General features: G+C 35.5%; 8 protein-coding genes and 3 long non-coding RNA genes across 14 annotated transcripts; 5 read left to right on the forward strand and 6 right to left on the reverse strand.

Moving 5' to 3' along the window:
- Positions 1-36962: 36962 nt before the first annotated feature.
- On the reverse strand, positions 36963-164126 carry LOC135074673 (uncharacterized). Its single transcript, XR_010257873.1, has 3 exons — positions 164000-164126; positions 129785-129896; positions 36963-37166 (listed from the first exon to the last, which is right to left on the reverse strand). It is a non-coding gene; the product is annotated as an uncharacterized LOC135074673 (long non-coding RNA).
- On the reverse strand, positions 92078-93295 carry LOC135074670 (uncharacterized). The gene is made up of 4 exons (XR_010257870.1): positions 93027-93295; positions 92645-92939; positions 92481-92543; positions 92078-92272 (listed from the first exon to the last, which is right to left on the reverse strand). It is a non-coding gene; the product is annotated as an uncharacterized LOC135074670 (long non-coding RNA).
- LOC135074647 (uncharacterized) lies at positions 97632-103440 on the reverse strand. Of its 2 annotated transcripts, none has more exons than XM_063969012.1 (3): positions 102730-103440; positions 101677-101739; positions 97632-98116 (listed from the first exon to the last, which is right to left on the reverse strand). In XM_063969012.1, exons 1-3 carry the CDS (start codon positions 103070-103072, stop codon positions 98049-98051), a joined length of 474 nt encoding a protein of 157 aa, XP_063825082.1. In that variant the 5' UTR covers positions 103073-103440; the 3' UTR covers positions 97632-98048. The 2 variants fall into 2 exon arrangements, with proteins under 2 accessions (XP_063825082.1, XP_063825083.1); XM_063969013.1 differs by having other exon boundaries at positions 97632-98224.
- On the forward strand, positions 120569-121202 carry LOC135075014 (uncharacterized). Its single transcript, XR_010257940.1, has 2 exons — positions 120569-120783; positions 121026-121202. It is a non-coding gene; the product is annotated as an uncharacterized LOC135075014 (long non-coding RNA).
- Positions 164127-172618: 8492 nt separating the features above from the next.
- LOC135075015 (uncharacterized) lies at positions 172619-175110 on the reverse strand. The gene is made up of 4 exons (XM_063969386.1): positions 174595-175110; positions 174237-174379; positions 173701-173915; positions 172619-173377 (listed from the first exon to the last, which is right to left on the reverse strand). The coding sequence occupies exons 1-4, from the start codon at positions 174638-174640 to the stop codon at positions 173329-173331; spliced, it is 453 nt and encodes a 150-aa protein (XP_063825456.1). The 5' UTR covers positions 174641-175110; the 3' UTR covers positions 172619-173328.
- Positions 175111-202201: 27091 nt separating this feature from the next.
- LOC135074649 (uncharacterized) lies at positions 202202-216845 on the forward strand. Its single transcript, XM_063969015.1, has 5 exons — positions 202202-202429; positions 203431-203627; positions 204181-204347; positions 204755-206256; positions 216745-216845. The coding sequence occupies exons 1-4, from the start codon at positions 202270-202272 to the stop codon at positions 204954-204956; spliced, it is 726 nt and encodes a 241-aa protein (XP_063825085.1). The 5' UTR covers positions 202202-202269; the 3' UTR covers positions 204957-206256; positions 216745-216845.
- LOC135074648 (uncharacterized) lies at positions 215330-222023 on the forward strand. Its single transcript, XM_063969014.1, has 4 exons — positions 215330-215557; positions 216631-216845; positions 217630-217796; positions 221703-222023. The coding sequence occupies exons 1-4, from the start codon at positions 215398-215400 to the stop codon at positions 221902-221904; spliced, it is 744 nt and encodes a 247-aa protein (XP_063825084.1). The 5' UTR covers positions 215330-215397; the 3' UTR covers positions 221905-222023.
- A 7108-nt stretch (positions 222024-229131) lies between these two features.
- Positions 229132-231681, forward strand: LOC135074665 (uncharacterized). Of its 3 annotated transcripts, none has more exons than XM_063969032.1 (4): positions 229132-229328; positions 230089-230285; positions 230837-231003; positions 231444-231681. In XM_063969032.1, the coding sequence occupies exons 1-4, from the start codon at positions 229169-229171 to the stop codon at positions 231643-231645; spliced, it is 726 nt and encodes a 241-aa protein (XP_063825102.1). In that variant the 5' UTR covers positions 229132-229168; the 3' UTR covers positions 231646-231681. The 3 variants fall into 3 exon arrangements, with proteins under 3 accessions (XP_063825102.1, XP_063825105.1, XP_063825103.1); XM_063969035.1 differs by having other exon boundaries at positions 230102-230285; XM_063969033.1 differs by having other exon boundaries at positions 230209-230285.
- Positions 231682-235021: 3340 nt separating this feature from the next.
- Positions 235022-236549, forward strand: LOC135074669 (uncharacterized). The gene is made up of 3 exons (XM_063969039.1): positions 235022-235213; positions 235851-236017; positions 236283-236549. The coding sequence occupies exons 1-3, from the start codon at positions 235070-235072 to the stop codon at positions 236482-236484; spliced, it is 513 nt and encodes a 170-aa protein (XP_063825109.1). The 5' UTR covers positions 235022-235069; the 3' UTR covers positions 236485-236549.
- Positions 236550-240859: 4310 nt separating this feature from the next.
- Positions 240860-250378, reverse strand: LOC135074662 (alpha-(1,3)-fucosyltransferase C-like). Its single transcript, XM_063969027.1, has 2 exons — positions 249402-250378; positions 240860-247605 (listed from the first exon to the last, which is right to left on the reverse strand). Exons 1-2 carry the CDS (start codon positions 250328-250330, stop codon positions 247323-247325), a joined length of 1212 nt encoding a protein of 403 aa, XP_063825097.1. The 5' UTR covers positions 250331-250378; the 3' UTR covers positions 240860-247322.
- Positions 250379-251250: 872 nt separating this feature from the next.
- LOC135074661 (alpha-(1,3)-fucosyltransferase C-like) lies at positions 251251-256109 on the reverse strand. Its single transcript, XM_063969026.1, has 2 exons — positions 255094-256109; positions 251251-252505 (listed from the first exon to the last, which is right to left on the reverse strand). Exons 1-2 carry the CDS (start codon positions 256032-256034, stop codon positions 252223-252225), a joined length of 1224 nt encoding a protein of 407 aa, XP_063825096.1. The 5' UTR covers positions 256035-256109; the 3' UTR covers positions 251251-252222.
- Between the last annotated feature and the right edge of the window lie 7079 nt (positions 256110-263188).

Consider the following 263188-nt stretch of genomic DNA (forward strand, 5'->3'; position numbering starts at 1 on the left):
TTTAAATGTACTGGGTTATATATAGTGCCACTATATGTATAAATTACAGGTTTCTTTGCTCTGTGAAACAAGTAGGTATGATATTCGTACTATCGATAAAGGAAAATAATGTTTTTTTCCATCACTAGTTTGTTTATTTGCCTTATTTATGAGCACACGAAGGCCAAACTACACTAGATTGGTAAATTGAAGTTTATACACTAAAGTAATATTGTCATACCCATCATGTTAAATTTTTGAGATTCTCGCTGTTTTTCCGATTGTTTGATGGTAGATTCTATTCACTCAATTATATTATATGTATACGAAAATTACTTCGAATCGAGTGGCAGACAATGAAAATGTGAAAAGAAAACTTATAATACGTACCTACTACTTGAGATAGTAACTATTGAAGAAGTATTCTTATAGGTACGTTATGAAACTGAGATTATCATTAATTAATTAAGACAGGATGTATTATAACGTAGGGTAAAAAAAAAATACTCGTAATTAGTTAAACTTAAAGATTACAAAGTACTTTTACTTTGAGCTGACGAATATGCAAAAAAGTGACGTTTAGACGTGTAACGAGCAAGCACGTTAGTAAACAAAAAGGTCCACAATACATCCAGGGTTTGTAATCGCAATCTTTGGAGAACAAAAAAGCCGTAATTATACCGTAACAATGGCTATGGTGTATTCATTGGTGCTTAAATAATGGGCCTCCAAACGGATCCTGCTATTATAAACGGGAAGAATGGGAACAGTGTAGCTGTGATGAGGTATTCGACCAGTCAGCTTTCATCATCATTTTGGCTATTCACAGATGAAAAATAGAGATCAATTTAACATAGATCTTCAAGAGGACCATTTAATAATAGCATCTTGGACCCAATGTCTCTTTATAGCTGATTTTATTGCCCGTTCATCGAGCCATGATCGTTTTTTTTGCACGTTCCCTACCTAGTCTAAAGTCGACATTTTTTTCCCTATCGCCTGTTTATTAACGCTACATTGCTTGTTCATTACCGCTTCGGTAATTTAATCCACATTCCTTATAAAAAAGCTCTAACCATAATAGCTAGAAGTTTTTTGTTTAGTTATTACAATTTTCTAGCGTAAAGTCGTATCTCTAACTAAATTTTAATAACTTGAATAAAATAAAATTGTGGGTCGATTCATCTTAGGCAATTCGATTTTTTCAAGATGAATTTGTCGATCTAAGTCTGTAGGTACTTCTGTCTGGAGACATCTAAAGGAGGTACATTTTTCTAAGTTGTTTTTTTTAAGTTTTCAATAACATGTTGTTTACCTACGCAACTCTTCGGCTAGCCCGTTAAGAGCCCTAGCTAGTGATTACGAGCTGTGTTGCTTGCATTAATTAGTGCAACGGAAGCTTGATTACGGCGTGCCGTGTTTGCGGCCCGCAGGCTGGGCGGGCGGAATCATTGCGGGTAGGGCGGGCGGCGCAATGGTTACATTGGGTTTACATTTGTTTAAAATACAATTGTTTTAACTGTTGCATTTTTTACATCATTTGGAATTTTGTGTGCTTTCAGTGTTCAACTCAATTCATTGATTCAGCTGCGTTCATAAGCTTGATACAAATGATTTTTATTTGTTTAGTAAGTACTGTCTGACAAAACTAATATTAATACGAGTAAAATAGAGAAACACGGGTCTCAACACGACATTATTTTTTATACAGTTACATAATACATTGTAGGTAAGTACCTACTTACGGCTTGACGTTTTGGCTGCAACACTTCTCTGTTTTAATTGAAATGTAGGCCTAAGATGCGCGCCGTGATAGGCGGTTATCACGCCATTTTATCGATTTTGCCCATACAAATTGACGTCGATAAAAGTTATCACGGCGCGCATCTTAGGCCTAATGGAACGCGAAATTTTAAAATCTTATACTTATAATAACAATATTAATATTCAATAGAATAATTATATGCACAGCTATTCAGATTTTGTAATAATCTATTAATAGCAAGTCAGTTATTACAATTCTCATATTACCTACTCGTATTATTGTTTGTTATCCTTTTTGCTTTACGTTAAGCCGATAGTTATTAGTAATGTTCTAAATCCTCGAACTTTCTCATCACGAAAATACAAACGGTACGTATACCTACATAATATTATTTTCATTACCTCCAACTCTTAACCCGTAAACTGATAAAACACGGGCAAACATAAACCCTTAAAAGCCCCCTGAAAAGATAACGAAATACGAGGATATATCCCTATTCACCTTAGCTTTGTTCCGTTATAATATTCTGGAACTATACACACACATTTCCGTTTAGGTTGAAACAACAATGGAGTAACGCGAAAACCCAAATAACGGGGATATTAAACGGGAAGAACAAAGGGAATATTTTATTTTTTCTCTTTGCTTGTAAACCCTTTAAGTGGGACACGTGTTCCCACAATTAGGATGCGGGATTTTTTTTTCAGTGAAAGAACTTGTGATATGACTTATGCGCTTGTAGACCGTTTCAGGAATTAAACCTTTCAAATATACTGTTAAATTATGTATGTTATCATATGAAAATTTACAAGGAATATTTTAGTAGGTAGTACAGACACCTACCTTACTAAAACACATACGTATCACATGGCTTATGCACAACATATCGGAAGTCTGAAGTCTTTTAAAATACTTATGATCAATACCACCTACCTTTAATTTTATAATTGTCAAAAAGCGATTGAAGTCCCAACTTTAAGAATGAATTTATAAAGTCCTTATAACGCCTAGGCTATCGTTTTGTAAATAAAGATTGTCTTAACATCTATTTTTTATTAAGTATGAAAAGTGTTCTCAATGATGAAAGTGATATCATTAGAATGAACAGAAATATTACGAGAATGGAAGGTAATATCACGGGAACCCGATGCCTATAAATCTTGAATCATTCCAAATCAATCTCACTAGATGGCGACATAAGTATCGAATTTCTGAAGACGTTTGTAAAAAGTCACTAATGCTCAGTAAACTGTTATGAAAAAATGTTTTACACATTAATTTGTTCATTTAAACACAGTGAATGATTCAAATAAACAATATTTCTTCATATAATAAAATTTTATCTTTAGTAAAAACTGAAGTCTTAAACAATCGTTTTTGCAGCGCTGTAGAAGTAGCATTTAGTTACAAATGATGTAATAGATGGCGCTCATCGCTGCTGTTTTATTTCGTCACTTATAAAAATACTAAAATAGGTTTGGTTTTGCAACAAATTATTATTTTTATTAATTGTCATATTTCTTGTAAAATGCAAAAAAAAAAACATCTACATTCAAATAAAAATGAAAGAAACACAAATTAGCATTACAAAAGTTTGGCTATAATTTGTCTAACATTGTGGCGCCTAAAATCGACAATTTTGATTTTTTTTTTAAGATTATTAGCAATTTGTATTCCAAATATTACTAATAGTCCCATTAGCCCCTCGTGTTAAACTAAATGAGCTTGTGTTACGAGTGGGCTCACCACAATAGTCGAGCGGCGGTGGGATTCGAACCCGCGTTCCCCGGATCTCGAGTCGGCCACTCCGACCCCTTCACCGTTCGGCTATCGTGGCTATAAAAAGTTCGATTGTTTTCCTTCCAATTATGATAACCTACCCAGTGTCACTCACAATAATAATTAAGACGAATCTTAATCTAAAGACCTACATACACTGGAAAAACATAACCCTTTTTCTGGTGTAGTCGGTTATAAACTGTACTGCCCATAATAATGTTTAAGGTCCACCTTTTGTTCATAATGTTAAGAGCATTATCCGCCAGTTAACCTTTCAGCCACGCAGAGAGCTGTTAGTAGGTAAGTGCGGTGCAGAGGTGCAGTTAATGTTTTTTTTACTCATTTAATTTATTTTAAGATATGTATAGCAAATAAAAAAAATCTTAACCTAGTACCTACCTATTAAAGTGAACCCATTGTTAATCCCCTGTTTAATTCCATTGTTAATTATTAAATTCGGCCAAAACATAAACAAAGTGAGAGCATTGCTGTCTCACTCGCACGCTCCATAGCCGGCTACGCTATGCTACTCTGCGGCGACGCATCATAATTTACCTACCTACTAGCTGGCCACGCCGAGACGCGACCGCGCGGCCCATTGGATTGGCGTCATTGAAAGTAGAAGCAGGGTGCGCGAGCGGCAGGCAGCGAATGTTACGGTAGACAGTAGGTAATTATCCTTAAGCAAGTTCTCTCCCAAATACATGTCAGTCTGCATCAAGTTGTATTTCACTTATTTAAAATCAAAATGCAGATTCATTCGTGTGCGTTACCTCAGAGATATCGTCGCTTGCCTCTCTAAGTGACGTATCTGACATTTTTTTCGAAACTGAGTTATCTACACCATCTTAATTAATTTCGCAAGACGAATCGATCTATCTAATCGCCTGAGCAAAATGTCAGTTACGTCAGTTAGAGAGGCAAGCGACGATATGGTGACGCTGATCAAGATGTGCTTATGTCATGGAAAAGGTAGAGCCTTAAATCCTGTAAATGTGCCGAGAATCTAGCATTTTTGCCCAATAAGATTTCGGAGTAATTGAAGAAAATAAGATTCCGTTGCAGTAATGCTTGAAAACGTTACTGCAGCCACATGATTTTTACCCATTAGCCTTAGCCAGATTAATTTTTTTCAATAAGTAGCTTATATTGTGCCTTTCCATGGTCAAGCAGCGACATTTGTGCCCAACCAACCAAGCCAATCTCTTTAAATTTATTTATTTAATGAAAGAAACATACAGCTTTTATATTACATATAGGTACAGGAAAACTTTATAGTTTATTCATAAGCCAAAAAAGTTTCCAATGTTAATTTGTCAATAGCGAAGACATATTATAAAAAGCCAAATCGTAAGCCTTACCATGTTTAACGTTAAGGTAGGTGTACTTACGAAGAAAAGTTTTAGTGTGAAATTAAGGACCAACTTATACTTCAGTTAATAAGGTTATTTAGCGTCTTCAATAGAAAGTGATAATATTCTATATTTGTCTGATCAATTTTTTATGAATATTTACCAATTTCTCTGTCAAACAAAAACCGATTTAAAAAAAATATTTTTTGTTTGAAAGAAATCAAAACCACTTTTGACTGCAAAAATCTGTCCATCATTTACATTCATTTATATAATTTTTAATATTTTTACACATAAAAGCAAATTCAGATTTTTTTTTATTGTTATTCTTATTTCTACCTATTAAAGCAATGAAAAAATATTTTTTCTTTCTTTCTTTCTTTCTTAAAAATAAACTATGCGTAATCCGTGCGCAAAAATACTGTAGACGGTTGTAATCGGTTAATTACAAGGCGTAGAAAGTAAAAATTCAGTATGCATTTATTTGAATATAAAAGCACTGCAGATTGATTACCATAAAAAGCAGTTATCTTCTTAAATATTGCCTTATTTGAGGTTCGAAATAAGTAAGCCATTTTCAGTTGTAAAATGATTTATTTCATCGAAAATTAGGCATAGGTATTCAAAATTTTCTGACATCTGACACTGCAATCACAGAGCGCCCTTTTTATCCGGTTTAAGAGCTAGAAGGTATTTTCGATTTTCACAGTAACTCATCTAATTCATATGCCATGCGTTATTTTTTTTTTGGAATAATTACTATGGCACCCAATGGCACCAATCACATGCCACCTACCAACAAAAAATCGCATCTGTCCATCAAGTTTCATTCAAGTGTCATCGTCGGAGACCTGGGGGTGTACTTTGACGATGGTCTTTCATTTAGTTGTCATTACGACCATATTGTCACACGTTTTACAAGGGTCTTCAAGAACCAATCTACCCTTATATGCCTATACTACTCACTGATCAGAAGCATCTTAGATTATGGTTCTGTCATCTGGTCGCCATTCTACAATGTAGGTACACTCAGACCGAATTGAGGGAGACCAAAGAAATTTTCTGAATATTCTTTGCTTCAGATTGGGTTTGGGTCGCGAATATAAGTCATACAGGGCAAGACCGCTTCAAAATGACGTCTCTGGCCTCCAGACGTGAATGTCTTGAACTTGTCTGTCTGCATAAGATTTTGCATTCTGAACTTGATTCACCTAATCTTCTTTCCCTTCTTAATTTTAACACTCGCTACAAAATACAAATCCCGAAACCCTACCAAAAGATATTTTCGCTCCAAATCTATAAAAACAATACCTTTTTTTACAACCCTTTAACCAGAATATGCAGACTTTTAATGACACTGTCACTGAACACTCTTCTTTGGTTATATTCTGTTCTAAGTTGTACAAATTCAGGAGAGATATCATGAATATAAAGTCAAGTTGTCCTTTGTAAACTTTAATAACACTTAATAACATTAAATACTAAGCATAAAATGAGTTAAACTAACACTATTTACCCTCTTTATTTCATAATTTTCAATTCATTCTGTGCACACGACATCATGTTAAGTAAGAGTTAAGAGTTGCGGTTTAGATTAATCTATGGATTATTATCTGTGCCTAAATATGACCGTAACTTGTTTTGTGAGCCTTAAATAAGTAAATAAATAAATAAAGTCGTTCGAAGAAATGGAAATCCCCAAAACGTTACCGCAGCGGCACCCGCAACCTTTCAAAACCACGGGGGGCTCAAACGTCGCTGCTTGACCATGGAAAGGCACAAATACAAGCCACCTATTGAAACACCTTAAATCTGGCCAAGGCTAATCGGCAATAATCATGTCGCTGCTGCAGTAACGTTTTCAAGCATCACCGCAGCGGAATCCCATTTTCACCAATTAAGTACTCCGCAACCTTACCGGGTACAAATGGTAGACTCTCGACACATTTACAGGATACAAGGCACCAACCCCTCCACATAAGCACATCCCGACCAGGGTCACCATGTCGCTGATGTAACGCACACGATTAATTTAGGAATTATTAATCTTATCTACCTACTTATTTAAAAAGACCAGTGTCGCGCGCTAAATGAAAACAAGCTTGGTAGGCAGGTACCCATCCATTGGGGCTACTCCCGATCCCAGTAACGTCAATATACTTAGTAGGTATGCATGCCAGCCATTCACGCAGCACGTGTAAGTGAATCGAAAATGATGCTATAGTCCGGTCGCCGAGCTCGTACGACGGGGACGGGCCGTCACAGTGAGTGAGCGAGCGCGACAGCAATACAATTACGCGCGAGTGATAAGGATGGTTAGCATGGTGTCATTGGACGAAATTCTACGTGTTCGGCGACGATAAATAGAGAGAGAGAAGGAATAAAACATCAGTAAAATAATAATTAAATAAGTAAATAATATTTTGCCACCTAGGTATATTTTGTGCCAGCACGGTATTATTACTCGTAAATAAATAGGTAGGTGCTATTATTATCGCGAGTGACGCGCAAACGAATGCAACAAAAAACCTAAACCTAAATCACAGATCGACGGTCCCTACGTATAAAAACGTATCTGAAAACGGTCAATTTTACAGGAGAGCGGTTTGAAAGTTTAAACATGTGTAGCTCGCGTTTTAATTATCATACATTGATGAAATTTGGTATGATAGTTTTATATGAGGTATATTTTATAAAACATGAAGAATTATCAAAAAATAATCACAATAAGTGTATTATTTGTCATTTACTCACTTATACAACGGAAAGTTTCTAATTACAAATTACGTAAGTGGTACTTACTAACTTTTACGTCGGAGTAATATATTTGTTAAAATTATTAACTGCCACATAAGTAGTTGTACACGGGAACAAAGTTCAGCTACTATTGACAGTAACTCTCTGTACGAGTCAACTCGCACATTTTTATTACTAACTAGCTGACCCGGCGAACTTTGTTCCGCCTTAATGGCAATAAATAACGGGATAAAAAGTATCCTATGTCCTTCTCCTGGCTCTAAACTACCTCCCTGACAATTTTCAGCTAAATCGGTTCAGCCGTTCTTGAGTTATAAGTGGAGTAACTAACACGACTTTCTTTTATATATATAGATTTATTGTTAACTTGCATTTTATTCATGCACTTTGGCCAGCTACGCCTGACCTACATTTGGGACTTTGGTAGTTCTAACATTTTTATAATCAGTGCAATAAAGCATTCGGCAGCTAATACACGTCTCTCAATAAATCCCATCAGCGGTTGATACGGCGTAGTTGTATGACATCTCATCAGTCTTACTTTGACACCACATCTTACACTCTCACTCTAGGCCCATAGTCCTGCTCGACGAGGCATAACAGCGTCCCGCCTCGTTTCCCAGATAGTTGCATTTTGGAGGCACTCAATACCTTAAGATTCTTCCTTATCTAAGGGGTCTTTTGAAGAATACTTGTAGAACCGGTAAATTTTCTTTATCAATAGTGCCGGCCAAATTTGACAGCATGGCATCGAGTAGGAAGATCCACATGGCTCTTTTTTGAGTTCGATCTTGTGGAACATTGAATACAACTGGGTACTAAATGGAACCCTTTTCAAGGCATGGATATTTCAAGGTATCTATCATGCAGATAGTTTCATCATTACAAGAATATCCTCATAAATAAATAACTTTCACAGCGAGGCGGCTTGCCTGGGCGCCACAGACAGCATTACGGTCGCCCTAGGCCAGGGACTACATATATTTAAAGGCATCCCTGACACCTTCACTTGACGCCCACACCACTGTCAGAACTAAGGCCCAGATAAAATATCTAAGAGTTCTCCTGTTAATCACCAGTGGCGCCAAGTAGTGAGCGCAAATACGGTGACCTTATGTATATAACCAGTGGCAGCTCGCACTTTTTCCAATCCGTCGCCGTGCGAATGGAAGACAGCTTGCTTCCCTAATTTGGAGGTCCGAAAACTCTCATGTCGGAAGGCTATGGAGATACGCTATCTATACTGGTACCCTCAAAAGCATGATTCTGTCCCATCTAAGGCATCACCCTCATAGGAAAGGGTAACGCTGCCCATCTTCTAAGACCTTAACAGGCCCAGAAAGTCTACAGGGCTACATCGTCGTCTTTAACGCAGCGTGAAGAACGAGGTGAAAGCTCCGCCATAGGAGGACAGAGAGGCCGTTTGACGTGAGACTCGCTAGACTGTGCTGTAGTCTAATAGTTGATAAACCACCTCGCCGTGGGCTGTGGCTAAGTTGGGTACCTTATTCGCACTCGTGCTGAAGTTAAAGGTCTAGCGATCGCACCATGACTGGGCACGGATCCTTCGAGTCCTACCTGTATTGCGGTGGCTAGGAGCATACGACACACCATATTCTTGCGGGATAGCATAGTCAAAGCTATGTGGACGGTAACAAAAGTTGGGTGGTAATGAAGCACATATATCTGAGAAGACAAGGTGCCACAAGAAGCTGCAGTACGATAGCGCGACTACGAACCAAGTGCGGGTGCATTTTAATTCGCTCCAGGGAAGGTGACAGTATGATTGCCTCCTATCTTCCTTCCTCGGTAATGGCCAGCGTAACGGGGGCGTGAGGCCGCACGGAAGGCATTGCATAGATAGGCCACCACCACCGTCTGCTGACGGTGAGTGTGTGTACGGAAAAGCTGTGTACTTCCAGTTGCTCTCGTCCCAACTGTCACCGTGTAGGTGGGAGATCTTTGTCCGGAATCTCAAAGTTAGCACTTATAGAGAGTGACGGGGCACCAGGGTATTTTTAGTGGGTATATATGTTCATCCTTCTGACGGGTATATGTTTGCAATATCATGTAAGCATTATCATGTAATAGTAAATTCTAAATGCAGTTAATTTAAACTTTTGTTTGTAAGTGTTACCTGCTTATCTTTATTTCTGAATGCCTTAATATGCTTAATAAATAAATAAAATAAATTTTACGATTTTTTACTTATATCATGTATTATAAAGTAGCATAGGAGAAGAACTTGGTTGCGTTGAGTCTAATAAATGACCCTAGATACTTCAGTCGTGTTGTATATCATATTTTATATTGTTTTGTCTTCACTTTTGCGTCCACGAAATATGGCCAAAATACAATTTCTCAGCGTAAAACACCGTTACTGGCACTAACTTACAGATAAAAAACAAACTTTTCCAAAGTAAAACATTTATAGTGGCAGTTACGGCTAGAAGATTCTTGAATTTTCCGACGTAAAAATAAGTAAGTGCCACCTACTTATAATAGTAACTTCAATTTTCCCGAGTAAAACAACGCAACTACGTTATGCCTACAGTTAACTGATTAATTTACCGTTGGTTTAATGTTCACTGAAATAAATTAGGTCAGAAATCATAATAATACCTATTTCCTTCATAAATTACGTATCAATTTACTCGATCTGCGCGGATGAAAGTGGCAGTTGCGGGGCTGGGCGCGCGGATTAAGGCGTGCGGTCCAACGTAAAATTTCTTAACTCCCACTAATGCAATTTTACTGCGGAAATCGTTTTAATTTTGTAGTTGCGGGATTTGTTTTTTGACGTTTTAAGGTTCAATTTGAATAAAAACTGTATGTTTTTTTAACTGAGCCGAAACTGTTGGGTGCTCTGAAGGTTTTGCAAACAAAAACGGCAAATCACGGAACTGGTAGATACTGAACTATACGTAGGGACCGTCGAGATAATCCTAAATCTTAAACCTGTAAGTGCAAGTCGATTAAAATGTAGGCATATTTTTGAATAAACTACGATACGAGTACGAAAAACTAAAACTGGATTTTGTATTTTTTACGAACAGTTCATTTGATATTTACTTGACTGCTCCAGAAGGAGGGTTATGTTTTTTTTACATAATAATTATTTCTGAATATTTTTATGGAAAAAATAAGTTTTTTATTGATAATTCTACCTTTTTTACTGCATGTTTCGATATTGCCCTGTTTTATATACCTAATAAAATAAAACAAATTGGAGTTTTAAGATGATAATTTGTAGCGGGATACGAACCCACGGTGCTGGATATTGAGCGTCGGCTGTGATCATTGTGCTACTTGGACGTTATTATACCGTGTCGAAATTTTCAATAGCGTCTCTAATCTGTTTTTTGCTTAGTTACATTCCTTCATAAACGAAGCAGTAAACTTATTGGCTTTAGCGCCATCTTTTGACATAGCACGCCAAATAAATACTCCGCTCAAGTTGCTAGAATAGAAAGCATTAGCGGGTCGCAAACCGCGGGACGGTCAAGTCCGCTGCGGCACACTAGCGCGATCTGTTATCACCACTAGGAAACCAAGCGGGCCCGAGCAGTTTCAAGACTTAGGTCGGCCACATTTCGACTAAGGGATGATGCATCTGTACTAGTATTATATTATCTGTGGTAATATGTCGCCAGTTAAGCTTATTATGACGCTCTTGCCTCTAGATATAAGAACCAAGAATATTATATTCCCTTTGAGAAACTGTTTTCGTTCTTAAAACATCTGAATCGACCCACCTGAAAGCTTGAAAGGAAAAGATCAGAAGCGATAGATCAATCATTTGAATAATTTGGGATCAGCAAGATTGTTCGAAGCTCAGGCAATTTCGTGTGACTTGCGTTTTTGGCTTCAAATAACATCCAAAGGGAGTTACGGCAATTCAGTAATTTGTTTAACGCACAATGTTAAAATTTATGGACCATTCAAATGTATGAAGGCAATCAAAATACGGTAAATGCTTTTATCACATCATAACAATTCGCATTATTACAGTCCCAGCTTGAATTCATTCATTTGGACGATTAATTGAAAATTTGTGTGATATGAAATTCAGTCATGCGGAATGATTTAACCCTTTAGCTGTTCTGTACACAAACGAGACACATTTAGTTAAATGTCATAACTTGGTGTAATGAACTGTTAACATGTTAAAAATCTTTTAGCGTTTTTATTAGCGACTTTTGCGAATTACATTTTATATAATATTTTAAATAAAGCATTTTGAGATTGTGAAAACCAATCCGTCTGAAACTCGTAATCAACCGAATGGAGGCAGACAAAAAATTGCAAGAAAAATGGAATTGTTCAGTGGTGGGAAATAGATGGGTGTGCTGAAAAGTAATAAATTTTGTGAAAAGCTGGAAAAGTTGTTTAAAGGTATACATTTAAATATTCTTTACAGAATATTCATGCCTAAGGTCGATGGCGTGAGACAGGACAGCACAAACATAATATGAAAATCTTAACAAAGTGCTTAGGTACGCTTAGTACTTATATGGAAAAATAACCGTACGAATAATGATGAAGAAAATATTTTAATAGAAAGGAAATATTTTTTTACATATTTTCTAAATAGGCTTCATTTATCTTTCAAAAGCAGTAAAGTATTTGTAAAACTAGGTAGATATTTAGTTTTATTTTTTCTGAAAAGTTTTCATCAAAAATACATTTTCAATAACTTTAAGTATTTCTTACGGTTTGGCCACCGTTCCAAACATCAGTTTCGCTAGAAAATTATCGTGTGTGACAAAACACACATTTAATCGATGTTTACGTGTGACTTTTAGCCAAAACCCGTCGGATAGCGCCATTCGACTGCCCACTATCGCCCATTCCCAAGATATATGCCCTTCGTAATGGGCGCAGGAAGCTCCCTATGACATAAATGACATAAGGTATCAACGAGGTCAAGGTTTGTAATCAAATGAAAGCATTTTCTTATGATTTTATGAGGCAGTGAATCTTTTTATTGTGTTTATTTTACTTTAATGTTGTGTTTATGGCTGGACAATTAGTTGATGACTGTGACTTTTGTTACAGTAATTCAAAACACTAATAAATTAGCTAATGAGAAAGTTATGGAAAAATAATGGTTTCTAGAGGGAAAAAAAAAGATTTCTAAAAAAATATGTTTTCTTTTTTGTGCTTAAGTGGATTAAAGTGCTAAGTAACGTGGGGAACAGGATTTATCCTCTCAACGTTTAGGTAAAAGAATTTAATTGAAGCTTAGGACCTCTAAATCCTTTAAAATATTCTAAGCAGATCTTGATGTAGAAATTGTGAGGTGGCTTAGATGTTGTTAAGATAAAAATTGGGTTAGATTTTTATTGTAAGTAGTTTTTCAAGTATTGCGAAAGCTTCAGTTTTGTCTTCAAAACCATTGACCTATAGATAAGTAATTGTAAGTAAGCACTTCTTTAAAATAATGCTTATAATGTATAGGACATAAAAATGGGCATATGAAATAACTGGATTAAGTTGATTATTTGCGTACAAAGACATTCAGAGATACGTAACATGAACTTAATTTCAAATTTCAGTTAGTTACCTATTCTAAATTAGAACAAGCAAGTTTTGTGATATTAATTTGAAACAAGTAAGATCAAGTAATATCAAGATACGTCCCCAATAGACACTAAAGAGAATTGCTAATTGCTAGCCAAGTCTAGACAAAGGGATGTAATCTGTGGTGGATCATTCACCTTTGAGCGCCTAAACACCGAGTAAGTAGGTAGTATTTAGTAATACATTTACATAATATGGGACTTAGGGTTATGACGTTATTATTAAGTGAAGATAATTATACAGATTAATTGGTGGTGAAAACGTATGTAACTTAAGTATACGTACCTACTCATTAAATTAGTCTGTAACATGACTATATGAGTCTCAATTACCTCAAATGGGTGAATAGGACATTTTTACTGTTGCAATCCATTCTGAACTCGCATTTCGTTTAACGATTCAGTCGTTCAGTCAGTCACCGTACCAATGCATCTCGGTGATTTACGACCACTCTTTCCGCGACAGATGTCTAGAGATTTAGACCCCCGTGATTGCTTCATTACACTTAAATCTCTTTTTATGCGCGGGTCAGGTTGCGTTGGACGTCGTCAGCACGGCTCCAGCCGGTCATAAAAGTGCCGTTAAAATATCTGAAATCGCGTGTAGGCACACGTCGGTATTGCCCGCCAATGTCGTGTCGTGTCGTTTCCCGGCTAAATAAGTGAAAGAATTGTCGTTTGCGACTTTATGGCCCTAATGCCGAAACGTACGCCATAAATTGTGCCATTGGCATCTGCAAGGAATGAAACGCAGCGTTTGATCACGATACTTTAATGGCGGTCGATATCAGCATTTTGCAAGCAACATAAAAGCTTTCATAAAGCACGTGATGCAAAGCGTAAATGATGTCAGGTTTCCAATGTTCAAAATTATTGTTATCTTTGATAACGAATAACTTTTAAATATCTTATTTAAATTAATTAATTAAAATTAACTTAATGCTGTATGACAGTCTCTACTAGTTAGCCAATCATTCAGTCAGCCATACAGTTTGTTGAATGCAACAAAGAGTAGGATAAATTCATACATATTTTATTTCATATCACCATTATCCATTAAAAGTCCAATAAAAGCCGTTGATTATTGGTGTTACATAATCCCAAAGTTGTGTTTCGTCTAAAAAGCACTTCGTGGTCATTTACAGTTGCCTTGAAGAATTGTCAATTTAGCAATAACACAGCACTCATCAAATTCGTGAGAATTAACGTTTTTAATTTTGGTGGAAGCTCAAAAGAAGGCTTTGAGGTAATAAGTACTTGCAGACAATCGTGGCTCGATTCAAGCACTCGTGGCGTGGCGAGTGAGAGCTGGGAACTTTTGTCCCGCGCCCTTGGCATCTTTCTGAGCACTTGTGAATTTTATATTCTGTGTTGACTCCATCTTTCTTTTATTGAGGTTTGCTGGTCGAGTTTTGTTGTGAGTACTCTTATAATGGATGTAGTTCCGGGTGATTTTAAGTAATAAAAGCACTACAATAGAAATAGGAAATTGGTCTAGCGTGTGCTTATCTAAGATCTACAGCTCTGGGTCCCTAGACAAAGTAGCATTTATGACAGTTTTATAAAACTGATACAAAAAACGCAGCACCGAAGCGAAAGAGGGTTTCCACCACTCTGAGGCAATCGATTTATTCAAGTTTTTGAAAAAACTTAAAAAACTGCTTTTAAAAATAATTGATGTTTCCCAACAATGTTTATTTAAGTGTTAAGCCAGTCAGTGTCAAATTACTGTTCGAATGATGCAAAATCCACACTGCGGCGGTGCCCGCAGCTGTTGTGTTGTCCGCGTTTTGTTTGCCATTTACCCGATTGCCCGATTTCCTGGGAAATCATTAACATAAAATGTTGCTGCTCTTTTAATTTCGAATTTGATATTAATTAAGCTTGGTGCGATTTTAAATAATATGGGTGTTTCATTGAGTAGGTATACTAATTTAGATGAGATTTTCTCAATTATTTAATCAAGTTATTTCATGAAGTCTTACAACACACACATTTAAAAAAAAATACGACCTTGGGAAAAGTTGCTGAATTTCCTCAACTTTTCATTGGTAGGTACTAAAGTGTAAGTGGGTAATTCTAGAACCGCCAATAATAACCTATTATTTGTGAGTCGCGCGATATTTTCCGTGCAACTGCACATTGCAACTGCTCGAATGCATTACATTACGCAACCTGGCAGTATCTGGGTTACCCAAAATGCCAGGGTCAGCCGTTTCCGATGAGTAATCACCCCGCTTTCAAAACACTACGGTTTATGAAAGGATGTTTACGTCTTGCCAGCGTTTGTACTGGCTTAAGCACATAATGGTTTTAATTAACCTTATTAATTAGCAATTAAATGTAATTGAGGAAAGTCACTTTATGAATATTCTGTTACTTTCTTTGAGAGTTTCCCATGCGGCCTATAATATTAATCGCATAATAAAATATGCACCTACCGATTCATTAGTTATTCTCTAAGTATTAGGAAGATTAGTAGCTTTTTATGACGGCGATTTGTCAAAAAAATCTGCGTATCTAAGTCTTCTTTTTTAGGTGATAATAGTAGGTAACCCTAGATTCTAGGGTTACCTAACATTTTAACATTCTAGGGCCTAGAATGTTAAAATGCTGACTTATTCTAAAATCTAATGCCGTACAATTTCGCAGTCAATTCGAAAACCACCACTTACTAAGCTAGGTAGCCAAATATGAACGAAAGTCAATACAAAATTACTCATAGCCATCAAGTTCCGAGATTGAGAGCTTCTCAGCAAACAGTTCGTATATGAAACCTGATACTGAACAATACGAGTACACTATCGCGTCGAGATTGTGTTGAGCAGCGCAAATATGGGGATGGGAGCCCGACTCGATTTATTGATTGGATGTTTCCAAAGATAGCACGGGGAGTATTCACTTACAAGGGAAGAATAAGCTTCACATACGGACAAGATAGATAATTTCTTCATTTGCTTTACAAGAAATATATTACGAGCATAAAATACCGAAAGAAATATTAGAAGAAGAAGAAGAAATGTTTATTTCGTACCATTAATGGTTCCTACTTAAAAAAGCAAAACTGCATGAAGTTTAGAAAGCTTAACAGAAATTATTGTCTTTCGCCCGTATTTACAAACATACGCGTGGACACAAGGTGACACACGAACCATTAATATAACTCTATTCAACGCTGTGCGTTCGATTTGCTGCTTCACTTAAGCAAGCATCGTTTGTGAATACAGACAGCGCTTTTGTCACAGAACGCGTTTAACTGTAACTCTTAACTGCAATTTTTATCCAAAATGTGTACCTACAAGTTTGTCCAGCACATTTTTAAAGAGACATTATAAACGTCGACAATCAACATGATAATCATTGCGTATGCAATTATTCATAATGACCATTTCACGACTTAAAAATACATTTTCTTGAATAAGAAACGTTATTTTATTGCGGCAGCTCTAGAAAATTGGTTTTTATGAATGTAGGAAACGGCAAATGGTGTTTCCTTACAAATACTTCAGAGGAAGTAATGGACATCGTTAAAGCAAAATACTTGCTTTGATGCTTGAGATTGTGATTTAAGATTAGTAATAATCCATTTCTCATTTGACTTTTTAAAGAGAAAAATTATCGGAATAAAACATTACATTAATTGATATAATTTGTTTGTTAGTACTTGGAGATACATTATTATTAGTAATGGTGGATATTATTGTCAAATTGTCAAATCTCATTGTTTAGGACCCATTTTAAAATCTTAGAACCCTAAAAAAATTTTTAATTCCTTAAATAAACATAATCAAACCTCTCTAATCTGTAAAAAAACCGTTCGAAAACAGCTGTACCGTACCAACCACAAATTTGTTTACCCATTTTAATCTAATGACCTGTAAAATGGATCCAAGCCCTTTAACGCTCCATAGCCCTCGGCGGGAAAAAATAACGCAACCTTTAACTTCACGCACGGCGTCGCGGCAAACACTGTAACATGTGTGATGTTGAGGCTGATTCGGAACCTGGGCCGGAAAATTAGATAACATTTTAACATTTCCCTTACGATTACGTGTTTGTGGTTTGTTTGTAACATTAACCAATTTGCGCTGGGTTCAAAATTTCATCACGATATCGGCTCTGCGTGCTTACCATAAGTTTACGTTTACGTGTGCTCGCTAGCGACTGCGTAAAAAAATGACATTAAATGTATGACAGATTGTACAGCGCCCTTAAGTATACAGTGTGCTTACCATGAGTTTACGTTAGGTGTGCTCGTTAGCGAGTACGTCAAAAAATCTATGAAGAATTTATTTCTTGAATGTAGTCGCTAGGGGCGCTGCACAATATGTCATACATTTAATGTCATTTTTTTACGCAGTCGCTAGCGAGTACACCTAACGTAAACTCATGGTAAGCCTAAGCACACAGGTTACAGCCAGCACACCGTATGTAAACTCATGGAAAGCACACTGATTTCAAATCACCGATCTCCCCGTTTTAATATTTTATTCTTTTCAGATCGACTGATATTTCTTAATAAATTTCAGAACATGGGCTTTCTTGGAAATAGTATGTACATACCTAGGATGCCTTCTGGGAAGATGAAGGTCGATGGAAGTGATTGGAAAAGAATAGCCGAATAATTTACCTACTCAGTTCTGTACATTGGGAAATTCTACATTCAGCTGTGGACTGATGATGATAAAGTCATAGTTACGTCATAAATTGATACGTGAAAAAATTATTCACAAATATCATAATTAAATAAAATTCTCAACGTCATTATTGCACACTTCTCATTAATACAACAACCGTAAATAATATACGAACTTAAGCGTTGAACAGCGAGAATTTCGTATTTACGTTTTGGGTATAAAACGAATAGTTAAATGACTTATTCGGCGAACAGTTCCATAAAGAGAATATAATATGCCTCCGCAAATTACTGGTTTGCTGCATTCAAAACGGTTTTTTAATTAAATTGCAGTACAAAGCTTAAATCTGCAAATCCTTCAAAGGCTTCTTGCAAATTCTGGAAGCCAAATCGCGATCCTTAGCTACACCGAATTTAATGAATAATCCCATTGTATTATGTGGACCGGGCTTCAAAGGTTTGTATCCCAAGTAGAGAGAGAAAGGCCGTCTATTGTTCGCACAACCAGTGCTTCGTTCGAATGCAAAAAACCTAGCTGCTATTCAGGTAATATGAATTACTCGTACATAGAGTCAGTTTCACTCGCATCTAAAAAAGAAATTTATGAAAGCTTTTATTCATCTAGGTTCACAGGGAATTAGTAGTAAACCATATTTAAAGAAATTACCGTTGCAAATCTAAATTTTAACATGTAGGAAATATTGTAATTTATTTATATATTTTATTGATAAAGATCTACCAATAATAGCATAATTTAATTAAATATCACAGCATCGAAAAGGAATGATAATTTTGAAATGTTCGCAACGAAGACCGAATTGAAACCCTTCAATATAAACAAATCAGAAAACAATACAGCTTAGCGAAACACAATCATAGAACGTTTATAGAGACGTTGGCGTGAACGAGCCACCGTCGTGAAAGAAACACGATAACGGCTCCGATTTCAAATCATCGAGCTCCCCGCTTTAATATTTCATTCTTTACAAATGGACTGACATTTCTGAATGAATTCTGTTCAAATGAGAAACGGAAAGTCAACACCGTTACTTCTTCAATGATTTTATTCCATTCCCAGACTGTTTTTATTGTAGATGGAAATAAAGAATTTGAAATAACAATTACTTATACATTTTTAATGGTTGCTTCGTTTTATATAATTATATGGTGCAGTCCTGTTGTCCCCCCTGCTTGGCCCCCCTAGGGGAGCCAACAGGATTTTGAAATCCTGTTGTCCCCCCTGGCTAGGGGAGACAACAGGACTAGATTTTTGATCAATGATTTGAGGACTGTTGTCCCCCCTGGCAAAAATTATTTAAAAGCCATAAAATTTTATAACATTTAAGAAGGACTGGAGTACCTGAATGAATGCCAAATTGCCAAACTGAATACCTAAACGTATGTCAAATAATAATTAACATTTGGATAACGAAAAAAATATAAGTTCTTGGTACCGGTACTATTTCAGACTATTTCAAAACCTGCTTTACTTGCTTTTGACAGAATCGTTATGAATTATCCCTACTAAATAATATTACACTGGTCAACAAAAAATCAAAATGAAAATGGTGCCGAGATTCTGTTGATAGTTTATTATTAGGTGTGTATTAGTAATCATAAAAATATTTTTCTTTTTTTTTTCTACGTGTAGTTTTGGATCTACCCTCAGTTTTAAAATTTAGCTTTAATCGGTACTTTGGTTGCACAGTTTGTAGTGTTATCGGTACATTTTTATAAATGCATTTATTTTAATATCATGTCTACATTGCCAAGAAGTTGTCTCAATAATCAGAATGTATTTTTGTTACATTTGTGGTGTGTACACAGTTAAAAAGATCAAAAATTCAGGCAATATTTCATTAAAAGTGCTTATTTTTCTTACTTTAAGTCGGAAATTGTGGTTGTATTCAAGCCGTAGATACCCAAAATTGTTTGTATAATCTGCTGTGAACACTTAAGGCAATGTTACAATGGTCAAAGAAGCCGTAACATGAAGTTCAGAGTGGAGAAAGTGAGGAAAGAACAAAAAAAAATCCTAGTTTGAGCATAATTTTTTTTAAAATTAATTTATTAAGTAATTTTTAATGGTCCATAAATAACAATATTAATAAAAGATACTGATTTCTTAAGTTCGATGGACTATTTTGAACGATTTGCATAGATTTTGTTAATTGAAATTACAATTTTTTTTTCGGAAATCACTAGTCCAGTAACTACTCTGAAATTGTGAGACATGCCTTAAAAACTCAGGATGTCATAATTTTCATCAAAGAGCACTACCTCCACAGTCATCTTGACCAATTCCCAGAGAATCTTGGGTCACTATAGCATGCTATAGCTAAGAATAGGGAGAGCGATGCTATCATTAACCCTTAAGTAACACCGTGGGGTAATTTTTTACCCCAGGCGCATAAAAATTTACATATCTTTTTTTCTAGCGAAGCTAGTGTAATATCGTTTTGTGTATTCTCAATGCAGAGCGTGGGCTTTAAGCTCGTAGACGCGGAATGTGATAAAAATCATCCGTTTGGCTTTTACAGGTTGGTGGGGTAGAAATTTACCCCAGTGTGTTAATTACGCATGCTCTAATTTATCATCACCTAATATGTTATTAATAGGTTTTTATAATATTTAAACAAAATGAGTAAATATTTATATGAATATCAAGTTGCCAGTTGTCTCGAGAATGCAGAGAGATAAATAAAGCCTGATTTACATGATACTTTTCGAACTTTGAAGACATCCCCTCAGAACAAAGCGTTCATAAATTTGACACAGAAATAGAGCTTGAAAGTGATAATTACGTAATAATTCAGTGTGTTTGATGTGTTTTGAAAATAATAATTAGGAATAAAATAAAATAAAAAATAATTTCTCATAATTTTATAAAAAACAAGCTTTTTTATTTTGCTTTGTTATAAATCCAGAAATTTTCATTTTATTTAACTTTGAGTTTAAAATGTGTATAAGCATCTATTCAATGTCCGATTAGTGTAAGTTTTTCGTTCCCATAATAACTTTCCAAAATTTTTCTAGAAGACCATTGTGGAGACTATTAGTTGCAAATGAAAAATTCTTTGTTTTTTGTTATGACTGATTTAAGATGTTTGTTTATGCTCGATAGACGATTTTTTAAAGCAATCGTATAATTTAGTGAGCCCGCTAATACATAATAAATCACAAATTAAATTGATTTTAAATGTTTACTCAAAATTTTTAAATTTCCGCTTGGGGTTATTTTTTTACCCCAGGGTGTGCAATGTGTAACCAATAATAAGGATGTTACTTAAGGGTTAATACCTAAAAACCATTGGAAGAGAGGTACAAGGCAAATGGGATCGGTATAGGATGGCTGATTACTGCTGGAGGATGCAACGTGATAGTTCCATTACACCTCATTCACAAAAGTCGTGGAAAATAAAGTTTTTAAGCATTTCAAAATATTATAAACGCTGATTTTGGTGAAATTTTGTATTTTTCTATACACGTCAAAATCTAGAAAACCACACGTAGGAAATCGAAAAATTTGCTACTAAAGCAACCAGCATAAGGTCCTCAATCAAAAAATATATACAGTTCCTTGGCACCAAAACCACTGTTGACCAGTGTTATAAATGCGAAAGTAACTTTATCTGTCTGTTTGTTACGAATTCACGCCTAAACCATTGAACCGATTTTGATATTTAGATAGTTTTGAGTCCTGGGAAAAGTCGTTGGACAGTTTTTATCCCGGTTTTTGAAAAGGTGATGCTCTCTATATTTTTTCTGTGACAGACAAAATTTTACGCGGACAAAGCCGTAGGCAAAAGCTAAGTACGTCTATTATGCTATTCTCATGTATAAAAAATATTATCTAGGTACTGTAAAGTTTATCAAGTGTAAGTAAAAATCCGTTTAGTAGTTTTTACGTGAAAGAGTATCAAACATCCATACTCACAAAGTTCCGCATTTACTTACAACATTAGTAGGTAGGATGCTAAAACTGAATAATTTTAAATCTATAGGTACTTAATATTATAAAGCTGAAGAGTTTGTTTACTTGAACGCGCTAATCTCAGGAACTATCGGTACGATTTGAAAAATTCTTTCAGTGTTAGATAGCCCATTTATTGAGGAAGGCTATAGGCTATATACTATCACGCTACGAGTAATAGGTGCAGAGCAAAAATGTTGCGAAAACGGGTTTTTAATCATAATATTCAACAAATTACTTGCTCAGTGACAGTGATTCAACTAGCAGCCGCCCGCGATTTCGTCATATTATTTTCAATCCTTTAATAAATAAATTCCGTTCTTAGTGGATGTCTACACCCTATAAGGAAACCTACCTGCCAAATTTCAAGTTTGTAAGTGTTAATACCGGCCGGCACCAATACCTATCAAAATTGTAATTATTACCTACTTGACAAACGTTTAGGTATTCAGTTTGGCAATTTGGCATTCAGTCAAATACTTCAGTTTTTCATAAATTATGCTATAAAAATTTATGGCTTTTAACAACAGGACTGCACCAATTATATGTGTATATGTAGTGTATGATAATATTCTGCAGTATCTATCTATGTTGTCTGTTTTAAGTAGGTATGTATCAATCAATTATTGAATTTGAAAGAACATTAAGCTTGGAGTTGGGGGTAGGGCATTGGGGTAGGTAAGACTAAATAGGGGAGCTACGATAAGTAGATGAAACCATAATTGTTATAAAAAATGGATTTTGTTTTGACTGTTCGATGTACAATAGATTAGAGATCTATTGGAATTTCATTTACTACAATACCTACTCGTAGTCTTAATGGAAATCAATTAAATTATGTAGCTCCTCTCTCAACTCGGGTTCATTAAAGCCGAGAATAGACTTTTATTTTGTGCTCAGAATCGAATTAGACTGGATGTTTTCACGTAATCTGTATAATCTAATGCGAAGGAATTTCTCTCACTTCCTTGGAAGTAGGAGTTTATTCCAGTTCATTTCATTAGACAGTCGATCTTATTTCAAATATATTACCCACTGAAGACCTTTTTGTTCGTTTACCCTGTAATTTATTGTTATTTTATTCTGTTATCTAAACTTTTTTAAATAGATCTCGAGACAATTAAATAGGCACGGCTCTACCCTTACTAAAAGCCGTTAAATGCAGAATGTCGACTTTTAGCATATTTGAGGTAAATTTTCACGCAAATTGTCGCATATTTACCAATTACACTGATCGCATTGTTGGGCCTGCATGAGTCGACGATAACGTCTCTTTAGGGGCTTGATTTTGCAGTATCAAAGGACAGGCTGCCGTACAGAACGCTTTGTGTACACGCCGCTCGCGTCGGGACCATCTACTCTTTGCCGTCAACTAAAGGCACGGCACAGCCGCAGACACAGGAAACTGGGTGCATATTGAAATTATTTAAACATAATTTTATTACAGTATTTTGAGTGTTTCGGTTCTTTCTAGATCACAATTTCACGTGATAGGTATCTATGCAAGTAATGACGAAGCGAGATAGTCTACCTATGTTTGGAAACTGGCCATCAGAACGACATTCTTCAGATTTTTTGGAAGTATATTGTTCTTATAATCACTTATTTTTGTCACTTTACCTTTGTAAAATACTGTCCTGATATCAATGCCACCATCTCCGATATCCTCATAGTTTTATATAGTCTGTATGTTTCCCAAAAATAAATAAATAAATAAATAGTCCACTCCGTAACACCTATTTTAATGTAAAACGTAACTTTGATAGTTGAAACGAAGTTATTTTTTGTACTTAGTCCGTCACTTTAAATTCAGTGTTACCAGCTGTTCGTTACGCCGCAGCATTTATTCGCTTCATCGGTAAAATTTAAGTGCTCGCTATGTAAATCTTTGCAAATTTTAAATTTACCTTTTTAGAAAAAAACCGATAAGTGACATAGGGTATGCGCATCGCCTAAGACCTTGCACTACGAATCCCGCACAATGCCGCCGCGGTGTTTTCTTTCCCGTTTTCCAGTGAATGCTAGAGCGCTGAATGATGCAGTTTCGTTTCGTTTTCGTGTTTTTACAAGCTTTTCGCGTTTGCCGTCATCTGTGCGAAGTGAACATGTTGTTTCGAATGAAATTGCGACTACAAAAACGATGGCGAACTGTTTGTTGAACGCAGAAATAATAATTGTAACAGGTAACAATTAATGCCTACGTAACATTTGGTTTGGCGAAGACCTAGAAAACTTTCAGTTTACCTAGAAACTGTTCTTTGACACTTTATACTTACCCGTATTAACAAACGATGCTTGCTTAAGTGAAGCAGGAAATCAAACGCACAGCGTTGAATAGAGCTCTGTGATTGGTTCGTATGTCACCCTGTGCGTCCACGTGCACTGTGAGACCTCGTAGTAATGTTTTTGAATACAGGCGTTAGTCATTCTAGGTCTTATTGCAAGTCTGCTAAGGTGTAACCACAAGTTACAGTGGTTCAATGTTTCAATATGGATTACCACGTTGATTTAGACCCGAAGCCTGCCAATTTGTTACACATACATACGACACACCCCTTAATATGTAGAGCCCGCCCCGGTTGGCAGTTTGCGTGCTGAGCAATGCCAGTTGTGGGTACTAATCCCACTGAGACTAGTATGATGAAGAATGAACGACGCGTGTGTATATTTATTGCCCGTTACTTATGTAGTTGCCAAAGTACAAGCTAGTTCAATTTAGGGCTATTTAAATTAGTGTTATTAAGATTAAAAAAAAAGCTAGTTTTAAGGACGTTGATACTCTCACAAGGTGGACTCTCACAAGGATGACATCATAAAGGTAGCAAGAAGGCGCTGGATGCAGGCAACATGGAAATCATTGGGAGAGGCCTATGTTTAGCATTGGACGACCTATGGCTGAAATGATGATGATGATGTTGAGGGTCAAGATGGTTTTAGTGTCTATTCAGGTGCATATAATGTGGATATCTAAAGTGGTTTTTGTAATTATTACATTTCATATGTACGCCGTATTTCTAAGGTCATAAGTTCACCATTTATAATAAGATACAATAAAAGTAAAAGACTGTTATCGAAAATACGGCCAGTATTCCGAAGTGATTTTTTGTAACAATACGCCGAAATTTTCAAAGGATACTTCTCAGCGCTAACAATGCATTTGCTGAGGGCCGTCCATTTTTAGTCTCGCCGGGACGTCCCTACATTTTAATGAAGTATCTTTTTTCAATTGTGCGGATCATTATACCGCCATTCAGTTTTCATGGAAACTGCAATGAAAAAGAAATTTATAGGGTTCTGTACAACTTTTGAAAAAATTAAAGTTCGTCCGTCCGTGATATAATGAAGCACAGCAAAGATGTTGTTTGGTGAACTAAAAAGAACACTTTCTTTTCAGTTGTTATCAGTTTTATTAATAGACTCTATAACAAAGATTTCATTTATTTAGCAATTGCGTATTTTAAAGTTAAAAAATTACAGTTATGTTTAATTTTATTACATAGAAGAAAAAGCAATTGAATTTAGTTTTTTGATATGATGACAATGTCCTGAACCCTCTGAACGTGAGTATAAATTGTATATGGTCGTGTTTTAATTTTAGCTTTTACGTGGCTTTAGTGAGCTGCCGAGTGAGCAATTTTTTTAAATTACAGGCTTCAAATCACAGATATTATTTTAATCCACTAACATGTTAAATATTTTTCAATTTGTTGCATAAACAAACCCGCTTATAATCAAACTAATCGATACATGTATAAACATCAGCAAAAAATATTATGAGTAGGTAATAAGGTAAACAATTGAAAATGTTTTCACAGTTTTCATTGCTGGAAATCTTCTATTCTTTCGTGTATTAGTGAACCTTGAGAAATTGTGTTTGAACACTTTTGTAATTTATGAAATTGGTTTCAATGAAACTTAGTTTCAACCAGTGAGTCAATAGAAATTAATTGTTAGCGCGGTCCTATGCGACCACTTATGTGTCTAGAAGTTTTGTCACAGATAAGTTAAATTGACGTTTCAAAAGCAGAGCAAACTTGATTTAAAAAAGATGAGACTTCTCAATAACAGATAAAGTAAAATTTGGGGAAATAGCCGGTGGGTACAAGTGCTCGGCTATATTTGGGCAAGCGTCCAACTGGATGCCCCTCAACCACTCCAACTGCAAGTATGTACAGACAGAAACTATGCAGTTTTGTTGCATAATCGCCCGTATTACAAGCGCATAAGGTGCCACAGTGTTGCACTTGATGTGCTGTACTTGGATGAAAAAACTCTGAACAGCCACTGCCCTAGTAAAGATAACTGGTTAATAAAAGCAAGACTCGTAAAACGTAATAGGATAAGTACATGTTCATGTTCAGTGCTCTTTTTGAAGTTGTGAAATAAAATAACAATTCGTTAACATTATGTTATTTACAGTTTTTCAGTATCAGCCTACGAGTAGGTATAATAAGGTTAGGTTAGGCATTAAGTTGCAAGAAATTATTAAAATCAGGTCGCTCTACTCTTTGCTTTTTCACTTCGTCTTTTTCTTATAATGATAGGAGTACAATTTCTTCATAGTGCAGTACGTAAGTAGTACCTATTTGGTTTTGTCTAAGTTTTCATATAAGTACCACCTTAAGGCTGAGTTGCACCATCTTACTTTAAAATGGCAATGCCAGATTGTATGGAAGGTGGCGTCTTTTTTTTTTCGCGCGGCCATCGACCAAACTTTGTTTTTTGATTACAAAATAGTGTAATAAACCAAACTTACTATGACATGTATACCTCTAAACTCAGTCTGAACTGAGTTATGAGCATTAGAAGTTTGATGATTTTCATACTAGATTTGCTTTTTGCGCACAAGTTTTGTAAGAAATTGCAACAAAATATTGCGCTATTTTTTTATTGCGCTGATTCTGCTGCATACTGATGTCTGGGGCCTTTAATGGATGGTATTGTTTATTTACACATACAATGTCACTATTTTGTTGCAATTTCTTACAAAACTTGCGCGCAAAAAGCAAATCTAGTATGAAAATCATCAAACTTATAATGCTCGTAACTCAGTTCAGACTGAGTTTAGAGGTATACATGTCATCGTAAGTTTGGTTTATTACACTATTTTGTAATCAAAAAACAAGGATTGGTCGATGGCCGCGCGAAAAAAAAAAGACGCCAATTTCCGGCATTGTCTTTTACAAACGTCAAAAATCTCTCAAACTCCATACAAAAAGCACCGGTTATCATTATAGTTCCCGTTAAAGCTAGGTGGTGCAACTCAGCCTAAGGGTATGTATTACCAATTAGGCACTAAGTTAGGAAATCTGCAGTAAGAACCTGGTGGAGATTATTGACCATTAATCATGATAATTATATTTTTTTGGCTTCCAAAAAATTCGTTATTTTCTACTATTGCAATTCATAATGCGTTATATAGACATTGCGGGTATGGCGTTTGGCAGGTAAATCTTACCGGACCCCGGGTCTAATCCCATTACGCATTTTATAAAGTAGGTCAAGTAAACAGCATCAAATATTTGAAATATTCATGTGTTATCGGGTGAAGGCCAGATGCCAGGGATTTCATATACGGTGCTATGGCAATATAAGTTACTTACGCGGAGATACATCTACGGAACGTGAAAATTAAATTTAATATTTCAGCGATCATGCGCTTGCAAGTAGGTTACACTGACCGACTGACCGTGGTCAAAGGCTGATTGGAGAGATAGGACCTTTTTATGTGAAAAGTAACTTAACAATTTAGGCTGGGTAGCACTTGAAAGTTATCATTAGGTAACACCGGTTATCGTTAGGTATAGTTACGTTACGCCGATTAAAGTTAGGTGGTGCAACTCAGCCTTAGGTGTACTCAGTTTTTACATAATTCTTGAGATGGTATAAGGCAAACGCTAAATTCTAGTAATATAATCTCCTTATTTCAACAGTGAAAATTAAATTATTCAGCACAAAATAGGGGTCACTCAAACATTACTGAATGGACCTGAACTTTCTGTAAACTTCAACAGGAGTAAATTTTCAGGAACTAAAACTCAAAATAGCAAAGTAACAAAAGCTAGAGTTGTTTGAAATTTCATGAACTTAAAATATGAGAGTACTATGATGTTGTCGCTCAATCCTCAGGTGACTTGTAAACCAAGGCTTATGTTTTGATTTAGTTAAACGTACAAAATGAGTTTAATTTATTAGAGTTAGTCGAGGAGAAACATAAATTCTTCAAGGTCAACGACACTATTAACATTTTACGGTTTATTTTGAATTTAATGGACGTTAACGACCGACTTTGTTTAGTAACATTGTGTTGTTTTTATTTGACGTCTTAACAGATTAAAGGCATAGTAAGAAATATTAAACCTGTATCAATTACGTTTATTTTTCATTGTGATTCATACTATTACAAGTTTTTGCATTACAGCGTACAGTTCAAAATTCTCCGCCAGTTGCATTTTCCAGTACTCGTAAGTCATTAAAAAGTTGGACGGATTTGCGTAAGTAGGGCAAAGTGCCTATCTTTCAAGTTTACAATACGTTAGTAGACACTGTGTGACTTATTTTTAATTATTTTTTATATTTGGGAGTTGTAGCATATAATAAATGTTTCTTTATAAGAAGCCGTAAATGAGAACAATGTAAACTTATAGGAAAGGGTTGCCGACTAAAATAAAGGTTGACAACTAAACTGTAGTATTTATCTGTGCCATTAGCCATTTTATGAGGCTATAAGCGAAAAATTTGTTGTTTTTTCTTGTTGTAATAATATCAGTAAGTCTTCGAAATTGATTCGATTAAGTAAGTTGCAAGCACTGTGTTTTTTGTCTTCTCCTAACCTTACACTAAGACTTCTACTGAAATGTGAAAAACATGTTTGTAGTGGATGTACGAACATGTTCAGCGATAGTTTTATAAAAACCATTGTTAATAACATGCCATTAACATGCAGTACGAAACATTAAATTTTAGTTTGGAATCGAGCCAATGGTATTTGTTTATTTATTATGGGGTAGTATTAAAACGAGTGACTGTAAATTAAATTTTTAAGTGTCAAAAATAATTAATTTAGGTTATAGTATTACTAAGTGAGCGACTGACTGCGAAAGATGAGAAATCAACAGAATAGCAACTAGCAAACATTAATTTGAGGTACTTAAAATACACAATGAGATGCTTCTTAATATTTGAGCGACCTAATATTTGTTTGAGCGCCAACGTTACATCCTGCATTATTTTTAATATTTGGCAAATGTTTTTTTTATACTGAGCGGCATTTTATCTTAAATGAAGTGTTTCAAATACAAAAACCACTGAAACATACTACAATGAACAAAGTATTATGAGCTCACATTAAAAATGATATTTGAAGAAACACTAATATATTAGCCAAGTAATTATTAAAATTTAAAAGTAGGTAATGAAATGAAACAAGTAATAATAATATGCATTTACATAAATCGAAATAACTAAACAAAATAAGTCACTTCAGTCAACTACAAAAAGTAATATCATTAATTGTATGGAACATTGATAGGCATGCGGACTATGAGGAGCCCTACTATTATACTCATCGTCATTGGCAAATAAGTGCTGGCTTGGACTTAGCAGGCCGACCTTGTTTTCTTTTTTGTCCAATGGGAATCATTTTTGCTTCTAGTGGTAGTGTTGTTAATTTCAGCCGAATTGCTAGATCCAAAATCCATTGTCCAAGCTCAATATTAGGTGCCTCAGGTAACGTAGAGGATTCTAATGACTATTGGGCTAACATATAGGTAGCAACAGACAGAAATCGCGACAGAGGAATTCTCTTATGAAGTTACTTCATTAGAAAACATATCAAAATAAAGAACATAAGACCTCACATAGAATATCAGTAACCAATAATCATTAATAATGCAGCTTACAAAACTTTACTGGAAGTGAACTTTTTAGTTGTTCGTTGGAAATAACTTCAATTGGAAAAAATCGAATCTATCTTAATATTGAAGTTGCCCATTTGTATTTCTAGTCGCTCACTTAGTAATGTAATCGCACGGACAGAATTTTAATATCTAAAATGGATTAAACATAACCCACTTTTTGTAAGCTCGTTTTGCATTTGATTATTAATCAATATTCGTCGTTAGTTAAGTTAATTTTTCGCTTACTCAAATTCATACCGCTCAATTGATTAAAACAGTATACCATCATAAGTCGCTAAGTTATTTTTTAGTCGATCGTTTTATAATTCCCCTTTATTATGTACAATTTTATGAACCGGTGCGGTGTAAAAATAAAGTAAGACATAAATCAGTTCTAGTAAATTCACATTTATAATCTAATTGTTGTTGCTGGCAACGAATTAATTCACAAACCAACATTTAACTGGAATTTGGTTTTAGTTCCGCTTATTTGTTGGTTTATTAGACATGAGTTTTCGTGAATAAATCTCTCTGATGTATTTCCAAAGTTTGTGCGTGAAAGTGAATTATAAGGTGGATTTGAACTTCAATTTGCTTAATTTTCAATTTGATGTGAGTACGAGTAGTAGTAAGTGTACGTATTAGGTATGCTATAATAAGTATTATATTAACATAAAAAGACCTCACTATCATTATTTTACTTTGAAGGTCATATAAAGTTAATTATAATAATATATCATCGTAGCAAATTATTTTTGCCCAAGCATGAGTTATGTTACTTTACGCAAAAGGGGATATTAGGGTAGGTACTCGTGGTAAATTATAGTTGTAGTAAGGGCGATTTTGCTACAAAAAAGGCTGATGTGTTATCGATTTTTTTCGAATAATATGCTTGTGACTCAATAATGCATAATCGCGAAATTATTATTGCTATTATTACGTGACCCACATGCGTCTTTGCGTCTTATAAAAAAAAATAGGTACACAGTCACAAAGAAAAAAGAACTAACTAGGTATTATACAATCGCTGTAATAACACTTAGAATGGTATTTTCTAAGAAACTCGTGAAGTGGCACAGTTTCAAAGATCTTGACCTCCAGATACCAACTTTGTAGAGAGCCATTACTTGCACCCTTATTTTCTCATACGGCCTTGGAATATTCTTCTAAAGGCTGGAGCATTTTATTTAATGGATTTAAACATGATTATGTCATCATACAGAAGCAATTTGTCATTTATGAGTAACTAGCGGCCGCGCGCGACTTCATACGTCTTCGAATCGTTTGCGTATTCGATAAAATTCGATACTCAATCTTCGAATTAAACGATAACGTGACAATTTTGATTCTCAAAATAAATTTCGTGCAACCACATCTCATACTAAGTTCACTTTACGGCACGTTCACAAGGGCGCTGTTGTAGTTTTCTTACTAAATCTTTTGATGGCGATTCGAGTACGCAAACGATTTGAACTCGAAAGTTTTTCGTGCTAGCCGTACAGATCGTCGGTCCACCTAGTGGAAGGCCTGCCCACGCTATGTCTTCCGGCTCGTGGTCGCCACTCAAGAACTTTGATATGTCTTGTATTTACATAAATTGGGTGAATAGAATTCGTTTATTTATGTGTATCCAGTGTATAGTGATTTCTTCTTTAGATCTTCAAGTTACATGAAACATTATCAAGTTACATGCAGATTTCAGAAGATGGCGTATTATGTCACAATATTATCATTAAAGTTTGAATAGTCGTGGTTACGATTTTCACAATTTTGCTACACAAAATTAAATAAATTACATCTTGTATATTGTAGTAGTTACTCGTATTCAACTACACTAAAATGTTTAAACATTTATAAAATTAATTGTTTCTAGCACTTTGTCTCGAGGGATTTTTAAACAAATTAGTGAATTGAGTTGCAAATTAAATTCTACATGAATAAAAGTTGAAAACGGACATATTTTTCTATTGTTTCACTACTTCAATTATCTAGTTAAAAGTGACTCGTGTGTTAAAATCAAATGCCGCAATGTTCATTTACTCGTAGTTAGATCTGACATCGACACAGGTAGTAGAGTTTACCTTTGATCTTGCTACGTATTGTTTTGTTATCTTCAGATTGATCTACGCTTATATGCGGGCCAATTCATTCTTTTGCCTGCCTCTGGCTGTAAAGTGTAGGGTTTAAGTTGTACACTTTTGATTGAGATTCGATTTTGATTTTGAGTTTTGATTTTGTACTCCTCTAGATATTGATCAATACATGAGGTGAACATTATTAATACTAAGAAAGAAGCAAGCATTAGATGTAATGATTGTAATGATGATGATCTATCTAACATTAAAATTGTTTTTTTAATTAAAGTACTCTTTTGAGTAAGTTTAATCGAGTTTCTCATATTTTGTTATATAAGTTTTACAAACTTAAGAAAGAAGAAGTTACTGCTGCAGTAGCTTCTTAAGGGAAAGGATTTTTTTAAATACTGTTGATGGTTGTATTACACAAAACATTGCAATAGAATAACAGATTTGACTCTACCAGCTATGTCTTTATAAAAAGCTACATATTCCTTCACATCGCTGAATCGCTGACATCTTAACCCTTGCGCCGCCACTCAGCATAAAATAATTCAGTTTCATTGCACACACGTTTGCGCTGTGATGTTGTCCAGACTTCTTTCTTCATTATTATCGGACGACGGGTAGCCGTTGAGTCTGAATGTACTTCACTTTTGTGCTGCTGTTTGGCTTAAATAACTTTATTACTTGAACTGTAATAAATAAATATAGCACGAGAGGACTCTTATAAATTACGAATACGTATGTTATGAAACACACGCAAATACTCGTATAAGAAATTGTAGAATCAATTGTAGAATCAATTAGTGTAACAGAGGTTTGTGTATGTTCTCATTTAGCATTATTGCGACATACAATTAAATTGGTTGGCAACAAAATCTTTACCTATACTATAGCATTGATGATGTCCAAACAAAATTATACAAAGTGAAAATTATTGGTAAGTAGGTACGTTGTGCATAAACTTCTAGCACCGGGCCTTTGAAATATGTTTATGTATTTTGTTACATAGGTAGTACATAACTTTAATTGCGGGTGTGTTACAAATTTAACACCTTTAATTTTCAACATTTAGAAATACGGGCTATTTGGGTCCGTGTGGTCTAAAGTGGTATCCGAAACTGAACTCTCCCGAGATGTTATAGGGTTAAATTTTAATTACAACATGGGTGTTTGTTTCAAAATTGCTCTGCTATCGTGCGGTTTGGGTAACAATGTGCAAAGTTGCTCTACGTAACGTATGTTACTCGGAATTTTTATGAAGGTAAAGGTTATTAAAATTAAACATTGTATTTATGAACAGTTTGAGAACGCTGTTTCAAAACTTCTCTGATTTTGTTTTAATTATTTAATTATTTGATTACTCAGTACTCAGGTTAGCTTATTCCTTTAACTTTGACTCTATTACACACTTTTTCTATTATTAGGTGGACAACAATCTAGTACAGAGATTTAATTATCTCATATAGGATTGAAACTAGCCACATTTAGCACAGAAAGACAAAGTTACCATTCGTCAGTAAAATATCACATTTTTTTAGCCTTTTAGTAAGGGTGTGTGAAGTTTTTTTATTTGTTCATATTTTTGCTCTAGCCTGGTATAATGCCAGCCTAACAGCAAATTAACATGTTAGCGAGCGATGCGCGGCGCTTCCATCCCATCGTATGAATAATGAACTGCGCAGCGCTGACTGACGCGGCTGCAGTTTGCATGTGACCTCACGAGGTCACTGGAAACTGTAGTGACCTTACAGATGTGTTTTTATGACCTGTCATCTTTATACTGAAACCTATTAAAAATGTATGTAATCATAAATGTTTATTGCATCATGTTGGTATATACGTATGTTATTTCTTAGCCAGTCATTGTTATTGATTTATTTTAAAGCCAATAAGGATTTAAAAATCCACAACTCTACAAAAAATTATAAACAAATCCCGCGACGAAATTTGGACCCCGATTTACCTCTTTGGAGGTTGAATTTTGGAAAACCTTTCTTACCGTATGCCTACGTCATATATTAACTATCTGAGTGCCACGTGATATTGGCAGACGCGGAAACACAATAGCCATAGAGGAGATGAAGGGTGAAAAGAAGTGCAGCACATTCGTTCAGTTATTTAAGATGTGTTGACTAGAAAAACTGTACAGACTGTAAAATGTAAAAACACACAAAGGCTTGAGAAACTTCATCCATTTATGACTCATATTTGGAGTCGTCTTTAGACACACCATTTACGCGCTCAAACCAAGGCACCATCTTTGTTCGCAGAACATTTTAATTCAAACAATTAGCGCTCGAGTGTTTGGCTTACAATTAATTTACCAGCTGCCAGGTTACTGGATCTCATTAGAAAGGTAATTTTGTTTGGGTGACAAATAAATTAGCGTTAAGCAGAGCGAGTTTGAGAAAGGTTGGAGCCTAAATGTTATGAGTGATGTTATGAGTATTTGTTTTGGGAATGCACGTGTTAAATGATGAGAGCGCGTTGATTCTTGGTTAATTATAATTAATGAGGCAGGGCTCAATATTGCATGACAATTTATGGACATAACTGTAACCGTGTCTATCTACATAGAACTAGGTAACAAGAGATGATGATTGAGATTTAATAATACTTATGTGATGACACTAACTAGAAGAAAAAATAACACATATTGTGTTCCAAATAACTTGCGTTACAATAAAACAAGACCATTTTGTATCTTGTTTAAGGCATATATCATGTAGGTTTTGTCAGCCCGCATAATGTCTTGAGATGATTCTTTTTTAAATTAATCAATTTATCTGCGATCGCCAAACGCCAAGCCGCCTACCTACCGTGGCGATTAAGCCAAAACCCCCTATCAGGAGAAGAATGGGGGAGGCCTTTGTCCAGCAGTGGACGTCATTTTGCTAAAACGAAAGAAGTGTCTCAAACTTATGAACTGTAATAAAACAAACGTGGTATGACACTGCACTGTACCGAATAATGAATCTGCCCTCAGAGATCAAAGCTTCATGCCTCGGAGTCGGGTCGAATGTTTTATTGATAGAAACGTGAGGGGATAAACATTGTGTTGCGTTGTGACACTTTCTTGGAGTTCATAAACTAGTGTAGGATTAAAATATTTGAGTTTTGTTTCAGGATGCGGGTCTGATGAATTCGAGTAATGTACGTAAGTTGTTCAGATGTTTTCGCTCTTCATTTGTTTGACTATGTTTTAGAATATGTCACGTATTAGTACGAATGAATAAATGAAATTATATACCTAATACAATACTAAGGCTGAGTTGCACCACCTAACTTTGACCGTAACTATAACGATAACCCGTGATTTTTGTATACAGTTTGACAGATTTTTGACGTATCAGAAGATGGTGCAACCCAGCCTTAGGCACCTAACTGCTAACTCATGTAATTTAGTTGGTAACAAGCATGAGTTTATTAATTTTAATTTTATTATACTTCAGTAAATCATATTATTATTGTATTTCAATTGAAAAAGTATTACATATGCGAGTAAATGAAGAAGTATGAGCAAAATATTTGTAAACATTCCCTTACTCTCCTGTACAATTTGAGGCTGATATTTATGACCCGCATGTTTGTCATAGCTCCGAAGTAATGTAATTTTAAGTCAAGAATTTTATGACAATGATTTATAAATTTCGCGATCTTCGTTCGTATGCTAAGCTCTTTTATTACGCAGTGAGTGTGTAGGTAATATTAATGTGGACTGAATGGGGTCGCGAGTTCAATTCCCGGTGGGAGCAGGTTTCAGTATCTTGAGCACAACAATTCTGATGTGTATTTTTCTATGTGTTATGTAGTTGAAACATTATGTACAGACATCAAGGTAAATACTGTGGCATCTTATGCCAAGTTGCAATTATAGGCGTTTTTCAATATTTTTTTTAAGAATATTAAATTTAGCAATTTGTAAATAACTACAAATTACTAATAATCCCGTTAACCCTTCGTAGTAAGCTAAATATGCTTGTGTTACGAGTGGGTTCAACACAATAGTCTCTGTTTTGCTCAAGGTCAGCTGGTAGAGAATGACTTATGGCATTGAGCTCGCCTTTTTGTACGGAATATTCTTAAGTGTGTGTAATAGTCTTTAAAAAAAAATACTCGAGCGGTGGCGGGGTCGACCCCTTCACCGTTCGGCTATCGCGATATCGTGGCTTCAAAAATGTATGGTCTGATGTAGTCTGTACATTGTACAAGCTTAGCTCTGCTTAGTTTGAGGCTAGATAGGTAATTAATTTCTGTAGTTATAACAATTGAATAAAGAAACAACGCTTCTATCAGAATAATGTACCTGAGTACCTAACATACCTGATGAGTGTATGATAAGCTCATTTAGCCTGGAACTTCCACGATACAACAACAAGAAACATCGCCATAGAAGTTTGCTATTCCTAATGTTCTCTGCCTCTATAATATCGGAAGTTTCCCCACTGAAACGGTATTCTCGTACGTACAAATGCTTCGAGAATTGCGCGTTGACTTTTATTTGCCAATAAAATGAGTGAATAACAAATAATACACTTTGTGGGAGTTCACTGCGAGAGCGTTTACATACTTTTTGGAATGTCTTTTCAAATTGTTAACAGCCATTTTACTTCCTTGTAGATAGTTTTATGTATGAAGTCTAAAGTTATGATATTTATTTTATTGCGTTAGTTTTGATGGTAAGGGAGTCTACATCTAAGTTTAACAAACACGGACAGCTTGAAGCAGCCAGAATCGACAGCTTCAAGCAGCGACTGCATTGTAAACTGTAGTATTCTAAGCTAGCTGTCCGTGTATGTTTTTTATGTGATAGGTGGCAGATAGTTTGGGGAACTGGTGGGCCTAAGTCAATCAATTGAAAATTGTACTTAAATACGTGATATTGCTTTATCGTTGCTAAAATCAATACCTAATGTAAATAAACACAATAAAGATCTTTGATACTCTATTGAAAAGGATATGGATTGGTGATCAGCTTGAGACACCAACTCCTGGGCCTGGTGTCCTGCGTCATGTACCGGAGCGCGACCGGGGTGAAGCCGGGGTACGGCAGGCCCTGCCCCGCCGTACTCTCCGTACTCATCCCCCCCTCCGAGTCCGAGTCCCCCCCGTCGGACTCAGACCCCCCATTCGAGTCCGACTCATCCCCCCCTTCCCGGTACCCGTAGTAAGGCATCCTCTCCCTTTCTCCCGACATCTACCTAAATTATAAGCTCATTTTTAGAACAGTCTTATGCTACTTAATCATGGTTGGTTCAACTGTTTAGGTACGTGTCCGGTTGTATTCGTAGCGAGTGAGATAACTGCTCCGACCATAGAGTTGAGGATTGCTGCATGGTTGACGGGCACACGCACTGAATTTATCTGAAACAAAGGAAAAATATTGTTAATTTAAGGGCTATTTTAGCTGAGCGATAAGTCAAAAATCAACAAAATGTCGCCTTAATGGCCCAGCCTGTCTGTTTAAATTTCATTCCGCCGTAAGGAGAATGGCAGCTGAGGTTGGTTAAATTAACGAATCAGCTGAGCTGTCTGCGTAATAGGAATCGTCATTTCAATGTTACCTATTCATTGAAATAAAGAAAGAAGACGAAAAATAATTCCTTAAATTTTAAACTTGTATTCAATATCATATGTTACCTAGTAAAAATTTTGTATCAAAAAGTGCTCTCAAAACTATCTTCATTGAAAGAGTTACTTTTATCAACGTGAACATTTTACGGTAAAACATTTTGAACTCGTTGGAAGACTGGAAATTTCATAAAACAAAATGTATTTTCTCTCCAATTTTGTTGTCACCTACTTACATACGTAATAGGGTGAACGGGGGAAAATTGGACGGCCCAGCCAAAGTACTGTCGTTATATTTAAACTCAGGCAAACTAACCTTACATGAAACATTAATATTTTGCGCTATTGGCTTCAAAATGTTCATCGCTTATTTCTATTTTACGTGGAATTTTGCCTACACTAGAAATCATGACCTAAATATTTAAAAAATGTTTTTAATAAAAGTTTACTTTTCAGAGTATGTCATTTAGATACTAATAATGATGAAACAGTTGTACTGTAAACTTCAGCATGCGCTATAAAATAAATTTAATTCAAAAACTACGGACAGCCATGTACCAACTTTTTGGCATAGATCGATAGTTGCCTTAAAGTCCACGCGTCTGCATATCCAAACATATTTTATTGCCCCTTAAGTGGGTGCCACTTAAGTCCCCGTCGGCGTACCCCTACGACAGCCCGGAGATAGTCTGACACCGGGAAGATTAATACTCTTTCACCCCTAGTCGGATATTGGTAAACTACTTTTCAATTTTCTTTGCTGCTTCATAAGTGATCTATTTCTTTTGTAACTTTTGTTCTGTAGGCTACTACATACACGCTAGTGTACGAGTAATTTATTGTAAGTAATTTCAAACCACTCAGCTAAAAGCCTGTAATTTCAAAGTCTAAACAGAGAACAAACACAGTACAAAGAACACACATTAGTACAAAAATACAGACTAATCGAATACTCAAACCATCACAGGCAGGGCAGGGTTAGATCGAATCAATATTCTTTTTTATTGAACCTATCACTACCATTTTGGTTCGGGACTTGACTCATATCTCCCACTTCCGCGTAATAATAATGGTTCTAATTGACCCAACCTACCGTACGGTCAGAGTAAATACAATTGAGTAGGTCATCTTCATAGAAACGCCCGAGCGCGGTTTGTATGTGCACGCACACACTGACAAAATTTAGCGTGGATTAGCAGTGAGGTGCAGGTGCGCTGAATTTTGTCAGCGTGTGCGTGCGCGCCGCATACCTAAGTATTGGCGCGCGCTCACATACAAACCGCGCTCGGTGCGTTTCTGTGAAGATGACCTACTCATTGTATTTACTCTGGTACGGTGGCCGCAAGCACGCAAGCATTCAGTAAACATTTTATTGCTTCCTCCCGCACTGATTACTCATTTCGCTAATAATAATATTGACTTATATTATTGACTTATGCTCAACAAGTTCCCGCAAGCCAACACTAAATTACGCGGTGGGCTCTGTTGGTACGTAGTATAGCCGTAGTAGGTACCTATTATCATGGCATGGTAAAGTGAAACTAATATTTGAACTTATCTGATTTTAGCGCCTTACCGCAATATATTCCTCGTATAAATACTGTAAATCTTTAAAATTCTACTACTTAGGTACTATATCTTCATTTAAAATAAGATTACGTTTCTACAAGAAGTAACTATATTTTGTGTACCTATCTAAAATAGTGTTCTATCAATAAATAAACTGTCTAGAAAGCTTACAAAAACTTTATTTACCCTTTAACTTTGACCTAGATAAAGATTTTGAGTTTTCAGATTTTCACTTTACGTACTCGGAAGAGACATCCTTAGTTTCCTTTTCATTCTGTATTAACTTAGAAACTTCTCGTATAAGACGTATTAGGAATATTTAAGTAGGTACCCTGATAAATTCACGCAATAAAATAAATGAGAAATAAATTCCAACAAAAAGCGTGGCCGAACGGTGAATGGTGCCGGTCTGGCCAGCTCGAGATCTGAGGAACGCTAGTTCGAACACAACACAAGATCCAAAAAATAAGAAGATTTATCTAATCTTTTGACATTGCGCTCAGATGTGAAGGAAAACGTATGAAAATCTTATGCTGACATGCCCACTTAATATCGTCGTAATGGTTTGGGAATAAAGTTACAAGGACAGCTGGGTCGTATGACTAAGTTGACCATATTCCACCTAAATGCAGGACATCACTAAATCAGGAAATAATTAAAGGCCTTTGATTATTATACTAAAAGGTTGGGTATCTTTGTACGATAGAGAAGATAACAAGTAGGTATATTATTTTAGTAAACAAAATTACTTAGATTAAATGTTGAAGTTTTATGTTGGGTGACAAGATTTTTTACCACTTTAAACATGAGTTCTTTAGGAAGAAAACAGGAGGTGGGCGGTGGGTGTTTCAAGAGCATAGAAATTGCACGGGTAGAGTAACCAAAAGCGAGATTTTGTTCTACAAAACGGGACGTGTGGTCACTTTCCGTATGACCCACCTACCCATTTTATTCCCGTCCATCACATCCTCGTTTATGTCTGATAAGACACCTGGAGATAAAAAGTCGGAAGAACCAGGGACGTGCAAGTGTGATGGACCGTAGCATATTGCGGTGATTCGGGAATCATGCCGCCATACTGCGACGGTGAAACTTTTATGGCTTTAAGAGAGCGTGTCATGGCCAATTTATGATTGCGCCACTGATTTGGGATTGAGAGGGATGGAAAGGGCAGATTGTTTTTAAAGAAACACTCAAATTCTAAAAAAAAATCTTTTTGTGTAGTGAACATTCTTTAGTTAACGACCTATGACTCTCTTCCACCTTAGTTAATTTACTAAACCTGTACTCTGATCTAGTTTAATTGATTTTATTTTCGCATCTAGCTCATAATTTTTTAGATATTTGAACGAACTAAACACAGTTCTTTGTTGACAATAATCATAATCTATGTGGAGTGTTCACACACAAATTGATATTTGACGATACACATCTTCAAATGAACCGCCTAGTATTCCAAAAGGGGTGCACGTACCATTAACAGCCGCAATGAAATCGTGACCACACTAGGCGCGTTTACTGGCTATAACAACCGCTATCAACCGAAGCGTTTGTCACAACGAACATTGATACAGAAGGGTTCATCCTCTATCATTTTGTAACATCCTTGTAAAGTACGGCCAACTAGCAGCGATACAAAAGGTCGATACGACTGTCGAGTTGACAATATATTCTGTCTCTTCCCATCTTGTGTATTTGTCGTAATTTCTCGTTCTCCCGCCAAAATATGTCAAAGTCAGACGGGTTCACCCATGACATTAGGATTGTTTACATTTGGTATCGCTTCTCGTTGGCCGTACTTTACTTAATCAGTTGAAATAGATATTAGTCAAAGGAGGGCTCTCAAGACTGTCTTTTATACCAAACCGAATTAGTTAAGGAGAATCATTTGCAAAGAATCGCCACAAGGTTCGAGAAGAAAAATCCCATCCAGGTAGAGTGATCAACTAACTACAAGATATTAATTGGACATGCGAGCACAACTATATTTAAACAAAAGATACCCTATTTTCAGCAATGTAGGGCAGAAATTGCTATGGTTCTCACTCGCCAATTTAAATTGTGTTTTTGATACAGTAAACCCGGTTTGCCAAAAAAGTCTCTTAAATTCCATACAAACACATTTGTTACAGAATATACATCTGTGTGCTCTAAACTTTCTTTTAAAATCTTTAAAATGTATAAAAAGTTTTCATTACAAATTATTGGCTTATTGAATCAAGAAAACATCAAGGTGGGTCAATGAGAAATGAGTCCACTGAATTAACGTCCACCATACCGTGTACTCATATTTGTACCTAGCTAATAAGCCCTCAACATAGCTTTAATAAAGATGGAGCGGTAAACTTGCGGGTATCGATATAAAATTAACGTGCAGCCGTTTGGCAAGCCCAAGCGTTTGAGCGAGCTTGATTACCGCCTATAAAAACGCTGTTAGTGCCCGAAATCGCTTCTGCGAGCTGTACAATTGCAGTGAACTGCACGAAGAATGCTTTTCATCTCGTAATACGATGGTTTATCGAATAAGATTTGAGTAAGAGGACAAGTTTTGAGTTCACGTTAATTCACTTAAGTACTTATCTTTTTATGGCGGAAAAGAGACGTGTTGCTTTTTGTTATGTAGGTATGTACCTACCTAATTTGACAAGTGTAATCTAGTTATAGATGTTGAAGTAGTGGCAAGGAAAGTTATATTTAGACGTATTATTATAACATTAACAAAAAAATATATGAAATTACTAAGGCTGGGTTGTACCATCATATTTTAACTTTGACAAACGTCAAAAATCTGTCAAACTACATACAAAAAACACCGGTTAACATCATAGTTACGGTCAAAGTTAGGTGGTGCAACTCAGCCTTAGTAACTAAAAAAATTGGTTTCATTCTATTTTTGATCTAGACATTTCCTATTCTGGCTTATTGCATAATTAATTGGTCTGTTTAATATTCGTATAATCTAGGTCTCTAGCTAGACCCTAAAAAAAAGTCAGAATCTTTATATTACTCTAGCGTAAGTAATATACATTCGGACACCATACGGCCCGTAATATGGCGTGTTATCTATTATGCATATCTCATTTCCCACATCTGAGGGTCGGAACATTTGTACCCGTCGTCGAGACCATGGGCCTTAATGTATGTTTTTGCTAAACGATGATAAAGGTCATTTTTTGTTACCACTGTACCAAATTGAGTGTAAATATCTTACACAAAATAGAATAGACTCCAGATTGTTAGAATGAAATAACGCCAGGTTAAATGTAACTAATATTTGAAAATTTAAACATTTACAGAACAAAAAAAGACAAAAGTATGTTTGTTCTTACAGTTTTCACTCCAACGTGCGCTATTACTTCACTGAACAAATTAGATACCTGTGGTCCTTAGTGTTCTGTTTAAGTTAAATGTAGATACTCGTATATTTCACAAGTAACTAATTTATGAAAACAACCAAGCAAAATTTTCCACCAATCGTTCACGTACAGCTTTACTTTATTACTAAAACCTAAATAACTAACGAACTTTGCCTCCGCGATTCAACTTTGCAAATCAACAACAAACGCAATAAAAACTTGAACCAGCTCTGCTTTATATCGAGGCTGTAGGAAATTCAATTGTCAAAGTCATGAATATGAAGTAATAAAATGAGTAGGTAGTATTTTTCATGAGTATGAACTTTCCTGTTAGTCCAGTCAATAAAGCATTTATAGATGGAAATCCGTGGAACACAATTTTTGACTTCGGGACTTTATTTAGACTAGTTAGGAGGTGAACATAGCAAAAGTCCCCGCCCTTAGCCCTTGAGCCGGCGGGGTGAGGGGGGTTTAAAGGTACCACTTTTCGGTTTTTCGCTTAATCCTCGGAAACTATGCGTCCTAGTGACATGACTACTATGAACCAAAAAAAGCTTATTCAATTTGCTACAGGTGAGACAATCAAGTTTTTCTATATCTTTTATAGTTTTCACGGCATCTGCTCTAGAAGGTCTGTAATTTTGGAAATTTTATTTTTGTCTTACATGTTCCCATCAGGAGAAAATCGACTAAATCAACATTGAGCAAATATTTTAGACATGCGGAAGCATGTTAAGCCTAGTTCCAGGGAGAGGACTGCACTGTGCGTATATTTAGACGAATCAATTGGAGCCACTTTTGATTCCACATCATTCAAAAACTACTGTGCATTAACACTTCAAATTTGGCTCATATGTTGAGACTTGCAAGATAAACATCAGCTTCAAATTTCATAAATATACCTCAAACGGTTCTTTAGGTATTGACGTCCAAAAATCTACATATCTGACCTATAGACCAAATTCTAACAACTTCCAGATGACCTTGAAGGTTCAAATTTGGCATACAGATAGGCAGATGTGTAAATACAAAGGAACAAATAAAAAACCAGTAAATTTTAACATTTTACATTTTTAGATAGATTTTAGTGTTCTAAATGTCGATTTTTGAACGTCAATACCTAAATAACCGTTTGAGGTATATTTATGAAATTTGAAGCTGATGTTTATCTTGCAAGTCTCAACACATGAGCCAAATTTGAAGTGTTAATGCACAGTAGTTTTTCAGTGATGAGGAGTCAAAAGTGGCTCCAATTGGGTCGTCTAAATATACGCACGGTGCAGTCCCCTCCCTGGAACTAGGCTTAACGTGCTCCCGCATGTCTAAAATATTTGCTCAATGTTGATTTAGTCGATTTTCTATTGATGGGAACATGTAAGACACAAATAAAATTTCCAAAATTCATAAAATTCATAAAATTCATTTATTTTTGCAAATAGGCTTTAAAAAAGCGCTTTTACACGTCCCAATATTAACCCTACCACTGCTTCGGGACAATAAATGGGCCAGTGCTGAGAAGAAGCAGCGCAAGAAACTCAGTCACTATTGTCAGCCTCCTTTTCAAGGTTTTACAGTCTTTAAAATATACAAATTATAGTCATAAGTATTAATGCGAGCTAGGCAGTTAAACATTCCAAACATTTTTATCCTTTATATAATCATCAACTTTATAGTAGCCCTTTTTCATTAAGGTGCTTTTGATATGTGCTTTAAATTTATGAATGGGCAATTCTACAACAGTTTGTGGTAATTTATTGAAAAGTTTAATACATTTCCCCATAAATGAATTACCAATCTTGTGCAGTCTGAAATTTGGAACGGCAAGTTTATTTTTGTTTCTTGTATTGAACTTGTGTAAATCACTCTTTCTAGTAAATTGCTCTATATTTTTGCGAACATATAAAAGGTTTTCATAAATGAACTGTGAAGCTACTGTCAGTATATTAATCTCCTTAAAGAATTCTCTCAAGGAAAATCGGGGTCCAAAGTTATAAATGGCCCGCACTGCTCTCTTCTGCAGAACGAACACAGTTTCAATGTCCGCAGCTGAGCCCCACAACAATATGCCGTATGACATTATACTATGAAAATAGCTAAAATAAACTAGCCTTGCCGTTTCAATGTCAGTTAATTGCCTTATCTTTCTCACTGCAAAAGCAGCTGAACTGAGCCTTGCTGACAAGGTTTCAATATGAGGACCCCACTGAAGTTTAGAGTCTAAAGTGATTCCCAAGAATGTTGTGGAACTTATGCTATTTAATGGTTCATTCTTCACCATCAATTGTGTGGGAACCTGCCTCACATTAGGTAAGGTAAATTTAATGCACTTAGTTTTGTTTGCATTTAACAATAAGTTGTTAACAGTAAACCAATGCAAAACCTGTGAGAGTGTGTCATTTATATCATCAAGGTTTACTTTACCTCTATCAACTTTGAAAATGAGAGATGTGTCATCAGCAAATAACACAATATCACATAGATCTTTTACAAAGTAGGGAAGGTCATTAATATAAATAAGAAATAGCAAAGGTCCCAATATCGATCCCTGCGGCACACCCATGGTAAGAGGTGCTCCAGAAGACTCAGTTCCATTAATACAAACTTTTTGCTTTCTGCCTGTGAGATACGAGTTCAACAGATCAAGTGCCTCATCCGAAACACCATAATGTCGCAATTTTTTTAGTAAGGTTTGGTGGTCTACACAATCAAACGCTTTTGAAAGGTCACAAAAAATACCAACAGCGTCTTTTTTACTCTCCCAAGCATCAAAGACGTGTTTCAGTAGTGCTACTCCAGCGTCAGTAGTACTTCTACCTTTGGTAAAACCAAATTGTTTATTGTGAAGTAATTTGTTGAAAATAAAATGAGAAAGAAGTTGATGAAATATAATTTTCTCAAAAATTTTGCTAAGTACTGGTAAAATAGAAATCGGCCGAAAATTAGAGGGGTCACATTTATCACCAGCCTTAAACAATGGGATTATTTTACTTAATTTCATTAAACTAGGAAAGCAACCTTGATCAATGCATGTGTTAAAAGTGAATGCAAGGTGAGGAGCTATGGTGTCAATAATTGTCCCAATAATACTGACAGAGATTCCCCAAAGGTCCTCGGTTTTTTTCATATTCAATTCTCTGAAGGTTTTAATTACTGTATTACAATCTATATGCCTGAACTGGAGTAGAGACTGGCACTCGGTGACATTAGATTTTAAGAGAGACTCTGCAAGAATTGGCGATGAATTTAATGCTTTAGTTGTTTCGGACGCAATGTTTGAGAAGAATGTCTCAAATGTGGTTGCAACATCTGTATCTGAATTTATAATTTCATTCCCGACTTTCAGTGAGAAGGTGTTATCCTTCGATTTATTTTTACATGTTTGTTTATTTATTATGTTCCACGTAGCCTTAGCTTTATTATTAGAATTCAAAATCATGTCTCGAAGATGATTCGATTTAGCAGCCACACAAACCTTTTTAAATATTTTCGAGTAATTTTTAACGTATTCTATAACATTCGGATCTTGCGTATCAGCTTTAAGTCTATATAATTCATACATTTTATTTCTACTCTTGTGAATGCCGGTTGTAGCCCAGTCGTCAAATTTACATTTTATCGAATTTATTCGGATCTTTTTCTGTGGGAATGTGGTTTTGAACTCATCACTCACTACACTGAATAGATCCTCATACATTCGATCAACATTATTGTCATTTATTATAAGTTTATCAATACTATCACAAATGTTTTTCTTGAATTTGTCAATTCGATTAGTTGTTATTGGCCTACAAACAACATCCACTGTACTAGGGACATGATGATGTTCAAATGTGGCCAATTGTCCACTATGATCTGAACTAAGGCAATTAATTATTGATTTACTTTGAATATTACAGTTACAAAAAATATTATCTAAGCAAGTAGCTGATGTTGGAGTGATTCTAGTAGGCTCATTGAAGAGGTTTAATAAGTTAAAAGATTTAAACAGGTTTAAGAATCTTATTTTATATTGAGTATTATCTAATAAATCTATATTAAAATCTCCACATACAACCACTTTCTTATTTGATTTAAATACCTTTTTTAAGACTTCCTCCATAGTGGATTCGAATAATTGGTAATTTGCAGATGGGGGCTTGTACACACTTATAATTATATACTGCTCTAGCTCTGCACATGCAAGCTCAATAGTTCGTTCGACTGAGAGTGAAACAATATCTTTCCTTTCTTTGCATTTAAATTGGTTATTTAATAGTATGAGTGACCCCCCTCTAATAGCCGACTCCCTGGTGAACGAACTACAAACTTTATAATTACCTATATAAAACATTAATTCATATTTTTTAAGCCAATGTTCTGTTATGCATAATACGTGAACATTGTACTTTTTTAAAAACAATTCTAATTCTAATTCTTTGCCAGCCAGGCCTTGTAAATTTTGATGAACAATATTAAAACCTTTTAAAGACCTGTCTGTTGTCGTCCCTCTCAGTTTAAATCAGAGGTCGTCACAGAAATATTAGTATTTCTACTAATAATATCAAAATGTTTAATAAGTTTTGTGTTAATAACACAGTTAATATTATATGCTAACAAAGTAGCAAGTTTTAATTTCATGCTTTGGGGCAGGTGTAAAGAGCTGCCTGTCATTAAGAACTTATTATTAATAAATTTATTAGTGTCGAAAAAGACAAACTTGTCGCTATGACGAACAGTCAAATTATATAATAAAGTATTCAGTAAGTGAATACTTTTGTTATTATCTGAGGAGCCATTTTGACAGTATGGCAGGGCACAAATAAATATCTTTTCAACATTAAGGCTGGCCAGCGTGGAAAAATTATGCAAAATATTTTTCCTACTAATATTCTGGCTGTTTCCAAACATTAAAATTAAAATAGATTTGCTATGTAATTGTTTACATTTTTTTATGTCATTTATTAATTGACTAAAGGATGCGTCAGGCATACAATTATTTGTAATTTTGCAATTTAATTTTTTATGCAATATAGGGCCATAACCAACTCCTAGCCTATCTGAGAATAACACTACATTGTTTGACTTTTTTACATTTAAAAATTCAGTTTTTGCAGACATTGAAGGCCGCAAGCCGCCATCAGTTTGTTGCTGACTTACTGGCATTGGTATATTTGGCAGAGATTTAAAATCCGTAGTAGGATTACCTAGATCTAAGAGATTGTTTGCTGCCAGGATATGTTCGTTAATTTGTTCCCTGGCTGAATTATATTTAGCTGTTATGGATGCAAGCGAGTCATGCAAGTTTGTGATTTCAGCCTGCAACCTTTCAACGTCCAAGTTATGAGTGGACCTACTCTCTTCTAATTTACTGTGGTAGATTTCTAAACTGTCCACTAAATCTAAATTCTTTTTCCTTAACAGAATATTTTTGTGAAACTGTTCTTGCTGTTTTATTATTTTTTTTGTTTTAGATATAAACCTATTAATTTTAACATATTTTTTAAATTTATTTCTACTAGAAAAAGTTAATGGCTGACTAATGTTCTCAGATAATTTGGTGTCGCAAGATACATTTAGGTCTGGAAGCACTGCACGTCCACCAGGGCTTCCAATTAGCTCTTCGTATAGGTTCAGAGTGTGTGTGAACTCCTGCTGCTTTCTTTCCTCTTCGAAGTGCAGTATGGTCTTATTGGCGTCCCTCAGTTCAGCTTCTAACTCATTGTTGCGCATCAAGGTCTGCTCAAAGATATTGCTGCACTGGTCGAAGGTACTGATTCTATGCAGTAGTTCATCACGGTGTTCGGTTACCTCCTGGAGACGGCCATGCAGTTCTGCCAATTCTTGTTTCAGTTCAGTATTTTTTTTTATTATATAGGTAATTTCCTCCTCACTCTCTTCTCTTTCCCTAATGAGTTGGTTACAGCTTTCCTGACTCTGTTTCAGTTCCTCGAGTGCCCGCCTAAGTTTCAGCTCAATGGCTTGTGCCGCTGCTCTGCGTGTGAGCATGTTGAATGTGGTTTTTGTCTGAAATTATCCAAAGGAAGTGTACAGTGGATATTTATGCAAAATAGGGGGTACGAGTTATAACAGTTATAATTTGAAATTTTAAGCTTTAGTTATAATTTTAACTCCACAAAATGCAACTATCATGAAAAGTTTTTTATAAATTATTATTAATCAAATAGTAATATTGAAAACTATACTGTATTTTTTTTCTGCGGGTAATATTTTTAGCTTTCAACAAGGTTTAAAATTACATCTTACTATTAACAATTTACACAATCAAACAAACAAAAGATGTGTGAGGTGTCAAAAAGTATATTGTTGAGTGTGCTGAGTAAGTTTGTCTGCGGCCAAGGTGTTGTTATCTTCAACTTTACTTCCACTTATTGTCAAGTAAAGAGAGGCACAACAGAGCCGAATCGTAATGAATTGTATAGAATCTCACTTTCATGAGGTTTGTGGAGTGTATTGTTGTACTGTTTGATTGCAATTTACTTCCCATAAAGAAAGTGACAAAGCAATGTTTAATGATTGAAAACCACAAAAATATAACCTCAAACAGATCGCAATATCAATTATTTTGAAATACAAAATTAATATATAAAATATTTAGACCTAAAGTAAACAGTATTTTTGAAAACAGTACTCCCCTGGTTTAAACGGTGGCTCCGATTTAATTTTGTACGTTGGTCGTAGCTGTCAATTTGGTCGCCGATTTTATCTCCTTATAACTATGTGTTTACACAAAGTCCAGTTTTGCAAACACTTGTACACGATATTTACACATTTATTTCACTAATTAAGTGTATTTTGATACATTATTACGACTATTTTATAATTTATATTAAAATTAATCTAACAGCTGATCTAAGTACGTCTGACAGGCAGGGCTGCCAGACGAAAAACAAAATTACAGACCTTCTAGAGCAGATGCCGTGAAAACTATAAAAGATTTAAAAAAACTTGACTGTCTCACCTGTAGCAAATTGAATAAGCTTTTTTTGGTTCATAGTAGTCATGTCACTAGGACGCATAGTTTCCGAGGATTAAGAGAAAAACCGAAAAGTAGTACCTTTAAACCCCCCTCTACCCGGCGGCTCAAGGGCTAAGGGCGGGGACTTTTGCTATGTTCACCTCCTAACTAGTCTAAATAAAGTCCCGAGGTCAGAAATTATGTTCCACGGATTTCTCTCTACACCGTCGTTAAAGCATTCATTGACTGGACTATGTGATTTTTCAGGTCAATATAAATTTGCGTTTGTAGCGTTTTTGGTCAGAAATGTTCAATTCCTTCCTAGATAGAAAACGTAAACTGGAAAGTCAGTGTGATGGTTCCCAATTTGGTTAAAAGCTTTAAAATAGAACACCAATATATTTCTCAAATAAAATAATAAAGCCAATCGCAATATCACGATCAAAACTCAAATTTCAATTCTGACCATGCACCCCAACTAAATTTAACGTTTCATTCCGCATAATTTGATCTATTAATCAACGAAATAACGAAAACGTTATTCCTAATTACAGCTAATAGCTTTGAAACCCATTACAAATGTCATTTTCACAAAAGCCATTTCTCTAAACGTATTGAAATTGCAACTTCCATTTTGAAAACAGGTTTCATCAGTTTGAAAACAATGGCCGCAAATCTATAAAAGCGGGCAGGGAAGTAATAGGCTATTCCCGCGATAGAAGGCTCTGCTATGAGATTATTTTTCTGTCTATTGGAACGTGTGCTTCCTTTCAGTGGGTAAGAGGTGTGAAGATTTCTATTCTGTTTGAGATATTATACTGAACGTTATTGAGGCTTTGAGTACGTTTCTGTGATTGTTCTTTTTATTGGGGAATTGGGCATGTTAAGCAAGGACAATTTCAAAGCAGCAAAAAATTAGCAACACAAACTACGTTTTTTGATTTTTAAAGTACCTTAAACCACCCACGTTTAATTAATGTACCCAAAGTTTACTGAGAAATTTCTAGTAGGGTGGCACACCTATACACCCGTACATGATGTTGCGGAAAGAGACTACCAGATAGGATTAATGATGATAGGTATAATAGTGTGTATGAAAGTTGAATAATAATATTGTATTGTAAACTAATTGTAGGTTTTCATGATTGATTTATTTTGAGTTCAGTAGATTCAGTACCTCCTAGCCAATGGGGTTATTATGTAAAGTCAGAAAAGACTTGTTTCTTACATATTTAAAAGATAATTCATCCACTAACACATCCCAAGTGAAAAACCAATCCACAAGTAGATCAGACTGTCACACAGTGAGTACTTCTTGGAGATAAATTCGCGTAATGTAATATGTCCCCGAGAAACGCTTCGAACGCGGAAACAGATCGCGGGGCAATGCCGATTCAATAACTCGGGGAAACCGATCAACTGGGGCTAATGCGGGATAATAGGGTGATACGTTAACGAATCGAGTGTATTTTATTGGATGAGAGTTTTGTCATTAAATATAATGAGTTAATAGTATTGGTAGGTACTTACTTACGCATTTTTATCAATATGAATAGATAAATCCTCTATTCTCTCAGTTAAGTTAATCGTAATCAGGTTTAAGTAGAATGGAATAATCATCCAGACAAAGGAATAACCCATATACACGAAACTCAGTAAGGGTCCCCGCGGATCAAACTATCGGCCGATAAAATATTTGTAGTATGTAGAGAACATACTACATAATAACAGAGATCTGCGGTCAAAATACGTTGTAACATCATTTGAAATAATTTTCTAAAACTTATGTTTTAGACCTTTTCAAAGTGTTACAAATGATTTACAATCCTCCTTACCACAACAAAAAGCGACATTACTTGTCCACAGTGCGCACAATGGTGTTTTCCAGTCAAAGATATCAATCGAGTCCTACTTGCGCCTCAATGCCGTGAACATATTCGTCGGCAGTCGCCTCGGCACGTAAATATGTCACCGATTCACTGTTAGCAAACGTAGTCACGCTATTTACCCGACAAATCGATTGTCGTGGCGTTAAAGTTCTTATACTTGTTGGGTAAAGAACTATAAATATCGTTGAGGTATTTCGGTTTACTTATAGTTCTTTTAAAAGCTACGCTTAGGTTGTTAGAACAATTTGTAGTGATTAGGCCATAAAGTGCTCTTCTTACTGTCTGGGTAATTTTAGTAATTTTAACTAGAGACTCGTCTCAACTAGTTACTGTTCTTAGTGTTAAATTTAATTTGAATTTACAAAACCTATTTAATAAAAAACTTTTGCATAATATTTAGTGAAACCCCCAAAGAGCGAAATGCAATCCATTGCAGAGTTCAGCAAATTAAACACATACTTATACTTTTTTTATACTATCAAAGCTGTTGAATAGATTAGTAAAGTTATTTTAAGGTGGTTTATTTTAATATCTTTAATAGATACCTATTAATAAATCCTTACAAAGATTCCAATTAATCACTTCGCAGAAGCCATTTAAAATTCGAGTCGATACTTTTCCAGACATTTTCAATTTGGTGGAAACTTTATATAAATGTCAGGAGATAAAACAGTTCGAAGGATTTTCTCCACTTGAAAGACGAATTGGCTTAAACACCTTCTGGGAGTTGTGCTTTTAGCTTAGAAGAAAACTTCTACACAAAATGTAAATGTGTAAAATATTGTTCGTTTCAGACAATCCCTGAAGTCTGAACAAAAGAGATTAAGTGCTACTTACTTGGCACTTTGCCAGTCAAATCATGCTTACCGATTGGAAAAAATATTATATTTTATTTCTTTACGCTTTTAGTAATATTAAACGAGATTTAAGACAGTCATGCTTCATGAGACATAAATAGGTTATTTCAATTATCTAAAATCCTACTTAATTGGCATCTAAATCAAAGACACTGATAACTTTATAACATAATTTTTGGTTACTACATTCTAATATGCCTAAAGTCAAAGCCTTTAAGCTTTCCGCTACAGTAAATCAACATTTTCCACAATTAAGTATACCTTCAATAAAGACGATTTACGCACTTACATGCTTCGCAACACAGCAACTTTACCATTTACCAAACCAAACACCGTTGGGTTACAAATTAGCATTATGGCGGCACTTACGACAAAAAGGATTAGAGTTACGCCTTACGCACACTACAAACTTCGGCCGTCATCAGTTGAGCCTTACGGTATTTTGAGGGATACGTAAATGGTCGGAAAAAGGTCTGCCTAGAAAACATTTACAATGTCAATATAGGTACTTACATATTATTTTCAAATTCCTTTAAAATATGCCAGAAAGCTGTCGGTCCCCGTATTGAATGTTATTTAAGTTTTTTAAAGTAATATGAAGTGTGCCCAACCAATGAATTATCAAAAAATATAATTGAGAGTTTGAAAGTATAAACCTTAATAATATGAAAGCTCCAAGCTTTGATCTGCAAATAAAGATCAAAACCGAAGCAATACGTTTGTATCCCAGCAAAACCTTTTGTAATTCTGGGATCAATCGCTGAATAGTAGTCAAATAGCTCTGCAGATTCATGCAGCCTTGCAATTGTGAGCTTGCCGATGCCAAAAGCATCTAGTTTGCGCACGCTTTAACGTAGTAAGCCAAGTTCCGATCAGCAGAATCATGGTAAATGGAACACAGCCTTTGGACTCGTTCTCACCGCAATCCAGTTTTGAATCCCGCAAAAGTTGACTCTCGTGTGAATACATCTTTCAAACAAAAGTGTGCTTGAAAATCGAATTCCAACAGGGGAACATAAACGGGATCCTGCTGAAAATGGGAGGTCTCCGTGGGAACAAGTTCTTACGGGCCATATTCACGATCCGATAAAAACATATCGGCACGGAGAAGTTTTAATTAAAAAGCGTTTAAACTGAAAAAAACGTTATTGGCGCCCTTCGATCGGCCTTCATTTTAAAAGCCATTTAAGCTGTTTGAGAGTAAAAGAAGCTGCTTTAACAGAATTTTCAATAAAAGTTCTTTTTACCTGTGGTATTAAGCCGAATTACTGTTTACATGTAGAATTAAAATTTTATGTTTTGCATCTAGTGTTTTTATGGTAGGTACTGCACTTCTTTTATCCTCTTACCGAAAATGCTTGCTGTTGAGGTTTTTTGATGCTAGTGTTTTATATTCAGGAGGTGTAAAATACAATCGTTCGTTCGTTCGCTTCAGCCGAAAGACGTCCACTGCTGGACAAAGGCCTCCCCCAAGGATTTCCACAAAGACCGGTCCTGCGCCACTCGCATCCAGGCGCCTCCCGCGACATACAATATTATTTTATTATTTTTGTGTTAAAATGCATTCCTTAATGGAACCTCCATAGTCGATAATAAGTAAATCAAATCAAATCAAATCAAATCAATTTATTTGTAAAAATAAAATTATACACATGCTCAATTGTCATAATATCCTTTTCATAATTATGTAATGTATCCTTATTTTTCATATTCAAACTGAGAATAGTTCATATTCATAGTCTTAAGATCCGCCTGCAGAAATATGAACTTCGTAAAGTTAATTCATCTCACTATTATTAGAGCACACGACTTCAAAGTGCATGCTAAATTACCTACACAACGACGACGTATTCTAAGGCTGGGTTGCACCATCTTACTTTAACTTTGACAAACGTCAAAAGTCTGTCAAACTCCATACAAAATACACTGGTTATCGTTATAGTTACGGTTAAAGTTAGGTGGTGCAACTCAGCCTAAGATGATAACTGACTTCAATGTTACTGTTCATAATTATTGTCATCTTTTAGAAAATTCTGAATATTTAGTAGGTAAAATATTGGTTAGAGTTTAGAAAGTAAAGGCTTGAGCACGATATGTATCAAGTTGTCTAGTTAACATCATTTCTCTCGATCGATCACGATCTCGATCGAAGCGATAGGTAGCGTACCTATCGCTGCATAAAGTCATTTCCAACACATCTAATATGGTTTAAGTGTGGTGTAACTATGCAGTAGACAGATAATAATATTAATTATGAAGCTATCTGATATTTACTATCTCATTTAAACAACTTTATCACGTACCTAAGTGGACCCCGTTTTACCTCATTAGGGATGGAGTTTCGTAAAATCCGTTCTTAGGGGATGACTACACGATATGGAACCTACCTGCCAAATTTCAAGTTTGTAGGTGTAGTTTCTGAGATTTCGTGATGAGTGAGTCAGTCAATGACCTTTCGCTTATATTTAAATATATTTACTACTTTACAATACCTATCGTGAATAAGTCCAGGCGCACAAACACAGACGTTAGCAACGTATTTATCATGCGACGGAGCCGTCAAACTAACAACTCTATGGCATCTCACAGACAACGATAAATCAATGTAGTTTGCGCGATTGGCTTTATGTCATGTGTGGGCGGGTCATAATCGCATGCTTGGGTTAATGAGTGACATTTCGAAGAAGTTCTCAAGAGAAATAGGTACCTACTTGAACTTTTTAGGATGTATTTATAAAGGTACAAAGAATTAAGGTACGAAATACATCACAATATGTTTGTAACATTTAGAGACATTTAGGCTGAGTTGCACCACCTTGCTTTAACTTTGACGGAATAAAACAGCGATTGTTGTTACACGAGTAGTTACGGTCAAAATTAGGTGGTGCAACTCAGCCTTAACCTCTGCTCTAGGAGTAAATATAACTGTACATAATAACTATCAACAAATGAATACTTTTATAGTTAAATAAGTATGCCTTTATTTAATCTGAGAACTTACTACCTCAACCACAGGCGCGGCTCGCACCCATAATAAATTAAAGCTTGTGAGAATTGAAATATTTACTTTTTGTACAATTCCGATTTTTCATTAAAACGCTATTCGAAGTCTAATAAAATGAATTCTAGAAACATTTTTATTTTACAATCGTAATCGGATCACAGTCATTTGTTTCGAATTATATTAAATTCCATTCTTACCAGCGTTTCATTATTCATAGAGTCTGTTAAGCAGCGTACACACATTCCGTTAATGTTTTATGAAACCAATGAAAACGACAGTTAATTAAAATTTAACGAAGCGCTTTAATTTCGGCAACAGGTAGCTGAATGGTAGATTATTCATTGGAACGAGGCTTTGTTAAAAATACTTATTAAAACCAAGGTATAATTATACAATAGACCACTAATAGTATTGGTTGGGAGCGTGGCGAGGCATAATTTGTACCCTGAATATTTATTTAATTTTATTTTCAGTCTCGAGCGTGCTGTAATCGTGTGAAAACGTCAAGTAACACATTACATACTAAGGCTGGGTTGCACCATCTTACTTTAACTTTGACAAATGTCAAAAGATTTTCAAACTCAATACGAAAACATCGGATAACGTTATAGTTACGGTTAAATTTAGGTGGTGCAACTGAACCATAGGCTGGGTTGCACAATCTTTCTTTAACTTTGACAAACGTCAAAAATCTGTCAAACTCCATACAAATTACACCGATTAACAACTCAGCCTAAGTTTTCAATTAAGTACTTATGTAATGTGATGCTATTTTACTACGCGAAAATTTACGGCTTTCTTTTCTACTACCATTTGAAGATTCTTGTCTTGTCTGGCAAGTAGAAATGGCATACTATAGGTATAGGTACTTTTAAAGAAGTCCAAAGGCACCAAAGAGCGGTAAGTGAGGTGCATCCTGAATAAAAAATCAACTCATGCCAGGTTTCTTTTGAACAAGTCCGTGCCCTACACCTGGAGGGGAGTGGAGCTAATACTTAATTCAGTATTGTATTGTTTTCTAGATACTTTGCCGTACCTGACACGGCTTGATCACTTGCGATTTGTTTTGTAAATGTTTTGATGTGGGCCTTTTGATAGGTATGTCTAGAAAATACTTACAGTGGGCATTTATTTTAAGTGTCAATAAATTAATATTTTTCATTACATATTTTTTCATTTTTCATAGACACATTAAGAGCTTAGAATTAAAGCATAGGTAGGTAAACGTAATAAAACTAAAAAACTGAATTGAAGAATGTATCTAAGTAGCTGTGCTTTCATGTACCTATTATGCTAAGAGTAGCATAATAGGTACATGAAATATTCTTCAAAAACTTAGATTTATTTTCTACACATTAGTAAAAAAATGATTTAACTTCTTCTCCAGTCGGGATAAAATCTTATTGATGATTTTAGACGACAAATATCGATAAATAGTGCGATAAAAGCTTATCGCGGCGCACATCCTAGGCCTACTGATTTTAAGTTAAGCTAATAGATACAAACAATATTTTTATTTTATTTTAAAAAACAAACAGCTTACAAATACTTAAATTGCATAGATACAGTGTAGTTGGTTGTAGCCTTTAGTTTTCACCTCTATATACCTAATAATCCACCTAGTAGTTAGTCTAAGTAACAAACATTGATGGATTTCAGGTCTGGATAGTACCTAAGAGCCCATTTGTCAAGAAAGAACTAAAACCTATTTCTTTTCAATGTTCACTTTGTAATTCTGTTTACGTCTGACGACACAATGACGTTGCTACGTAATTATGAAACTCGTTAAGTTTTATGTCTTTACTCACTTGTATTTGTGTAGTTTAATAACACTTTGTTCGTAAGTGGGCACATAAAGCAACAATTGTAACAAGTTTCTAGTTTTCTTTATTAACAATTCTTGTGTCTTATCTTAATTAACCGACTTCAACAAAAGGAGGAGGTTCTATTCGGTTGTTTTTATTTATGTTTAAAATGCGTAAACTGCAACTTAAGAACAGAATATGAAGCTTTTATAAGACGGAGTATATTAAGATTATTTATTAAGTCAATTTATATTTCTTCTTCCTGGTTATTAAGAAAGCCTAACAAACCCATTTATTAGCGTTTGATGATGAATACGTATTAGCATCTCTTATCAATATTCAATAAGGAAACGCCTCCAGGTACATCACACAAAATCCACAGGCCAAAATGAAATTCCAGCGACGGACTATACACTCCGAGGCCGATGGGTGCTTGAGTAGGCTGCCCATGATGGGGGAACAAGAAAGTCAATAGGGAAAATCGTTGAGAATTTGAGGAGATAACGATAGCTGTTATTTATTACGTTGTTTGCTTGTTTTCGTTTTTTACTGGGATCTGGCCTTGACTCAGATATAATTATGTTTCTAGTTCGTATAGACATCACGTATCCATCCTTCAGGAATTAGGAAAACTATAATATGTGTATACTCAGATTACTAATACGAGTACAATGTACATACTTACAAAATCCACAAGCTAAAATGAAATTCCTGCGACGGACTATCCACTAGCACCGAAGCCGATGGGTGCTTGAGTAGGTTCCCCATGGAACACAAAAGTCAATAGGGAAAATCGTTGAGAACTTGAGGAGATAACGATAGCTTGTTATTTATTACGTTGTTTGCTTGTTTTCGTTTTTTACTGGGATCTGGCCTTGACTCAGATATATGTTTCTAGTTCTTGTGTAGAGGCATCACGCATCCATCCTTCAGGAATTAGGAAAACTATAATATGTGTTTACCTACTAACTGAGTATAATCTGAGTATTACTCAGATTATTACATACATACCTACAAAATCCACAAGCTAAAATGAAATTCCTGCGACGGACTATCCACTAGCATCGAGGCCGATGGGTGCTTGGGTTGCCCATGGAACACAAAAGTCAACAGGGAAAATCGTTGAGAAGTTGAGGAGATAACGATAACGTGTTTATTTATTACCTTGTTTGCTTGTTTTCGTTTTTTACTGGGTTCTGGCCTTGACTCAGATATATGTTTCTAGTTTTTGTGTAGAAACATCACGTATCAGTCCTTCAGGATTTAGTTATAAAAAATATTTGTGTTACTCCGATAGTTACAAATGAATTTAAAATACTGCAGCTATTTTCACTTAGTTACAGATAGTCACTTGTTTTTCTTTAACGGTAAATAGAAAGAACTTACTTCCATACAAAAAAACTTTGGATATTTTGAAATTCAAAATCAAATTCTGCAAAAGGTTCCTTTACAAGCAAATATTTTTTCGTTGTTGCGTCGTAAAAGGGTCTATCCCAGGAATGTAAAGAGTAACGGTCATAGCCGAACGCCGGTTGAGCATCGGAACTACGAGTATGCAGTGCATTCCGCCATATTTGCCTTGTTGATCAAATCTACTGACAGGAAACAATGTGTCTACTACACTCTACACTACATGTTACGTAAGTTAGGCACCAATACACAAGCAAAGGTTAAAACATAGATGCATGTGCCTAGTTTTTTTTACAGTCAATTTTGGTTGGTCACAATTTTGTCACGATATCAAAGGCTTTATTTCTTAACTTAGAAGAGAATTGTTAACTCATGAATATTTACTCATAATAACAATAAAATCAGATAAGGTTTAAATATAGGGATAAAAAAAATCTAAAAACATAGCCAAAAGGTATCATCTTAATACATCTAAATTATCACTAAACCAGATTTGGAGGTGAAAATGTTACACACAGACAGAGTTACTTTCGCATTAAGTAATTAAGAGGGTTAACGATGATTGATTCAAATTCGCACATACGTTTTTGCAGCTCTGGTACTGATTTTCATCATCATCATCATCATCATTAATGAGATTGACTCAAACTCGCAGTAGGTACTGTAATGAAAAAGTAATCTGAAATCTTATTTAAATCTTGACTTTTAATATGCTGCTGTCTGTGAATCGAATTGAGGATTAATTTTACTAACTAATACTACATTACTTTTTGTCTACTTAGCTGGTTTTTTTTGCGTACCTTCTTATATTTTTATTTACTAATGTAATAGAAAAGAAAGTAGATAATTGAGTAACTGCAAATTGTAATATGAACAAAACAAACAAATGTAGAGTACAGACCTGACTCACAATTTAAACTAATAAATAACGTTTAATTGGATAATCATAAATATCGGATCAATTTGTTACATGAATGAGCGGTTCAGTACATCGTGTAACTGCGCAAAAACAGATCAAAGCATTACATCACAGGGTTGGCAATTTTGGTTTTTAATTACAGATTTTAATTGGAATAATTTATGAGTATTAATTGTCATATTTGAAATATCGTTAATAGGAATAAAATACAGACTTCGTCGCAGCCGTTGTTGTGAAGATATTCATAATTTAATTTATTTAGCTAGATAAACGTTTAATGGCACTGTGATCGATATTGAGTTATTCATTAAGATGATTACTAAAAAAGGTTGTACATTTTTGATGCTAAAATTGCACCTATTAAGATGCCACAATGTCTACTTTCATATGCCGTTGAACGCGCTTACATGAAATAGTAAATAGAAAGGATTAGTGGCGAAAGAATGTTATTTGCCTTTTAACAGCAAAGAAGGAATTTCCACGCTGTAGAAGCGAAGCTTAGACAAGTTTTTGCTTTGCTCATGTGCTGCTAAGGAATTTATCGCTCTTGCATTTTTTTTGTATGAAAGATAGAAGATTCCAGGGTTGAGAATTTTACAGAAAAACTAACAAGCACTGGCATGTTCAATAAGAGATTTGTTGATGGAGTAGCATGTGAACAGCGATCTTCCCAAATCCTGACAATAGTGACCTGAGGGAAACTCTAACTAAGGTTTTACTAAGTAGTAAACTTGACCCATGGGGCTGAATCCCATTAATCGTGTTACAAGCTCGCACTACAGCCTATGCGATTTGGCGGTCAAGCTGTAGATCCTGGCTACACAGGAGTTGCAGCGGTGGGAACGAGAGATAGGAATAGTGCCGTAGCCTATGCGATCTTTTTTCCAAAAAGGGACAAATGTTTTCTTCTTCTTTTACGTGCTTTATTAACTGAGTTGACAACAGTGGAGATTTGCGTCTGATTCTGAAAAAAAAAAGAACCCTGTGTCGACCTACATGTTTTTTTAAGGAAAATTCCATTGCTGTTTCATGCATAAAAAGTCAATAGTGGCAGCCCTCCGCGCATGCCAATGTATAGTATCGAACCGGCACAATAGGTTAGCGTTATTTTTGTTCGGCGTCTGCGATCTCGGCTACGCGGAACGTCTGTATTAGCGTATATGCACATATTTATATTGACGGGCTCCCGGCGAGGGAATGTAGTAATGAAACTTGGTAAGCTGGTAGCAATGCGGATCTAAGTAGCTGATGGGTAATTAAATTGGTAAGCATTGTTTTGTTGCGTGCTACCCTCGGAGATGACAACACCGTGTATTTCGTCAACCACGACCACTCTGACAAGAGTTCCCGACTTAGAAGAAGTTGTGTTGCCGCAGTTAGAGATAACATAGCCAGCTCCTCTGTGGTTGAGGATTCCGGGTGACGCTCTCTTCCACCTTCGGCCTAATCAGGTAAGATGAAAAAAAAAAATAGATCTGTCAACAGCACTGGACCAAGGGTGATTTACTGTTTGTACTCCGAATGACTGTCGTGACTACACCGATCAAAATGGCGCGAATATTTGTTATGCGCAACTTTAGGGCCCTGTAACTTTTGTATTTATAGATATATTTTCATGATTCTTTCACAATTATTATTGGTTTTACTTATATTTTCAAGTTTTATTAAAAGAAAAAAGTTGATACTTGTCCATTGCTAAAATTTTACTTTTCAAATTATCTGTGCGTAGAGACCTTATTATTTATTCCTTTTAAGTCAAAATCCTATTAAAAGATAAATTAATATAGGAGTGTAAACACGACGGAAATTAAAGAGACTGACAACACTGGAATTAAGTAATAAGACCGGCAATTTCAAGTCACACTCTGAGCAGAGGGTTCTGTTCATTATTGAATCATTAATAACGAATAAATATACATAATATTATCTACATTTATCCTCCAATCATCCCGTAGCTTAGATAAAATGTTTTCGATTTCCTTGTTCTTTCATTAGGTCTAGTATTAGTTATTATTATTAACTTCGCCTACAGAAATAGCGTGTATTATGTTTAATAACACAGTTATTTCAAACATGTTACATAATATATGTGATTCGGCAGAAACTGGCAAATCTCAATTTGATTTACCGATACACGTGTTGCCGTACACAATAACAGCTACAAACAAATTAATGAAGGCTTCAGACCTTGGAAATATCTTGTTTCGATCGTTATTGTATAATATTATATAGATACTTTAAGGTTTTCGGCAATTTGAGCCTCTGTTGAATGATCAATTACGTTATTTGAGTATGAGGATAAAGTTTTTGAAACAATAACTTGCCATTTTAGAAAATATAAACCGAGGACATTATGGTAATGGTTTTCTTTAATAAATGGTGAAATTTAAAAAAAAATGTAATTAATGTTAAGTATTACATAATAAATGCGAGAAGCATCTAGATGCAAGCAGCGCAGGATTTTGTGATTTGGTTTTCCGGCAGTCGATGACACTTTGTTGAAATGAACAAAGCGAATTACTGGAAACTACATAATAATAATTCATCTCATTTTCATAACTATTGATCCTTTTACTAATAGCTAAGGGGGTAATGATCACAAAGCTAATCAAGATAACATATCCGGAATTCCGGATCGGGAAATATCCGGACAGCGTCGCCACAAATTGGCGGACGGGCTCGGAAGCGAAATGAGTCGTCACGCGAGTGCTTTTGATTGCTCTGTTTGGTTTGCGTGTGTCAATAGTCAATACTCCTGACTAGCTATTATTGGAGGCGGAAATTTTGGGCAGTGCAATCTAAATTTAGAATGCAAATTTTAGAATGCATTTACAGTTTTTGCTGAAAAATAAGTTTCATTAAACTTTATACATTTGTGCAGTCCAATCAAGCTAGAGCGAACGCAAATTTTAGACCGTATTTCGTTACAGTTTTTATTAAACAACACAGAAACTCTATCGTAATCATCTCAATACTTAGGTGTTTTGTAATCAAAGATAGGTTTACTCAAATTGCATGAGCCATACAGAGTAAATACAAAAAGGAATTGATATCGGCCTTTGGTTTGCAAGATCGCCAAAGACTATTATTGTAGATGTAGACTATAGGCAGGTAGTTTTTCAAATCGTTTGCCTATACAAAGACAGTTTTGAAACGTCAATCGTATGCACTACAACTGAGTATCGAGATTCTATCGAGCTTGCTCCTGATTACTATCCAAAATAAATCTTTTATTACGTTAGATAGTTCGGTACTTCACTACCCAATTACTCCTGCTTTACACCTAGCACGTCACGAAGCCAGCGTCAGCGTGGTATTAAATCCTACTACAAAAGCGTAATGTTATGAACTCGGTAGTTTATAATCCATTCACAAATGCTCTACCTACGCCGGCGAGTGCTAACGTGTGTGTATGATCGATCGGCCGATGTTTCGCCAGACCACATTATGAGGCAGTTTAGAGAGAACAGACAGCTCTTATGGTAAGCAATATGCCGGTTTTTTTGCTCGACTTGGCAGGAGCACTGCCCCCAGATATTGATGCAGATTTTAGGATTAGACTATAGGGGTACAGAAAAAAGACAAGATATTATGATGATAAGACACGATAAAGAAAGTCTGTTTTAACAAAAGACAAGTATCCCTACAGTTTATTACCAATAAGAATGAGTTTTCTTTTTTACCTAGAAATAAAATAATAAATTCCACTTTTACAGAATGTCTGTGATGTTCTAATATTAGGTATTCTTCAGTTTGTTTTAAGGCTTTGCTACCTTAGGCACAATAATTTGAGTTGTTGCCCTTCGTAGGTTTATGTTTATGCTTATTCATAAATAAATTAAGTTACTTATTAATTAAGTTACTTACCTTACCATATTGTTGGCCGATCAGGTGTATTCATTTTATATTTGCATTGAGCAGACCGTTCTATCATGTCTGTGGCAGAACCATGCACTCCGTATAGTTGCTATGTGTGCTAAACTTCGCCGTTTTGTTGTTAGGTCGATATTATCTGGTCAACAGACTCGTTAGTTACTTATTTTTCAAAGTTTTCGCCAACCGGTTGAATAAAACTTTTGCATTGATGAGCAACGATGGCATCATATTTCTAGATTCTTCACGCTGTGCATACCTAGCAATATGCAACATAGCAATGTTAGACCATACGAGCTGACATAAGGCGTTCGATATGGCTCAACCGGAATGATTTAACATGGCTTGCTTTTGTTTTTAGTTAAATACCTACCACACATTTCTAGGAAGCTGTGTATACCTTTAAGTGACAGGGAAATCAACTTAAGATTAAAAGTGCATAAATCTGTATTGTTGTAACTGTCATTTATCACCTAAATAAATAACAATAGAGAAATAACGGAATCATATTGCTTCGCAGCCCATTCTCATTCCAGTCACAAATGTTTCAGCTAACTTCTATAACTATAGTAATAACCTAAACCCTCTCACGTTAAAGAAAGGCCATTCTTTAAAACAGTCACCTTCGTAACTATTAGCGTTGGAAGATCTATACGACGATTAATGGTCTAGCTTGTGGCGAGGTTAAGATAAATGGCTGGCTTCTTGCTCGCCAGAAATATAAAGTGAAAACTGTTCGTGAATATATTAATTGAGGTTTTAATTAAGACTAGGATGCAATCTGCCTCTTCGTTTTTAATACAGAAAACTTGAAATAAGGTTGTTTTTTTATTAATTTAACCATAATTCATGTTTGGTGATAAGTAAAGGAAATACTGGAATCGTTTATCAAGTTTTGACGAGAGTTTTAATTATATTTTTTTAACAAATCTATGTATACTTATTTGTAGAATAAATGTCAATGGATAATACAGAATGTTAAGTGAATGAAAGTTGTACTATGTTATTTTATGAGATCCTTTTTATACTCGTATGCGCCTTTCAAGAACAGTTTCTCGTGATCTTAAATTAGGATATTCCTCTACATACTAAAACATGAATAGACCTATTTACTTTACTGAAAACTTTATACACAAATTAAGTTGATTTCTGTTGAGACAAAGTTAAAAATGGTTTGCAATTTTAATAGACTAGCCTGTTACGTGCTGTTACTCAAAATAACCGACATTAAAAGTGGTAATGTTTTATACTGTGTATTCGAAATAATCACAAAAAGAGAGACTCTGAAAGTAGAGTGTGCTCCATCCGAAGCGGGGCCTTTAATTAGTGCTCTATTGACGCTAACATCGCATTTCTATTATGTAGGTACCATACTATACATCTATGCTAATGGAGTCTCATTTTTTCTTACTTTATTGACAAATAGATTAGTATGTATTGACGAATATTTAATTTTTGATAAACTTGAGAATTCGTCGTAATTGACTTAGAAGAAAGCTTAGTATACAATGTACAAGGAAATCTTAATGGTCAATGGTAAAATAAAATTGCTTGTGATTCTGAAAAACAGCTAAAGAGAAGAGTCGATTACATCTTGCTGGCCCCAAACTCAATTAGGTAAATAAAAATAACATTTTTCGACAAAAAAACAAAAGCTTTTAAACCAATCTACGGCGATGATTAATATGTTTTTTAAAATGAACCCTGCCACTATTGCAGGAAATAAATGACAGCCAGTGCTAAGAAGAAACAACAAGAAACAAAATCTATACTAATATTATAAATTGCGAAAGTAACTCTGTCTGTCTGTCTGTGTTGCTTTCACGCCTAAACCACTGAACCGACTTTGATGAAAAGACAATGCCGGAAATTGGCGTCTTTTTTTTTTCGCGCGGCCACCGACCAAACCTTGTTTTTTGATTACAAAATAGTGTAATAAACCAACTTACTACGACATGTATACCTCTAAACTCAGTCTGAACTGAGTTACGAGCATTAGAAGTTTGATGATTTTTCTAACTAGATTTGCTTTTTGCACGCAAGTTTTTGAATGAAATTGCAACAAAATAGTGACACTGTATGTGTAAACAAACAATACCATCCATTAAAGGCTCCAGACATCAGTGTGGAGTAGAATCAGCACAAAAAAAAAATAGCGGAATATTTTGTTGCAATTTCTTACAAAACTTGCGCGCAAAAAACAAATCTAGTATGTAAATCATCAAACTTCTAACGCTCGTAACTCAGTTCAGACTGAGTTTAGAGGTATACATGTCATAGTAAGTTTGGTTTATTACACTATTTTGTAATCAAAAAACAAAGTTTGGTCGATGGCCGCGCGAAAAAAAAAAGACGCCACCTTCCATACAAAATCTGGCATTGCCATTTGGCATAGAGATAGACAGTTTTTATCCCGGTTTTTTAAACAGGGATGCGCGCGATAAAGTTTTTCTGTGACAGACAAAATTCCACGCGGGCGAAGCCGCGGGCGGAAAAAAGGTAACTTATAAATACGTTAATTTCAGTGACTTTAAGAAATATTTAAATGCATATTTTTTAAATCCAAGCAATTACTAATTCTTTCAGTATTTTTCATGTTCAAACCTTTACCTAAGTCAAGTGTACAAACTCTACCACTCTTTCTGATATACTCGTCTCTTATTAACAACGTTCATTAACTATTTATTTATAAACGGTTGAAAAACCCCGGCCTTTTCAGAGGTCTGTTAAAAATGAACAAGCGAGCATTAACAAAGAATTCTTTGTAATTACGAACTTTCAAAGGGTAACGACACAATTTCAAAATTCTTTATTAACCCATAAAGTTGGGCTTTTTTTATAGGGGACTTAAAATTAAGGTATCCGTAACTGTGGTTAAAGGTGGGTCATTTAAGGGGCTTGCGCGGAATAGCGGATATTCCATCACTAATTTTATATTATTATAGCAACTACAGGGCATCTACTAACCCGTACGTGGCAAAGTGACTAAACCTAAACTTAATCACTTATAGGTACTTAAGCTTTAAATGCAGTCGTCCGCTTAAAAAAAAAGCAATGTAGGCTCTATAATAACGAATATTAAGGACGAAACAGTTTAAAAATTGTTTATTAACCCTCAAAAAGTTAGGTCCTTTTTCGCGAATGGGCCAAAGTAGCAGGACCACGGTTAACTTCGATTAACTTTTATGAGGCCATAGGTACACGGGGAATTTACGGCCCAATTTAGTGCAGCTGCTGAATGCTTGCCAAGATGTTGGCTTCGGTTCTCGGGGTATGCCCACTTCAGATATGATACGACCTCGTTCCGCCGTTATAGTTTCATAGATAATTAATAGTTATGATGGGTGTGCGGTGGTTGAAATAATTTAGGGTTAAGTTAGAGTGTTAGATAGTATCTGACTAGACTACTAGAGAAATAGCTACTGTAATTTATTGATTTCAGAAAGTAGGTACACATTTTTCTTTGTGAGCGGTTTTGCGCTCTCGATCGAATTTGCTATCTCTTACTCTAGTGGAACCTACTTGTTACGAGGTGGACCGTATAAAACTGAATCAAAGCTGATGGAAACTCGCAAAAATTGTATTTTAGTAAAATGGCAAAATTTCAGTCATTTAATTACAGTTGAGCTTGAAATTACCCAACTTTTTAAGCTGTATCGTGTCAGGATAGTCTTTTTTTTAACGATATCTTAAAATCGCAAATAATTAAGAATTTCTTTAATAGGATGTATTTATGTATGTAGAATTTTTATAAAAAAAGAAATGTTATCTAACTTATTGAGCATATCTTTTTTTCCTTGGGCGGCACCAATTTTCGCAATGGAGGTCTTATCGAAAATATGAACATGAGAAAATAATTTGACACAAGGCTTTGATGTAAAGGTCAAACTCCAATCATTCGTGAATATTCAGCGATATTTTCGGCCCTAAATACATTTTGATTGTTCAATACTCGCCGACCTTTGACCTTTTGACTTTCATGTAAAAAATACATACTGATATGCACTAACAAACAACGAAGAATGATCTGCCTAATCTTTTTGGGTATAGTTTGGCTATATGTATTTGAATTAATTGTGAAAACATCCGCGGAATTTCACAGATTTTTCAGCTCAAAAGATCGTGAGGACTCACTCAACGTTGCCAAAGTTATGTTATGTGATATAACAATTCGAAAAACCTAAACATAGTTTTAGATAGTCATAATAAGTGCTAAAGTTGCCCTCCAGAACTGTATGAAGTTTGCTAGACAACCACTTCATAAATGTTTACTGTCTATATCCATTCGACGTGTTTGTTAATAGAACCTAATCCAATAAAACCCCTTTTAAAACACCAAACATGCATAGCCAATTAAAACAGTCGGATAAGTCAAAAGCTTGTGAAGATAGCGGACATTTTGCGAGCGTATCGGTCAATTTAGTCAATTCGAGTGAGCCGGCCACTAACTGGCGCCAAGCGTTCGCGGACACGATGATAAATTGAATGGCGGAGGCGAACGACAAGCGATCCCGTGAACTAGATCGTGTGGACACAGTAAAAGGGAATAGTAAAACTCATTTAAACTGTTAGTAACGATTTTGAACTCAAACAAAAGCGCACGTTTAAACGTAAGTACGACAGCCTCCAGACTAGACAAGTTACAAAATGTGACAGTTTTCATTCGAAATTGCATTTCGGAGTAGAGTGACTTCATACAAAAAATTTCAGAGAGAAGTGATTTTGAAATTACAATTGTCACGTTTTGCAAATTGTAATAGGGATTGGAATTCTCGTGACATTTCATTTCACGCCAGAATCCCAATTCTGACTTACCTACTTGTGATTTAACTGTGTATAATTTGGAGTAAGCTATGCACATTGAGTAATATTATATGGAATATAAAGTTTGTTTATAATAATTCCAACATCCTTCTGGCAGTTTTAGAAGAAAAGATGAATATTATTTCTCCTGAAATAAGGTAGGTACTAAAAGAACACGATTTCGTGGTCGTTTCACGAAGATGAGCTCACTTTTCCCGAGACTGGCCCTGTATCAATAAACTGTATAAAAATAATGAGTAAACATAATCTGCCGGTGGGTAGGTCCGTTTGTGCAACACATGACGATGCGATCTGAAACTCATCGTGGTTAATATCACCACAGTATAAATAAATGCAGTAAGTGATAAGCGTGCCAATTAATATAGGCAAACATACACGCTATTATTACATCAGGTAGATATAAGTTTTACATAGTGTAAGATTTCTGGAAGTGAAAATCGTGACTTTTTTTTAAATCTAGACTGCGCTTATTATTTTACTACATTACATAATTTATAAGCACTGTGCCTAAAGATAGCATTATAATTCGGCAATTCATTAACTATTCAATTATAAAGTACTTACTCAAAACGCAAAAGTGGAGCTTAATGGTAAGAGGCTAGTATAACCGCATATTTTGCATTTACCCAAAAGAGTATACCTGGCCTGAAACGTGCCGATGTGGAGCAAATTCAGCACCTATAAGTCAATATTTAACCAAAGTTCTGAAAATGTCACTTATCCTACTGCATCTCCCTGCGCTGTGATCGCACCGACTCGCATCGCTTTGTCCGCAATTGTTTACGTTACGTTCTATTTTAGTTGTCCATCATCTGGCCATTGTTACCCTGTGTTTACGCGGGAGGGCCGCCCGGGTGAGTGCTCGGTGGATACGGCCTTTTGCGGTAAGCGTAAGGCTGAAAACCGCACGGTAACCACCACTTTACCGCTCTTTTCTAAACCAACTCGCGCTTTTGCTTTGTGGTATGCAACGTCACTACGTCAGATAGTGAATCAAGATTCTAGGTAACTCGCATTCGTTTATCTCACTTCACAGGTAAGTATTTTAACAGAAATCTCTGGTAAAAAGTTAAAAGTCTGGTTTAAAGTTCGTTTCTGAAGACTTTGGTTAGTCTACTTTAGGTTTTGCCGAAATCTCTTGTTGCTCCATCAAATCTTATTAATATTAATGACCTAACTTGGTAGTCGACTTTATAAGTATTAAGTAAGTAGCAAGTAAGTTTTAAAATTGTTTTATGATTAAGTTAATTTATGCTTTTCTCAGTGTGGCTTGATTGATTGTACTTTGAAGCGCGTTTTTTGTTTGATCGTTTTTGTTTCTTGTAAAAAATACAAATCAGTAATGTAAATACGTTCACGAGAGCTTTCTAATTTGGTGCTTATTATGAACTGCACAGGATGGAAATTTCATAAACACAAGCTAACATTGCATTCCAACGTGCTCACTGGAGCAAGTGCGAACATCTTGACCACATTAGTTATGAAACCTATTTTCCTATTTTGACTTTTATGCCAATTGCAGTAAGAGTTGTGTAAGATCACTAATTGAGTTGGTAATGCTGAATCAATGAAGTGATCGGCTCAAGGTAAGACTGAAATAGAAGTGTCGGAAATTGAAGTTTGTTTCATTCTGTTTGTATTAAAATTATACTTCTAATTTTATATAGGGTTTCTAGTAATTTGGTATTTTTATGTTTATACCTACATAATTAAATACCAGTGAAAAGGGTATCCGAGGTGAATACAAAGCTATACAGTCATTTCTCTAGCGAGCCGATACATTTGTGTCATGGTGACGAATAAAGGTATTGAAAGGTAGGTATACGACGAATAAAAGTTCCACATTCGCCACGTGGAAAAGTTAATACTTTTCCACGTGGCGAATGTGGAACGTGTGACATTATTTTATTCATGGCCGCAAAAATACTCTCATACAAGGGCGCAAAACAAAGCAACAGAGAAAATAATTACCTCAATTTAAAAGTACCTTTGATAAAATCTTAGATCCCGGAAAGCCCTCAGTATCAAATTACTCTATTAAGGAAATTGCCGAAGTTCTCATCTCATCCCAAAAATCGTTGGAACGTTCGGAAGTGCGTGCGCAACACTCGTTACCGTGATCTGATATCCGTACCTCTAGCATGAAAAACTTTCGTCTTAATCGTTTGCGTATTCAAATCGCCTTTGAAAGATTAAGAAAGAAAAGAAAGAAAAATTATTTATTTGACAACTAAAAAAAAGTACAGAAACAATGAAGAGAAAAGAGGAAAAAAAATGTTGCCAATGAGGTCACCCACTCACTCAGTATCATCTTGGCAGTTGACATTTTATTGCCAAGTGCCACGACACTGGTTTTCAGTGGGATTAAGTATGGAAATTTAAACAGCACCTCGTGGCCGTAAACGACAGTTAAATAAATAGCACGAACCATGTGACTTTTCTTTTCGTATTGAGATCAAATAGTGAACGTGACGTTAAGTGAACTTAGTATGAAAAATGGTAGCACGAAACTAATTTTGACGCTCGAGATCGTCAAGTTATCGTTGACGAAGGCTGGTTATCGAATTTTGTTTCACTCTCAATTTTGTAGTGGGAAGGTTGAATACGCGAATGATTTGAAGACGAAAGTTTTTCGTGCTAGAGGTACAGATCAACTCACTCGATGTCTTCATAGATTGGATTAGTGGGTATCTTCTAGCGCTTTGGTAGTCTTTGATCGTGATCTTTTGATGAGTATTTTTGCAGGTTTTGTAACTCTTTTTCTTTGGTTATTGGCTATGTAGTTCTATTTTTGTGATGTTTTTATAATTCGAGTATGTTTAATAATGATTTGAAAAATAGTAACAATCTAAAACATAGGTCTACGGCTGGCTTGATTACAGATAATATGTATTTTCAAATGAAGAAAAAATATTTGTAATGGAAGTTCGAATTCTCTCTTAATGTCAACACCCTATATTAACGTTCGTTCATCACAGTTAGGTACTTACTTAAATTTCATTATTCGTACCTTTTGTAATGTTATTCAAAAATATTTACGATTTTTTTTAATTAAGTGTAGCGTCACTAGATTGAAGTATTTTGCATGTTGGATTTTATAGAATACTGAATAAATAAACTCTTCACGGTAAAACAATCCAGATAAAATATTGTGTCGAAATATTTGAAAGGATTTTAAATGTATTTGTACAGTGTTTGTTTGTATTTATAGAAATCGGTATCTACAAATTAAAAAGCTTTTAGTAGGGGAGACAGAGGTGAGTTATAACAGAGGAGAGTTTGTGACATTGTCAATTTTTTCGGAACTTATTAACTACTAGCGAGCTCATAACAGTGTGTTTTTAGTTCAAGTCTCAAACTAACAATTGCGCGCTGTTGCAAATAGAGATGATGACTGGGTAATGAAATCGAAATTCTATTTAGTCCGTCAGACAGATAATAAAAAAATTTTGGACAAATATTTTTTTTTCATAATCGAATAATTACTGTATTATATTGAGTTAAAATGTCGCGTGACGTCACTTTTGAGTAAAAAATCTACGCGCCATTTTAACTCGATGTAGCACTGTTATTATTTAATTATGAAAGAAAATAAAAAATATGAGTCTTATATTTTCTAATTATCTGTCTGACGGACAAATAATTTAAATTTTTTCATCTAGCCTATTTGCTAATAGTTAATAGGTTTCCAAAAATCGACAATGTCACAACTCTCCTCTGTTATAACTCTCCTCGGTCTCCCCTATACCTAGATACTTCAGCCGGATTGAAAATTAACTTTTCTGTAGCAATTTATTTAAAATACAATATGTAACGTTTACCTCTGGGCGTCAGGAGCGTTTATCAGAAGAAGAAATATGTGCTTTACCTGAAACAAAGATACATTTCGCACCTTTAAATTTAAACCGTTACTAAACGAAATTATGAAATTTTGCAGGAGAGCCAAAATAAGAAAAAAGTCAATGTTTTTTTTCAATACAGTCAAAGGAAATAGTATTTTAAGGCTTCTTAATGAGTTATATGATAGATATGTGCTAACGCTATGTTATGTGATTTACAAAAATAAAATATTTTATGTATAGTATTATTTATTTTGATTTATATAATTATAGTAACACTTTACCATTTACTATTTTTTCATTTTTAAATAAATTACTATTCAAATTGCAGTCCAAATAATGTTACTATATTGAAAACTATTTAAATTTCAATGATAATGGTGATATTATTATACATTTAAATTTTATATCATAGAGTAGGTATTTGTGATTATGTTACAATATTTAAAAAATAACAAACATTCGAAATCAACAATATTTTATTACAAATTAAAGATATCCATACAAGCATTTAGCCTAGTTATTTATTAATCAGTCTTAAGACATTTTGTACCTTTAAATCATAGGAAGTATAACTGATAACGAATAAGAAAAAAACACACCTAGCAATTACAAAAAATACATAAAAAATGTATTAAACTCAAGTAACAATCTCAGCATTATTTCCCTACCCTCGAAAGGTTGTTCACATACCTACCTTAAATCACTTAATAATAAAAATAATGAACAATATTTTGTGGCCACTGCTCAGAATGGATGTAAGGTTGAGTCTCGTGGTACTAAAGAGCTCCTCCTCATAGACATAACCATTAGCCAACAAGTTCGGCGGAGCAGGAAAGCTCTCTCTGCTGCCTGGATTGACTATAAGAAGGCCTATGATTCGGTGCCTCAATCATGGCGGGAGAGGATCTTAGAGTTGTATAGGTAGATGCAATGAGATCCTTTTTACGCTCATGCTCATGCATGGGGCAGTGGACTACAGTCCTTCGGCAGCCAGGTGGTGGTGAGAGGTCTCCTGATCCATTGAACTTCATAAGGATTGAGCGAGGCATTTCCAGGGTGACAGTTTGAGTCCCTTGTGGTTCTGCCTAGCACTGAATCCTCTTCGCACTCTGTTAAAGGATTCAGGGCTTAGTTATCAGCTACGAAGAGGGGGTGAGGTCATTAGTCACCTGCTCTACATGGATGATCTCAAGTTGTTCGCAACAAAACGACAAGACTTGGTGAAGTTGCTAAAAACCACACAGGTATTTAGCAACGCCATCAGGATGGAGATTGGTGTAGACAAGTGTGCGGTCTTACATTTAGACCGGGAAAAGTTGTGAATTCTCCGAATTTACAACTTTCTGAGACAATGACACTCAAATCTCTGTCCGAAACTGAGACCTATAAGTATCTTGGTATGTCAGAATCGTTAGGTATATCGGTAGAAGACATAAAAAAATCGGTGAAAGAACGCTTTTGTAGCCGACTGACAAAAGTTCTTAATAGCCTTTTGTCTGGCGGCAACAAAGCAAGAGCTTTCAACGGTTGGGTGATGCCTCTACTAATATACTCCTTCGGCATACTAAGATGGACTCTGACTGACTGAGCTTAACGCCCTGGATAGGAAGGTACGTCAGCAGCTCACACAAAATCGCATGTTACATCCGCGCTCATCTGTAATGAGACTGTATATTCCACGGAAGTGGGGAGGTCGAAGCTTTTTAAATGCCAAGAACCTCCACAACCGTGAAGTGTGCAGTCTCAGGGATTATTTCCTTACCAATGAGTGCGGAATGCATCGTGATGTTGAGGCAGTTGACAAAAGCCTCACGCCGTTCTCCTTCGCGAACGAGAACTGGCGCAAGCCGCGGATCGGAATGACGTATCGGATTTGCATCTTGTGTAAAATTATAGTTAAAATTATATTAAGTTCGTCCATAATAGATGTTTGCTTGGGTTCTTCGAAACATGAGGAATCTTTTTCAGCGTCCACAGCTTCCATAATGCGAGCCAAACGCGGGTTCCGTAAATACGACATCACCTGGAGCAAATAAATGCTTTTAATCTATATTTTATTATAGACTAAAAAAAATGTTTCACTATTGTAACTAGGCATACCTATCATAAAATTTACTCATTGCTTATTGAAAAACTGTAATTAACGAAATAGGCACCCTTTAGTGATAAATATTATTAGATAAGTACCTAAAAAAATAAAGGCAAACTGTGACTATACCAACTGTTACCGTTTACCAAAGAAATTTTATAATGAATTGTGTATTTTTTTTAAACGAAAACTGTGTTTAAACTTATAGTCACACTTTACTCATTAAAAAAACTAAACAACTTACCTTTTTTGTGACGAACGGCCGTTACTATCCAAATAATCACACTATGAATTTAAACTTTCGTCATCACTCCGCAACAAACACGTTCTTACTTGCATAGACCCATTATTGTATTTAGCCAGCCGTTCAAAGTTTGGCTTAGTAACGTTATGCTTTAACGCTAGATGGCGTTAGAAGGCAATTTTGAAGAAGTGGTCTATTTTATCTTGTAGTTTACGTGTCCTTTAGTAAGATGGCGTTGATAACTCATTTTTGCGAAAATTTCGTTTAGTAACGGTTTAACTTTAAAGGTGCGATTTATGTAATTTTGTAAATGCTTTACATAATATTTCTTAGAAACGAAGCTCCTGTGAGGACCACTTATGTATCCTATGAAAATAATTATAATAAAAATATAGATAAATAAAAAAGGGTTGGTAACCTATCACTGTCCATCAATATTGAATAATAAAGAAAATGGATAAATCACACCATTTTCCTTATCAAGCCTTCAGAAAAATATCTTTTGATCTCGTGGTTTTTTGACTTTTTCCTTATATCCAAGCTATTTGACCGAAAGAAATGTACCTACCTAAATAGTATTTAGCCAATTACTTGATGCGAGCGAATCGCTTGCAATCTTGTTTGCTCTGCGGCTGAAAGTGAAACTTTATGGTAATTAAGTTTTGGCGTTTGGCAGCGTGCCGGGCGGGGTTGACGCTCATGTTACAGTTTTTATATTTAGGATTCCGTACCTAAAGGGTAAAAAACGGGACCCTGTTGCCTCTGTATTCACAAACATTTCTATGAGGTTTCAAAGTCCGCATGGACGCACATGGTCCCAAAAACATACCTATTCATAGACAATACTTGAGAGGTGGAGTGACACACACGAACCATTACAGAGTTCTATTAAACGCTGTGCGTTCGTCTTCGCATAGCGTTGCTTAAGCATGCATCGTTTGTGAATACGGGTGATAGGGGGGTGTAAGACCTCACTGTCTATCTAGACAGTTGAAATTTTCACAGATGATGTATTTCTGTTGCCACAAAGTATACTAACAAAGTTGTCGTACGGGACCCTTAGTGCGCGAGTCAGGCTCTCACTTGGCCGTTTTTTAAATTGTGAATATGGATTAACTGTCAGCAGAAAAGTTTTGGGCTTGTGTTCTTAACGCCACGTCGATCTACCGAAAAGTGGTAACTTCAAATAAAACGCAGAAAGAGAGGGTGTTATTTTGAGGTAGGATCTGCTGGCAACGGAACCGCACTTGTATTCGTAGCAATGCGTAGTTATAGCGATGGCTGTCAAATCGAATACTCGTAGATAGAAACTTCTTAAATAACTTAAAAGTTTTTCTTGCATTCGCTCGTATTTTGAAACGGCTTAGGTAACGTAGGTTTTACGTCTCGCTCCAAACTTATTCAAACTCAAGCTTAATTATTTAATATTTTATGCATATTATTTATTTAAACTTGTGAGAATATATGGACCAATAGACAGGCTTCATGATCAAAAACATGACTTGATAGCTTTGAGCATCTCTTAGAATACCTTGTGATAAAAAAATACTAGGTATTATGTTATAAGTTTTGACGTTTGTAAGTACCTATGCCGTCTGACATGTGCACATCTAACTTTATTTTGATAGTTCTAGTTCTATACATAATGTATTTTTAATAGATTTTTCTCTTGGTGTCACCATTGATAGTTCATCCGCACCAAATAATTATATCAGCCTTTTCAAGTCCTTTTTTCCAAGCACGTTAGCAAAATAAACTTCAGTTCTAACTCAACACCACGTAGTTGCAACACAGTCGGTACAATAACTGCTATGTCGTTCATTCGACAGTCCTGCCCTGCTGTTGTTGATGCAATTAGTCGCAAAACGCGTCGCCCGTCGCAACGACATGCGATGGTGATTGTCTTTGTAACGTTTATATCCATTGGCCTTTGATGCTTTTTTGTTTTAAAACGAAAAATCGACAGAGACGCTACGTCATCTGTCAGTTAGCATCAATAATTTTAAGTTCGAATTCCCGACTATTCATTTGTTTTTCTTCGTTTGTTCTTTGTGATAATAATGATACACTTTTTTATCTGGTACATTTTACCATTTTAATTCCAGCCAGCATCATGATTATTCATTATTTTTTATTCCTGTCCGATCTTCGTTTGTTTCAGTTATTGTATCTTTGAAAATCTTAACTTAGATACGGTTTGATCAACTTTAAGTTCTGAAGCCACGATCTCTCAAAGTATTCAAAGAATGTCGGGGCAGATACAATCTTTTGATAAAGTTAACTCTTTTGTAACCTACCTTTTCTAGCGAACCAAAAAGATATTAAAAAGGACAGCTGCTCTCGACAATTTATCTCCGGGCATCGAAAAATAAGGAAAAATATCTAAAATCATTTATAAACTAACGCGACCCGCCCCGGCTTCGCACAGGTGCTATGTAGGTATACTTAAAAACCTTCCTCTTGAATCACTATCTATAAAAAAAAAACATTCATCAAAATTCGTTGATTTGTTTATTTATTTTTAAAGATTAATTATTGATGGACAGACAGCGGAAAACGACTTTTATTTGTTTTATACTATGTAGTGATGATAATATCAATATTATTGATAAAACATTATTGGCTCTGTGCACGATTACAGCGCCAACTAGCGTCCATAACTTTGTGGGCTCTGTCACATTGACATTTAGGTCGTTTATTTGTGAAAAAATATCGAAATGAAAAAATAACAAATATTTTCGACTAATAAATTGTTGTGATACCACGATTTGGGTGGAAAAAAGGTTTTGAAATCATTTTGGTCATTCAAATCAAATGAGGTAAGTCCGAAAAGTGTGTTTAATTTTGATTGTGTCAGGGTTTGTTTACTTCATTTATAGTTGTAGTTTTACAGTAAAACAAAAAGAAAAAGCTACTTTAACGGTTTCATTATATTACAGTAAATATATTTAAATGTTCCTGTATCGCTAGTAATAAATTAAATATCGTTTTCAGATCGAAATGAGTATTGTTTTGAAGACCGGGTTTGTGAGTGTTACAATATCAAATTCCAACCACAAACCGTATTTAAAGGAAAGTTGTTGATATTGGCTGGACAAGTCCGAGATGTAGAAGAATTAAGAACAAAACAAGGGCAGAGTTCAATAATTCACGCTCTCATCATAAGGCAAACATCTGTGCACAACAACTACTGTGACTAATTTTTGTACTACCACGTTGTATAGTCTAGTTATTTCCAAATTGTAAACGGCTATTAAACCAGCCCTATCGAAATACAGTCCACTCTTTTATTTAAGTTCCCAGTAGGACCCTTTTCATGCGATTAATTAATGATATTAAAATGTATTATGTAGAATCGCTTTGCCATTGACAGATACATCTGATGACAGAGCTTACATTATTTCTACTTTTGACCACCATGAGCGCTGCGATAGATTATGTTACCCCCACCTAGTACTTCGCACCCAGCGAATAGTACTTAGTTCAATGGCCGATTCATGGTTATTTCGTCATGAAAACGCTTTAAACTGAAACCGAGTTGCGTGTTTAGGTCACATGAAAGCTGCAATTAGCGCTGTTATAGCACTCCATTGTGTAAGCCTTTACAGTCTTCTATTGTTCAGTCTATAATTAATATTACAATGTAGTTTTAACAAATAATTTAGCGTTCTACCTGTATTGTTCTGGAATATTTTTGTCCTGATACCGAACTTTTTATATCGCTTCAAAAGAATCTATCAAAATAATGTTGATATCAGTGAGACAAATACGTATAAGCCTGCCTTAGTACATTTTGATGAATCTATTTCTACGAAAATACGAAAGTACCATACATGTCACAGTCAACTGAAATAAAAATAACGTAAGGCAAGTATCTAACTTATGTAAATGATATAAGTGTCAGCCATTATTTATTATCACGGTCTCTGTACAAATAACCGTGTACATAAACAAATTCATTTCGCTCCATATATTCCAGCAAAATGTCTCAATAAGCCACATAATCCTAGCGCCTACAAGTCTGGCTCCATAATAGATAATAGAATTCGTAGACAACACTAGGTGGACTAATAAAGATATAACAACACTTTCGTTTTGCTTTAGTAAAGATTCGATTAAGGTAACATTCGTATCTTTATTTGATCTGCGGGGAGTCTGGGAAGTTCGGGAATTACTTAACTACCGCAATTTGTGTAGCAGTTGTATTTCAATGTTGTTTTTATATCGAATATTCCCAAGATAAACTTTTTGGTGCTCGTAATAATGAGTCTCTCGTTACATTTAATTTTTGTTTGATGTTAGAAAGGTAGCAGGAAGGCGCTGGATGCAGGCCGCTACCAACCGGCTTATGTTCAGCAGTGGACGTCCTGTGGCTGAAATGATGATGATGATGTCAGAATGTGATTTTTGAAAATAACGATATGGCCTAGTAATTGGTGAACCGTATGATAAAGCTAGTTGCAGTTGCTTGTTTTAATATCGCTGCAGCAAGTGCTAGGCAAGATAATCCATATGGTAGCTGAAACTTTTTAAATGACGCATAGAATTTTTCACGAGTCGCGTCTCTACAATGGTGAAAAATGCTGAATATTGGCTCTTTGTGTTATCGCAACAAGTCAAAACCTAACAAATATTCGGCAAGCAAGTATATTCTACCACTGATTTCAACATTCCCGCGTCCCGATCGGCACACAGAGTCGCAAATCTTTTATCTAGAGAATTCAGTAACCAAGGTCGGAAGTTTTTTTGGCATTTTACTAGAGCTGAGGCAATTGTTATGTTGCTTGATTTATCGAGTGCACATTTTGTTCGACGATAGCTTGTAATGATTCATGGTAATGGCCGCCTGGGATGTATCAAGGTCAACTTTCATGTCTGGTTTTCGATGCGCGTTCTTTCGGAGCGATGTTCAGTTGTTCCGAATGAGATCACTGACATATCAATTAGTGGTATTGCTATGTTTTGTTGACAGAAGTGGGTATTATTCTCGTTTTTGGCTCGGCATTCGTGAGGGTTTCAGAAACACAATAATGACGTCACCTTTAATCTTGATAAAAAATAGCCAATAAAACCTAACGTTCATTGTATATTAATGTCATTGCCATAAAATTTTTCTGATACGGGTCTAAATCTTTAAATAGAAAACTTTGTCAAAAGGAAATAATACAAGTAACAGCGATGCTATCTCAGTGGTGTCAAATTAGCAAAGTGTAGAAAGTTAATAAATTGTTGCAAACAGTCTGAACTTATTTGCAAATAGGACTACGTAAGTCCTTTTAGTACGAGCTAAACAAACTTGTATGACAAACTAGTTAGAAGTTGCTAAAACTTAAATCTGCTCGAGACATCGTTACATGTACTTACTTAAGTAACTAGTGTGTGTTCCTATGTACAAAATGATACTTATGAATGCTAGGTATGCGGAGCGAGTTGATTTACTCGGTGACCTATATAAAAATTTGACTAAATGTAAAGACTTAAAAAATATGTATCTTTTTCCGGGTAATCAGAATTCATTCATTCATCAGATTATATTCTGTCAAAGATAAAATAGTCGACAATACTCGTCATTAGGAACTACGTCATGGTCACTTAGTCACTTTAAACAGCTACGAATTTTCGTAGCATATTTGACTACGAAGCTACTATGCGTAGGGTGATTGCTACAGTTATTGGCCCTTTAAGAGCGTTGTGTAAGTTAACTTGTGTAAAATGTAACAAAAACTCAACTTTTGTTTACTTTTTATATTTTATTATGAGAAAACAATATTGCTGCTATTTAAGCTAGTACCTATTGGGTGTTATACGATAAGAATTACAATAATAATTTTAAAAATATCAGAGATCACATTAAATTTAGCTATTGGCCCCAAAATCACAGTAATTGGCTACAGTTATTAGCCACCGAAAAAAACCCACAAAAATCACTGAAACTTCACGCTTTGTAATCCTAACTCATTTTGTCTTTCCTTAAGATTAGCTAAGGATTCGTCATCAGTATCACTCTTATCGATTTCTTCATCTATCTCATCATCGTCAGTACATTCAGTAACATTGTAACAATTGTGACAAAGATAACTGTCTCCTTCTTCAGGAATATGCTGTTGCACAAGATTTATGAAAGACACGGTGACATTCAGAGCATACTAAAAGTCTATTTTTTATAAGCTTTTTGCAAATATTACAGATTTGATTAGATACAGATACATTATTCTTACTTTTTTTATTTTAGCAGTTTTCTTTTCTTCAGCTTTCAGTTTTCTGTCCTCTCTTTTATGTTCTCTTTCAATTTTCCGTTACCTTTTTTCTTTCTCGAGGATTTCTTTTTCTTTAGCTTTTTCTTCCAGAATCCTCTGATATTCTGGTTACGGTAACGGTTCATCTCGTCGTTCTCGTTCGTCTACAAGTACCTATCTCATCTTCTTGGGTCCCAGTTTTAGGGTCTTTTGTCTCTCTTTCTTTATCTCTAGTTTGAAGTTCTCCTATTTCACTCAATGTTGATTCTTTCTCCCGACTTACAGGTTCAGGTTCATCTGTAACTTCCGCTTCCAATCCATTTTGCTTATAATAAATAGTCCCACAAACGATAGAGAATAAAAAAAAATCATTGTTTTGCATTTCAGGTATTATTTGTTTTATTTTTTTAAACTGATTAAGTGTTTCTGTTCCAACTACTTATACCATAGTATACTGTGTTACCTACGGCATCTTGTAACAATCTAGGTAAAGTAAATCAATAAAAATAGTTATTGGCCGTGCATAAGTGTCAGTAATTGCCCCCCCGGCTAATTACTGATCCTAATAGGTTAGGACGTTAGTATTTTAATAGCAAATATTTAAGGGTTAAATTAACTTAATCTTGAATAAAAATACAATAAAAGTAAAATTTAATTATTGGCCACCCATGGCCAATAACTGAAATAAATTGAAACGTGGTATAGTTATTGGCCGGTCTAATTTTAAAGTTATTTTATTCCAAAACAAAGTAACTTAATCTATCTACATAAGCTACCATTTATCTCTTTACAAAAAAACAGTAAAATTACTATAACAAGCAAAAACAATTAAATTATGAACAATATTCCTAAATATTTACCTTAAAATTTTGACAAGCATGCGGCTACTCGGACGACTCGTTGTCGAAAGAAAGCTTCTGCTGTTTAGAGTGCCATCTGTTCTTACTCTGACATACTACATTGGACAGCGTATTGCTCAGAGAAAGTATTTGTGTCACTTTTCCACTCTTAATAACGTACATATGCTTGTTTGTTTTTATTTTAGCCAAGGTGGCCAATAACTATGTACAGGCCAATTACTATAGCAATCACCCTACCTCAGGTGCTTATGGTTCCAAGCAAAATATAGAATAACAATAATTATAGCAGTCTTCCAGCGACTTGGCCCACTTTTAACTTGGTCCACGGGCCAAGTCACAGGATTGATTTTTTTTTCCTGCAACTGGGCCCACTTTAATTCTGTGTTGCACCATCTTACTATAATTTTAACAAACGTCAAATATCTGTCAAACTCCGGTTACAAAAAACACCGGTTATCGTTATAGTTACGGTCAAAGTTAGGTGGTGCTACTCAGCCTATGATTCTAGAGTAGATTTTTGTTGATTTGGTATTTAATTTATTACTAAAACATTGAACGTAGCCCCAGTTGCCGGAAGAACAAATATTTAAAAATTCAAACCGGTGACTTGGCCTGTGAACCAAGCTAAAAGTGAGCCAAGTCAAGAAGAAATTTGTCAAGTACCTAATACCTATCTACCTCTTGTTCGTACAATCAATAAACCTGACAAAGTCTAGTCAAGTTAAGAGCAGACATGTTGAACAGGCGACGGAATATAAAACCTTTGCACAGATAATGTGTGGATTCCAGACAAACATGTCCCCAAGCTTGTCTAGACATGAGTCAGAGACACTTTTGTCGGTATTTTATACAATCTCTTGTTTTTTAACACAACAAATAATGACGCTGTAAGATCAAACTACTAGCCAGCTAAAATCAATATAAACAGTTAAAATGGGTTACCTACACCATATCGAATTACAAAATGGTCGAAAATCAAAATATCGAACACGTTTCATCGAACGCTCAGAATATCGAACGATCAAAATATCGAACGATCAAAATATCGAAAAATCAATATAGAGGTTTTAATTAAATTTGATACGATTAATGTAAATAAAACATAAATTCTTAAACACATTTTTTTATTTCCCACTTTTGGGTACCATAGTCAAATAAATACCCTTACCTCCATCTTTCTATTATACTATGCAACGTAAGATCGACTTTCGATATTTTAATCATTCGATATTTTGATCGTTCAATATTTTGAGCATTCGACATTTTGATCGTTCGATATTCTGATCGTTCGATGAAACGTGTTAGATATTTTGATTTTCGATCATTTGTAATTCGATATGGTGTAGGTAACCCGTTCCGCCTTGGTGGAATGTGGAAACCGGGGCTAAAACATGAGTGATTGACACAAAAGTTATATTTCTTCACAAATTGAAGCTTAAACCAGTATGTAGAAAAATAGTTCATGAGTATTAAACGTTATTTCAGCTAAATAAACTTCAAAATTCAGTTACCACCAAAGCGTTAAACCACTACTGCCAGCGGTATAGAGATCCTTGAGTTGTAAATTTAACTAAACACGTTTGAACGTACAGAACAAGTACTAACATTATCTATACCGACTTGTGTTGATATTAACACTAGTCTATCTACTGGCTGTTGACTTAGCTCGTATGCCTGAAGTCTAGGCGCTTAGGTTAGCACTACAGTAAGTTTCTAGACGCACATTAAACAAAACGAGCTAAGAGCCACCGATTGGCTCTACTATTTCGTTTAGTTTGACCCATATGGGACATTAGTCGGTCTAATTGTATGTACCAGTTAAGTTTTATTAATATTTACCTATTTTAAGATAACTATAGAATTAGAGAAGCATTGAAAACAATGAACACCTACTACTAAAAATTGATAATAATAATCCTATTGTTTTTCATAAATTTGGTTTTCTTCTGAATCACGAAACTTTTCATTCACTAAATTAACGATTCTTTGTGAAAATATCTAAATAAAATGTACTTTTTACCTTTGTAGATAGACTATTGTCATATAAACTAATAGTATGAATTGTATTTATACTTACTTATCAGATTGTTACTTAAATTCCTTCCGTATCCAATAATACATCAACGGACAGGCCCAGAGGAGGTGACCTAATATCTGCAGCCAATATTGCTTTATGGGTTAACTACATTATGGTATTACACAGACTCAAAACCTTATGATTTGGTAACCTATTGACACAACAAAAACAAAAATACACAAAATAAGTCGTTTAGAAGAAAGAGCAAATGGAAAATATTTTTCAGCTAGATTATTAGTAGTAAGTAAGGCGATAGTTTATGTATTATATTTCGTAGATACATTGTAGGTAGATACGAGCCGGACCGTAGCGTGGGCTGGCCTCCTACTAGGTGGACCGACGATCTGGTGAAGATCGCTGGAAGATCCTGGATGCGGGCAGCGCAAAACTGGTCGTTATGGAAAATCTTGGGGGAGGCCTTTGTCCAGCAGTGGATATTATTTGGCTGAAACGAACGAACATTGTAGGTATAATATTGCAAATATTACACAGACAAACTTGACCTTCATTGGTTGGGTTTTTTTATGGCGGTCAAGCTGTAGATCCTGGCTACATAGGAGTAGCAGCGGTAGGAACGAGAGGTGGGAGTAGTCCCGTAAATGTTATACAGAATGTGAAATAGCCTTGTCTTTGATTTTGAGTAGTTGAAGGATTGACCTACTTATGTCGAATTCAGACGCATAAGCCGTGGTTGACATGGATGTGCAATGTGCATGCATGTATGATGTACGCTGCTGTCATGAAACGCTGAACGTGATAGAATAGTTAGCTTCGATAAGCTCACTCAGCCAAAGATCTGTTCCAATAGTACCATTAGCATGACAAGTAACATTCATACATTGCATACTTTCTGTTATTTTGTGACTGATTTAGGGACTAACGAAATGATTAAGTTTATTCAATTCTATTCTTATTCTATGGACAGTTTTCATAAGCATGATTTATAAGTTAGAGTAGCTACCTATAAGTAAATCAGTTAAAATATAAAGAGAGCAATAAGGTGACAAAAATCAAATGCCTAATACTACATTATAAATCTCGAATTAAATGGCTTAAACAACTCCAGCCAAGTCAATATTGAGCCAAATTGAATCACGGGGACCCTAGCAATAGGTGCTTAATTGTATTTGCCATCGATCACGAAACTGTCGCAAGGAGTTAGCCTCGTCACCTTATCGCCACGAAATCGAACTATCTTGACTTTGATTAATCTTAAAACTGGTTTAATCTGGTTCTTGGCACGCTAAGTTGATAATTAAGTAAGGTTAAAGTTTATTTATGCGGTTATTAAGGGTAATTAATAGATTAACGTTGGAGTACTAATTAAGTACTAAATATTTATCTAAACGTCCATGTTTTATTAAACGAAAAAAAACCTTATTTCACTTCTCTATTGATTTTCTATAAAATCCGGTCCCTTCTTAGCGCCTTATCGCCCTCTTACCTACTTATAGGGCTGGGGTGCAGTATCATGTGGGGTAAGACTACAATCCTGATTTCAGACTTATAAACTTCTGTAGGCACATTTTGCTTTTAGATAACTTAACTAAAGATAATTTTAAATCTTGAAAATTGTTGCTGGGAAAGGTAGATATTTAGAAATGCCTAGACAGCATTTTAGCCTCCAAACAGCTTTCTTAGAAAATCAAACCCTGCGAGAGAAAAAAATACTTTGCTAAAAAAACATGTCCTTAAACTTTCAGAAACATCTGCACAACAGAACAAAGTTAAACTAAAAGCACGAATAAAGCTAATCGTGTTGTCCATTTTAGTTTTTTACTGCACTAAAGAACTTTGTTCAAATCCCGTCAAAGCGTGCACGTATGTCTCTAATTAACGGTGAAAAATGTTGGCAGAAAAGAACAATGTAGTAAAAATTCCAGTTGTTCACTTCAGTGTTTGTAGCACTATTTTTGCTTTAAAATAAGCTCTTCTCGCCGCGAGTTTGCTAAGTGATTGTATAGAATAAGTTAATTCGCTATCTGTGTGTGGACAGTGTAAAACGGACTTAGTTTTTGTAAAAACGTGGATGGATTAAAGTCGATGTTAATGCTAGCAAAAAATAGAGTCGACTGGCTTTGAAACGGATTAATAACTCCTAGATGTAAATGGACATACTTGACACAAAAAACGTGGTAACATTTTGAAATCACAGACATGTCAGTTTGTCTTTTAATGGGTGTATAGCTTTTATCTTATTTGCGACGTTGTTTTCTTTTATCGTTGTAATAAATTGAGGTATTTCGTCAACCTGCTTAGTGAAAAGGTCCTTTTATTGGACCTTTATTTTAAAAATGATGTGGGCCAGCAATAGCTCGGTTTCAATTTGATTCAAGCCCGGCTATTGATCAGGCCCATACTGTGCCCTCACATTTATATTACCCATTCACAGTACAGAGCATTCAAGAAGGCCCATTCAGGCATTTAAGGATAAGTACTTATTGTATTCTATCAACATAATTGGTGGGATTAATTTAAGTCGATCGCGTTTTGGTCCATTTTCACGCTGCAATGCCTTTTAGTGGTCGTAATAAATGCTGTTTTTCAACAAACAAGATGTTCTAGAAAAGATAATATTAATATTAGTTTCTGTACCTTTTTTACGATTATATCTGTTGTCACTTCTGTGTCACAAAAATAAATTGTAAGTATCAACAGGATTGTACTTTATCGTAGTAAAATAATAATCTATGTGGATAGATCATTTGTGAATCTTGCAATTTTACCTTTATGCTCGTAGAACCCTAAGCGGTCGCATGAGACCGCGGTTACAATTAATTTCTATTGTGTCTCGATTCGCCTTTAGGTACTTGAAGAGCAAAATTATAATGAGTTTTAGATTTTGAAGTGGATTTCTTAATAAATAACATTATTTTATCTAATTTGTCCACCAAAAAGAAGTGACACTACTGTCCCTATAACTTATTGTACTCGTACGGAAAGTAATTCATTATCCTGTTCATAATATCCCTCGCCCTTGACTGAAAGCTTATATTTCTTATTCTATTATCCGCCAATGGCCATAATAATAGGGTTTCATTCTACAATGTACGAACTAAAAGAGGGATTTAGTATGTATTTACTTTCATTCTTCTGTCGAAAAAAAAAGCACATGAAATATTATATTTCATATTTATTATAGGTTTAAAAACAATTGAAACTACAATACTACAACTTAAGCAGGTATGCGTATGCCCCACCTGTTAATCGAAACCTCGTATAACCCCCTACATAATTTATACATAAATGTTCCGTACAAATACGAAATGTCAGGAAGAAAATTGGAACATCAGATTCGTACTACAAAATAATTTCCATTCACCATTTTCATTAAATACTTTTCGCCTAGCAGACAAAAGTGTCATTACGGAAAGCGAGCCATGAAAGATGCTCGGATAGTGCCCTGATTTCACTGAGCGGGAAAACTATATTTGTATTCAAACTTTTTAACCACCCTATATAAAAGTTTTGCTCTTTATTCATATATAAATCTAAAGTGATCTATGACCCGTGTTTAGAACGAAACTTAAAACAAAATATAAATGCATAGAGCCATCCACAAGGTGAACCGACGACATCATAAAGGTATCAGGAAGGCGCTGGACGCAGGCAGCTACTAACCGGCCAACATGCCGTTCAGCAGTGGACGTTCTATGGCTGAGATGATGATGATGATGATGGTGATGATGATGAAATGTATAGAGATTATCGGTTGCATTTGTTTGAACCAATCGCAAGACAGAGTCTACGACTGTGATCGAATTCAATTTTGTGCGTTCTTAGTAATATGGTTTTAAGTATCAACTAATGTTATTAGAACTGGAGCATACTACATTGGATAAACTACGAGTTAATAATGTAGTCGACAGTTATTTACAGAGTTTGTTCCGGCGTTTCTTCTCAGCACTTGTCATAATGTTTGTTTCGAAGCGCTAGTAGGGCCCAAAAGATAAGAAGACATGTAAAGTGTCCCATAAGGGCTACCTTTTCTTTTTTTATTATTTACATTTTGACGTTCATAAGTGCCACTTGTGGTCTAAACTGAATTAATGTTTTTGATTTTGATTTTGATTATACAAAATATAATATTGTGTTTTATGTAACACCGTATTAAGACACTACATATTTTGATTTACAGAAAATAGTTTTTTTCCCTAACTCCGTACAACCAACTGTTTTAATGTGTCCAAAATTGACAAGTATGTAATAGCAAACATTTCAACTCATAATGGTTCTAGAGGACCTTTTAAAGTACCTTTAAGCAAACTAAAAGACATCAAGGTAGGTTTGCCTAACGATACCCTAATTCTACTAAATAGGGCTAAACTTTACATTAATCGGCCTAGCCTAATCTCTTTTTAGGAGTAGTTTATGCGAACTAAAATCGATAACGTCCTTCATCATTACAAACTATAACTAATAACTATTATCACTAATCCTGTGAGACGTAATTAGCGTGTCAGATTAATTTTATGAGCCACGACAGCAAGGAGTTTCTAATTCAGGTGTAAGCCACAAATATGTATGTTAACGTAGCGTTAGTAGGCTAAATATTAATTTCGTGTAGTGTGAACAAATTCCCTGTACAGACTTTCACCGCCTATTTGAAATACCTTATTATTAATTGTGTATTTTCAAGGTTCTTTGCCATATCTGTACAAAATTTACCATAGTGAGTTCAGTGGTTTAGTCAAGGCATATCTATTTAATATTAATTACAAATAGTTTGCACCTATTTCATTATTATCTTCAAGTTATCACTGTACAATTTATCACTAAAATTGGTTTAGCGGTTCAGCTCCAGTTCGTTTGTGCGTTCGTTTCAGCCCAATGACGTCCACTGCAAGAGAAAGGTACTAATATTATTTACTACATTATTCTGCGGTTCAGGCGAAATATCAATTTATTTGTCTGTTAAGTTGTTGTTCATGATAAACAGCTGAGCATCAGCATCTGTCATCTGCTTCCACAAATTAATTGAAAGAATAAAACAGGTTTTAGTACATGGTCTGCGTAGACTGCGTCCCAGTTCAGACAATCAGGCCACCAGAGTCTTTTGTGCCGCGCTTCCTCGGAAGCCACTTTGCGCAGCGGCATATGAAATGCGTAGGTATGAGGAAAATGGAATAAGTGCCACGACACGGCCTAAAGTGATAGTGTGCATTACATCCCTGAGCTCATACAAAATGAACCCACGTACAATTTTTATAGTTTTCAGTGTGGGTTACAATTTTCAGCGAACAGCTTTCAATTTGCACGTCGCTTCTGGCAAAGAGTTTTTAATACGTTATTGCTTTTATACTTGGAAAAGTACAAGTTTGTTTGTATCTTTATATGAGACTAATTTGTATTGTACGCAGTTCAAGTGTTTTCTATCTCCATTTTAATTGTTACAACAGAAGCTCTGCCCATCACTAAGCCAACCTCAGACCCCGTTATCTAAAACCGGCTGCGCTTTGAAAAATCGTCGCTCTGCACAATTTATGACTCTCCACTTTTCACCGGTACCTGTTGACTTTTAAATTGAAATATTAGAAGGTGCTTGGAGGGATTAGTCGCTGTCGGCGCAGGAGCCTTTCGTTCGGGGTTGAAATATAGTCGGGGATAGTTCCAGCCGGTTTACGGGTAGAGAAAACAAATACAGTGCTGGGTTGAAAGTTCTGCAAAAAGGTTCACTTGGCCCGAGCTAGTGATGGCGCTTCTTCTCAGCACTTGCCAAATGTTCGTCTGCAAAAATATGTGACAGTATGTCTGCTTATTAAGAGCGATTACTTATGACGATTTGCAAGTAAGCACTAATTTAATTAAACATAAAGAAATTATTGATTTATGAACGTATAAACGTAGGAAAATGTGCTAGATGAGATGAGAGTTCATCACAATAGTACAGCAGTTGACAGGGATTGAAGTAGCAACCTTCGAATCAGCAGTTTGACACTGAAACTCTATTGAAGGCTACTTATTGTTGCTTCTAATTTTATACATGTAAACGTGTGAAGCGTTAATAGCTATAATGTGATTATGTAAGTAATACTAGGTATATGCAATAGGTATTAAATAACCACACACACCAAAGTTTGTAGCGTTGTATGTAATTTATCTGGCCCATGTCTAGCAACCACATTTAATCGTTTCCGCAAAAACAGTTACGATACATACATGAAACCGCATTCCTGAATATATTAACGTCGTAGTGATATCAAACTAAGTAAGTACCTGAATAAAACCACCTTAGTTGTATAGGATACACCATAGGTGGATGCGGGCAGTGCAGGATCGGTCGTTTTGGAAATATTTTGGAGAGGCCTTTGTCCAGCACTGGACGTTACTTGGCTAAAACGAACGTACTCAAGTTGTATCTCGGATCAGTTTGAAATTCATCATTAACAAATCATAAAGCTGAAGTTCACGAATGCCAAACAGATAACACATCTACTGGAACGATCCTCGTAAAAATCTGTGAAGGCAAAATATTCGGAGGCATCGGATTTCCCTCCGATGAGAATCCCCGAAGCACGCCTATTATTTTTTACGATGTTTCCTTGGACGGTGGGCTGCTCTTATTTGTATAGACATAAAGATCAAAGTTCCAAGGTGAAGGTGAGAGAAGTCTACAGTTATAAATATCAGGCAAGTTCTTAAGTTTATGAGCTGAGAGTTGTTTATTTCGATTCCGTTAAATCGTGCTCGTCTGATATTTTTAATTAATCTCAAACACCATCTACTTAGACAAGGTCCGAGTCGATTTTCTTTTACAGACAAAAGAAAATTAAAAAAGTCCAATGGCTATAATTTGAACGCGCTAAATATGGCTGTTAGCAATTTCGTTACAAGTTCTTTTAACTACGAATTAAAAAACTGAGCCTAAGGAAATTATATAAAGCTGAAACCTAAATAGCACTTTATTGAATTGAATTCTTTATTGAATAAGCACTGACTCTGATTTGGTCTAAGAACATAATCAATGACGTCATTGTTAGATGCCTTCATTGTCCACAAGATGGCTTATTTCTACCTATAATATACGGACTATCTTCCTCTATTTACCAAGCATATAAATATTTTCTGAAAAAGCTACCCTTCCAAACCGAACGACAACAAAACCTTACAAACATCCTCCTGAATATCACGTACGTGTCTCTAACCGGATCGTACTCGTATCGTAATCGTCTCGTGCGTCGAAATAGGCCGCCTTATCGTGATCCGGTGGCGGTGCCGGTTTATGAACTTTGGAGATCGCTGATACGAACCGATGGATTAGCGAAGAGTGTGATTTGCGAAGCGCAGTGTATTAAGGTTAGTGATTTGTTAATAAACAATGTTATTTGAGGACACTAACTTATTTCTAATTTCTTAATAAACGGTCCATAATATTATAGCGAGAGAGAGGGAGTCCTACTCTCTCGGTAAAAGGACTTGATTTCGATATTGTAGCGGATCGGTAGTCGCCGTTAATAACGGATATAATATATGGATCGATGGATTAGCGTAGGTTAGTGATTTGAGCTAAAATGTTTCAAATTTGTCATTCGTAGTAGAGAGAGAGTCCAAGTTTCGTTATGGAGTTGAAATCCTTGATTTTGATTCTTAGTTAGGATGCACAAGTTGAAAAATCGCTTTGACTCATTTTCGTTAGGATAAGCTATGGTATTATGGTTAAAGTTGTAATCTAAGCGATAAAACGATAAAATTAAGAATAAACTAGTGACCACATAATAAATGGTTGTTGCAGGCGAGTGAGCTTTACATGTGTGGTGGCTCGTTCGTTTTTCAAAAGTTTTGATAGACATTATCGTTATCGTTATTTGTATGGACAAGAAAAGTGATTAAGCACAATCACTATTGCCGTGGCGTCAGGCGATTCCTGCGACTTAACATCGTATCGATTTCGATGTCTCAGCTTATGAATTTTAAAAATCGCTTTGCTGTGGTCTTCCATCATATATAATGATAGTTCTGATACGGAGAGACATTGCAAAGTGTAACTAGCGCTATCAACCAAGTGGGTGACTAGGTTGCTACATTTTGCAATCCAGGTGGTAGTGGCTTATTTTTAATTCAGGGCTCGTGATAGCCTGGACGCTGTACTGAATAAGCCACTGGATATGACGTTTCGACTTTCAATAAATCACTTTTTTTATTTTCATTCAGAGAGACCGATATCTCTGTGGTTCGATTAGCCTAAAGTTTAAAGTATGGCATTTTACTCGTTATATTAGCTATCTACGCACGGACTCAGATCTTTAGCCAAGACCGGAGTGCGCGGCAAATGTTTGAGAACGAACGAGCAATGTTCGGTTCGCGAGCGAACAATGACGACGAGCAATTTGAACCACTTGTTACAACAATTTCATACTAAACGGTCTTTCATTATACCAAAGTCAAAATCGAGCAGTAATATTACCTTTTTAACCGACTTCAAAAAAGAAAGAGGTTCTTTATTACAAACCACCATTTTAGCAGTCAAATACTTATGAATAAAATTATAAACTGATATAAATGGATCTGAAACGTGGTCGCTTACTATGGGCCTCATAAGAAGGCTCAAGGTCACCCAAAGGGCGATGGAGCGCACAGATTAGAGAGTATGTCTAAAGACAGATAGGAAACGGCCCTAGTATTGGTTAAACGATAAACAAACTGGTACCGAGCTAGATTGTCCAGTAGGTGGCGCTGAATACAATATGGCGTCTGCCGCCCACAGATTAAATATACCTGTCATACTTTTTTATGATCCGTTCCTTTTCATGTATTGCGGTTAAAAATAAAACTATTGAAGTATCAAATGAAACTTTATTGATGAAATATAACATGAAATATTTTGTTTACGAAAATCAATAAGCATTAAAACTATTGGATTTTAAAAGATTACAGTTACTGTTATGATTACAGTAGGTACATTGTTTTAGTTTTTACATAATGTACTCACGGCTTGACATTTGTATGTAACTCATACAAAATAAGTTGCGTTATGACTTATAGTAAAATAGTTTTTAATGTTCTCCATAAATTCACACGTTCACTCTCACTTTGGTTCTGTCCAATCCAATAGCCACTGTAAGCAGGCCAGATCTACACGTTTCTCACCACCTGTAAAATATATAAAATATTTGTAAATTAAGAGCAAAAAGATGCGCATGTCACCGTAAGACTGTAATCTCCTACATCATCTACATTCTACACTAATATTATAAAGAGTACAGCAGATGAACAAGTGATCTGTCTTATCTACCATACCTATCTTACTGTCTGTTTTGTTTCTAGATTTGCACTACTTTGTTAAATAAAATTAATTTACCTTGTCAAATGTGTACTTGTCAATCAATTACATGTACATTCACAGAATCTGGATTCCACCAATCTGTAATTAAATAATTAACTTTTATTTGATCCTAGTCGAAAAGCGTCAGAGGATAGTGTTAGAATCATTTTGAGGGTGTTTTAAATTTTAAAGGTACTTACCAAAAATGTTCTTATCAACAGAAGTTAATATTCATCTAATACAAATCTTCCTAATTTAATGCATTTATGTCATGGCATAACTTGCAAATGAAATGAGTTCATCGTTTGTAATCAAGCATTCTTGGTCTGGTTTTATTGCTTATATAGGTTTCTTCTAAACTTATTTGAATAGGAAGTAAAGGTTGGTTCATCTGGATTTTAAGTAACAGTTGACAATAATGATCAGCACCGGTGATTCCATAGCAAGCACTTTTATTGTAATTGCAACTTAACACCTTATAAGTTCGATATTAACCTGAAACAAATAGGTACTTAGATTCACTGTATAAAACACGTATCATCATTCACTGTGTCCTGCAATCTATGCCTGCAATGTACCTACGTGTATTGTATTTTGGGTCCAAACTCCAAAGTATGTTGTTACTCCATGAAACGATCCATATTTAGTTTCCATTGATTTAAATGGAGTTATGAATGATATTGTAATGAAGATTTAATCCTTTGTGTGGTTCAATACTTGATAAAACATGATGTTGCTGCAAGCTGCAATAACCTTTCTCGAGTGGATATCTTACTTGAGAGAAATTTCTTCTTAACAAACATCAATCCAACTGGCAATCCATGCACATGTAGTTCTTATTAATATTGATTGAGAAATTATTGATTATAGATAAAATTTGTTTAAAGAAAAACACGTTTTTTCGATGAAAATTTTTGACGTTTTTTTTTTTTAATAATGTCACAGTTGTAGACTTGAGACGGAACTAAATTGATTAAAGTGAAAATTACGACTTTGAATTAATATACTTTTAAATAAACATTTCATTTATAGAATGCAAATAGATTCAATAAAATAATTTATAAATAAAAGTTGAAGTTGTAATTCGAAAATGTTTACTAACTTGATTCCAGACACGCAAAAGACCATTGCCATTGTCGCATAAAGGACAACTATAAAAAAAGTCACTTCCTCTCGGAACTGTCAAAAAAATTCACTCTATAAGGAGCTGTCAAACTCTATGGCGTTTCCACCCCGTGATGGAGCGGGCCATGCTTGGAGTTTCCCTGCGTGATCGAATCAGAAATGAGGAGATCCGCAGGAGAACCAAAGTGATCGACATAGCTCGCAGAATTGCTAAAATCAAGTGGCAGTGGGCGGGGGCACATAGCTCGTAGAGACGATGGCCGTTGGGGCAGAAAAGTTCTTGAGTGGCGACCACGGGCTGGAAGACGTAGCGTGGGCAGGCCTCCTACTAGGTAGACCGACGATCTAGTAAAGGTCGCGGGAAGAGCCTGGATGCGGGCAGCGCAGGACCGTGCATTGTGGAAAACCTTGGAGGAGGCCTTTGTCCAGCAGTGGACGTCATTTGGCTGAAACGAACGAACTGTTACACCTTGAAAATGTTGGCTAAACTGCTGTATTGCCATCATAACCTGCAGAGTCAGCATTTTCACGATGCAGCGAGCCTGAACCTCCAGTTCGGAGGCGCAGTTCAGACCGGGCATCCATCCAGTAAGGACCTCTAACTTTCGGGCATTCAAAATAGAGTCAGTTCGGATATTCAAAGTAAATTCTGTGTTTAAAGTAAACGTATTTCAGTTAATAAAAAATAATTGTTTTTTAAAAAGACATTTTAATATCCCGTCATAACATTGGTGTCAGCGAGAAGGGATGTAAAAGTACATCTCAAGGACGTCTCCAAGTGTGCAAAAATAATCAGCAGTGCCACGCATCCAACATCGTCATCACCCGAATTATCATAGCCCAGTGTCCGTCATCATCATCATCGTCGTCATCATCGTCGTCATCCCGGTTTGGACTCATCATCATCCAGAGGCCGGAAGTATCCCGGTTCATCCAAAGCCGAAATTATCCCGGCTCTCCAGTGGTCGCGCATCGCTCTTCTATATCCCGCTGTATCCTGCTCTGCAAGTCGTGTCTACGTGTCCAGTGTCAACGAGTTCAACTACAGTGTTCAAGTTCCAAGGTCAACACTTCGAATCCCGTTTAGTGCATCGTAAAATGAAGTGCATCATCCTGTGAGTTAAAACAACTTTTTATTTACGTCGGTTCAAGATCTAATTCAGTGATAAATTCAACAACATCCAGTGAATAATTTTAGAAAAATAACTATTATCATAGCATTAACATTATTCATTAGAGTAACAATATATTAAATTAAGCTTTGTACTTAATTAATATCTGTTCCTGTAAGTAAGTGTTAGTCAAAACAAGCGTCGCCTCGTCCGGCGCCCACGCATCCACATACCTTCGTTATCGCTGTACTCGCCGCTCGCAGTGTCTTCAAACCAGGTGGCTAAATTATTCAATATTTTTATACAGGGTCTCTTCGTAAATTTATTTTGTTTGTGTGTCGGTTTTTATTACAGATTTTCCTCGTGAATTTTACGTAATCATTCAATTATTCTTATATTATTTTTTGTCGTGTTCATTGTTTTCAGCAAGTTAAAATATTTCATAAATAATATTCATCAATTCAGTAATACATTAAATTAAAAATGCCGCCAAAACCAGAAACCGAAACGTCAGAGGAGAAATTAGACATATCAGTTTTGTTCAAATTTATTAAACCATTCGATGGAAAACGCGAAAACCTAAATTCATTTCTAAGTAACTGCAATAATGCCAATTCTCTCGCACATTCAACACAAAAGCCGATTTTATTTAAATATATATTGAGCCAGCTCGAAGGCAAGGCTGAGATAGCTTGCTCTATAAAAGACTTCGACAGTTGGGACCAGCTCAGTGAATTCCTGAAAACCCAATTCGGAGAAAAGAAACATTACACTCACCTCCTTGCTGAATTACAGGAATGTAGGCAGTCAAATTCTGAGCCCGTTAATCAATTCGGGTTACGGATTGAAACTTGCCTTTCAAAATTATTAACAGAAATCACATTATCCAATAAAAAATCAAAAGAATTAGTCGGAAAAATCGCTGCAATGGAAGATTTAGCTCTCCATACCTTCCTTTTGGGATTAACACCCAAATATTATCAGAATGAAAGAACCCGCAACATTAAATGAAGCCGTAAACCTAGCCATTTCAGAAGAAAAGATCCAAAAATTGATGACCCGCCATAATCCTGCTCCTGTGGCCGGGCCATCACCACGTCCCCGATTTAACAATACGGGAAATAATTTATTTAGACCCACAATAAATAATATTCAAAATCCCAATCAAAATCCTAACCAAAACCCAAATTTCTGCAGATATTGCAAAAACCAAGGTCACACAATTGAAAACTGTCGAAGGAGAGAATACAATAACAACCGCTTCAAGTTTTCTCAAAATCCGACGCAAAATTCCAGTCGTCCAAGCTTTAATCAGAACCAGAGATCTAGAACGTCTCAACCAGCACGCGTTCATTGCGTTGAAAATTCCGAATATCCTGATCCTGAATTTCAACCCTATATTTATGAGGACACAACAATTCAACAGCCCGAAGACGATGACCAAATCCCAACAAATCATTTAAACGAGTAGTGGGCTCACGCAGGTGTCTCGTGCAGCCCAAATTTACGACCTTAGCGCGACCCCTTTCTATCAATGGCACCATCAATCATACAAAAATCCAGGACCACACGGGTAACCAGCCCCAAGTAAGTGTCCAATCCTCCAAAATCCAGGACCACACGGGTAACCAGCCCCAAGCAAGTGTCCAATCCTCCAAAATCCAGGACCACACGGGTAACCAGCCCCAAGCAAGTGTCCAATTCTCCAAAATCCAGGACCACACGGGTAACCAGCCCCAAACAAGTGTCCATTCAAATATCAAAACAGAAAAGTATATACCCACAATTCCTAAATCCTGTAAGGATACAAACAAAGAAGTCTACGAAATCCTAACTGATCCTACAAAAAAATCGTTACCACATGTGCTAATCCAAACATCAGTATCTGATATACCTCTATGTCTACTAGTTGACTCAGGTTCTTCCATCAGTCTTTTGAAAAGAACTTCAATTCTAAATCGACCCAAAATAATCAGAGAACCTATTCAGATCAAAGGAATTGATCCTGTAGAAAAACCAACTCCAACTCTTGGACATCTAAATTTAACTCTTTATTTGTCTGATAAAATCCCTTGTAATTATATTAATTACAAATTCCACATAGTTAAAGATATTCACCTCCCCTACGATGGAATCATTGGAAACGATTTCCTCAGCAATTTAAAATGTAATATTAATTACAACAAAAATATCCTTATGATCAATCAATTCAATTTGAATCTTTACTTCAATGACCCCGTGTACGTGATTCCACCACGATCAGAAACCGTCATTGAATGTTCCGTATTAAATCCAGATGTAAAAGAAGGACTTGTTCTTGACCAACATATTTCTGACCAATTGTTTGTTGCAAATTGTGTAACAAAAGTAAAACAAAATCACAGAATCAATATTTCAATTTTGAATACATCCGAAAACCCAACAACCGTTAACTCGAACCTGAAACTAAAACTTACTCCCTTGGAAGAACCTATCAAAGACAATGTCAAACCAATTAATTCTCAATTCTCTAATTCCTATGACTGTTTCGAACGGACTCAAAAAGTTCTACAACTCCTCCGTACATCTCATATGAATAAAGAAGAAATTGAAGCTCTTCATGAAATCTGCTCTACGTATTCAGATATTTTTCATCTTCCTAACGAAAAACTCACCTATACTGACGCTATAAAACATGATATCACGACAACTTCTCAAAATCCTATTCACGTCAAATCGTACAGATTCCCAGAATGTCACAAATCAGAAGTTGATACTCAAATCAATAAGATGCTCAATGATGGAATCATCAAACCTTCCAATTCTCCATGGTCATCCCCTATATGGGTGGTCCCCAAAAAGCTCGATGCATCCGGACAACGCAAATGGCGCGTCGTTGTCGATTATAGAAAATTGAACGATATTACCATTGGTGATACATATCCCCTACCTCAAATTAATGAAATTGTTACTTCGATAGTGAGTGTAGTAGAAGTTAATTAAATGAAAGAGTGGACTGTATACAATTAGTTGTCTATTCGGTATAAATAATTAACAATGTTATCGAGACCGTTTTGTGCAAAGTCGTTGAAGAGAGTGCGTCAGGATCGTCTTCTTCGATGTTCGCTCGCGAACCGAACATTGCTCGTTCGTTCGCCGAACGCTCGCCGCTCCCTCCGGTCACGCCGCCCGCGGGCAATGTCCGTGAGTAGACATGCTCCCCGGGTTGAAGTGGAAACTTCAAGAAATTGGTAGAGGGCATATATTGTTGAAGCCACGGCGGATAGTCCCCTTCTTTGTCTTCAGTTCGGCGACCCTCACCACGCCATCGGAGCCCGGGTAGGTCTGCACGACGCGACCCAGCAGCCAACAGAGAGGTGGCAGCGCCTTATCCTTCACCAGAACCAGGCTCCCCACAGTGATGTTCCCTTTGGATGTGGACCATTTTGTTTTCTGCTGTAGCAAAGATATATATTCTGTGTTAAATCTCTTCCAGAAATGTTGTCTTATGAACTCCACTCTTTGGAATCGCTCCAATCTGGTAATGTTGCCGTTGTCAGTCACCTGTGGATGTGGAACGGATGTGAGTGACCTTCCAATTAAGAAATGTGAAGGAGTTAGGGCAGAGAAATCAAGAGGTTCAGGTGAAAGAGGAGTGAGAGGTCGGGAATTTAGAATGGCCTCTATTTGAGTTAGGCACGTAACCATTTCTTCGAACGTGAAGTGAGTTAACGTTAGAAGTCGCTTTAAATGATGCTTGGTTGAGCGAACTGCGGCCTCAGCAACGCCATTAAAATGAGGGGAATAAGCAGGTACAAAATTAAAATCGATTCCTTCCAGTGCAATGTCATATTCAATATTTGAAGTTTGCAAAAAGTGACGCAATTGATTGCAAGAACCGACAAAGGTAGTGCCGTTATCAGACAATATACTACGAGGCTTGCCACGGCGCGCGATAAAACGATTTAAAGCGGCCATGTATGCTTCCTTGGTGAGGTCCGAGACAAGCTCCAGGTGAACGGCTTTAACAGCTAGGCAGACAAAAATGCAAATATACGTTTTTATAAGTCTACATCCTCTACCCTTTCGATCAGCAATAAGTATCGGACCGGCATAGTCGACACTGGAATTTAAAAATGGATATTCAAGGTTACTACGTGAATTAGGAAGCTGTCCCATAATGGGTTGTATATTCTGTGCTTTATGTCTAAAACACACTGTACATTTTTGCACTGTGGCTCTTGACAGGTTTCTACCTCCTAACGGCCAATATTTCTGACGTATGTTTGCTAATAGTAATTGAGGGCCAGAGTGTAGTAATTTTTTGTGAGTTGTTTGAAACAAAATTTTTGTCAAGTGATGCTTGCTACATAAAAGCATCGGATGCTTTGTGTTGTAATCATAAGGCGAATTATCCAATCTACCGCCGACGCGAATGATGTCGTCGGAATCTAAAAAAGGAGATAAGGATATTAATCGATTTTTAGAAGGCAACGTATTCCCGGATTTCAGAATCAGATATTCATTCTGAAACATTTCATATTGAGCTGTACGTATAATGCATTTCAAAGATGATTCAATTTCCTGATTTGTCAGACAACCTTGTAATTTATTATTTTTATTGTTTAAGTTGTACATATATCGTTTAAGGTAGGCTAAGATTCTTTGTAAATAATTAAAATTAGAATATTTGTGTATTAATTTTTGTATTATAGTGTGATTAATCAAGTCAGGAATTTGATTATTTGATTCGTTTACAAGATTACAAATCAACTCTGGCAGATCCTGTTTCTCGATACACTTGGACAACTTCGGCCAATAGCATTCATCTTGTGATAAGAATGCAGGTCCCGACCACCATAATTTGGAATCGCTGATATTATCAGCCTTCACCCCTCGAGAAACAAGGTCCGCGGGATTGTCCTTTGTTGGCACATAGTTCCATTTTGACCCTAAAGTGGTGTCTTGTATTTCATTGACACGATGTCTTACAAAAGGTTTTAGATCAGTAGGCGAACTGGATAGCCAACCCAGCACAATCGTCGAATCGCACCAAAATATGCAGCGGCTAATCATTGAAGTAAGGGATTCCCTTACCTTAGTACACAGTCTTGCGCCTAAAAGTGCTCCACATAGTTCGAGTCTTGGCATTGTTGTGGGTTTTATGGGGGCTATACGATTCTTAGAAGTCAATAAACGTATCGTGACTGCATTCGAGCTATCTATAGATCGTATGTATAAACAAGCGCCATATGCCATTTCACTGCTGTCTGTAAACACGTGTATCTCGTGACTTATGAAATTATCACATGAAAACCATCGCGGAATGCGCAGAGAATTCAAACATTTCAATGTATCCACAAATGAACACCATTGATATGCTATATCCTGAGGTATGGTATCGTCCCAATCGCACTTATTTAACCATAGTTTCTGTATGACTATTTTTGCTTCGACAACACAGGGTCCAATTAAACCCAGCGGATCAAAAATCTGACTTATTACCGATAGAATATGCCTTTTTGTTACGTCCGTAGGAGTTTCAATGTTTATGGAAAATGATAGAACATCTTGCCTACAAATCCATAACAAACCTAAAGTTTTCGATGAATAATCATCTGACAAATCTAAGTCAAGGTTGCAATTGTCTTCAATATCTACGACCTCCTTCAAAATATCAGGACTATTAGATTGCCATTTTCTTAAGTTTAGCTTTGCCGAAGCCAATATTGCTTTTATTTCCTGACAAAGTTCAACTGTCCCACGAATAGTGTCCGACCCAGTCAATAAATCATCGACGTAAAAATCATGCTGTATACTACGTTTGACTTGTTCATTATTCGTGACGTCAGCGAGGCTCACAAGACACTTGGTCGCGAGATAAGGTGCCGACGCCGTCCCGTAGGTGACCGTATTTAACGTGTAAGTTTTAAGCGGCTCGGAGGGATTCCCTCTAAATAAGATACGTTGTAGGGAGCGTTGCTTAGGATCTAGTAAAATTGCTCGATACATCTTCTCAACATCTCCAGAAATTATATATTTGTGTTGCCTGAACCTAATTAAAATTGAAAATAAATCATTCTGTACAGTTGGACCGACGTATTGAATGTCGTTGAGTGATACGCCTGACGTAGACTTAGCAGACGCATCAAAAACTACTCGCAGCTTCGTTGTTTTGCTAGATTCTCGTAATACGCCATGGTGGGGCAAGAAATAACTAATTTTATCCCGATCACCGTTTGATAAGTTTGTGTCCTCCGTCATGTGACCCAAAAATTCGTACTCATCCATGAAATCCATGTACATACGTTTAAATGTAGCATCGCGCTCGAAACGTTTCTCTAAAGTTAAAAACCTACGTTTAGCCATAGCGTATGAGTCACCGAGAACGCCGGGATCCGCACTGAGCGGCATGGTAACAATAAACTGACCGTCCGGACTACGTTTGGTATTTAACGTGAAACTTTCTTCGCACGCGCGTTCATCCAAAGAAAGACAATGTTTAGGAGAAATTGAATCTAGCTCCCAAAATTTTGATAATTCAATGCTGTCTGTTTTTGAAAAATTACAAAAATGTGAATAATTAACGTTTAAATTATTATTAGTAGGTACGGAACCAGAAATTAACCATCCTAATTTCGTTTCGCATAATTTTGGCAAGTTTTTTCCTAAATTTATGTGATTGCTCTGAATTACATCCCAAAATATTTCAGCTCCTAGCAGAATATCTATATCTGTTGGAATGTTAAATGATGGGTCCGCTAAAATTAGTCCTGTAGGAATTGGTATGCAATTTATATTTATGTAGGATGCTGGCAATTTTTTAGTTATTTCAGGCAAAATGTGGCAATTAATTTTAACTGAGTACTCATTATGCATTGATTCGATGGTGAGGTTACAAGACTGTGTACTAGTACTAGTTATATTGTTAATACCTGTAACCTTGGAACTGTTGCCAACTCGGGACAATCCGAGCTTGGTACACACGGCGTCAGTGACAAAGTGAGCTGTACTACCGTTGTCGAGCAGGACTCTGGCGCTGTACCTTTGACCTTTGTCGCTCACCACTCTCACCACAGCTGTGGAAAGCAAGATATGACTTTGAGAATTAGGTAGTATATCTGCAGAAAACGAAACATTGTTACTAGTAGTAGGCATTGGATGACGTTCTACTTTATTGTTGGATTGGTCTAAATGAAGTAAAGTGTTGTGCTTATCCTTGCAATATTTGCAGCATGAAAACCTACAGCGCTTTTCTACGTGGCCTTCCCGTAAACAGTTCATGCATACCCCGAGATATTTTGCCTTTTGTAGTCTATTTTCTACAGTAAGACTTCTAAAAGAATCACATGAGTAAAGAAAATGATTATGTGAACATAATGGACAAATAATTTTATTTTTATTTTGCATATTACTATTATTACTTATATTGTGTTGATTAGATGTTATAATAAGGCTTTTTGATTTGTTTGTTTCTGAGATTTGTGTTGTATTTGATTTTTTATTGTCTTCTATTGTTTCAAGTAAGTCGGCTTTATTGTTAATAAATGTGCAAAACTGAACTAGTGTTGGTGAATGAGGCAGAGTGTTGCGATACTCCTCCCAATTTCTAAACGTGATAGAATCTAGTTTTAGAGCCATTAAATAAATAATGAGCGTGTCCCAATATTGAGTGGGTTCACGCAGCGCTTTTAACGCCCTTATATTTTTATTTATAACGTCAATTAGTTGGCGCAAAGCAATACTAGACTCATTGCTAATGGACTGAGCGTTAAATAATGCCTGAATATGGTTGTTTATCAAAAGGCGACTATTGTTGTATCGATCGCATAATAGTTCCCATGCCATTATATAATTATCGCTATTAAAATCAATATTTTTAATAATTTCGGCGGCTGCTCCCCCTAGGGACGCACGCAAGTAATGGAACTTGCTTATGTTATCGATACTATTGTTGTTATGGATTAAGGAGAGAAAGGTGTCTCTAAATTCCAGCCAACACTGATAACTTCCATCAAAATGAGGTAGGTCTATTTTAGGTAAACGTATAAAATTGCTTTTCGCCCCACCTGATACCTCGGAGCCTGATACGGAACCTGCAGAAAGCTTGTTCTGAAGTTGCTGACTGGCCTCCAGGAGCTTTCGCGCCTGTGCAACCAGCGGATAAAAGGTGTCTTCGAATTTGAAGCGCTCGGCATAGGCCTCCTCTGGATTGTCTGATAGCAGCTCAATGTCGGTCTGTAAATCATTAAATTCATCATGTAAGCTTTCAAATTTATTAAATCGACCTTCAAGTTCGAGAGCCTGTAGGTCCGAGAGTTGTTTGCAGCTTTTTATAACTGTCATGTAATTGCTGAAACTAGTAAGCTTAGCCTTTACGGAGCCGCGCTGTTTAATTAATTTTTCAGCCATTGTGGGTAGGAAAAATAATTAAGGGCCTATGAAAAAATCTAATTGGTGCGGACGTAAATAAAGATCGTGCGTAAATTAATGTTATTCGTATGAATAGGCGCTCAGCTGATGCAGTCTAACGGTAGCGATGTATCTATAAGTATAGTAATATCTACGAAACTGGCCCGTGCGCTTATAATTATTGACAAAAACTAGTGGCGGCAGTACGGGCACCGCTAGCGGAAAGGAATGACGTGCGAATTAATTAGCTTGCGCCAACTCAAATAAAAAGCAAGAAAAGTGTTGTGAATTGGACTTATGCAAGAATTAAGTAACGGAATTTAGGAAAAGATGTAAATGAGGGATAAATTGGAAAGAACTCACAAAACACCCGTATCCTTATGCAGAAATTCCACAGGTGACTCTGATCTTCAACTCCTCGGATAGCGATGGTGACACGGCGCAATAGATCGGCGGACGTGTCGCGGGGTCAAAGTTCGATACCGCAGTCGTTTCTTCAGCGGGATTCAGTTTTCCGGTAGATGGACCAATATGTTACTTCGATAGTGAGTGTAGTAGAAGTTAATTAAATGAAAGAGTGGACTGTATACAATTAGTTGTCTATTCGGTATAAATAATTAACAATGTTATCGAGACCGTTTTGTGCAAAGTCGTTGAAGAGAGTGCGTCAGGATCGTCTTCTTCGATGTTCGCTCGCGAACCGAACATTGCTCGTTCGTTCGCCGAACGCTCGCCGCTCCCTCCGGTCACGCCGCCCGCGGGCAATGTCCGTGAGTAGACAGAAATATTAGATCAACTTGGAAATAGCAAATATTTCTCAACCTTAGACCTAGCCTCAGGTTTCCATCAAATTAAATTAAATGAAAACGATGCGCCCAAAACAGCATTCAATATTCCTCAAGGGCATTACGAGTTCACCAGAATGCCCTTCGGCCTCAAAAACGCACCTTCAACCTTTCAGCGATTAATGAATACCGCCCTATCCGGACTCAATGGTATACAATGCTTCGTTTACCTTGATGATATTGTCATTTATTTACCAGATTTAAACTCACACGTAAATAATTTAGCGTCAGTATTCCACAAACTTCGGAAATTCAATTTAAAACTACAACCAGATAAGTGTGAGTTCCTCAGAAAGGAAGTCACTTATCTTGGTCATGTAATAACAAATGAAGGTGTCAAACCGAATCCAGACAAGATTAAAGCAGTTACTGAATTCCCCATTCCTGAATCCCCAAAAGATGTCATATCCTTCCTCGGGCTCGTTTCTTATTATAGAAGATTTATTCCAGAATTTTCAAAGATTGCCAAACCACTTACTAAACTTCTTTATTAAAGAAAGACGAACCTTTTATATGGGAAAATCCTCAACAACTTGCTTTCGATGAACTGAAGCAAAAACTTACCACTGCTCCTATCTTATCCTATCCAGATTTTAGTCAGCCATTTAACCTTACCTGTGATGCATCCAACCACGCGATCTCCGCAATCCTGTCCCAAGGTCCCATTGGAAAGGATCAACCAGTAGCATATCGATACCTCTGGGCTCAAAGGTCGTAAAGGACAAAATACCGAAAATGAGTTATTTATACAGTTTTACTCAGAATTTAATTCTCTATCGATCTGTATATTTAGTTTGTCGAAATTCCCAAAAAAAGTGCCTTTACGACCCATCATATTTGATAAGCTAAACAGAATTCATCGTGAAAATTGGGATGTAAATACCATTTGATTTTTTAGTACAGTTTCCATGGTAGTAAAGAACAAGTAAACACAAATTTTTGGGCGTATAATGTACATGTAGTATATCTTTTGTCCTATACAACCTTACATTTTCATACCCAAGTCTAAATAATTTGTCCTTTACGCCCTTAGATTATCTAAACAAATATTTTAAAAATCTACACAGTGAGGATATTAAAATAACTGTGAAGGTAAATTTTATAGACGTTTCTTATAGTATTTAGGTATGTGCGTTTGGAACAAATGAAAGAACCTAAAAAATCAACAAAAATATATAATAAAACTATTTTAGAGTGTAACATTTATGTGATTTGTACATATAAAATGATGACATCTACCCACATCGGGTATAGTAATGTTGCTTTTTATTTTTTCTCATATTTGAAGAAACTAGGTATTTATCAGGTATAAGATAATTATTAAAAGATGATTTAAGAAAATAAAAACATGATAAAAAATTACGTATTACCTAATTAAGTTAGGATAGTCATCATAAAAATTGAAAAAATGAAAAAGCTACATTTGTTAAAAATATTATGAAAAAAAAAAGTCACCTACACCTTAGGTGTCATTATTTTGTATGCACAAATCACACAAATACTACACTTTACAATTATTTTTAATGATTTCCTAGTAAAATTGACTAACGCCCTTGGTCAAAACCACTTTTGAGTTTTGACTGTTACAGTTATAATAAATTAGTATAGCTTCTCAAGTTATTTGGATCAGCTAATAAAGAATAACTAGTAGGAAAAATATTTACACAACATGGGAAAATATATGTTGAGACTTCATCTACTAAAAAGCGTGAATGCAGTTTTTTTCGAAGTTATATTTTTATATTAAAAATAATTGGCTTTTAAAAACGGTATTATGTAGGAGTAAAGTAAGTGGATGTACTTTACTGGAATGAAAGTCTTCCTACTTGTAATCTTACTTACCTAACTTTTCTACTTTTATACCAAGTACAATGACATAATTTTAAGCTACTATGAATTAATCATGTTTAATTTATTTAGAATTTAGAATAATAATTATTCTAAATTCTTATTAAATAATATAATAAATAATTAATATAGTTTGGTTTTCGTTTGTCCTTAATAATTCTATTCTATCTGCATTATCATAAGGTCAACTGGTGGACAGACTGCCCTATGGAATTAAATCTGCTATTTGTAGTTTTTCGAAACAATAATAATGATTAAATAAATAAATAAAATTAAATTGGTTTCGGTTTTTCCTATAAAGTAGACATTTATGAAGTTTTATTTAAAAGCATCATAATATTTATTTTCTAAATTAGCTTTTATATCGGAAATAGTTTCTTCTAGTTCGAAGATATCAAAACTTCTACTTAAATAGTTTCATAAATTGTGTGCATTAAATTATGAAGCTACGAAAAATCATTTTATTTCATTCGAAAGACCATAATTCATAAAAAATATGTGAAGAAATGGTATATTACATATGAAATACCATAAAATATTAAATATTTAAGCTAAATCATCAATTTACCATTTCATAATACCTTACCTGGGTGTCCCGTTACGACCCATGAAAACCTACAAAACTATGTAAATTGTCATTTATTACCTTAGTTTTGTAGTTTTGTGAAATAAAAATAGACTTACGTCCTGAGTAACTTGCCTAGGACGAATATTTGAGGGGCGTAAAGGTCTTTTTATTGTAATTTTGAGGGCGTAAAGGAAATCTATCTCAGTAAATACAGCTCTAGTCCAGTTTTTCAATACCTCTTCGGAAAATGCTGTGAATTCTAAGCACTTTCTTCATAAGTCATAATTTAATAGCTCAAAAAACAAAAAAGTTATCGTCGAATAAAAAAATAAAAAAACGTTTTTTGCTTCTCCTGAAAAGTCGTACTTTGTCCTTTACGACCTTTGAGCCCAGAGGTATCGATATGCGTCTCGAACCTTGAACAAAGCGGAATGTAATTACAGTGTAACGGAGAAAGAATGTTTAGCAATCGTGTGGGGAACTAAAGTCTTCCGTCCATACTTATATGGGCACCGTTTCAAAATTTTAACGGATCACAAGCCTCTCAAATGGCTCTTCAATTGTAAAGATCCTGGATCAAAATTAGTCCGATGGCGACTTAAACTCGAAGAGTTTGATTATGAGATCGAATATAAAAAGGGTAGAGTTAACAGTAACGCTGATGCGTTATCCCGCTATCCAGTAAATCCTGTACAACATTCAACTGAGCCACAGAATTTTCACAACGATGATCCTCCTGCTTCTTCCAGTAATCGAGATCCTCCACTTAATGATCCAGCACCATCCCAAGATCCTTTGCTCGACATTAACCTTGATGATTTCGGACTCCTTGAAATCAGCCCTCATAGTTATGATCTCAACGTTGATTTCGACGTCTTAGAAATTCCCTCTCCACAACCTGATACCTTACCTGTCGAAACACCAGGTCCTGCCGCTCGTCCACCACCATCAGCCAATACCGGTTCTCCCGTCTCGTCACCTTCTCACGCTACCGCACCTGAAACAGAAAATATAAATATTAATGAACATAATGTACAAAACAGTAACTACAGTCAATTTCTTAAAGCAATTGGAGATAAAAATAAATCTTTTGACACAAACATTTTGGAACATAATGAAAGTTTAACTAAAAGTAACTGTTCAATAATACTTATCCCCACTTCATTGGATTTAGATGACTCAAATCCGTATGTGCAAGAAATCTTATCCAAAGTAGATGATCCAAACTCCTATGTTGCAGCTGAAAAAGAACTTTTTAGATATCAAAAAATCCCTTGTAATAATAAAATATATTATTTCATTTTCACAAAAGTACATTACTTTGACGAAGCAACTTACCCCGATATATTCCGAACATTAGAAAATGTAAAAACTGAACTACTATCCGAGGCTCATGTTTCACAATTCGCTATATCAGATTTCAAAAATGCGTTTGAAAAACATTCTTTTGTCAAAATTTATAATATGCTAACATACCTTTTTAACAACACTTCTGTCTCTGTAAATATATACCATAACAACATTATTTATCCTACACCCAGTGAGATCTCAAAGATCATGAAAGAGAACCATGATATTCCTATTGCCGGACACCTTGGTACTGAAAGAATGCTCAATAGAATTAGAGAAAGATATTATTGGAAAAACATGAAATCAGACATAGAACACTACGTAAAAAACTGCTCAGCCTGTCAATCCAACAAAGCCTTAAGACAGATTAATCGTGCACCCATGCAAATAACAACAACATCCACACGTCCTTTTGAACGGGTTAGTCTCGATATAGTAGGTCCCTTGCCTGAAGCTGGACTTAACAAGTTACGATACATACTCACTCTACAGGACGATTTAACAAAATTCTCTATAGCATACCCCATTTCCAACGCAACAGCTATAGAAACCTGCGAATGTCTAGTTCATTTCATATCACTTTTTGGAATTCCAAAGTCTATATTAACTGATCAGGGCACAAACTTTACTGCAGAACTTTTCAAGAAAACGTGTGAATTTCTGAAAATAAAACAAATTTGGTCAGCTCCATACCATCCACAAACACAAGGTGCTCTAGAGCGGAGCCACAGTACCCTCAAAGAGTACCTTAAATCATATGTTAATGATAATGAAACCAATTGGCATAGATTTGTTTATACAGCCATGCTCTCTTACAATAGTGCAGTTCACTCTACAACTAAGTTTACACCATATGAATTAGTTTTTGGGCACAAACCCTTCATTCCAGATTCAGTATATGATCTACGAGAAGACCTCACATACCCTGAATATATTAAAACACTTCATCACCGACTTAAGGTTTCCCGCCAAAAAGCAATAGAAAATATAACATCTTCCAAAGAAAGATCTAAAACATATTATGATCAACATGTCCGTGCAGTGAAGTACAAAATTGGTGATTTTGTTTACCTTAAAAATCACCCCCGGCTAGGCAAAGCCTTAGCCCCGATATGGAAAGGGCCGTATAAGGTCGTAAAAATACACGGAGGAAACACCTTATCGATACTTATCAATCGTCGACATGTGAAGCATCACTACGACGAACTGAAGCTTGCAAACCCAAGCTTAGTTAGTTAGGACTGCCCTTAAGGCATTTTATTTTAATATAAGAATTAGTCTTAACTAATTCTCTCCTTCTATTATATAATTATAACATGTAGTTTTATATTATATTACAGAACGGTTTCAATCAGCCTCACCATTGTCGCTTCAGATATAGTGCAACAGATAGACGAGAATCCAGGAATTTACTTCGACCCAATTGGAACAGTTAGAATCACCAGTGATGACCTTCACGTTTTGGTTCCGGTAGACATAGCATATATAAAACCTCACATAGACAATATAAATTCCATCCTGGGAACTGCTAGGTATCTTTGCCAACAAAATGATTATATTTCAGATATTGAATGTAATAGTTTATTACAACCCCTGGTTTCAAGACTCAGTGACATAAAACGAGATTATAGTTGTATCTCACATTTGATTTCAAATCGCGATAAAAGATCAGCCTGGTTCGCCGGAATTGGAACCGCTTTTAAACAAATAATCGGTACAATGGACGAAGACGACGCTATTAAATATGGTAACGCCATTCAAACCCTTCAACGTAATGATAAAAAACTTGCATCATTACTTAAGGACAACATCTTAATGACTAGTACGGCACTTTTGCATTACAATGAAACCATAACAGCCATTACCGTAAATGAAGCACGTTTGAATGACGCTATTGAAAATTTGTCAGCTAGTGTTAAGAACCTATCTGTAGTTTCTAATAAGTTAATAATAGAATCCAAAATGGATATAGTCTGTAATGAACTATACTCAAGTTTACTTACTTTATCATTCAAAATTGACGATTTGGTTAATGCAATAATGTTTACTAAAAGTCACTCTCTTCATCCATCTATTCTTACACCAAAACAATTTTATGATGAGTTAATAAATAGTGTCAGAAATTTACCAAAATACCAAGAGTTGCCCATAAGTCTAAGTTTGGAAACTGTTCATAATTTAATAGATGTTTCAAAATTAAATTGTTATTACACTATAAATAAAATTGTTTTTGTAATTAAAATACCATTAGTTCATGGAATTGAGTATAATCTGTATAAACCTTTACCGATACCAGTACCACATAATAAAGAAAATCCAGATACATTTGCCATGATTGTGCCTTTCTGTAATTATGTAGCTGTAAGTAGAGATAAGTTAACATATGTATGTAGCAGAGATATTGGGGAATGCGCTAAACCAAATAACCAAGTCTATATATGCGGCGATCTAAACGTTTTGTCTGTACAACATACACCTATTTGTGAAACTGAAATGTTATTAAAAGTAGTAAATAAATTGCCGCAACAATGTAAATCAAAGTTAATTTATGGTCAAATAGACATCTGGCAAGAATTGAAGGGCAACCGATGGATATTTGTTGAAAGTGAACCTACTAAACTTACCGTAGAGTGTGGTTCCCAAGTTACAGAGACTAAATTATCAGGTACAGGCATCCTTAATTTACAATCTGGATGTATTGCCTTTTGCAAGAATAGAGAATTAATTGCTAAATCTAATTTAAATTTTACAATAAATATAAAATATTCAGATTTTAATTTAATTAAAGATAACTGTTGCAATGTAGAAAAGCTTAAATTGTTACAAGAAAAAACGAAACCTCTTAAATTAACTGATGTTAAATTGAAAAAACTTTTAACTGTCGATAATAACCAGATAGTAACAGATGTTGATAAAATTTTAAATGAACCTAGCCCATTAATTGAATTTGATTCGCATTACCCCATTCTCACTTATTGTGTAACTATTGTAATCTTTATAATTTTAATTTTTATATTTTATAAAAAGCTTATTAGTAAATGCCCGAAATTTAGTTACAAGGTTGGAAATAACTCTAATAGTAATGATAATGATTCGGAAAATGCTCAAGAATTAGCAGAAATACCTGCTCCAAGAATTAGAATATTATCCTGAAACTTCGCAAATAGCGTAAGTTTCATCTTAAACGGGGGGCTGTTACACCTTGAAAATGTTGGCTAAACTGCTGTATTGCCATCATAACCTGCAGAGTCAGCATTTTCACGATGCAGCGAGCCTGAACCTCCAGTTCGGAGGCGCAGTTCAGACCGGGCATCCATCCAGTAAGGACCTCTAACTTTCGGGCATTCAAAATAGAGTCAGTTCGGATATTCAAAGTAAATTCTGTGTTTAAAGTAAACGTATTTCAGTTAATAAAAAATAATTGTTTTTTAAAAAGACATTTTAATATCCCGTCATAACAGAACGAACGAACGAAAAATTATAAAACTTCATGAAAGTTAAAATTACAAGTAAAGAACAATCTTGCATCTTTTGATTTTATTTGAGTAATTTACACTGACAACGCTTTACTCTGTCATGCTATTATAAAGAAAGCCGTATAAGGTCGTAAAAATACACGGAGGAAACACCTTATCGATACTTATCAATCGTCGACATGTGAAGCATCACTACGACGAACTGAAGCTTGCAAACCCAAGCTTAGTTAGTTAGGACTGCCCTTAAGGCATTTTATTTTAATATAAGAATTAGTCTTAACTAATTCTCTCCTTCTATTATATAATTATAACATGTAGTTTTATATTATATTACAGAACGGTTTCAATCAGCCTCACCATTGTCGCTTCAGATATAGTGCAACAGATAGACGAGAATCCAGGAATTTACTTCGACCCAATTGGAACAGTTAGAATCACCAGTGATGACCTTCACGTTTTGGTTCCGGTAGACATAGCATATATAAAACCTCACATAGACAATATAAATTCCATCCTGGGAACTGCTAGGTATCTTTGCCAACAAAATGATTATATTTCAGATATTGAATGTAATAGTTTATTACAACCCCTGGTTTCAAGACTCAGTGACATAAAACGAGATTATAGTTGTATCTCACATTTGATTTCAAATCGCGATAAAAGATCAGCCTGGTTCGCCGGAATTGGAACCGCTTTTAAACAAATAATCGGTACAATGGACGAAGACGACGCTATTAAATATGGTAACGCCATTCAAACCCTTCAACGTAATGATAAAAAACTTGCATCATTACTTAAGGACAACATCTTAATGACTAGTACGGCACTTTTGCATTACAATGAAACCATAACAGCCATTACCGTAAATGAAGCACGTTTGAATGACGCTATTGAAAATTTGTCAGCTAGTGTTAAGAACCTATCTGTAGTTTCTAATAAGTTAATAATAGAATCCAAAATGGATATAGTCTGTAATGAACTATACTCAAGTTTACTTACTTTATCATTCAAAATTGACGATTTGGTTAATGCAATAATGTTTACTAAAAGTCACTCTCTTCATCCATCTATTCTTACACCAAAACAATTTTATGATGAGTTAATAAATAGTGTCAGAAATTTACCAAAATACCAAGAGTTGCCCATAAGTCTAAGTTTGGAAACTGTTCATAATTTAATAGATGTTTCAAAATTAAATTGTTATTACACTATAAATAAAATTGTTTTTGTAATTAAAATACCATTAGTTCATGGAATTGAGTATAATCTGTATAAACCTTTACCGATACCAGTACCACATAATAAAGAAAATCCAGATACATTTGCCATGATTGTGCCTTTCTGTAATTATGTAGCTGTAAGTAGAGATAAGTTAACATATGTATGTAGCAGAGATATTGGGGAATGCGCTAAACCAAATAACCAAGTCTATATATGCGGCGATCTAAACGTTTTGTCTGTACAACATACACCTATTTGTGAAACTGAAATGTTATTAAAAGTAGTAAATAAATTGCCGCAACAATGTAAATCAAAGTTAATTTATGGTCAAATAGACATCTGGCAAGAATTGAAGGGCAACCGATGGATATTTGTTGAAAGTGAACCTACTAAACTTACCGTAGAGTGTGGTTCCCAAGTTACAGAGACTAAATTATCAGGTACAGGCATCCTTAATTTACAATCTGGATGTATTGCCTTTTGCAAGAATAGAGAATTAATTGCTAAATCTAATTTAAATTTTACAATAAATATAAAATATTCAGATTTTAATTTAATTAAAGATAACTGTTGCAATGTAGAAAAGCTTAAATTGTTACAAGAAAAAACGAAACCTCTTAAATTAACTGATGTTAAATTGAAAAAACTTTTAACTGTCGATAATAACCAGATAGTAACAGATGTTGATAAAATTTTAAATGAACCTAGCCCATTAATTGAATATGATTCGCATTACCCCATTCTCACTTATTGTGTAACTATTGTAATCTTTATAATTTTAATTTTTATATTTTATAAAAAGCTTATTAGTAAATGCCCGAAATTTAGTTACAAGGTTGGAAATAACTCTAATAGTAATGATAATGATTCGGAAAATGCTCAAGAATTAGCAGAAATACCTGCTCCAAGAATTAGAATATTATCCTGAAACTTCGCAAATAGCGTAAGTTTCATCTTAAACGGGGGGCTGTTACACCTTGAAAATGTTGGCTAAACTGCTGTATTGCCATCATAACCTGCAGAGTCAGCATTTTCACGATGCAGCGAGCCTGAACCTCCAGTTCGGAGGCGCAGTTCAGACCGGGCATCCATCCAGTAAGGACCTCTAACTTTCGGGCATTCAAAATAGAGTCAGTTCGGATATTCAAAGTAAATTCTGTGTTTAAAGTAAACGTATTTCAGTTAATAAAAAATAATTGTTTTTTAAAAAGACATTTTAATATCCCGTCATAACAGAACGAACGAACGAAAAATTATAAAACTTCATGAAAGTTAAAATTACAAGTAAAGAACAATCTTGCATCTTTTGATTTTATTTGAGTAATTTACACTGACAACGCTTTACTCTGTCATGCTATTATAAAGAAAGCTATCACAATGTACTTTTAACGTTACATGTTGGTAGACTAAAAGGTACTTACACAGTCATTCTATTCATGAAGATTGATGCCTGAAGCATTGTGGTTACTTAGTCAAACAAAGGTTTCGGTAAAAATACTGATGTATTTTTAGACCGACAGTGGAAAGTCAGAATCTATATTTATAAAAGCGAAAGGTCACTGTCTGACACATACACTCATCACGAAATCTCAAAAACTACAAATGTTAGGAGTCTCAAATTTCCTTTTAGATCATAATATAGGTGCTCACTAAGAACGGATTTTACGAAGCTCCACCCCTAAGGGGTTAAACGGGATCTACGCGTACGAAGTCGCGGGTGGCCGCTAGTAGCGTATAGATGTCAATTTGTAATTTTGAAGAGTATACTTTCCGCGTGCTTTGCTCGGAGTTTCCCTGCGTGATCGAATCAGAAATGAGGAGATCCACAGCCCGCAGAATTACTCAAATCAAGTGGCAGTGGGCAGGGGTCTGAAACCAACTTATTCACCAATACCATAATTTGCCAATTCAAGCCATCAATCATAGGTACACAACACACTGATATTTTAGAAGGCTCTCGGGGCTCGCAGAGCTGATGGCCGATGGGGCAGAAAAAGTAATAGGATATATTTATTAGTAGGAACTTTTATTTCCAATGTATTTCATTGCGTTCACGTTACAACCTGAAAACAATTTCCACGTTTTATCAAAATAAAAACCTTTTAAAAGCTTCGCAAAGCTTTTACAACGGTCTGGTAAATACTTGACGGGCTGATTACATAAGTGTTGCATTATTTCAGAGATCCTGCCTCCCAGTTAAGAGGATCAAAATGCAGCGTAGGTGGAAACTCGTTTTGTTTCGTACAGACAGTAAACCAAGCTAAACACTGTAGTACCTATTCTTATTCTGATATAATAGAGGCTATTTTGTAACAAAAAATGGGTATTCTTGTGCTTTCGTCTCTACATATTCCTCCATCATAGAGCAACAGCTTGTTGTAGCCTCTAAGCTTCGAACACAATACGTATACGGTATACTCAGCATTAGCAAGCAAATATCTATTCAGAGCATTTGAACCAACATTGGAAGTAACGAGCCAGCGCAAATACACAAGCAAATGTTTGCACAAACATAGGCTTGAGGGCGATCTACACCTCAAGATTGGATTCAAAGCATTGTAGGTATGTAATGTATTACAAATAAGTACAGTTTACTGTAAGTATACCTATGGGGCCGGGCTCTGCCAATTTCCTTTTTCCAATAGATAAAACATTGTGATTCAATAAATTATTTGTAGAATTATTATTTTGAAATAATAATGCACCTTAAAGATTATGAGCAGCAGAAATCTCCAATCTTTACCATCAAGTTTAGTTTAATATTGTGTATGTCGTTTTATCGCCGGTGCAATATATTTAAGCAATAGGTAAAGAAATTTCAGTTTATTATTGTCTCCTCTGAGCGTCAACCATAATCATCATCATCATCTCAGCCATGACTCCAATGTCAACCATAAATTCAATGTAATCTCCAAAAAATTGCTCACTAAGCCTCACGCTCATATCGTACGGATGCAGTCCGTATAAATCGTCCTTCAACGTAAACACTATCCCACCAAAAACATTCTGTAAAAAACTAGCCAAGTCTCGATGGAGCTGCTTGTTTATCTCTAAAAAGTAATGAAATCTAGACAAAGTCGTGCCAAGTCTATGGTTCCTTACTGCGATTTCTTTATTATTATAGTTAATGTTGTGTGACTTGGCCGTTGAAGGGTACAAAACGAGGTGCTCCATGACACCATTGCACCAATCTGTCGCTAGAACCGCTACCCATTGACGATGGAAAATTGCCACTTGGAAAACTTTGATTCAGCAATAACCAGTCAATTGTAGGTTTAATAAAGCTGCGTAGGTATTTCAATAATACTTATGTATGATTATCTTAATAAAGATTGTTCAACGGCCAAGTCACACAACATTAACTATAATAATAAAGAAATCGCAGTAAGGAACCATAGACTTGGCACGACTTTGTCTAGATTTCATTACTTTTTAGAGATAAACAAGCAGCTCCATCGAGACTTGGCTAGTTTTTTACAGAATGTTTTTGGTGGGATTTCACTTCTTTTTGTAGAACGTGGCAAAATTATTTAACGTCGTCGTTTTATCGTCATTTTTTTACGATATTAAACACAAATAAACTCAACGACCTTTAAAATGGACAACGAACCAGAATTGTTTTAATAACATAACCTTAGCGAACCTTACAATATAATAAACGAATTCAACGAAATGCAAATTACACAACATTCAACTTAATCGACGACTTTCTCTAGAAAGGAAAAAAATCTGGACACCGCTTGCTAGTGCTAGCGCCATCTAGCGGTGAGCGATACAGGCGAACACCACGGTGCCGGAGTAGTATTGATTATGAATGTGGTGTTACTCCAGATCTTCGATTTTCCTAGTTTTTATAGTTTTCCCTTTATGTGGCCATTAAACCCTAACTCTGTACCAAATTTCAGCTCTCTGAGTTTATGGGAAGTACTAGTTCTATTTTGATGATCATCAGTGAGTGAGTGTCGTAAATGCGAAACTTTGCTTTCGCTTAACTTCGGAACTAAATGACCTACAGACTTGAAATTTTGGATTTTAAGTATGTGATTATAGCTTACTAGATGACGAAAATTTCTGCGTTGTGGTCTTATCCAGAGGTTCTCAAATAGGGGTCTGAAAATGCGGCGAAATGGTTCCAGTAAAGGATGGTACGGCAGTGTTTGCTTCGCGCTCGACTTGGCGGGGGCACTGCCGTGCCCCCAGATCCAGGTGAAGCTCGGCTGGGGTCGCGGTATCGGCCTTCCTGCCAGCAGTTGCAGTATTCAGTTTCCTGCACTGCCGTCCGCAACTTATCTCTGGGCTTGGATGCACGTGAAATATAATTTTACAGGGAAACGGTCAATGCTGCTGGATTTATTTAAAGTTCGCAGAAAACATAAAACGGTATCAACCGGTGTCATCTGTTCAAACTTTGAACTTTTTACATAGTAGGTAAGTAAAAATCCCTTTTTAATCTTACTCGTGATGCATCGGTGTTATTTGGATTAAGTACACATATTTTGATTGGATAAGAGATAAACTATAAGATTTTAGGACTTAAAAGCCTTTGGCACGAGGAAGGTTGACTTCAAATGAAATGGGAAAAAGTCACTCATGCAGAAAAAGCATCTCTATGTAAGTTTTTAAAGTCTTATCAAGTACGAGTACTATTAAGTTCTGCTCTTTTGCATTTATAATAAAACTAGCTATCCGCCCGCGGCTTCGCACGCATGAAATTTTGTCTGTCACAGAAAAACTTAATCGCGCGCGTCCCTGTTCCAAAAACCGGGATAAAAACTATCCTATGTCCTTTCCCGGGACTCAAACTATCTCTATGCCCATCAAAATCGGTTTCAGTGGTTTAGGCGTGAAAGCAAGACAGACAGATAGAGTTATTTACTATACTATACCTATTTTACTACTATTATTTTGTGTTACAAATATTTAATATTCTAGAAAAATATACAAGAATATAACCGGAAGTGCGATTGAACCTTCCACTACGGCCAGTCTCTCACCTCTGCCCTCTTGTAAATTACGGGCACATTAACGAATTCCTTTCATTGCTTGACACGTCCGCCGGGACCTTGAGCCCGCACTTAATACGGGTAGGAGCTCTTTACGACTTCTTTGAACAAAACAGCTTCTCCAGGTTTCGGGGTTCCGTAGGCAAATAAATCAAGGGCCGAAAGTAACTTGCAAGTTACAATCTGTTGAGTTAAGGAGTTGTTTTGTCGCTTTTTGCGTTGGATTAAAGACGTAACACATTATTTGCGGGTTCGAATCTCGCCTCCGCTATTAATGTGGTGAGCCCACTCGTAAAACAAGCATTTTAGCTTACCACGAGGGGTTAATAATATTATTAGTAATTTGTATTTGGAAATTGCTAGTATTCTTAAAAAAATATAGTTGTAGTCAATTCGATGCAAAATAACCCAACTGATTTTGTTTCGGATAAATGAGGTCCACTGCTGGACAAAGGCCTTCCCCAATGATTTCCACAAGGACGGAGCAAGCTCAGATTGGGCGATTGGGCTGACACCACGATGTAGAAAAAGAAATAGCATCAAATATTCTCATTTTGCTTACGAGTTACGTAGATTTTATTAGAAAGAAACCCACGATTTATTTTATTTCATTTAAATCAGCTTACTTAAGTCAACACCTTATCAAGCCTTTGTTACCTCACCGTTCGCTTTACCGTTTTCTATTCCCAACGTTTTACGAGTTTTGTACTATACACCTTTTATTTCGGTGATCGAACGTGTTTCGTTTACTCTGTCAATGGTAGCGCTGCAATTGGTTCTACGGTATTTATTTGACTGCTCGAACGTCATGAATAAAGCTAACGATCAAACTAGTTTGGGCAAATGTGCTCTAACTTTTTGCAGGACGGTCGCTGAATTTTGATTAGACTTCACTCAGATTATGAATTGAGATATGAAGTAAGTTATTTTTTTTGTAGGATTAAGTCCAAATCAAAAATATGGATTTGCCAAACAACTAAGCTGATTAATACTGTGAATGAAATGGCAGTACCATGTCTGATTTAATTTACTAAGCTGACATATAGGATTAAAACTGATCCAAATTCAGAATAAAAAACGACCAGAGTAAAACCCTGTTCACGTAGCGTTAATCATCTAAGCCCGATAGAGCGCGATTCATAACGCCGGGCGCGTATTTATAATGCAAGCGATATTTACTTTACTCAGAACACTATGCTTTGATGCTGGGGTTCTCAAATGTTTGTCCGGAGCCCCTATTTTTAATTTTTAAATGTCAGATTTTAAAAATTTAAGTAAACAATTAGAATAGACTTTTAAGTTTATTAGACCCTCCATTGTGGTAATTATTAGTAATATTATATCTAAACATGATTGCGTCATATTTCTTTTTGACTTAATATTTCATGACGTAAGTAGAAAGAGCCTGAATATTCAGATCGAAAGATTATTGTGTCATTTTATGGTAAAGTATATCCATTGTTTTTGAGCCTTTGGTAGAAACTTAGTTGAATCAAGCGAGATATTTTAGTACGTTTTATTTATTAGGGTACAAGCCCTAATTAATTACTTCAACGTTTATTATTGAGCTCCTTAACCCACTTGTTACTAGCGTTTGATATACGGATCAACATAAAAATTAAATTATTATAAACAATGAGGGTGGTTTCTGATAACATTGTTTATGTTAAACGATTGCTGTGGGGTCCCTTTGTCCATCAGAAGTGTTCTGTTCTCCATTGGGTGTCACATTTCACTTGTAAGCGTTTTGTTGTTTTCGTAAATTTTTCGATGACTTTTTCAAGGTGAATACAAACATGATAAGTATTTATTCTAAAGTATTTATTGCCGAAATATGAAAGTTTGTAGCCCACTTTTTGTAAATCAATAACACAATTATAAACATTTTTATAGTAACTGTTACTAATTCAACGTTAAACTTAGTGATCCGTATAAGGAACGCTAGTAATATGAACTGCGGTACATTGTTGTTTTAGCGCCTGCCTTCGAGGCCCTTTCCTTGAAATGAAATCATTGAAGAACTGGAGAAAAATGAAGATGAGTGTATCCATAACTCAATCACAATTTTCCCGCCGGAAAATCCGGAAAATTGTAATGGTGACTTAACCAAAGAGAACTCTGGTGATAAAAATAAAGTGTCAATAGATTTGCCTGGATTACAAATGAGAGCCCACGTAGAAATCACTAGAGAATTCTTCATCCAGTGATGATGAAGAAGACTGCATCCCGTTAGCTTAGATAGCCAATTATGCCCTAGACAGGGTCAGTCATGTTTAAAGATATGAAGAAATTATTGCTGGTAAATGAGATGATTTAGTGTGGTTACAGTTGCTTTAAATGCATTGAAAATTGCGCCAACTGTCAAAACCAAGAGATTTTCTCCGCCACATAAACAGAGTAGAAATATTTTAACATCTCAAATTCAGTGACAACACACAGTTTTTATGAAACTCACGCTTTGCTACAAATGCAATGTTTTTTGCAAGAAATATAATTATTACCCTTTATCCCAAAAAAATTTTAGGGCATAATATACAGTTCACACTACTGGAATTAAATTTGAAAAATAATAAATTTAACTCTAATTTGTTTTTTATTAATGAATATTCCATATTTTATGCAAATACTTTAATAACTTACGCAATACGCAAGTCGCAAAGAGTATGTATTATCTCTAAGTTCATACAAGTGGCCGTACATATTACTAGCGTTCCGTATATCAAACACCATTTTCCAGCGTTTCCGTAAGACCAATATTTTTTTTTGTATTTTTCCTGTTGCCTTGATGCATTAAACAGCCGATATATGCAAAATCACAGGAATCGTAAGAAAAAAGGGATATCCGTAACAACTGGGTTAACGCCCCTTAAAATCCACTAATCATTGAGAAGTTTGAGAAACAGAGCTTTAAAGCTACGTGTTACATACCATTATATGCTTTGGCATGTGTGCAGTTTCCACCTGGCTTGCTTCAGTACATAAGTGTGTGCCTTTTACCAGCAGTGCTCTTTATTCGAAACTTTTGAGACGATATTATGCATAATGATGGGTTGAATATAAAATAAAGTTAATTGAAAATATTTTTAAAGTTTTTATGAAGTTCTTATTAACTTTTGGTCGTAACTAACTCAACTGAGTTTTCAATTACTTAAGGTATAATATTCAATTACTTCATGATTAAATTCTCGTGTAGGGTCAAGGAGGCAACAGTGACTCGGTCGGCTACAGTGGCTCAGTCATGTTTCGACCTGAAGGCATAGGAATATATATTTGTCTCTTTTACCGATTCAAAGGTCTTGGTACCCGAACACGTTTAAACCAGTTTGCTCGCCGGTCAAGTGCCGTGCGGAAGGGTGAGGGAATGTTTTTTGTTTTCGCGCCCACTAAATTACATTCTAAGGTGAGTTTCGATTGTTTTCATATCTTTGTTTGTTGCTATAGGTAATAGCCGTTATATTTATCGGATAGTAGGTCTTGTATCAATTGTCTTTAATCCGAATTTTGACTAATTTGTTTTACATCTTGGTTTTTTTGATCAAATATTTACAAAATGGCGTAGAAGTACACAGTGACTCAATTTAATACTTTATACGAATTCAATATTTTTATAACTTTAAATCGAATTTTGTTTTTTATTTACAGAATGCCACGGAAAAAAACCGACAGAAAAATAGGGAAGAAATAAATAACGAAGAGATTGAGATGACTTAAGATCTTATAGGTAGCAATAAAAGTACTAAGAGTCGTGTTGAATTGTTGATTATAATAAGAATAGCTTGTGCAGTTTTGTTATTATTTCTAATAAAAAACTACGCGGAATGGGCATTTTCTTTTCATATAAATACTGCCGTACCACGTTAATACTGTGTACCACGGTAGTGAGTCAGTGTGTACACCTAGTAGTCCACAGTGGCTCAATTATCATTTTTTTGTTTTAGGTTCCTACTTTGACATAAGTAGTAAATAATGTAGAATCATGAGTGCTCAGTTACAGTTCAATAGTGTATCTAAAATGTGAGCAAATTTTAGGCCAATATTAAAGCGATATCTATTTTTATTAAGCTTCGAAAAAAAAGTGAGTCACTGTTGCCTCCCTGACCCTACACATATAACATAGTTCTAATGAAGTTCATAATAATATACAAAACAATTTGTGTGGAACTAATATAATCTTATGAATTATAGAGCTTCTATAGACCACAATAATAATTGTTTTATTTCTGTATACGAATGGAGTTTCTGGAGGGATGCCATAACGCCGGTATAAGAACAAATTGCTAGATAGATAAGCGTGGTATGTGGAGTAGTCTTTGTATTAGTTAATATGAAATGGCTCGTTAAGCTCATTTCTCTTTTTATGTATTTGTCCAGTGTAAAGATAGGTAAGACGTATTGTTATGTACAGTCGCGGAATGAAAAGGTTCGTCACCTTAGTGTCGGTTTTCGCTTGCACTAGGTACTGTAAGAGTCAAACCTGCCAACATAACAGTGCAAGAAACAGTGCTGCTAACATTTAAATAAATATGACGTTTGCTAACGAATAAGGTTTTGCTTGTTTATTTTTCTATCCCATCAGTGCAATGCAATAATGACATTGACCAATTGACAATAGTCTTTTTATTTAATAGAAATAATAATGGCAGGTTGAACCAACAAGAAGGTTTTAGTTTATCAATCATAATAATCTTCTTGACAAGATAAATCGTCAAACAACTTTGATCTGAATAATTTTGAACTTTACTGACGAACAGTTAAAGATTATTTTCTCTAACTCGAGATTATTCTGTAACATAGTTTCAAAAGGTAATATGTGCTCGCGATTCGTTGAAGGAATCAATTTGAAAACTGACGAACCTTTTCATTCCGCGACTGTACACTGGACAGTGAGGCTTAGTAATAAGGCAGGTGCACACAAAGAGTGAAGTTACTTCGTTTCTAGTTTAATTAAGATGTTATGTCGTTACTTATGCTTATAACCGAAAAATAAACTAAAAATGCTGATCTTAGGGCATAAAAGTAAATTGAGCCATCTAGATGCTGTAGGTCATAAAGACTGATACCTACGTTACCAGGGCTTTGAACTTAGTTTTTACAGCCTACGGGTGTATGCTATAAAAGAACGCACATTTAGATATTCAAATCTATGACTTAAGTTTTCAGTATCTACTCGGGTATGAAAAACTAAACATCCAAAAATCCTTCACCCAAGGATATCCAAACAAGAATAAATAAGTAATCCTGCATCAGTACGGTACGTTGTCTGTCAGTCAGTCAGTCACAGTTTATAAGTAACAGATTACTCCAGACTCCAGTGTGTTTCATTTTCCCAATTCCTTTTGTGTATTCCTGTCAGCCGCAAGACTTTTTATATTATAAGAGCCACAGCACACGATGCGTTGCGGCGCCGCACCGCAATGATTTCGTCATATAGCGCGACGCGGCGCCGCACTGCTCGTGTGTCCGCCAAAGATTATTTCTATTAAGCTTCAACCAAACCAACGCGTGCAGATTGCCGACGCGATCATAGGCCAATGACAGGACACGCGTCCTGGGCACACTGGGCGACAGTCGCGACTCCGCCACTCAGTCGCGACGATAAGCTAATATAAAATATGAAATTGACAAGAATAGACACGAAATCGCCCAGTGTACGCCTACACTAAGACGACGCAGCGACTCCGCTACGGCGTCGCACCGCCGCCGCCGCAACGTATCGTGTGCTTTGGCTCTTACAACCTGTTAAGTTTCCCCAGACATAAGACATGTGTAGGCATCCGCGTAATGTCTGTGATTCGCCAGCTGACTCCGAAAAAGGTTCGTAAAAAGGATCCTACAAACATTCGTCGGTACAGGGAAACGCTCTTAGCGGTTTTTCCAGAAGTTTCGTGATTCGTGTTGCAATTGTCCTGAATCATATTTATGAAAATACCCTTTTTAATTTATTTTGGACTGACCTTGAGCTGTAGTTTTGCACGAGCCTTTTGAACTTATGGTTTAATTAAATTACGATGCTGAATAATAATGATGATCTAACCAAAGTTTCACTACTAAAAGTACATTGATAAAAACACACTTAAACATAAAACTACTCGAGTTTTTTTGAACGAAGTTCAGTTACATAATGAAACGAAAAAAAAGAGTTCAATTTATGGACTGCTGCACCAGTGCTGCCAAAATATTGGCAAATTATTGGCAGCACTGGTTACTACAAGCATTTTGGCACTTATTTTTTTACAACATGTTCTAAACTCCACCGTAAAAGGTTAAACCCACCATGAACTTTTAAAGCTATCGCAGTACGCGCGGTTTTATAGAGCAAAAAGCTCAATCCCTGCTTTTAATAAATAACGAGGTATAAAACATAATAGCATACAGTCGGACCAGGGCCCGTATTTCTACAATAATATCATTTTATTGTGCTCCAAAGAGTTTTCAAGAGAGCGCAGGATCGAATTTATGAATGGTGCCCGAAATAAGTTTTGTTTGCAGCTGGAATATTTTAGCTGGGGCTTGTTTTTCATTGGTTTATTCCGTACGTTTATTTCTGAGTTAAACCGTGGACAGACGGACTGATAAAATTAGCGAAACTAGAGTTCCTTGTTGTTTTACTACGACTCCTGAAAAATAGTACTAACTTATAGAAAATAACAACACAAGTTGTGGGATTGTGAGATTGTTCAATTGAAAATAATGGTTTTAGTCGTTCTTCATTTTAATAAAATCGTCTTACAAAATCATACATCTTTTCGCAAACAGCTAACGTCATCTAAAACCAATTCTGACATCTCACCATAAAGAACGTAATTAAAAATAAAAACTAAACCAAACTCCTTGTAAAAGTTAAACCTTTGAAATGAAAATTAATGTTTTTAATTTTCTGTGAAAACCCACTAGCAAATTAGCACTAGAAAATTAACATTATACTTACCATACGTGGGTAATGTTTATTTACTTTGCTTATAGTGTGATTTTAATGGAATAACATTTTGTACCTAATAAAACCTAGGTGTTGTTTTAGGAAACACTCTTTTGTATGAAATAACAATGCAATATTGCCATGTGCTTCAACAAATAAGTACGTAACAGATAGGGCTTTAACACAAATCTCTCCAAACTAACACGTTTAACAAACTCGTTAGAAATTAAGTAACAACTAGCTAACAAGTAACAAGCTGACCTGATTCTGTTAACGAGCCGAGGGCCGGTAAACAAAAGTCCATTGTTGACATGATAATCGCGGCTCCAGATAACTGCAGATAGTGCCCTACTTACCTATTGTATTGGGTTTGCCTTTGCACCCCTTCGAGACGTTTCTAGCGGTGCAGAGATTAGCTAACTGTTATATAGTTGTGTGATGATAATTGTTTGTTGAATATAAACCACGGTATACAGGGCAGAATTTTGTAATGCCACCTGGAGGGAAAGTATACTTAATACTGTAGGTAGATAATTTTACTCAAAGAAAACATTCCTTTATTTTTGAAAAAAATTCGAAAATTTACCACCATGCCATACAATTTTCTGTAAAATTACAATAATTTAAGATTTCATGGTTTTTCTTTCATTTGATTTATCAATTTTGTTTGAGAGATACTTAACCATAACGTTCGATGCAATAAAAAATACAGGGTGTAATTTTCAACATATTTTAGTTGGTTCGATTCCCAAGTGTAGCAAGCAAATTTTTGGAAATCTTTGAATGCAGTTTTATTTCTTTTCAAAAATAAAGGAATGTCTTCTTTGAGTAATATTTTCTATCTACAGTATTAAGAGCACTTTCCCTTCAGGTGGTATTACAAAATTCCACCCTGTAGATTTCCACGTCTGCTTGCAGACTGAATACATGGTAATATGTAATTAAAACTAGCTTTATGATCTGCTTTGTGAAACTTGCATGTGATAATTATGTAATCTAGCAAATAAATAATTAAATTGGCTAGCATTTGCATCTCGGTTGTGATTGTAACCTGCCTCTTATTGTGTATCGCATCAGCAATTTTGCTGATAAGTTTTTATGTAGTTGATGAGGGCAAGCAAAAACACACCAATCCAAGTGCAAGTTAATATCATTGGATATTATTTTTATTTTTTATGAATGTCCTTAAATACATGAAAACGAAGGTACCAAGGTCTAAACAATTATGTTATCAATCAAGTTATATCACCGAAAATTAAAAATTATTTGTATTTTTTCAGAGTAAGTAGGTACCTAGAAATTCAGTAGCAATTAATAACTAAGCTTATTTTCCAGTAGCTTTATTAAATTTTATAGTAGGTACTACTTATTTACATTTCATTATCACATGAGCCAGTACCAACTCATCAACAGTCTGAATCAATTCGTTTGCGTAAGTACTTAGTGCTCGACCATGCTAGCGGGATTTAATTTAATATTATTGGCGAGCGTGTATTTTCAGCTTGACTATAAAATATTCCATTTAATCCCATTATGTTTTGAAACCGTCAATATTGCCTGCGTAGGAAAGCTTTCAGTGCTTTTCAGAGAAGTAGTGAATGCAATTGTTGAAAATAATTTTAAATGCCAATATGCGGAGATAGGAAAAACATGGTACTATTGAACACTTTCTGGATTCGGGAACACGTATAACACAATACACAAAGACGATAATAGTAACTATAAGATGGCGGGAGATCGTGCGGAAAGCTGTTGCCACTGCAACCGATGTGAACGCCTAACTTGACCACGACCGCGACTAAAAAATTAGCTTTTCTATAAACCACAAAAATACTATTCAGAAAGAGTCAAAGGGTATTTCCAAATCATACTTAGGCTTTGTAGTCTGTAATTCGGTATATAAAAAGCTCGAAAAGTTTGTTATCGGGGCCTCGGTTATTACAGATCGATAACAAAAGGAAAAAAAAATAACAATAGGCTCTTTTCTCGCGTTAAGTAGGTATCTGAGGACTTGTCCAAGAGGGCGAATTCGTTGCGAATATCTTCGCGCGAACACGAGCGTACAGTCTAATTTTTTAGAAATCAGCAGAAATGTCATTAAACATGGCCAACTGACATAAAAATATTTTTAGTCTGTGAACTAGTGATGCGACAAAACCTCTCGTTAATCGCGAAGTGAAATTATTGTAGTACTTGCGTATCATCGCCGGGTGATCGTCAAAATACTAAAAATATGCAACAAAGTCGCAACATTGAATGTGAACTAATTATGAAATTTTCGAGAACAGGAAACAAACTGTATGCACAGATGTAATCAAAAAACACACTGGACAGTAAAACAATCAATGATATCCGTAAAGATATTAAACTTCAAATAGTTGCAAAAAGTTCTGTTTGACAGTGTTGCTACTAGTGACATCTCGCTCGCTCAGTTCATTGTTGCTCTATTCCGCTAGGGAAGTAATTTAAGATGCTATCAATGAGGGTTTTCGCGATTGAAAAATCCGCCAGATGGCAATACGTAGACGCGAGGTCTAAATGCTGTATGATTGGTTATTTTTGACATGACATTGACAGATATATGTCAAAATCCACAAACAACAAACCAGCATTTGGACCTCGCGTCTACGTATTGCCATCTGGCGGATTTTTCAATCGCGAAAACCCTCATTGAAAGAAGATTTTTATTTTATTTACTTATATAGGAAAATAAGCAATGGAACAATACGTAAAAAGTAAAATAATTTCGTTTAAATAAAACCGACTAAAAATTAAACTGACTCCGAAAAAGTATACACTAAAAGTATAAAAATAATTTTACGTTATTTCCAATATTGTCGAAGTTTCGCTGGAAAACTAAACAAAGTATCGTATATTTTTTATTTAAAATTAATCAGTAATCGGAATAAGTGAATACTTAAAATAATATCGATTAAATTTACAGATTATTGTCTATGACTCACAGGTTACAGCACTGATGTGTCAGAGACAAGTCATAGACAATATGGAGATAACACATGATTTTAAACGTCAAGTCAATTTGACAAGTCTCACAAATTTTCATCGTCCTCGTATTTTGCTAAAATAATTTGTTTCAAAGATTGATTTCAAACTTGTATAAACGTGAAAAGAAAGTTGGTTTCATGGGCTTGTTAAATAATGAGTATGATATTATGAATACGTAAGTGATTATGGTGTAATTGTGTATGAAAGTGTTTGTTTACATCTCTGCTGGATTCTAAAAAATCAAGGTAGTATGACGAGATCAAAGGCCTGTCCAGGATGGCGAATTCGCCGCGAATCCTATGCGCGTACACGAGCATATTTTATGACGAGATTTACGCGCGAATTTTCAACTCGCGGGTGTCTTTAATAATATTTTAATGTTGTTGGTTCCCAGACAAATTAAGTACGGTTGGGGACAAAGCAATGCCGCTAAAACTTTGCTAGTGTTAAATATTAACAAAACCCACAATTTAATGCCAGGTCGGGTCTCCAAAAAGTTTGCCTTTCCAGAGATATTCTCGTCATTTTGATAAGCTTCCATATCATAGCATAATCCACTAATCCCGGTTTCAAATTTCAGATCACGCGCGTTACATTTTGTTTTATAAAACGCATGGACGCTTGAACATATTTACGTACATGGGTGAATTTGTTTATTTTCAATTACAACAGTCTGAAACTCTGTTTAAATAATACTCAAAAATACTCATTCATCGAATAGGTAGTAGGTAGTTCAGAATTTAATTAAGTTTTAGATCTAGTCTGTTTGGTGAAACCCTTTATATTTTAGATAGAAACAATATTCGCTCAATCTAACAAGATTTTATCTGAAATTCATGCATATTTATACACATTCTTTCACTTTTTTACCCTGTTCATATCTAGTAGTGAACAAAACATTTATATCCAATGAAAAGCGAAAAGAAAACCTGATAGTAACGAGTTGAGCTCACATGTAAAGAGCGGAATAAGTAGCTTACCGACCACAATACAATTTTAGAACAGAAATTCCATTTTAAAATAAAAGTTCACCGTATATTCTTCTTTTTTTCTTTGTTTGAGGCAACATTATTGAAAGTATCAAAATAATTAGCAGCAAAATTAAATAAAAAAGTATCTATTGTAGAATTACCGATTTGCTACTTACAAATGTTATCTGAAAGCTTTTACACAAAATCCTAATGAATTTATAAATTAACACGTAAGATTCTAAGAAACATTATTCCTTAGTAACGATAAAGAATAGCATGATAAGTCGTCAATGGCTCGTAAAAATGGTCACCAACACTGTTACATATTAAAATTAACAGTAACGCTGTCGCATATTGAAAAAGAGAAAAGAAATAACATTAATACCTACGATATACCTACTGCTTTAGTTTGTGTACTGTGGACAGTACAAATCACTATCAGTGTGGGATGCTCCATAATCTAACAGTCTATGAATCCGCGCGAATGATGAAGATAAACTGGAAACACTTTCGCCGAGCGTCGGCTTTGCAATCGAATTTATTGGGGATATAAACTAGATTTTGGAATCCCAAACGCTATCGCGTTAAAAATATAATTACTCCGGATCCCTAGTTCCGTCACCGAATGAATTGTAGGCAGGTAACGCTCGAGTGTGCTTAAATCAATAATGATAGACGATTTAGTAAGTTATAGCATAGAGATTGCGTTCTCAAAGTTACAGTTGAATATACTATGAAGTCTGGCTGTAAAGATGCTTCTGTATATTAAAGTTTTGTATTTCAATTTTCTATACGCCAGCCACTCGGGTTATTTCGATTTCATACAGTTCTTCCAATTTAACATTTTCATCGGGAGTTTGTAGCCAAAGGTTTTTTAATATTTTTTCAAACAAGGCTATTGTGAGCGGACACGACCACTCGAATAGATTTAGAAAATATTTTCTGTATTGATCAACATCGTAATATTGAACTTTGAACTTTGGATAAAACTATATTGATTGACCTTATTTTACTCAAATTGATTAGGTACTAACGCCCGTATTCACAAACATTACTATGAGGTCTCACAGTGCGCGTGGACGCACAGGATCACGCACGAACCAATCACAGAGCTCTATTCAACGTTGTGAGTTCTATTTGCTGCTTCACTTAAGCAAGCATCGTTTGTGAATACGGGTGTAGGTAAGTGACTATGAGATTAGATGACAGAAGAGTGATCCTCCTCTTGTTATGCTACCTTGCCTACCCATACGGATGTCGAGAAAAATAATCCCATTCCCTGGCAATATACCTATTATTTAAATGTCCTTGCCATCGCCCTAATAAATGTGCCTAAACTTACTCAAAGCAGGATGTCCTCATATTTCTCGTAATTTCGTATCCTATGCATTACTTAATTAGTTAATTGTCAATACATTTAATTAAGTAGCATTTCTCAGAGCTGTGTAAAACGTATTTAATTACAAATTGAAGTACAAAGAGACGACTGTATTTTCCGTACAGCTTACCTTTCTAAGAGCTTGTTTGAGATCTCATAACAGCTAATGGAACTTCGAACACACTTCACTTTGCTAGGAAACTTTTAATTTGCTAAGTTCTTGTATCACGACTCCGGAGTACCTGCAACAAACAGTTTCGTTTAAAGCATTGGAAAATAAATAAAAGAATTGCTTGTAATTGGATGAGAATAAGTTTTCAGTTGAGATTCTATTTCTTTGGAAGTTAATTTACAATGTATTATTTTAATGTAAATTTTTGACTTTGTTTGGTCTCTGTGGAAATCCTTGGGAAAGCCTTTGTTTCACTAGGCTGAAATGAACGAACGAAACCAACGAAATCTTTGACTTCTTATTAAGTTACTTCTACTCACAAAATATATTTCTGGTTCGTTCGTTTCAGTCAAATGCCGTCCACTGCTAGACAAAAGCCTCCCATGGATTTCCATAACAACCGGTCCTACGCTGCCCATGTCCAGGTGTTTTCTGTGACTTTCACCAGATCATTGGCCCACCGAATGGGAGGCAAACTACAAAAAAAAAATCTATTGCTTTCTTTCTTATTGCGAACCTAAGAGTTGTAGGTTTTCTTTCGACAGTCTATTTTAGAGACACATAACTCAGTTAACACGAAGTGTAAGTAATTTATATTACTTTTTGTTGCAGGCATTTCAATGCCACACATATCACTCAAACAAAAATACCCAAGTACGTATTATGACTATCCCATCGCAATATTTTGACTGGAACTTTAAACGTATTCCAAACAACCGCTGGATAGACAACGTTTATTTATCCAGGCTGAAACATCATTACTGCCAACTAATAACAGTACAGTTATCTTCATGTTTTAGTAGGTATAATTTATTCTTCAAACCTGGACATTGTTTGTAGTCTAGAATGAAAAGGCTAGTGACTACTAGCAATCAGTTGACATCATACTTTTTACTATTTTTGACTTTTTTAATTTGTGGTACCTATGACGTCACGTATTTGCAAAATGCAAACTCTAAACTACAGTTAAAAGCAACTAAATTTTTAAATCCACCTACAAGTTGGATAGATGACCTCAAAAAGGTCAATCTGGACATCATTGGAGAAGGCCTATGTTCAGCAGTGGACGTCCTGTGGCTAAAATAATGATGATAATGGTGTCTCTTCCTATGTTCTTCTGTATAATTTCGTTGCAGGTCCAAGGACAGCTTAACTTTCACAAGGGACAAACTTGACCTTAACTGGTTGGGTTTTTATTGGCGGTTTTATTGTATATCTTGGCTACACAGGAGTTGTAGCGGTGGGAACGAGAGGTGGAAATAGTTCCGTATACTACGACGTCACGTATTTGCAAACTCAATTTAAGTGACCTCACAAGGGAAGGCGTTGGATGCAGGCCGCTGCCAACCGGCAAAACTGGAAAGGATGCCTATGTCCAGCCGTGGACATGCTGCGACTGAAATGATAAGTGTCAACTTCCACTAAGTATCATTTTCTGACGCTGACTTCACAGAAATGTTGAAACATTGTTTGCATCTAACGACAGGAATCTAAGTCATCCGGACTTACGTCAAAACGTATTATCGACGAGCAGTGATTTGTTTGCTGTCTGTAAGTGGTTGCAGTGGCTGCCAAACAGATGTGAAGCATCTGCGCGGCCTTGGAGCTAAGCTATGTTTGATAACAAACGGGAGTGATACATTCAGTCAATGTCAGTGTCAAATCGAAGTGGAAAAACCTTCAAGGCGAGAGTGAAAGGCACTTACAGGGCAGATATGTACCATCCTAAACTGCATCCCACTTAACACCAGGTGCGATTGTGTTCAAATAACTGCCTTGTTATGCATAAAAAAAACTATCTTTGGTTATCATTATGGGGAAACGAATTTTGCTTAAAATATCATAGGAAATATCTTTTTGTAGTGAGCTCAATTTATACTCAATACTATAGTTAAATTAGGCCCCATTTTGTGATGTCTGCGTCAGGACCGGTCATTGTGGAAATTCTTTAATGAGGCTTTTGTGCAGCAGTAGCATTTGGCTGAAACAAAACGAATGAACAAACGAAAATGATGTTTTATTGTATCTAAATTGTTGTAGCTTTATTGCATAAAAGCTCCCAGCAAGATAATTAATGTATGTGCGTTTTAAAGGTGTTCCTTGCATATAAGAATAATCAACAAATCGTGTGTTATCAACATTTTATAAAAATATATAACGTTGAGCACCCCTGGCTTATCTAATATTACAATAATCTAGTATGATGTATTAAAGCTTTTAGTTATCAAGCTCTGCATTAGCTTTCGGTCTAGTTCAGTAGGTATTCAGGTTAATGTAGATTTATTATTTTCATTTCACTTTCATTAGAAACAAGATGGTTCATTCATCAACTTTAGATTCTAGATTATAATTAGAAGTAAGTTATAAAAATATAAACTGAAATTCTAAAATAGCGGTTTCGGAGCCTCATCTAACGCGGTAACGCAAGGCTGAGTTGCACTACCTAACTTTAACGGTAACTATGACGATAAACGGTGTATTTTGTATGGAGTTTGACAGATTTTTGATGTTTGTTATAGTTAAAGTAAGATGGTGCAACCCACCCTTAGTATTAGGTCTAACTTTTTTCTTAACTTATTCATCTTTACGTGTACCTACCTATCCAGTCAGTAATTCAATAGTTATTTCTATTATCAGTTTTTATTGAAATAAACACAAGTAAAAAACTCCTAATATCTCACCAACTACCTTTGCGTTCAAGAAAATACACAGACTGATTGTTATTCAAGGACAATTTGCAAATAAATGTTATATCATTTACTATCAATAGATACTACTCTCTGTTGAATACCAATAAGTGAATAGAGTCGGCATGAATACGCAAGAATTTCCAATATATGATATCGCATTGAACGCATACCAAAACGAATCGGACCTGCTAATGCATCGCGAAAAGGGGTAACTCCTGTCCGGACACATGTCCGGATTATCGGACTTGTGTCCGAATTATTTTTCACTCTTGATTTTTCCGTCTCAATTACTAGATTACTAGATTGTTTGTACTATGAAAAAAAGCTCAAAAATCGATCTATGAACTAGGTCATATGAATCTTGAAGTTTAGGTTCAAGCCAGATTGAATTTCATATATTGGACCAATCGATATCTTACGTCAGACGATCCACAAGCTTGTTTACCCTCTCTTATGTAAAAAATCTACTCTAATATAAATTCATACTCGTATTATTATAGAAATATTAATTAATCCGTAGAGACAGATACGGGCATTATATACCTACCAAAAAAAATAATTGCGCACTCATGCTTATATAAGTTGTATTATTGCAATTAATTACACCTATACCTGTCTAAGGGACTTATAGGAGTGTAGACTAGTGTAGAGTTATACTTTTATACGATTGTTGGTGTTATAATACTCTAACAACTATCCTTTAGTCAGCCATCTGACTAAGAGCATTATAGGAGGGTAGAGATACGGCAACCGCTGTTTAACGGCCTACTTGTACGATGTTATAGAGCTAGCATTTTAATAGAACACACGTGGTCATTTATAAAGCCAAAGGCTGTTATGTTTACTTGTTTTAGACTGTTATACAGCTAGTAGCTGTAGTAGGACTTGTTTGTGATAATTAAAATAACCTTTTTTTACTATCTGTACAAAAGTGTTTCAATGGTTCGCATGTACACTGTAGGCTGTTAAAAGGACTATATGTGTTGTCCATTAACATCAATAGCAGTTTATTTGTCCACAAGTACTACTCTTATTTGCTTTAAGCTGAACACGAATGTGAATGTGATATTCTATTACACATTTCCCCAAGCCTGTTTTTAGTTGTTCATGGTGGTTTTGTACATGATGCAGAGGAAAATATTATGCCTGAACCTGAAATTTCCCTTCAAAATATACCAGATATCAGAGTGTGATGATTGCAGTTCTTGTGATAGTGAATACCATTTTGATTTGGACAATTATTCCTTTCGAAAAAAAAAATAAGAACATGGGCTATTGAAAATCGTATTCCTCATTCCGCTTTGAATAAATTGTCAAGCATAATAAACGAATTTAAACCGGGAACACTACCGTCTGATGCTTTAGGTATTCATACTTGACTATTAGTACCTGGGCTAGGCGATTTAACGGACATTAATAATTTTTATTGCGGATCTCTAAAATTTCAGTATTTGAAAGAATTAAAGATACACAATTGACCTGAACTAGGTACATCTTAAAGCTGTACATAAGTTCACATTAGAATAAATTTATAGACATTAGCGCTGTAGTGGTACAAATGTGGAACTTCATATAGATAACAGCATTCTAACAGAACACATGTGAACCTAATATACGCTCACCGCATTAAATTGGAGTTATAACAGTTCACATAGCCGTATTTCATTTCCACCATTTTGTTCTACATAACCTAAAATATTTACCAAATAAATCTCCAAAATTAATGCAGATTTATCACAAAATTCGCAGATAGAGCGATTGAGTTTTGGTTTCATGTTATAATTAATTACCGTAATATAATTATAATGCCAATCCAATATCAAAAACTGAAAATTGTAGATTTCCTCTCAGCCAGTTTTAAATATTTTAAAATGAATATCGTGTTTTTACAGAGGCGCGTAAATATTTTAGCTGTAAATATGTATACATTTCACGATAAAGTTGCATTCCCAATGGCATTAACATTATTAAGTATTTAAAACCCGTGTTATTATTTGCATAAATGATTATCCGCCCGAGTTGTTTCCCTCTTGGCACTCACGTACAAATACCAAACTAATATTAAAATGTGGAAATAATTTAAGACACACGTGAACTTTAGGTAGCATTGGAGTACTTTTGTCGGACTTTATAACTTTGAAAGCTGTGCATTTAGCCACTTGTTACTCTTTATTGTCCTCACGTACGTTGTATGGTTCACACTGCGTCCCATATAGTGCCGTAAGTCAGCCTTAAGTACGATGTTACTACTTAAACTGCTATTATAATGCTATTATACTGCTAATGTACAGCCATAGTGAACTTAAAGCTGTCTAATTTGTGCCCAAACTGGTTCTATAAAAGCATTATAGCAAGCTATACAGCTCGTATACAGCTGACATACACAGCTTGTGGAGTACATGTGAACGACTATTGAACTCTTAAATGGAGTAAAATGTTACTTGGGATGTAACTAAAAACATTTTTTTTGTTCTTTTTCTGAAATGTTTCGGGACTTTTTTCTTAGTTGGCTTGGCAACCCTAGCGAATCGCATATAGATGCGGAGGCCTATTTATACCATCCTAATGGAAGCTCTGGCATTTAATTGTCTTTGGGAAGCAATAAACGCGAACATAAAACCCATCCATATGTCAGAGGTTGGGCAAATCATAATGTCATCCGATGGTACTCGTTTGTAGCCTTGTTATGTCTAAAGTTGACTCGTAATAACTCATCAGTTCCAAACTCTACCTACAGACACAGGTACTAAACGGTAGAAAGCTCTGGAAGATATACTCGTATAGGTACATATAAATAATTGAAAACGTTGATCCATTTACATTTACACATTTTAAAATGTGTAAAAGAAAACAAATTGCTTAGGTACACATCGCTTGTGTCTCTCTTAGAATAAAATGAAACTTTTAGTCCGTCTAACTTTAGATAACGCGTGTACCTACGATTTATACGAGTACGTATACTTATTCCAATATAGCACTTTCGCAAAAAGAAGGTTTACCTTCTTTTTTCCCGACAGCGCCCGAAGGGGGGTTATTCATAAACACCTTAGCATCGTAGTAGTATTACAAGCTAATTTGCAACATACCTACATCTGATACGTTGGCATGATCCTCAGCACGGCACGCATTGTCCGGAGGTTCCTCAGCCTGTGACCCTGACCACCGGTAGCTTGGGCCCTGCTCCGCTGCCAGCGGAATAACTATTTTTAAGTCTTTTTTTATAATGTATTTTTATTTTTGATAATTTACATTGTAAAAAAAAATATAAAATTAAGAAGTCTTTCGGCTGAAACGACGACGACGACGACGAAGAAGTAAAGTGAATAAAGAGAATAATAATAAATTTCAACTTAACACATAAAAATGCAGAATTTAATAAAGTGTCGATTACACAGGCCTATAAATGTTTTTTTGTTTGGTGCAGCTCTTTTTGTATATACGGTCGATAAAATGGGTAATGTACACATATTGACATACTTACGTCATATTATTATATGAAATACGAATACGAAATAGAGCTGATAGAGAAAAACTGATTACATTTTTGATACCGCCATACTTAAAATCGGGTGTAAAATCCCCGGCACCAAAATGGCTGTAGGCCAGTGTAGTCTACCCACGTGTATCATAATACCATTGCCGTTGAAATGTCGAAGTTGTTCAGCTAATTTATGAATATGCAGTCGAATCTGTCTAGAAATTAGGACAATCTGCTGTAAGACAAACGGCATAAATGAATGAGTAATAGGTATTCCCCGAACTTCAGTGCAGTTTCTAGAAATTAGTTTATAGGCACTTAAATGCTCCACGTTTGAAATTTCAAATTAAGTGGGGATTAACATTCATATGGGACTGAATGGGTAAGTCAGGTAATAATTTGCAGGGAAACTCAGTCTCGTGAGTATGTAGATTAGAACTCACGGTATATCAAGTATACCTATACTAATACGAGTAATCTACTTACGGTTTGGAAATACATGTACAGACATGAATGGGTCTTTTCGTGCAAGGTAGTGACCAACCAGCCATTGTGGAAATCATTGGGGGAGGCCTATATTCAGCAGTGTACGTACGTCCTATGGCTGAAATGATGATGATGATGATGAACGTTAGGTTCGATTCTTGGTCAGTCACTTCAGCTCCTAAAAGGTGTTTTTCAACTTTTAATTTTGGGAATATGTTGTACCTACTAATAAATACTGAAATCAGTACTACAAAAATATTTTATGTTCTAAGCTTTCCAATAATTTACGTGTTTTATTAGTCATGGTTTATTCATATTATGCTGTATTTTGGCTTCTCATTTTTATTTAAGTATTTGCCAAAATGCAATATCAAAACAGGCTACTTCGAAAATTAATCTTAGAGACAGATTCAATATGGACATAGAGTTATTATTAGAATTGAAATATTCAATATTCTGACATTATAAAGCAAACTGAACTCAGTTTTGTTTGTGCCAACTGCAATATCAGAATTATTTATTCCACCTAAAATATTCCAGGAAACTGTATTATCATTGGAAATCTGTGAAAATTGGAACTTTCCTTCAATTTTGATAAAATATGGCTTTCCGACTTGAAAGTTTTAATCAAACTTTTTTCATAAAAGGTTGAACCACTTCACCTAATGAGACTTCAGTGAAGAAGATCAGAAGGTAAAACTAAGTCAAAGTGAGATAATAATAAAAAAAACTCTTTTTCCTTTTGGCCATCACAAGTAAGAAATTCCTGTACTATCTACCTTAAATGAAATCGGGAAACATCCTCGTACATTGTATAGGGCAGTGTTCTGCAAACGGTGTACCGTGGCACACTCACTGGTGTACCGTGGTCATTAGATGGTGTGCCTCGGAAAAATAAGATTATCTTATAAACTTATTTTTAGTAAATAAGTAAGGGTAAGACTAATAGAGATACTAATTACTTACTTAAAAAATGATTTTTCATGTGTGGAGGGAGTACCTACCTCCAAAAAATTTCGTTTTCCTAGATACATGTACCTTGAACACAAAAATTTTGCGGAACACTGGTATAGGGTATTGTATAGCAACTGAAATAGATCTGAAACCGAAGCTTTCCACCTACCTAAACACCTAGATCTTGTATTCAGAATGACTAACATGCGGGTACATTCATAATCTGCGATTACGGGGTTGTTTCTTTGTTCTTGTGTGAAATGGGGTTTAAATCCATTGTCTTTCTGGTATGCATCGGTGAGCTCACCTCCATTCTTTGGACTGCGATCGTGAGGTGCCTTTATTTATATTGTTTTCAACCCTCACCGGAATTTTCTATATAAGTTGTTTATTCGTTCATATTCCTACTGTAACATTACAGCTGGGAAATTATGACATACGACTTTAAGAGAAAGGGAGGCGGCATTATGTTAATACGTAGAAAGGTGATTGTTACTAGCCCGTAGCGAGTATTTGGAAGTATGGAATCGATTTTTGAAAAAATAATTTCAAAAGATTTCACTGTCTCTTAAACTACCTATTTGTATTCCGATTTTTACATACATGTTCCCTATTCTCATGATAATTTCTAAGTATTGTGATTCAAATGAAGTCTCGTATCTTTGATTTGAAATAAACTTGAATATAAACTAGACAAGGGATGGGTGTAAGAACCAACAAAAGGGACTAACAAATCTTGAAAGAATCTTTGTAACAACAGCTGTTTTTGTATTCTCTTGTATTATTGATACAAAAAAGTAACATAAAAACTCGCTACAAATATAGAAAGAGAAACATAACGACGTAAATTGCAAACCATAGCTCAAAAACTAAACTCGGTTATTTGTTAGACCCAAAGCTGTTTTTGTTTTAAAATTACATTGCTGCATTGTTTTCTCGTAATTCCAGAACAATAGTACTGGCACAGAAGTAAATAGTTACTAACTACATATTTCGTAGGTCACTCAGACCCACGACTAAACCCCACTGTTTGTTCACTTGTTATTGTTTTGCAACAAAGTTAGTTTCAACAATAACGTAGTCCTAGAAGATCCCTTTTAGGACAGATTCCAGGAATGTAGATTTAATTCCAAGTTATACGTCTGGAAAGAAATAAGTTTTGGGTGAATTTATTACAACAAACCAATGTTGACTTGACAAGTCTATTCATTGCTCTAAATAGTTTTATTCAAATAAACAAAGTATATTTTTTCCAGTATAATCGCTCTCTCTCTCAAATAGTGATGAATTTTAATACAAATTCTTCAGGATTTTGAGCAGGTGTTGTGAATGTTTTGTCATTGATCGACATAAAACATTAGATGATAAATGACTCGGCGTTACCGCAACACGGTGAAAAATCGTACTGACCTACATATTTACGGAAGCATTTTTTAGAGTATGTAATATCAAAATGATACAATATCAATAATGTAACCTACTTACATCTCTGTTTTGATAACGCAAGTTTTTCTTTGGCCACAACTTTTTATAATGGCACAGTAAGGCGGTTTGTAGACATCCGTTTTTTAACCGGACGACGGACCGGCAAAAAACGGATATCCTTTGTTTGCTGTAAATTTTCTCGCCGAACCTATGTCCGATGCATGTGCACACGTTCATTTTAAACCATACATCACTGTTAAATCCAGCGAGAAAACCGGGCCGCTATCCGGAAAAAAAAACGGTAGCCTGTCAACGGAGGAGTCGAAGCGGTGGAAACTTGGGAATAGTGGCGATACCGTAAGAGTGTAGACTGCGATACGTGATGATCGCAGGAAGCTGGATGCAGGCAACGCAGCACCGATCCTTGTGGCCATCTTTGGGGAAACTTTTATCTAACCGTGAACTTTCTTTTGTGTAACCTTATTACATGAGTTGCAAGACCATTCTACAAGAGTCAACCCTTCACCCAATTGTGTGAACCCCCATTCATCAGTCCGTACAAAGCACATCTCATTCCACGCCATCGACTCCGCTGTCGCGCGCAGCATCCGTCAAACGCGTCAGTCTAATCGCCCGGAGTGACGCGAGCCGCGTCATTATGTTGGTCTAATGACGGGGATTGTGTCAGTGTCAGTATGTTATAAAAACTGGGCAAATGTGAGTCGGGCTCGTAGGAAGAGGGTTCCGTACCTATTCCACTGTTTAATCTCTGTTGTAAAGATTAAGAAGAATGTCATCGATAGACACAAAGATGGTTATAAGTAGGTACAGCGAAGCTTAGTAACTACAAGTTCAAAATATGCGTGCGGGCTTTGTTTTTAATAGGATCTTTGACGATTGTTACAAGGACCGTTTTAACCTCACACAATCGAGAGCAAGCATATTTTTTTGAAAAAGATAAACTTTTTGTATTCACTGATGAACTCACTATCAATTTCACCACTCCAGCAATGTAAATGCTTTGTCGGCCGTTTGGTGTAGTGGTTCAGAACGGACTACTATGCCGAGAGGTCCCGGGTTCGATTCCCGGCCGGGCAGAAATTGAAATGATGAATTTTAATTTCTGTGACGGGTCTGGGTGTGACTATGTATAATATTTATGTATTTAAAAAAAAAAAGTAAGTATATAAGTAGTATATCCGTTAAGCTAGCACCCATAACACAAGCATTAAGTTGCTTACTTTGGGGCTAGCTGGCGCTGAGTGAAATTGTCCAAAGATTATTTATTTTAAAGATTATTTATTTAAATGAATAAAACCAATACCTACAACGAAAGAGCGTGGCGAGGAACTATATTTTGTATTTAAAAAGAATTTTAGAACACACAACCAACATCCAATATAGTGTAGCGTATCAAAGCGTTTTTTGCGTCTGACTTTGTTGAATATTCTGTTACCAATAGCTCTGAGTAAATAAAATTCCATGTTCAATCGACAGCACATCGACCTACCAAACTGACGAATTTTCCCAATGGATTTTGGACTTTACCTCTTTAGTTCAAGGCTCCAAATCAGTGGGAAAAGTACACAATATTGTATCCTTTGCCTGTAATAGGCAGGATATTGCCAGTCAAAGGCAGGCTCTGGGTAACGTTGGAGCTGGTAAATTCGAATTCCAATAATCAAACGTCAAACACAGAAACTGAGTTGACCGAGTTCAATGTCTTTAGTTTGTCGATGTGTACTTTTTTTGGAAAGTATGCGTTAATAAAATGGTAGGTAACGAGATCTAATAACAGACCTAGGCTTTTATATCCATTGTCAAAAGAAAAAATACTACAACGATTAAATTAATTTGACAAAAAGAACGCAGCGTGGAATTCCATAGAGCTAATTTAACGTAGAATAAAAGTAATAATAACATTCTAAGGCTGAGTTGCACCACCTAACTTTAACCGTGACTAAGTATAACGATAACCGGTGCTTTTTGTATAGTTTGTCAGATTTTTGACGTTTGTTAAAATTAAAGTAAGATGGTAGAACCCAACCTAAACTAAAACTGCCAAGAGGATTACTAATGTTTGGCCAAAAAACGTTTCCCAAATTATCTCATCGCAAACAACGTTTCGCAAATTTTTATTTGGCAAATTCTCATTTGGCAAAGCAACTTATTGCAAACTTTTAATTCGCAAATGTTTTTTTTGGCATATTATTGTTTAGCAAATTATTGTTTGGCAAAGTATGGTTTGCCAAACGTTTCATTAGGCAAAAATATTTCACGATAAACTATTTACAAAATAATTTGATTGGTGCATAGAATGGTATACAAATTAGCTTGTGGTTATTATTTTGTTTAGTGGGGAGTTAATATAAAATTTGTTCTACATTAATTTCCTTATTTCATTCTTTGTATCGAAATTTCCAAATGATTCATTAACAATAGAGGTGATTCTAGCGCTCGGCGGCCGCTGCCGCGGCACGCTTCGCTCGCCTTCGCGCATTAAGGGTCACTGTTCTAACCTAACCTAACCTACTATTTTCTGCAATACCTACTTTTTGCAACCATACTATTTTCTGCAATGTTTTACATAAAATTATTGTGAAAACCATGATCATGTGCCTTATGCTTTGATTTGTGGGTAACGGTGGGTAAGTATGTGAAGTGTCAATTTGACCAAACAAATTATTTGGGATATAATATTTGGCAACATAAAACATTTGCTAAATAAACATTTGCCAAGTAAAATTTGGCCAAATGATAATTTGACCAAATGAATTAGTTGCGAAAAGTACAGTTGCTAAAAGTTCATTTGGGAAATGAAACTTTGGCGATAAGTTGTTTGCGAAGTGAAATTTGGCGAAAAGTAATTTGGCCAAACGGAAGGATACCCTGCCAAGACTATTAAACAGAACCCTAAAAACTCATTGTTTTCTAATAATTCTGATTTCCGCCTTTTTTCTGCTTTCTGACTACTTACCACATCACTTACCGCCTCTGTGGTCTAGTGGTTAGACCACCTGCTTCAGACGCAGAGGTCCCGGGTTCGATTCCCAGTGGGGGCAGAATTTTCTGTTCGGTTTGGTTGGTGGTAGGGCTTGTTCCAAGTCCGCCTGGCTAGCTACCACCATCTTACCTAAGTCTGTCGCCATAACAACAATGTTAACAGCATTGTTGTGTTCCGGCAGTTAGAGGTAAGATAGCCAGTTCCTCTGTGGTTGAGAATGCCGGGTGAAGCTCGCTTCCACCTTCGGCCTGATCATCACTTACCAACAGGTGAGATACAGGCCAAGAGCTTCCTCGTTGTGGATAAAAAAAACTCCCACGCCCAACACGTTTAACTTTCCATCTAGTTTTACTAAACCAACACATACCCAATTCAGGTTAACGGTCAATTTGCTTTGGCTTTGCAAATAACAGGTACGCTGTCAAAGGCCTATTTCCAAGCAGGTTACACACCATCCGATTGTTCGTACAATAAAAATCATGACACGTAGAGAATAGACCGCGCCGCGGGTGGAATTGAAATATATTCACTTACTGAGGGTGCTTGGGCGGACTATACATCAAGGTTAGTGTAGGGCTGGTTAAGTGAAAATAAGTAGGGTGCTTTCGCCTGAAAAACTCAGTTCGACATCCATAAAATAAAGTCTAGATTTCTTTAATAAAAGATGGATTTGGGTTTCAGATAGACCTAATTAAGTGATAAAGACGAGTTCCACCAGCAGGGCTAGGATGCGCGCCGTGATAAACTTTTATCGATGATTTTAGACGACAAATGTATGGGCTAATCGCGTAAAATCGATATGGCGTGATAAACGCTTATCGCGGCGCTCATTTAGGCCTACTGATCACCACTTTCCATCACCAATGAGATGCAGGCCACGAGGGTTTATCATCAATGAGATGCAGGCCCAAAGCTTTTCTGTTGCGGTAAGTACCTAATTCAATTGGAGTCTGAAAACTCCATAGTTGTTCCATAAACGTCATGTATCAAAAAAAGATCTTCATCATCATCATCGTCATTTTCAGGCACAATTTGTCCATTCTTGAACTAAGAAAGCATTTCAAATTAATTAAGTAATTCAGCTTTATCAAAAGTGTGTAACTACTCAAACACAAACGTTTCATAAATAAATTCCAGAAACACACACAATATTCACTCACCAATATCGCTGTATACATTAACCATTCCGCAAAAGTCCGGCCCTAATGTCCCATTCAAATCTGACAGCCCTACTCGCGTCCTAAAGGGACAAATGACGTAGAAATCGCTAGACCTATCTCGGGCCCGTGGATTTGGACATTCAACTTTATACAGGGTGGAAACGTTAAGTGATCTCACTCGATTATTTCTAAACTATACAATATATCGAAAAACTGATTACTGATTCTGAAAGTGCTTCACAAGTTCTTTCAAACGATACCAATAATAGGTTACAGAATAAACTGGTTCTATCCGAAAATTCAATGTTTCCAGCTTTCATACATTTAGTAAAACCACATAATATTAAAAACTATACAAGATATTCAAAAACTGGTTACTGATCCTGAAAGCGCTTCACGAGCTCTATCCAATGGTATCAATAATAGGTTACAAAATAAACTGGATCCATTTGAAAATTCAATGTTTCCAGCTTCCATACATTTAGTACAGCCACAGTCATGGCACTCATGTCTTGTCAATATTATAGCAAGTAAAGCCTAAAACCAATGTTTTCCAAGAATAATTTAAAATAAGAATGACTGAATGAATTTACGAGTTCATTTTAAGTGTTTATTATTTAATGAAAAAAATTAATACTTCTATGATTGTTTGGCTGGCATACATTTCGTATGAAGGCTGAAAACATGAAATTTTCGGATAGATCCAATTAATTCTGTAACCTAATATTGGTACCGTTGGATAAAACTTGTGAAGCACTTTCAGGATTAGTAACCAGTTTTGCGATATCTTGTATAGTTTAGAAATAATCGAATGAGATCACTTATCGTTTCCACCCTGTATTATTGGATTTTTCGCCTTGTGATATTTCCCGGGACTGAAAGGTGCGGTAAAAGTGCGGGTAATGTGACCTCTCGCTTTTTGAACATATTCTTCAATTATTGACGTCTCGGGGGTTTACGATCGCTTTTTTGTTGAGTCGATTGCGGATCGGAATGGCTGTGAATTGTTGGTTTCTTTAGTAAAAATTGAATTTAAAAATAAGCTTGGGCGAAGATTTCTTACATTTTAAGTGTAGATTGTGGTAGTGTGGTAAGTAGAGATTATCTAAAGTCGCAAAAATGAAAAGAAAACTAGTGCAATTTACTAATACAATTAGAACCTCCACATACCTACTTTATCTGTGAATATGTTAAGCTCTCCTTAAGAAAATATAATTTTCTTAAGACTTTCAGCGATTCACCTAACTATGATGAAATTGATATCTCCAAATAAAAGTACAGTAACAAAATCCAAAAAGTGTAACGGAATCCCATAAAAACGACGACATATTTATTTTACCTTCCGTAAAAATCTATCAAACGAATTTGTTCTGGAACCTTCGAAATATCGGTGTCTATAAAACGTTACATTTACCGTAACAAACGAAGTGGAAATCCGGGGACCGATCTCGAATATGTACTATCATAATGTGAATTTTAGTTCGGCCTACGAGTTTAGTACAGCCTGGAAAAGGAAATTCAATAGTTTTTTATGCCGCTGGAAATACGGCTCAAGTTCGCGGGAAATTTCTTCTCGTGCTATTTATATCATCGGTACTTAGCTAGACTATATTTTTATCTTACCTACCACTAAAGCTGACAATCTTTAAATTTAAACCAAGTCCGTGACGAACGCCTAATCCATTTAAGCACCAAAGACGCCTCAAAAATAAATGACCGCCATACGACAGCTATATTACCTTTCATGATACTCTAATACTACAAACAGAGATGTGCCATACATCAAAAATATGGCCCATTATTCCCAATTAAGTAGTTGGAACATTCCGGGAATGGTAGTACTTATTACCAACCAAGAGATTTAATAATGCCTTAGTCTTAATATTTATTTTGAGTTAAAAAAATGTTTGGGAACCTAATAATAACTGATTATCACATAGGTATTATATTTGAATCTTAGATTTTGGTTTGGATAATTTTCTTACTGGAAATCTTATTTCAATAGTAACAATATTCTGTGAATAAGTACCTACGTCTTCTCGAATAAAGCTATAGCAAGGCGTGCAAAACACAGTCCCTTTTTATATGCCTGATAAAATAAATCAAGTTTCTGCAAGCAATTTCACATACATCTGCAAGTAATGTGAATAACAAATCTTTACTTTCTTACTTATTTTCTTTTGCTTTTTTGCCTTACACTATGAAATTATTATGCCAAGATGATGTAAGTTTGCTACTGTATTAAAAGAATCTGTAGCTTATAGTGAGATTAGAAATAAGCTGTTTTTTTTATAGATTTTCCCAAGAATTATGCTGATTTTGTTTGTATTTCAACATTTCAGTAATAATACTATACCGACTTAGGTATAAAACTTTTTTTACAGAAACCACTAAAATCAAAGACTGAAATAAATTGAAATATAAATTATTTCACGAGACGAAATCCTTCTCCGAGGATTAATATAGTTATACTCAAAATGCTAAAATAACATCTTAATTTCTACTAATCAAAAGTTCTTAATTCTTAACTTTGTACTTTGCAATTAGTTCCTTTCTAATTAATCCTCGCTAAGTTTGGAGGTAGAGCGCTTTCAGTGCTGTCTAATTAATTTAGCAATATCATTAAATATTATTGTATCTTGTTATAACAGGTTCTGTTTCTTGAACAAAAGTTACAAAATCCTTCAGGATTATTATTTATACCGACTTTTCCCGCCGGAGATGGCTAAAGAAGGAATATGCGTACATCAAGCCTCCTCAATCCGACTAGCAAGTAAAGGGAGTGTAGGTCGAATCTTCCGTTTGTCTCTGGTAAATTAGAGAAAGACCACCACCACCACCACCACCTTCACCACCTTTATTGGAGACTAAATAACCTGATGATGAAGATGAAGACTTCGTTCGTTTCAGCCAAATGACGTCCACTGCTGGACAAAAGGCTTTTCATAACCACGGGTCCTGCGCTGCCCGCATCCAGATTCTTCCCGCTACCTTCACTAGATCGTCGGTCCATGAAGTATACCTACTTTTAATACAATATGACACTAGCTTTCCTTCCTTGGCTGGCTCTTATAGATAGGTAAATAAAATACCTATTTTATTCCACACTTGAAACAAAACTCAATGCTAGTGTATCCAAAGTGTATTTATACAAATGAAACGTATACTCGTATCTTATCCTACGTTCCGATGCAGTCAGAAATAAACTTTACCTGGAGCAGACATAAAGAACACCTCAAGGTGTAGATAAGCTTGTTTATTATAGATATGGATAGAGGAATTCCAATTTGTCTTAAAATGTTTGGTTGAATACCTATTTCAATGCTAGCTTTTATTTTATTTGGGTGATATCGCATTACTACTATGCCTAAACATAGCTTCGAATATTATTGTAATTTTTATTTAATTTAATTGTATTCTGAATTGATCTTTTTAGCTTAAGCATGCTCATCTTCTACTTAAGTATAAACTCAATTCAGAAACCGCTGAACGTCTTTTTTATATATCTTTTTTCCCACGTGCCACAAACTCTACCTTTGTCCAAAGTAGTTCAAGTAAATCGTCAATAAAATATGTAAATAGAGGAAACAGTCATCCGCAAGACTAGTGTTGAAAATGACTAAAGCGGCTGAATTTGACTGAGCGCCATTTATGGTCAAACTGTCAAAAACGGTCATTTTCGGTCAATTTGATTTCAGTAATAGTTTAGTACTTTTTTAAGTTTTTTTTTTTAGATTTTGTGATTGATAATAGTAGGCGCACACCGTTGATTTTTCTTCGGCCGATAGTTTAGTCGGGCAGTTGATCAGTATGGGCATGTATGGGAGTGCGCACACTACGCCGATTCGATTTGGTCGATCTTCATACAATTTAAAATCGGGCACAACTATCGGCCAACTAAAAATCAACGGTGTGCGCCTACGTCTACAACATCTTAATTGAAATGAAAAGTGGTTTGTAATGATTTATTGTAGTTAAACATTTTACAGTGAGACTACAACTTTTACATTGAAACAATGAGTATTTGAAACAATAAACGTGTTTGGGTACCTAAATAAATAAATTCGGTGTTAGTACAGTGATATTTGAGTCAAATTGACTGAATTTTTCAATAAATGACCGGTAATTTATGGTTTTTGACCATCGTGACCGGTCAGATTCAGTCAAATTACATCTCTACGCAAGACCCTTGACCCGCTGTCCGCCCGCCCTGAGAACAAATCCAATAATATATTCGTGAAGTGTTCTCGTGAAGGGCGCCCCAATTGTGATCTTCAAATGCAGTCGAAGCGTTTCGTGTTAAAGACATGTACGAGCATGTATCTCAAAACATTACAGAGTTATAAAAAATTGAAAAGGCCGGTTATTATTACATAGGAAAGAAAGAAAGAAATAGACTTTATTGAACACAGTAAGCACAAATTATAAACATTAACAACACAAAACGAATATAGAAAATAGTGGCCCTGATATGAGGAGCCTATGTGTAAAAGACAAAGAGAGAATGCTACGCTTAAACGTACGAGTACTAGTGGGAACACATCTAGAATTGAAGGATAATCCTAAAACTTGTTGAAACTTTAATTTGTCTTATCTCTAACGCTACAGTTATTGTGAATCCGCCGAATTCGAAATCTCGTTGCGCCATAATGTTTAGCGCGAATATTTGAAGATTATGTCTTTTTTACAGGTGACTGAGTTTGTTGCGGCGCTTCTTCTCAGCACTTGCCAAATGTTGGTCTCGAAGCGCTGGTAGGGTAAAAAGATTATGAGACATGTAGAGGCTCCTTAAGAGCAAAATGACGATTTGTAAGAACTATTTATTAGTCTAAACAAATAAAGAAATTTTGACTTTTTTGACTTTCATGTAGTTATTATAATGATAAAGTATCTTTATCCACCTGTTATAATAAAGATCAGACTTAAAATCAATCAATGTGCTTATAGACTAATGTCGTCAACTAATGAATCAAATTAGACAAACATAAATCTTCCTGAACTGATCCATCTTAATTTAAGGTCTCTTGATATCAATTATGTTTTCCAAGAAAAGTCAACATCTTGGACTATTGATATCACAGCCATTGTTGAAGGCAGAGATATAATTTGCGAAAGGAAATTTAGCAATTGAGCATTCCATTTTCAAGATATTCCATGAATTTTCATTGAGAACCCTCGAAAGGAGAGAAATGGATATAATAACCCGACTGTAGAAAACATTAAATATTTTGGAATTGCTTCATCTTCAAATTTTACTTTGTGTCCTTTCATCTTCTGAGATTTTTCAAACAATTATTCGGTTTAGTAGCACAAAAATATGTAGCAATTTGAAATAGCAATTTTACAAAAAATATTTTCTTTCTGAAAAAAGCTTTTGTCGATTTGAGACGATACAATATGTATTTATGAAGATACTAAACAAAGCAGTTCACTTATAAAGCTACTATTACTAAAAGCAGCTGTTCCAAATTGAAGCTACTCTGATGAATGATCCATATTTAATACTTTAAAGCAGATAATCCGACTACTAATGCATTTTAGTGTTCAAATTAATCTAGTACACGTTAGTTAGGAAAGCTCATTAGTTGAATTACTGTCGGACATAAAGCTATTTATCAACACGATATGATTGCTGTTAAATTGGATACTATTATTTACCTGCGTCTTTGCTCTTCGTCGAACAAAGCGTCGAGTTTATAACAAAAAAAGAAATAGGTACTGACTCCAAAAAAAGTTCACTAAAAAGTAGAAAAATATTTTATTGGGACAAATACCATGATTGATATTTTTAGAGTCCTCATTTTTTGAAGTCAATTTTACAAAATAATTTCTTTACGCGCGTGGTCAATTTCTAGTTTTTGGATCCCTGTTTTATCCTCATAATGGGGATGAATTTTGGAAAATCCTTTCTTAGCGTGTGCCTATGTCATACTTAATAATAACTATCTGCATTTCTTTTCGCGTTATTCACTGTACCTACTTCTTCTTCTTCTTCTTAGTGTCGACAACAAACCTGTAGTACCTACTTAATTGGAGCAATAACATATTCTTTGTCCAATTTAAATACGTTTTAGTTTAGTTTTTTTAGGTACGATCAATAGATTCAATGTTGTGTATCATTCAACATTCATTTCTTAGAAAGATATTGAAACCTAATGTGCGTGAAACCCGTCGGGGCTGAAAATAATACAAATAAATGTTTATTAGATTGGATTCTTTGTACAAAGCTAGTCAGATTTCATTACGTTTCAATACATTCAGAATTTCGATATTTGTATTTTTTGTGATGTCTCATGAAAATTTAGTGTTGAGATGTTTTGAATCATGGATTCACATCTTATGATGTATTAAGCCGTACCTGATGATGTCAGAATGCCACCATAATATTTTGAACTTTAGTAAGATAACATGAGGTTCAAAAATGTCTTATTTCATTGATATGTGGGTCTTAAGACATGATAAGTTCTTCGTATTCAGTCAGGAAGGTTTTAATAGACTCTATGAGTCTCCAAACGCATGAAGACTGGAGAACTGAGATCGTGTTGATTGACGGCTTGATTGATGTTTATGTGAATCTAATAATAATGGCAATAGCCATTGTATGTAAGCAATATTTAAACTGAAAACGTCCGACACAATTTTGCTGGACTGTATAACCGAGACCTTAAACAAACCTAGACTCCTATTAGTCTAATAATAGCCAACGCCTAATGGTTCCCAAGCCCAATAAAAGTCTATGTTCGTTCAGTGTATATTGTGTACTTGTTTCTATATTGTTATAATTTTATTATGGTACTTGTATTGCGTGAAAAGTAACAGCCTGTTCTAAAAAGGTCCAAACAATTAAATTTTGTCGTAATCGTACGGCCCATTATGGAGTAGTTACAGTACAGTATCACAAAAGTTTTTATATTTACTTGAAGAATAAACACAAACAAAAACCACGAACCTACGCAACTTCTTTGTCAAATAAAGCAAAAAGTATTTAATGTAGAGACCTTAAATCCAAGACAAACTGTTTGGGTCTCAGACTATAGATATTCCTAAGGTCCCTTGTACAATGTTTGGAAAACTCCAAACTTGTAATTGACCGCTTCTTGTTGGCATATTGTGTGTCATCAGCCTTATTTCGGGGCTTTGTCGTGCCTCACTAAGTTTCGCCCTTAAATTCTTTCAGGTGGAATTTGGCAAAACCAATTCCTAAAGTTTTTTCCCTCGGCACAATTTTGTATTCATATTTCTAGGGCGAGTTCTGTTTGACACAAAAGTGAGGTGTTTTCTTGTTATGAATTAATTTGCGAGAATTCTGCGGGAGTTTAGTGAATTTTATCGCGCCAAGTTTTGTGTCTGGGGGACGTTTACAATTGTAGCTATTGTTCACTCGTCCTCTATTCGTGCTGTGATATCTCCTATGTGTTTCTTCTCAATGTATTATCTACATAAGTGTAGTCTGGGAGTATAGTCGACATGAGTCTAAATACAGGACTTTACTTAAGAAGGTCACACACGCACATCAAATGCGTGCATTATTCGATATTGAACTAATATTTGTATTGGTTTAAATAAATTATCCTGTAAATATATCTAATATTAAATCAATATAGAAAGTGATTTCATTTATTTTTCTTCTGAGACCATCTCTATATTTTTAAAGTTATATTCTATCTTTGTTACCGCGGTCTCATTTCGCACCAAAGCTTTTTAGTTGGTTTTTGATCTAACAGAATTGAAATATACAAGGGTCAAAATACATAGAACTCGGTAAATAGGTGTTGTTTTCGTCACTAGTCATTTGTAATGGCTTAGAACGAGGTAATGACGTCATTTGGCATTAAGCCATCATCGGGCTGCTTAACTGCTGAATCTGTTACTTTATTGCTATTACACGAACGAAAGACATGACAGAGGTGGTGAATGAGACGTTCGTTCATTCATTTGCATAAATTGATATAATACCCGCTAACTACCGTACCTGGCGACTAATATTACTTAAAATATAATAAGGAAAGCTTATAAATACTTGCACTAATCATACTAACATGTAAAAGTTTTTGTAAAATTTAGAATTAGTTGTAATTTAAGTACATTGAATATCTTTCATGTAAGTTCTAAAGTAGCTTAGGTACCTAAGGTTAAAAGCTCTCCAAAATAAAAAATCAATCTTCTTTAAAACGTGTTATCGTCTTTGTACATCAAAAAAACTACAATAGCCATCATGATGCTATTATAGCTAAAGGTATCAACTTTTTTATAAAACTTCAATTAATAGATCTATTTCGTGTGCGAATTAAGGTAATAGGCCCTTTCGGTCACCATGGCAACTAGGCTTCGCAACCGGCTGTGGAAAAGGATGTTTTATTCTTTACTAGCTTTCCGCCCGCGGCTTCGCCCGCGTGGAATTTTGTCTGTCACAGAAAAACATTATCGCGCGCGTCCCTGTTTCAAAAACCGGGATAAAAACTATCCTATGTTCTTTCCCGGGACTCAAACTATCTCTATGCCAAATTTCATCAAAATCGGTTGCGAGGTTTAAGCGGGAAAGCGTAACAGACAGACAGACAGACAGACAGACAGACAGACAGACAGACAGACAGACAGACAGAGTTACTTTCGCATTTATAATATTAGTTGGGATTGGCAAGTAGGTAGTTGTATTTAAAGAAAAAAAATCTTTGTTCGCTACTAGTTGCCAAGAAAGAATAAAAATTCCTTTTTCACAACCGGTTGCGAAGACTAGTTGGCATAGCGGGAGAAAGGGGTAATACGACTGCTCATCTTCTCTCCCAGTCAATAACATGACGTAACTTTCAGAACGTAAAAACCAAATTTAATCCGATATTGCTGAACATAATCTATCAATGTCACTGGCGTAATTATTATTTCACAGTCATACCTACATCCCGAGTCATTAATAGTCACAATCGCTTGTATTTCGATAAACACAGTCCATTAATCATTCAGGTGAGGTTACTTTGACTTTGCCAACGTTATGGGGGCAGTTTTGTGACGTTTCAGTGACGTGGTACGTATAAAAGAGAGATTACGAGTTTGATATCGTAAGGTTTTTATAACAAGGGCAATTAGAGCAGAGATTCGATTGCAATCTTAATAAGTTGAACAAGCTATCCACTTGTTTACGATATCTGTATGTTCGTACAAATATTTTCGAGATTACTGAATACCTGTAGCTTATTATGTACCTGGTATAATTGAGTTGAGATTCAGTTTACAGTTCTATGCCTATACATAATACCTACCTATATGTATAATAGAGAGAAATAGAGATAATTGGACAGTAAAGCTAAGCGTCCACTTGTCGGTATCGTACGCAACGGACGCATCGTACAAAACACATCGTATCGGATGTGCGATGCGTACGATGCGGACAGGTGGACGCACATGAGTTTCCATATAAATAATACTACGATCCGTTGCGTGCGATATGTCCGATGCGTACGATACCGACATGTGGACGCTAGCCTTTCAGTCAGTTCAAAGTCAAAGATCAGAGTAAGTAAAGATAAGAAAGATAAGAAGAAAATAAGTAACTACGGTAGAGTCGTCAATCACTGGTGTTCACTATACGAGGAAAAACGTGATTGGAAACACTGCCTTGATCAACGGGAAAAACCTTTTCTACTGAATGGCTTGATGTATAAACTCTATAAAACTTTAGTACGGTCTTTATTATGGAGCAAGGAGTAAAGTACGTGAAAGCATAGTAAATTCATGATAATATAATTTTATTCTGCATTATTATCAAATAATGTCACCCAAAAAATTTAAAGGGACTTTAGTGAAAAAAAAAACGGTTAAGTACTTCAGTTACAATTTAACAACGAGAATATGCATTGTATTAAAAAACTAAGAGAAAGACCCAATCCACAAAACCAAAGCTGCGTGTCAATAACTATTTCCTAGTGTATTTTCCTAGATAATAGTCTACTACCCTAGTTATTTATCCCGTCCCTGACATGTACAATACATTCTATGCTGTGTATCCTTTGTCTTTGAATCCATTAGGTTTATGAGTTATTTGAGATAGCTAAGGGTCAGTCCACACACTCCTTTATGTGGGACTTAGGTCTCCAGTACAACCGCAAAAGACAATTTTGGCTGTTAAATATTGATCTACTAAGCGACAATGGAAAGATCCGGGTTTTGGAAATTGATAGTTTATTTTCCTGAGCCAAATAAGGGTAATTCCACGTTACGTTCACAGTTACCTAACTTGGCAGCTCGTGTAAGAGACTGATCGACCTCTGTTTGCTTTAATAAGGAATGTATGGTAGGTATATTCTATTTAGGTATATTTATATGTATACATCTTATCGCTACAATGCCACAAAAGCAAGTACGCCTCATAACCGATTGCATAATATGCAATACCAAAGTGTAAGTTGTCACATGACTCAGCAAAAGTTAGCTTAACGTCATATTAATAAGGTCTGTATTTAATTAATAAATTATGTACAATAATACTTGTTCCCTTCGAGTCGATAAACTGCGCGCAGAAAATGCCTTGTCATCTAGGTTTGATAAAATATGCACTAAGCAGCAACTGTTAAAACAAAACAAAGATATATTGGAGCATACACGAGCAGTAGGCCTAAGATGCGCGCCGCGATAAGCGGTTATCACGCCATTTTATCGATTTTGCCCATAAATTTTGACGTCGATAAAAGTTATCACGGCGCGCATCTTAGGCCTACTGGAGAGAGAATTAAAAGCCTGTTTAAATCTATTATTAGTTAACAAATTAGATATACTACTGTGCTTAGATTAATGTTAATGGTATAAACATGGATGGAGTTTTTATATTTTTCCTTTTATAAGGAGGCTTTATTTATAACTAGCGGCCGCCCGCGACTTCGTACGCATGGATCCCGTTTTACCCCCTTAGGGGTGGAGTTTCGTAAAATCCCATCTTAGTGAGCACCTACGTTCTAAATGAACCCCTATGCAAAATTTGAGACTCCTAGCACTTGCAGTTTCCGAGATTTTGGCTTATTATTGAGTATTGAGTATAGATTGCAATGTACCAATGTAGAACCACCCTTAGATAGTGTAACAACTATGATAAATGTATAGCTTAGGCAAATAGTTTGTTATGACGCTGGCAAAGTAGGAAATGATTTATAACATGGAGATAGCCCTTCACAAATGAACATTAGGGTACCTATTATATTAATATGAGTATGAGTAGGTACTTGACATGATTGATAACAATCATTCAAATATAACAATCAGATGTGTCAGCTGGGGACACGTGTCCTCAGCTTGCACACGGAGAACAGGTCATGGTTGTGAGGTTCTGTTGGCTCTAAATTAATGACTAAGACATTTGATGACTCTAATTGAAAGAAAGAAAGAAAGAAAAGATATTGGGCTTTTATTTGTGGTATACTTGGAGTTGCTCTAGGGCCATTGAGAGACCTGTAGGTCTTTTTCTCTCCATTGTTTTTGTACTTTAGTTGTCAAATAAATATTTTTTCTTTCTTTCTTTCTTTTTTCAAAGAAGCAACAAATTAGCTACACAGTGTGACGTAAAAACTTTTGACTTTTACAGATATTTTTCGAATTTTACGTAACGTTACTGTGACGTCATTGTAGCAAATAAATAATGGTGTTTAAAATTGAATAGCATTACTAGAGTGAGGTCTTCATATGACTGCATTGGCATCTTCCCATTCTTTTTCTTTTTTGTGCCACCTAGTGTGATATATCAATTTGTAACAATTGAAAGAAACATACACAATGCAACCCGCGAGAGTCATAAAGAAGAAAAAAAAAACATACCTACACAATATTTAGATTTTGCTGAATAAACATTTCTTTTTGTCTCTTCCTAACCTTTTTAGGAAACATTTGAATAAAAATGCATTACGGTAAAGAATGCCCAACCAAAAGGCCTGAAGGGTCGAAAATGATAAAAATTTAAGCTCTCCCATTTACAAGCGTGAGCTTGCACACGAACAACGCGTAGAAACAAAACAAATGGTAAATGCTTAAAATTCTATGGCACGATTTGTCTTACAGCACAACGGTTAAAGTGGGACTAGCTCCCACAGTATTCCCGAATAGGTATTGCAGTTGTCTTGATCGACTGGCAATCCTATCCAGTTAATGGTAACTAGAAGTCCATAATTATTGTTGGCATTAAAGAATACACTAATCCTGACTTTATTACATAAACCTTACTAAGAAATAAAGTGAAAGTTTCAAAAGATGGTTGTATGTTATTTGTTACTCTTTCACACAAAAAGTGCTGAACGAATTTTGGCAGACCTTCAGAGTAATAGTAGTATTATTGTTTATAGTATACTAGCTGACCCGGCGAACTTCGTACCGCCTTAGCGTAGAGATTTTCTTTATATTTTTTTCCGTAAAAACCTTGTACAGAGTATTAGAAAACTACAAAAAAAAATCAGCCAAATCGGTCAAGCCGTTTTCATGTTATGTCGTGACAACGGAAAACGGGTTTCATTTTTATATATTATATAGATTTATGACAAACTAAACTTCATGCCGGCAAAGCTGCGGACAAAAATGCTGTTACTTTATTTTTTTTCAGCAATAGCATCCATCAAACATTTTTGTGAAAGAAATCCCTCCTCCATTCAAAACGGTAAGTCAACAAACAGCCACTTCTATGGGTTTTTCGTTTCCCCCCGTGAACCCATTCACTCCACCTTCGAAACGTGCCTATTTAGTATTATACACAGCCGTATTGTGTTTTTAAAAATTCATAACATTTCCATCGGCGGAGATATACCTGCCAATGTATACATCTAATGGATCTACATACAGCCTCCAATAAAAATAAGGAATGAATTGAACGGAATCGTTAGTCACTGAGTACATAACTCGTTTTTGGGAATTATCTGGTTACAGCTGTTTTTGGGGCGGCCTTCGTCGATTGCTTTTTATTTCTGTTTGTTTAAACCGTTTTCCGATTGGGCTTACAAATTGTGCTCGTTTGTGTGCGGTTCATTTGTGCTTGTTTTGGGATGTATGAGTAATTCGTAAACGTTTGGAACTCAAAAATGTTTTAGGTACTTGGCAATTCAGCTTGTTGTTGATAGTGGTATTGATTATAGAATCTTAAATATACAACGTACCAGCGTATGTTTTAGTACTTAGTGTGTAGTATTAGTATAAGTACATGTAGTGCTGATTTTCTGACTGAATCTTCTTCGGAAAATTTCACCTATATTATAACCACAATAAGATGCTATAATGTTAAGTTTGATGTCCAGTCATGTCAACTGAACCATTATCACTGTGCATTGGTTAATTGTTACAAGTTTCCATCTACTAGGTTTTTTAAACATAAAAGAGACTCCCAACCCCTGTAAATGTGCCTTATAAGAGAATAAAGAAATTTTGAATTTGAATTTTGATTTTGAATCTTCTGATTTGCATTACATACTATTTTCTAGGTAGGCAAATTACATATGCACAGCACGCCGTTCTAACATCCTACCATAAACCCATTTCACAAATTATAACTACCCTTCCTAAGTCAAACTACCCAGACACTCGGACAGAAGGTTCTCATATCTAGTCTATACATAACCCAGGGTTATTCCCAAAGGGAAAAATCGAAACATTCATCTTCTCCATACACTGTAGCTCACTGGCGAGCGCTTAATAATGTATCCAGCTAAAAGATTAAACAGATGAAGCTAAGTTGTGAAAGCTTGGGCCTAGTTTGGGTATTTTCAGTATTTTATAACTTACTCAAAAGTTACGGTAAAATAACCGAGCTATTTTTTTACTAAGTTATAACAACGGTAAATGAAATGTTTTCCATCTTCCTCTAGTAAATTAAAGAGAGATGTTCTCTTGTAGTAGAAACTAAATGACCTGGTGATGATGATGTACAAACATGTGACCTTCTGTAGTCTACAGTACAAAAATTTTTAGTGAACCAAGATTCTACAAGTATATTTACAAACAGTGACTTACGAACTGGATGTTCTTAATTAGTTACTTAGTGGTGTCCTATAAGAAAGATTAAATTAATAAAGTACTATCCGTTCGCGATAAGTTTGCCGCTGGCGATATGACGTCACTCGAAGGAAAGCGTCGATAACTATAGCAAACTATATTGAAAATATTGTTTATTTATTAATATTGATAAAAATTGTGTATCTGCGTAAAATAAGACACTTAATTGCGTTTAATCACTAACTAATTGCGTTTAATCGCGGTTGGGGGAGGGAACGCGCATTCGACAGACCGGCAAACTTAGCGCGAACGGGTAGTATTCAGCTTACTAATTATAATTTCAAAGAAACTCACCAACCAGAATAATGTGCTGTTTTATAAAATAATTTTGTTATTACGTCATCTTAAAAATATTTCATTTCTCTCATCTCACCAGCTTTTCAGCCAAAAGTGAGTTGTGGTCTAATTTTACAGCTAGCAGGTACATAACTCAATGGGAGTCATAATTACTCGTGCTGAAGATTCATTACATAGTAAATTAACGTTATGTTTCACTCGAATTACCAAAATAGTACGCTCCACAATCACATATTACCTATTTTCTTCTGAAAACATTTGCAGAGCATAAAAACGAAGTTAATTTTCGACAAAAATGTGGTGAAATTATGAAAAATAAATTCTGCGCCAGAAGGAGGGTTATTTTCAATATTATTTGGATTACAATGATGTTATTACACGCCACAAAACGGCCACGCCTATAACGTGGATTAGTAGAATATCAAAATTATTCTCACAACACTTGATTGATAATGACAATATAACTAACTGAAAAAAACACTTAAAAATATTATGATGGGTAAAGTGAAAGAGAGATTTGGTTTGATACACAAAATTTAGCTTCATCCAAAACCTTTCAATACTATCGTATTTCCACTTGAAACATTTGCCTTTCGATGCTGAAAAATATTGTTTTTGTGCCTTAATGAAAATCGACTCCAACCTAAAAACTCTACTATTTTTATCTTTGACTAGGTACACATTTTGTTTATAGCTAATTTCTAAAATATGTGGTTAGATACTAGGTATGTTAAGAAGAAACATTAATTTCAATAGGTAAGATAAGTCGAATTCTCAACTGTATTTTTGTAATTCAACTTTTTTATGTCAGTGGACCTGAAATCAATTTAATCAATTTTCTTTCGCAAAAAAGGAAAAGTAATTCATCGGGACTATATCTCAATACGAAATACAAACAAGACAACACTTCGTGGTCCATTGCAATATCTAATCCTAACGTTGAATCAGAGCCAAAACACAGATTAGCCGCCCCAAGAAAACCCTTTGTGATTCTAACTCTACCGACTTCGCTACTCAGTTTTGATTTACTTCAACATTCAGGGGCACGACAGTTTGACAAGCCAAGCTTCGGTCAAGTTTTGCATTTGGGATTCATTTGGATGTTTTGTAGTTTAAAAAATTACCACAAAACGCCTTTTCAGGCTAATGGAACACGAGGGCTGAAACTTCATGGCATCCTATTTTTCGTTTACTTTAATAAAACTAGTGCCACGTTGTTTATTTGAAACTACTTTTCAATTCTTTTATTAGTATGTATTGTTGACTTGGGTCTAGACATCGGATCTATGTCTTCTTTCGATAATTTGTGTGAGTATAGGTACTTAGATTTACTCTAACTAAGAAAATGATTCGAAGAAGTTACATATACCTGCTAATACCTATCATTAGTGTTGACAAACTTGTTTCTATACATACAGGGTGTCCCAAAAACAATGGATAACCCTGTAACCATCGATAGGCCTCGCCATGGTCTCCCTAACATCCAATTTTGACCCCAGTAAAAATATCACCGTTTTCAAGATTTTCAAGTTTTTGTGCATTTTTAGAAAATTGCGACCTGCGATTACTTTTTCTCATGCCATTTCTACAAATGAGGATACTTTTCAATCTAGTTTTTTTCCTTATCACAAGGGATAGTTGGGCTATCAAAAGAAAAGATTAAAGTTCAACAAACTAGTTTAAAAGTATGAAAATTTTAAGAAATTGCAGAGAAGAAGGAAAAATTAATTCATTGTCTTGCACTTTTGATCAGCCATCGTGTAAAAAAAATGTAGGAAGACTATCGTGCCCATTACCTTAAAAACTTCCTTGGTTAATTGAGATTCTAAAAAGGTATCACAAGCCTATGTATTCTGTAATATTTTTATCTTATGGCTACTTGAATAGCAACTAGTATGAAAACTGCAAAAATGAGTTTTTCTCGTAATAGTTAAACTAGGACTGCATAGTGGCATTAAATACAAATGGATAATTTTTAGCGTAGGAATTTTAATAAAGCAACATTTAATCATCATCATCATCATCATTTCAGCCATAGGACGTCCACTGCTGAACATAGGCCTGTACCCCAATGATTTTCATAATGACCGCTTGGTAGCGGCCTGCATCCAGCACCTTCCTGCTTACCTTTATGAGGTCGTCGGTCCACTTTGTAGGTGGACGTCCTACGATGCGCTTTCCGGTACGTAGCCTCCACTTGAACCCTGTTGCCTCATTGGCCGTCCGTTCTGCGTTTTAGTGATTACTTAATTTTTGTTTTAAACCTTATAAATGTGCCTATAGACAGATACCCGTGATGATACACGCTCGGAAACGTGGATTTTTTGGACAGCGTGCTATGGAAGTGGCTATGCTCGGGTTTCTTTACGAAATCGTATCAGAAATTAGGAAATCCGTAAACGACCTAAAGTCGCTGACATAGCTCGACGGATCAGCAAGCTGAAGTGGCAATGGGCAGGGCACAGTAGTTTGCAGAACTGAGGCAGCAGGGTTAAAGTGGAGGCTACGTACTGGAAAGCGCATCGCAGGACGTCCACCTACAAAGTGGACCGACGACCTCATAAAGGTAAGCAGGAAGGTGCTGGATGCAGGCCGCTACCAAGCGGTTATTATGAAAATCATTGGGGTACAGGCCTATGTTCAGCAGTGGACGTGCTATGGCTGAAATGATGATGATGATGATGATGATTAAATGTTGCTTTATTAAAATTCCTACGCTAAAAATTATCCATTTGTATTTAATGCCACTATGCAGTCCTAGTTTAACTATTACGAGAAAAACTCATTTTTGCAGTTTTCATACTAGTTGCTATACAAGTAGCCATAAGATAAAAATAATACAGAATACATAGGCTTGTGATACCTTTTTAGAATCTCAATTAACCAAGGAAGTTTTTAAGGTAATGGGCACGATGGTCTTCCTACATTTTTTTTACACGATGGCTGATCAAAAGTGCAAGACAATGAATAAATTTTTCCTTCTTCTCTGCAATTTCTTAAAATTTTCATACTTTTTAACTAGTTTGTTGAACTTTAATCTTTTCTTTTGATAGCCCAACTATCCTTTGTGATAAGGAAAAAAACTAGATTGAGAAGTGTCCTCATTTGTAGAAATGGCATGAGAAAAAGTAATCGCAGGTGGCAATTTTCTAAAAATGCACAAAAACTTGAAAATCTTGAAAACGGTGATATTTTTACTGGGGTCAAAATTGGATGTTAGGGAGACCATGGCGAGGCCTATCGATGGTTACAGGGTTATCCATTGTTTTTGGGACACCCTGTATGGTGCTATGCACCTTTGCTTAGTGAGTGGTTCGAGATTTAGCATCTTAAGCGTCTTCACAAAGCTTGGCCTGTTTTCTACCGACATCTTAATTGTGCGGGATTACCATAAAATAGTTATTGTTGGGAGATTGTCTGAATTCCAACGATCTGGAAGTAATTGTTATGAAGTTTGTCGCTTTAGTAATGTTTATCGACTCGTCGAATCCAAGTGTTCGAAAACATACCTTAGTGTAACGATATTGTTATTATTTTCCCCTGTTTCGTTATTAATTTGTCATAGTTTCACGTTCCACGCCCACAAACTATAATAATCAATATTATTAAAAGCCCTAGCTCTATCTAAATCAAGTAAGGTTTATATGTATTAACTCTATTTTGTATAATACGAGCAGCTCAATCAAATTATAGGAAAGGGGATATTAATTGCCCAGAAAAAACTTAGACAAGAGCTCTTCGCAATTATGATCCTTCGGGCCGGATAACCTAGAGAAACTAACATTTAAAAACTTTGAAGATTCTTCTCTTTCTAAACAAACACATAAAAAAAAATATTATAAAAAAATATTTTAGTTAAAACAACATACACTTTAAGAAATATGAACGTACACAGAACATTTGTGTGTTTTGTTTAAATAAGTAGGCCAGGATGTTTTTCCCTTCCAGATTGTTTTCGAGATATACGAGTAACATTAGTCAGGGATACGTATTGATAAACAGAAAGAAACAAACATAATATTAATGTTTAGCAATATCTTTCTTATTTTTTCACGAATACTGAAATAGATTTTACATTTTCAGTTTTAAACCAGGTAAAAGTATATTTCAATGTTTTTAATTAATAATTTGGCGATTCGAACCTTTTTGTAAATGAAATGTGGCTTCTGTTAATTGCGGAAGCCTTATTTATGTCAGGGAGCAACCTGTTAATGACATCGAGAAAATATCTTCTTTCAGTTGTTTTTATCTTTAGTCAGTTTTTTAACCTTTCACGAACAGGCGTACTGGAACTGAAAACTCAAAGGATGTATCTATGTTCTTGCAATTCAAAGGCGAGTGTTCTTTACCTGTGCATACAGGTAAAGATCACTCGCCGATCGTTATGTGCATGTACACGTACACATGTACGTGTACATGCACATAACGATAGTGTAATGTCTAAGTACTTAATGAAAAACGAACAGTAGCGAGCCACCACACATGTAAAGCTCACTCACCTTCGTGAATTTGTGAAATCGAACTGAAAATTTAAAGAATGTATAAGATGTGGTACAAGTACGAGTAGGTATATGTTTTTTTCCGTTGCCAACCAGCGTTCATGCCCGGATATAAACCTGCTTATTTATGTAACCAATTTTAAAAACTCATCATACATTCCTGTCAATGTATGAATCTGAATGTTGATGAGTTCTGCCAGTCATATGAGACAAAGCGACGCGTTGATTTGCACAAATGAAAACACGTTATAATGTTTGCCCGATCTTGCTTTTCCAATCATTTGCATGTCAAACGATATTTCCGTGTCGTTTGTTTCCTTACCACATTTTTGTGGACGGAAAAACGGATGAGCAATACGGGTACATGGCAAGCACGTGTTTTGTAAAAAGATCATAACTAATCCAAAAACATTTTTTTAATATCTTTACAAAAACAACTGAAGTGCAACGGAGGCTTCATTAAGGTCCTACAATGGATTAAACTTCTTATTGTGTACCTATGTAACTGTTACTTTTACTAAGATACATAAATCAAGGCTTCAAGTCACTTTTTTGTGTTGGCAAAACTAAAAGTTGAAAATACTGAAGCATTTTCAATGTGCTGGAAAAAAGAAAATGAATTTTTTTTTCAATACGGGACGCATTAATTATTAATTACTGCGAAAAATATCGTCAATTTTACACATACTAGATTGATAAGTGTCGACAGCTAAAACTCACAAAAACGTTTCTGAAAGTTCTGTTTTCCAACCGAGCTATTAACAAAACGCGATGTAATACCCGGTAATTAAGTTCCCACAAATTGCTCCCACATAAAAACGCGGACTAGTAATTTGAAAAACGTTCTTACTGTTATCAGCTACTAAAGATTTTATCTAATTTTTATGAGCACTCAGAAGAATGGCGCTAACTTGTAAAAATCGTTGTTGAAATCCGACCCTTGAGTTAAACTTCGGTTAATTTTACCCCTTAATTACATAAGCTGTGTATAAATCTTTATGTCTTATGGTGAAAACTACTTAGGGTGTTACTTCAGGTGTTATTTATTGCTCTAAATAATAAAGTAGGGAACTTTGTTAAAGCAACAAGTTCGGGTTATTTTAGCATTTGCGTTGGTGTGTTTTTCCATCATATTTTTGTACTGGAAATACTAGGGTTTCTATTATGTTTCAGTGGGATCGTAGTGGCGTTATTATTACTTTAGTAATAGGTTTTGTTTTTTGGTGAAACGTCAATACTAAAGACTCAAGATGAAATTAATAGTCATTACTTATTTATTTACATTTTAAGGTTATAAGTTTTGAGAAAACGGAGAACAAGTAAATTGCCAACATGAAAAATGATTTTGACAAGCAATTTTCATGTACGCTTTAAAAATTGCTATAGCAAATTGGTACAATTTCAGGAGTTTCATAATTTCATCAAATAGTTAGTTAAGAATGCTTAAAAACTAGAAATAAGACAAAGAACACATGAAATTCTCTGGAATAAAATCCATATTTCCATTTTATATGCTCACCGGTATTAAAATCGAAGCAATGGTTGGACAATATTTTATAAATAAATAAAAGGAAAGTGCTCTCACATAAAATATGCACTAGACAAAAACACTACTGCCATAAACGCAACGCGACTAATATAAAGTGCTTTTAAAAAGCTTTCTGAAATTTCATGCTGAAATTGCAAACGCTAGCTGAAAAAAGCCTTCATTTATTTTCAGGACCTACATACCTAGGTCAATAGGTAAAGCATAATTAATAAAACCCAAATTACTAGCAAATACCTACCTACCATTTTAATGAAAAGATTTTCGCTGAAAGAAAATCTCAACGCTTTCAAATGGCTTTCATAAAATATCGTCTCGCTTCCATGGCTTTACAAATGCATGAAAAAAGCTCATATTACACAGACAGACAGCCCAATTAACTAGGATAATTATCCAAAAATAGAAGGAGAACACGAGCCTTTTTAAAACATTCATTTTCCACGCTGAAGTCCCGGGAGGGACCTGTAGATTCACTCTTGAACTTTCCGACGAGCGAGAATTATAAATAGGCCTTTGTCCTTTTTAATTTAAAAACATTCCATTAATGCTGGCTGATTTTTTCAAAATTAGTCCTTTTCAAGTTTTAAAAATTTGAAAATAGAATATAAAATAGATACATACCTCACCCGAAACAAAACACTGTCTTTTCTAAAAAGAAAAAAAATACACCACAAAAAAACTGCACTGTTTCTCTGTTCGCACGCACAATGAAAGCCGTCTATACGGTTGATCCGCGCGTTATTTTTTATACGGGCGAAACGTCCTGCCCGGAGCGAGCCCACGCTTGCACTGCTCCTGCGGACTGCCCCCCTCCCCCTACCTGTTACAGGTAGTCCCATACATCCAGATGTAAGTAGCTGCTATTGATGGACAAATCGAATTGATTTCCCGCTGCCGATTAGTTCGGGGCGTTTCGATGCGTCTGCATATGCACGCGACGTCTGAATGTTGATATGAAAAATGCTTGCGCGTTAGACGCGGGAATAACATGTTGAGAAGAAAAAGGTTTCTCTTTTATTTAATTTGGTTTGAAATAAACCACAGTTATGTTTAAATGAATGTTTTGTCTGACGACCGTGATAGCGCTTTCCACTCAAAACTCTATACAAGTACTCGTACAAATACATTGAATTAAAGAAAATTGCTTAATCTGTATTTTTTTTTTCAAATTAAGTAATAAAAAAGATTTCTGCAATTTACAATTACATATTATGCAATTAATGCGTAAAAATTTCCTAACTAATATGAACTGAAAAAATTGGATTTTCATTGTTGAATATTTTCCGATAGACAGGGTCTGTCGCAGTTTTTGATTTTATTAGGGTGAGTTGCACCACCTAACTTTGACTGTAACTATAACGATAACCGGTGCTTTTTGTATAAAGTTTGACAGATTTTTGACGTTTGTCAAAGTTAAAGTAAGATGGTGCAACTCAACCTTAGATTACTATCGTGACAACCTCTTTCGATCGTCAAATGTCAATTACTATCCGAGCGGAAATTTTTGATATCGACAATTTGTCCTTTATGATATTTATAGGTTGATCGTGAAATGTGTTTACAAATACAAAAAACCAACAAACAGTACCGTAGCCAAATCGGAAACAATGATGTCAGCGTGTCCACGAATACATTTTACACGCTAGTTAAGTTGGAGCTTTCGAGAAAGCTTTAAGCTTGCACGGTCACCTTTAGAGCTACTTAAGCACGGTTGCACCATCTTACTTTAACTTTGACAAACGTCAGAAATCTGTCAAACTCTATACAAAAAGCACCGATTATCGTTATAGTTACCGTCAAAGTTAGGTGATACAACTCAGCCTTAATGTTTTCAAAGTTAACAATAATAATTGTGGAGATTCAGTTTTAGTTTAAAAGGACTGGTTCATGTGATGTAGTTTGAGTTCACTTCAGTCACAGTATAAATACTAGTACCTACTTCAGTCTGCAAAAGCTTGCAATTTGTATAAAATGTGTAGTTTCACTGTTCTAGTAATAACAGTGAAAAAGCTCGCTAAATAAAATTTATCATCAATTAATGAGATCAAATTAGTTATTCTAGAAATTCATAAGCTATTAATGTAAATAAATGTCACAATTTAATAAATTGGGTAATAATTATACATTTTTCTTCCATGTATAGCACTCAATTACATAAAAATTATTTATTTCAGGTTTGCATCCATACTGAAGTTAAGTTTTGCGGTAATAACAATACGAATATTTTAATACAATTAATTTATTCAGGTTTTCTTCCGACAGACAATATTTAGGCTGAGATCTAAACGTCAAAACATGTCAAACTCCATACAAAAATCACCGGTCATTGTTATAGTTACGGTTAAAACTAAATTGGTGCAACTCAGCCTTAAACTAACTAAAACGTGTCTCCAGAAATGGTATAAAAATAATGCTGTCAACCAATAAAAGCAGTTTGTGCACGATCTATTTGCATTTTAGTACGGAACGAGCGCACGCTGTCGGTGCGACCTTCGGCGCGGGAAACGAGCTTCCTATGTTTACTGAAAACGGCGTAATCTACGAAATTCGGCTATTGTATTTTATTTTAAACTTTATTTTTTAATTACAAATGTGAAAACGGATTTACACGCTATATGAGACGTTGCCCAATGAAGCTTTTAAAAAATATTTTGTAAGCTCGTATTGATAGTTAAGAACACAAAGCAAGCTTTCAAGAGGAGAGCGTATCTTCACCTTAAAGGCCGGCAACGCACTTGTAACGCCCCTGGGTCTGCGGGTGTCTATGGGCAACGGTAATCACTTACCATCAGGTGATCTGTCTGCTCGTTTGCCTCCTGTCACATTAAAAAAAAAACCATAAACAGTCGAAATGCTTTTAACAAACTGAACTTTAATTTAACTAACAATAGTTAAAACGCAAGTTCCTAGAATAACAAAGTAATCGAGAGAAAATGTGGATCACTCTATGCGTTTTCTTGAAGTACCTAATGAGTGAGTGAGTCATGAGTACCTAAATGATTTTCAGGATTAGAAGTACTGAATTAAGTTAAAAAGTTCTAAACACAATGTACTTACATACATAATTGAGCAATAATATTTATTGAGGCGTACCTACCTACCTACCTAGGTATACATTGTGTATTTACCACGAACATTTGCAACCAACTGTTTGCTAACCGCTAGACACTTTAATTTTCAGTAATTCAACGCTACACATTCAAATGCGATTAGTCCGGCGCATGTTGAGTTACCCATAAGTGCGGTCGTTGAGCTACCATCAGTGCGACCACAAATCTTGTCGGATCACGATCGTGCGGTTTGGAAGCGGCCTGTGCGATTGAATAACACTTAGCGAGGTTATAAAGGTTTTAGAGTTAGTAAATGTAGAATAGAATATGTAATGTTTAAATGACATCTGTTGCAACCTACTTCGATGCAACTTGGTGGTTTTTGTACGATCGTATCAAAATCTTGTGTTACGTTTGGTTTGTTCCCGGTCATCATCACACAAAGCACGGCTTTATCTTCTTAAGGTTGTCGGTACATCGAGTGGCATTTGTTTTATGAATGGTCTCCACTCCAGAATCTTAGTAATGCACCTTTAATCGGTACTTTGATTAACTACACATACCTGGCTCACTGTCACTTTAGTTTGCAACATGTTCAGCAATTTGTTTTCTTGCTTGCGATAACTAGCAAACTACAACTGTGCTTCAATTAATCTTAAATTCCTCTCATGATGTACCTAAAGTTGATCTAAAATTATAGTAAAATACTTCAGTTTGTGTTCAATAATTATGTGCTTTCAACTGTACCTACATTCAAATTCCATCCAGCGTTCATTTAGCTAGGTATCTACCAGTGACACCAGTGACCACTTGTGGGATCACGGTTGTTGCGGTTTAGTAAAACGGCCTTTGCGATCGAATTACTCTGCAGCAAACACTAAGGTTTTATTGCTTTGCAATTCCGCATAGTATAAATAAGTTATAAATATTATCATCATGTGGCAGAACTGTATTCCTAATTTGAATGATGAAAGAAAAACTAAATATTTTCACCTGCCACCTTTTTTAATGTAAGCCAAGGCAGATATTTGTCCGCAATTGCACCTGGTACCTATTAAGTGAAAAATCGTGGACGTTTCTAGAAATACACGCCCAGCTTAACTTATTGATATGTACTGTGAGACCTAGTTGTACGAAGTCAGTTATTTATAATAATATGTTTAGGACACGTTTTTTATCATACTAACCCTTCCTAACCCAACAAAGAAACCTAGACGCACCTGTACAAACATTAAACAAGCAAAGACGTCGCCATAAGCCTTCATGTTTCAAATTACAGCAAGATGCTACACAGAAAACTTGGATTTAGGCTCAAATTGCCCACAATATTTCACCTGAAACGTCTGCAGTCTTTGAGGGATACATTTAGGCTCTCGAGGTGTTGTTTTAGATGGCAATATTGTTCGTATACAACAAGAAGTTGTACAACAAGTGATGGGCGTACAATTGTATAATTTTGGATTTAAAACTATACGAAGTAATGTAGTTAAGCTCTATTTGTTATTGTAATTTTAAAATTCCAATATCTTTTAGGAATTTTAGTACGGAGAAATTAAATTGTCGATTTGGCACAAAATCGATACATCACGAAAAAAGCATGTGTAAATCAGTAACACGCTTAGGCTGGGTTGCACCAACTAATTTAAACGGTAACTATGACTATAACCAGTTCAGTTTCAAAGTCCTTGAACAATAGAAATACCGGAATTAAGTCTTACATAAATAACTTAACCCTTAAGTAACATCCTTATTTTTGGTTACACTTAGAACACCCTGGGGTAAAAAAATACCCCAAACGGAAATTGAAAAATTTTAAGTAAATATTTAAAATCAATTTAATTTGTGATTTACAGTGTTTTAATAGACTCACTAAATTATACTATTGTTTTAAAAGAACGTCTACCTTGCGTAAAGAAACATCTTAAATCAATCATAACAAAAAACAAAGATTTTTTCATTGGCAACTAATAGTCTCCACAATGGTCTTCTAGAAAAATCTTGGAAAGTTATTGTGGGAACCAAAAACTTACACTAATCGGACATTGAATAGATGTTTTATACATATTTTAAACACAAAATGAAATAAAAGGAAAATTTCCGGCTTTATAATAAAGCAAAATAAAAAACTTTTTTTTTTTATAAAATTATGAAAAAATATTTTTTTATTTATTTTATTCCTAATTATATTTTTCAAAACACATCAGACATGCTGAATTATTACATAATTATCACTTTTGGGCTCTATTTCTGTGTCGAATTTATGAACGCTGTGTTCTGAGGGGATGTCTTCAGATTTCGAAAAGTATCATGTAAATCAAGCTCTATTTATTTCTCTGCATTTTCGAGACAACGTGCTACTTAATATTCATATAAATTTTTACTCATTTTGTTTAAATATTGTAAAAACCTATTAATAAGATGCTAGGTGATAATAAATTAAAGCATGCGTAACTAACACCCTGGGGTAATTTTCCACCCCACCTACCTGTACAAGCCAAACAGATGATTTTTTTCACATCCCGCGTCTACGAGCTTAAAGCGCACCCTCTGCATTGAGAATACACAAAACGACATTGCACTAGCTTCGGTAGAAAAAAAGATATGTAAATTTTTATGCGCCTGGGGTAAAAAAATACCCCACGGTGTTACTTAAGGGTTAATTTATTATTTATGAACTGTTGATAAACAAAACATTCGTTTTGGAACAGTCTATTTCTAAATTTAAATTCAAATTCCTGTATTTAGAAGCTCAAATGGTGTCAAATTTTAATACTCTTGTTCAGCAAATGTTGTCAGCGGCAGTTCGGATCTGAATTATTGATGTTCAGTATATTGGGTGACTGTACAGACGATAGCACAACAAACTAAACAATAAGATACTTATTTAGTTGTAATAGATGCCATTTTCCAACGAAATTGTGTAGTCTAATGTGCTATGTACCAATGAATAAGATGACGGATTACTCAGGCAGAGAAGTTATCTTTACAACGCGATATGAAAAGAAGTATTTAATAAGCAATATGTAAGAGTAATCCCACCAAAAACATTCTGTAAAAAACTAGCCAAGTCTCGATGGAGGCGCTGCTTGTTTATAGTATCTAAAAAGTAATGAAATTAATCTAGACAAAGTCGTGCCAAGTCTATGGTTCCTTACTGCGATTTCTTTATTATTATAGTTAATGTTGTGTGACTTGGCCGTTGAAGGGTACAAAACCAGATGCTCCATGACACCATTGCACCAATCTGTCACCAGAGCGGTTCTGGTCCATTGACGATGGAAAATAAATTGCCACTTGGAAAACGTTGAGCGTATTTCAATAATACTTATGTATGATTATCTTAATAAAGATTGTTCAACGGCCAAGTTTTTTTAATAACACCTTAATAGCTAACCTCACGATATAATAAACGAAATCGACGAAATGCAAATTACACAACATTCAACTTAATCGACGGAGGGGTCTAGAAAGGAAAAAAAATCTTGACACCGCGGTGCAGAAAATCGACACTCAAAGTGCTAGCGCCATCTACCGGTGAGCGGTACAGGCGAACACCACGGTGCCAGTGTGGCGCTAGTAGTATTGATTATGAATGTGGTGTTACTCCAAATCTTCGATTTTCCTAGTTTTTATAGTTTTCCCTTTATGTGGCCATTAAACCCTAACTCTGTACCAAATTTCAGCTCTCTGAGTTTATGGGAAGTACTAGTTCTATTTTGATGATCATCAGTGAGTGAGTGAGTGTCATAAATGCGAAACTTTGCTTTCGCTTAACTTCGGAACTAAATGACCTACAGACCTGAAATTTTGGATTTTAAATATGTGATTATAGCTTACTAGATGACGAAAATTTCTGCGTTCTGGTCTTATCCAGAGGTTCTCAAATAGAGGCCTGAAAATGCGGCGAAATGGTTCTAGTAAAGGATGGTACGGCAGTGTTTGCTTCGCGCTCGACTTGGCGGGGGCACTGCCGTGCCCCCAGATACGGGTACCTACATTGGTTGACACGATGATGCTAAAGTAAAGAAGAAAAATAAGGCGAAGGAATTAGTCTAACGGGACTAATCACACTGCCTAGGCGCAGACTGCAAACTTTTTGTCGGCGGATAGTTTAGTCTGGCAGTTAATCAGTATGGGCATATATGGAAGACACGCACATTACACCGATTGATTCTTCATACAAATTAATTAGAATCGGGCCAAACTATCGGCCGACTAAAAATAGGTGGTCTGCGCCTAGGCTTAGATTTTCATTCAAACACTACAACTCAATTGACCGCCAATGAAACCAAACAACTGAAGGTTAAATAGCCGCGGGGACAGCTGACTGCAATGAATTTAATCAGAAGAGAAATCCGGAGTATAATTTTGATTTCCCGACTTAACGATTACCTACCAGAGGGAAAACTAGTGGTGATTAATAGAAATGGGGAATTCTCCATTCTCTTGGTAGCATGATTTAGTGTCTACTAGTGACACTTCTGTCGGTGTTCATATTGTATCCTAATCAAACTAGCAGCTTGCACCTTTTTCCGAATCGTACGGCAAGTACTTATGCTATCGTGAGTCCAATTAGAACCGTGTTAAGGACTCTACACACCAAGCCCGGCGGTCTGGTATCGGCGGCTTAAAACTCTCAACTTGTACTTTCTATGACTTTTAACAACTTGTCAAAAGTCGAAGACTCATTTCGGGGCGATGGGTTTTGTGTGTAGAATGCATTAGGTCTTTACTTACTCGTGGCCTGAATTTAACACAATCACAACTAGCTATCTCTAAGTCCATAATCACAAGCCTACAATAAAAGAGAGGTGGGGGAATCCAGCTGTTGCTTGCATCCGCTCTGTGGAAAAGTTTCAAACGATACACACAGATATAATTAATTATAATATAATCTGTGCATATTGCGAGCGGGTCTCTATATAACTCTTTGCTAGTTCGTCTCATTTTGCAACTGTCGGGCACAGAGCGGGATGAGATTGGTTTTGTCGGAATATTCTTTGAATTTAATTTATACGGTAGAGTTAGATGGTGAAAAGGTGCCAGTCTTACACAAGCGTCGTGATTAGCGACTTTTAAGTATAAAATGAGGACTAATTTATTTGTTATAATTACTTTAATTTAATTGTGAAATACTCATTGAAAAGCCACGATAGCCGAACGGTGAAGTTATCCGACTGTTTGACTTGACATCCGAGGAACGCTGGTTCGAACCTCGCCGCCCCCACACGACTATTGTGATAACACAAGCATATTTAGCTAAGTACGAGGGGTTAACGAGACTATTATTTAACACGTTCGCTGCGATATAAGATTGAAACTCCAAATTATAAGTTGCCATCATCGATCTAGCATCGCTACCTGGTTCCAAATTATAGATCGCTAAGGATGTTAATACTCATATTATCAGATATCTACCACCTTCATAATACTAAAGTACCTACTTACACGCATTGATTAATTTGGAACCAGATAGCGATAATGTAACAATCCAAGTCGTCTTTATATCCATTATGAATACAATATAATGCCGCTATCACAATCCACAAAAGGCACACTCGTAGAGGTACTAATAATAACCTTTCTCAAAAACTCTTGTCGTTACAACAGCGGACGTCCTGTGAGATACCAACACGTCTTTGTGGGGACCAACCGGGGATCATTGTCTGGACATTTTCCCCCCAAATTGCTTTTTCACGGAAGTTTTCCCTTAAGCACGTAAAGGTTAGAACGCATCTTTAGACGTGTAGATACTGGCGGTTTCACAAACGGTTTCTTACTTCAAAAAATATCTGGCTTTATTTGAAAATTATAAATAACTTGAAAACATCGAAGTGGCTAAAGTGGGAATTGAACATAGTATTTTCGTAAAGGAGTAAACATTCATCCTGCACACAAACCTTTGCGATTAAAATATTAGTTTAAATTATAACCAAGACGAGTTACCGTACTGTCGCAACTTAACTACGATGAAGCGTATCCAACTATATCCTGTTTACTCAGGACGTCTGGATAAACCGGGATACCGACGCGGAACGGAAAATGTATGTACAAACAGCGTATCGTAAACACTGTGATTCGTATGTGGTTGTAGGAAATACTATTTTGTAATGAAATTGTATACAGAACTAGATGAAAACCCGGCTTCGCTCGGGTGCAATTTGACTCATAATACACAATTCTAGGTGCAAAATGTAGATATATGTTTCTGTAGTCATCGGTTCTCAAAGAATATTAAATATAGATTCATATAGCTTCGTTAGTTGTGTTTAATAAATATGGTAAATAAAAACTGCAAATGTTTTTACACAAATTATTTTTATTTTAAATCAACATTCAAAATAAACTAAGACAAATTAACAAAACAATCAAATTCAATCGTTAATATAGGTTATGTAAATAACTCTTATTAATAGTCAGAAACGGGATCAGATAAGAAAATACTATTTTCATCAATATCTGGCTCCGGAAGTCCGAAATCTGTTAGTCTCTTTACGTGGAGTTTTAATGTTTCATCAATTTCTTGTAAAGCCAACTGTTTGGATAATAATTCAGGGCGGGATCTTGTAAAGTTTTCGATAAAATGTGATGTAAATTTTTCCCAAAGAGCATTAGGATCATACTTCACAAAACACGCAAATTAACGCAAACAGCTGTCGTAATTGCCGAGGAAGTTTGAAACCAATTGCTTCATCCAAACATCTTTCCCATTCTTGATCGTCAAAAAGTAGCCCCCTTGCTTGAGCAGCTTCTCGAAATGATGTGTAAATAATATTTTCATATTAATAAGTTCTAACATCTCTGAAGCAAGTCGGCCCTTTGACGTGAAGAAGTAATAGCCGGAGATAATATCGTTCCCGATCAGAAAAGGAATAATTATACATTCTTGCAATTACTTTATCAGCCGCTGACTGAGATATTCGTGGTTGCCACTGTCCATGGATAAAATCTGAAATGTGTCGGAATTTCAGTGTAAAGATATTGTCGAACACTTTCATCTGTTCTGTTTGGTTCAAAAAATGCTAATAATATTTCTGGAATTGGCTTTAAGACTGTCTGGGTCTATGTATACCTTCCCATACATAGACCCAACAATTTTTAAAAAGATTTTAAATTTTTTCACCTAAAAAATGAAGTGCTTGACATTGAACACATTCATAAATCATAGAACCAACTGAATGTACTGATACTTGAATGGTGTTATTTGAAAGTGCTAAATATAAATAGTCCTGGGGGGCTGATATTCTGTACTAAACCTGCTTGAATATTTACGTTTTTTCGGGGGTCTGCCCGCCATTTGATATGTTTTCTTTCTCTTCTTCTTCTAAAGAAATAAAATCACTGCTGACTGACAGCAGCTGTTTTTCCTTGTTGTCTGAAGAAGCATCATCACTGCTGACTGACAGTAGCTGTTTTTTCTTGTTGTCCGAAGAAGCATCATCAATCATCAATGAATCCTCGATTAGCGCCAACTCTTCGTTATCAACCTTAAAAGAGAAATAATATTGTGTTACTCTTATTAAACAAATTTAATAAGATGTGATGAAAAAATACACCACATGCAGGAATTGAACCTACATCCTCGACTTCTCCGTTGTCGCGCTCCATCTGAGCTAACTGAGTTTAATAAGAGAAATATATTTTATTTTTAGACAAATATTCAAATAATAATAAGTATTGTGAATGTATGTAGGTGTAGGTATATCCTCCCACCTCTATATTTATTTATACCTCTGTGAAAGATAAATAAAGTTTATTTATTATTATTATTATTTTACTTTACTCAGTGACCTACACTATTAACTTACCTGAAAGTCATCAAATAAATCTTGTGAAGCAGCAGAAGCAGCTTTTTGCTTTTTAGGAAAAAGGTTTGATAGTGCCCGAGCCTTGTTTATTCTTAACTGCCTAATTGTTTCTAAGCCACAACACTCGCAATAATTGAAATTATCTGCAAAAATATATTACACAATTATTTATAATAAGAACCAGCCGAGCTCAAGTGGAACTTGCGCATGAAGGAGTCTATTCGGTTATCAGAAAAAACGGGGCAAAAATCGTGTCTGTTTCTGTATTTATGTTGATAACAACTCAACACAGGCTATGCATGTGGTCATTTATTATTATTTTTCGGGTTAAATAAAAAAAAAATATTAAGCCGCTTACCGAGTATAATGTTGTCGCATTCCACACATCGACTGCACATTTGCATTTGTTTGCAGTTTCTTACAAATATTTTACCATTACAAAAATTGCATGTCACTGGAATTTATCACTGCACTGTGAGAAACTAAATGACATTGACATTTGAACTTCAACTTATAAGGTTATGGCTAATATTCTTTTTTTGTGGTTGAATCGGCCAATACCAGGTTTAAAGAAAAAACACATAACAAAGAGTATATTATCATAAAAATCGCGAAACGCACTGATTTCCATTTATTTATGGATCGATGACAACCCAGCTTTTGGCGTTGATCGCATAGTGAGTGGATGGTGAACTACTAAAGATGGCGACAGCGGTTTGTTTGTCAATGCCATCGGAATTTAACGAAATTCTCCATTATCCGAATTTTGCGGATATATGTTGTCGACTCAAAATCGTTATTTTTTTATGCTTTGTTATTCATATAAGGTTTCGATCCAGTCTACCGTACCCCTTGACGAAATTATTAATATAGATGTGTTGTCGACTGTACTCCCATTTTCAAATTTAAATTTGTAGTTTCAGTGGAAGGATAATAATGTTATTGTCGAATTGCGGATCGGTAAGCTAGAGCTGTTTTTAAAACTTTTCCATTAAGTCTAGCACACAGTAGCAATACCTACCACAAATTGCTAAAAAGTTACTTTTAATGTTTTTGGCTCTATAGCCCATTAGCAAATATCACATGTTCGTATTTTCCAAAATTAGCAAAAGTAAGACACGTGTAGGATACATTACAATTTTGAAAGGACAAATGAACTTGTAACTACCTTCTCTTTTCCGTGGGTGTTTACATGCTATCAATCTTAGCATTTATTTCTTACAAACGAGCAAAGGTAAGCAATATTCACAAAAACAACTATTGCAATTAGACAAAACTCAGAACAAGTTAAAAGTTTGAAGCTAAGCTAAAGTCAAGTATCTTTGTCAAATTAATTTAAACATCAACAAACACTGAACATGCAGTTAGTCTGCTTTGTTAAGCTTCGCTAGTTAGTGATCGTCTCGTACTATCAAGTTTGAGCTCAAAATTAGAACAAACTACGTGTCTAACTTGTACTGTGTGGACGCGGAGTTAACTGAAATTTTCATACATTTCAAACACAGTTTTTGTCTGTAAGGCTAGGTTGCACCATTTCACTTTAACTTTGACAAACGTCAAAAATCTGTTAAACTCCATACAAAAAACACAGGTTATTGTTATAGGTAAGGTTAAAGTAAGGCGGCGTTTCCAATGAAAACACGGTTTTTACGGAGAATTTAAAAAACACTCGCTAGTTTGTTTTCCATCTGCTAGTGACTGTTATTTGATTCTCCCAATCAGTTACTCAATTTTTTCCAATAGATTTGTTAGGTCTAATAGCTATTGATACATCGAAAATATCTTATCTATGTATATTACTGACACCCGTATTCACAAACGATGCTTGCTTAAGTGAAGCAGCAAATCGAACGCACAGCGTTCTAGAAATAGAATAGAGATCTGTGATTGGTTCGTGTGTGACCCCGTGCGTCAACGCGCACTTTGGGACTTCATAGTAATGTTTGTGAATACGGGCGTGAGAATAGTGTAAGTGTACATTCTTTAAAGGTACAACTTGCATATTTTTATGCCTCATTTTTATAACAGAAAACACCGTTAAAATCCATCCAGGCTCCATTTATTACAGAGATTATCGTAAATAAATAAATCTTCCTAATAGGCAAGGATTACGCTTTGTATTGAATCGGTAGCAATTACAACGGTATAATAATTAGCCGGTAATCTGTTATCCAGCGACAATTAATGGACTCAAATTGCCTGGGTAATCCGCACATGTGACAACAAAGGCACATCAAGATTAGCACCGTGGTATTTTATGTACTTTGTAATAGATGTTATTTTGCAATAAAAAGTCTCATGTGCTGTCGACTCTACATTTAGCTGGGTAAAAATGTAAAGCAGCAGGTTCACACAGGAGTCTTCTAAGTAACATAATGTTATTATAAGTATTCAACCTGAAAAACAAATGACTATTAACCCTTAACCACTGACGTGTCATTTTGTTACACTAACACTGACGTACGTACGGCATACGTACGTAACTTTGAAGACCTCCTGATGTATCAATAGAGTGTAAATTTGGTGATATTTGAATTTAAATTATTTACACATGTGTATATTAAACAGAGATAGTAAAAAAAAACATAGGAACATTAATAGAATAGTATGATATTGGTGAAATCCTCCAGACGTAATAAAAGTTACACAGGATTTTTTTAAAAATCAGTACAAAAATATTCGATAAAACTAGGAACTTCTATTTTGGCCATATTAAAGATTAATAACAGTTTTAATCAGGAAAAAATCACAATAGCAATAATTCACAAATTAAGTCACTTTTTAATACAGTTAATTTAGGAAGGCTATTTTCTATAGTCTTTCTTTTGTTTGATGACCTGGTCACCAGTTTACCGTGCTTCAAACTAGCTAGGAAATATGAAAATATGGTATACAATCTTCAGAAGAAGTCAAATCCAAAGCCACGAACTAAAGCTCCTTCACCATCATGATGATGGTCCTCTAAAACCGCAACTAATATAAAAATTTTCATGTACTGGATTTTTTGCTAATTTCTTCGTCATTTGTTATATTTTTTGGCGTATATAAGGTTTTTTATACATAGACCGCCAAGTAAATAAATTAGACTGCTAACAATTAATTTTATCTATGGACCAACATACAAAAGCGATGTTGAAAAAGTTACACTAACACTGACGTTACGTACCACATACGTCGGGTGGTCTAGCTCTCCTACTTAGGGACGTGCTACCCATCTATTTTCTCCCGTCGCACACACATCTCTGGCCACTAGGAAACTACCAAAAACGACAGGCAAAAATTCCCGCACAAAATGAAGTTTTGAACGAAAAACCGTTTGACCGACGTACCACGTACGTACGTCAGTGGTTAAGGGTTAAATCCGCTTACTACATCTAAAATACTTGCAAGTAATCCCTAAAGCGTCAACCACACCAACGCGTGCAAATCTCCATCGCCGCGACGCGACGGCGCTATCAAAGGCCAATGACAGGACGCGTGAACTGTCATAGTAGAACAATGTCAATGAAGGTGAAAAAGATGCACTATAGTTTTGAGAAGAAACCATGTTCGTTCATGGTATCTTATCAAATAAATAAATTATCTTAATTTGTTAACATAATCTAGTAAATTTCTAAGGCTGGGTTGTACCATCTTACTTTAACTGTGACAAACGTCAAAAATCTGTCAAACTCCATACAAAAATCACCGGTTATCGTCATAGTTACCGTCAAAATTAGGTGGTGCAACCCACCCTAAGTGTAGGTAACTTACCTACTGAATTTACTTCTAATACGTAGCTAATCCTTTCAAAGGATTATACGGAACGTCCTCACTCATTTTTATTAATGCCAATTAAAGAAATTATGAAAATATAAGAAGAAAATATCGTAACATGGGCACTTGTTCTTTTAGATTACCTGTCAAAAATTCCACCTGAAAATCTCCTTTTGAAATGACGCGTTTTTACTCGCCTGTCTAGAATAGCAACATCGTTATACTAGAGGTTCATAGGAAAAACGCGTGACTGCATGTGAACAGAATGTATAAAACTAGTATCTCAATATCGCGCGATTCGAAACGCGCGAGTAAAAACGCGTCATCTGGAAAAGCTCTTTGGTGTGTAACCTTTTTAAGGAGTTTTTTATCAGGTACTACAAAGATCTTTGCTGATCATATCTTGATGAAGAAGGTTACAATATCGTCTTAACCTTGATCAATTTTCAAAGATCTCCCGGTCAGGTCGTCGACTCTTTGAAGCTTATCTTAGTGGAATCTGCTTATTTGCCGTTTCAAATACATGTAGAGGGAATATTATGGAAATTTTCCGCTGAACTGTAAAGGGTTTCTATTATGATTTCCTTACCAAAATCCAACTGACAAAGTTTTTCGCCGAACCCATTCTTTTGTAAGAATCACTAGTAAAAAGATTCCAAGATATTTTTCTCTTGACGGGCATGCTTATTTACTTTGTTTGTTGAAGAAAGAAATAATATTAAATCCAGTTATCTAAATAGGTAAGTATGTACTTAATATAAGTGGCTGCTTGTTAAATCAAACTAAAAAGATATCCTACTTTTATACAAGTTTGGAACTGTTAGATATTTTCTAACACTAGAGTGCTCGCGCCCCTAAATACTCCTAGAGTGCTCGCGCGGGTGACATATGTCCCCCATTATGATATGGGTTTATTTTTGCTAATCTTATTTAATACAATTAAAACAATTTATAATATTAAACATCAACTATATTTCTTACTAAATAATTTAAAAAAAGTGAGAAATTCTTTCATGAACTCTTATTATAAACCAAAAGAAATACTTCAATATTTTTCAAATATTTTAGAGACCAAAGTAGGTTTAAATAGTCGTTTGACCCGTTATTTTGGCAAAAATATCACCTAATTAGAAAGTTAATCAATATATTGATCTTATTCTGTGATATTTTGATCACAACTCGGGCACGATTTGATTTGATGATCTGGACAAAAACGCTTATTCCACTTATTACATTTGCTTACGAGTGCTGCGATTTCTTGCTCTTGTGCAAAAAACACATCGTCCTTTGCCACAATACTGTCAAGTTTTGTGCTAGTTGGTGTTGTCGCAAGCCCAGAAGAATCCTTTTTTTTATTTTATAGTCCTAGGTAAATTATTACTACGTTGCATACAATCTAAAACAACTACTTTCTTGCATCAGTTTATGCTTATAAAACAATATAATTATTGTAAATGTTTAAAAAATGGTTAAAAATTATAACTTTGAGCTTACATGAAAGTAAACTTGATTTTAAACCGCGACGATAGGGGATCAAACAATTCCTCGAGTGCTCGCGCGGGGGACATGCGTCACCCAAACACTTTAAATGTTTTCTGCACTCACGTTGATGCGTCTAGCAAGATGGCTTTACTACTAAAATGTGCGACAATACATGCTCGAAGAATACCTGAGAAGGCAGCACTGTAGCTCGATACCTTGAAAAAATATTTACAAATTTTACACCCTGGGTGACATATGTCACCCGCGCGAGCACTCTAGTGCTAAGAATCAATTATAACTTTTTGGTGTTTGTTCCGTCTAATCTCCGAGTTGGACCGATTTTAATGAGACTTTCAACAGCAGCTTCCGATGTTATTAGTACTAATTTAATAGGTCGAATATTTTAAAAAAGTAACAGTCCGTGAATAAAAATCTTTTAATTATTTTCCAAATCTGTATTAGAGCAAACCCTTCGAAGCCACGATAGCCGAACGGTAAAGGGGTCGGACTGGCCGACTCGTGATCCGGGGAACGCGGGTTCGGTCCCCGCCACCGCTCGACTATTGTGGTGAGCTCACTCGTGATACAAGCATAATTAGCTTAGTACGGGGGGCTAACGGGAGTTTTAGTAATTTGAGCAATAACAAATTACTAATAATCTTTGAAAAAATAAAAAATAAATAAATAAACCACTCCAAGACCAAACCCCACGCAGCCGAAGGCGCGTTCGAAATGCTATAATAAACTACACATTTAACACTGTACTTACCTGAATACACATAACCATTGATCAATTTAGACCCTTTTAGTGAACTCGGCTAGGCCCATCAATAAGTAGCTATTCTGTTTAATATTCCATGAAACTGGTAGATTACTCGTCCCTTTCTACTGGGTATAAATTGGTGTGTTAGAATGGGATAGGTGTGATACTCAACTTCTCGGTGGTATAAGGAATTAATCATGCATATAGATAATTTATGTACAGACGACAGCATCAGACTATAAATGTTTATTGAAAAATCGCACCTATTACAATTTAATTAAGGTGCCAGTGCTTAGTTTGATGTGACGTCGTATTTACTAATTCGACTTATGACACCTATCTAAAGATACTTTACCAACATCCCTCAAGTTTCAATGCGGGCCGCTACCAACCGGTCAATCTGGAAATCATTGGCCTATGTTCAGCAATGGGCGTGCTGAATGAAATGATGATGATGATCCCATACAGAGAAGGCAGAAAAGTCCTCGAGTGGCGTCTTCAAATCGGAAGACGTAGTTTAGGCAGGCCTCCTACTTGGTAGACCGACAATCTGGTGAATTTCGACGGGTTCATCCAGTGTCTAAGTAGCTCAGTTGGAAGAGCAGTCGCCCGGCAAGCGGAAGGTCGTGGGTTCAATTCCCGCCTTAGGCAGTTCGATTTTTTCAAGTTATTTATAATTTTCAAATCTGGTGAAAGTCGCAGTAGGCACCTGGATGCATAAAGCACAGGATCGTTTGTTGAAATCCTTAAGGAGATCTTGCGGCCAGTTAGGGCAGTGCGCGTTTTTATTGGAAACGTCGCGTCAGTGACAAACGCCAAGAAGTTCGTTCGTTCGTTTCAGCCGAAAGACGTCCACTGCTGGACAAAGGCCTCCCCCAAGGATTTCCACAAAGACTGGTCCTGCGCCGCTCGCATCCAGGCACCTCCCGCGACCTTCACCAGATCGTCGGTCCACCTAGTGGGAGGCCTGCCCACGTTACGTCTTCCGGCTCGTGGTCGCCACTCAAGAACTTTACTGCCCCAGCGGCCGTCAGCTCTCCGAGATATGTGCCCTGCCCACTGCCACTTGATTTTAGCGATTCTGCGAAGAAGTGTTTTTCGTTAAATCTTCTTTACCTATTTTACACTACTCACAAGTAGTTCGGAAATCGGTTCGGATTGAGTAAAACATAGCATTAGCAGATTACTTAACGATCTAGTTAAATAGTAGCAAAAAGTAGCTTGTAACACACTCGACTCATAAATTCTTACAAGAATTGACCTCTTCTTACATAGTAGCGTTTTCATTTAATTTTTATCGTTCGCTGGCCATTTTGCGGAAAATTAGAATTCTTAATTATGTCGATTCCCGTACAAAGCAGCTTAGAAAATAAAAGTACCCCCAAGTAATCAAGCGATAAATAAAATGAGACTTTAGGAGAATATTAAGAGGTTCTTAATAAGATATTTACTTTCAATTAGGGCATTAAAAAGATTGCGCAGATTTTTACACTGGTTTTTTGGTTCATTAATTTTTAAATGGTTTGTAATTTCATGGTAACTACTTAATTATATTTTACGTTTTACCTAATACTTGAATCACATAGGTAATTTGCTTAAAATGAAGTAATGCTTACTTAATGATTAAGTACTTTGATAAACAGACATGAAGTTTAGGCTGAGTTGCACCAGCACCACCTAACTTTGACACTACGATAACCGGTGCTTTTTGTGTGGAGTTTGACAGATTTTTGACGTTTGTTAAAGTTAAAGTCGGATGATGCAACCAAGCAAGTTGATTGTTGAATTAAACTTGTAACTTCCGATTATTTATGTACAGACGACGGCACGTACCTAAAGGTAAACATTATGGGGTATTAACTTAGATTTAACAGAGATTCAAGAAAAGCTTGTAAAAATCGGCCATCATGATATAGGTAGGTACATAATTTAGGTCGTCACGTCCGTCGTCAGTCGTCACGTCAGTCACACGCGGCACGTGTCGGGATTTAGTTACGTTTTGTCGCGGGATTGATACATTTGTTACATTAAATAAGACGGGAACGACGCTAAGACAATAGTAAAATATGGAGTAACTGAAGGTTTTGGTTTCTGTGTAGTGCAGTAGACTAAATAACTAAATAAAATTAAATGACGTGATGCAGTTCTGACAGAGTACCATTCCTACTCTTCCCGCGGATGTCGTAAAGACTAAGTAAGTGACAAATATGCAAACATCACGCCTCCACAACCCGTTTGACCAGTGTGAAGAGTGTATAATAAATCCTCCATTTGCCTCTGGTAAACCCAATAGATAGGATACGGTCTCCTGCAGTGGAAGCAAATATCTGATGATGATGATTGGGCATAATCTACAGGCAAACTAACTACTAGGTACTAACTTTTCAGTCTCATATTGAGTACATAAACAAAAGAGCATCTAAAATGCTGGGATTTGTGCTCCGAAATATGAAGTGTCTTAAACGACGCAAGATCAAAATACTTTTATATAATTGTTTAATACGAAGTATTCTGGAATACTGTTGCACAGTGTGGCGTCCTCACTATGCCGTGCATTCACTTCGTCTAGAACGCATAAAAAAGCGCTTCTTGTGGCATCTTGCGTTCGCAGAGGGTAAAGCTAAGAAGCTTTCCTCATATAATAGTAGATTACTGCAATTTAACATTATGTCACTTGAAAAGCGTAGGGATGCACTGTTTCTACATAAAATATTCCACAACAAGATCGACAGTCCACAATTGTTGGGTCTATTCGCGCTTCGCGTCCCTCTTAGAACACCGAGGAAGCCAATCACTCCACTATATCCCCCTCTTAGAAGAACCGTATTAGGGACTAGTTCTCCAATACCCCGGCTGAGTAAGCTTGTCAACAGCATAAGTGATCTGGTTCATTTACACGCGGACTCTCTGACATCATACCGTAAAGCCATTTTTAGTCACTTGTCCGGTCCCAGCTCTGCGGAAAACACGTCTTCATGAAAATAAAATTCTCTAGATACTTACTTGCTTAATTAATGTAAAAAAATCTGTACAACCTTGTTTCTGTTAAAACTTAGCACATGTCTGTTGGATTGATTTATACCTATCATTATAATATAATGTATAATATTAGTCTTCACGTTAATACATGCTGTGTTTGCCTGTAATAAGTTAATACTTTTGACCGTGGGAGAGCCACGCTTCGGCATGAATGGGCCGGCTCGACCGGAGTGATACCACGGCCTCACAAAAAACCGGCGTGAAGCAGCGCTTGCGCTGTGTTTCGCCGAGTGAGTGAGGATACCGGAGGCCCAATTGGGGGGGAATGGGATTTAAAAGGTTGGCAGCGCACTTGTGACTTCACTGATGTTGCGGGTGTACATGGGCGACGGCAATTGCTTACCATCAGGTGATCCGTCTGCTCGTTTGCCTCCTATCACATAAAAAAAAAAAAAATAATAATAATACATTGAACATGTACCTATTCTTCTTAAGATTTATACAATTGTATTGGTGTAATTAACTGTTGGTGAACCAAATAAATAAAATAAATAAAATAAAAAAACTAAGCAAACCTTGTAAAAATAACGGGACGTCATCAATAGCCGTGACGTCATGTAATTGTAGTCGCAACAAACACTCTTAAACTTGTACTCATACTGACTTAGTCATACTTGTATGGTTATTTACCTACGTAGAATAAAATTGATCCTTTTTTACATTATTGATTTTCGAATGTTTCCATTTTACATGAAATCTATTGATGCATGCGTAATATGGCAGAACAAAGGGTTAACCGACTGGTTTAACTCTGCCATCTGTTAATAAACATAAACAACAAGCGGGGTCATATAATACCCAACAAGGGTCACATAATTATTTGCGGTTCCCAAATTAAATGCCGATAGCCTATCGGAAATTCATTTGTGGTTTGAATTCCTTTGGAGCGGACATATTTATTGGTACAGCATATCAGGGTATATATTTATGTTGCAAAATAACTCCTATTGTAATGACATAAGGTATACCTACCACAGTGTTTAATTTAGCATCATGTGCTGTCCTCTCTACAAATTGTTTTGTATTTTGTCTCTGCTAACATTTTGGTCAGTTACATTATTTAAATAGTTTTTCCGTTTGTGGTGACACATCTTGGTTGAAATAGGAATTTGGTGTGTAATATTAATAACTGTTCAATTATTTTTGTAACTTATGGTTTAAGACTTTATTTCACAAAAGAATTACAATACATGTAAGTACATGAGAAAATTGAAATATTTTGTAACAATACTTAGTTACTAAAACTACTGATAACTAAAATAAATTATCAAACAACTGCTTCGTGTGTGCCTATGTCTGTCACAGCACATAACACTTTTTATTTAATTCAAAAAACACAAATAATGATTTTTCATTCATAGCTTGGAAAATATCCCTTGGTTAGTATTAATTATGCAAAACGTCTGTAAACTTTCATCCTCTATATCAGCTCCTTCAAGTTTTCGAAATATAAATAGGTATTCAAAGTCTGCTAAGAAGATTTCAGAAGCCTAACTTTGTAATTCGAGTATAGTGTTGGTAGCAAGTAGGTATGTAGCCTTCTAATGTGTTACGGTGAATGTAATATTATTTGGTAAACTAGCTGTGCCCGCGACATCGTACACGTGAAAATGTTTAAATAGTATTTCCCGTTCTTGTAACTTTTCTTTACTGATCCGATACTATTGGCTGTAGGGTGATATTACATAACCGAAAGCCTTCCTGGATAAATGGGTTATCCAACAGAAAAATCTTCCAAGTCGAATCAATAGTTCCTGAGATAAGCGCGTTCAAACAAACTTACAATGTGTATAATTTTTGTGGTAAATATCAAATACATTAATCCATACAGGAGAAGCCACTAGCAAGAGCTATAAATAGTGAAATCCATTACTTACTTGTTAATTAATAATCACCAGTCAGTCATATCTCCCAACCCATCGTGTAGCTCCAGTGTCGTCAGAAATAGGTCAAGACCAGAATCAAGGTCGGTAAGACATGAATCGGTTTACGATCAACCGGTAGTTTGTTTAGAAAGCGTTGCCAGCGCCACCTGACGGTCGTTACACCAAACTTGCGGTTAATTGCGGTGTTAGAAAAACAATTAAAACAATAATGTCAGTTTTCAGGGATTGGTCTGCCAAAACAATAATTTTAACAGTACAGACGTTTCGCTACAGTAATTTTCGGTTATTCCTTTTTTTTACTCTTGTGGCGGAGTTTTGAGCTGACACTGTGTGTAGGTTTGTTGTCGACACGAAAAGAAGAAGATTTCTTTTTTTTAGTTATATTTTTCGTTAACTATTATAACGTTTAAGTATTATACTTAGCGAAACGAATAGTAGGGATGTATTCTACATGTGGTTTCGATAGAGCAGTATAAGACCAGTGATGACTTATGGCTCGGAAACGTGGCCTCTCACTATAGGCCTTATACAGAAGATCAAAGTTGCACAGCGTGCTATGGAGAGAGCTATGATCGGTGTTTCTTTACGAGATCAAATCAGAAATAAGGAGATCCGTAAATGAACTACAGTCACTGACATAGCCCGACGGATTAGCAAGCGGAAGTGGCAATGGGCAGGGCACATAGTACGCAGAACTGACGGCCGATGGGGCAGCAAGGTTCTGGAATGGAAGCCGCGTACCGGACGCTTAAACGCAGCGTGGAACGTCCACCCATAAGGTGGATGGTGACATCATAAAGGTAGCAGGGAAGCGCCGGACGCAGGCCGCTACCAATCGATCAACATGGAAAGCCTATGTTCAGCAGTGGACGTCCTATGGCTGAAATGATGATGATAATGATGAGTATAAGACAACTCCTACTCAACCGGTGGATGTCGTAAGAGAAGCGACTAAGATCTAGCCAGCATGGGGTTCCAAGACAGTTAGCTATCCCTCGGGACTACTCAACCTTAACTGTTCGGGTTTCATTGGAAGCCAAGCTGTAGATCCTGGCTATGCAGGAGTTGAAGTGGTAGGAAAATGTGGTGGGATAATTCCTGTAGCCAGTATAGGCCCAAATCCTCTCTGTCCCTGGTAAATCAGAGAAGTGTGTGCTCCTTTAATGGATACTAAAGAACCTAATGACGGTGATGATGATGAAGCGCAATTCCACACCTAATATGTGTTCCAAGTTGAATAATACCTTTATTTTAAGTCAGCAAATCAAGGCGGACGTCTGACGGAAAGGCCTATTTAAATATTCACCCCTGAAATAACCATAAAGTGATCTAGGGGTTAATTGGAGAAGTGTCAGCGTAAATCAAGATTGCAGATAGGTATTTCAATTGAAACAGAGTAAGTATTTGACTTTTTACCTTCGAATTTACTCAAATGTAATTGAATTTAGAACGCTTTAGGCACTCGTCTTATGCGAACTTGAAATGAGTGAAAATTTATTTGATACTTTTTAGAAATAAATTTCTAGTTAAAATGAGGATTTTTCAAATAGCATTTCACTTTTCACTAAATGGTTTTTAATTTATTTAAATTGCTAAACGTTGAGTAGGTACTTATGATTTTATTAGGTATTCATTTCATTTGCAACCATAGAACCATTAATTTTCAAACATTTGCATTCATTGAACTCTATGACTCCAACCAATGTGCAACAACTTGGTATCGTTGATTTTCTTCTAAGAATCAAACCATTACCTTCAAATCGAAAATCACTAGACTTATGTCTGTATGACTTAATTAACTTAAAATTATTAATAATTGACTTGTATTTGAATTGTATCATTTATTCTGTTATAGATTTTTACTACCTATCAATTTCTTAAAATGGAATTTGACCAATCATGTAAGTATCTTTATTGTATGCCCATGCGGCGGAACACAGCTGATCTATCATACAAATTTAATGACCTGACTTATGTACCTGTGATTTCACAATAAACACAATTTGAATTTTAATTTAAAAAATCACTCATTTAAACCTACAAAAGGTCACAATAAAATTACCAAATAAATGGTATTACATAAGTATAATGATGGATGAATATCGATAATTTTGGATTGACAATATTTTTCAGGGATACTCTCCCAGATCACCTTAATGATTAAATCGTGCCCACGATTTCAGATTACAATGAGCCACTCAGTCATCCGGCTTTCTTCCGGCTCGGGAAAAATAAGTTTGGAGCCAGGGATGGACGAATATCGATAATTTAAATTATGTCAATTAAAAAACTAGTGTTAGTACTAGATAACCGTGACAGTAAAAAAAATATTCATTTTGTTGTAAAGTTGAAGTGCAACTGTAATAATTATATTAAGTGACTTCTAAAGTACGTACCTACAATAACGGCCAAGTCACATATTTTGACAAAGGCGTTGAGATAGGGCATGTAGAGTTAGAAACTTGGCTTGATATGAAATGCAATGTATGCTAAATCAATAATTAGAACTCTATCATCAAAATTGTCACAAGGCCTGATACAAACTTCCGTCCCTATTTCAAGGGGTTGATGGGTAAAGTTCCAAGTTTTTTTTGTTGTTTGTGTAATACTTAATTTAAGATTCATGAATGAAAAAAAAATGAGAAAAGGTCAGTAGTTCTCTTGCGCTTCGCATGGCTCGTCTTGGCTGGGGTACTCGAATCCAGTGCCCCCAGATGATAACTTGTAGGCCGCAATTTTAACTGTAACAATCCCAAGTAAAACCGATTATCGACACATCAAAAAACATCCCTACTTGACACCTTATCGAGATGCATCGATAAATCACCCCATTTTCCCACCCGCACTTTTCTTTCATACCTCGTGAATAAACTCAATAATCAGCGGAGGGAATTTATGGTCCAGGAAAGAGGAGAACCAAAGTTTCACTTTTGTCTTTACTAATACGAGTAAAAGATAAAAGATTTGATTGTTTGTTTGTATTGAATAGGCCTTGAAACTAGGCCCCGATGAACATAGGCTACGTATAGAATATTAATGTAAGTTAGAAGAACTGCTATAAAGAAAGACATACTGTGACAGACCGAAATCGCGGGTAAAGTGGTGGGCAAATGCTAGTATTCAATATACTAAAAAAAAGCCTATGCACAAAATAAAGTTAACCTTAATCAACTTTAGCATAGACTTAAGCCTGCGACTGGTTAAATCTAATTTATTCAAGCAAACTTATCGGGGTTTAATCTAATTTGAATCAAGTTTTTAGGCTGTTTCAGAATAATGCTTTAGGTCTTACAATCTTTGATTTTTTTAATACACGTTCTTTAAAATTACTAGGTACAGACGAGATAATTACTAAATTAAATACCATATCACACCCTGTGATTTTATTTATTTTGCCACTTGGGAAATTATTCTAATTCACTTTAGTAGGTAAAGATTCCTTGACAACATGCAAAATCCTTTATCCTAATGAGACGATATTTTACTCCCGTCCCCCGGCCTACAAGTTCGGAAGGTAAATCACTTTGTACTTTATGGTGCTCAGGGGAAATTGAGAATTGAGGCACAATGTCAGTGCGTGTTAACAAATTAACTATGTTGATGTATTGCGGCATATTTTGTGATGCGTTGGGATTTGCTTATTGGGTAGGAACTTTCCAACTCGTGTCTCGGATAATATGAGGTAATACTCGTTTAAACCTACTATTCATAATCATCATCATCATTTCAGCCACAAGACGTCTATTGATGAACATAGGCCTCCCCCAATGATTTACACATGGCCCGGTTGGTGCGACCTGCAACAAGCGCCTTCCTGCTGCCTTAATGAGGTCGTCGGTCCATCTTGTAGGTAGACGCCCCACGCTGTGTTTTCCGGTACGTGGTCTCCACTCCAGAACTTTGCTGTCCCAATTATTATAATAAATTAAAAAGTAAAGTATTATTAGAGGCCGGTAGATCTATTCTCATAAATAAAACACTGGATACTCATCTTTCACATTATATTGCCTTAATTTAGATACAATTCATCACTTAGCACAAAAGCGCGCGGAGTCATCTCCGCGCGTCCCTCTATTCTGACGTTTGATTCTCGTGTGACATTGACGTATTGTCAATGTCACTATGGCAGCATCTCATTGGCCACAACGATACCGTTATTTTAACGTTTTAGATTTTTCATAATTAACAGTTCGGCCATCCTACATTTCCTTCGCCCTCGAAGGTCTACTTGACGCCTCGTATTGGGATCCAGCTGTGCATCTTGCTAGGTCCACTCTGCCATCTCCACCACCATTCGCACTAGAGATGAAACGGATATCCGGTAACTATCCGGTAGGCCGGATATCCGGCCTCAATTTACTATCCGGCCGGATACCGGATAGTAACTCACTATCCGGCCGGATACCGGATATTAAGAAACTACGACAATTTCCTATTAATAAAATGAAATACATTAATCGGTAGAGGTAAACATCAATAAAATGGCTTATAATAATGACGGCTTTTATTTTAAAGTCCAAAAAGTTACAAAAAGCCATATAAAGGAGTTTAAAAAAAACTAATTTCTTTTTCTGGGCTTATTCACTCTAAAGATGAATACATAAATAGTAAATATCTGTTAAGTCGAAATATTGCCAAATGATGTAGTTCAGTTGGTTGGTCAGCAGCAAGTAAACTAATTTAATTTTCGCTATTCAATCACACACTCACGATGGCAACCGAAATCGCCCGAATTGATCTGCCCCCTAGACAAGTGGCAAAATCTGACATTCTATTCGGACTGATTCGATTTTCGACAAGTGTGACTGGTCTAGTCTACTAATAGACCCACTGATCGCGTTCGAAGCACCTGTGCGGCGCTAAACTCGTCACGACATGCAACGAGACAATGGGCCAACTATCCGGCCGCCGGATATCCGGCTATCCGGCCTAGCAGCTCCCACTTCTGAACTATTAGAGGCCGGTAGATCTATTCTCATAAATAAAACACTGGATACTCATCTTTCACATTATATTGCCTTAATTTAGATACAATTCATCACTTAGCACAAAAGCGCGCGGAGTCATCTCCGCGCGTCCCTCTATTCTGACGTTTGATTCTCGTGTGACATTGACGTATTGTCAATGTCACTATGGCAGCATCTCATTGGCCACAACGATACCGTTATTTTAACGTTTTAGATTTTTCATAATTAACAGTATGTAGGATTGTAGGTACTCATTAGAAATTGCAGTTCTATAATACATATAATAATCTGTTTCATCAGACAATTTTTTATTAAAAAAATTGCGGAATCTGCCAAAGTTTCGGAGACTATAAAGACATACGGCCGTTTGGTGTAGTGGTTCAGAACGGACTACTATGCCGAGAGGTCCCGGGTTTGATTCTAGGTCGGGCAGAAATTGAAATGATGAATTTTAATTTTTGTGACGGGTCTGGGTGTTTTCTATGTTACTAAGTATGTATTTACAAAAAAAAAGTATTTAAGTATGTTTATATCCGTTGTCTAGTACCCATAGTACAAGTTTTTCTTAGTTTGGGACTAGCGGCGCAGTGTAAAATGTCCAAGGATATTTATTATTATTATTTATTCATACCGGAAAAAGCAGCGTGGGACGTCGACCCACAAGATGGACCGACGACATCATAAAGGTAGCAGGAAGGCGCTGGACGCAGGCCGCTACCAAGCAACATGGAAAGCATTGGGGGAGGCCTATGTTCAGCAGTGGAAGTCCTATGGTTGAGATGATGATGATGAAAGACATAATTATCTACGTATTATCTAGGAATTATTAAAGTTATTTATAATGCCATAAAATTAGGTTAAAGTACCGTCGCGTCGTCTGCCCAATTTATCCCTAAATTGTCATTCTCTTTAACTTTTTTATTGCGCTATTTTGAAGAATATAAAATTTTTCATTACTAGATTATACCTAAGTTTATACCCTACATTAGACAAGCCGTTGAGTTTTATGTATATCGTCAATTACTACCGCCTGCATCATAAACTTAAACATGCTTCGGAATAAAAATGAGAAGAAATGCATAAAATTTTAGAACCACATTGCTATTATTATAAATAAAAATTGCTTTGGGTGCTAAATATTTTGCCATAAAAATAAAAATGGTGATAGCGAGGACTAAATTTATATTCATCTCTCAATTTATTTTATTTTGCATTTATTTATTTTTATTTTATTGTGTTCGGAAAATAAACAGCTTAGCAACACAAATTGCATAGGTACTATCGGGGACTCTTCCGCCTGACCACTTTGTAGAAATTTTAGCGTAAGCGCATCGCTCCGGTCACGTGCTCACCCCGTCTCTAATTGGTTACGCATTTTACTATATTTTTACTACGACCAATAAGAGACAATCAGGGCTTAGGTTGCAATACGAAATACCATTGTGCACTTTATTGTCATACGGTTAAGGTTTAAAACGAAATGTTTCTTTTTCTTCAATCTTTCTTAGTTTTAGGCTGAGTTGCACCACCTAACTTTGACCGTAGCTATAACGGTAACCGGTGCTTTTTGTATGGAGTTTAACAGATTTTTGACGTTTGTCAAAGTTAAAGTAAGATGGTGCAACTCAGCTTTAGAATTTTAATAATAGAATTTGGTTACAAACAAATAGATAATATGTATTTTTTTAATATTGTATTTTTATACGAGGTCTGTCTGCTTTTTGCTTTGGCGAACTGTCGACATATTCTCTCCTTTGTTTTTTGTGAAGTTTTGTGATCCCTAACCGATTGATTTTGTTTTGTGTTGACCCGTGCTAGTAATTGGACTGTTTGATTGCCTTTTTATTGACCTCCGCGCGATTACTGAATCATGGCCTCTCAAAATAATTCTTAATTCTTATATTTAATTACAAACTTATCTATCTATACATTGTTAACTGTTTAAGTATTATTTAGTTTGAAGTTTAATTTTTATTGATTTAAAACCTTGTGTAAAGACACTTAATGTGCAATAAAAAAATTAATTTGAAATAAAACTAATTTAATATTATAATATTTATAATAACCAATTACCTGGATCATTGCTACCTAGTTACAATATTTGTATTAAATTGTAATAACGTAGATAAGTGTTTCTTTTAACACGTTGAGTGCGAAACCAGGTCTATAGACCTTGTGTACGTCTCGCTTACCGTGCGGCTAAGAAAATTATAGTCTTCCTTGTCGTGCGAAAGGCATAACTTCAATTGGGTCCGGTGTAGGAAAGTGATGAATATATATCTATGATGTATTCCTAAAATAGAATCCAATGATGTACCTACCTTAATACCAGGTTTTTAGACCTGGTACCGCACGGAAGTAATAAAATGTCTTTACAATGCGAAACCAGGTCGAAGCACCTTGTACCCTGCGCACCTGGTACCGCACCCCACGCTAGCTTCGTGCAGCCAGTGTTGCCTCGCATTCGTAAGAAACGCACATGTCGACATGGCGTCAAGAGAAACAAACAAAATCAAAACTGCAAATTGATTATAATTTAATTTGCTACACGATTGCTAATTTAAATAATGTTTTTCGTGACAAACATTTGAAGTTGTAACTAAATGTTATTAAATAATATGTTTTCTTTAAATATAGCTTATTTAAGTATTTATGCACGTATGTCTTATTTGTAAAATATTTAGACTAAATTATTAAAACATCTTTGTTTGTTACTTTTTTAAATTTTTATTAAAACTTAATTTAAACTATCGATATTTGTATTTCACATCCCTAGAATACCCACCAGACTTCCCTACTTCAGTGCGGCACAGGGTGCATAAGCCTTGTATTTTGAATATAGCTATAATTTTTATACTAAACAAGTTATTCACGAACGCCTTCAGGTGTATGTCAATAAATGCATTATTAATAATATTCAAAGAAAAAAAACACAATATCTATTAACATGAAGCCAAAAATAAAATTAATATATCTTAAATATTACAAGGTCTTTAAGCCTTGTGCCGTCACAATGTAAGTTTTAATACCAGGTTTAATGACCTTGTACCGAAGGAATGGAAAGTATTAGAAAGTTACTGCCGCAGCAAAGGTGTTAAACGGAAAACAAAAGTTGCTAATGTATTAAAAATAAATAGAAACCTATTATAGGTTTTTATTTACATTCAAGGATTTAAGAAAGTTATTATGTAGCCAGATCTTACAATAATTGTTTTTAAGCCACAAATATTCCTTAACTATTTCCTAATTAATTCAATAACATATTATAGTTTATAAATTATAAGTTCCGAATAAATTAAATACCTATTAAACAAGTAAAATTCGAAAGTGACTGTATGATTTTGCATTTCTCGCCATAACTAGCTAAACTAATATCATGAGATTTACAATCTTAATATCAACAATAATTATAGAAAGGGCTACTTTTTTCTCAGGAAATTGCACAGTTACCTCGGAATGTGCGATAGCAATTTTGTGATCCGAGCGGGCAATCGCTAGTTCAATTTTTACACGAAGCCCCATATAATATTTTGTAGCGATTCTTTATTGGGTTTCAAATTTACTAAAATGCGACGTTGCCAAACGAGCGCTACGGATGCGGGTAAGCTAAGCAATACTCAATCCTAAACGCTTTACATAGAGCTTGGTTTGCTAGGGCAAACATCTACAGTGGTGCGCCGACGCTGCTTAGACCCGAAACATGAATGAACGGGGGCGTAGCTTAATCGAGCGTGTGTGTGCAAACAATTTAGGCCCTTAAGGTGTCAAGGCGTCCGAGTCCCCGATAGTACCTATACAGATAATGATCCATTAGGTACTTTGAATTTCAATATTGGGTCAAATTGAAGTATTGTAGTGTTGAAGCACATCTTACAACATTTTCATACAATTTACACAGCTATTACAATTCTCTGTCACTTATCATAAAGCGCAAATTGTCAATCTGTGAACTACTTCCCCACTCTACCTTTTTAATGGGTACGTTCCAACTTGTTCAAAATGGCGCCAATAAAAGTGAACTAAAATATGCCACGGAACGTAAACCACTGCACTGTACTTTCCCGTTTCACGACATTTTATCTTACAATGTATTTTTCGCCAGGAAGCCACCGAGGTTGTTTGCCGAGACAGTAAGTCTAATGTGGACTTGAACACCTCTATGTAGTACTAGACAGGTTGTGTGGAATTGAGATATTGTTCTAAGTTGTTGGTTGATATGTTTCAATGTCCAATTTAGTTGGTTACAAGATAGCGACATACTCGTTAAGACAGATAAGTAAAACATACTTTTAAGAGCTTCAAAATGCGATTCTCGCATTCATTCTTAAAGAAACGAAGAGACCCATGCCCACTTATTACAGAAGTTGAACTCTTGTTTAAATAAAATTCACATTAAGGCTGAGTAGCACCACCTAACTTTAACTGTGACTATAACGATAACCGGTGTACATATTTTATATGGAGTTTGACAGATTTTTGACGTAATAACTATGTTAAATTCAAAGTAAGATTTTGCAACTCAGCCTTAGTATGAAAATGTCATTTTAAACCAGTGAGTGTCTTAACTTTTTTGTAATGAGCTTTTAGTTTCCGTACTCGATTGACTACTAATTGATTTCAAAGCGACTAAAATTGTAAACATGAAACTGAAAACCAACTCGGTTTTCAGGAATAGAAGTAGCAGTCTTCCAGCGACTTGGCCCACTTTTAGCTTGGTCCACGGGCCAAGTCGCCATCAGAAGTTCTGAGTCTTCCAGCGACTTGGCCCCAGAAGTTTTTCTTATTTTAATGCATAACAAGGCAGATATCGCACCTGATGTTAAGTGGGATGCAGTCTAGGATGGTATATAGTATCTGCCCTGTAAGTGCCTATTCACTCTCGCCTTGAAAAGGCCCGGATTATAGTCTTCGGGAAAGACAGCAGCAGGCAACGAATTCCAGTCCCTAGCTGTTCGCATTAGTAGTAGTTCGTAGTAGTTGTGAACGGCTTGTCTAGTAGTATAGTAGAAGTCTCTGGCTACGAACGTAATATTTTTACGTCCCACTTGAGAACTCTTACAAGTTAGTGCTGTGATTGAGTTGCAAATTGTTAGGATTTATAGGGTGATCTTGATTTGTTTTTATGTCCCGCTGCCTCAATATTATGATAAATCAAATCGTGTGGGCTGCAGCGCTGCTGACACAACTTATGGGTCTTACGGTAAGACTCTTACCACAAAAAAATCCGGGTGCCCTCTCAGACGCATAACATTTTTCATCATAATTTAGTTTGGCATAACAGTATTTGCATAAAGTTTTTTCGCATAAACTTTGATATGCATAGTTTTCTAAATGCATAATGGTTTCATAGGCATAATAATAACTTTCTCTAATTTTTAATACCATAATTTAAATAATCATAAATGTAAAAAACATAATTTTTATATTCCTAAAGTTTGTTTTTAATAAAATACTATAAACATAATGTAATTATTTATAACATTTAAAGTCATAAATATTGTCTATAAGAGCAACCAACATTGAAGATTAAATAATTATGTATTTGTGATGTTGCGAACAATCCTCCTTCCACCTTTATACTCTTTCGGCCTATAGATTTGTAAAAACTAAATCCTCTGTGTCATTGTCATTTTTGTTCTTAATTTTTGACCTGTCTCTTAGAAAACTTAAGCTCGTGAAAATACATTCTGTTTGATCTCGAATCCCTCTTATCTTTTATAACGCACATATTATACAGTCCACATTTCTTTTACAACATTAAGCTTGCCTGGTCTGGAATTATATAGATCCCGACTGGCCGTGGTCTCTTCCACGTGGTACTAGTCTGCCCTATACTAGAGTGTAATTTAAAAGCCGGAGGCGCGGAGGGAGTGCAGTCCTCGCTCGCTGTAACTTATATCCGGCAGCCATGCGAGCATGGCATGCCGGGTATATGTTACGCCAGAGCGGAAGGACCGCACTTCCCGCAGCGCCGGAGATAAGGCAATCCTAATGCTTGCTTGCATGCTTGCATGCTTGCTTGCATGCTTGCATGCTTGCATGCTTGCTTGCATGCTTGCTTGCTGCTTGCTTGCTGCTTGCTTGCATGCTTGCTGCTTGCTTGCATGCTTGCTTGCTGCTTGCATGCATGCTTACATGCTTCCTTGCAGCTTGCTTGCATGCTTGCTTGTCTATTTATATTTGTTACTTATATTTTATATGTATAACATTTTTATATTTCATATTTGTTGAAATTATGGTATTTTGTATATTATGAAAGGTAATATTTATGGCATTGGTTTAGATGCCAATAAATGTTATGCCTAGAAATCGTTATTAAAAAAACAAGAATACAGAAAAAATATATACTAAAATATTATTATAATAAAAGTGGTTATGGCAAAAAAAAATATGCCTTATGTTTTATTCTGTATGAACGTTATGCGAAATGATGAGTATGCCAAAAAACTTTATGCACTCTTAAATTATGACAATATTTTTTATGCAACCGAATATGGACCCAAAAAATCCGTGGTAAGGGCCTATTTTTCTTATTTGAAATGTCCAATCCAAGAATAACAGATCGACTCCATGACTTCCATATTTTAACTTGGTTAGCTGTTTTACCAATTTAAAAATATTACTTGAGGATCGTAAAGAAAGAAAAACATGTTTTAAAAAAAACTAAAAATAGGTAGGTATCATGGAATTGAAATTTGCTATCACAATTTTACTATCAAACTGAATACAGTTGTCTTGTAGCTGATATGGAAATTACATTTACATGAGCAACGACGCGTGTCGTGGTGATGTTTGTTCTATAATTAATTTGCGTTGAAAGGCTTTGTGGCCTTTTCTAATTAGTAAGTAAATTAGTATGTAGGGGAGACCGAGTTGAGTTGTAACAGAGGAGAGTTGTGACATTGTCGATTTGTGGAAACCTGTTGACTACCAGCGAACTCTCAATACTCAATAGTCACAACTCTTCTCTGTTACAAGTCACCTCGGTCTCCCTTACTTACGCGGACGGCACATGCCAAAAGGCTGTAGCAAATAAGTTCAATGTACAGACAGATAATAATTAATTTACTTACACTATTATAAAACCATTCAATACCAACTTTATAGTTATGTTTTAGAAGGTAAAGTCGTTTGGATGGAATGTCAATTAGCAAACGAGGACAACGGTGTATTTGCCAAAAACAAGGTAATGAAATGATAATAAAAAGTACAAAAGGATTAATTATTATCTGATAAATTCTTAACTCTGCGTTGACTATTTGTTTTTCATACATAGCTGTATTACTGAAAATGTTTATGGTAACCTAGTTATGGCACAGCAGATATAACATATTACTATACTATACGAGTAGTATACATAGACAAACGATTGTCTTTTGGGAAGAGAGAGAGAGAGATAGAGATAGAAAGTAAATTTGTCTCAAAGAAGTATGACCCTACATCTTTTGTTACAAATATTGAGATTGAAAGGTGAAACGCACCCTAAGAGCCCTTTCGCATAGGCTTTCCAGTTTTGTGGGATCCAGTAATGCAGGACTCCGCAAGACGGGACTGTCGTGTGAACACAGAAGCGTGTGTTTGAAATTAGAATTCCAAATTCGAACGCCATCTTTTTTACGGGACAGTACAATCGGGATGTTCATGGGAACGTTAATATAAAACACTTATGCCGGTTTTCACCATCAATCCCTAATTTTTAAGTGACCCCTATGGTAACACATAATTTTGTTTACATAGGAGTCACTTAAAAATTAGGTATTGATGGTGAAAAAGGGTATTATACTACTAAACAGAATCCTGCAAAAACCAATTCCTGCAAAAAAATGGAATACCTCTGCGGGAACAAGCCCTAAAACTGTTTTTGGTCTCGAGATGCGCAGTTTATTCAGCAAAACTGCAAATTGAAGTTAGTGTTTATACAAAGTTATTTAAACTCGTGTTTACTAGAAGACTAAGGCATCGTTTGACGGGCTATTTGCTTAAATTATATCAGTGCAAGCTGTCGAGAGCCGGCAGACTGTGAAAGCTGATTTAAATATGCAAAAACAAGCAAATTGACTGCACGACGCCTTATTCTATGTGAATTGCTTATTATTACACTTAAGCTTTCAGAAAGCTTAAGTAAAATAAATAATAAAGGAATAATTAAGGCGTTTTTCATTATGGAAAACCTTGGGGGAGGCCTTTGTCCAGCAGTGGACGTCATTTGGCTGAAACGAAAGGCGTTTATTTATCAGAAGTGTTGAACATGCAGCAAAATTCTGTCGTACTAACAAAAATCTATAAGCTTATCTTTGTTCTTCCTTCTAACGAAAAAAGTTGTGAAAAGTGACTAGAATTAATTAATTTGCATATTTTGTGTAGGTTACTTACTTCCCTGAAAAAACACTTTGATAACGTCTTTAGACAATTTGTTTTGTAGTAAAAGCAACTGTACTAAATAGTGAAATATAATTTCTCTTTTTCGGATTCAAATCTCTGAACACAGTTATCCCACATTACGTTTGCACTGTGGGGCTCAGCAGCAGACATAGAATCAATTTTCATTTTACAGAAAAGAGCTGTTCGGGCAATATACGGTCTTAAACCACGTGACTCGCTTAGAGAAGTTTTTAAAGAAATCAATATATTGACTGTGGCTTCGCAATACATATTTGATAACATTATGTATGTCCGTAAACATATACATTTATTTACTAAGAAAAGTGACGTCCACTCATTTAATACGAGACATAAGAATAAACTTGCTGTTCCATCATTTAGGTTGCATAAGATAGGTAATTCATTCTTGGGGAAATGTATTACCATATTTAACAAAATACCACACAGCCTTGTCGAATTGCCAATAAACAAATTTAAGATACATATAAAAAATACCCTTATGTCCAAAGGGTACTACAAGGTTCGAGACTATATTGGTGACAAGGATGCGTGGTCAGTTCAGTCTGCACATATTATTTGATGTACTTAAATTTGACTATTCTTACCGTTAGATAATTCCTGGCATTAAGTGGTGACTGAGTTTGTTCCGGCGTTTCTTCTCAGCACTTGCCATGTGTTTGTCTCGAAGCGCTGGTAGGGCCCAAAAGATAAGGAGACATGTAAAGTGCCCCATAAGGGCTACCTTTTCTTTTTTTATTATTTTCTATTGACGTTCATAAGTGCCACTTGTGGTCTAAACTGAATAAATATTTTTGATTTTGATTTTGATTTTGATTTTGACTAATATATGTATTTTCGACTCCCACTTTTTCAAGTATAAAATTAATGTGATACTTCCAACAAAATAGTCCAATTGCGAATCCCTCGCTTCGAAGACAGCTGAAAACTGAAAAACTGAAAGTCTGTGAATTAAGCTAGAATAGGCCTTCAGACGCGTCTCGACTGCGATTACAGCATGGCACTAACGAGCCGCTCTGATGTCACTATAGTAGGTATAATGGGACTATAATTATAAGTTTGAGTAGGTATAAAAATAGATGGTCAACTTATGCAGATTCATCAGATAGGTATAAAAAATAAAATGCAACCTAATAAGATAGTTTGACTATCATCCTATAAAGAAAAAATGATAAAATAATATGCTATTTTTAACTTAAAATAAAAAAAATGATAACAAACTAAAAATTCAGACTCATGTTTCAATAAAGCATATTTTTTTCTAAATGTACTCAACATAAAAAACGACCCTAAACAAGTGTAACCTGAAACAAAAAAAGAGAAGATTTTATTTCATATTGTTAAGTGTTACATTTATGTAAAAGTTTATATGATGTTTATGGTGAAATGCCAATGTTTATTGCATCTCTGGTGACGCTCTTTTTAAAATGGTTCCTACAGAAAACCAGCATCATGTTCTTTACGGAATATGATACAAGCTGAGTAGGAGCCATTTTAGTTCAACAATTTATTTATACTTATTATCCAAATTGTGTTAATAAATTACTATGTTTGAACCAAATAAACAATTTTTCTTTCTTTCTCTTTCTTTCACACAAAAAATAAATAAAATACCAATTTTCTACATTTAGGCCATTATTGCATAAAAATATCTAAAATGCACACTATGATTCCATGAAAAGATTTAACTTCTAAGCTCACTGAATAAATAAAATGTGCATAATATTTAATTTATTATTGATTCCTTTGATATAAAATAAGGATATAAACCTGCAACGAGGCATGCTTCAAAAACAATTAATAAGTGGTTCGGATCGAATGGAAGAACAAAAGAGCTATTGTTTTCGGTTTCTAAAGAATACTTTTAATTAGCAGGACGTCGGTAGACATCATTAAAATAAAAGCACACAGTAACTTAGACTTCAAAGGGAATAAATATTATAAAAACTTTGTATACAGGGAGTCCGTTTAAGTACGTATCAAACAAAAATAATTGATTCTACTGCTCAAATGCAACAATTTTCTCTTGAAGAAGGTTTTTCAAATCTTAAAAAAGAAACTTCCATACAAATCATTATCACCAATCAGTCTATTAGTATGGGGACGTCAATTTTTTATTTTGAAAATTTGGATATTGTTTCTCTAGGAAAGTTGTTGTATTTAAGCAGTAGATTTCTGCCCGTTTTCACCATCAATCCCTAATTTTTAAGTGTCATCACGGGCATCAGTCCTGTTTATTCCATACTTCGGTAATGGACACCCAGTATGTTTAGATATTATGAAAAATATTGTACAAATAATCTTGCTACGGCAAATTGACTTGTTGTTGTCCATCTGTAGGAAATATTTAACTGCGACTGAGTCAGCTCTAAAAATTCCATCAAAGTAAAACACCTGAACGGTTTTGGTTTTGTGCGTTAGGGCATTCCCCAAAACAAATACTTACAACGGTTTATGTCATTGGTTATAGTGTACAGTACTGTACTGTAACAGCATTGATGCAATAATAATTCTCACAACAGCTCGATTCAATGTTTTTTTTAGTAGATTACATACAGGGTGCCCCAAAATTTACCAAAATTATTGTAACGTGCCAATTTCGGGAATACCCCTCTGCATAGCATTATCTATCAAAAGAGTTTCTATTCTGAGACACCTCCTTTCCCAAAGCTTTCTTACACAATTTGCAAAACCGCAACGATGTAACGATATGTCTTCAAATATTGATGCGCATGCAAAATATTGAAGACGCTTCTGTAAGGCTTTACGAAATATTTGTGATCTTTATTCGACCTTAGTGTATTGAACAACGTTCCCTTTGTTCTCGAAAAATACTTTTTGGCATTCATAACAGCCCTTACACAGCAAGGCCTTCTTAGGTACAAACAACAGCACATCAAAGAATCTTATTACATTGAAATAGGTGCGATTATACAACAAAATTGTCTGACACGCTGTCTATTGTATTGGTATTGCAGAATCGGAACATCTTGAGAAGCAATATTTCTGACGTCTCCGTGACCAACGGCGCCGTTTTCACGCCTTTTGTTATGTAAGCTTGAAATTTTTTTAGGATTCTCGTACATTTTTTTAAAGATTATTTTACAATAAAATGACCACGATTACTTGTCTACGAGTAGTTTTATTAATAGTTACACGCATTTACAAAACAGTTACCTATTTTGATTGGTTCGTTCGTTACTTTCAGCCAAATGACGTCCACTACTGGACAAAGGCCTCCCCCAAGGATTTCGACATCGACCGGTCTTGCGCTGCCCGCATCCAGGCATTTCCCGCGACCTTCACCAGATCGACGGTTCACCTATTTTGATTATTAACGATTAATTCATTTTCATTATTAGGTCATTTAGTCTCCACTTACAAGTACTTACACAACATTTGAAGTCGCAATCATTAATAAGCAATCTTATACCATAAAAGGAAATATTTATCTAACTCCATCCGAAGTTCATTTGTTAATTATTTTCGCACAGCGCTAAACAGGAAAAAGGCTTGAACAGCTGACTGATGAACCTTGATAGTACGAACGACGGCACTTAAAGCTTAACATAGTGCGTCTTATCTCGTTGTAATACAGGCTATTTCGCAACAAAAATGTATAATCTAATGTGCTCTGGTCTGCACCTTGAATCGTGCGCAATAATAAAACTGCCAGCGGCCGTGACACACAGTTCACAATCATCAGTGAACGGGAGTGAATGTGTTGACTTGTCGCTAAAATGTCACAAACACCGCGAGTTTGGCGAAAATTTACAGTGAAAAGTAAAGATGGTGAATTAAAACTTCGTATTCAGGACATGCCGAGTGAACGTTTGGACGATCTTATCGATATATTTTTGAAATATTTCGTTCCGGAAGAGACGTCCCACAAAACAGCAGGTATTTTTATATTTTTGCGAAAGTGAAGTGAAAATAATGTAAAACCCCTGTATTATGTATATATTTGTGTTGTCTCAATCTGTGATGTCTTTTTTGTTTTGTTTTAGGTACTCACACAAATAATTTCGCTTATTTTTAAAAAATTAAATATTGTAAATTTTATTTTGTTTACGTGACATTGGCGAAATCATGGTTCTCAAAACCAAGCCGTCGCCAAAATAAAAGAAGAAGAAGAAGTAATGTAAAACGCATATCACTCGTGAGCCCATTTACTCGAACTAGTAATGAAAAAATACTTAAGACTCTAATTTTTTTATGTCAAGGAATAGGTACTCGTAGGTATGTCGTGCTCATTAATTGTACTTAAATTATTGTCGACACAAAACGTGACTTGCGAGCTGGATATGACTTAATAATTACAACCGGTAAGATTAGTCACTACAAATAATTGTTTCGCAATGATTTCTTTTGAGCTATGAAGTTTTCCTCTTAACCCCTTGCAAGACGTGTCCTTTTCATAAATTTATTGCCATGCGTGTAATACGCACGCGGGACAGTAAAAAACATTTTTCCCCTTTATCACCATTAATCCCTAATTTTTATGTGACCCCTATGGTAACACATAACAGGCATTTTGTTTTCATAGAGGTCAATTAAAAATTGGGGATTGATTGTGAAAACGGGCATTTAACTAAGATGTCGTTTTGCTAATAACTTATACCCTAAAACGTAAAACATTAAATTGTCTGCTAACAGGTTCTTCCTTAAGAAGTTCCTTGGAGCTATTTATAGATCGAGATTAATCAGATATCTAGGTATTCAGAAAACGGCTCCAAATAAAAAAACTAAGTAGTGACGTTATGGTATGTTGATGATTTTTCTCTCCATCAGTCCATCAAGGTATAATTTTATTGTACAACACTACTTTATAGCCTAGCTCTTTAATGCTTCTCTACATCACGTTTTTTCAGCACGACTTAAAATCGTTATTCCAATTACAGGTATACATAAAAGTGAAGAAGCTTTGGCGGAATCAAGAGAATTCGTCACAGAAATGTCTACTGACATTGCTAAGAGTCCACACAACTTAGTAATATGTTGTTTAGACGAAGATCCTGAAGCTGTTGGAGAAATTATAGGAGCGTCTATGACAACAGTCGCTAAGAAAGACGACCCTGAAGAAGATATGAATTTCACGGTTATAACCTTTTTAATCTTAAAGTTACTATTTTTTTCATTGCATTATGCCTCTTATCTCAAGGATTGAAGATTACAATTACAATCACAAATTATCTTCCTAAAATACCTAACAATCTTAGCAACGTAGATTTACTATTTTATCCATTGTATTATCTGTTGTCACTGTTGTCTGAAGGATTGAAGATTCTAATTATAATTGTAAATTACAACATTATCTCTACGAAACGACAGAGGATTTTTCGTAGACATTGAATAGTGATAATGCTGATAAAAGAGATAAAATGTGTGTTTTTAGAAATGTTACTTACATAATAAAAAAATTAATTCTTAAAGTATACAAAAACTGCATTAAAATATAAGGAAAGTTGTAAGGATTTCAAGACTCCTCGTGGACTATATTTTTTTACACCAATTAGGTATGGTTCAATTCCTCATGCAAATTAGAACCCGATCAAACTATCAGCCGAGTAAAAGTCTGCAGTCTGCGGAAGCTAACTGAACCCATATGAAAAAATCTTTATGAGTCAAATCCTCTAATTTTTTTCTTACAGACAAAAACTAAGGAGGTGGCAGCTATGTTTGCAATAATGGATAAACTTTTTTCAAAATACGACGTTATGAAGGATCTGAATCTCGACAGTTTCCTTGATGACAGAGGAATTGTAATAAATCCAAAATATAGAGGTCTTGGAATTGCTCAAATGTTCTTCAATGTCAGGTAATGCTTACAAACACCAATTAGATTTCTTCACTTTTTAAGAAATTCACACAAACTAGGCTCAAAAACTAGTAATTTTCAAACTAGGTTCATTTAATTTTGTAAATGAAACAAAAAAATCACAAAAACTCATTCACGTGTTTTGACACAGGCGCTCGCGTTTCTACGAGTAGGTATTGTATTAATTACTGATTTTCTCTCATAAACTTTACTGAAAGCTTTTTTCAGTTCTAATCAACATTGCACTTCGATACTATACCATATACCTACTTACAAGTAAACTATATTATCGTAAATAAATAATCGTCTGGAAATTTCTTCAAAAGGTCTCACATGCATGCCTTCTATAATCCGATTCATAATTACGTTATTCTGAACATCATGTGATTCAACTCTTAATATTTCAGGCGCCAGATATGCCATGACCTTGGAGTACCTCTTACTGGAGCCTGGATGACGTCAGCAGGCTCTCAGAAGGCAGCAGCCCGTGATGGATGGGAAACAGTTTTCGAGGTTACATACAAAGAATTCGGGAAAGAAGCTGGAGTCGTGTTTGAAGATGTACCACCTTCCTGTAAATTTATGACCGCCAAGCCATTATCGATCTAGTCGTATTTAAGCTTTAGTCAAGTATATCAAGTATATTTAATATATTGAATCTGAATATGCACATTATCTTTTGATTGAAACTAACTCTTACTTACTTTTTAAAAACATACCGATTGGAGCTAATCGGTATGTTTTTATCCATTGACTAGCGGCCGCCCGCGCCGCGACTTCGTACGCATGGATCCCGTTTTACCCCCTTAGGAAGGGAGTTTCGTAAAACCCTGCTTAGCGGATGCCTACGTCATCATAACATCTACCTGCATGCCAAATTTCAGCCCGATCCGTCCAGTGGTTTGGGCTGTGCGTTGATAGATCACTATGTTAGTCAGTCAGTCAGTCACCTTTGAGTTATATACGTATAATATTTAGATTCACTTTCCCGCTACTGCAATTTTTCTTCATACGGGGGGCTTACAGTCCGAGGGCTCACTTTACTACAGCTTTTATTCTGTACTTTTCTTCTAAGAATTTTTACTAGTTATGAAATTGTATAATACATGAGTTAAATGACTAATACTCTTAAACTAACTGATGTATCTTAACCGTTATAGGTACTTTTCCTTGAAAGTTCATGAAAAGCAGTATCATTAGGATTTTTTTCAAATTTTTCATGCCAACATTTTAGCATTTAGGGGGGGGGGGGGCGCCTTATTCGAACAAAAATTGGCACTTTAAACTTTAATAATTTGCAAACAGATCCCTAAATGGAAAAATAGTCTTAGAAACCCCTAAGCCATTTTAAAAGACCTATCCAACGTGTTAGGTATATACATAATTATAATATACTTTAGTTAGACTGTCTAATAATATTATTAATGTTTTCTAAGTAATAACTTTCAGAGTCCATTTAATTGTCTCATTACGATAATTTTACACTGCACTTCCGGTTTGTGATCTCATGTTGTGATTTGTAGTGTTGTATAAATTAAAATCAAAACAGTAAAATGTTAATATCAATTTTATTTAAAATAATGATTAATTACAATATTTTTAGAACATTGTTATAATAATAAATAATTTATATCAAAATGCACCGGGGTTTCCGCTTCCGATCACACCGTAGCGAAAACCACGTTAGCATTTTGTGAATAATGGCGGGCAGTCGTTGGTGAACTATCGTGTCGAACGGATTACTCTGCTGAAATGTAATTGTGTAATACTGATGAGTAATACTGTTGTACAAGTTATACAATAAATACTGTCAAAAGCATCAACCGGCGTTTGAACTTAAAAGGACGACAAAAGTTCAGAAGCGGGATACGATAAGGATAAACAAAACTTCCTTACACGCCTGCAAAACGTAAGTAAAGCGATTCTTTTTACCAAAAAAATATTTATAAATCTAATTGGAAGGCTTTTCTAACATGATAAATTATATTATTCAAGAAAACCCTTGCTGACGAACTTGAATTCTGTGGAATTGATTTGGAAAATGATATTAACGAGACCGATTTAATGTTATTATTGGAACAATAACGCGTAATAACTAGCTGATTTATTATTACTGTGTATTTTTTCTTTTTTTCTCTTTTTTTTTCTTTAATACCATCACTTTATTTTTACATGAAACCTAATTCTATATTTTTTTACCTAGTTGATATTTTAATGCATATTATTTAAGTGTTCAGAATAGCGTAGAAGGAAGAATCAATGATAAAATTATTTTCGTAAATCGAATATTATTGCTTATTAATTTGCATTATTTACATTATTATTGCTTTTTGCAAATTATAAACTACAATGTATAATACCACTAGCTTTTGCCCGCGGCTTCGCCCGCGTGGGGTTTATTTTGCCGCGGATCGTCGTAAATTATTATAGCCTGTTACGTTGTTCTGGGTTGTGAACAGTGGTGCTGTGAGGTTTCGTCGAAATCCGTTTAGTGGTTGTTTCTTGGAAGAGTAACTATTATTATGACTAGGATTGTAACCTACTGGTGTTATTTTTTTATGCGAAACCGAAGCGAGGCTATCTTAAATATTATGCTTAAATATGAAGTCTTTATTTATTTGTCCTGTTATAAGATTGAATTGAATATTCAAATGGAGAGGTTTCGTGATGTTAAAAGCATTGGATTTCGCTGAATGGGATTGGAATACGGACCAGGACTGGGGGGCCGGTGAAGTTATTTTTGAAATCCATCAAGAAATGGCTGAGGGATTGATTATTTAAATTGCATCCATATTATTTTCGCGTGGAACATGGACATGGGCGATGTTGCGACGTCGGGCCGCCTGTTCAGGTTTCAGTCACAATGCTCGCCTCCCCTGACGCATTGTCGAGAGTGACAATGTGGTGTTAAAGTCTTCTTTTTTTTTTGATGTGGTCAGGTCTTGGATAATGTCAAGGAAGGTTGCACGGTTTGGCTAGGAGGGAGTCTTGCGTGACCCTGGCTGAGAAATTGAGAACTGCTAGATTTTAAAAAAAGATTGGATCTGTTAACGGCGCTAGACCGGGGGTGATTTGCTGTTTGTGCTCCGAATGACTGTCATGACTGTCGTGACTGCACCGATCGGGATGGCGCGAATCTTTGTTATGCGCAGCTTTGGGGCCCTGTAACTTTTGTATTTGTGGATATATTTTCATGATTCTTTCACAGTTATCCTTATTGGTTTTACTTATACGTTCGGGATTTGTTGGGAGAGGTAAATTGGAAACTTACCCATTAATTACAACAATTGATAGTGCAATGAATAAACTAGTACTTACTACGATAATATGTTGGTACCTATTTGTTTTGCTTCGATTTTTTTTTTATATATGAACATAGGCTTAAAGTTTATGGAAAAGGGTTTAATAATCAGGCTAAGCTTTTTATTTTTCCAAGTTCCAGAGAGATGGATGAAATGAACGAAAATGGATTGCCCGATGTTAAGGGCCGGATTATAATACCCGATGTTAAGGGTAAGAAGGGGACGATGCTCGATGTTAAGGGCTAGTCTCCAGAGAGATGGATGAAATTGATACCCGATGTTAAGGGTGAGAAGGGGACGATGCTCGATGTTAAGGGCTAGTCTCCAGAGAGATGGATGAAATTGATACCCGATGTTAAGGGTGAGAAGGGGACGATGCTCGATGTTAAGGGCTAGTCTCCAGAGAGATGGATGAAATTGATACCCGATGTTAAGGGTCAATATTCGGTGTTGCCCGATGTTAAGGGCCAGATTATAATACCCGATGTTAAGGGTGAGAAGGGGACGATGCTCGATGTTAAGGGCTAGTCTCCTAAATGATGAACAAGGGTTAAGGGAAGAAAGAAGGAGAAGAGGAGGATTATTTTTCCGAAGAATCGAACGACGATGGAAATTATACAAGAAAAAGACCAATTAGGAGGCACAGGCGATCAAGTGAACGGTGCAATAGGTGTAGGCGCAGACATCGCAATGCGTCGTCGGCATCATCCTCAACGGGTGAGTGTTTTACATTCCAATCCATCCAAAGCCCAAACGTTCTAGAACCTCGCATAGCGATAATGCCTTTTGCATAAACTACTGTCATTTATGAAAGACGTTAAAAAAAAAAAACTCGGAAAAACCTAAATTATCATATAAAGACAATGTAATTCCTGACTTTGATCCCATAACTAAGCAACAAACCATTTTTACCTTACCTAAATAAAGTCGAAGAGTGCGCGGAGATATACGATGGGAGCGAAAAGAGATTATTCATTACTCTCTCCCAAAAATTATGTAGTGTTGCTGAGTCTTGGTATCAAGGTCATCCGACTCTTTTATACATTTGATCCGAATGGAAGAAAAACCTTGTAGAATGCTTTCCGTGCCGTGAAGATTTGCTGAACTTCTTTCTGAGATGTTAAATAAATGGATCCGGTACTGCGAGTCTTTAGAACACTACTATTACGTAAAAATAAATCTTCTAAACCGTTGTAAAATAACGGAGCAGCAAGTGGCGGACTGTTTGTTGCATGGAGTAGATGATCGGGCTGTCAAAATTGGCGCACAAGGGGCGCAGTTGCTGAAGCCGAACAAGTGTTAAAGTACATTAGATCGGTCAAAATCGGAAATACTGAAAACAGCATATAATAATAACGACACGTTTCGAAAAACCAGATTCGACAGAAATAACGCTAGCAATACAAGGCCAAACAATTCGGGATTTGCAGGAAACAATGCTAATATTAGATGTTTCAATTATTGTAATCAGGTAGGACATCGAAGTTTTAGTGCGATAAACATCTTGTTAAGTGTACAAATTGCGACAGACTGGGGCACCAGGCGGCAAACCGTTACCGAAATAAAATCACTGAAACTACTAACGACAAAAATGAAAAAGACGTTTCTGAAGTGTGCATAGATTGCCATCTAGATTAGATTGTTTTACTAAGCAAGCAATAAATATAATATGAATGTAAAAGTTAACGATTTAATATTGCAAAGTCACTTGGACTTGGATAGTCAATGCGATGCTAAAATTGCTATACACCAATCTTATGACTGACGAAGTTATATTTATATGAATTGTTAAGAGGTATTGGCTTTAATCTTATTCAACCATTAGATCTCTTAGCTGCAATGGTCGAAGTACAAAATATTAAAGAAGTCGTAGAGATTTATGTAGTTGAAGACTATGTGTTGAAATACCCAGTGTTATTGGGTGACTCTTTCACAGAAAGACCAGAAACATAGTCATAACTAAAACACCTGACAAAATCATATTAAAAAAAAAAATCCGAAACATTGAAAACGTTCACCTTGTTTCTCGGGATTTTGCTACCATACTTATAAACACGTTATAACGGGCCATTCCCGTTAATTGCGAATCGTTGGTTAATAAAAAAAAAAATGTTATGTTGATCGGTCAATTCGAGGACCTGATGATAAACAATGTTTTTGTTGCCCGAAGAATACCTACAGTGTTGTTAATAATCAATGTGCTTTTCTCAAACATAATCTTTCTAACTCTGATATCGTAATAGAAAATGGGATGTTATTGACCAGAGCTCAAATGCATGTGATATCCAAATAAGAAATCATTTTTAGCAAATCAAAATCAGATAATACCATACATGGTAATCCTAACTTGACGAATAAGCAGCGTATGACACTTCAGACAACTTTAGTGGAATATGGAGACAGCTTTTCGAGTAGCGTCCAGGACTTAGGTTACACTAATGTTAAAAAAAAAAAAAAAAAAAAAATGAACTCGAAGACTCAAGACCAGTCCTTTATTGGCCAGTATGTCCCATTCTGAAAGGTCACTAGTTCGGAATAGGGTTCAAGAAATGGTAGATAGCGGTATCTCAATCGTTCTAGTAAAAAAAAAAAAAAAAAAGAGAGAGTATCGAGTATCAGTTGGACTTAAATGCGGGTAATACTCTTTTCATATCTTTGGACCTCGTCGGGTTACTACCTCAAGTATGCTCTAGTCTAGATGAACGACATACTTATACCATGTAAAAGCTTTGATGAAGGGTTGACGCGACTTCGAGAGTTTCTTGATTTATCAAGAGATGGCGGGCTTACGTTAAAATTGAACAAATGCAACTTTTTCTTCGTAAAGATTGACTTACTTGGTTTAGAAGTTAACGCAAATGGAATACGTCCGGGGTTCCAAAAAGAGTGAATCAGTCTCCAATTTTCCTAAGACCATCGAATCAAGACGAACTGCTTCAATTCTTAGATCTTTCGGGGTTATTAACTTGTTGAAGAAGGATATAGGATGGGTGTGGGGGGAATCTCAGGAACAATCATTTCAAATCATAAAAGATCTTCTATCAGAACGATCATTACTTGCCTTGTATGATCCTAAGCTTGTGACTCAGCTCCATACAGATGCCGGCAAAAATGGCTTCGCTGGTATCCTCCTTCAGCGTAATAGCAACGGTATTTTACAACCTATATCCTACTTCAGCCAAAAAACGACCTCGGAAGAGCAAAAATACCACTCATTTTAATTTGAAACACTCGCGGTTGTTGCATCGTTACAAAAATTCCGTGTATATCATAAATCATAGATCCTAGGGTCATAGAGGATACTATTAACGTCATATCTCCAGATGAACTGAAATCGGTCAGAGAGGAAGTAAATAAACGCGTTGAAACACCTTACACAAAGCACATAGGAAACCCAGTAGGAAATATGAAATAGGCGATCTCGTTCGAATAGAAAGGCAAGTACCGCATGATGGACAGTCGTAGAAGTTGGTTGTCAAATACTAAGGGCCTTATCGCATTACTAAAGTTCTTGGGCATGATGGATTCGTGGTTATGAGGGCGTAGCGACCTTTGACAAAATTCAACCTTGGATGAGTTTTGATCGAAATTTTGACAGTCGTACAAGTGATGAGGATGATGACGATGATGACAATAATAGTATAGATAATGATAGCAATTGTAGAATATGTATAATGAAATGATAAAAGTTAAATATCTGATACCACACGCATAGCTAATAATTTGCTAACTAATGAAATAAATTATTCAAATGATACGATTATTAATACAGAAAAAGATAATAAGTATTTATACATTGTACACTTTTATATGTAAAGAGGCAGATATATATTTTTTAAGTACGCATGAAATTGTAAACCTCATTAATATGAATGTATCACAGTATAGTATAGTTATATTATAGTTATCTATAGTTATAATATTATACAAAACTTTATGGAATGGATGGATAGTAAAATAAGGAATATAATGTTTCACATAGATTTCAATTGTGTAAAATCGAATTATGATTACTTCATGTGTTCATCGTTCTAGTGTATTTTTTTTTAATTGTTTATTTCTTCTTGAGTAACGCGATGGGACTCGCGCATTACAGGATGGCCGAGCTGTTAGGTATATACATAATTATAATATACTTTAGTTAGACTGTCTAATAATATTATTAATGTTTTCTAAGTAATAACTTTCAGAGTCCATTTAATTGTCTCATTACGATAATTTTACACTGCACTTCCGGTTTGTGATCTCATGTTGTGATTTGTAGTGTTGTATAAATTAAAATCAAAACAGTAAAATGTTAATATCAATTTTATTTAAAATAATGATTAATTACAATATTTTTAGAACATTGTTATAATAATAAATAATTTATATCAAAATGCACCGGGGTTTCCGTTTCCGATCACACCGTAGCGAAAACCACGTTAGCATTTTGTGAATAATGGCGGGCAGTCGTTGGTGAACTATCGTGTCGAACGGATTACTCTGCTGAAATGTAATTGTGTAATACTGATGAGTAATACTGTTGTACAAGTTATACAATAAATACTGTCAAAAGCATCAACCGGCGTTTGAACTTAAAAGGACGACAAAAAACGATACCCCACACGATGGGGTAGAAAACGAAAAAAAAAACATCCCAACTTTCCCCACGTCCCCCCTCCCCCCCTCCTCTAAAAACTAAACTTTTGGCTTGAAAAATCTGGAAAAATTCGTAATTATACTGCTTTTCATGAACTTTCAAGGAAAACTATAACGGTTAAGATGGGTCACTTAGTTTAAGAGTAATAGTCGTTTAACTCATCTACATATACTAATATTATAAAGCTGAAGAGTTTGTTTACTTGAACGCGCTAATCTCCGGAACTACTTGTTGGATTTGAAAAATTCTTTCAGTGTTAGATAGCCCTTTTATCGAGAAAGGCTATAGGCTATACAACATCACGCTACGATCAATAGGAGCAGAGCAACAATAAAAAATGTTGCGAAAACGGGTTTTCACGCGTACGAAGTCGCGGGCACAGCTAGTGTATTATAAAATTTCATACCTCATAAAAATTCCTTAGAAGAAAATATGACAAGTGACTTTAAATGAAGTAATTGCTTGCTTCTGAAATATATTTTGGTGACGACGGACAACTGTGGAACCCTACACTGCGCGTGGCACGACACGCACTTGGCCAATTTTTATTTCTAAATGTACTCAACATAAAAAACGATCCGAAACAAGTGTAACCCGAAACAAAAAAAAAACATAAAATAGCTATTTTCTACATTTAGGTCATTAATGCATAAAAATGTCTAAAATGCACACTATGATTCCATGAAAAGATTTCACTTCTTTGCTCACTGAATAAATAAAATGTGCATGATATTAATTTTTATTAATATTATTAATAAAATAAGGATATAAACCAGCAACAAGGCATGCTCCAAAACAACGATAAGTGGCTCGGATCGAATGGAAGAACAATAGAGCTATTGTTTTCGGTTTCTAAAGAATACTTTTAATTAGCAAGACGTCGGTAGACTTCATTAAAATAAAAGCACACATCAACTTAGACTTCAAAGAGAATCAGTTTACAATACTTTGTATACAGGGTGTTCGTTTATGTACGGATCAAACAAGAAAATTGATTCTACTGCTCAAATGCAACAATTTTCTCCAAAAGAAGGTTCTTCAAATCTTAAAAAAAAACTTTTCCATACAAATAATTATCACCAATCAGCCTATTAGTATAGGGACGTCAATTTTTTTATTTTGAGAATTTGGATATTGTTTCTCTAGGAAAGTTGTTGTATTTGAGCACTAGATTTCTGCCCGTTTTCACCATCAATCCCTAATTTTTAAGTGACCCCTATATGTATAACAAAATTCCTGTTAAGTGTTACCACGGTCATCACGGGCATCAGTCCTGTTTATTCCATACTTCGGTAATGGACACCCAGTATGTTTAGGTATTATAAAAAATATTGTACAAATACTCTTGCTACGGCAAATTGACTTGTTGTTGTCCATCTGTAGGAAAAATTTAATTTCGACTGAGTCAGCTCTAAAAATTCCATCAAAGTTCGTTCGTTTCAGCCAAATGACATCCACTGCTGGACAAAGGCCTCCCCCAAGGTTTTCCATAATGAACGGTCCTGCGCTGCCCGCATCTAGGCTCTTCCCGCGACCTTTACCAGATCGTCGGTCCACCTAGTAGGAGGCCTGCCCACGCTACGTCTTCCAGCCCGTGGTCGCCACTCGAGAACTTTCCTGCCGTAACGGCCATCGTCTCTACGAGCTATCTCCATCAAAGTAAAACACCTGAACGGTTTCGGTTTTGTGCGTTCGGGCATTCCCCAAAACAAATACTTACAACGGTTTATGTCATTGGTTAAAGTGAACAGCATTGATGCAAAAATAATTCTCACAACAGCTCGATTCAATGTTTTTTTTTAGTAGATTACATACAGGGTGCCCCATAATTTACCAAAATTATTGTAACGTGCCAATTTCGGGAATACGCCTCTGCATAGCATTCTCTATCAAAAGAGTCTCTATTCTGAGACACCTCTTTTCCTAAAGCTTTCTTACACAATTTGCAAAACCGCAACAATGTAACGATATGTCTTCAAATATTGACGCGCATGCAAAATATTGAAGACGCTTCTGCAAGGCTTTACGAAATATTTGTGATCTTTATTCGACCTTAGTGTATTGAACAACGTTCCCTTTGTTCTCGAAAAATACTTTTTGGCATTCATAACAGCCCTTACACAGCAAGGCCTTCTATACAGACAGCAACACATCAAAGCATCTTATTACATTGAAATAGGTGCGATTATACAACAAACTTGTCTGACACGCTGCACGCTGTTTACTGTATTGGTATTGCAGAATCGGAACATTTTGAGAAGCAATATTTCTGACGTCTCCGTGACCAACGCCGTTTTCACGCCTTTTGTTATGTAAACTCGAATTTTTTTTAGGATTCTCGTACTGTATTTTTTTTAAAGATTATTTTACAGTGAAATGACAACGATTACTTAGCCCATAAATGCAGTGCCCGACAGGGTCCATAATTGTATCTTACCTTACCAATAACACCTTTTCTAAACATTATGGAAGCAATAAGCTATTGAGTATTAAGTATAGTTTCATTAATAGTACACGCAACTACAAAACAGTTATGTACCTATTTTGATTGGTTCGTTTGTTCATTTCAGACAAATGACGTCCACTACTGGACATAGGCCTCCCCCAAGGATTTCGACAGCGACCGGTCCTACGCTGCCCGCATCCAGGCACTTCCCGCGACCTTCACCAGATCGACGGTTTACCTATTTTGATTATTAACGATTAATTCATTTTCATCATTAGGTCATTTAGTCTCCACTGCATGTAAGTACTTACACAACATTTGAAGTCGCAATCATTGATAAGCAATTTTATACCATAAAAGGAAATATTTATCTAATTCCATCCGAAGTTCATTTGTTAATTATTTTTGCACAGCGCTAAACAGGAAAAAGGCTTGAACAGCTGACTGATGAACCTTAATAGTACGAACGACGGCACTGAAAGCTTAACACAGTGACGTCTTATCTCATCGTGATACAGGCTATTTTGCAACAAAAATGTGTAATCTAATGTGCTCTGGTCTGCACCTTGAATCGTGCGTAACAATAAAACTGCCAATGGCCATGACACACAGTTCACAATCAACAGTGAACTGGAGTGAATGTGTTGACTTGTCGCTAAAATGTCACAAACACCGCGAGTTTGGCGAAAATTCACAGTGAAAAGTAAAGATGGTGAATTAAAATTACGTATTCAGGACATGCCGAGTGATCGTTTGGACGATCTTAACGATATCTTTTTGAAATATTTCGTTACGGAAGAGACATCCCACAAAGCAGCAGGTATTTTTTTCATTATTAACAAACATCTAATGTGAAGCGAAATTAATATAAAACGCCCTCCTATATAATTTTTCATGAACCCATTTATGAAATTAAGGAGGCAAGGTGAAAAAGTGATGAAAAAATACTTAAAACTCCAAAGAAACATTGAAAGCTAAATTATAACACTTTCAATATTTATTTATATCAATGAATAAAAATACTCGTATGTCGTGCTCATTAACTTATAGTTAAATTGTTGACACAAAACGTGACTTGCGAGCTGGATATTACATAATAATTACAACCGGTAAGATTAGTCACTACAAAAAATAATTGTTTCGCAATGATTAATTTTAAGCAATGAAGTTTTCCTCTTAACCTCTTCTTTTGAAAGTTTAGCTGTCCTATAGTAGATAGTAATAATCTTTTTTAATGTTACACCATAATTGGTGTAACATTAAAAAAGATTATTACTATTATACATTATTAATATAATGTTAAACTAATTACATTGAGGGTGTTTATAATACTGTGCGAATTTCATCACGGGCGCGGGATTGCCCCGCATACGTGACATCTGCAAGACGTGTCCTTTTCATACAAGTATTTATTATAATGCGTGTAATACGCACACGGGACAGTAAAAAACATATTAACTAAGATATCGTTTTGCTAATAACTTATACCCTAAAACGTAAAACATTAAATTGTCTGCTAACAGGTTCTTCCTTTTAAGAAGTTCCTTGGAGCTATTTAAATATCGAGATTAATTAGGTAGGTATCTAGTATTAAGAAAACGGCTCCAAATAAAAAAACTACGTAGTGACGTTATGGTATGTTATGATTTTTCTCTCCATCAGTCCATCAAAATAGTTTTATTGTACTATCGGCACAGTGTTAACTACTCATTGCCGGTCATGTCATCTCGTTTTATCGCAAAGAATCACCATTTGATGAGAGCGAGAGCAAAAACTGAAATGGATAGCTAACAGTGTGGCCGTGTGTATATCACTACTTTATAGCCTAGCTTTTTAATGCTTCTCTACATCACGTTTTTTCAGCACGACTTAAAATCGTTATTTCAATTACAGGTATACATAAAAGTGAAGAAGCTCTGGCGGAATCAAGAGAATTATTCGTCACAGAAATGTCTACTGACATTGCTAAAAGTCCACACAACTTAATAATAATTATATGTTGTTTAGATGAAGATCCTGAAGTTGTTGGAGAAATTATTGGAGCGTCTATAACAACAGTCGCAAAGAAAGATGACCCTGAAGAAGATATGAATTTCACGGATAAAAAGGTTTTTTAATTAAGTTTAAAAAAACTATATTTTTTTCATTGCATTATGCCTCTTATCTCAAGGATTGAAGATTACAATTACAATCACAAATTATCTCCATGACATACCTAACAATCCTAACAGCGTAGATTTACTATTTTATCCATTGCATTATACCTGTGTGCTTACCATGAGTTTACGTTAGATGTGCTCGCTAGCGACTGCGTAAAAAAATGACATTAATTGTATGACATATTGTGCAGCGCCCCTAGCGGCTACTTTCAAGAAACAAAATCTTCATAGAGATTTTTGACGTACTCGCTAGCGAGTACACTTAACGTAAACTCATGGTAGGTACACTGTTGTCTGAAGGATTGAAGATTCTATTGTGATTGTAAACTTTTTACAAAATGATCTCTACGAAATGACAGAGGATTTTCCGTGGACATTGAATAGTGATAATGCTGATAAAACAGATAAGATGTGTGTTTTTAGAACTGTTACTTACATTATATAAAAATATGTTTCTCAAAGTATACTCAAATGCATGGAAATATTATTAGCTCCCTAAGACTCCTCGTAGACTAGGTATATTTTTTTTGTCCGCCGTTAGTTTGTCCGGGAGTAAATCAGTGTATGAACATGAAATTACATCGATTTGGTATCGTTTAATTCCTCGTGAAAACTATAGCCTGATCAAACTACCAGCCGACTGAACGAGGGACGTCTGTGGTCTGCAGAGTCTAACTCAATCCATGTGAAAAAATCTTTATGAGTCTAATCCTCTACATTTTTTTTCTTACAGACAAAAACTAAGGAGGTGGCAGCTATGTTTGCAATAATAGATATACTTTTTTCAAAATACGACGTGATGAAGGATCTGAATCTCGACAGTTTCCTTGATGACAGAGGAGTGGTAATAAATCCAAAATATAGAGGTCTTGGAATTGCTCAAATGTTCTTCAATGTCAGGTAATGCTTACAAACACCAATTAGATTTTCACAAAAACTAGGCTCAAAAACTAGTAATTTTCATACTAGGTTCATATAATTTTGTAAATGAAACAAAAAAATTCATAAAATTTCATTCACGTGTTTTGACACAGGCGCTCGCGTTTCTACGAGTATTGTATTAATTACTGATTTTGGTTCTCTCTCATAAAGGGCGTAGCAGGATAGTCTTGGAAAAAGTGCCCCCAAAGCCTGAAGCTCGAAACTGTGGTCAAACGATACTTCGTATAAAGATAGTATATTGTGCAAAATTTCACCCCCCTAACACCCCCCAGGGAGCCACGCCACCCATCTATACCTAAAACTGTTTTATTTTTTTTCTCCAAAACTATGTAACTGACGAATTTAAATTTTTGCACAGGTATAGTTGTGTCTCATAGTAATAATATAAAAAAACAACAGCTCTATGACTACCTTCCATGATGGAAAAAAATAAAAAATAAAAATTGTAACACCCTGTATAATGACAATCACGGTTTTTATTTTCAAATGAGTGCCAACTTTCAACCTACGTAATCCCAAAGTTTTGTCTATCTAGCTAAGGTGGAACATAGTTTAATTAATCTATACTTATAATAAATCTGTAGAGAGGTCAATTCTGTACATGAAATATATTTTCAAAATAACTATCAGGGGGTGATTAGTGATCGATACTGATGCCAAAAATGCAATCAGTAAAATTTTTGTCTGTCTGTCTGTCTGTCTGTCTGTCTGTCTGTCTGTATGTCTGTATGTTCCTTATAGAAACAAAAACTACTCGACAGATTTTAACGAAACTTGGTACAATTGTTCTTCATACTCCTGGGTAGGTTATAGTATACTTAGGAATTCCCATGGGAACGGGAATTAGCGGGAAAATCCTTTTGTATGAAAAATCTAAACCGCTTAAATTAGACGCTTGAAATTTGGCATGCAGGTACCTTAGTAAACTTAAAGCTTAGTTACAACAGGATATTGCAAAATTCTCACGGGAACGGGAGTTAGCGGGATAAAACATTTGTATGAAAAAATCTTAACCGCGTAACATAGATGAAGGGGGTAAAACGGGATCCACGCGTACGAAGTCGCGGGCGGCCGCTAGTTTTAAATTAAAAAAACTCTTAGGCCATATTTGAACAAGAATCTTGTTTATTTTTCTTAACTTTAAAGTTTTATTCAGTGGTGTTTTTATTAATATGCGTTATTTTGTGTAATTCGGGTGCAGTCCTGTTGTCCCACCCTGGCTAGGGAAGACAACAGGACTGGATTTTTAATCAATGATTTGAGCAATTTGGCAAACATTTTATTTTTATAACATTTAAGAAGTACTGGAGTACCTGACTGAATGCCATATTACCAAACTGAATACCTAAACGTATGGCAAATAATAATTAAGCGAAAAAATACAAGTTGTTGGTATCGGGTACTATTTATGACTGTTCCAAAATCTGCTTTACTTTCTTATAACAGATTGTTATGAATTATATCCCTACTACTTAAATATTACGAGTATAAATGCGAAAGTAACTTTACCTGTCTGTCTGTTACGAATTCACCCTAAACCATTGAACCGATTTTGATATTTGGTAAAGAGATAGTTTTAAGTCCTGGGAAAGGACATTGGACAGTTTTTATCCCGGTCTTTGAAACTCTATATTTTTTTCTATGACAGACAAAATTTTACGCAGACAAAGCCGTGGGAAAAAGCTTAGTATTGCTATTCTCATGTATAGCACGACCAGGAACATAAAAACCCTGGCATAGAGGCGCGTCAATTGCATTTGATAGTGCAACACTGAGTACAGTCGTACCTGTGTTAAATTAATAGGCTAACTTTAATTTTAGGATTACGGGCTAATTTGATATTTTCATAAATTAACGAAAAAAGATTATATAGGTAACCTGGTTTAAATAAATGAAATGAAACCATCAATCGAGCTAGTAGGATTTATTTTATTATTCGTCAATAATCAAATTCAGAACTTGAATATTCAACTGCAATGTCGGCTCATGAACGCTTCAAACTCGGTAGGTACTTCTTTCCCAATTCCATAAAATTCAATACTTACAAAGTGACAAAAAACTTTAAAATAGGTTGTTAAAACAAACCACAGTTAATTTTCATAGTGGACTGTACTATATGATAAACATGTCAGTCAATTTGACAACCTTTGTCGGAAACATTATTCAATAAAAATATTGTCCGAACCCTTAGTATTTCTCTTCGACAAATTTTTAACACATTGTGAACCACTTTTCTTTTACGACTATAAAAAGTTTTTAGCAATTTAATTCACAAAATCAATTGCACACATTTAAAATAAAGTTTGTTTACACTTTGACACTTTGCAAGGTGACATGTCAATGAAGTTTTCATTTACTGTTGCCATTAAAATAAATTAGTACCATTAGTTTTCCGCAACATGGCGAGGGTTTTTATGTTCCTGGTCAGGCTATACAGGGTGTTAGGTAAATGGGTATATGAGCCGACACTAGCCCATGTTAACATGGTCATATAAATGGTATGGTGAAGTCAGAAAATTGATATCTTCATTTTAACTATTTACATTTTCATACAAATCGGATTTTGTAAAATTTATTTTGTATGAAAATTAAAATCATGATATCAAATTTCTGACTTCACCATACCATTTATATGCCTATGTTAACATGGGCTAGTGTCGGCTCATATACCCATTTACCTAACACCCTGTATAAACAATATCTAGTACTATTTATAGTACACTTATTTTTACTACACTTATGTGGTAAAAATCCGTTTAGTAGTATTTACGTGAAAGAGTATCAAACATCCATACTCACAAACTTCCGCATTTATACGAGTAATATTAGTAAGTAGGATGCTAAAACTGCATAATTCATTAAATCAAATCAAATCATTGATTAAAAATCCAGTCCTGATGTCTTCCCTAGCCAGGGGGGGACAACAGGACTGCACCCGAATTACACAAAATAACGCATATTAATAAAAACACCATTATATATAACTTTTAAGTTAAGAAAAATAAACAAGATTCTTGTTCAAATATGGCCTAAGAGTTGACTATGTTGCACCTTAGCTGGATAGACAAAACTTTGGGATTACGTAGGTTGAAAGTTGGCACTCATTTGAAAAAAAACTGTGATTGTACTACCAAAGGAAATCATTATACAGGGTGTTACAATTTTTAATTTTTATTTTTTTTCCATCATGAAAGGTAGTAATAGAGCTGTTGTTTTTTTATATTATTACTATGAGGCACAACTACACCTGTGCAAAAATTTAAATTCGTCAGTTACATAGTTTTGAAGAAAAAAAATAAAACAGTTTTAGGTATAGATGGGTGGCATGGCTCCCTGGGGGGTGATGGGGGGGTGAAATTTTTCACAATATACTATCTTCATACAAAGTATCGTTTGACCACAGTTTCGAGCTTCAGGCTTTGGGGGCACTTTTTCCAAGACTATCCTGCTACGCCCTTTTACTGAAAGCTTTTTTCAGTTCTAATCAACATTGAACTTCGATACTATACCATATAGGGTAAACTGCCAGTCATTGGACACTTAACAAAGTTATTGGACAGTTATTTACTGAGTTAAAAATAGCTTTTCTATTTCAACAACTGAGAGATTACGACTGATGGAGATAAAAGGGCGTTTTTTTGAAGGAATATTCATTTTAAGAAAATTCAAGGGTTGTTTTGTCCAATAACTGACAGCGTCCAATGACTGTCGGTTTACCCTACAAGTAGGTAAACCATACTATCGTAAATAATATAATCGTATGGAAATTACTTCAAAAGGTCTCACATGAACGCTTTCTATAATCCGATTCATACCTAATTACGTTATTCTGAACATCATGTGATTCAACTCTTAATTTTTCAGGCGCCAGATATGCCATAACCTTGGAATACCTCTCACTGGAGCCTGGATGACGTCAGCAGGCTCTCAGAAGGCAGCGGCCCGTGATGGATGGGAAACAGTCTTCGAGATTCCATACGAAGAATTCGGGAAAGAAGCTGGAGTCGTGTTTGAAGATGTACCACCTTCCTGTAAATTTATGACCGCCAAGCCATTATCGATCTAGTCGTATTTAAGCTCACTTTACTAGAGCTTTTATTCTGTACTAGTGGATTATTATTAACCCTGTACTCTCAGGGTAGCATTGTGGCTACTTCTGCGAAAATTAAAACCTTTCCAAAGAAACTTAGTCTTAATTTGCAATTTGTAGCATTAAAGTAAATTTTGAGCACTTGAGAACTGAGGGCCCATCGTCTGATTGGATTTTCTTTATTTGCAGTAACTATGCAGAGCTCTTATTTTAGTATGTAGCCCTACGATTTACCTCCTAAATATTACCATTCATCAAAATAATCTTATTTGGTCAGATTCAGTAATTTGGTATTTGACATAGCTGACTGGCTACAATTATTTTAGAGGTTCTGCTAAATCTTTATGCATACGAAACCTTCGTTTTCCACAGTGGCCTCTCGAAGGGAACGCACATCCATAAAAATCCGTCTGGCGAAGACCAAGTTTGTACGAAGGACGGTCAAACTATGACTTCTAGACCTGCAACAAAATACACCAGACGACATCAAAACTAGACCGATGCCTACCTACCTGTATTGTTTCATTTGGATCGCTTTATAATAATCAAATGATTTTGACAAGTATTTTAAATTTTAAAATAGGTTACATATAGGTACCATCTAATAATATCAAAACACTTTGCCAGTTAATACTTACACAAATGTTACATGAGCTGCAGAATTGAAGCTCAAACTAACAAATCGGCTTATTCCGACGTATACAATCCCAGGAGATAGGATGTTAACGGTGGCACGTCAAACATCTAGACTTAAGACAACCTAGCTGGATAGCAGAAAATGCAATAGTTTAGATAGGTATGCCCTGCGGCGAATCAAGTTAGCAGTAGCGAAGAGGAGTCGAAGTCGGATATAATAATAATAAATCATTGGACAATTTCACACAGCGCCAGCTAGCCCCAAAGTATAAGATATATCGATGATGAAGTTATTAGACTAAGAGCTAGTGAACTAGACTTACACTATAATATAAAAGCTGAAAGATTGTCAGCGCATGCTCCCAACATAGGTAAGAATGTTGGTGCATCATGAAGTGTGGGTAATCATGGGTCGCCATGTAATGTGTTGGTGTTTGAGGGTCGTGTAAGAGGTTCAATTAGAACATAGTTTACTCTTTGAAGTCCATTTATTGAATGCCAAAAAACTTACATTATAATATAAAACCACTTAAGGCTAGGTGAGGCAAAACTGCAAAATAGACCTCTCTTTGAATCCCTACTCCTCCGAAATGGATGACCCAAACAAGAAAAAATCAAAAAATTTTTTCAAAAATCATGTAATACGTGTCATACATTCAAAATACCCTGTAATTTCCACACGTGGGCCGCTCGAATGCGGGAGCTCAGTCTTTCACTAGCGTTCGCACGGGGAGGCTGTGTCGCATGTCGGCCCGCTCCGCTCCTTTGTTTTTCTATAAAGAATTTATAGCGCAGATGGTACACTCGGTACTCAAAGTAGTTCGGCGGCTGAATTAGTGATCTGAGTACGTCATTTTAAATAAGTATAGGTGTCATAGTCAAAGGTCGATATGCAGTCTCTTCGCGGAATGACTGGTCTATCCTAGGTTTGACCAAGGCTTTCGGGCCAACCCCGAAATAAATTACTATTTCGGCCTTTGACTAAGTCAAACCTAGGAGTTCCTAACATGTTCAGTCAAACGTCGAAATGAAAATAATCTGTTTCGGGCTTTGCCTAGTCAATCCTAGAAGCGACTGATAGACTCGGTCAAAAGTAAACGCGGCGTTACAGAGGCCGGCAGCAATTATAGAAAACCGACCAAGTTCGAGTCAGATTCACGCACGAAGAGCTCCGTACGACTCTTTTATTGTTGTATAGGAGCCCCCCTTAAACATTTACTTATTCTTAAAGTGAATATAAAACTAAATATTTTGGGAATGGTTCATGAGTGGTGTTGACAGACAAACAGCGAAGTCATAGTAATAGGGTCCCGTTTTTCCCCTTAACTTTTTAAGGTACAGAACCCTAAAAATAGTAATTTCAAGATCGGTCTAGAAACACTGACAAACAACCGCAGTAAATAAGTTTAGTTACTGGTACCTTCACCTAAAGAGATAGCTGTGTAGTAAAGCCTATGCAATAACTTCGATATCAGAATGAAGTACATTATAGTTAAAGTCTTAATTGAGGTTTGACTAGTCAAACCCCGATTTCATTAAATTGAGTTTCGACGTTTGACTGATCATATTAGTTTCTCCTAGGTTTGACTAACATTCTTTAGTCAAAGGCCGAAATGTTTGGGCTTTGACTAAGACTTCAAGTCAAACCTGAGGATTGACTAGTCAAACCTAGGAGCGCCTGAGCTTCGAGGTTTGACTATAGCATAGGCATTATAAAATTGTTAACATAATTTAAATACATAGATACACAAGTTGCTAATTATCTATTTTTCTACATTTATTTGTCTGATTATTTATCTATTTATTCTAGATTTATATAAACTTCGAGACGAGATATATTTTTTTCTTATGTAGGTATTAGTAGGTAACTAATAATAATAAAACAAAGGACTTAGGTAAAGGAAATCACAAGACAACAAAAAATACCTACAAAGGATTATTTAAATTCTTTAATTAGCAAAAACGTATTTTATCAATTTCTTGGAAACAATCACAACACTTTTGTACAGTCACGGAATGAAAAGGTTCGTCAGTTTTCAAATTGATTCCTTCAACGAATCGCGAGCACATATTAGGGGAGACCGGGGATGGTTGCATTATAGGGGTAGGTAGACTAACCGCCAAAAACTCGCCAACGGTTTGAGTATTGCGTCATCCCAGCGCAGCCGCGCATCACTTTCCGCCCCCCGCTCATTCGTCGGTAGCGCCGCGTCGCCGGCACACGCCGTTTTCGAGTAGTGACCCGTGATTTGTTTTCATATCATGTAAGTAATATTTTCTTGTTGCATATTTTTTGATTTGGTACCTACACATTTTATGTTAACCGTTTGCCTATTAGTCAGAGTGTTTTATGAGTCCATATTGATATTATTTCTTGTGTTATTTCTTTATTAGGTGGCAGTGTGTAGGTTATCCATGCCATCGAAACTTAAAATGTCGTTTGGGGTTGGTAGACTAATTTCTTTCGGGGCTGGTTGAACCAACCAACCCCAATAACATTTTGAGTTTAAAATATCTTTCAAATTATCTATTTATTCGATTCTTAATACATACATTCTTTTTATTGCTACAGCACGATGAGGATCTACATAAAAACGAACGACTGAACGATGAAGAAATAAGACCCTTTCCTAAAGCGGCGCCACGTTTAGATAATAGAAGAAATACTTGGAAACGTAAAAGTACTATACTATACAGGGTGTCACAGAATGGGTGAATCAAACTTCTAGGGGAAGTAGCTCTACTAATGTACTATGCCAAAAAAAAAATGAAAAAAAAAAATTTGAGTTCGGATTTTTTTTATAGTAAAGTGCTCTCAACTCGAAATCTAGTCATTATTTTCGAAAGTTTGTTTACAGATAAACGAAGCGATCATGTACAATTTATAAAAAAGTACAAATAAACTCCAAACGCAGCAATTATAGCCAAATACTTAGGCAAAGCTGATTTATTTTCACATTAAAAAAAAAATTTTTTGTGTCCTTATGCGCTTTATTTTTTTTTCATATTATTTAGCGATAGTACATTAGTAGAGCTACCTCCCCTATCAGTTTGATTCACCCATCTGGGACACCCTGTATACAAAGATTGATATGTGATTTAAAATGAGACTGAAGAAGATTTTAGTTTAAAAAGTTTAAATACTAAGAGTTGATAGTTTTTTTAAAGACTTATTAAAGATGTCTGTACCTAATTATAATTGTTTTTGAATAAAGAATTCAATTAAATTGAAAATAGTGTTTTATTACTTGACTCTTCTCATAATTTCTTGCTTATTGATACGTAGGTCTACTTACCCCGGGCATATAGTCAATCTACCCTGGAACAGGGGTAGATTGACTAAGAGTTGATGTTCTATAAAATGCATTTAAATATGATGATGATATTTAATAATGAACTATGTTTTGTTGTTTTTTATTAGTTTAATAGTTCTTCTATCCATTAATGCGATTTATTTGTCTGTATGGATGAAAACACAAAAAATATGTATGATTTAGTAAAAAATTAGTCAACTATCCCCGGTCTCCCCTACCTTTTGAAACTATGTTACAGAATAATCTCGAGTTAGAGAAAATAATCTTTAACTGTTCGTCAGTAAAGTTCAAAATTATTCAGATCAAAGTTGTTTGACGATTTATCTTGTCAAGATTATTATGATTGATAAATAAAACCTTCTTGTTGGTTCAACCTGCCATTATTATTTCTATTAAATAAAAAAAAGTAGATTTTGTAACATTGCATGGGATAGAAAATTAAACAAGCAAAACCTCATTCGTTAGCAAACGTCATATTTATTTAAATGTTAGCAGCACTGTTTCTTGCGCTGTTATGTTGGCAGGTTTGACTCTTACAGTACCTAGTGCAAGCGAAAACCGACACTAAGGTGACGAACCTTTTCATTCCGCGACTGTACATTTTGCGTTTCGATTGGTAATTTACAAGGTACCCCGTTGGTCCATTGGTTTTTCAGGTATGAGTTTTTTTATCTCATTGGCCCCACAAAAAATCGGAATTATTCCTAGGGAATTTTCGATTAAGTTATCTAGCTCAATCGTCTCGTCGCGAATAAGGTTAGGTAAATTAAATTGATACCACCTATTTCGATCCCTGATAATAATATAAAATAATTCAATCATCGTCGTTAATCATACCCAACTTCTGGCCGAGGGGGAAGTCATGCCCAGCTTATGACCTGGGGAGAGGAGGGGGGCGGGGGAGTCATACCCAGCTTCTAGGCTAAGATTAAATAGATTTCCAGGAGGGAGCAGCTGGCCCGCCCATGGGAACGGCGAATAGATAGGTAGGTACGTAGGTTTAACTCAGAAAAACTAAATAACAGGTAGGTATTGCGTGTACATCGAAATGATCTTCATAGCAATGTCTTGTAGCCTAGGCAGAGTGTATCTGCCTCAGCTATACCTTATTGTTAGAAGTAAATAAATTAATACTTATACATTTTTATATTTTACTTGGAAGAAGATATGACTCTAACAACACTTATGAACACTTTATTTGAATAAATCGCCAAATATACCACCCCAATCGCGTCTCTGCGTTCCATTGAATCGTATGAGCGTATGGATTTTTTGCGTTATTTTTCACAATTTCTATTTTTAAAAATTACCTATCGATAGCTTACTTTATTCTGATGAATAAATGTCATTACAAGTTTTTCTCTAAAACTGATAGTTTGGCTAGAAAAAAATATTTTCTATCCACGCAGTACGCCGGCAGCGTTCGGATCGGATATAGTGACGTCATCGTCCCCGCGCCGGGCGGTCAGTGAGCTTTTTTAGTAATTTGGCCATAACTTCGTCATTTTTTGTCGTAGAACAAAAATTTTTGGACTGTGTATTAAGGATTTCTTAGCCCTATAAATCTGCATTCACAGCTAAAAATCGAAATGATCCTCATTGGATAGCTAATTACGAGCCGCCAAAGTCAGCCATCTTTTCTGATATACCTACTGCTTTTCATTGCTTTTTTATGTGATTTATTTCAAAATCAAATCAAAAATAATAACCGCATAGAAAAAAATATATTTTTTTATATGCGGTTTGATTTTTCGGCTGCCGTGATCACAAGCAGACTGGCAGTAATAAAATAGCAAAAAAAGCCGTAAATATTTTAAACTACCCTCTTATTGTCATTGTTACACTATAGTGGCGTTACCTCGACACACAGTATTCGTATTCGTGCTTGACATGTAACTCATATAAAAATGTCGCTCAATCTGTGTTTATCTATTTTAGTTGAAATAGAACGCTAAACGAAAATCTTATATTTCATCATAACTATCAGGATTATAATAGCCAAATGTATGTGTCAAAAAATTCCTCGATTTTACCAAAAAATAATAACAGAGAAAGTAAAGTAAAAAATTGTATTCAATGATCAAAAACATTTTATTCAATGTTGACCAATATTTTGAATACCTGCACAGACAGACATTTACATTTAGGTAACTAGGTACTCGTACACACACTTAAAAACTGTTTAGAAGCTCACTTAGACACATGAATATCGTCAGCCTAACTTTCAAACTGAGCTGTCCCTTTGAGCAAACTTTACAAGAGGAAATAATTGTTTATTTTTCGTTGTTATGGTACTTATTGAAGTATAATGATGTACTAATTGAAATATAATCATTATATTTCAATAATTTAATTTTGTTTTAGTTTGAAGATTATGCTGACGAGAATAATTATTATTTTTTATTTTTTTTAATTCTGTTTTGAAACAAAACAAGCATCGCAATGTTTTTCGATCTGCGTAAATTAAAATCGAGTCAACATTCCCGTAGGCAGTTATATTAGAATTGGCAGCGCTTCGCATCTGTATTCTGAGCGCTCTTTGATATCGGGCAGAAGCGCGGGCGCGCGGCGGGAGGCGCGTTGTCTCGCTCTAATGCTCAAGGTCGTTCGGCCATGTAATCGCCTTAATGTTATTTTGCATACTTGCATATTGCGATTGACGTAAACTGCGACATGACCTAATTACACTTCCGTAGGTACATACTACAGTGACTTTGGCAGCTGCCCTAAAATGATTGTCTTTCAAGGAGTTTCTGGCTGATAAGAAAACAACTTATTTTTTATAGGACAGGAGCCAAAAGAGCAGAAGGATCACCTGATGGTAAAACTTCTAATTATTGCCCAAATATTGTGTATAATCAACTTTTATGGCATAACGTAAGTAGAATTACAGTCTAATGAATATACCGTAAAAGTTAGGCTTATGAAAAATACCTGCTCACTATTTTACTCAATGACAACAAATACGTAATACCTACATAGTTTCATAATACATAATAGTAGTACAAGGAACTACATTACATTTATCATCATTGTCTTATGCAAATAAACTATTATTTATCGTTACCATTATCATTAAATCTCAATATTACACCAGCTGACTAATAAACCTTGATAGTACTGACGACAGCACATTAAGCTCAACAAATTAATGTCTTATTTCATTGTAATACAGGCTATTTTACAACAAAAATTTAATAAAATCTGCTGTAAAATAAAATTTTTGTCACCCACGATTCACAGTCATCATCAACAGTGAAGGAGAGTGCACGTATTGACTTGTCTCTAAAATGTCACAAACACCGCGAGTTTGGCGAAAATTCACAGTGAAAAGCAAAGATGGTGAATTAAAACTACGTATTCAGGACATGCCGAGTGATCGTTTAAACGATTTTATTGATATCTGCATGAAATATTTCATTCCGCAAGAGACGTGTAATAAAACAGCAGGTAAAAGGTTTTTATTTTTCTTTTACTAAGAAAACATCTAAAATTAAGCGGCAAAATTATTACAATAATTTTTTCACTGTGAAAAAGGACTGCGAAACCATTTCGGTCGGCCGTTTGGTGTTGTGGTACGGAGCGGACTACTATTCCGAGAGGTCCCGGGTTCGATTCCCGGCTGGGCAGAAATTGAAATGATGAATTTTAATTTCTGTGATGAGGCTGGGTATTTCTATGTATAATATGTATGTAGGTATTTACAAAAAAAAAGTATTTAAGTAGCTATGTTATATCCATTGTCTAGTACCCATATAGTACAACAAGCTTTGCTTAATTTGGGACTAGAAGCGTAGTTAAATGTCCAGGGATATTATAATTTATTTTATGAAATTGATGAGATAGAGAAAAAGAGGGAGAAAGCTTTGTGTAGGTATATTAGGAAGAAAAATGTTGGAGTTTTAATCCAAAGAAAGAATGGAAACTAAATTAAATTACCTATAATGATTTGAAATAAAAATTGTACGTATTTTTAATCCTTGAGATAAAAACTTTTCATCTACACAAAAATGTTTAGCGTTAATCAAGTTTTGCATATTTTTTTTACAAAAATGCAGTTTTTCTCTTAATCTCTAATGAATAATTTTAATTTGCCATCAGACTATTCATATTTTCATCAAAGCACTACAGCACAGATTATATTATACCTATTGTATTATAATTTTTCCGTCACTACGAATTTAAAATGATAGATTTTATAAATTTTCAGGTATATATAAAAGTGAGGAGGCTCTGGCGGAATCGAGAGAATTCGTCACAAGAATGATCAATGACATTGCTAAGAGTCCACACAACTTACTAATATGTTGTTTGGATGATGATCCTGAAGTTGTTGGAGAAATTATAGGAGCCTCTATAACAAAAGTTGACAAGAAAGATGACCCTGAAAGAAATTTGAATTTTACGGTTTGAAACTTTTCAATCCTCATCAAAAGAATTAGCCTATTGTTTTTACTGCATTATAACTCTTATCTGAAAGATTTCAAATTCTTATTATGTTTGCAAACTTTGACAACATCATCTCCGTGAATATAAGAGAGGATTTTGACTAGTATTAGACATTGACTTGTGATAATGCTGATAAAACTTTAGGATAAGACAGATACTCGTAAGTAGCTGAACTATCGGCCGACTAAAAATCGGTATTCTGCGCCTAGTCTAAGAATTTTTGTCGGCCGATAGTTCGGCTTCAATGTTAATCAATGAACATGTATGGAGTACGCTCATTAAACCGATTTGGTATCGTCGACCGATTCCTCAAACCAATTAAAAGCTGACAAAACTATCAGCTGACTATGAAATGAAAAATCCTTTAAAGCTTCAACCACACCAACGCGTGCAGATCGCCATCGCCGGCGCGATCATAGGCCAATGACAGGTCGCGCGACCCATGACAGTCCGCGCGACTTGTCATTGGCAGGGTAAGGGTCGAATCCTCTACATTTTTTTTCTTACAGACAAAAACTAAAGAGGTGGGAGCTAGTTTTGCAATAATAAGTAAACTTATCTCTAGATACAACGCTTTGAAGGATCATAAGCTCGACATTTTTCTTAATGACAGAGGAGTTGTAGTAAATCCAAAATATAGAGGTCTTGGACTTGCTCAAATGTTCTTCAATGTCAGGTAATTACATGTAAAATAGTTGTTTGGTTAATTTCAAAAGTGCCTTTTTAATTCTGTACTCTTGTACTGATAAAAACGCGAGCCTTCAGAACCCGGTTCTACTGGTACTCCTATAGAACCGGGTTCTGAAAGCTCGCGTTTTTATCTCTCATTGAAAAAAAAATGACTCAAAATCAAAATAAAATATTTTATTCAATTTCGACCACTAGAGGCACTTATGAACATCACAAATACAGTAAAAAACAGACAGATAGATGGACATAACGAAACTAAAAAAGTGGTAGCCCATAAGGTGCACTTTACATGTCTGCATGCTGGAACTTTTTCAAACAATAATGAACCATGAAATAAAATCATCAAAAGTTCTCGTGTAATGAACGCCTTTTGTAATCTTACTCGCAATTCACATTACCTATTTAAAGCGAGATTAAATTTTTCAGGCGCCAAATATGTCATGATATTGGAATACCTCTCACTGGAGCCTGGATGACGGCTGCAGGCTCTCAGAAGGCAGCAGCCCGTGATGGATGGGAGACGGCCTACGAGATGACATACGAAGATTTCGGAAAAGAAACTGGAATTGTCTTCGAAAACGTACCACCGATATGTAAATATATGACCGGCAAGCCATTGCAAATGTAGTTGTTTAACTTTAAAATAAATACATTGCATCTAAAATATGCATAATTATTATTTTAATTTGATTATAACTTACTTACCTATCCATAAAGCTTTGTCGAGTTAGGCAGGTACTCCCTTTGTTTAATTTACTTAACCATAATTATACTGCCACCATTATTTTCATTTCTTAATAATCTTCATTCATTTATTGTTTTTCAAACTTGACCTTCATTGGTTGGGTTTTTGTGGTGGTCAAGCTGCAGATCCTGGCTACACAGGAGTTGCAGTGGTGGGAACGAGAGGTGGGAATAGTCCCGTGACAGACTTACAGTAGGTAATTGTAATTGCTATTTGCTGCTTATTAATTGAAAATTTGATAGCTGAGAGTTATCAGTAAGATTTTACAACTTTTACTAGTGTTATCATTGTAATAAATCATGTAAATGGTGTATAGTTTCTTAAGCAGTGGTTATTTGTCTGTTATTGTTTCACTATTAAATTATGTTCTCCGAACAAAATAAAATAAAATAAATAAACATGAATTTATCGATAAACAAAAACAAAAACCGCCTAACTAATTGTACCTTGTGTGTTCCTTTTCTTTCTGTTATCAACTGTTATGTTATTTGTTTGGTGTGCAATAAAGTGTATTTATTATTATTATTATTCCTTTATTTATATTATTGTCTTAATTTTAAATTTTTTTTTTACAATGTAAATTACAAAAGAAAAAGTTATAAAAATACATTATAAAAAAAACACTTAAAACTAGTTTATCCGCCGGCAGCGGAGCAGGGCCCAAGCTACCGGTGGTCAGGTTCACAGGCTGAGGAACCTCCGGACAATGCGTGCCGTGCTGAGGATCACCGCCTTTTGCATCTGACCCTTGAGCCAACCATCCAGCGAGAGCTTCTTTAGATGTTGGTCGAAGCTTTTCGCTATTAGCCCGTTTGCCGAGACAACTATCGGGACAATGATCGTCGAGTCAACATCCCACATGGCGGTCACCTCGTGGGCCAAGTCAAGGTATTTGCTTTGCTTTTCCTTCTCAGCCTTCACGAGGTTTTCGTCATGCGGGATGGTAATGTCAACGAGCGCTGCCCGACGTTGGGATCGGTCAACCACCACAATATCAGGCTTATTACAGACAATAGTCCTGTCTGTGATGATAGAACGATCCCAATAGAGCAATGCATGACCATTTTCGAGAACTGGCACCGGCTGGTATCGGTAATAAGGCGTCTCAGATTCAAGAAGGCCATACTGAAGAGCAAGTTGCTGATGGATGATTCTGGCTACTAGGTTATGCCTGGCGATCAAGAGCTTCGCTGAGCTGAAGCAGATGGGGTACAAGTTTAAGGCCTCGCAACCTGAAAAAGAGTCGAAGTCTGATATATCGATGATTAAGTTATTAGACTAAGAGCTAGTGAACTAGACTTACACTATAATATAAAATCTGAAAGATTGTCAGCGCATGCTCCCAACATAGGTAAGAATGTTGGTGCATCATGAAGTTTGAGTAATCGTGACTTTGGCAGCTGCCCTAAAATGATTGTCTTTCAAGGAGTTTCTGGCTGATAAGAAAACAACTTATTTTTTATGGGACAGGAGGCAAACGAGCAGACGGTTCACCTAATGGCAAAACTTCTAATTATTGCTCAAATATTGTGTATAATCAACTTTTATGGCATAACGTAAGTAGAATTACAGTCTAATGAATATACCGTAAAAGTTAGGCTTATGAAAAATACCTGCTCACTATTTTATTCAATGTCAACAAATATGTTACATACACTGGTCATCAAAAAAATCGACCCTCCTGCGACAAGCACTTTCAAACGTATTCATTCCCACTTCCCACAAATGTTGGCACCATTTAAAAGCCTAGTTCTAAAGTTCATTAATTTAATTAAAGGAAAGGTTTTTACCCCAAAAATGTGTCTTTAGAAGGATCCCGAGGCACTGCTTCAAAAAATAGGTAGTTACACTTGAGCCAACTTTTATGGTTTTAATACTGTTAAGTTGGGATTAATCGCTATCCATCTGTTAAAGAGGACACGTGAGATCATTATTTGGTTTCATAACCATAAAAATTGGTCTAATTGATCCCAGAGGTGAGCCCAAAGTTAGGTCCTTTTTCAAGTCACATTTATTGTATATGTTAATCGTTTATTAAGAAATTAAATGTGTTTTCTTTATGTTATGTTTATGGATATTTATTGGGCTTTCAAATAACACCAATATTGTTAAGGCACCATGATTGGGTCAGTAGAAACGAGGTTTCCTGTAAAACGTAGGTGGGCCGATTTTTGTGATGACCAGTATAGTTTCATAATCATATGCAAATAAACTATTATCGTTACCATTATCATTATCATTAAATCTCAATATTACACCAGCGGACTGATAAACCTTGATAATACTGACGACAGCACATTAAGCTAAACAAAATAATGTCTTATTTCATTGTAATACAGGCAATTTTACAACAAAAATGTAATAAAATCTGCTGTAAAATAAATTTCTTGTCAGCCACGATTCACAGTTCATCATCAACAGTGAACGGGAGTGCACGTATTGACTTGTCGCTAAAATGTCACAAACACCGCGAATTTGGCGAAAATTCACAGTGAAAAGCAAAGATGGTGAATTAAAACTACGTATTCAGGACATGCCGAGTGATCGTTTGGACGATCTTATCTATATCTAGGTACATGAAATATTTCGTTCCGGAAGAGACGTGTTATAAAACAGCAGGTAAAATGTTTTTAATTTTCTTTATTTATTAAGAAAACATCTAAAATTGAGCGGCGAAATTATTAAAATTATTTTCTTACTGTGAAAAAACCCGTGAAACCATTTATAAAATTGCGGAGACCCCATCTTCGAGACAGATAGAGAAAGCTTCATGCATATTAAAAAGAAAAATGTTGGTAATGTTTAATCCAAAGAAAGAATGGAAGTGGAAATGGAAGAATGGAATGTAAATTATAATAATTTGAATTAAAAATTGTTTTTTTCTTGAGATAAAAACTTTTCAACCACACAAAAATATTTAGCGTTGATCAACCTTTTTAGCAAAAATGCAATACAGTTTTTCTCTTAACCTCTTATGATTAATTTTAAAAGTTTCCCATCAGACTATTAAAATTTTCATCAATCTTGTTTATAATTTTTCCGGCACTACGAATTTAAAATGATAGATTTTATCAATTTCAGGTATATATAAAAATGAGGAGGCTCTGGCGGAATTGAGAGAAATCGTCACTAGAATGATCAATGACGTTGCTAAAAGTCCGCACAACTTAATAATATGTTGTTCAGATGAAGATCCTGAAGTTGTTGGAGAAATTATAGGAGCCATTTAAAATGATAGATTTTATCAATTTCCGGTATATATAAAAATGAGGAGGCTCTGGCGGAATTGAGAGAAATCGTCACTAGAATGATCAATGACGTTGCTAAAAGTCCGCACAACTTAATAATATGTTGTTTAGATGAAGATCCTGAAGTTGTTGGAGAAATTATAGGAGCCTCTATAACAATAGTCGACAAGAAAGACGACCCTGAAACAAATTTGAATTTTACGGTTAGAAACTTTTCAATCCTAATTACAAGAATTAGGACCGATTTTTCAATCGTCAAATATCTTTTGACTGAAGAATAAACTTGTCATTTTGACATACTTCCCATACTGAAACTGTCAATGTGCCAAACTTAGTTATCCAACGATTAAAAAATCAGCCCTTAGCCTATTGTTTTTACTGCATTATAACTCTTATCTGAAGGATTTAATTTTTTTTTATCATTATGTTCGCAAACTTTGACAACTTATCTCAGTGAATTTAACAGAGGATTTTGACTAGTAGTAGACATTGACTAGTAATAATGTTGATAAAACTTTAGAATAAGACAGATAAATACCTGAACTATCGGCCGACTAAAAATCGGTAGTCTGCGCCTAGTCTAAGAATTTTTGTCGGCCGATAGTTCGGCTATCAATGTCAATCAATGAACATGTATGGAGTACGCTCATTACACCGATTTGGTATCGTCGACTGATTCTACAAACCAAATAAAAGCTGACAAAACTATCAGCTGGATATATGTAGGTACCCAATGAAAAATCTTTTAAAGCTTCAACCACACCAACGCGTGCAGATCGCCATCGCCGGCGCGATCATAGGCAGGGTAAGGGTCGAATCCTCTCCTTTTTTTTCTTACAGACAAAAACTAAAGAGGTGGGAGTTAGTTTTGCAATAATAAGTAAACTTATCTCTAGATACAACGCTTTGAAGGATCATAAGCTCGACATTTTTCTTAATGACAGAGGAGTTGTAGTAAATCCAAAATATAGAGGTCTTGGACTTGCTCAAGTGTTCTTCAATGTCAGGTAATTGTTAATAAATCAGGTAATTTGGTAACATGTAAATTCAAAAGTACGTATCGTATCTCCATTTTTGTTTTAACTCTGTACAGGTAGAGCCGGGTCTAGAAGCTTTTATCTCTCATTGAAAAAAAAATGAACTGGTACTTTCTTCATAAAAACAATAATTAACCATTAAATTTAATCATCAAAAGTTCTCGTGTAATGAACGCCTTTTGTAATCTTATTCGCAATTCACATTACCTATTTAAATCGAGACTTAATTTTTCAGGCGCCAAATATGTCATGATATTGGAATACCTCTCACTGGAGCCTGGATGACGGCTGCAGGCTCTCAGAAAGCAGCAGCCCGTGATGGATGGGAGACGGCCTACGAGATGACATACGAAGATTTCGGAAAAGAAACTGGAATTGTCTTTGAAAACGTACCACCTACCTGTAAATATATGACCGGCAAGCCATTGCAAATGTAGTTGTTGAACTTTATAACATTATGTATTTAGGTACATTTAAATAAATACATTGCATCTGAAATATACATTATAATTTTATTATACTTAACAACTTATTCATAATTACTTCGAGTTAGGCAGCTACAGGCTTGATTTTAATTAGTTCACCATAACTACCACGACTATTTTAATTTCTTTTCATATAAATTTGCATTCAACCGCTTTTCCACCGCTGCAACTCCTGTATAGTAGACTGTATAGCTTCTAATCTTGACAATACAAACCCAACCAGCGAAGGCTAAATAATATTTTTCCCAAGCGAAAAGAAAACTATCACTAGAACGTTAACATCTAAAAAAACTAGAATGATTTATTGGAGGTCGTCGGACTCCATTAAATTTTAATAACAATGTACTATGTTTTTTTTCGTTTGGGACAAGTAATGATCATTAAGTACCTATACTTACTTACTTACTTGAAATACCTCAATGTCTCTATCAATAACAAAGCACCAAAGATTAATTGCCACGTCCAGTCTAGACTCAAGACCACCCAGAGGGATTTGCAAGCGAATCAGAAAATGCAACGATTGAGATTATGCCCAGCATCGAATCAAGTTAGTTAGACACAACAGACAGTGAAGGGATTTTGTCGATACTAACCTCTAAAGGTCTAAAAAGTATCTATAGTTTGAGAACTTAAGAAGTACAGTGAATTTGGAAGAATAAGATCTTTTTTTAGGACATTTTACACTACGCTTCTAGTCCCAAACTTTTTATATAGGTACTAACTACTTTTACCTTTTTTAATGGGCGCAATCATATTTTCTACTGAAATGAGTATTTTCAGTATGACTTTTAACACGAAATGTTAGATTCATTTTACATCACACACTGACAGACTTACAGTGGGTAATTTTAATTGCTATTTGCAGCTTATTAATTGAAAATTTTATAGCTGAGAGTTATCAGTAAGATTTCACAACTTTTACTGCAGTGTTATCATTGTAATAAATCATGTAAATGGTGGTTATTTGTCTGTTATTGTTTCACTATTATGTTGCCCGAACTAAATAGGTAAAATAAAATAAATAAACGTGAATTTATCGATAAACAAAAACATTGAGCCCAACTCTAAGTCGATGATGACTTTTCCCATTACACCATGAAGGTCAGAAGTCCGCGCATGGAAAGCAGTGGAAATGAATGTATGATTGTCAATCTGGACCTCATCACGGCTCGGAAATGGACTAATGGAGGTCAATCGGCCGTTTTACATTGACATTGCGAAGAAATCATTCGAGATAACTCGTCTCGTGATATCGATAAGACTATTCGATTTTGATCCGATCCGATTTTGTCGCGACAAGAAGAAATTTCCGTGCTTTTAAGCGATTTTGTGAAAAATATTATTGGCAGATAGCTCACCACAAGATACCCATAATAATACTTACTGTCCATGGTATAAATCTTTTCTTAAAGGTTATTAATTTAAACCTTTGTTTTGTCAGCCTTTGTCCCTCTTTGCACTGGCGGGAAGTCGGACCTTAACTTCGAACCCTATATTCTTCTGATTAATTTCGATGCTGGTCCAATAACAGTTTAACATTCCCCCGGGACAAACTTGACCTTCATTGGTTGGGTTTCTATTGGCGGTCAAACTGTAGAGCCTGCAGATTACCTACACAGGAGTTGCAGCGCTGGAAACGAGAGGTGGGAATAGTCCCGTACTCGATTTTGATTAAACCAAACCAATTAAGTAGGCCCGCCAAAAATGATGACGTTTAATGTGGGCCAAAATCTTGTAAGATTTCATTGCAGAGACCGGGACAACTGATACTTTATAAAAGCTTTTTCTAAACGCCTTCTTGTTTGATTGGAACCAGTTTACCTACCTACTGATTTTCCGCAAGCAACGCACTAAACGTAGATCGATGTCTATGCGTTACATCGTTCCATCGTCTATAAAGTGGGAAAAACGATATTGTAGTTACAAAATATATGAAACTAGAAACAATGGGAGTAGAGACGCAGTTCGAGGTTGGATAGAATAACATACAAAAAGTAAGTCTGGTCTTTGATTGATTCACTTGTTTCATCCGCTAGGTTTATTTCTCTCGTTAAAATGTACAAGATCTTGCAATTCTGGCCGCTTTTTTACCAATTCTGAGATACATAGGTTCATTGATTTGGTACCTAAGCATTTTCTCAAAGTAGATATTTTCCATCGCCAGGTAGTTTGAAAGTGTATGCCTTCATTTTTGGCTGTGGAAAGGGACTTATAACTAGAGGATTAGTGAATTATGACTACGGTGTTAATTGTATTTTGTATTGTCAAAGCGTTGTCTTTTGTTTGGGTATTTCTCATCGCCACGGTTCTCATCGTCACCTTCGTGGCAAATTTTATTTTTAACTTATTTCAACTTTTTGTAAACAAAAATTGTACCACTTGATGTGAAGAGTGTATTCTCAGTAAATCAGTCAAATAGTGAGTCTGGTTTGGAAGCTTTAACGTTTTGAATTTTTTGGTGCCACGAAAGTGATTCTGTACTTCACAGCAATATTTTTTTCAAACTTTACTACTGTAAATGACTCTTAAGTATTTATCTATACTTATAATAAATCTGTAGAGAGGTCAATTCTGTACATGAAATATATTTTCAAAATAACTATCAGGGGGTGATTAGAGATCGATACTGATGCCAAAAATGCAATCAGTAAAATTTTTGTCTGTCTGTCTGTCTGTATGTTCCTTATAGAAACAAAAACTGCTCGACGGATTTTAACGAAACTTGGTACAATTATTTTTCATACCCCTGGGCAGGTTATAGGATACTTAGGAATTCCCACAGGAACGGGCATTAGTGGGAAAATCCTTTTGTATGAAAAATCTAAACCGCTTAAGTTAGACGCTTGAAATTTGGCATGCAGGTCCCTTAGTAAACTTAAAGCTTAGTTACAACAGGATATTTCGAAATTCCAACGGGAACGGGAGTTAGCGGGAAAAAACATTTGTATGAAAAAATCTAAACCGCGTAAGATAGATGAAGGGGGTAAAACGGGATCCACGCGTACGAAGTCGCGGGCGGCCGCTAGTAAAACATATATTTTGTCTTATTTTCATAGATAAACGGCAATAACATAATATAAATAGGTAGGTACTTAAATACAAGATACAATTTTACCGATAACGTCACCTACTAAGTTACAAGATTCTACGCAATTGGTTTTAAGGGTGATACTGGTGGCATTCTGAAATGCTAAAGAAGCAAAAAAAAGGATTATCAGTACCTCAATAAAAAAGAACTCTTAACTTATCAGTCCCTCAACAAAAAATATGTTTATTTATTGAGGCCAGATGGCCTCGTATTTTTGTTGTACAACTTTTAACTCAAACTTCAGATTAAATTTTTCTTACAAACAGATACACAGTCACATATACAGACATACATACAGTCATACATACAGTCATACAGACAAAAAATACGAGGCCCTTATTTTTTTATTGATGTACTGAACTCTACTTAACACGTATAATTTATTCGTTATTAAAATATTGTAAAAACTTAAACACCAGTCATTACATTTTAAAATAAACCAAAGCAAGAAATCACTTTCGTGGCCTAAAATCACCTTCGTGTATAAAACACCACGAAGGTGATGCCACGAAGGTGACGAAAATTTTAGTTTTTTATTCATTAGCCCTAAATTTGAGTTTAACGGTTCAAGTCGAATACTACACAAATAAGTCTAACATGTTAAGTTTTCAATGGCAAAGTTTCAATTAAATTGTTTAAATTTTACAGGTAGAAAATATTGATCAAGCAAGCGACGGAATGTCTATGGATAATCACAAAAAGTTACGTATTTTTTTCGCGGAGCGACGATCGACTTATCTCACCTCCGCTATGGCAGGAGCGTGACTGACGTTAACCGAATAGAACACAGTGATTGGTTGATGGTGTTCGGTTTAACGGCAATCTTGTATGATTACTCAAAATTTTAGGTACCTAAAATCGTGTGACCAACGTATTTTCCTTCCTCAATTCGAAATAATTATAAGAAGATATTTTTTTGACTATTGTGTGGAAAGTATATTTAATTACGATGATTTTAGTATATGCTACACACAAATTGAATGAAAATTGTGAATGCAGTAACCAAATGTTTCATTGCAACCGAAGGTGTGACACGATGAGAATGCGAAAAATGACCCCGTTTTGTATCGTTTCATGTGATGTTTTCGTATTATTTTTGCTTCTATTACGATAAAATTTATTTTGTATGTAGCTAAATAAATATGTTATCACCTGATTTCAAAGTTATTGTTCTAACTTATACCGTTTATGAACTATTATTGTGTGACCATCAAATTTGAGTGTAAATGAGAAGTACCCTTTTAAGATGCTTTAAGCAAAGTTTTAGTCAGGGCACCTCTTTTTTGTATGGGTTGTACTTTTGAATGGTTCATGGACGACATGTAGATGTGACTGACTATTAGTTTTTTGCCAAGCAAAGGATCTCTGTTGTTTCATTTTTTTTTGTATATTTTGTGGCAAATGTGTTTCAAAGTGTCCATCTACTATTTAGTGCAATATTGAAGTAAAGTTGTATTGCTTTTGGAAACGTTTTCTGGCGACCAGATAATTTATTGACCTTTCTTGGGTATGCGCTTTGAAATTTTGTGGAATACATGACTTTTATAGAATATGTTTGGTGAAAGTTTTGTAGGGATCTTTCTTTGTTATCAACTATTTTTTATACTCGTACTATAATGTTAGAGCCCCTGTCTACAGACTTTTAATCGGCCGATAGTTTGGTCGGTGCCAATTTGTATGAGGAATCGGGCCAATAGCAAATCGGTGTAAGAGTAGGCGCACACCGTTGATTTTTCGTCGGCCGATAGTTTAGTCGGGCAGTTGATCAGTATGGGCATGTATGGGAGTACGCACACTACACCGATTCGATTTGGCCGATTCTTCATACAATTTAAAATCGGGCACAACTATCGGCCAACTAAAAATCAACGGTGTGCGCGCCTACTAATGTGCGCACTTTCATACTTGACTACTATCGGTTAATAAAAAGTCTGTACTCTTAGGCTGGGTTGCACCATCTTAATTTAACTATAATATAAACGTAAAAAATCTGTCAAACTATAAACAATAAACACTGGTTATGGTCAAAGTTAAGCTCAAAGTTAGGTGGTGCCACTCAGCCTTAGGCGTGTAAACGGATAAATTAACAGATAGAGTTTAATTAGAGTAGGCATAATGGATTAAAATCTATTATTAAGAACTTTTAGAAATACTTTTATTTGTACTTAGTAGGTAGTAACTCATTATTTACGCGGTAGCAAGGAAGTCTTATGTCAATAAAGTCAGTCTTATTTCTACAATAGTAATCTGATACTTACCTATTTTTTTCTAAGTACTGAAATAAAAAACAATTAATTTAGGTAAGAGCCAAATCACCTTAATTATTAAAACATAACTATTATTTATTCAGATAAAATAGAAGTGATTCACCTCTAATGTTATTTCGTAATTTATCCTAAAAGGCTTGTATACAAGGTGTTAGGTAAATGGGTATATGAGCCGACACTAGCCCATGTTAACATGGTCATATAAATGATATGGTGAAGTCAGAAAATTGATATCTTAATATAAATTATTTTAATTTTCATACAAATCGGATTTTATAAAAATATTTTGTATGAAAATTTAAAAAAATAAAATGATAATATCAAATTTCTGACTTCACCATACCATTTATATGCCCATGTTAACATGGGCTAGTGTCGGCTCATATACCCATTTACCTAACACCCTGTATAAAGTACTGAGACATCCCGTTTTTTGCAGGATCCTGTTGTGGTTTAATAATAACGTTCACATGAACATCCCATTCGCAGTGTCCCGCAATAAACGGATCCGTTCGAATTTGTAAGTAATTCGAATTTTAGCACACATACATATGTATGTTTTGCAGTATCCTGCATCACTGGATCCCGCAAAGCTGGATTACCATGGGAACGAGCCTTTAGTTGGATGTACGAAGACAGCACATCAACCTAAACACAGTGGCGTCTTATCTCGTAGTATTACAGGCTATTTTGCAACAAAAATGTATAGGTTGATGTGCTGTCGACTGTACGAAGACAGCCTCTATCACAACAGCATAATATCCTACAGTATTTAGCTTAATATAGTTAGATATATTGTTTTAAACATCTCACCCGCAAGTTTCTTCAGTTACTCCGCGACCATGGCGCTTGCAACAGTGCAGAAATATCGGAAACTCAAAATTAAGGTACATGGTAGCAATCCCGTAAGATTTAATCCCATCAAAAACATTTTCATGTAAAATGTTGCTAAGACGAGACTATATTACTCGCACTGACAAAAAGTTATCAGATCTCATGTAGAGCCAGGCTTTTAACTCTACACGCCCTAACTCTACAAGGCCTAAATTCACAAACTCTACAACTTTTATGTGGCTTGGCTATTTCGCTATATTCTCAAATTATGTGGCTTTGCCATTTCGCTACATCAACATGAGCGTAAGGTGAAAATATTATTGACTGTTCATTACTTTTCTGTTATACAATAGTTCTTGTATAATGAAACGGGTAAGCCACATGTTCGCTCGCTCTTTCATCTTGCTCTAGCTATAAGCTTGCCAAAATGTGTTGTAGAGTTGGTATTTCGTTTAAGTGTGTTGTTAGTTAAGTCTGTTGTTGTTTACAATAAAGTCATTGGACATAATAATACTTACACATTATTACATCATGATTGTTACAACTAAAAAAAACGAGATCTAGTAAGTAGTTTTTTTTAATACATTTTTTTTTATTTTAAAGTTACTACTACTTTCCTCATGAACGCGTAGAGGTATTAAATTTAAATTTATATCAAATATTCAGGTTTAAAGTCCCTTAAAAGCTGCAACAAAATCAAACTTATATACCTACCTACAGGTTCATACGGAATCCTCGGTGCGCGAGTCCGACTCGCACTTGGCCGGTTTTATTTTTAAGAAGAAGAAAAAAATATTTATTGTCAAAAACAAAAATATTTTTTAATCTGGTAGTCTCTTATAGAGATTTGGCTATAAGATGTAGTTTTTTTGTCAAATACAAATATTTTTTCATTTCTGTTGGTCTCTTATTTCTCCGTGATGTGACTAGAACATTTACGGTGTGTGTTATTTTTAAACTATGACCACGCGGTTTGGCTATTTTCCTCATGGCCAAATTAGTTAGGCATTTTAGTTTGGCCACGAGGTAAAGGGGCTTTGCGACCATTTTTGTGTGTGCACATGGTTGTAATATTATCTCCGCAATAAATTAATTAAAATTGAATTTCTCTTTATATCAAGTATCTGCCTACTGTTGTGCCTACAGACTGGAGTGTTGTTATCTAGTGTTGTTAGTTAACATCGTAGTTGAAGTACTGATATAAATATAAATAGGTAGGTATATCATTGTGGTTACTTGTAACTATTTGTTTAATATTACTTATTTCATCCATCCATACCATAGAAAAAACAAATTACTCTGTCCATACCATTCGATGTTAACAATAAATGGGTTCTAAAAAGACCACATAATTACTTTAGTCCAGTCAATAAAGCATTATAGATGGAAAACCGTGGAACACAATTTTTGACTTCGGGACTTTATTTAGACTAGTTAGGAGGTGAACATAGCAAAAGTCCCCGCCCTTAGCCCTTGAGCCGGCGGGGAGAGGGGGGTTTAAAGGTACCACTTTTCGGTTTTTCGCTTAATCCTCTGAAACTATGTGTCCTAGTGACATGACTACTATGAACCAAAAAAAGCTTATTCAATTTGCTACAGGTGAGATAGTAATTTTTTTCTATATCTTGTATAGTTTTCGCGGCATCTGCTCTAGAAGGTCTGTAATATTGGAAATTTTATTTTTGTCTTACATGTTCCCATCAGGAGAAAATCGACTAAATCAATATTGAGCAAACATTCTAGACATGCGGGAGTATGTTAAGCCTAGTTTTAGGGAGGGAACTGCACCGTGCGAATATTTAGACGAACCACTTGGAGCCACTTTTGAATCCTCATCACTCAAAAACTACTGTGCATTAACACCTCAAATTTGGCACATGTGTTGAAACTTGCAAGATAAACATCAGCTTCAAATTTCATATATATATTAGGGTGGAGCGAAAATTTTTTTTTTCAGATATCTGTAATGTAATAGTCAAAATTTTGTGCCTTTAGGGCTTAAATTAAGTCATGCAACATATTAATCAATTCGGTTTAGAGTAACTGCCTCCGCATCGACACTGAATTTATAGAAAAAGTTGGTTTTAGACCTCACTTAGGCGCTGCAATATTTAAATAAGAATACAATTTTATTATCACAAATCGTTTACTGATATGCTATATTTTCAATGTAAAATACACAAAAAAGCCAGGCTTTGGGTTTATAATTTTTATAAGGGCGTGAGAGAGCGCGAGAAGAGAATTTTTCTGGCCCTTTTCGCGACTCGCGTCTTTGTCAGATAGTCTACTGGAAAAGCTCTGGAAACATGTGAGAAACTGCCTATCTATAAATTTGAAGAAATTGAAGGACAAATGTGATCAGAAATGGCCAATTATCTGAGTACTGATCAGCAGAACTTGCATAAAATTGCGTCGGCGGTAATTAGGCGTATTCTCACAAAATCTCGCAATAATTTCTCCTGGTGAATTGGAACATGCCCGTTAGATCACACGAGCGTACCGAATACTACGTTTGCATTGTAGAAACTTAAAATCCAATAGAAATTTTGATACCTCTGGCTACTATTGTGGTTAAAGTCTATGCTTCTTCCTGGTTTTTGATTAAGACAAAACCATCATGCAAAGATGGCACCCGTCATATGTTTAATATTATTATGGCCTCGAGAGGCCTGCCAGATACCCTATGAAAGATTAAAGAACTAGTTACCCGGAGAAAAAGCTATTACGAGTATCCTGATAGCAGTCTTCTTACGATGTCAGAGAGCTGGCCGCTCGTCGCATACTAAAGTCACACAGTACGAGTCACCCTTCAATACCTAGAATTTTTTAAGTACTAGTGATACACTTTAATGCTATTTTATATATTTATTTAATTTACTTAACCAAACAGCCGCTTTTGAGATATTTATTTGACTAAGAAATTCAGCACATTGTCAAATCTGGTGGTGAGAGCAAACCTTTGTTTTAAGGCTTCTCTACCTCACTCAAGCTGTTGAGGGACCTGTGAAGATTACGATCAAAGATTCTATTTCTCACTGCATCCAGAAAGTCACTAATAAGGTGCAATAAAAGTCAAGTTGGAATCGCGAAACGTGATGCCTAAATTTTGATCAAAAAAGGATTTTCAAGCATAATAATTAAAGTAATTTATCTAATTCTTGTATGTATTTCTTGTTATATTACCTTAGTAAATATCTAATCTATAAATTATCTGTCATTTAATACCTTCTTACTAATAAATAGAGCGCAATATTTCACCTTAGACGACTTTCATCTTTAAATAAAATTTTAAAATTTTGAAGTCACTGCGGAGGCAGAAGATATTCATTAAATGGGATAAAAAATTACAGTTATTTATACTTTCATATAAGGCACAAATCCCCCCCTATTAGAACTGCGAAACTAAAAAAATTTTTTTTCCCATACAACCGTGCTCCACCCTAATATATGTATATCTCAAACGGTTCTTTAGGTATTGACGTCCAAAAATCTACATGTCTGACCTATAGATCAAATTCTAACCACTTCCAGAGGACCTTGAAGGTTCATATTTGGCATCCAGATAAGTAGATGTGTAAATACAAAGGAACAAATAAAAAACCAGTAAATTTTAACATTTCACAGGTGATAGATAGATTTTAGTATACTAAATTTCGATTTTTGAACGTTAATATCTAAATAACCGTTTGAGGTATATTTATGAAATTTGAAGCCGATATTTATCTTGCAAGTCTCAACTCATGTGCCTTTGAAGTGTTAATGCACAGTAGTTTTTGAGTGATGAGGAATCAAAAGTGGCTCCAAGTGGTTCGTCTAAATATTCGCACAGTGCAGTCTCCTCCCTGAAACTAGGCTTAACATACTCCCGCATGTCTAGAATGTTTGCTCAATATTGATTTAGTCGATTTTCTCCTGTTGGGAACATGTAAGACAAAAATAAAAATACCAATATTACAAACCTTCGAGAGCAGATGCCGCGAAAACTATACAAGATATAGAAAAACTTGACTATCTCACCTGTAGAAAATTGAATAAGCTTTTTTTGGTTCATAGTAGTCATGTCACTAGAACGCATAGTTTCCTAGGAATAAGCGAAAAACCGAAAAGTGGTACCTTTAAACCCCCCTTGCCCCGCCGGCTCAAGGGCTAAGGGCGGGGACTTTTGCTATGTTCACCTCCTAACTAGTCTAAATAAAATCCCGAGGTCAAAAATTGTGTTCCACGGATTTCTCTCTACACCGTCGTTAAAGCATTCATTGGGACTACTTACAAGATATAACTTATTCAGAGCACAAAATTTTGCCACAAATGTAAACGCTATGTAGATTGCAAATAATAATTATTACCATTAGACTATAAAATAACTTCATCATCATCATCATCATTTCAGCAACAGGACGTCCACTGCTGAATATAGGCCTCCTTCAATGATTTCCAATATCACCCGGTTGGTAGCTGCCTGCTGCATCCAGCGCCTTCCTGCTACCTTTAAGTCATCGGTCCACGTCCCACGCTGCGTTTTCCAGTACGTGGCGTCCACTCCAGAACCTTGCTGCCCCATCGGCCGTCAGTCCTGCGTACTATGACAACTATAAAATATTTTAGCTATCACATAATCCAGGAATGTCCCAAGTATCCCACCAGTCTCTAAAATTATGTACAATTGTTGTCTCTCCAATTTTTTCTTCATCGTTCATCAGGGCACACATTTGGCAGTAAGAGTTGCTGTCGGGATTTGGATCCTTATAGTTGTACGAATAATGGTTCTTCCATCTGAAGAAGTTGGCATACCGTTCTGGGTCTCTAATGATATCGGCCATCATCTGTGCCAGATTTGTCACGCCCAGCTCCCGAGCATTCAAGTAACTTCCGTCGGGCATGAACCTGGAAAATAAAACGTACGGTATGTAAAAAAACCCATATTATCTAAAGGCTGATTCTAGTGGGCAAAACATTCTTTTGTTTGGAAAAAATTGAAATAAATGTGCGTTTAATAATTTGTTTTTATTTTATTTACCTAACTACCTTTTGCCGTGCACGTGAAATTTAGTTTGTCACAGGTCGTCATAAATTATCGCCTATATGTTTTTCTGGGTGATAAAAAATAATACTGTAAAGTTTCATCAAAATCCGTTCTGTAGATTTGCGTGAAAGTGTAACAACCAAACATCCATACAAACTTTCGCATTTAAATATTAGTAGGATTTCTTTTAAAAAAAAGCAACATTTTAAATGGTTAACTTTTAACGTTCTACCGATTGGCCCAGTAAGTTTTTTTTTGCTAACGAAATAACGATTAACTATTATACCCATCTATGCAGACGACAAATTACAATGTTGCTAAATAATTAATACACGTATGGTTATGTTAATAGTCCGGTCAAATTACAATATTTCGCATATAGTTGATTAATTGGTACGAATGTTCGAAGCTCGATTAAAAGTCTCCATCGATCCGACATGTGCTAAAAAGAAATTCAAGGTCGGGCGCTACTGTAACAAATTATAATTAAGTAAAGTAGGTATGTGGAACGCCAAACCAGACGGTATTTACACGGTGCACACAGGTGAATTTTACGTAAGTAATTTATGGCCAAAATCGTCAAAAACAAAGTTACTCCGATTCAAAAATAGGAATAACACATTTATTTTGCGGCCATCTAATAAAGTTATTTAAAACATTTGACACTTTTTGTTCAAACGTCCACACCACTCTATTGCTCATGGACAAAGTTACAATTTTGAACATTAATTGTTTAATCAACATCGTTTAAATTTTATTCAGTTAATGTTAGGTGTAAAATATAATGGAGTGTATACCAAAGTAGGTACCTATTATATTCCTGAATGACTAAAACGCTTCCATTACTTACGATTGTTTAGATAAAATAGTTTTGAATACAAGGTTAAAATTTACTTTTTTTATGCAGTGAGAAATTTCAATCCGATTTTTCTATAATTGAAAAGAACTTTTCTTTGGCCTTCATAAGACACTAAATTTAGCTGCGTCTACTTGCGTCACATTAACAACATAGAGCAAAAATCAACAACGTTGGAGAAAGATAAAAAACTTGGATAATTTGCATTATTTTAACTATTTCATGCGAATTGTTGTAACCTTGTCCTAATTTCACGGGACTATAATTTGTTCTAGTTGGACAAAGTCCCTTTTAAAGTGTTTCTAATCATTGTGATAGCAATATCTTTATCGTTAATCCTAATCACGTGGAGTACTGATAATAACGTATTTATTAGAACATGAGACAACACGACTAACGACTTATAGCTGAAGAGTTAGTTTGCTTAAACGTGCTAATGTCAAATACTACTGGTCCAATTTAAAAAAATATTTTTGTGTTGGATAGCCCATTCATCGAGGAAGGCTTTAGGCTATATATCCCTACAGCTAATAGGGGCGGAGCAGTAAAGAAAAATGTTGCAAAAACGGGAAATATTATTCAAACTTATTTTCACGCGTCGTCGTCGCGGGCACAGCTAGTAAATAATAATTATAAATTAACCATCTTCCGGGTAATAACCTTGGACATTCCACAAACCATCCAGTAGGTACCAAACAAAACAGAGCTTACACTATACTATGGGTACTACCTATGTAGATAACGAATATAAAACCTATATAATTATGTATACAGACCTACCAACTTTTAAAAAACACATACCTTGTATAATTGGCGAAACCATACACGATGGGTACCACATCATTATTTAGTGCAGTCAGCAATTTTTCTGTTACATAATCCTTATTAAATGAATTCTCAAACGACAAGTAAAAGAAGTATCTTTCGCCAACCATTTTATTGCACTCATCTCTCTTTGATCTAGGACAAGAATTTGATCCACAAGCTCCAATTATATCGAGCTCAAGATTATACTCTTTAAGTGTATCTTTCAGTTTTTCAGCAAATCTTAAGCGTCCAGATTTGTCGGCGCAATTGGAAACGAACCATACAGCCGCTTTCGTCTTGGACATCAACTTCTGCTTGAACCTCTCACTGACAGGGTCCATCTCTTCAGGCTTGATCCAGTGCATGTTCTTTTCGGGCCCGATAACATTATTTTTCGAATCCCATACCGTTATATACGACCACCGCAAAACAGAGTCCAGTCTAAACGTCCAAGTCCAATTGAAGTAATCGTCAAACCTTCTTGAACAGACTGGGTAGTAGTGTGATGATTCCATTGATGCAAAAACATACTTCTGGTGCGCTGACCTCTTCTGTGGCAGATCTTTGTTTTGCATACGCACGACTTCTGGTCCGTGAAATATTATAGCATCATATTCCTGCAGGTCAAGCAGGGATCTGTAGGCAGTAATCACACAGTTCGTGTAAGTACAGTTCCGTCGCTTAAAAACTTCTTGGCCGACTCCCATATAAACGAACGGATCAGTTGAGGGCGACGTCCATTGTAAAATGTACTTTAAATTTGTATCGTTGGATAAGATAAAATCACTTTTGATCATCCAGTAAGGTTCACTTTCGTTTAACGTCGAATACTTGTAAAAAATATGTATGAAAAGAACAATAGCACAGGTGCCGAATGCCCCGATGGCAATGGCTTTTTTAATGTGAACGCGCATTAGACTCATTTAACGCACTTGCTCAACGCTCAGAGGCCACGCGTGTTATGTTTTAGAGTCGGCCGACAACTAATGTGCTGAGCGGATTCCTTTTCCTCGTTGCGAGTAGATGATCGAAGTTTTTTTAGGGAAGGGGTTTTGGTAACACTTGGTAATTTTTATATTATTTTATTTGGATCACCAATAAATTGACATCATTGATGATAGGTAAGAAGTGTTTATTGATAGACAAAAAATGCCTCGTCTCTACATGCCTTATTAATATTAGCTTTCCGCCCGCGGCTTCACCCGCGTGGAATTTTGTCTGTCTCAGAAAGACTTTATCGCGCGCGTCCCTGTTTCAAAAACCTTGATAAAAACTATCCTATGTCCTTTCCCGGGACTCAAACAAATTTAATCAAAATCGGTTCAGTGGTTTAGGCGTGAAAGCAAGCCAGATCTAGACATAGTTACTTTCGCATTTATAATAATAAGTATACTCGTATGTAGATTTGTGCAAAGTAACTAAACAGGTAACATTTACTAGCGACGGAACATCTGAATGCTAAATTTGGTTGACCTTGGCGTTAGTTCAATGCCATACTGCGTTTTTCTAGTAGTTTGTCTTTAAGAATAAATCGGCTATCAACTTTGAAACGAACATTACGCCTGAATCAAATAGTGAACAAACAGGATAAACAGGCGCCACCTATACCACCAAATTAAGAGACGGCGCCACGACCCTCATCCCTAGAACCCTCATCCCACCAGGCAAAATGACGACATCGAGTGACGTCACTCCTACTCAAATACTATTAATTAATTTATTAGTGTGTAAGTAGGTCCGTCCTATATACGCCTCAATATAAATTGTCACGCCAGCAAAAAGTGACAACATATTACATTATTATCTGCTACTGCAGAGAAATGGTAGAAGAAACTCTATCAAATTAAAAGACAACTTTTTATTTATTACAGGAAACCATTCTCAGGACACAAATATTATTATTATAGGAAACAATTCATAATTTATAGTTCTCACAACATTTTGGGTACTTATGTTAGCGAGATTGCTATGGAATTTGAAGGAGCGACAAAGCTCTTATGATTAAGTAGAGTCAAATGCCTGGTGTGTTGAAAAGAGTCAAGTGGAACGAAGGTGACATAAATCTGCATGTCGCCTGACTTAGGCTGAGTTATACCAAATTACTTTAACTGTAAGTTTAAAAATAGCCGGTGATTTATTTTGACAGATTTTTGACATTTGTTATATTATTATGTATTAAGATGGTGCAACTCAGACTTAGTTGTGAACCCACACTGTAACCCAAATGTAGTATTGATGGATTAATTGATTTACAATGATACCTAGTCAAAATCACATAAATACTTAACAAAAGTGTACCTAAATAATTTGTATTATAATTGTGCAATAATATCAAAAGACATTAATAAATACCTACACATTAGGTTATCTGACGCCACCTTGAGATACTTTTTAAACGGTCAAAACGTGATTTTACCACAGATTTCGCGTGGCAATGCACAAACTGTGACGTCACTTGTTTACCAATTTGGGGAACAACTTATTTAATTTGAAGCAACTAAAAATCTAGCTTTGAAAATGTAATTTGGTTTTCAGGACTAGAATTATTGTAGTATTATTTTAGAAAAGCAGTAAATGGTGCCGACTACCTAATTGAAAGTTATGTTATAAGCTTCAACCACACCAACGCGTGCAGATCGCCATCGGCGCGATCATAGACCAATGACAGGTCGCGCGACCCACGAACAGTCCGCGCGACCCACGAACAATCCGCGCGACCCACGAACAGTCCGCGCGACCTGTCATTGGCCTATGATCACGCCGTGATCGTACTGGCAATGGCGATCTGCACGCGTTGGTGTGGTTGAAGCAATACTTAAAACAAAGATCTATTGCACATGTTAGGGCTGTCCCACCAGTCTTTAAAATTACTTATAATGCTAGTCTTCTTCAACTTTTCTTCATTATTTAACAGCTCGCACATCTTACAATACTCATTCGTTTCTGGAATCTCATGCTTGCTGTGGTAGGAGTAGTGGTTCTTCCACCTGAAGAAGTTGGCGTACTGTTCCGGGTTCTTGATGATTTCAGCCATCTTTGCTGCAAGAGCTGTCACGCCCAGCTCTTTAGCATTCAGGTAGATCCCGTAGGGCATGAATCTGTTGAAAAAAATCACAATAAATCCTAGTTCATCCGACGACCTCATAAAGGTAGCAGGAAGGATGCAGGCCGCTACAAACCTGGCGATGTGGGAATCATTGGGGGAGGCCTATGTACAGCAGTGGACGTCCTGTGGCTGAAATGATGATGATGAAGTCCTAGTTCTGACACAACTCACTACCTACAACATGAGTGCGTTTCAGCCAAATGACGTCCACTATACCTAGACAAATGCCTCCCCCTAGAATCTCCACAACGACCGGTCCTACGCTTCCCGTATCGTCGGTCCATCTAGTCACAAGTGTGAGAGTGATAGACATAAAAGCGGTAAAATGTTTAATAACACATTCTTATTGAAATATTATTGTGTAAACACAACACAACTGACTTAAGTAAAAAATAGAGTTAGGATTTTCTGAAAAAATCGATGTAAAAGCTTTTTCTTATAATACGATGTTATGCCTGTTGTCAAAATAAGGTTAGTAGGCTGTAAACATTTGATTTGTTTATAATGAATACGCCTAAAAAGTATTTACGAGCAATCTCTCACAAACGGCATACGTTTCCGAAAAATTGTTTTCAGCGGTCGTTTCTTTCAGTAAGAAGATAATTCGTTCAGGCGCTCTTATGGAAAACTTCACGATCGACAGGTCGTGGTACGTAGCTAGTTCTAGTTACATCAATTAGGTTTATGACGCCTTTAGAGACACATGAAGAAGAGCTGTAGAGAAGCGCCACTACCATGACAAACGCGTCGCATATAAAAACTAGTAGTGGCACACAATAACGCTACAGCCACTACAACGTTTCCTCACGCCTCCAATTTGATGGCACCCTTAGTTCTGGATGGAATAAAACCCTTTTTAAGCAACTTATGCAATCAAAGGTAAATTCTGCACATCACTACACACATAGACAGCACATACTTAGACAATTTAGTGTCAATTTGAGTCTCACATACCTATTATACTAAAACGTTTATTTTATTTGTATAGAGAACAATAGTGTCTGGAAAAACTACAAGAGGATTTAAGACACTATTTAAATTAAAGATGTAACGGCTAAATATAATATTATGTAGGTAATAATAAATAAATAATTTAATTTTGCAAGATTGCTACACAGCAGACTTTATTTGTATCACAATCACAACTCTATACTACTTTGCATAATACATTATAGAGTGCCCACTGCCCAGTCTCGTTAACGCGCATTACAAATATTAAGCAAGTAAGTAGATAGTCCGTTTACAGAGTAACAGTATATAGCACCATTTTAACGGTACCAATTAGCACAAGCTCCCAAATCTACTTGAGTTCAGTTCACTTGAGTTGTGGTTTCCAGTAGAGATTTTGTTCAGAAAAAAATTTGTACCATTCGTGGCAGATTTAGAATATCCTCAGAAGCTGGTGAAACCTGATCACTTACTGTAGATGTTCCATTAAATATTATTATTTATTCAAAAAGGTTGAAATTAATTACTTACTTAGAACAAAAAGTTTCAAACGAAGTACTTAAAAACAAATAGGTACCATTGGTATTAGATGATGGTATTGGATCGGAATAGATCGTTGTTAGTACTATTATAGTATTAAGACTGCTTAAAAACGTACCTACCATGTTTTTACTAAAAATTAAATGATGTTTATCAAACATTAAATGTGGTTTATGTAGCTTCGTTTCCTATTAAAATTTCTGTTTATCCTCAACAAGGTTACACCAAAAATATAATATTAATTTGTTTAAATAATACGGTTTGGTTCCAAACTCAATTATTAGGTGACAATTGTGACTCTGTTGTTGTCAATCACATGAGTCATGATTACTGAAATAAAAATTATCGATGCACTGAAAGCTGAAATTCCATAATGAGCTGCAGTTTCATTGTTGTACTAACCAATAAATGTTGGACGTTGAACGCATAATTTCATCTGTGATTATAACTTTATAAACCTACGCAACATTATTGCTTGTAGTTTGTTCCGTTAAGACGTTTTTATTCTTTACGCGAATAGTTTGGTTGCACTCGTTCTTGTATATTTATAGATTTCAATCCACATCTGCTTCAAATTCCAATGTGTTAAGCTTCCGTCACTCTCAATTTTAACGGTATTGTTCACATATTCACTTTATGTGGTCATTGTTCACTAACAATGACCACATAACCCCATAACATGACCCCATTACATAACTACAATAAAGTAATTTGTGCCTAAAAACAATGGTTGTTTTGTAATTGATGATTATTTGACGTGGTCAACAAGAACTCCGTTGGAAAGCCTTTCGCAGGTTCGATTCCAGCACAAAATTACTATGTTTACACTGATCTGGGTATTTTCCGTGTTTTTATTCATTTGTCTTTAACAAAAACAGAAAAATATTGAGTCATCATCGTCAGTCTTCGATCGTGTGAATTCTGCTTTTTCATGGATTTCTGTCCATTTCTTTCAAGATATTACCTAAAGTTCGTAGAAAGTGATAAGTCCTAGATTAGGCGTGAAAACGTAACAGGCAGACAGACAGAGTAATTTTTGCATTTATAATTTAAAAGACTGCATAGCATAATATTCGTATATTTATTAAATACCTTGTATAATTAGCTCCACCGTAGACTATAGGCACAACATTGTTTTGTAGTGCCATTAGTAACTTCTCTGTAGCATAGTCTTCACTAAACGAATTCTCGAAAGATAAGTAGAAATAGTACGTTTCATCAAGCATTTTAAGACATTTCTCATGTTCTGATGGTGGGCACGACAGTTGTCCACATTTTCCGTATACATCAAGCATAAGATTGTACGATTTCAGTTTATATTTCAGTTTTTCAGCAAATTCGAAGCGGCCAGATCTGTCGAAGCAATTCGAAACAAACCACGCTGCTGCTTTCTTCTTAGTCTTCAACTTCTGTTTAAACTCCTCACTCACAGGACTCATATCTTCCAATTTCATCCAATGCATAATTTTGTTTGGACCAATTATATTGTTCTCCGCATCTTTTACAAGCATGTAACCCCATCGCACGTCAGAGTCCAGTCTGAAAGTCCACGTCCAATTGAAAAACCCGTCGAATCTATTTGAACAAACTGGGTAGTAGCCAGATGATTCTATTGACGCAAAAACGTACTTTTGGTGATGCGCTCTGCTTTGAGGCAAATAAAAACTCGGAAGCGTTACGACTTCTGGCCCGGCAAATACGATTACGTCGAATTTAGTCACATCGCCGAGGTATTTTCTGTCTCCTGTGACGAAACAGTTTTTGTAAGAACAGTTCCTGCTTATGAATCCTTCTTGACCGACACCCATGCTGTTGAAAGGCACGTTCCGAGGCGAAGTCCATTGCAGTATATACTTTAACACAGTTCTATTTTCAGAGTTTGAATCTTTTATATTATTGACAGACGCTATAACGGTGTCGTTGTACTTTGTTAGGGATATTTTGGTGAAATCTGTGAGTGAATATAACACGAAAACTAACACGGCCACGTTTGAAACACAGAAAAGTGTTTTTCCCAGTAACGGCGCGCGCATTTTTAATGCGTTTTATATCGGGACGCATAAACGTGCATGAGTATGCGCGGGCGGTCCATCACTAAAAAATAACTGTTTCACGTATGGACGCCACAAAATATATTATCCGTAAGCGACGTTTGTAAAGTAATCGTGTGAATTAGTGTCTAATAAAAAGTAGGTACCTATTTACATTCTGTGAAACGAGCTAAATCCCGATAAGTACCTACTACTAATTATGCTTATTAAAAGTCATCGGGTTCACTTTGGATTACATACTTAATCTTCTTTTCAACCGACTTCAAAAAAAGGAGGAGGTTCTCAATTCGACCCGTATGTTTTTTTTTTTTTTTTTTTTTTTTTCTATGTTTGTTACGCGATAACTCCGCCAATTGTGAACCGATTTGAACAAATCTTTTTTCAGCGTATAGGTAATACCTCAAGGGTGGTCCCATTTAAATTTAATAATAAAAAAAACAACCCCTAAGGGTGGAAAATTGGGGATGAACTTTTTTATACGCAATATCTCCGCCGATTATAAACCAATTTGAACGATTATTTTTTGTTGAATAGGTATTATCAAAAGGGTGGTTTCATGCGAATTTGAAGAAAATATATTTGACCCCCAAGGGTGGAAAATTGGGGATGAACTTTTTTATACGCAATATCTCCGCCGATTATGAACCAATTTGAACGATAATTTTTTTGTTGAATAGGTATTATCAAAAGGGTGGTTTCATGCGAATTTGAAGAAAAACTGGTCATGGTAGGTACAACTCCTTAATGCTTAGGAGTTGTAGGATAATTCTTTAAATATTATAAGTACAAATAGACCAACAGTTGTATTCTTTCATGTTTTTAAGGTGGGCTGACGGTTTAAGGTCTTTTTAGGTTTCCTATATGGTAACCTGTATTTTGTAGGGAATATTATTTTACACTAGACATTAAGAATATGGTCTCAATGTACTGCCTACCTTCAGTGGTAACATCAAGGTAATAATTAGTTAAATAAAAAGCAAGAAATAAGTAAAATTTTATAAAAAAAAATAAAACCGACTCCAAAAAACCTACACTAAAAAAAGTAGAAAAATAATTACTAATTACCTACTTATTTATTAGGACGAATTATTAATATTTATGTAGGTATACCATGATTGATACTTTTGGAGTCGGTGCAGGCAAACTTTACATGTTTCATAATCTTGGCACCGACTCCAGAAGTATCAATCATGGTATACCTACATAAATATTAATAATTCGTCCTAATAAATAAGTAGGTAATTAGTAATTATTTTTCTACTTTTTTTAGTGTAGGTTTTTTGGAGTCGGTTTTATTTTTTTTTATAATCATAATAAAATTCTTTATTTAGAAAAAACATAGTACCTATACAGTTACATTATTAAAAAACACCAGTATAACTTACATTTTAAATGCGATAACACTTCACGGCCAAAAACACCTCTCAAAGCTTAACTTTGGATTGCATCATAAAATCATTAGACGTACCTACTTTATTTCATTTTCCTTAACCACCAATATACAATATAATGTAGGTACACAATTGTTGTTTTTACCTTTGCACGTCACATGTTTATTTTTATGATAATCAAGGATACCTTGAATATGTCAGACTACATTATGATTAAAAATATTATGCATCTGAAAGGGCTCCCTCGTGTTTATTGCGGTCTGATGCAAAGACTACTCAACATATTTTGGGGCATGGCAGAATAGAGTCATCAGCAGCCCCCTTGTCATCAAGTAGTGTAACTTGTAAGTTAAGTGCAAACCAAATGAGCCTTAATTTACTTTAAGTTTAAGAAGCAATTTGCTTTCTGACTTCTACATATAAACCTCATCATAAAGGGTTAAGCAATAGACTCAATAAATGATCCAAACGTGGATCATCTCTACCAAATTATACTCGTGGTAGGCACTATCATCTGAATTGCATACTCCTTAAAACTTTAATCTATCATAACATCATAATTAACTAGAAGATAGGACTTCTTGGCGGGAATCTGAAGCGTCATGTTAGCGGTTTTGTTTTATTTCCTCAAATTCGTGTGTGGGCGACTATTAATGTGTGATAATGGTGGATTGTTAACCATTGAGTGTTCGTGAACGTGCATGAGTGTTGGCAAGTGAAGCAAAACAGTGCATCGTGATTCTTCTGGTTCTCTCAAGTTGTCCATAGGAGGTCTCAGTAAAGCACCACAACTTTACTGAGACTCAAAGGGTGGGAAGGGGTATCATCTATCATCCTTCATTATATCATTACTTGATCTCATTTTCTAACTCAAATCACTTATACAGGGTGACTGGAACTGAACCCGCCATAGCTAATACGCGTATAGAGGAGGTCATTTGCTAATTATTGAACCTTACTTTCTATGGCTAAAGTTTCATAGTTTAGGAGATATGTCAATTTTCATACTTTTTCCGAAATATGACCTAAAAACTGCTTTATTTTTTTTTTCTCGCATGATTTTAACCGATTTTTTTATTTGATACTAATATCGAATAAACCTTTAGTCAAATAAAATAAATTTCAGATCCAGATAATGATTGAATAACTAGTTACGAGCCGCCAAAGTTTAACAAAAGTACAAACCACGATAAAAAATTCAAGTTCGAATTCGATTTAAAAAAAAACTAATGGTGATAATGGATTGCCAATGATCTTAAAAATATCTTTACCTTCTCTTCTTTCCAATTATATATCACACGTAGTAATTAGATTTTGAAATTTATTAAAAATTCAAAGTTTATGGAAGAAAATGGAGTAATAATACGAAAATTATCCACACATTAGTTTTTTTTAGAATTTGGCGGCTCGTAACTAATTATTCAATCATTATCTGGATCAGAAATGTATTTTATTTGAATAAAGACATATTCGATATTAATATCTAATAAAAAAACTGTTGAAATTACGCGAGAAAAAAAAATTAAGCAGTTTTTAGGTCAAATTTCGGAAAAATCTAAAAAAAATATAAAAATTGACATATCTCCTAAACTATAAAACTTTAGACATAGAAAGTAAGGTTCAATAATTAGCAAATGACCTCCTCTATACGCGTATTAGCTATGGCGGGTTCAGTTCCAGTCACCCTGTATACTTGAAAATGGCACAAATCAAGTCGACCTCGACGTGTATTGCCAACATCATCAAAAAAGAAGAACTAGAAGATAAACAAATGAAAAGCGGGACGTAAGCAATGCTCACAAAGCGTTCAATTTTCGAAATTCAAACAGAAACAAAAGAAAGATAGAAAACAAAAGGCAACGTTCCACATGGTAATCCTCGTTCGTAACGAAGATGGCTTTGATGCTGTCACTCTTTATTGTGGTCTGATAGACCCACCGAAGGTCAAGCCCGACCACTCGTGTGTGCGCCGACAAGCGGATTATTTGGGACACAGGCAGCTGGGCAGCGGCAAAGAAAATATAAGCTACTAGTGATGTTACGGTCAAGAGCTACGGATTAGATTTATACCTTGGAATACAAAAGGCTGGATTACACCATCTTACTTTACCTTTAACAAACGTCAAAAATCTGTCAAACTCCATACAAAGCACCGGTTATCGTTATAGTTACCGTTAAAGTTAGGTGGTGCTGCGATACAAAAGGCGAACTAAATTTCGTGAGGCGTTCTCTACCAGTTAACCTTTAGGCCATACAGAGAGTCATATCATACTCTTCGTTTCTTTTTTGATGACTGTGAATCTCCAAGATGCAGTTCCAACTTGCGATGTGCACAGGTACAAGCTTTTCTTCAACGAATTACAATAATATCGTGTTCCAGGTACGGGATATATCCCTCGATCAAATTGGACAAGCACATTATGCTAAGCTAGAGCATAGCTAAGCATCAACTTCATTCAATAAGGTGAATGGGGTTTGGTTTTGTAAATCCCTCTTGACTATTCACGTCTTTATTTTATAGTTTTTACTGTAAACAATTTCAATAAAATGTTCTATCAATAAAATCATTATTCGGATATTATGTTCTAACAAAGTATCCGTTACAGCCCAACCAGTTTTAGAGAACGCAGTAATTAAAAGGGTTTGGGATTGGATTACTTAATCATACTTACCACAGTTGGAATTTGTATATTTAATGTTGAAAAGAGTAAAATGTGAGGTTATCTCATTATCCCTAATTTATCTCTAATTAATTCAATGTTTTAGTCATAAATTACTTGGTCACGACGTTTGAGAGGTTATTTTGTATTTTAAAAGACGAAAATTTGGATTACTTTGTGTGAACAAAACTTACCTTAGAAACTAAGGCTGAGTTGGACCACCTTTTTTTAACTGTGACTATAACCTTAACCGGAGCTTTTTTGTGTGCAGCTTCTTGGCAGACTTTTGACGTTTATTAAAGTTGAAGTAAAATGGTGCAACCGAGCCTAAGGACATCAGGAGGCACACAACTCCAGTATAGGCCTAGGATGCGTATGCATGGTACGATTAACTTTTATCGAGGCCTTTTGTCGATTTTGCTCGATAAACCCACACATTTGTCGTCTAAAATCGTCGATAAGATTTTATCATGGCGCGTATCCTAGCCCGGCAGGAGGATTAAGCCGCTGACAAAAGATAGTTAGGAAAAAACAATTAATATACATTTTTATGCGAATATTTGATACGTCTGGATTACTGTTATTATTCATCTCATTATTTATCGCTGCTTTGCATAATTTAATTTATCTCATCCGTTACTCTTCCATCCGTGTCATGATTATGACCTTATGCTTTTCGTTTGTATTACATTCAAATAAATTACATAATGAGTATGAAATTGTCTGCCTCTATTAAAATACTTCCCCATTTCATTGAGTTCTATTTTAGATCTGAGATATGGAAATAAATACAAATGAATAGACTGTTGCCACTCACCACCTACTCAGATTTTGATTTGGTACATGTTTGTGCAATAAGGCATTTATTAGGTACGCCTGAGCCTGACAGTACGACAATGCATAGTTGTCTGTAAATTCGACCAGTTCCTACGATTACGAATAAAATTAAAAACACTTCATTGTTTCATAGTTCATACAAAATCGTCTATGAGGATAACGATTTTGAATGTGAAAGTTACGATCTGTTATGTTTTTACGCCTTAGGACTTGTTTCCACAGAGACATCCCGTTTTTTGCAGGAATTGTTTTTTACAGAGCAGAAGAAAGAATAAATTCGAATTACAAATTCGTACTTACAACTTTGCGGGATTCTGCATCACTGGATCCCGCAAAACCAAATTGCCGTGAGAACGAGCCCAGGCGCTGGATTCTGGCAGAGAGATAGAGACCTAGGAAAAATCTTAAAGGCTACATATTACATACTATTTCTCGCAAAGAAAAATTTTAAAGGTGACATAATATGATGAAATTTTGAATCATCAAAGTTCATCAAACTTTACAATTAGGTATAAGTAGGTACCTCAAAGATCCAAAAACCGTTCTCAGAAAAGTTTGAGAGTAAGTAAATAATGTAGCTTTCATTTTTCAATTATGCAGGTACTTACAAGTTACGTTTCTAGCAAAGGCAAACAATATGTGGAATCCCCGATTCTGTGTACTCCAACTCAATTTCGAAACATTGCAAATGGAAGACGTCACAAAGTTCACTTTTAACGAGCTCGTGATCAAATTCGTTTTATTTTTCACAAGAGTTAAGAGAGCACTCGTTCGGAGAATACACATCGAAAATAAAATGGAATATTCCAGAATACAAATTGAATTTGGGCTCCCTAAATATTTTCCAGTCAATCCGTGGTATTTTCAGACGCTGAAAATCTTGAAGTTATGTTGAGTGAGAAATCCTTCCAGGTTCCAGCATCTGAAATATTTCTTGGTAGAGCGCGATATCAACTAGTAGAGATATTATTTGTTACCTATATTTATTAGGGTTTATTTTTGGTTTTATTTTATGGGTATCCATCACCAGGCAGACATAAGGAAGTACAGGATATCATCAGGGTGTCTGCTTTAGCTATCTGCAATATTTAGGCTGAGTTGCACCATTTTACTTTAACTTTAACAAACGTCAAAAATCTGTCAAAGTCCATACAAAACACACTGGCTATTGTTATAGCTAAGGTAAGTTGGTTTAATTTAGCCTTAGGGTTTAAACATTTAAATTCAAAGTAAATAGTTTTTAAAGGGTTGTAATATTTATTAAAGATCCGCAAAAAGTCAAAAATATAAATCAATCATCTAAATTAGTAAATAATATAAAATTAGGTCACTTACAACGATGGGTTGTTGAGTGGACATTTAATTGGATCTTAGATAAGTCAGATAATCTTCAAGAACCACGTGTTATCCGTTTGCTAACATTTGCTTATCATTTAACAGAGCGTTTACAGCGTAATTACGAGCGATTACGACTGATAATAAAAGAGACACTTTTCAGCGAAGAAACTGACAATAATCTTAAAAAAAAAAGAAAAAAAAGGCACAATATAATTAAGCGAATTAAGAAGTACATCTAATAAAACTTATTAGTACTCGTAGTTATAATAACGAAAGCGGAGTTGCACCACATAACTTTAACGGTAACTATAACGATAACCAGTGTTTTTGTATGGAGTTTGACAGATTTTTAACGTTTGTTAAATTTATAAGTAAGATGATGTAACCCAGCCTAAAAAAGCATAAATAATCAAAATTACTGTATTTTTTTTATTTATTTATTTAACAGCTTAAAGACAGTTACATTGAGACAATTACATTTAGATAGCTTTAAAAACCACTAGGGTTTGATGTAAAGCTAACGAGTTTGCAGTGGGTACATTCACAATTTCACACACAATTACATAACACAGCATAAAATTATTTTGATATTGTTACATTAGCTTTAGGAAATAGTCCTTCAGCTTATATTTAATACTAGCTTTCCGCCCGCGGCTTCGCCCGCGTGGAATTTTGTCTGTCACAGAAAAACTTTATCGCGCGCGTCCCTGTTTCAAAAACCGGGATAAAAACTATCCTATGTTCTTTCCCGGGACTCAAACTATCTCTATGCCAAATTTCATCAAAATCGGTTGCGAGGTTTAAGCGGGAAAGCGTAACAGACAGACAGACAGACAGAGTTACTTTCGCATTTATAATATTATTAGTTGGGATTTTTAACAGTGATTTCTTTCACAAATTGGTGGTGTCG

The sequence above is a fragment of the Ostrinia nubilalis genome, chromosome 9 (assembly GCF_963855985.1).
Source record: "Ostrinia nubilalis chromosome 9, ilOstNubi1.1, whole genome shotgun sequence".
NCBI classification, from domain to species: domain Eukaryota; kingdom Metazoa; phylum Arthropoda; class Insecta; order Lepidoptera; family Crambidae; genus Ostrinia; species Ostrinia nubilalis.

Bases quoted from the DNA above. Each gene is read 5' to 3' on its own strand.
- LOC135074647 (XM_063969012.1), bottom strand. From the start codon at position 103,072: ATGGCTGAAAAATTAATTAAACAGCGCGGCTCCGTAAAGGCTAAGCTT. The intron at 101,740-102,729 runs GTGGGGCGAAAA...TGCTTTCCACAG, and splicing joins ATCAGGCTCCGAGGTATCAG to CTGTGGTGAGAGTGGTGAGC. The intron at 98,117-101,676 runs GTAGTACAGCTC...TCTTTGCTACAG, and splicing joins CAGAGTCCTGCTCGACAACG to CAGAAAACAAAATGGTCCAC.
- LOC135075015 (XM_063969386.1), bottom strand. From the start codon at position 174,640: ATGCAAATGTGCAGTCGATGTGTGGAATGCGACAACATTATACTCG. The intron at 174,380-174,594 runs GTAAGCGGCTTA...ATATTTTTGCAG, and splicing joins ATGCGACAACATTATACTCG to ATAATTTCAATTATTGCGAG. The intron at 173,916-174,236 runs GTAAGTTAATAG...TTCTCTTTTAAG, and splicing joins ATTTATTTGATGACTTTCAG to GTTGATAACGAAGAGTTGGC.
- LOC135074649 (XM_063969015.1), top strand. From the start codon at position 202,270: ATGTCACAAACACCGCGAGTTTGGCGAAAATTTACAGTGAAAAGTAAA. The intron at 202,430-203,430 runs GTATTTTTATAT...TTCCAATTACAG, and splicing joins GACGTCCCACAAAACAGCAG to GTATACATAAAAGTGAAGAA. The intron at 204,348-204,754 runs GTAATGCTTACA...TTAATATTTCAG, and splicing joins CAAATGTTCTTCAATGTCAG to GCGCCAGATATGCCATGACC.
- LOC135074648 (XM_063969014.1), top strand. From the start codon at position 215,398: ATGTCACAAACACCGCGAGTTTGGCGAAAATTCACAGTGAAAAGTAAA. The intron at 215,558-216,630 runs GTATTTTTTTCA...TTTCAATTACAG, and splicing joins GACATCCCACAAAGCAGCAG to GTATACATAAAAGTGAAGAA. The intron at 216,846-217,629 runs GTTTTTTAATTA...TTTTTCTTACAG, and splicing joins TGAATTTCACGGATAAAAAG to ACAAAAACTAAGGAGGTGGC.
- LOC135074665 (XM_063969032.1), top strand. From the start codon at position 229,169: ATGTCACAAACACCGCGAGTTTGGCGAAAATTCACAGTGAAAAGCAAA. The intron at 229,329-230,088 runs GTAAAAGGTTTT...ATAAATTTTCAG, and splicing joins GACGTGTAATAAAACAGCAG to GTATATATAAAAGTGAGGAG. The intron at 230,286-230,836 runs GTTTGAAACTTT...TTTTTCTTACAG, and splicing joins AAAGAAATTTGAATTTTACG to ACAAAAACTAAAGAGGTGGG.
- LOC135074669 (XM_063969039.1), top strand. From the start codon at position 235,070: ATGATCAATGACGTTGCTAAAAGTCCGCACAACTTAATAATATGTTGT. The intron at 235,214-235,850 runs GTTAGAAACTTT...TTTTTCTTACAG, and splicing joins AAACAAATTTGAATTTTACG to ACAAAAACTAAAGAGGTGGG. The intron at 236,018-236,282 runs GTAATTGTTAAT...TTAATTTTTCAG, and splicing joins CAAGTGTTCTTCAATGTCAG to GCGCCAAATATGTCATGATA.
- LOC135074662 (XM_063969027.1), bottom strand. From the start codon at position 250,330: ATGAGTCTAATGCGCGTTCACATTAAAAAAGCCATTGCCATCGGGGCA. The intron at 247,606-249,401 runs GTATGTGTTTTT...TTTATTTTCCAG, and splicing joins GGTTTCGCCAATTATACAAG to GTTCATGCCCGACGGAAGTT.
- LOC135074661 (XM_063969026.1), bottom strand. From the start codon at position 256,034: ATGCGCGCGCCGTTACTGGGAAAAACACTTTTCTGTGTTTCAAACGTG. The intron at 252,506-255,093 runs GTATTTAATAAA...TTTTTTCAACAG, and splicing joins GGTGGAGCTAATTATACAAG to ATTCATGCCCTACGGGATCT.